The sequence below is a fragment of the Microtus oregoni genome, unplaced genomic scaffold (assembly GCF_018167655.1).
Source record: "Microtus oregoni isolate MIOR12 unplaced genomic scaffold, Mior012 000002F_ref0000024, whole genome shotgun sequence".
In the NCBI taxonomy this organism is placed as follows: domain Eukaryota; kingdom Metazoa; phylum Chordata; class Mammalia; order Rodentia; family Cricetidae; genus Microtus; species Microtus oregoni.
In genome coordinates, this window is record NW_024543061.1 from 44,569,051 (window position 1) to 44,857,408 (window position 288,358).

At 37.5% G+C, this 288,358-nt stretch overlaps 2 protein-coding genes and 1 pseudogene across 5 annotated transcripts; 2 read left to right on the forward strand and 1 right to left on the reverse strand.

The window, feature by feature from the left end:
- Positions 1–10,585: 10,585 nt before the first annotated feature.
- On the forward strand, positions 10,586–11,878 carry LOC121436154 (annotated as a pseudogene).
- Positions 11,879–31,337: 19,459 nt separating this feature from the next.
- On the forward strand, positions 31,338–239,840 carry Chl1 (cell adhesion molecule L1 like). 4 transcript variants are annotated; one of them, XM_041633376.1, is made up of 28 exons: positions 31,339–31,668; positions 81,429–81,488; positions 153,434–153,609; positions 159,014–159,119; positions 160,527–160,714; positions 179,888–180,010; positions 181,034–181,204; positions 182,156–182,203; positions 184,667–184,787; positions 189,498–189,682; positions 195,992–196,123; positions 205,215–205,355; positions 206,017–206,128; positions 207,464–207,630; positions 208,725–208,890; positions 211,658–211,782; positions 215,038–215,139; positions 216,025–216,222; positions 217,386–217,456; positions 221,275–221,497; positions 222,335–222,450; positions 222,617–222,821; positions 223,023–223,145; positions 225,825–226,004; positions 229,142–229,303; positions 229,912–230,043; positions 232,735–232,807; positions 236,055–239,840. In XM_041633376.1, the coding sequence occupies exons 3-28, from the start codon at positions 153,522–153,524 to the stop codon at positions 236,269–236,271; spliced, it is 3,675 nt and encodes a 1,224-aa protein (XP_041489310.1). In that variant the 5' UTR covers positions 31,339–31,668; positions 81,429–81,488; positions 153,434–153,521; the 3' UTR covers positions 236,272–239,840. The 4 variants fall into 4 exon arrangements, with proteins under 4 accessions (XP_041489327.1, XP_041489310.1, XP_041489300.1 ...); XM_041633366.1 differs by lacking the exon at positions 81,429–81,488; XM_041633393.1 differs by lacking the exons at positions 81,429–81,488; positions 229,142–229,303 and having other exon boundaries at positions 31,338–31,668.
- Positions 239,841–244,700: 4,860 nt separating this feature from the next.
- On the reverse strand, positions 244,701–248,223 carry LOC121439100 (sepiapterin reductase-like). The gene is made up of 3 exons (XM_041639605.1): positions 247,917–248,223; positions 247,277–247,567; positions 244,701–246,055 (listed from the first exon to the last, which is right to left on the reverse strand). The coding sequence occupies exons 1-3, from the start codon at positions 248,221–248,223 to the stop codon at positions 245,865–245,867; spliced, it is 789 nt and encodes a 262-aa protein (XP_041495539.1). The 3' UTR covers positions 244,701–245,864.
- Positions 248,224–288,358: the final 40,135 nt, after the last annotated feature.

The following is a 288,358-nucleotide window of genomic DNA, read 5'->3' on the forward strand; positions in this document are numbered from 1 at the left end:
GTGCTGATTCATACAATTGCCTTCTGAAGTCTGAAAATATGTTACTAATTAATGATGCAGCTTTAGTAGTAATATTGATTTAGTAACTCTGTTCTTTCTTCAAAAGTGGAGTTCACAGTACAGCCAATGAATACAATAACACACACAAAAGACATTGTTTGAATATATTGTAGTAAAGGTGATTGTGTTATCTAGGTAACTCTCTTAGCAGTTCTATTGGAGCCATATTGGAGTAGAAATGTATGGTTATGACTTTTAGAATTGAATCAACCGGTGTTTCACACATTTTTACATAAAATAAATTTTAAATTTGGGGCATATACTTACAGGAAGTCAAGGAATCATCGGTCATTTACATAATTTATAACAACAAGTACTTTAATCTGTTCACATTGCAAAATTAATGCAAGCAGATGTTTGAAAACCATATAATTCTGATGACATAGATAAGAGGAAAGAAATTATGAGTGAAACTTTAAAAAAACTTTATTTTCTAATATTGTTTCTTTTTAAAAATAAATGGTAATCTGTAAATGGAGATTGCACTATCATTCCCAGCTGCCCAGACCCAAATACACACAGAAACTATATTAAATACAGCACTGTTTGGCCTATTAGCTCAAGTTTCTTTTTAACTAACTTGTACATCTTAAATTAACCCATTTCTATTATTTTTTATTTTTCCATAAGACTTGTGGTTTGTTACCTCTTGATTCTTCAGTGGCAGCATGGTGTCTCCTTGACTCTGCTTTTTTTCCTTCTCTATCTCTGCTTGAATTTCCCACCTTGCTTTATTCTGCTCCACCATAGATCAAAGTAGATTCTTTATTAATCAATGATAATAAACATATTCACAGCATACAGATGGGAATCCCACATTATCTCCTTTTTTCTGCCTAAACAAAATGAAATGTTTCAACTTTAACCTAGTAAAACTACATATAACAAAACAGTTATCAAGCAATAATTATAGCTAAAATATTTAGCCTATTTGTATGAGCAAAAATTAAAGAAAATATTCTGTTATCAATCTTATCTTTGTGAGTCTAAAATTTCTTATTAACTCATCTTTTATTATAAACAAGAAAAACTGTAACTATGTTATCTGTCTACAACCCCTTCAAAGACCCCAGGAGGATATACTATTACTTAAGTAAATAGGAAGTGAATTGGAAGCAACTTTCGAAGCTCTAGAATTGACAGAGACATCTCGTTGCATTGACAGTCACTCAAAGTTCTTTTGTAAATTTGGTGTATCCTTCTTCAGCCTACAGGTCCATAGTATCCAGCAGACTTTTCTATGAAGCAGGAAATATGAAAGACAGTCACTTGTATTGGTAGTTTGTCATTTTCTTCAGTCCTGCAGAATGTCTGGCAGACTCTTTCACGAAGCAGGCATCCTGAGTAACTGTCTTGCTTTCTTTGGGGAAGTTCTGCAGTCATTATTCTGTGGGTCCTGCATGTCCAGTTTATACAGCATACCATCAAACAGTCCATAAAAAGCCTCTTAAAAGCTCATCATCCTCTTGGAGTAGATTGGTGTTACCAGAATCTTACATGTCACACTGCTGAGAAAAGTCTAAGTTCTTAAAACATTTTAAAGGTCATATTCTGTAGGTCTTTGAAGTGTTAAACCTGGAAGGAATCCACAGGTTCTCATCTATTGTGAAAACAAAAGCAGAATCTCTTTTCCAAAGTAGCATATTCTTAGACTCAAATTTTTAAGTCATGATAACTTTAAAATATATATGTTGTTTTTTCTTAGGAGCCCCCAGAATCAAATGTTTTTCAGCAATTAACTCATTAATAGTCAACCCCCCAAAAAAACCACAATAATGTACATAATCCAGATTCTCTGTGAATATTCCATCTTTAAGTGAATTCTTTACATTTACTCTATTACTTTTTAATATTTATTTTATTATCTTTACTTCTTTAATCTATGACTGTTTGTACTATTTTATATTACTTTACTGTTTTTTTGTTATTTATTTATTTATTTATTTATTTTTGGTTTTTCAAGACAGGGTCTCTCTGTAGCTTTGGTGCCTGTCCCGGAACTAGATCTGGTAGACCAGGCTGGCCTCGAACTCCCAGAGATCCACCTGCCTCTGCCTCCAGAGTGCTGGAATTAAAGGCATGCACCACCACCGCCTGACTTGTTTATTTTTATTTTAGTTGTTGAAACAAATTTCTGCCTCCTCCCTGTTTCCCATTTCCCTCCCCCTCCTCCTACACATCGCCCCCTCCCCCCACTCCATTCCTCCTCCCTCTCAAGACTGAAGAGCAGTCCAGATTCCCCGCTTTTGTTTTACTTTTTAAAATTGTTTTTTTCTATAACTGCCGATACCCATTTTCACAAACCTACATACATTTTTAAAACACATTATGGCACGTCTAGAGGTTGGTTTCTATATGAATCTGTCTTTATTGCATATCTGTAACCCTTTTTTGATCACTGTTGTGAATTGTGAAGCAGGCATGGCTGGGACTAGTGAAGCCACTTTAGCTATTGGTTCCACCCTCCTAGCTTTCCAACATGGCAGACATTGATTTACCACCAACACTGGAAACCATGTTTACCACCCTAACTCTGGGAAGCAGTTGGCCCACACTGCCAGCAAGTACCTTTCAACATGCTGCTCACAGACCCCATTTAAGTGCTCTATTACAGGACCTCCTATGAAAAACAGATCCGTTCATACCACCAGTGTGAACCAGGAAGCTGTCTCTTTTTTCTTTTTCTTTTTTTATTGATTTTTATTGAGCTCTACATTTATTTCTGATCCCCTCCCTCTTCTCCCCTTCAACCCTCCCCCAAGGTCCCCATGCTCCCAATTTACTCAGGAGATCTTGTCTTTTGCTACTTCCCCTGTAGATTAGATCTATGCAAGTCTCTCTTAGGGTCCTTATTGTTGTCTAAATTCTCTGGGATTGTGTTTTGTGGGCTAGATTTCTTTGTTTTATGTTTAAAAACCACCTATGAGTGAGTGCATGTGATAATTGTCTTTTTGTGTCTGGGTTACCTCACTCAAAATAATGTTTTCTAGCTCCATCCATTTTCCTGCAATATTCAATATGTCATTTTTTTTCTCCTGTGTAGTACTCTATTATGTAAATATATCACATTTTCCTTATCCATTCTTCTGTCAAAGGCCATTTAGCTTGTTTCCAGGTTCTGGCTATGACAAACAATGCTGCTATGAACATAGTTGAGCACATGTCCTTGTGGCACAATGGAGCATCCTAGTAGTATTACTGGGTCTTGAGGAAGGTTTTTTCTGAGAAAACACCACACTGACATCAAAAGGGGCTGTACAAAATTGCATTTCCACCAGCAATGCAGGAATGTTCCCTTTTCCCAACAATCTTTCCAGCATAAGTTGATCCTGGCCATTCTTCCAGGTGTAAGATGGAATCTCAGAGTTGTTTTGATTTGTATTTCTCTGATGACTAAAGATGTTGAACATTTCCTTAAAAGTCTTTCAGCCATTTTAGGTTCCTCTGTTGAGAGTTCTCTGTTTAGGTCTGAATGCTGGCTCCACCTCTCTCCACTTTTAAAATGGTGGAGGCTTTGGGGCTGCCAGGTAGGAGCCACACTCATCATTTAACTCTGAGAATGAGCATACAGCAATACACCCTTTTTATCTGAGTAATAGCTAAATCTGCCATGCAGAACACTGCACAAACTGGAAATATATATGTGTATGGTGGTGGGAATCCTCCATGCTCTTTTGCCTGTGCATGCCTAGTAGATCAGATCCTGCTGCCTGCCCAGGAGTGGAGCACTGAGCCTCGGGCATGGTCTCAGCCACTTTTCTCCCAACCGCAAGTGGGCACACAAACACCTGGGCCCACAAATGCCATTCTAATTCTCCATAGCCAGAGCTTGCCCTGGCAGTGTGGCCCAAAAAGCTGCACTTCAAAACTGCACGACTTTTCTCCCCGGGCTATGGCCAAACCAGGAAATCTCCCAAATAAGCCATGCCTCTGCTTGGTTCTAGCAAAAAAAAAAAAAAAAAAAAAAAAAAAAAAGCCCTCCAAGAAAATGCTGCTAGCAAACATGCTTAACTCTGTTCTTTTGTGTCTAGAATTAATTTTTAAGGTTTCTCACGTTTTACATGGACTTAGTTCACTATGTCGGCATGCCGATCTATTGGAGGAGGCCACTTGTTCTTCCTGGCCTCCTGGATAGCTTAGCCCCTGAAATAACCACACAGAAACTGTATTAATTAAATCACTGATGACCCATTAGCTCTAGCTTCTTATTGTCTAACTCTTACATATTAATTTAACCCATTTCTATTAATCTGTGTATTGCCACATAGCTGTGGCTTACTGGGTAATATTCCCAGCATCTGTCTCTGGCTGCTCAATGGAATCTCTCTGACTCCACCCTCTTTCTGCTAGCATTCAGTTCTGACTTACCTGTCAACCAAAGCTCTGTCTTGCTAAAGTTTCAAAGCAGTTTCTTTTTTCATCAATGGTATTCAAGAAAACAGAGGGAAATCCCACATCACAAAGCCTATCTAAAAATATGTGGCTAACAATAAGCTCAAATTGACTCTTATTTTTGAGGGTCTAGAAGCCCTTTTCTTTAAAGCTTTCTTAGGCTTTATGTAAATATTCTTGCCAAATGTTTGAGCACCATTTGTAAATGGAGACGGTACTATCATTCTCAGCCACCCAGACCTGAATAAGCACATAGAAACTATATTAATTACAACACTGTTTGGCCTCTTTGCTCAGGCTTCTTACTAACTAACTCTTATATCTTAAATTACTCACTTTATTATTGTATATTTTAACCAGTAGGCTTGTGTTTTATTACCTCTTGCTTCTTTGTCAGCTACACAGCATCTCCCTAACTGTTTCCTTTCCTCCTCTATCTTTGCTTGGATTTCCTGCCTTGTTATAGTCTGCCCTGCTACAGACCAAATCAGCTTCTTTATGTACCAATAGTACTGACACTTATTCACAGCATACAGATGGGAATCCCACATCATCTATCATAGTATATAAGAATGTTGTTGGCTGCCTATATGACACCAAAAGCAGTCATAATTTTCACCTTAATTTGCAGTATACTTGGTGAGATATTCACTTAATAAAGTAGACATTTCATTGCTGAAAAGCTAACACGTGGCTATCCTCAACTGAAATGAGCAGCCTCTCTTCTGCCCCCACCACAATAACAGTAGAAACTAAAATGACCCTGGATTTTATAACCATGTGTTGGCAGCTGATAGGAAACCATGGTTCTATTTGCAGCTTAGTGCGAATCACGTCCATCAAAGCTCGTGGGTGACATGTTTCCAGATAATAAAACTTCTGTATGGATGTGCAGAAATTTAAAAAAATACTTGAACCAGAGAAGATAGATTCCACTTCAAGTGTGTTCTGTTACTGTTTATGTATATGACCTTGAATAAGATGCTCTACTTCTCAAAGATTCATTTGCCTTCACCTGTAACCAGAGAGAGACATTGTAGAGATTAAGATTCTGAAGATTAATTGAAGCACTATATGGTGATTATTATAGTACAACACGATGAGTACAACTAGTGTGATGGAAGTCTGGCCGAGGTTCTGAGGGAAAAGTTAATGGAATTCATCTATAAATCAGAGGCATTGTACTGTGGTTTAATGTGTATGTTCAATGAGAATTCAAGATGGCAACACTTGTATTCAGAAGCAAGAAGTAGAGAAAGTAGAAGCTGAATGTTAGGAAAAAAGTTGGGGTAGGGAAATAGCTTTAGTTACTGTTCATTTGTTGTTTGAGTTACTATTTTGAGACAGGTCTTGGTAGTTATCTCAGCTGGCCTTAAACTGCTGTGTGGCATGTGACTGGTCTTGACATTTTGAAAACCTACTTCCACCCCTCTAGGGAGTGGTATCATAAGAGCATACGGCCATACCTAGCCTGTTGTCACATTTGAATGCAGTAAGTATTAAAATATAAAATTGAGCCAGATGGTGGTGGCACATGCCTTTAATCCCAGCACTTAGAAACAGAGGCATGTGGATCTCAGTGAGTATGAGAAAAGCCTGATCTACAAAGCAAGTTCCAGGACAGCCAGGGCTACACAGAAAAACCCTGTCTCAAACAAACAACAAAACAAAGCAAAGCAAAATAAAACAAAAAAAGAAAAATTTAAAATTGAAAACACAGGCTAGATGTGATGGCACCCACTTGCAATCCTAAGATTTGTGACGCTGAGGCAGGGTTCATTTTTATTATGGAGACCATGTCTCAAAAACAAACAAACAAACAAAAATCAAGTGATTAAAACCCCAGGCTGAATGGAGTTTTCAACTTTACAGCATGTATAAAATTACAGTCTGTATTCTACCGAGCAGCTCAGAAATATGTGTGGACTTTTTGAGTAAATAGTAGAATGATTTGGAGGTAAAGGAAAGTAGACATGAGAGAAATCCAGAAGATGATAATTAAAATAATTGTTTCCCCCCTTCAAAAAACTGTCCACAGCCCAGTTGTCACTAAATATGGGAGAGGGGTGAAGAGACAGAAATAAAAATATTGGCTGATTCTTTTATTCTAATATGACTGAATGTTTACAAATAGGATGTCCAGTTCCCACACTAAAACAGTTGAATGCAGGGTTCAAATGCTGCTGTATTTGAAAATAAGTTCTTAAAGAAGACACATATGTTAAAATGTGTCCACGAGATTGTGTCCTAATGAGATATTTTCATAAAAGTGGAATCTTACATTAAGACACAGAAGAGAGGCCATTATGAAGGCAGAGAAAGGATGTATCTAAGCCAAGGTGAAGGGGCTCTGGGAAAACTCACCTGGCACATACCTTCATAGCAGACATGATCCCTCAGGCCTGTGAGATGATGGATTTCTGTTGTTTAAGCTCCCCCACTTACAAAGCAGTCTGCTACCTTTCACAGGAATGGTGAAAACAGAACCATAGACTATCTGAACAATACTGAATTAGCGTAAGCAGATGCATATTAAGATTGCTCACTTTGCAGAGGAAAATAATTATTATCACTTAATGACCTGATAATTATGCTGGAAGAGCTGAAATACATAGCTATCATTTTATTTGGAGACATACATATGCCTTCAGTATATTATTAGTCAAGGTAATCGATGATAACTATTATAGACAAAAATACAACCTCTTTCAGAAAATTCACTGGCTTTATGGAGTAGAATTTTGTGATTATTCAAAACTAGATACATCTTCTGTGTCTGTGTATGTGCATGTATGCACATGTGCCACGTGTTAAGGAACATATGTAAGTGGGAGTCCCAGTGTTACACTTCTGTGCACACTTGTTGATGCTGGAGGAAAACTTGAGGTGTTGTTCCTCAGGTCTCACTACCTTTTTTGTTTGAAATCAGGTCTCTCAACTGGTCTTGAGCCTACCAAGTAGTCTAAGTTGGCCAGAGAATGAACCCCTGGGGTTCTCCTCTCTCTGCTTCTCCAGCACCAAGATTATAGGTATATCTATTTACCACGCCCAGCTTTTTAATGAGTGTTTTCATGAATAAACTTGGGTTTCCATGCTTGCACAACAAACATCATTACCAATTGAGCTATATTCCTAGCACAACTCTCTCTTCAAACTTTCTGGAGCATCCCATGTTTTCTCTTGCCATCATACTATTTTCTCCTTTGATTCTAACCACATATATGGAGAGAGACAGAACAGGAAAAATTTTTAATAGCTAGTCTTGAATATCACATACTTCTTCCTTCCATACTCTTCTGGCAAGAAGTCAGGCACACCAGTCTATCAGGTACCAGGCACCCTAGGAAGTTTATTCTAACTTTGCTCTCAGGAACTAGAAGAGAATAGAATATTGATTACATTAGTGTCGTTATATCATGGCTTGCCCGACTATCACTTCACAAAATTATATGTAATACAGAGGAGTAAAGAAGTAGCTAATTGAGGCATGTTTTCATCAAGTTTACTGGGAAGATTTTTAGATTTAATAATAAGCAGCTGTAGTAATCTCGACAGTCTAGAAAAGAAGGTTAAGAGTGTTTTCATTAAATTAATGGAGATTCAGTGTTTTGGGCTCTGTATCTGAGTATGACTCCCCAGTACCCTTGTAAAATGCCAGCCATGGCTGTGCACATCTGTGACCCTAGTATGGGAAAGGACTATCAGTGGTGTGGATCTCTAGAGCTCACTGACCAGACATCACAGCCTAAACAGTGAGCTTCTAGGTCAGTGCTAATGCAATATTGAGGAGAGCAATTGACAAAGACATTCAATGCCTTGCTTAACCCTCTACACATGTGTGCATAGATCTGTATTGCCAATATGCTCACACACATGCACCACACACACACATATACACATGCATGAGCACTACAATAACAAATTCTGAATGGATCATTGTTCTTTGTGTGGAACAAATGATTCACTCTGTAGAGACCACTAGTGTATATTTGGGGATTCCTAAGAGTTTAACAGTAGTTGATTAACTTACCTTTTCAATAACTTCCTCCTGAATATAATATTACGAGGTCCCAGAACTACTAATATTTGTCCTATTTAACAGTGTCTTTTCTTTGTCTAAAGCTATTTATTAATTTTGTGTAGTTACATAGCACTTCATTAGTCCTCTTTCTCTCCTACTTTTATTTATAGAACCTTTGTTTTGTAAAAATTTTCTCTGGGTTTGAAACATTATACCCCCACAGGAATCTCCTTAGTCAGGAAGGTAAACAACTCAAAATAACTCTAGGAAGTCCCTGAAACTGAGCAGATTCATTAGGCTACACCCTGGCAGAGTAAGATAATAAAAGCCAAGCATTCCCTCAGACACAGCAACATGGTGCTACAAAGAACTCAAAGAGGCTGAGATACAAAAGAAGACTCTCAGACCAGATCAGCTGCCTGGAAGAGATCCAAACCAACTAAGGCACTTGGAAAGGACATTCTTCAAACTCTTGAGCTGCCTGTAGGCTATGTGGTATGCTCCAGGTTCCTGTCTTTATAAGCTGTCACTCATGCTGGATCCTGGAGTGGGCTTTGGTAACCCAGATATCTTTGAGTAATTTCTTCTGTTATAGGTAATCCTTCATCTAAACACCCTTTTCTTACTCGTTTGCTTTATACATCCTGATGGATGCTGTGTGAGGACTAGTGAGGTGATGGCAGGAGGGTGGTATATGCCTACAATAGGCAAGACCTTTCTTTGTTTAATCTTTCAAGAATAGGCTTTTACATAGAAGGCCAGAAGAATTTAGCACTATACCAAATATATACCAAACCTAATAAAAGCCAGCCATATTATTACTACTACCATGAATATAATTTGTAAAAATTGAAATGAACCTTGGTAGTTCAAAGAGCTAATGCGAGCCATCTGGAGTAATGATGGTTGTAAAATGGAAAAAAAATAAACTAAAGTAGGCTGCGCTTCTTCCTCTGGTTTCGTATTTCAGGGTGGGTCTCCTTAGCGATGAATATGCCACTTGATGGCCTCTAAGAACAAACCAACACACCATTGTCCTCTTGTTTGCAATGCTATTCCTTAGATCTTTGAGTAGCAGAATAATTAATTTTAGAATGGCTTAAAAATCATATGATGATTCTCTTATTCCTTTAAGCATTCTCTGCCAGACCATTATTAAGGTCAGTTACATAACTTCCATTATGAATTGCATTGAGACATATGGAAGAATGTCTTGTTTTGCGCTTAGTTTTAATACAAAGGAGACATTCTTCAAAAAGGCATTTATTAAAATACAATTTCTTTGATTATGACAAAAATTCAGGAATTTATGGATTGCATCATTTCGGGGAAAATAAATTCATTTTAACATTTCTATTTCCTGGTAGGGTGAGACAGCAACTATTTTACTTATTTATTAAAATTTGAGTGGTACATTGTTACAAGCCAATGCTACAGAGAGTAGCTGCAATGTCATCTCTAATGCTATGAAGTGTAAAATCAACTGGTTATAACTCTGTATGCAGTTTTCATGGTGATTAAGAATTTGATTCTTTTGGTAAGAAGAAATGACCCATTGGGGCTGTGTCTCCCCATTACTTGGCAATTTCATTTAAATCACATTTTTGTCTTTTTGAGACAGGGTTTCTCTGTAACTTTGAAGCCTGTCCTGGAGCTAGCTCTTATATACCAGGCTGGCCTTGAACTCACAGAGATCTGCCTGCCTCTGCTTCCTGAGTGCTGGGATTAAAGTTGTGTGCCACCACCGCCCACCTTAGATCATCTTTATATGTTTATATTTTAGGATGCTTCTACTGAATTAGTTTCCATACTGCCCCTCAAATACCCCTTACTTTTTAGCTATCTCTTCTTGTATTCCCTTGTTTGTCCTCCTCTCACCCATCCCACTTGATCCTTTCTTTTCAGCACCCTCCATACATCCATAACTATCTACTTCATTCCCCTTTCCTATACCATCTGCATCTATCTATACTACAAGTCTCTGTGGTAGGATGAAATGTATATGCCCACGAGTGGTATATCTGGATCTTAAGGCAGATCAATTCTGATCTTCCCGATGAGATTATTTCTTGATTTCCATAGTAGCTATACAAGTTTGTGCTCTAGCCAGCAATGGCTATGTTCCCCTCATGCCACATCCTAGCCAGCATGATCTGTCAGGTAAGCTTCCAGTACTGGGATTGGCTTACATCTAATTGAGTTGTTGGCCAAAAGATCCTGAGAGGAATCCCTTAACAACCTAGAATGTTGCCACGAGTATTGGTTGCTTTCCACAAACTTGACATCAAGGCCTCATTGCTGAAGACAACAGCTACACAACTCATTAAACACAGGGAAATTAAGCTGGTGTCTACATAGAGCTCTACAAAGACACTCCTGTGTATTAGTGTCTTTGGTACAGGAAGGTCTTTTGCATGATACCAAAAAAGAAATGTAAACCCCAAGGCACAAAGCTTGTGGGAGTAACCAGATAGTATCTGACTGGTATTAAGGCCCACTCCACAAGATGGAACTCATGAATGACACTACTTGGATGACAAAGAGTCAGATACTAGATATCTAGGGACCTAGGGTGAAAGTCAAATACTATTATTAACAATGACAGCAGTAGAAGAGGGAGATAGCGACCACCTTACCTATTCATGGAGTGGGATCTGCATCAGCTTTGGGGGTGAAGGCTCTAATCTCAGACTGAGAAAATCAGGAAATCTTAACTGGGGCCACAACATGCCTGTGCCATTAGATGGGGCTATGGTTATAGAAGGAGACTGTGTAACAACTACTTTATCCTACGTTGCCAAGTAAGCAACTGACTGACAAGAAAAACAAGGTAATTCATTCCAGAGCAACCACTGGATCCTCAATTGCCCAGCAGGCATTGACTGACAAGCTGGCATCTATCCATGACTGGGTCTTCTGCTACGCTCAGGTTCAATAGCTGATACCCACGCAGTAGCCAATGCTGTCACTTATCAGCTTGGTTTCCACAGTATTGAACTGAATGGACCTCCGTTAGTACATATAGCCATCAGTCTCTTTAGGGAACTCTGCTACCAGTACAGAGGATCTAATGGCAAAAATCACCATTGCAGTCTTGCACCCTCAAGAAGGAGGGCCATTGTATTTATTTCCAATGGGGGATATGATGGTAACTCAGTCCTTTGCTATTGGAGGCTCCAGGAGCTCTTAGTCTATGCCTGTGGTGATGCTACCTGTTGGGAAGGCATAACCAAAACCAATTGTCTGAAATTCACTGGCAGTACTCTTGCTTTGGCTATGGAATAGAATGGGTACAGAGGTAGGGTGATCCTCTTAGCAGCCATTCCATAATCAGATGTAGAGTAGCACGTACGTTTGTGAGACCAGATACCCAAATTTATCATTGCCAGTTTCCCAACTCCTTGAATCTCAGTATTATACAGTGTAATAAAAGATACTTATACTAATACAAAAGTTAATAAACCATTTGTCAAAAGGGAAAAATGTAGCAATAAAATGATTCCATTGACATTGTGTTATACTCATAGATCAGTGACTTGCCCAGCTATGATTAGAGAAGCTTCTTCTTGCAGCATATGGCAGCATAGACAGAGGCATCATACAGATCATGAGATCTTGGAACACTAAGACTTAAATGTGATGTCTCTATCAAATAGCATCCCTCAGGGCTCAGGGAACCCCAGGGAAGAAGAGACAAATAGTTTAAGAGCCAGAGTTTAAGAGACCAAGACAAAAAGCCCTCTAAATCAACAAAAGCAAAACTCATATGGAACCATGGAGCCCAAAGCAGCATTTAGAGAGCCAGCATAGGCCTACACCATGTCCTCTGCATGTGTATGATGGCTTCCAGTTTAGTGATTTTAATGGATTTGCAAGAGTGTGAAAGAGTGATTCTCTGATTCTTATGCCTTCTCTTGGGCTTTTTCCTTTCTGCTTGCTTCTTCAAACCCAATGTAATAGTTTTTTTTTTATATTAGTATGCTTTATTTTGTTATGTTCTTATTATTATCCCTTTAAAACAAATAATTGATTCTATTACTGACTTCTGCTGGTATGAATAACACCACTGTTTTCTCCAGTGTCAGAAGAAATGAAATGGAAACATCTCTGATATTTCTGAGATAGATTTGTGATTCTGAATGTGTCTTATTAATGTGAAGGCTAAAAGGCCATGCATTAATTCATAATAGTTTGCCTCTCAGAATAAAATAAGTTTTGCTTGTAACTTGGTCAGCTATCATGTCAAGCCTGTACTTTTTTTTATTTTTTTATTGAGATATTTTTCCCACTCCCCTTCCTTCCTCCCTTTCTACCTTCCCTCATGCCCCCATGCTCCCAATTTACTAAGAACTTGTTTTTCCTCCTTCTTAGATAGATATGTCTCTCTTAGGGTCTTCTTTGTTGTCTTGTTTCTGTAAGGCTATGGATTGTAGGGTGTTTGTCCATTGCTAATATCCACTTATGAATAAGTACATATCATAGTTGTCTTTCTCAGTCTGGATTACCTCACTCAGTATGGTTTTGTCCTAGTTCTGTCCATTAATTTTTAGCACTGAGTGGTACTAATGTTCCACATTTTCATTATCCATTCTATGGTTGAGGGGCATCCAGATTGTTTTCAGGTTCTGGTTATTATGAGTAATGATTCTATGAACATAGTTTAGCAAATGTCCTTGTGGTATGATTGAGCATCCTTTGGGTATGTGCCTAAAAGTGGTATTGCTGGGTCTTGAAGTAAACTAATTCCTAATTTTCTGAGAATCTGCCATACTGATTTTCAGCATGGCTATACAAGTTTGCACTTTCACCAGCAATGGAGGCTTATTGCCCTTACTCAACATCCTCTCCAGCATAAGCTGTCATCTTGTTCTTGGCCATTCTGACATTCTGGAATCTCCGAGTTATTTTAATTTGCATTTCTCTGATAACTAAAAATGTTGAGCAATTCCTTCAGTGTCTTTGTCCTTTTAAGATTCCCTTGTTGAGAGTTCTCTATTTAGGTCTGTACCCTATTTTTTATTGTATTATTTTTTCGTTAAATGTCTAGTGTCTTGAGATCTTTGTATAGCTTGGCAGTCAATCCTTTGTCAGATATGGGGTTGATGAATATCGTTTCCAATTCTGTAGGCTGTCATTTGTCTTGTTGACTATGTCCTTTGCTTCCCAGAAACTTCTTAGTTTTAGGAGGCACTGTTTATTAATTGTTGAGCTCAGTGTGTGTGCTACTGGGGTTAAATTTAGGAAATAGTCTCCTGTGCCAATGTGTTCAAGGTTACTTCCCACATTCTCTTCTAAGAGGTTCAGTGGTTGGTTGTATGTTGAGGTCTTTGATCCATTTGGACTTGAGTTTTGTGCATGGTGATAGATATAAATCTATTTGCATTCTTCTACATGTTGGCATCCATTTATGCTAGCACAATTTGTTGAAGATGCTTTCTTTTTCTATTTTATAATTTTAGCTTCTTTGTCAAAATCAGGTGTTCATAGGTATATGGATTGATATCTGGGTCTTTGATTCAATTCCATTGGTCCTCCTGTCTGTTTTTATTTTCATACCAAGTTATTTTCGTTACTGTAGCTCTATAGTAAAGTTTGAAGTCAGGGATGGTGATACCTCCAAAAGTTCCTTTATTGTTTAGAACTGTCTTGGCTATTCTGGTTTTTTTGTTTTTCCATGTGAAATTGAGTAGTGTTCTTTTGAGGTCTATGAAGAATTTTGCTTGGACTTTGATGGGTATTGAAACTGTAGATTACTTTTGGTAAGTTTGCCATTTTTACTATGTTAATCCTACCTATCCAAGAGCATGGGAGATATTTTTATTTTCTGATATCATCTTAAATTTCTCTTTTCAAAGACTTGAAGTTCTTTTCATACAGGTCTTTTACTTGTTTAGTTAGAGTTATCCCAACATATCTAATGTTATTTTTGGCTATTGTGAAGGGTGATGCTTCTCTGATTTCTTTCTCATTCCATTTATCATCTGTATATAAGAGGGCTACTGATTTTTTGAGTTAATCTTGTATCCTACCATGTTACTGAAGGTGTTTATCAGCTGTAGGAGTTTTCTGGTAGAATGTGGTAACTTATGTATGCTATCATATCATCAGCAAATAGTGAAAATTTGACTCATTCTTTTCCAATTGTATCCCCTTGATCTTTTTTGTTGTTGTCTTATTACTCTGATTAGTAAGCTTGTATTTTTTAAGGGCCTCAGTGAAGTGGCAATTAAGAAGAGTCAGACTGCTACACCAATACATTTGCTAAGGGTAATATGGACCCTTAAGGAGAACATTTTGCCTAGGAGAGTGATACCTGCTCTTGGAAGGCATATTTTTCTCACTCATGAAGCATAAGTTTTAGCATAGCAAACCAGCAGCATATCCTTTGTGTGGCATCGTATTCATAGCGATATTCTCCACTTCCATTGAAACCAGAGTGGGCCTCCAAATAGTATTCCTATCTGAGATGGATTTGAGATGAAAAGGATCCCTATTATGGCCCAAACTGAAAATCTCCACAGAATACCACTTGAATAGAATTGGGTTAAGAGGCAGTGAGTCTCTCCAACTTCAGATAACAGAGGAAATATTGTTTCTTGAATGTATTCAAGATGGGCTCATAATGCAACTTTTATCCTAACTACTTTAATCACAGAGGAAACTTTGAGTTGTTAGTGATCACTTAATCCCAAACATTGAGAAAATAATCTAACTCTTCTGAGGGCAAGCAATGTGTTTAATAAATGTGCACTGTGTGTGTGTGTGTGTGTGCATGTGTGTGTGTGTGTGTGTGTGTGAATGCAAATGTATATGTACATTTGAATTAGATGTTGATTCCAATTGGATTGCAGGCTATTTCTTCGATTTATGAAAGCACTAGAAAATTAATAAATCTCACCTCAGCCTTCACTTATGCATTCAGCTAATCCTTGCTGAGTCTTAGTTCCACAGAATGCACAGTTTTGAGTTGGTTTCTGTGTGCCTGTGTGTACTACTCTGTTCCCTTTTAAATTCATGTATGTTTGTATTACCATTTCATTGAAACATATTTTACTGACATGGTGATTTCTCAAGAAATGTGAAAGAAACGTAAAAATCTTTGCTTTCTAGATTAGATATTGCTTGGTCTGTAATATGCTATTTCTTATTTATTTATTTTATTTTATTTAGTTTTGAAAAACCCTTGCTGTCTCTTGTTATAGTATTGCTATTTTCTCTACTAAATATGCATCATAGTTGCTCTAATGAATAACACAGGCTCTGAGTTTTTGAAATTTGTTTGTTTGGTTGTTGTTTATTTTCTTTCTTACATCGCATTTTACTAAAGACAAGTCTCTTGGGAATCAAGAGTAAAAACAAAGACATCCATCTTTGACAAATATGTGCAACTGACAGCAATAAGTACACAATTGGTGATGTTCCCCAATTTAACCACCAAGTCCCAAGGAGGCTGCTTCACTTGCTAAAGAATGTGAACAAAATCACAGTTAATTTTCCAGTGCTTTTATTGTACTTTCCGTCTTTGTGATATCTCAAATATCTCTAAATGGGGCTGTTTTAGCCTGCATCTTTGATCACATGATGGTGAGAAAACCCTATAACTTAAAGGATAGGAGTTTATTGGCCTAAATGTAAAACAGAACAAAACACTTGGGCTTCTTATAGCATTTTATGGGAAACCCATTCTGACCCTTCCATAAACAATCCCTTTGGTGAAGTCCCATTTTGTGTTGGTTTGCCCTGTCATTGGTGTGGAGTTGTGGCCGGAATAAATTCCTGCTGAGAGTTTGAAGGTTGGCATGGGAATTCTTTCTTTTCTGGATCTTACAATGGGTGTGTGTAATTCATCAAGGGTGGAACATATGCCATGCTTCATTCACAAACTTTCAGAGAAGTTAATTGTGTACTACCACCATCAACATTTAGAATATGGGTGATTTTTTATATTTAAATATGTATAATCACCCAAATGTTATATTTGAACCATCTGAAGAAACATTACTAAGTAAAGCTTTGCAAATATCACATAAGCAAAGTCAAAATTATTTCAGAAGGATTCTGAAGTGTTTTAACATCTTGCTGTTTATACTCCACAATGTAGTATGGAGGAAACATTTTATATTTTCACTATATTTGAAGAATGTGTTGTATCCACACTAATTAAAGCACAGCTAGGTTTCTAGGTAGTAACAGAGTAAAAGAAAAATATCCAATTGTCTTTTATTTAAATTGAGTAGCATTTAATGAAAATTTGTGTTTTCTCTGTTTTATTGATAAGGCTGTTTCTCAAGGAATATGGAAAATCGCATAATTTCTAAATGAGAATTTATCAGTATAATTATGTTCTTTGCTTATTTTCCCTTTTTTCCCTTAATTACACTAGATACATTTCTTCTCTTTCTTTTAAGACAGGCTTTTACTGTGTAGTCCAAGCTGACTTCCTATTTGTGATCTTTCTACCACAGGCTCCTACATATAGGGATTATAGGCACGTAATACCACACATGGCCTGTGATGTGTATTTATATTCTACCGTGTTACATATGTATTTCTAAAAAATTAGCATCTTTGCTCATGTTCTCCCTCCTTCTGCTCCTCATTGGGACCTTGGGAGCTCAGTCCAGTGCTCCATTGTGGGTCTCTGTCTCTGTCTCCATCCATCACCAGATGAAGGTTCTATGATGATATGCAAGATATTCGTCAGTATTGCTCTCGGATAGGCTCATTTCAGGTTCCCAATCCTCAGCTACCCAAGGAACTAACTGGGAACCTCATCTTGGGCACTTGGGAGCCCCTCTAGGGTCAAATCTCTTGCTCACCCTAAAGTGGTTCCCTTAACTAAGAATTGTGGTTCCGTGCTCCCCTATCCACCTTTCCTTTATCCCAATTCTCCTGATTCCCCAAATCCCCCCTCCTTCCCTTCTACCTTTTCTCTCCCCATCTCCCCTTACCCCCATCCCACCCCACCCCCAAGATCCTAATTTTCTCCCCGGCAATTGGGTCTACTTCCCTTAGCCAAGAGGATAACTATATGTTTTTCCTTGGGTTCACCTTCTTACTTAGCTTCTTTAGGTTCACCTATTGTAGACTCCGTGGCCCTAATTTTTGGCTAGAAACCAATTATGAGCGAGTACATCCCATGTTCATCTTTTTGGGTCTGGGACACCTCACTCAGGATAGTGTTTTCTATTTCCATCCATTTGCCTGCAAAATTCGAGAAGTCATTGTTTTTTACCGCAGCGTAGTACTCTAGCGTGTATATATTCCATACTTTCTTCATCCATTCTTCCATTGAAGGGCATCTAGGTTGTTTCCAGGTTCTGGCTATTACAAATAATACTGCTATGAACATAGTTGAACAAATGCTTTTGTCATATGATAGAGCATCTCTTGGGTATATTCCCAGGAGTCGGGACCACGAGGCGTGCACCCACCCACTGAGACAGTGGAGCTGATCTACTGGGAGCTCACCAAGGCCAGCTGGACTGTGACCGAAAAAGCATGGGATAAAACCGGACTCTCTGAACATGGCGAACAATGAGGGCTGATGAGACGCCAAGGACAATGGCACGGGGTTTTGATCCTACTTAATGTGCTGGCTTTGTGGAAGACTAGCCAGTTTGGATGTTCACCTTCCTAGATATGGACGGAGGGGGGAGGACCTAGGACTTACCACAGGGCAGGGAACCTGGACTGCTCTGTGGACTGGAGAGGGAGGGGGAGAGGAGTGGGGGGAGGGGTAGAAGGGTGGGAGGAGGGGGAGGGAAATGGGAGGCTGGGAGGAGGTGGAAACTTGTTTTTTGTTTATGTTTTTTTTCTTCTTTTCTTAATAAAAAAAAATTATTAAAAAAAAAATTAGCATCTTGGTTTTTTGTCCATTATATCTGACACTTACTGAAAGAACTGATAAAATGTCTTAAGACAAACATTTCCTGTTGTTATTGATTATATCTGGTTCTCCAGCAATCTTGAACCAAATAATGTTAACTCTGATTTTTCAGTGCCATTTTGTGGAAAACATGAATTATTCCTCCAAACGTATCTTACATTAGATAAAATAAATAAAGCATGTCAGATATACAAGATTATGATTAATTACATTATAAGGTATTTGTCAGTTAATCGGTGCTAGCTCTTTCTATCAGAAATAGTTTTCCAAGAATAATTGTGAGGAAAAACCCCATATTGTATTGGGTTTAAACTTACTCTGTAATTTGAAGCAATTTATTCACTTTTAGACCAAATGTAAGGCCTTTTATTTTGAAGTGTACCAGCTATATTTGTTCCATTTTGTTTTCAAATGCAAATGTTCAAGTGCTTTGCATTCTCATCAGCAAAGAGCCCAGTGACTAAATCATAATTTAATGATCTCTTTCTTCCTAGAGAACTGATGCAAAATTTAGATCTGAAAAGACGATTTTTACTTGTATGTCATTTGGCTGATCTTTCTGTAAAATATCTGCAGGCTTCTGCAGTTGTGCTAATAATAAAATACCAGATGAAATTAACATTGTGAAGATGATGCATTTTATTTAGGAAATGGAATCATCATAATAAATCTTCATATATGAAAGGATATTTTATGTAGATGTGAGAACTCATTTTAAGAGATATTGGAAAACTATCTTAGTTTTGTTGAGCGTTAGAGGTAAGCCTATTTGGTTTTAACAGTCAAGTGTTATGTAAGTAAACTGAAAGAAAAAAAAGCCATATATAGTTACGGGCATATTTACCATTGCCAATAGACTGTTCTCCTCTAAAAGGAATTGAGTTTCCACATGGCATATTTCCTTTAGCTTTAAAAACCACTTTTCCTGTGCTGTATAGTGCAGTTCTGGTAGTTGTAATTTTGATTTGATCTAAAAAGAGAAAAGGTTTACTTTGCCTAAGTACTTGACTAGTTTCTCTAGACAAAGGCTTGTGAATGAAAACAGGCCTTTGGGCTTTTCTTGTGATTCTTCATACAAATTTTATGTTTTATTTATTTGTGTGTATGCATGTGTGTGCATGCATAGGTGTGTATTTCTGCAGGTGTAAGTGCCACAGAAAATATCGTGTGGTGAGAGCACAGATTTCAGAAGTGGATTTTCACTTTCCATCTTTGTTTGAGGCAGGGCCACTCTTTTGTGGTGCTCTACAGAAGCTGACCTCTGACTTGGGTCATACTCTGTAGTCACCTCATATCTCCCACCAGGAGTGGTGGAAACACAGATGCACACTACTGCATCTGGCTTTTTGGTGGGAGTCCTTCATTATGGCTCATAGTTTTAGATAATTCAGTAGAATTGTCTGTTTATGATATTCTGAATATTCATATAAAATCTCAATCCATGGATATTTTTTGTCCTTTTAAAGAAAAGAAAGCCAACATATTGATTGTTGAAAACAAAGTTGTTTGGGTTCATTTGGTGTATCACATACTAGCAGTTTGTGATCTAAGGACATGTTCTTAAGAAGGATGTGTGGTTGCACAGGCCTGGATGCTCAGTACTTAGGTGGCTGAGGCATTAGTTATGCTACAAGCTCAAAATCACCATGAATCAAAATAACTCATGAATCTGAGCCAGACACTCTACATTTACCCCAAAATAATTCAAAATGGCTCAACATATGCTAGAAGCAGAATAATGTATTCTGTATTCAATAAGCAAAGAGTGGAGATGATCTAGACATTGGACTTAGCAAAATGTATTTAAAGCATATGTACAACTAAGCCTGAAGAAACAAAAGAAAGCATTATGCAAACACATCTAAAACTGGAAAAATTAAGAGAAGTTGCATATTTTAATTAAAAAAATTAAAAAATTTTTCTAAGTGGAAATAAATTATCTAAAATGAAATTTTCCAGTTATCACAACAGGAGGTGTACACCAAAAGATTTCCTCAACTTAAAATAAAGGAAAATTATGAAAGAAAAAATGAATATATCCTCACTATAATAAAATGTGTAGAGGCAGATTCCTGAAAAAGAGAAGAAAAGAAAGTGACAAGATGTGTATATATGTGTGCAGAATTGGCAAATTTGTACATTTTAGGAACTCAGCAAACCTTCAGAAAGATCATTATATGCACAATAATCAAAATTCTGAAAGACGAAAATTGAAAAAAATGTGAAAGCAGCCAGAAAGAAAATGAGAACATTATACATTGCTTCGAGCAATTTAAATATGAAAGACATTAGCAGAGTGAAGCATGCCTATAATCCAGGGATGGCTGAAGACAGAAGAACTAGAGGAGTTCAAGGCTACGCTAGCTAGGCTTTCGAAAACTCTATCTCAAAACAGCAGAATCCAAGCTAAAGCTGGGGCAGGAAGCATCTTTGTGTAAAGTGTTTACTATGCAAGCCTGATGACCTGAATTCAGGGGTGCATCAAAAGAAAGGGACTGTATAATTCTCCCTGCACCACCAAAATGACCACACCTATAATTAGTTTATTTTGAAAGGAAAAGGGTGAATTGTGGACTCTAAATATTGCATGAAAGATATATCTTGTTAATAATTGATTTTTAAAATGTTTAACATAAACTAATAAAGAATCAAGCATTGACATTACTTTTAAAAAGTCTAGATGAATTGTAGTTTCATGATAAATTTAGATAGGTCTACCGAGACTTACTCTTTGTTATTCTTTACAGGGTACATTGTGTAATAAATTACAAGTGTGTAAACTGTAAGAATAAAATCACGTTAATGAGCCTTCTTTATCTTCAAACTGTGTGTTGAGAATTTTGTACATTTATAATCATAAGATAAATCATAAACTTTAAATTAATAATTTCTGTTACAGAAAAAAATAGAAAGTTACTTGTTTCTACCTATGTTTGGGTGGCCTTTATTGAACTTAATTCAATCTCTGTGCTTCAGGGTAATCACTAGTCTGCCTTCTTTTGATTGACTCATTTTCCACAAGTGAGTGTAGATAGGTGGCATTACGATTTCTGTGTAGCTTATTTCACCCAACAGAATGACATTTGTATCTATTCATGTTGCTGGAAATGGCAAGATCCCAGTTTTCCTTTATATCTCAATAGTGCTCCACTGTATGTATATATATATATATATATATATATGCCACATTTTCTTTATCCTCACATCTGTTTGTGGACATCTAGGGTGAGTTCATATTTAAATACTGTGAAGCATGCTGCGACAAACAAGGCACTACATGGAAGTGTTTTGGTGTCTTAATATCTTTAGGATATATATCCATGAGTAGAAATGATGAATCAAATAGTATTTTTTGTCAAATTGGGAGGAATATTCAAATTATTTCCCATAATAGATTTATTAATTCACAATTCCAACAAAATATGTAACTATTCCCCTTTCTCTTGGTCTCCAGCAGCTTTTGACTGTATCCCCACTAACCTTAGCAAAATAATATATCAAAGAGATCATCATTTCAGCATTTTCTTTTTATATGTGTGTTGGCCAAATTTGTTGTTGTGTGTTTTCCTTTAATGTGTCTATTTATATCTTTAGCTCATATTATTTGACAACTTCACATATGTATATATCGTTTTCATCACGTCATTCTCTCTTTTTACTGTGCCCATGAACCTCATCATGCTCTAGATGATGGTAAACCCCCTTTGCACATGGCTGCCTTATTTTTTCTATGGACTTGCTTACTTCAGTCCCAGCAACTGATCAGTAACAAACAGTGCAGGAAATGACATATTCCCTTCTCACACCATAAACCCTTAGTCCCTCAGGGATTATGGAACCTCCTCATTTCCTTACCAATGCATGATGCAATGGTGGTGGCTCTAGGCTTGGACTGGTCTGGTGAGGTAAATACAGATGCTGTGAGATTACAGGTGGAGGGGCTATGCCACGATGTCACGTCCAGTAGACACCGTTTTGTACGATTCCTCCCTTAAACTCCATCTTTTTTTGTTATTTATATCACTTCTTACATGATGCTCACTGCACATTGGAGGGGGGGATATGATGTCCATTTAGGGCTGTGCATTTCACTGTCACTTATTCTCCTCTATGTTATTTGACGTCCCCTGGGGGAAAATTAGCTCCTCTGATAAAGGCAGTCAGTGGCCTAAACCTATTGGTGTAAATATAGATTTTAATACGTATTTGGATTCCTTGTCCATTTCACAAAATAATGATAATGTGGATTATTGTCTAGGTAACCCCAGCCATTGGTTACTTGATCAAATTTACAGTACAAGACATAAGTTCCCTGATAAATTAGCATACTGCTTGTATTGGTTACTCTTATTATTTCTCTCACTAAATACATGACACACACAAACTTAAAGATGTGAGCTTATTCTGTCTCATAGTTTAGGAAATGTGACAAAACACCATGGCAGGAAGGTTTGTTAGCAGAAACAGGATATGACTGATCACATTATATCCATAATCAGAAGATAAAGAGAGAAGAATGCTAGTATTCCAAAAATACAGTCACAAAGTGATTGGCATACGCCTTAATAGTCATGTCATTATTACATTGGCAGACATTTCTTGATAGTTAGGTCATTATTGTAGCACAGCTGGGTTGGAGGAATGATAATTTTTTTTCCTTTAGTAACTTTCATAGCACTGTTCAGCCTATGAGAGTCAACAAGGAAGTTAGATCTTGCTTGACTTCTCCATTTCCTACAGTCTAAGTGTCTGGTGTCTTTAGCAATGTGGTATTATGTGATATAGTACTGTGAGCAACCAAGTATTGACTATAGCTTTAGCATTTGGGGGACCTCTGGGGCTTCTCTGGCCAACAACACAGAGGGAGGTATCCTATACCTAGTACCAGAATTTTAAATCAGTAACCATTTGTATATGGGAGGAATATTATTTACCCATGAAAAGTACCACTATTCAAACTTCCTCTAAAATAAACTTTTTAATGGATTTACAAAATAGCAGGTTTCTACAGGACTTTTCCAGTCACTTTTTCTTTCCTCTTCTCTATCCCTCCAGCCTCATGGTTTAGTCCATGCTAAAGTTGGATTATTTGATTTATGTTTAAGGTTTTGATAGTATATTCATATTCTAGATATGAATACTCTTTGAGATAAATAAATTGAAAATTATTTTCTATCATTCTATTGGTTCTTTTAGTTCTGTTTATCACTTCTTTTGTTGTCCAAAAGCTTTTCACTGTCATAATCTCATCTTCTGTTTGTGTATCTGTTCAAGTCCATATCTTCGGGGTCTTATCTAAAAAATTTCTCCCTGTATCAACAGTTTGAAGTGTTTCCCCTTTGTTTTCCTATAGTAACTGCAGAGTTTCATATTTATCTTAAATATTTTTATTTTGACTTCATTTTGGTGTGTGCTAGTTTCATTTCTCTGCACACTCACATCTAATTTTTGACAAGGCCATCTACTGAATAGACAATCAATTTAAATAGTATGTTCTTGATGGCTTTATCAAGAATTAATTGGCTCCATGAATGTAGGTGAACTTCTGGGTTCTCTTCTTTTATTCCATTCCTCTATTGCTCTGTCTTATACAGTGTGATGGTGTTCGGTTATGATAGTTTCATAGCGTGTTTTGTAGGCAAGTATTGTGATGTCTCAACTTTTTATTTGTTTTGTTTAGGCTCAAGATTTCTTTGGCTTTTGTGGTTGCCTATGAGTTATAGGAATTTCTTTTCTGTTGACATGATGAAAGTGACATTTGAGAAGAAATGATATGAAATCTATAGATGACTTTCAGTGTTGTGATGATTAATGTTCATGGTCAAATTGTTAGGATTTGGGGTCATGCAGGAGACAGACTTCGGCCCTCTGGATGTGTCTGTGAGAAGGTTTCCACAGAAATTTAATTTAATTACACTGAGTGTGAATGACACTGTCCCTGGTGGGAGACATGGACTATGTATAAAGGAATCAGTGGGGAGTAAGCCATTTTAATAACGACATTCGTCTCTGTTCACTGACTACGTGACCAACCAACTCATGCTTCTGCCTCCAAACCTTCTTGCCACAGTAGACTGTAATGTGACTTAAACCATGAGGCAAAATAAGTCCTTGCATCATCAAGGTGCTTCCTTCCAGATCTTTAGTAACAGCAATGACAAATGTAAATCATATAAGAATCTTGCTCAATTTAACAGTGTTTTTTCTTCTGATCTATGAACATGGATTTTCTTTGATTTTCATGTGTTCTTTACAATTTCTTTCAGGAGCATTTGAGGATTTTCTTTGTAGGGATCTTTCCTTTTCTTAGTTAAGTCTCTTACCAAGATAGTTATAGTTGTTATGAAAGGAACTGTTCTTTTTTTTCCATGGAGTCCATGACGGACATATAAATATGATACTTTAAAATGTTGATCTTTGTATCCTGAACCTTTACTAAGATCAATTCCCACAGCTTTCTGATAGAACCTTTAGGTTTTTCTATGTGTAGATCACATGCTCAGAAAGCAAGGACAATATAACGCCCTTTCAGTTTGGTAAATCCTTATCTCTTTCTTCTGTTCTTATTAAGACTTCCAATGGTATAAAAAGTCATGGATACTTTAGTCCTTGTCTCAGTTATGGTCTTACATAAAGCACATTTAATACTTAGCAGTCCACATGATATTAGCTATTCTATTTTTTCATATATTTTTATTGTGTATATGTATGTTATATGGACACATACTTGCATATATGTGTACCATAGTGCATGTGTAGAAGTCATATAACTAGTTGTGGGAGTTTCCTCTTTCTTACCATCTTGTGAATCCCAGGGCTAGAACTCTGATTGTCAGGATAAGTAGCAAGTGCTGTATCCACTGATCCATCTCGGGAGCCCCAGCTGATTTTTGGAATACAGCTTTTAATATTCTGTGACATATATTTTGTTATACCTGTTATATGGAGAAGTTTCGTCATTAAAAGATGTTGAATTTTACTAAATTTGTTTTCTGAATTTGTTGAGATGCTGATGGATCAATCCATTTTTTAGCCTTTAGTCTGTTGGTGTGTTAGATCAGATTGATTGATCTTCTTATGTGAAGTTGAATCACTGTGTATTTCTAGGATAAGTCCAACTTAAACATGGCATATGATCTTTCTGATGTGGTGTTTATTTCATTTGTAATTAAACCAAATTTTATTCCAGTTTTAGCTTTAAGGACAAAGTAAACTGTCAGCTTGCTTAGAGATATGAATCTTCAAACCAGATTGTCAGTTCTCTCTCTCTCTCTCTCTCTCTCTCTCTCTCTCTCTCTCTCTCTGTGTGTGTGTGTGTGTGTGTTAGCTTTTTCCTTAGTTCATGTGATTTTTAGTTAGACTGATGATTACAAGCAGCCACTTCCTCTGGTTTTCATCATGCATTGCTGAGTAACCTTTGCTTTTTTTTCCTGTTAGTATAATCATGAGTCTAAGGTAAATCTCTGTTAGTCTGATTTCTGTCACTCTAGTGAAATATAGGGTTTAGTAGACTTTTGTTTCTGTTCAAAGTTTAATAGCCTTTTATCCATAATTGAGTCACCAAATTGCTTAGCCAATGGCAGCACAGTAAACTACCAAAGGCATATGTGTAAAAAAAAAAAAAAAAAAAAAAAAAAGATTATACCACAAATCATGAAACAAAGAAGATAATAAAAGGATTAGAAAGTCACAATTCCTTTAAACAGTCTTCTTCCTATGATGTAAAGATCTCTAGCTAGAGTTCACCTATCAAAACTTTTATCAGCACCCAATAATGAGACTTTTGATACTAGGAATTTGACACATAGGCATGTGGGAGACATACAATAGTCAAATTGCAGCAACCTTTCATTGGCTTCTGTTAGCTCTGTTGCCTTTTTTGCAGTGGCCCACATACACAAAAGATTGGTAATACTAGTGAATGAAGCATATTGTGTAAGCTTAGATCATGAGTAGAAAGGGAACATTGGGCTGGGCGGTGGTGGCAAAAGTCTTTAAATCCCAGCACTAGGGAGGCAGAGGCAGATCTCTGTGAGTTCAAGGCCAGCCTGGTCTACAAGAGCTAGTTCCAACAGGACAGGCTTCAAAGCTACAGAGAAAATGTCTCGAAAAATTTTTAAGAAAGAAAGAAAGAAATAAAAAAAAGAAAGAAAGAAAGAAAGAAAGGGAACATCGAGATAGCTTTAGCCCAGCCATGTAAACATGGTAGATGTTGTCCTAAGGTTGGTTAAATTGAATGAATGTAAATGAACTGGGCAAGTAAAACCAAGAAATATTCACCGTAGGCCATTATTGATTTACTTCTGAAATTATTCTTATAATAAAAACTATAGATGTCTTACTTAGAGTTTATGTTGTTACATAAAAGGGACTCTGAGAGACTGGTTTAAAGAAAAAAATGCTCAAATTTTCATGTTAGTAAGTAGACTGGTCCATTGCAGTTTAGGGATTTAGGTTAATGAGGTCTCTTTGCAATCCTTAGCATAACTAGAACTAAAAGAGAAGCTTGAATTATCTTTAAGTGAATAATCTGAAATCATCTGTTTTTCTTTGTGTATTTTTAGCAAGAGTTTAGACATAAAGCCCAACTTAGTCATCCACTTGGTAGTTAGCCATTTAACCAAAAATAAACTAACAACATATTGAGGAAGAGTCAATGCCTTCTACAAACTTTATGTTAATCAAATCTATTTGCTATCTACTTTTTCTCCAATCCATTTTCAAAATCAGTAATACAAAATAAAAGACAATGAGGAAGTAATATGAGATCACCATATTTTCCCCCTCTCCTTTCTTTGTCTTGCTTGTTATAACAGAACTGAGATATATAATGTTACCTAAACTGCTTTATTATATTCTAAAATTGCATGACACCAAAAATTGGGTGGTGTTTATCATTATATACTAGTTCACTAACCACCTGTATGACTTTGAAAATAATTTCTGAATGATACAATCTGCAAATATAAAAGAAAGCTATGGGTAAATATTTTACCAGGATAAAACGTTGTGTTTTGATTTGGTTTTTATTACATTGGAAATAGAGGGGTGTAAATAAATTTTCCATCATTTGAAAATACCAGAACTTCTCTCAACAACTGAAAATTTACCCTATGATACAGGTTTGCAGGTCTTTGAAATCAATTTTGATGAAACAGGACTTTGGAGCCAACCACCAAAAGACAGTAGCCTAGTCATGTCAATGAATACCTAAACTGTGAGATTTGGTATCATCTACTGCTGATTTAGTTCCAGAGGATAAGGTTATTAATGGCCATATAATTTCATGGCCCTTTAAAAATCCATTAATAATCATATCAGATTCTATGAGTTCCTAGGGCCAAATTACATATATTAATGATCCATAGCATGAAACAAGGGAGGTTTACCTTATTTGTCTCAGAATTATTGTCCTTTGATTGTTAATACATGTCCTTTTGTTCACAAATGAGAGGACAAGTTAAAGGAAGATGGGCTCTCTGGTTATGCCGAGTCACTGTTCTGGTCTTAGCTTTGTTAGTTTCTAAGCTGCAGGAGGCTGCTTTGTGTCTCCAAGGTTGCCTTTGGAGGATCTTTTCCTCAGAGGAACATCCTGCCTTCCTTTTATTACAGCAGTTGGCCAGAAAATCCCAGTCGATCTGTGACTGTTGGGAACTGCTAGACTGCAATGCCATTTCCAACACTACAACTCTTCCACTAAACAATTTTTCTAGGAATGATGCCATTCTAGCTGCTTGGCTTTGCCAAAAGGCAATATTCCTGCAATAGCCCCAGCGCTGGGAATGATACCAAATGATGCTCCAGGCAGAGGATAGGCAGTAAATCAGCAGGAAAAGCAGAAAAATGCCTGAGCTTTTGATACCTTTTGTGTTTTTCCAGTCCACTGGCCTATCTCTCTCACCTTCTGCTTCTGTTTATGAGAAAAACCCATCCCCCCTCCTTTGTGGTCCAGTAGTAGTGTTTTCAATTGGCAGGGTCTTCATCCATCACAAGAGAGAAAATTCACACCTTTTGAAGCTAATGTGATCAGATTTCTGTGTGATTTGTGAAAAGGTAGTGTTTCCCCTGCATCTCTTATAGATTGGGGGTGTGTGCAGAGTGAAGAAGTGTCAGACAGAGGAGAGGGAGCCAGGAGAGAGGCTCAAAGCAGCAACAGAAGGTATCTTTCACATCCTTTCACTCTGGATGAAGACTGTCTTCTGGTTCCAGACTTGCTGGAAGCTGTCGCTTTGGCCAGCAAGCATGACTGTGCTACTTGTATTTGCTGCATAGAGATCATTGTTGTGGAATATTATTTTAACTAGTCAAAGATGTCTTACATTTGTTTATGCTGTGGAATATTACTTTAACTCTGTGTAGGTGTGTTACATTTGTTTCTGCTGCCTTTGCGAATGATGTAACCCTTTGTTTATAATGCATTTGTTTAATGATATAAGGATTTACACTGGTTTGTGCTGTATTTCTTTAATCATGTAAAGATGTGTTGCATTTGTTTCACCTTGCTGTCCTAAGGCACCTGATTAGTATAATAAAAAGTTGAATGGCCCGTAGCTAGGCAGGAGAGGGATATGTTGGGCTGGCAAGTAGAATAATTAGGAGAAGAAATCTAGACCCCAAAGAGGAGAAGAACAAGAGAAGAAGAGAACATGGGAGAAGGAGATGGACACACCCAAGGCCCAGAAGCCAGGTAGCTGCCAGCCAGATATAAAGACAGCAGGGAAGTAAGATATACAGAAAGGAAGGAAGGAAGAGAGAGAGAGAGAGAGAGAGAGAAAGCCCTGAGGCAAAATGCAGATGCTGAAAAACAGATTAAAGTATAAGAGCGATTACAAAACAAATCTAAGCAAAGGCTGAGCATTTAAAACTAATAATAAGTCTCTGTGTCATGATTTGGAAGCTAGCTGGTGTCCCCCAAAAGAAACCTGGTATAGATCATAGCTATGAGGTACATCTTGGATACAGATATTTAAAGGCACCTGCTTCTATTTAGCACACCTCTGAACAAACATAGTCTTCTACTTTCTTGGTTTGCCATATGTCCTCTTTCCTTCCCTCCATTTTCCCCTCCTTCCATCTCTCCTTCCCTTTCTCCCTTTCTCTAAGCATTTTTCCTTCCTTTTTTCTTTCTGAAAGTTTGGTTTTCTGGGTAAATTGAGTTGCTATATGCTTACTTAATTACAGTTTCCAGTTGGCCACAGGCAATTATCAATGTTCCACTCTATATGAAGTTTTATGTGGTATCCAAGACTCAGAAGAGTGTGTGTGTGTGTGTGTGTGTGTGTGTGTGTGTAAGCAGAACACTTATAAAAGATTGACACTTTATCTTTTTATTTGAGGTAATGTGTCTTAGTATCACCTAATAGAGTTTAGGACATTTCTCTTAGAAATATGTAATTGTTTTTCTAATTTAGTTTAATTGTTTAGTAACACAGAGCAAACTGGAAAATCATACTTCTCGTCTTTCCCTCACCTTTCTTCAAATCTGTGGACCTATTATCTATCTATCTATCTATCTATCTATCATTTATCTACCATCTATTTACTTATAATCTGCCTGTCCATGTAATGTATCCAACAAACAAATAACCAATGAAAGGCAAGCTGAATCTTTAAAAGTTCTCTGTTACTCTTACCAAAATAGAGTTCTCAGTTTTTTTTGCCCAGGAAATGCCACCCCAGAAGGTGGTAAATTTGAGACCAACTTGGCTTTGTGTTTCTCTTGGGGCTCCTAAATCTAAGAAAGGGTTTCCTACAGGCTCAGTATTTTCCTTGTTGGAATTTATTTCAGTTTTCTTTGTTTCTACTTTAGAAAACATGCCGCATGAATAATGACGCCTCCGGCAGAGGAATCACTCCAGTGGCACAATTTAAACCTAGGACACATCCTGCCCTCACTTGCATTTGTATTGTGCCAGCACAAGCAGTAGGAATTGTGCCCACACACGAACTGGCAGCATTGAGGCCTCAAGGTTATCAATTATGAACATGGAAAAGCCCATTTATTCATTCCAAGATATTTGAGGCAAGTGCTTCTGAGGCAGACTCTGGAGCCCCCTTACTTCTTGTTGATCCCTGTAGTGGCATCCGACTTGGAGGGTAGCACACAGCAATAAATGTCCTCATTGTTTAGTGCACTAGAGGAGAACAAAACAGGACTGTAAGATCAATCTCACAGCCTCAGCAGAGTAAAAGTTAGAAGTCAGTAATTCCATTACCATCAAAGAGCACTCCATGCAACAGGATTTTCTAAAGTAATATTGAGTGAACATTTGGGTAATATCACCAGTGTGTTCATGAAAAATGAAGGAGTGTGCACATCACTTAGAATGCCAATGTCTGTAACTTCCCTGCAGTGCATCTCTGAAACAAACATCTTGCTTATCAGTGAAGAGAGATATACAAAATATCAGGAATGGACTTTTGCACAGTGAGTGAGCAGAAACATCTTTATTCCATCACACTGAATTAATAGAGAGTAAATAAGAAAATGTCACTGGCCGATTTGGTGAAGTACAGATGGTAGCGGTGCACAAATTGTACATTAGATATCAGTAGAAGAGCTTTAGATTTATGCCTGCACTCATTGATTTGACAGCTACTGGAGATGCCTCTTTTGTAAATTAAATTGAGAGTTCCATCAACCCCCACCACGCAATGAGGAAGTAAAACCAGCAAGACATTTTTAAAAAGAGGTACAAGGCACCACACCCTCCACCACGCAGCAAAGGGTAAAACAGACTGGAAGCCTGTGTGTGGAATCTGAACGCGGAAGGGTGGGAGACAGAGCAGAGGGGAGGGGTTTCTTTTTGGTCTCTAGCTGGCAAGCAAACCCCGCAGCGATCCTGCCTCTTTTGGCTTAGAGATGTTGAAAACGACAAGCAAAGTTTTGTCTTTGTTCCCTGCTTTTCATAAAACCAAAATCTAAAGCCTGTAACTCCCTCTTGTCCCAAGGGAGAGTGTGTAAAAGGGAGGGAAAAGAAGCTGTGTGGGTGAGGGGTGGCAGAGCAGATCCTGGGGACAGCGGAGGAGAGGAGCAAGCCAGTCTCTCCTAGGAGGGCGTGGATACCGGTGCAAGCTCGAACAGGTCCAGCCTTCTGGAGACCTGTGCCAACAGCAGGAGGGGACAGACGGAATCTCTGTGGGCAGACCGGAGTGTGGAACAGCAGAGAGCGTCCAACTAGAAACTCCCCTGGATCCACCCAGAGGCTCTGGACCTTGTTGGTCCCCTTTGCCTCTGTGAGCCCGCTTAAGGAGAAGTTTTCCCAAGGGAAGGTACCCGACAGACCGGGCGTCAGAGGAGGCTCAGGTGAGTAAATCTGCGCGTGCCTTGCTAGGAATGGGGTTCTCTCAATCTGTCCTTTCGTCAACTCATTGAGCGAGGTGGAGGAAAATCAAAGGCTTGCTCCTGGGAAAAGAGCAACTCTTATGAAAGAGAAATGGTGCACAATCCAGGACTCCATCCTTGCCCAAAATGGGAGTGGCTCAAGGTCCCTTCCCTAACCTGAGAAGAGACACCTCCTTTCCTAGCACCTCCGATGCTGGTAGTTAGGGCTGGATTTTCGACAGCTCCAGGTCACTGGATGTAGTAAACATCTTCCAGGACCCCCGCACCCTTAAGCTCTCAACCTTCCGTAGGCTGACCTGTTTCTTCCTACATAGCCACCGCCCCCTTCCTTACCCTCTGGAGAGGATGCATGCCCGCCTGTAGATTGTAGCCATCTGGGAGGCGAAAGCGGGGGGGGGGGGGGCGGGGGGGGGAGTTCTACACGTCTCTCCAATGTCCACCTCTAGCTCTTGGAGGTCCTGATTCTCTCACCCTGGCCCTAAAGCCCCTATCTAGCCGCTAGTCTCTAGAGATAATTCTTGGTTGCAGTGGCGTTCCCTAAATGCCTCCAGCTGGGATGAGCGATCTGTGAACCGCCGCCTTAGGAAAAGATAGAGGCATAGAGCACTTCACCTCAACAGAACGCAGTGGGGGCGAGAGGGCAAGCCGGGAATGGGGGGCGCTGGTTGCCATGGCTCCCTGGTGACCGAGCCGGGGGAGCTGGGGATGCCAGTCATGGACAGACAGTCCCCTTTTCCTCTTTGTGTCTCCCCTTGTCCTCTTTCTCTGTCTCTGTCTTTCTCTCTCTTTTCCTCCCTTGAGTGAAAGTGTACATGGGGAGGGAGCAGGGAGCAAGTGATTAATTTGGAGAGCTGGGATTGGAGCCGAGAGGCTAGGGGGAAAAAAACGTCGTTTTCTGCATCCCCACTCCCTTTGGCTGCTAAGAACCTCACTTTCTCAGCCAGGGGAAAGGCTGATGAATTCCTCCGAAAAATCTGGGGCGGGAGGAGCGGCAGCATCATGGTCCAGGTACTGGAGCCCAAAGCCCCGAGAGGGAGCTGGGCGGGTGGTCTGAGGTATGGCGGAGAGGGTGGGCGCGACTACAGATTAGCCACCAAGCACTATCAGGTGTGCGTGGCACTTTGCACATGGGGCGAGGAGGTAGCCCCTAACTCAGCCTAAGGAGAAAGGCGATCAATACCGCCCCGCTGGCCAGAACTGCGAAGAGTCTGCTAGTGGCAGCCAGCTGAAGGTGTGTGCACAAAAGCACTCTCCCGGTGAAAGGCTAGGGGAAGGGGGAGATAGCGCCTGCGCGAAGGTGTAGGCATAGAGCTAGGTAACTCTTGCAGGTACTTCAAGGTAGTCTCCTGGAGTGTCTACCTGGTTTGGAATTTTAGCTTAACTCCTCTGGGATGTGTGAATCTGGGTCATTTACTCCATGCCTCAGTTTCCCTCTTTAAATAATAGGTATCATCCCATTTTGAGATGGAAGACTGGACTGAAATTGTCCAAGACGAGCAGTTTAACTACCTTCTCTGATGAAATTCATTCAGAAGTCAACTGTTCTAGACGGTATTACTGGTACAATTAATCCTCAAATTAATGAGATATGGTAGATTATTGTTTCTCCGCACTTTTATGGAGGGCAGAATTCTGTGTTTTCTAATTTTAGAAAAGAATATTTATAAAATGTGTTAATAACCAGTTCAATTCGTAAATCTTGTTTATAGCAGATTGAAAGAGAAAAACTGAGCAATTGTTAGATTGGCTGAGTCCAGTGTTGGACAGAGGGCAGAAAGCGGCCCCTGGAAAACCTGGTGACAAGAAGATCCAATTTCTTCCACAATTTTCCATGTAGGATTTGAGCTCTTCTATCACTTGCTTGTGCTGTTGCTAGACTTGTCTCAGTTTTAGTCTCTTTGTGATGCACCTATCTATGGCTTTGACAATTTAATTTGGCTATAGAGTCTAATATATACCTGAATCTCCCATCTCAGGGTCTTCAGTGCTCCAATGGATTCACCTCTCCTAAGGCAAAGTGTCCTGCTGTCATTATTTGAATGCCCAGAGTAACTGATATCTAATACATAAAGATAGATGGTGTTACTAGGTGGTTGTGGGTACTGGCTGTAGCAGCTGACTAGAATCTTTTTCAGGAAATGCTTCTATCAAAAAAAGCATAGGACTATGATGATAAACACACATTTTGTGTTTAAACTTACAGAACTCTTCCTTCCTTGCTAGCACCTCATGGCTGTATCAGTTTTATTTATCTGGCATTGTACAAGCCCAGTTCACATCATCCAAAATGTATGGTATCTTTGTGTTAGTGCTCTCCCCCCCAGTTAGACAACTTGCTTTAAATCAACTTTGAGAAAACATTTCCTTACTAAAATATGTGTACACTTTGGTAGATTTTAGACAACTGAGCCAGGTAGATACCAGTATCTCAAACATCTTTATGCATTTCCTATTGAAATATATTCCACTGAGAAATACATTATCTGTAAAGAAACCTGCCCTTTATATTTATTTCTAAAATATTTGGAGATAGGAGATAAGTCAAATCTAAAATTGCTTTGTTGAAATAACTTAGCCTGGTTCATTTTTCTGAGGAAATAAGGAAGAGCTGACCTATTAGTTTTAATCGATAAAGGGAAATAAAGTAACAGAGAGGAATTCATATCTGATAGGAAGGGATGATCCCCCAACCCCCCAAAAAATAATGCTACGAGCATCATCCGTTCCAAGAGTGGAGTATTGCTCCACAGTAAGCATTGCAGCACTCACCTCCACCGTTTGTGTCATCTTTAAAAGGGACCTGGAGGAATTAGTGTGACAGCTTGTCTGAAATCCATGTGATCATTTACATATTGTCTCCCAGGAGCTCTGGCACTAAAGGTTCTATTTATTGGAAATGATTTTGCCCCTTGATTAATGACAGCCAACACTATGATAGGATGTCATCTGCTCTGGAAACACAAATTTCACTTTTCACCATTTTCTCTTTTCCTTTACAAATCTGAGCAGCCGTGCACTTGGAAAAAATGCTTGTGACACCAGACAAAGGGCAGCAGCAGAAAATGTGACAGATTGGAGGGTGTTGAGCCCTGAATTTGGGGTACTAATTAACGTGTCCAGGTGTAATCAAGAGGATGAACATGTCTTTCTACAGAGCCTGTTTGCAGTGGCAAGCTACATTTTCTGATTCAATCAGTGTTCCATGCTATTTTTCAAACCAACTCTGAGAATACTGTATTTTCAATTATGAACATTTTGATTACAGCTCCATCCTAAGTAATTCAGTCTGAAGAGAATGCAATTATTATGGTGATTTACATAACATATGCTAAGTTAACATAGCTAATGAGTGAAAGCATAATATTCTTTCTCCTCATTCCTGGAAAATATTGTGCTAAGCATTCTTTGAAAGAAAAGATTACCTTCTTCGCCAGCACTTGGAGCCTACCTACAAGTAGACTTGGCACTGAGCCATGTTCTCTGCTATTAAAGGGAAATCGCTCACATTTTGGAGATCACGTGTCTTTTCTTACCCTTGGGAGGGACTGGAAACAATTCTCAATTTAATTAGATAGGGTGCTTCCTCTTTTCTGTATATATTTCTTAAAAGGAAGAGCCTGCATTTTCTAATTCGGGGGGCTGGTTTGCACTTTAAACATTACTAATTGCTACAGTTTATTGTATGTGTGTTGCAATCTTGTGGTAAGTTAATTATAGCTTTCTCATTAGCACCATGTAGAGAATAATGAATTAACACATGCCTTTGATCAAAAGAACATCTACGTTTATCTTTGGAGAATGAAAGTGTTACTGTGTTACCAAAAGTCACTATAATTTTCCCACGAAAATCAAATTGAGTGAAATTCTCCAGCAGTATGTTAGGAAGCTTGTTGAATGAGTCAGATTGATCACAAACAAGAAAGAGCAGAGCTGTGGTTGCTTGGCAACCCAACATTATTCTGCAATTTCTTCTGGTATATTTATCCAGTATACTAGAAAATTCTGTTTTGTTAATGAATGTTTTTAGGGAGTGCACAAATAGACCATAACTAATTGAGATTTTTATGTATTGTAGATTCAAAATGATCCTACTTACCTTTTCATTGTGTTTAGATAATTAAAATATAAAAAAGTCTACTTTGTTTTCATATTTCACAATTTTCCCTAAACAATGTCTGTTTATTTCCACACAAATTGTTCCCATCAAAAGAATACAAATTGTTTATTTCTTTTGAAAGTCAAATCAGTAGGACTATGTGTAGGTGTGTTCATAAAAATAATTTCAATAAAAACAAGCATAAAGCCTGAGGTAAAATGGTTTGAGGTGAGATGAATTCTTCAAGTTATGGTGTGAATTTATGGTTCATCGGTTGCACTGGCAATTGAGTAAGTTTAAGGTAGATGTAGTCACCTCAAGTAACATTGGCAGATAGTGATGACAATAATAAATATATTGAATTTGGAAAATACATCAATACATTCTGTGCTTTGACTTTGCCTTACCATATTTTCCTGTATGATGTTTGCTTGTCTCTTATTTTCTCAGTAGTTACAGAAATAAGAAATCTACATAACCGCTGACTCCCCTCTTGTAACCCCTTCCCGCCAAGTCTCAGAACAACAATCACACCATTTTTTCTACAGCCCATGATTTTTAGTGCGCATCACAATTCCATTCTCAGATTGCCTATTCTTTGAGGGCATGTGTTCCATTTTATGCACCTCATAAACCCTTATAGGCCCTGGCATGGTAAGAAAGCACATTGCTGTGCTGATGAAATGCAGTAGCTTTGTAGTTAGGCTACTAGGGTTCAGAATTGAAGTGGCCCTCTTATAGGTGTTGAAGCGAAGGCATTTTAACTTCAGATTGATTTCATCTGTAAAAATGGCTTATACGCCTAGTTCATGCTTATTACTGTGAACATTACACGGACACTTTATCCAGAGCTTATAGCGCTTATTAACTGCTTAATAATTTCCAGCTTTTTGATTCATTTTTGTCTTCCTATAACACTTTAATGTGTGAAGAAACAAAAACAGATAAATGTGTGCTTGTGTAGCCCTTCACATGTGAACAAACATGACCTGTGAGTCATGGTACCATCAAATTTTATTTATATTAGTTATGTGCACATATATCTATAGCTTCTTTGTCAAATCCTTCATAGATCCTGAGTGGTGGTTCTTTTATTTATTTTTATTATATTTAAATAACATTTTTTAATTTATTTTACATACTGACTACAGTTTCCCTTTCCCCATCCCATCATCCCTGCCCTGTGTAGTGATATATTATTTGTATTTTGATAAATGAATCTTGCCTGAAGGCTAGAGGCAAAGCTAAAGCCTGCAGAGGTCAGGCAATGCTGACATACACCTTTAATCATAGGCTTTGGTAGACAGAATCAGAAGGATCTCTGTGAGTTCAAGGCTACCCTTGGCTACACAAGATCAATGCAGAAACAAATTCAGGTGGTGGTGTTGGCTCACACCTTTAGTCCCATTTTAGAGAGTCACACCTTTAATCCCAGCACTAGAAGGAATATAAAATGGGAGGAGAGAAAGGTTCAGTATGATTAGTTTGTGGTCACTCAGCCTTGGTCGAGGTAAGACTTCTCTAGTGGCTTTTCTTTTCTGGTGTTTTGGTTGAACTTCAATTTTTGTGTCTGGGTGTTTATTGGTCATGCTACAGCCCTTCACTTCTCATCTACCTCCTTTCCCTTCACTCATCCTCTATCTACATTCAGAAAGAGGCTGGAGAGATGACTCAACCGTTAAAGCCTAGACTCACAACCAAATTCTAGTGGTTCTTAGTTGTGGCTGAAATGAGACATACCTAGAGGGAGCTGTTTAAATTGTTGTCTTGCCATGATTGCTGTAGGTTTGCATGGGTCTTCACTAAGATCCTGCAGGCCTGACTATTGACTCAGTTACCCTGCTGTCATGAAGTGTGGTTGGAAAAGGAAAATATTATCCAACCTCTGTGACTTTTCTTACTAAACTTTTTGGATCAAACAACACCTTATTCATTGAAAAAATATTAAATGCTCTTTTCATTTACTAACTATAATATCATTTTTTCAATCAGCTATGTCTATGAAAATGGTAGAAAACAAGGCACTATTGTGGTTTTTGGGATGCAGTAAGCCACAATGAATTTAAATGGTTCTACTCGGTTCATAGATTTGGGCTTAAACATCAAGATGCCTGGATCTTTTGAAGTCTGAATACATATATGCTTTACCTTATGGCTTCAAATGAGGCAGGAAGAGTAATTAGCTTTATATAAAATTACTATACAGGTGAGTTTCAGCTTAAAAACTTCTTGTGCATTGTCAAATAAAAGGGCAAACTTATCTAGTATTCAAATGGATACCCTTTGGAATGAATCTAGGCTTAACATGTGTTCTGCATTGTCCTGAAAAATTTCTAGTTAAAATTTTGATATATATATATATATATATATATATACATATATATAAAGTAGAGATTTTAAGATTTCTATATGTCTTATTTTGGAAAAAATTCATGTAACTTGACCTGAGATTGTGAGTGTTAAAGGATGCTGTTGGTCTAAATTGAATGGCCGAATGGCACACTCCTTTGGGATATTTTCTTCTTCTTCTTCTGTTTTTCTTCTGACATTTTCATATTTTAGAGGGTCAATAGAAGAGATTTTAAATACGGGTCTACATATTTTTTTAACAGGGTTAAGGAAAAATAGCAAGTTTGTAAAACAGCCTTGAGAATATTACTGGTCTTCACTGTAAGATGGAAACAGAAGTCACTAGAAGAGCTGAGTAGAACCTGTTGTTTTTGACAGAGGCAAGTAATTACTGTCTAGTCACAACACAGTATCATCTCCCTGCTGCAGTAGATGCTGCTCCATTTGTAGAGTAGTCAAATGGAACCACCATCTTAAACTAAAGGGGCCTAGTATATAGAGTCAAGCCAACTTAGAATACAGCAGATTGTAGGAGAGTCCATTGTAGATCAGACTTGATAAACCTATCAAGACACTTCGTTCACTTTGGATGCTTCCAATTTATAAAATGTGAGCAATGAAAGAGGCATCTTGAAGGGCCACAAACAAGTCTCATTAAATTTGCATTCATGACCATCTTTAGCCCCTTTCATTTGTTATTCTTTCCTCCTCCATTTTTATCACCCTAGATGGATGAACTCATATCTATATATGGGCTTCCATTGTGGCCTCCAACCTTCAGAACAAATTGTCCATCCACTGCTTTCCAAGACAAGGGCTGATGCAGTTGGAAGGAGAAAGGACAGCTTCGAGGAAATCAGGTTTGCTCTTTGAGCAGAGGTCCTTCCCCAAGGAAAACTGCTGTAACACTGGGGACCATGGTACCTGCGCTTAGGAAGTGGAGGCTCAAGTAACAGTCGCACTGCTACCATTGCCACCTAGACCTTTGGGTCTTTTCAGGGCATCCCTGTCTTTGACAAAGTCATATACACAAGGAAAGAATAAAGAAACCGTTCAAGGGAACATTGCTGGGCAATTTGTGTTTCTGAAGCTAAGGGAGCGGGCATTCTCCATGATAACAAAATAGAAGTAGGTAAGAGAAATGCAACAATTTTTGATGATGCTATTAGAGTTGATTGTGAAAAGAGTGTGCTACTGAGTTAGACCTTTGCTAAAGACTCTAAAAGGACAATATCCATTCATTATAATCTCTATCGCATCTCAATGGGTCCAAAATAAATAATCTCATTAGTAAATAAGGTTGGGAAGAAAATAAATACTGACCTTTTTGAGGACTCTACCACTCAAAACTGCTTTCCTATTAATTCAGAAAATTACTCATGAAATGGCCATTTAAAATTTTAATATCTTTTATTATACAAGGCTGTATGCTTTTTAGAGAATGTTCTCATATCCTTGACTTTTACAACAATGTAGTTAATAGAAGAGGGGAAGCTGGTAGCCTGTTTAATACGATAAAAATAAATGGACTAGGTAAGGGAATAGGAATAAAAGCTCAGATAATGTCATTTATAATGCAATTGAATGCTTACTCTATTGCCTTCATATTTCTTTATTTGATTCCTTCTTTGAAATCTATGAGAAAACATGCAAACAGTGGTGACTTTTACCTTCTTCTCTTTTTTTCTTTTCGAATCAATAGATAATATGTGAGCTGCTGAGGGCTGCTTCCCTTTCGCAAGCTCTTCATTCCTACTCTGTGCTGCATTTGAGGCCACTATCCCATGTCAGCATCCTTTCTTAGACTTTTCAGTTCCCAAAATTTCATTCCCAAAAGTTTCTATCAGTGCCCTCTTTAAATGTCAGCGCTTGTTTTCACTATAGACAAGCATTCTTCCTTGTGATCTATCCAAACTTACTTGCTATGTACCTAGTTATTCAAGGCAAACATAAGAAAGGGAGAGGAGTCTTTTAAAGTCACATAGAGCACATACCTATCCTAGTTGTGGTGTCATGTCAAAAGAAGCATTAAAATCTTTCATGCAATGGCATCATAGTGAGGAATGACCATTGAGAGAGACATTTGCTGAGTGGAGACAACTATTTTAGTTACAGTTCTTTTGGGATTAAATGCTCTGAAAATGTCAACTTAAGGATGAAAGAGTTAATTGTGATCATGTTTAGGTATGTGGTGTGAAAGTTGAAAAGTCAGGAGCTTAAAATAGTGGGTTACAAAGAGCAATGAGGGCTGCTGCTGCCTGCCTAGCTTTGCTTTCTTTATGTGGTCCAGGATCCAATGCAGAGAATGGTGCAACCAGCCCAAGGTGGTAGTGGGTCTTTCTACCTCAATTAATCAAAATAACTTTCATAAGCATGTGCACAGGATTGTCCCCTATGTGGTTCTGGATATTTCAAGTTGACACCATCATGGTTGCATTTATGTTCCCTAGTTCTTATGGCAGAAAATGAGTACCACTGTATGTAGAAGCCAGCATTTGCTCTCTCACTAGATTTTGCTTACCATCTTTACCATTTCTGTGTTCCTGAAGAAATGCTTTGTTGCTCTGTAACATGAATGTGCGTGTATTTCTCTCACATCTGGATAGCATGTATATTTATTTGCATATTATTTATATATAATATTGGATATATATCCAATGTGTGTATTACATTATGTGTTTGGCATTTATGAATTAAGATAGTAATAGTTAAAGAGACCAGATTCCCTATCCTACTTTGTTGTTGTTGATCTAGAGCCTAGTGATAACACTGTTTATATTGGCACCTGTCAAGCAATGTAATGTTGAAGTGGAAAGAAATACAATTCTTTTTCAGGAGTTGGTGAAATATACTTGGGAGTTGTGGGAACTTGTTTTTTAGTCAGAATATTTAGAAGTAAATACAGATTTGTTAGTATTTTAGTGTGTACATACCAATAGCATTTTTTTTTCGGTTTTCTTTTTTCTTTTCATTTTTTTTTGTTTTTGTTTTAAGACAGGGTTTCTCTGTAGCTTTGGAGTCTGTCATAGAACTCCCTCTGTAGACCAGACTGGCCTTGAACTCACAGAGATTTACCTAGCTCTGCCTCCCGAGTGCTGGGATGAAAGGTTGGACACCAGGGCCCAGGATATAGCATTCTTAAATGCTAATTGACTCCCACAAACTCCTTTTTTTGTGAAACTGATAGTGTTTGTTAAGAATGTGGTTGTTTTTTGTGTTGACTAGAGATTCTATTTTCTTCCATTGTATATACTGTTAGGCCTTTGTTTAACTCCTTCTGCTCCTCTAGAGTATAGAGATAGGATATATTTGTATAGTGTATAGTATACATTTGGTTTGTCATAAAGCATGTTTATCACTATGTTGTGAATATAAATATTTTCTTAACTTGCTGTATACAATGCATCTGGTATCACAAAATTCATACACTAGCTAAAAATGTGATACTGTAAAGAATCCTTCAGAGATTGTAGCTTTGACTTGGCAATAAGCAGGGAAACAGAAATAATAACTTTACCATCTGCATCCTACACCCTATACAGACATGAATAATTAATTGGCTACTTGGAGTTATTTGTAATTGCTCTGTGATATGAAATGTGCTCTATTTTCTGTGGAGATCAGAGTAATGGATTAAAATAGAAACCAAACAAAACTTTTCAAAACTGACCTTGATCCCATTTTGCTTTACGACTTCTGGAAATTCCGAGAGGAGATAGCTGTCAAAGGGTCTCAACACTCTAGCTTTTCTATATCTGCAAGTTTCTGCCACTAGTTGATTTAGGCTGAATAGATTTTGTACACAATTGATGTGCTCGAAGTTAAATTAAAGGACTAAGTGCTCAGGTGCACCTTAATATGTGCTTTTGTGAGTCAAGGTCAAATGAATTGGATTTGACCTTAAACATTGCCCCTTTAATAAAAGAAAGTATGCGGTTGGTGGGGGCTACCATCAGAGAAAATGTCTTCCATTCATGTTTTAAAATTGATATGAATTGTTTAAATGGAAATTGACATATGTGCACAAAACCTTTTGAAAGTTATCTTCTAGTTTCCTGTTTCACTAGCTATAAACTGAGGATATGAACAGCATCTACTGTCCCCTTCAGTGGCATTTGGAGGATTCATGAGCTAATATTTGTAGAGTGCTTTGAAGATAAAGGTGTCAGCTATTATTATTACTAATAAACCATTTTTCTCCAGTGCAATTTTGGACAGCAGCCATTAAAAACCCATTACTGTATTTAACAGTAAAACAATCTGCTACAGCCTAGTATTTACTACCTCAATTAAGCATACGTCCCACTTCTTTTGCCTCTCCAAATAAAGAGCTGGTGAGAAGGGACATAAAGGTGTGTCCTGTCATTTCCCAAGCTCATCTAAGTACTGAGCTTGCGTCGTTTGCCTGTCTCTGGAGAAAGCTGGGATCTATACTCCATGAGAAACAAGTTGGGCTGCACCTTTGTTTTTGTGGTTTATGAAAGGCATGGATCATTAACTTCTGGGCTTTTTACCCATCTGCATGTATATTGCAGTTTATTATCTTTGAAGGTTGAATTCAGCTATCTTTTTCATTGCTTGGCACTGATACCAAAAATGAAATTGACTCACATTGGGGGTTGTAGATATGTGTATGCATGAGAGAGAATTGGGCAATATTCAGAACTCAGTACTATGACTTAAGCTGAAAACTAAAATAATTATATATCTACTTCCAGTTCACAAATATTAATAAATAAAATTGAAGGTCTTGAATCATATAGACTAATTTCATAAATGAGTAAGTTACTATGACTAACATATGGCATTAAATCCCAATTGAAATTTATTTCAATCTCTGTAGATGTCCTAAAATACAGAATGATATTGGCTAATATAACAACTCACATATTTCCAAAATAATGCTCATTTTAAAAAAGTTACTTTACTACAACAAATAAGAATAAATATAAAAAATAAATCGATGCCTGTGTTGATACCTGCCCAGGACCATCAGTGGTAGCTGCCTCTATATTTTTCAGTAATCCTGAAATTTGAATGGAAGTCCTTCATTGTAACACAAATGTAGTTTTATCAGGAAAAAAATCATTACTTTATAGCACAGATTTTATTATAGAAAGCCCTTCCTCGGTCATTATTGCTTTTATTTTAGAATGATTCGAATGAACACAATCATCTGTTTGATTTTAGTAGATAACAGGTCAGGGCGATGAGGGGAGTCTTACAGAATTATTCACAGAAGAAAGAGCTTACAGTCAATGTCTTTCAATCAGCAAGAGACCTTTAAAGTGATAGGTGTGATAACTCAAAAACCATAAGGCTAATGATCCTGAAGTTACAAAATAGTTCAAAATAAAGAAAATATATTGTGGTACATTACCTCTTGGAGTGCTGCTCATTCATCTGAAAGGCAGGTGGAACAACTCTTTTCCAGTACTCAAGCCGCTTAATAAGGCTAAGCCCCCAATGGAACACAAAACCTTTTCAAATGGTTCATTTTAGATTAGTGAATTAATAAGTATCCAAAACAGATGCTATTGTTCACAGACAGGGCTTTGCATTGTCCTTACAGGTGAACTGTGGCACATGTTTTAAAATTGATATCGCAGAGGGAGACCATGCTGTATATATACTGTTCCTATTTGATTGACTTCTGAAGTCAGACTTACTCTATTTTCATCTTTTTCTCTGGTGAACTGCACATAAAGAATTTGCCATATGACTTAAGGTATTTTAAATTCAGGAGATATTACAATGTTTGGGGTTTGAAGCATATGAGGTACGCAGAGATGAAGTGTCTTTCTAAAGAGCAATGCATTAGAAGAGAAAGTAGTATCATAGACAGAAGACAGATAGAGAGCAGCATGACTGTGGATCTGAAGAGAAGTCAGGCCCTCAGGTTAGAATTTGAACTGTGGGTCCTTTCTTGTAGTTTTCATAGGCGTAGGGGTGGCAAGAATATTGATATGTTTTCTTTTTTGGTCCTCAATTGTCCATTAGTAGAGGTATCCAGTGAGTGTTCAGTTAAGGTGATCAATAAAGACATTTGTGCTTGACCATTATTGAGGATTGGTGGGACATGGAAGACAAGAATCTAGGCAAACAAGCTACCTTACTTATGCAAATGCTAATTTCTGTAGATACTGGAATTGATGCAGTTCAGCCAGAATGTAGTAATTTTACAAAACACCATGTCTCTGGCTAACAGATAAATACTTTGCATATATGATTCTTAATGTATCAGTTGTTTGTTTTTGAGAAAAAAATATCTCAGAGCTTATGTATAGTTTTATTAGTCAGGGTTTTCTATGGAAACAGAACTTAAATAATATATTACATATACACCCAACACACACATATATATTTACATAAAATACATATTAATCTTATATACATACAGACAGACATATATGATTTATGAGAATGTCTTACATGCTGTGGTCCATCTAATCCAACAATGATGGTAAACCATTGCAGGTTGCAGGAATACAAAAACTGTTCAGTTCACAAGGCTGGATGTGCCAGTTGATGTTCAGTATATACCAGAATCCTGAAAAAGTAGGCTACAATGCCAGTGAAGAAAGAGACTTTCCAGCAAGAGCAAGAGAAAGCAGGCAAGGAGAGCAAGATTCCTTGTTCCATGTCCTTTATATAGCTGCCAGCAGAAGATATGATCCAGATTAAAGATGGATACTCTCACTTCAAAAATATGGATAAAAATGTGTTTTCTCACTTCAAATAATTTAATTAATAAATAACTCCCCAATCTCAGATGTACCAGCTGCTTTAGTTTCTCTTAATTCTAGATTTAGTCAAGTTGAAAACCAAGAATTGTCATCATAATGGTTAAAAGGGGAGCTATTAAAAGATGATTCTCAAATGTGAATATTGAGCTGGTTATATAAGAGGTAATTGGACATTTTCTCATTTATCTGTTGATAAACTACCCCATAATCCCAAACAGTAGAACCATGAAATATCATGACACCATAGGTTGGGGCTTTAGGCAGAACTCAGTTTGGTGACTTCTCTCTTAGAGGGCACCATAGAGGTTCTATGGTGCTGATCAGGGATTGCTTGGATGGGGTGATAGTCCAAAATGGCTTCATTCTGTTGTGGAAAGAAGGCCACATGAAGCCCACATGCTCTTTTTGTTTTTCTTGTGGCCTTCGGGACTCTCTACTGGACTTTTTATTGAGCTCGGTGTTCTTCCCATAGAGGTGTAGGACCCAAGAGCCCAATCTGGACTCTCAACTATTTTCCTAAAGATTAGTTTTGAAAAAATCAAGATTCGGTGAAAGTGTAGGATTCCTGCTGATAAATTCTAGTAGAAGAATAGGGAGGAATAAAAACAAAATAGAAACGCTTGTTATCAGAATTACCAAATCAGCTGCTTTGTCCCAAAGGTAGATCCCTCCATCACCAGTTCCTCAAAATTTGACTAGCATAACACTATTATATTTGAGAGTAGTAACATGCCAATAATTTTTTTTTGTTTAGGCATAAATTGGAGAATTTTTTAAATCATTCTATATATTTTATTTTCTAAAAAATTGTTTTTATTGAGCTATATATGTTTCTCTGCTCCCCTTCCTTCCTCCTCTACCCTTTCCAATGATCCCCACATTCCCAATTTACTCAGGAGATCTTGTCTTTTGCTATTTTCCATGTAGAGTAGATCTATGTATGTCTCTCTAGGGGTCCTCTTTGTTGTCTAGGTTCTCTGGGATTGTAAATTGAAGACAGGTTTTACTTTGCTTTATGTCTAAAAGTCCCTTATGAGTGAGTACATGTTTTATTTATCTTTCTGGGTCTGGGTTACCTCACTCAATATGATGTTTTCTAGATTCATTCACTGGCCCGCAAATTTTAAAATGTCATTTTTTTCTGATGTATAGTACTCCTTCGTGTAAATATGCCACATTTGCCTTATCCATTCTTCCGTTGAGGAGCATTTAGGTTGTTTTCAGGTTCTGGCTTGACAAATAGTGCTGCTATGAATGTAACTGAGAACATGTCCTTGTGGTATGTTTGAGCATCTGGTGTAGGAAGGAGGTCCTTCTTTCTATGTGTTGCTTGTATTGGTTAATGAATAAAGAAACTGCTTTGGCCTGATGGGGCAGAGCTTAGCTAGGCAGAGAAGACAGAACTGAATTCTGGGAGGAGAAAGCAGAGTCAGAGAAAAGCCATGGATCCTCTGCCTGAGATAGACACCAGTTAGAATCTCCAGTAAGCCACTGCCATGTGGCAATATACAGATTAATGGAGATGGGTGAAACTAATATGTAAGAGTTAGCCAATAAGAAGTTAGAGCTAATGGCCAAGCAGTGTTTTAATTAATAAAGTTTCTGTGTGGATATTTCTGGTGTAAGATAGCCCGGCGGCTGGGATAAACAAGTGGCCCATCCCCCTACAAGCATCCTTTGGGTATATACCCAAAAGTAGTATTGCTGGGTCTTGAGGTAGGTTGTTTCCTAATTTTCTGAGAAATCATCATACTGTTATCTAAAGCAGCTGTACCAGTTTGCACTCCCACCAGTAAAGGAAGAGTCTTCTCTTTATCCTATGTCCTCTTCAGCATAAGTTGTCATAAGTGTTTTTGATCTTGGCCATTCTCTGATGGCTAAGAATTTTGAGCTTAAATGTCTTTCACCTATTTTAGATTCATCTGTTGAGAGTGTTCTGCTTAGGTCTCTTTTACATTTTTTATTGGATTATTTGTCTTTTGATGACCAAGTTCTTGCGTTCTTTGTATATTTTGAAGATTAGCTCTCTGTCCAATCTGAGTTGGTGACGATCTCTTCCCATTCTGTAGGCTGTCATTTTGTCTTGTTGACCATGTCTTTTGCTTTACAGAAGCTTCTCAGTTTCAGAAGGTCCCATTATTAATTGTTTCTCTCAGTGTCTGTGCTACTGGGGTTATATTTAGGAAGTGGTCTCCTGTGCTTGTTGTAGAGGACAACTTGTTGGTTCTGGGATGCTCAGCCCTGAAATAACCAGATGGAAACTTTATTGATTAAAACACTGCTTGGCCCATTAGCTCTATCTTCTTATTTGTCAAATCTTACATCTTAATTTAACCAATTTCCATTATTTTATATTTTATCATAAGGCTTGTGGCCTATCGGCAAGGTTTCAACATATCTGTCTCTGGTGGTGGCGCTATGGTTTCCCTCTTACTCTACCTCTTTTCTCCCAGCATTCAGCTTGGTTTTCCCTGCCTAACAAAGTTTGACCTTGCTTTAGGCCAAGCCAATTTTCTTTGTTCATTAACCAATAAAAGCAACATAGACAGAAGGACCTCCCACACCATGCGCCCATTCATTGAAGGCTACTTCCCATTTTCTCTTCTATGAGGTTCAGTATGACAGATTTTATGTTGAGGTCTTTGATCTATTTGGACTTGAGTTTTGTGCATGGTGATAGATATGGATCTATTTTCATTCTACTACATGTTGATATCTGGTTATTCCAGCATCATTTGTTGAATATGCTTAATTTTTTCAGTTTCTCTTTTTTGCTTCTTTTTCAAAAATCATGTATTCATAGGTGTGTGGATTGATATCCAGGTCTTCAATTCTCCTATCTGTTTTTATGCCAATACCATGCTGTTTTCAGTATTGTAGCTCCATAGTAGAGCTTGAAGTCAGGGATTGCGGTGCCTCTAGAAGTTCCTTTATTGAACATGATCGTTTTGCATGTCAATATTTTTTGAGCTTTGACAAAATTGATACTCTCCTGTTTTTTTTGGTGTGTGCGCCTGTGTTTGTATGTGTGTGTGTGAAATTTTTGTTATTTTGTTTGACTTCCTGCATGTTTCACAAATGCTTTTCTTCTATGATACATGTGGCCCTATGAAGTGCACATGGCTTTTGTCTAGAGAAAGGAGTAGAGAAATAAGAAAAAGGGACAATTTGTTGGTAGCAACATTGTAGATTAAGACTTGAGTTGTGTGAGATGTTCTCGTTCTTTCCCCTAACTCTGTTTATATTCATCCCTCCTATTTTTCATTTCTCTAGGAAATGGTTTGGACTTGTGACTACCAGGAAATGTTTTAGCAGATTCCAAAAGACCATTTGCAGTGAACTCTCCATGCTGGAGATACACTGCTTAGATTGCCAAGGGTTGCCAGTCCCATGGGGGAGAGAGTAGAGGTCACTTTCAATTTTACTTCCATAGTCATGTGAGACACAATGAAAAGGGGATTATGTAGTTTACTGTGAAATGATGAGTAGGGATTTAACTGTAGCAATCCCTTACCCGTAGCTCACTTTCCCTTCTAATGTTCTAGTGATCGTGAAGAACTGTGGCCATGCCTGGTAGAGGTTCTGTGTATCCATGACCTCTACTCTACTGTCTCCCTAAGTCTTGCTATTAACTTCTTCCTTGTATGCTCTGTTATTTCTCTGTTATTAGAAAGCATATGGATGGGCTTATCATTCTTATTCTGCTGGAGTTCTGATTCAACTTGTGAGAAACACAAGAACATGTTAGGCACCCATTATCTTGGCAAAAGCATGTGTAGAATATTAAGATATATATTTCTCATGTTCCCTAAGGCAACTCAATGGCACAAGCAACAAAAAATAACCTTCAAATACTATGCTATTATGAATTTAGTTCTGAACTGGTCATGCTATAAATTCTCCTTGAAACCATTATATACACATATCATTTAACTGGTCCTTCTGATAATTTCATGAGCAAGAACTTAAGTAGAACTAACATGTGTGTACCCAAACCATCAGCTCACAGACCATCTGAGTTTTGCCTTATTTTCATGACAGTTCAACTGGACTTATTCTCTAGAGTATCAAATGAAAATATAACCTCATGTCCCAAAGGGAGTAAGTGATAGTTAGAGTGACTGTAACTCAGACACAAAGATCCCGATTACTCTGACAGACACATTCGATTGGAGAGGAGATTTAATAAAGAAAGGAAGGCATGAATCAATGTACTGTCTGAACAGATTGGCAAGGACAATATTTAAATGTGTTCCAAAAAGGTTAAGAACTTTCTGGTATGGGATTCAGATGCTACGGGAAGTTGTCTGCTAAGTGAATATATCCCATCAGTTTTTGCCAGATAGTCTGAAGTATGTTAGCTAAGGCACAGAGTTGGGCAATAAGTGGCTATTTAGGGGACTAAAAACAGCACTGAGTAATTTTGACATTTTATCTGCAACATTCCAACTCTCTATGGTGACAATTTTAATTTGTCACTGTGCCTTACAGAATCTGCAGCCTGGAACATGAGTTTATAGAAGTATGCAAGGAACATAAGCTCAGAGGATTATTCAAACTTCATGAACAGGTTTCATTTTCAGATGATAAAACTCAAGGTCTTATAAATAACAATTCTGGTGAGAACTGCCTGATGGGTAGAGTGGTAGTGAGGCCCCGTGAGTTTCCTGTAGCAATTTCTCTGGTTATTGTCACAGCGCACATAATCTCCAATTTTCTCAGAGTCCCTTTTGACAAAGTACAGTAATTTTACCATAGCACGGATCATGTTTTTCTTGTCTTGCTTTAGCAACTTGCCATTTTCTGTCCTTTGAAGCTGCCACAAAACCTGTTTCTATTTTCTCCCTGACACACAGATTTATTCCCCCCTCAGCTGTTCTAGAAAATTCCTGTTCTGTCTTCCAGTTGCTAGACCACTGCAAGTTTCACCAGATTTCTGCCTTGTGTAGCCTTTCCTTTTCACTGAGGCCTAAATGTCACTGTTCAAATCTACTTTCTCGCCTGTCACTTTGACCAGGATGCCACTTGCTTCCTGAAAACTTCTCCTCGCTCCCCCTTGCTTTGCTGGCCAAGTAACTGTCACACTTACTTTCCACATTAAGTAGCCCCAGGCTTCATTATTCTTCTTTACATCCGTGTATCCTTAGAGACTCTCTAGCACAACAGCTCCCAGGCCCTTTCTCGCAAGAGTCTAGGTTCTCACACAGGATTTGTTTTGTCCTTTCTTTTGATGTAACTGGTCATTGGAGACTCATTCTCTAAGACAAGCAACCCCAAAGTCTTTGTGTATTATCTTTGTACTGCCTCCTATAATTCACTAAAACTGTTAACATATTCAATTCACACACACACACACACACACACACACACGCAGGTTTTATTTCACTAGTCAAAGTGCAACAGTGACGTCAGTGGCCAGCAATGAAAGTGTCTATAAACATAATAGGGTGAAAGCAGCTGAAACTGACCACATTCTGATTAGATGATAGGGTTCTCTGCTACAGGCTTTGTCTTGTTCTTTAGTCTCCTCCATCTTTAAAACTCAGGTCTCTAAAATTTGCACGCATGCTGCTGATGGATTAAGTTTTACCTGAGACCTGTAACCCTTTGTAGTCCATAAAATGGAGAGATGCTTTGCAGAGATTGGCATTCCTGTGATGAACTCACTGATGTCCTTTCCAAAACACATGCGGAAGTGCTCACAGGACCTAAGATACTATAGGTAGAGACACAAAATAATGCAATAAGGGCCAGAACAGCACATGTTGAGTTGACAGTTAACTTGACAGAATCTAAAGTCATGTGGGAGACAGTCAGGGCCTCTGGTTATTTGATGTGTGTGTGCAGATGGGGGGTGGGAGAAGGGACCTTAGTTACATGAATTGAAGTGGGAAGATACCCACACTGGGTGGAACCACTCTCTAGTTGGGGGCCTGGAGAATATAACTGGAGAAAGGGAAGTGAGCATTCGTACTCTCTTCCCAACTGTGGATGTGATCTACCAGCTGTTTCAAACTCCTACAAACTTGGTACTCTACCATACAGAACCATTCCTGGAACTGTAAGACAAAATAAACTGTTTTCCATGAAGTTACTTATTTCAAGAGGGTTTATGTCAGCAACAGAAAGACAAGTAAGACACCCCTCTCTCTAAGTTTGTTTCAATATTTAATCATTAATGAGAATCTATAATATTCCTGATTTTTGTGAAAACCAACTGTGCTATAGTATGAATTATAGGGTCATTTACATGCACCTGCTGATCTCAAGAGACTTATAGTTACCCATAAAGTATAGGAAGTATCAAAATGAAATTTATTACCTTTTCTTCTGTCCAGTGCCTTCCTGATGTTAGGAAACTCAGATTTAATGAAAGAACTAAAGATCTGGCATGCAGACCCAAATATTAGGCAGTGTAGATGGTGAAAATGAATCAGGAATGCTCAGATAATGTAACAAAAGTGTCCAAATCAGAGACTATTTCCTTTGTTCAAAAGGACTGAAGAAGAGGTTCAGGTTTTAATAGCAAAGGCATTTATTTGTGATCAGCCTTTTGTAACCATCTACTTTTTAGCAGTATTTATCACTGCGTAATCCAATATCCTTAGTTAAAACCATTTGATGTGGTAAAATGTGCCATCAATATCACTCTCTAGTTCTGAAAGGTTTTACTTCTCTTGCACAAGCCAAGATTCCTCTCCAATTAGGAGTAAGGTCAGAGAAATTCAAGCACAGAAGATGGCTTCTTCTAAAGCACACATGCCAGGCTCGGGCTTGTTTGCTTGGTTGGCAAGAGGCTGAGTGTAGGGATATTCCAGTTCATCCTAGAAACCCTAGGTTCCAGTAACATACTGAAGCTCTTTTCAGTCCTGAGATGCTCTAGAAATCACCTGTTCACAAAAGCAAACAAACAACACTGAAACCTAACATCTGCCTTATTTTCCATTTGGGTTAATTTCTCTTTTCTATGTAGAAAAAAATCACTAAGCAGAGGCTCTGGTTCCTTCCAAGGCCTAGTTCTGAGAGCTGGAATCTCAGAAAAGGATGGAGAAGCATGCTCTGTGGGTATTACCTAGACTTATTATTCACTTGAAGAGAAAAAAACAAAAACAAAAAAATGTTCTATAGAATGCCAATAACCAAGAGCTTCCTTACTTTGGTTTGTGTATGTATAAGTCTTTCTGCAAGTTTAAGTAAAATTATTTAAGATAATTTTCGAAGATATTTTATGCTTTATAATACATTATAAATATTTTATTGACCAAGAAAGCAACAATAAGACTGAATATTTTACATATTTTATTTTAATAAAATTTACAACTTTGAGAACTTTTATGGTGTTCATTTTTTTAATGTGTGGATGTAGTACTTATAGCATTGGTTAATAATAGAATCTTTTGCTTCTGGTAGCATTTTGTATTTCTCTCCATGAATACTGAGGAGTTTTCATTTCTATCTATAAATATAGACAATGATACTTATTCTAGACTAAGAAGAAAAAAGTTCTTGTGTTGTTGGTTTTGAAATCAACTGTTACAGTAATCTAACTTTGTATGACTCCCAAAAAAATTAATCATATGGAGCCAATCATTTCAAGACTATGCAGTTGACAATCATAGTGTACACATATATACACATTTACATACATGAGCACACACTATCTCACACACAGCCTCTTCTTCTGCTGTGCTCTCTTAGGTTCTGCTTTCTTCTAATGATTTCATCAGAAAAGTGAAAACTCTTCAATATTGTCAGGCACTTAGTCTGTTTACTAGAAGCACAAATGACATCGTTTTCTTGGCCACATGCTAGGTGATTAATTATAGCATGTTTCTGGGCACTGAAGCATGTCTGCCATAAGCTTACCACTTGACTTCTGAAAAAGGTATATAGTAGTCTGTCAACTGATTAATTGATTTGCTGTTTTAGGATTTCAGAATTGGTTGTCTTTTTATTTTTTTTTTCATTTTTAGCATTTTTGCCAATGTTTTATTTAAGGATTCCATGAACGAATCAGTTTTATTAATGACTAGCCTTATCCATTGGAAATTGGTGACATGACTATTCTCAGTGATTTTTAGGAATGGTTTAAAAATAAGAATATAGGATGGAAACCTAGTCTCTAAAATACAACAAAAATGTAAGCCAATGCTATAAGAAATGATATTGCAATTTGCAGAAATGAAACTTATCAGATAATTTTGGTATCTCATATTTTGGAGAGACTGGTGACACATGCCTAATCTCAGTATTTAGGAAGCTTGGACAGGAAATGTGACTGGCTAGATGAGGCTAGATAACGCTAGTATGGACTGGACACAAGACCTTGTCTCAGAAGACAGAAATGCCTTAGAGGTAAATTTAACATTACAGATAAAATAGACATAGTGATAGTTAGTTTCTACTTATTAAAAAGAAAGTTGTTGTCAGGCATAAAAATTAGATGCCAGTGAGGTAGCTTATGGAGGCTACAACAGGTGTATTGAGAGTTAGATGCCAACCTGGTATACCACTGACTTCTTTTCAAACCCTGGCTAAAGTGGAAGATGTTGTTTCTGATGTCCAGTGTCTGGGGATGGAGTTCAGCTGTGGAATCTTGCCAGCTCCGTGGAAGGTCCTATAACCTTGTCACCCCTGTGGAAGGCCCTGTAACCTGGTCAACTCTGTGGAAGGCCCTGTAACCTTGTCACCCCTGTGGAAGGCCCTGTAACCTTGCCTACCCCATGGAAGGTCCTGTAACCTTGTCACCCCCATGGAAGGTTCTGTAACCTTGCTACCCCTGTGAACGGCCCTGTAACTTTGCCACTACTGTGAAAGGTCTTGTAACCTTTCCACCACTGTGGAAGGTCCTGCATTTAATCCCTGTTTATGCAGGAAAAAAAAAAAAAACAAAAAACTCAAAGCAAAATCCTGAAATTACACCTCTGAGAGATAATCTGACACAGTTGTAAATGCTGTATACATATATGTCTGTAACATGTTTTGGTTCTCGTGGTTTCAACATTGATCTTTCTTGAGGACAATATGAACAAAAGAAAAATCTCCCTGCTTATGTATTTTTTACTATTTTAACTATAATGAGGGGGAGTAACATGAATGCATCTTTCAGAAAGCTGATGTGAGTCAATTTTGAAACAACCAGCAAAACTATAACCTCTAAATCATAGATGAATTAATCTTTGACCAAACTTTTCTCTGTGGAAAAACTTAAGGGAGAGGCTAGAGAAACAGCTCAGTCGTGAAGAGCAGTTGCTGTTCTTGCAGAAGGCTGGAGTTCAGTTCTCAAGACCCATGTCAGGAGACTCACAACTCACTGTAACTCCAGCCCCAGAGGACTGGATGTCCTCTTCTTGCCTTTCCGGGTATCTGTGCCCATTCAGGCATACACATGCAGACAGAAACCTGAAAATTAAACACAGTTTAAAAATACTTTAAGATAGGTTGTTCTCCCACATATCTTCAGAAACACATGGCCTTACCAGAAGGATAAGGTCTTCCAAATTCTCTGCTTTTGCCATCTGTCAATGGCATAAACAATTCATTTGGTAGACTCATTTTCCTGTGAGCACTGGACATCATTGCCCAGAACACAACATACATTTTTGAGAAAAGGAAGCTAAATGTGGCTACTTTTACCCAGAACGCAAATATTTCTGGGTTTTGGCAGGGTTTGTAGATAGTATACCCAGTATTCTTGCTTAGTGTTGATTTGTAGGAATGTCTGACAAAAGATCTGAAGCTAACAGGAAACTCAGCAACGCAAAAAGAGGCCAAATCACATTCTTCTTTGTGAATGTTTTCACAAAGAAATCACATAAAATTAGGGTACGTCCAGCTCAGCAACCTTTTGTACTTAATGTGCTTTATAAGTTGTTTGTGCTGATTAGCAGTTTAAAAGCTTGCAGATGAAGGGAGTTTTAGGAGTTTCATTTTCACCCTTCTTTAGCCCTGTGTGCATTGGGAAGACACTGCCTTCTGTACAACTCTTGACTAATTTGGTTTAAATAGATTCCTGCTGGGAAGAAACATCATCACACACTGAAAAAAATTACCTATGGGATATAGCTGTGCTTTCAGATAGAAGCTGAGGAAAGAAGAGTTAATGCCCTCAAGTGAAGTGTGTATGTATGTAGCTTTGGTTTTATTCATTCATTCATTCATTCATTTATTCATCAAATATTTATGAAAATGAAACTAAAACCCAGACACTGTGCTAAGCATTGTGATGAAGATGTCTCCTGTCTTCCCCCAGTGGCTTTCCCTAAGAATGTTAGTCAATAAATAATGAAAGACATAAAACCATTCCAGGAAAGAAACAAAGGCCCACAAATGAGAAAAAAAAAGAAAAAACTAGAGAAGATTAGTCAAAAGGATTCTCTCAAAAGGTGCCTTTTAAACTGAGCCAGAGAGGAAAAAAAAAAAAAAAAAGCAGGAAAAGAGCCAGAAGAGTAGAGAGGCAGAGAGATGTGTGTGTGTGTGTGTGTGTGAGTGTGTGTGTGTGTGTATGTACGTGGTGTGATTTAGCTTTGTTTAGAGTTCACAGTAGACTAGACCCCATAGAACAATGAGTGGGGAAGCCACTGGCCAGCTTTATGCAAACTCAGTGAAGATTGTAGAAGACAACATTCTTCATGGATGGCACGATAGATTAAATGTTCTGGACAAACTTCAAAGAAATCCAAGAAGTTAAGCAAATCAATGCAATTAATGTTCAAACAACAGCAAACATACAAGGAACACTTTTCTTTTTTTATTTATTCAGTTTAAAAACAATACCAATCCAAATCCCCACTCTCTCCCCTCCTCCCATTCCCTCCACAAACCCTCCCACTTCATGCCCCTCTAATCCTAAGAGAAGGTAAGACATTTTGCTTTGAGGAAGGTCCAAGACCCTTCCTACTACATCTAGGCTGAGCAAGGTATACATTCAAAGAGAATACATTCAAAAAGCCAGTACATGCAGAAGAAACTAGTTTGGTCCTATGCTTGAAAAGGAACACTTTTCATGAGGAGTATATTACTGTGTTAATGATGTATATCAATTCTTATTCTTTTTTTTTTTGTTTGTTTTTTTTGATTTTTCGAGACAGGGTTTCTCTGTAGCTTTTGGTTCCTGTCCTGGAACTAGCTCTTGTAGACCAGGCTGGCCTTGAACTCACAGAGATCCACCTGCTTCTGCCTCCCGAGTGCTGGGATTAAAGGCGTGAGCCATCACCTCCCAGCTTGGTACTCTTTTTTATTACTTAAAAAAATACCAATCCATATTCCCACTCCCTCTCCCTCATCAGACCCTCCCCCCAAACCCTTCAACCCTAGGGAGTGCCATGCACCCTGCCCTGTGGAAAGTCCAAGACCCTAACTACTACATCTGGGTTGAGCAAGGTTTACATCCAAAGAGAATAGAATCCCATGAAGCTGGTATATGCACATCCCAGTGTCACTATCAAAGGCCCCTCAGTCTGCCCCAGCTGTCAACCCCCTTCAGAGGTTTGGTTGTTCCCATGCTCGTTCACTCCCTGTCCAGTTGATGTTGGTGAGCCACCATTAGCTCAAGCAAACTGCCTCAGTGGATGACCCCCTCATGGTCTTGAATTCCTTGCTCATACTCTCACTCCCTCCACTCTTCAACTGGATCTTGGGAGTTCAGTCCAGTGCTCCAATGTGGGTCATTGCCTCTGTTCCCATCTGTTGTTGGATGAAGATTTTATAGTGATATTTAAAATAATCATCAGTTTGACTACAAAGTAAGGTCAGTTCAGACACCCTCTTTTCTATCGTTTAGGGTCTCAGATGGGTTCATCCCTGTGGGTTTTTGGGCATTTTTCTAGAGCCAGGTTTCTTGCTAACTCCATAACAGCTCCCTCAATCAAGATATCTCTTTCCTTGCTCTCATATCTGTCCTTCCTCCATCTCGACCACCCCATTTCCTCAAGTTCTTCTCAACTCTTCTTCTCTCCCCTCTACTCCCTGCCCCCTGCTCCCAAATTAATGTCTGATTCCAATTTCCAGGTGGATCTATATAGGTTTTTCTTTGAGTTCACCTTATTACTTAGTTTCTCTAGGATCCTGAACTATAGGCTCGTTGCCCTATGTTTATGACTAGTACCGACTTATGAATGAGTACATACCATATTTGGGTTTTTTTTGGGGGTCTGGGTTGCCTCACTCAGGATGATGTTTTCTAATTACTTCCATTTGCATACAAAATTCAAGATGTCATTATTTTTTTTACTGCTGAGTAGTACTCTAATGTGTAAATGTGCCACACTTTCTTTATTGATTCTTCAGTTGAGGGGCATGTAGGTTGTTTCCAGGTTCTGGCTATTACAAATAGTGCTGCTATGAACATGGTTGAACAAATGCTCTTGTAGTATAATTGACCATCTTTTGGATATATTCCCAAGAGAGGAATTGCTGGATCCTGAGGTAGGTTGATTCCCAGTTTTCTGAGGAACCGCCACACTGATTTCTAAAGTGGTTGCATAAGTTTGCATTCCCACCAGCAATGAATGAGTGTTCCCCTTGCTCCACAACCTCTCCAGCATAAGCTATCATTTGTGTTTTTGATCTTAGCCATTCTGACAGGTGTAAGATAATATCTCAAAGTTGTTTTGATTTGCATTTCCCTGATAGCTAGGGACAAAGAACATGTCCTTAAGTATCTTTTAGCCATTTGAAATTATTCTGATGAGAATTCTCTGTTTAGTTCAGTACACCATTTTTAATTGGGTTATTTAGAATTTTAATGTCTAATTTCTTGAGTTCTTTATATATTTTGGCGATCAGTCCTTTGTCTGATTGGGGTTGCTGAAGTTTTTTTTTCCCATTCAGTAGTCTGCCTTTTTGTCTTATTGACTATGTCCTTTACAGAAACTTCTCTGTTTCAGGAGATCATTTATATATTGATGCTCTTATTGTCTCTGCTACTGGGGTTTATATTTAGAAAGTGGTCTCCTGTGTCCATGCATTGAAGGTTACTTCCCACTTTCTCCTCTATCAGACTCAGTGTGGTCAGATTTATATTGAGGTCTTTAATCTATTTGGACTTGAGTTTTGTGCATCGCAACAGGTTGACATACAGTTATGCCACCATCATTTGTTGAAGATGCTTTTTTCCATTGTATCTTTTATGCTTCTTTGTCAAAAATCAGGTGCTCATAGGTGTGTGGATTAATATCCGGGTCTTCAATTTGATTCCATTGGTCAATGTCTTTGATTTTATGCCAATACCAAGCTGTTTTCATTACTGTAGCTCTGTAATAGACCTTGAAGTCAGGGATGGTAATGCCTCTGGCAGTTCCTTTATTATACAGGATTGTTTTGGCTATCCTGGGTTTCTTGTTTTTCCATATGAAGTTAAGTATTGTTCTTTCAAAGTTTGTGAAGAATTGTCTTGGGGTTTTGATCCCCTTGATCTCACTTGTTGTCTTATTTCTCCAACTAGAACACTGAGTACTATATTGAAGTACTATATTGAATAACTATGGAGAGAATGGACAACCTTGTCTTGTGGAATCGCCTTGAGTTTCTCTCACTGACTCTTTGAATGGTTTTCTTTGTTTCTATTTTATGGATTTCTGCCCTCAATTTGATTATTTCCTGCCATCTACTCCTACTGGGTGAGTTTGGTTATTTTTGTTCTAGAGATTTCAGGTGTGCTACTAAGTCACTAATGTGAGATTTCTCCAGGTTTTTATGTAGGCATTTAGTGCTATGAACTTTTCTCTTAGCACTGCTTTCAAAGTCTCCATAAGTTTCAGTATGTTGTGCTTTTGTTTTCATTGATTTATAAAAAGTTTTTGATTTCTTTATTTCTTCTTTGATCAAGGGGTGATTCATTTGAGCATTGTTCATTTTCTATGAGTTTGTGGGTTTTTTGCAATTTTAGTGTTTTTGTTCAATTCTATTTTTACTCCATGATGATCTGATAAGATACAGGGGGCTATTCCATTTTTTTTTTATCTGTTGAAGTTTGCTTTGTGACTGAGTATGTATTCAATTTTAGAGAAGTTTCCATGAGACGCTGAAAAGAAGATACATTCTTTTGTGTTTGGGTTGAATGCTCTTTAGATGTCTGTTAAACCCTTTTGAATCATAACATCTGTTAGTTTCTTTATATCTATTACATTTCTGTCTGGAAGTCCTATTCAGTGGTGAGAGTGGGGTATTGAAGTCTATTTCTATTAATACATAGATGATGATGTGTGATTTAAATTTTAGTAATCTTTTTTTCAAATGTTGGTACCTTTATATTTGGGGCATAGATGTTCAGAATTGAGACCATCTTGATGGATTTTTCCTTTGAAGAATATAAAATATCCTTCTCATCTCTTTTGATTAATTTTTGGTTGAAGTCTATTTTGTTTGGTATTAGAATAGCTACTCTTTCAGATAAAACAAATTTTATAGTCAATAACATACTAGAGTATTGGTTGTTGCATGTAGTCAGGGCAATACAAAATCACAAAGAAGCAGTATGGTTCACCTATGATATGGGATACTGTCAAACAATCAAAAACAATAACCTGCAAATGTATACAGCGATGAAAAAGATTTTCCTAAGTAAAGCAAAAAATAAACAACAAAGATCCTGGCCTGGTTTTCCAAGCCAGTAACACCAGTGCTATGGGGATCCCTGGTCCTTGCTGGCTGCCAGCCTGACTGCGCCTTCAATGAGAAAGCCTGTCTCAAGGGAAAATGGTAGACAGAGACAGAGGAGGATACTCAATGTCCTTTTACAGCCTCTGCACACTTTTGTTCTGTTCTCAGCTACACACACATATGCATATACAACCCTCCTTACAATCATAAAATGAGATACTAGGCAAGTAAGGAAAAAGTGCCAATATTCACCAATTCTTGATAGCATTTTTATTATGTTTAATGCATTTTACTTTACTAATAAAGAAGCTGGAGTTATTGCAAATTTGTGTTTACACTAGTTAGTATATTTTAATTCAACTGTTGAAACGTCATAGGAGAGGTTTAAGATATGCTTTCATGTCAGCTCCAGAGTAGATAGTAGGCCAATTAGAACAGAGACTTCTATATAAAGTACTCTAAACTTACTAATAGATTTATTCACTAGACCTCACAGATATTCCATGATTCTCAATTTTAATACCATGATATTGTGTGAAACTTTTCTGGGTAAGACTTTAGCAAGTGCCTACTTGCCCCAGATAGTGAGTGAGCCCACTATACACAAAAGTAAGGGTACTACCAAAGTCTGAACTGGTGAGGCAGTGAGATTTTGTGGTTTCTCATATGGTGAGGGATTGATTACCTAAAGCAGCAGAGATTACTCACAGACAACTGCATCACCAAAGGCCAACTGCAGCGTGGGTAACAGCTTTGAAATCTGGAAACATGAAGCACACTGCAGGGCATGAAGACAGTTTAACAGGTCAAAGGGACAACTGAGATGGCCTCTGCCTCATCTAGTCAGCTCGGCTTTTCTCATGGTATCTCTCAGCAATGCTCACTTCTTATATAAACTTGAGAAGGAGGGCGGGACTAAGGGTGTCTGGTATATTTCAGAAATGTCCTGAAGCTTTGGGTTGTTGACATCCTGTTTTTTCAATGACTTTCCTTCGGGATGCACTTTCTTTTAGAACAATCTGTGCCTTACAGGCATTCTTCCAAGATGGAATATTTTCTTCAAGACAAAATTGCTGCACAACACACAGACTTTATGAAACAGTAAACAAGTATCGACTCAGTTTCATGTTCACCGGAGTCAGTGAGTCAATGGCTCAGCATTCCAGTGGTTAGCATGCACACAGGGACTTGTATGTCATAGTGTTTAGGATGATGGGTAATCCCGCCAGTTTTCTCATCACTACAATGCTCTTTCTAATACATGCTGTGAAAGACAGAATTTATTTGTTTAATATTAAACTAATATGAATATAAATGTGATGACTTATATCACATACTAAGCCACTGTGTCTTAATATTTACTAACTTAATTTGTGAAAATACTCTTTTGCACTCAGAGAAAATATAACTGCCTTTGTGACATGAATCTGAGTTTGGGACTTAGGTTTCTGTAAGAGGCAACCTAATTTTAACTTAGACTTAAGAATATACTATGATTTCATCTTCCTGCAAAATAATTAGAATGAATATAGCATGTGTTTTGTATGTACTCAAAAGATGTATAAAATTGTCTTCCAAATTTTAAATTTAAATTGCTATGCACACAACTTTATCAAGTGACTTGTATTAATTTCTGTTGTTGGAGTAACTAATTGCTACAATTGGGTGTCTTAAAAACTAACTTACCACTTTAGAGGTGAGATGATCAAATGTCAAGGTGTCTGTAGGGTTGAGGTTACTCTCCCTACTGTGTGGAGATTGTTTCTATTTCCAGTTTAGCTTCTAGAGGCTGCTGGGATGCATTGGCTGTGACATCTTCCTTCATTGTTTAATGTTTTTCTACATCTCTACTCTGTCCCTGAATCAGCTTGGCATAGACTTGTTCTTCTGGAAAGAAACTTAAGATTACATTGGACTATTCACATGTTCAGAGTCAGTATCTTTATTTTTAAGATTACTCAGTCATTGCTTCTCATTTTAAAGTTACACCGATGTGTATAACATGTTCCCAAAACCTGGAAATTAAAATGTGAACATTTTGGTGGTGATTATTTCATTCAACCATATCACTCTTCAAACCCTCTTCAGCGTGTGATGTGTATGTAGTGAAGGAGCACTCTGGTGAAAGGGCTGTGGTTGCCATTTTCACTATCTCATCTCAAACACTGTTACCTAAGTAAAGTGTTACTGGGGCACATAGTTGCATTAAAAGCACATATTACAAGACCAACTTGCTCTAAATATTGACTCATAAAACTAAAATAACTTGTGTAGGTGGTTTTACCATGTCTTTTGAGAACAGTTTCCTATTCATAGTATGGTCAGTTTTTACCATGACTATTATTATTGTAAAAGGTATAAAAAATAGGATTAATCTTAGAACACTGCCCCAATTCATACATGGACTATTTTTAAAGCTGTTAGAACAGTGACTAAGACAAAGCATTTGCTACATTTGTGATTGCTGAAAATTTTGGTATTATTAGATCCAAATACAGTTTCAAAGTGTTTTAGTTGGAAAACTTAAAGAACTCAGTGGGAAAGACAAGTTCAAATGACGACTTCAAAATCTCAAAAGATCATTCAGTGTAGATTTACTGACCACGGCATAAGTACAAAGATTTCTGCTAAGCTCAGGGCCAATAATGAACAATGTGAAACATTCCCTGCCCTCAGAGAACATGTAGACTGCTACAGCAGGCAGGTGATTAAAGAGTGAAGGGCAAACGCTGTGGTGGGAATTGTACAGGCCATCATTGTCTTGGTCTCTAGAGTTCTATACCAAATTTACATCTTTGAAGCTTAAAACTGAATATAAATTGGAGAGCTATTTAATAAGCCTCAATGAATTATTGGATTGCATCTTCAAGCTAGGAAATAGCTTATGAAATAAATATGAAACACAATTCAAGCAGAACACATTTTAAATATGCACAGAGTATTCTCTCTCTCTCTCTCTCTCTCTTTCTCTCTCTCTCTCTCTCTCTCACACACACACACACACACACACACACACACACAACTAAGCAATGCTTCTGTTGCACTAAATATCTAAATTCAAAATAGGGAATTTTGAGGTAAAGGAAACTACTGTGTTTCTGCTGTCTTTTAAGGTGAAAACCCATCAATGTCTTTTTCGAGAAAATAGATTTGCTCTATAGTAAGTACAGGTTTTTCCCTGTGTGTGTGTGTGTGAGCAAGTGTGCACATGGGTATGTGTAGGTCAAGTGTTGAAACTGGTGTCTTTCTCTTTGATCTCTACCCTATTCTTTGAGATAGAGTCTCTCACTGAACCCAGAACTCATTGGGTCAAGAATATGGGCTAGCCAGTGAGCCCATAGGACTCTACAGTCTCCGTGACTCCTGCACCAGGATTCTAAATTCCCTCCTGGACCTGTCATAGGTGCTAGGGACTAAGAATCAATTCCTCATGCTTGTGTAGCAGGCAGTTTCCCTACTGAACTGTCTCTCTAGCTTTAGGACTTTTAGATTTTCCCTTTCCTGTTCCTTTCTGGAGTATGTCATCTTTATCCAATGCTAACAGGCAGTTCAGTAATAGACTGAAGAGATTTCACATGGGAAAGTGTTGTAAACAGTGTGAGAAGTGCATATTAGACTTTGTCAAAATATTTTCTTGTAGGGAACAGGGGAAAAATTTGCCAAAAGTTAAAATGCATGGCAGGTTAATTCATGCATATTATTTTAGGTAAATAATTTTTCTGGGAGTCTTTCTAGGTAAAATTAATGTTTACACTGTGTATAATCACAGCAGGTTTAAACATTACCAAAGTTTGAAAGGAGAATGACTGGTAGTCATGTCCTCTGTTATCTATTTCCTCTCCATCTAATACTCATCTTATTTTTGCATTAATAAATACAATCTAAGTTGTCTATTCAAACAATAGAAGGATTTATAAGTCATTTTTCCTCTTCTCTGTTTTGTTTTCTATTTTTAAAATCTTTTCAATAGAAAAGTCCTATGAGGAAACACACAGAAGGCAGAGGATGATTATTTGCAGAAGGTAGACCTGAAGCAGAAGTCAAGAAGAGTGCTGTACATGTGTAGAAGCTAGATGAGGTTTTGAATGTTCAGAGCCAGCTTCTAGCATTGCATGAGCAGGTTCTGTGCCTTTTTGCTGAAGGAGATAGATAGACACAAACAAACACACAGGCAAAAATATTGCTGTTTTTCTAAGACCTTCTGCTGGTTTTGTCATATAAAAATCTCAACCGAAAGATTCATCTTGTTCTCATAGACAGACCATGTTACATGTGTGTGTGGAATGCTTTCAAAAGACATGGGATGGAAATTAAAAAGTGACCGGAAATGGCTGGCCCTGTGGATGGTAGCATATGGAGACCATTGGCTCTCTTTTCATGCGGTTGCAGGACAGAAGCAAGCCTCCCTTTTTAACTAGCACATTCACGCCATTTGTGCATCTTTATCTGTTTTCTTTCCTGTAGATTTCCCCATTATCTCCTCTCCCTTGCATTTTCTTTGTTCCTTTAGACCCTAGACTCCATTTGCTTTCAGCATCTGGCCTAGTAGCTATTTTGTTATTGTGTCTGCCTTTTGCTGTGTGTGTACTTCCCAGAGTTTCAGCAAAGCGAGGAAAACAGTCAGTGCCTGTCAGGGGAGCATGTGAGATGATGGCCACTGCACTTTCCTTTACTCTCTGTTCCGACTGACATTAATTCTCATACTTATCTATCCACCCAACTGTCTGTCCATCTGTCCATTCACCCAATCCATCCATCTATCCACCAATTTATTTGTTGTGTTGTAGTTTTTCAACACAGGAAAGCAATGCCTTCCTGCTTTTGATCTGTTCCTAGACAGAGGAAGTTAAGAACAAATGTAATGGTACTGTTGGAATGCATACTTTTAACAATAATATGTTTTGCTTTTCAGGGCAATTTCAATTCAATTAGCTGTGCAATGAAAACACAGGGGAGTATTCGAAGAATCATTTAGTCTCTATCCAGGTGACATGGTTTTAGATGGGATGATAGTCAATCTAAATGTTTAAAAAAATGCCTTAAAGACATCTCCCAATCAGTGAAAAATTATATTTTATACTGAACCTGTGTGTGCACAGTTGTCTGCTTAGATGGTTAAGCATTCAGGGAGATACTCGCACAAGGATGTAAATACATTTTTCTGCGCTCAAATTTGCAAGTATGTATGCCCTGGTAGCAGGAGAAAAAAGATTTAAATGACTGTACCTATGAGGTTAGTTTATTTGTGTTTATTTTTGTTCATGGAATAAAACAGACTATCAAACATCAAGTACACACGGGACTGTATATCTTGGTGATATGTAGCATGTGAAGGAAGCAATTTTCCAATGGCTCATTAGCCTCTGAGAGCCCAGTAATACAGGATGGCAATAGATTATACCTCCATGATGAGGACAAGGTGGCATCTTGTATGGATCTCTAAGCTGTCTCACCCATTGAAAGAAGCTCAATGGCATATTTTAGTCTCAGCTCAGACTATCTTCCCATTCCTGGTGATTGATTTAATAGTGAATTTGACAATGTCTATATAAGATATGGAAAGCACTGTCCATTAAATAGAATAAAAATATCGTTTTAGGAAGAAAAAAAAGTGATTTAAATCTTGAGAGTCTCATGGGATCTCATTAAAGTTCTCGCTCTTTAATACACGGTGCTGTCTAGCACTCGTCAGCAACCCTGTAGTGTGCATCGCTGATAGGTTAGTTTACACAGGATTAATTGTGTAATTTTGCAGGCAACCAGCATGGTGAACATTGATTTTTGCATTAGCCCCATGTGTTATTTCCAAGGGGATCCTGCTTCCTACGTGAAGGTGGTGTTACATTTCACTTCTTATTAATTATAATTTCTGCCAACATGCTTTATGACCAATACAATTTATTCTAAGTCTTTCATAATCTTTTTTTCTAATTGTTATGCCCTTCTGAAACTTCATTAATTTTGAGCATCGATGTGTAAAAACACGGCAAGAGAAAATGTCACTGACAAAAGGTTCTCTGGCCAGCCTGTTTCTCCCATACCTCTGTGTTGCTGCAAGCTTTGGCTGAGATAATGAAGCAAACTCAGTTGTACTCACAGCAGGCATGGATTAGAAGAATCAGTGTAAGGAATAGCTAGGAAATTTTATACTTCTCCAACCACAAGGACTTAAGCTTCTGTAGAAGGAGACCTAGAACCAGGTCCATTTGCTATTGATATCTCATTGCCATTTTATCTCCACAACACTACAACAAATTTAATTCTTAGATTCAATCTTAGTCAAGACAAGGTGGATATTTAAAGATTAAAAGATTTTTTTTTCCTGGAATTATCTAGATAGTTAGGCTAACACTCAGCCACTATACTTTTATCCTTTCTACAGGTTGGTAAAAAGCCCACTGGCAATGGGGTTTTAATAATATCATTCTGAATGGGATCACAGTAAACTTTATCATCTTGTACAATTTAGGGGATAATGATGTTAATTGCTATATTTGAGTTTAAACTAAATCTTTAATATTAAGTTGTATATAAATAATGTATTCAGCATACTAAAATCTTAACTTAAAAAAAATCATTCACCTACTCTTGTCCCATATTCTCGTCCTATATCTCAGACTCTACTTCATGAGACAAAAATTCTTTCCTCCCATTATAGTCTTTTGAAAGAAAAAAAAACCACACAGCTTGGGTTTTTTTGTGGGGGAGGGGATTGTTTCTCTTCTCCTTCTTCCCCGTCCTTCCTGTGAGTTTGTGCTTGTTATGAAAGTCCACTAAAAAAAAAAAAACCTGTGCCAAGTGGGTACTTAGCATGTATGCAGAGTGACAACTGTCCCTGCAAGGGCCCTCTTCAACACTCCGTGTCCAGAGATTCAGAAAGAGCTCATTTCTGCACCATCAAAGGGCCCCTTGTGTAATCAATTCTGAGCAGTGAAGATGTACGAAAGAGAAAATAAGAAGCCTTTTGAGCGCTTATATGATGCCTGGATTATGTGGAGAGTCTAAGGAAGTAGACGCACTCTGGCTTTTGTGTCGTTCACATTAAACAGGAATAGATGAAAGTCAAGGCTCATAATTGACATCATCCCAGACAAAAAAGCTGTGGCTCCACAGCCTGCATGCTTCTTTGTAACGAACGACCAGTTGAGGATTTAAAAAAAAATAGAAAAGTCTTCTTGGTAAAGACTAAGAGTGTTTTGTGCCATTGTAAGTGGACCACCTTCATAAAATACAAAGCCTTTTCCTTAAAGAGAACAGAAATTTGGTTTACAGTTTTTGAATTGAAATCACAGGACTTAGATTGTTTATTTGACCCCTATAGCTTGCCATATCTTATATGTGTATTTAAAGAGTTAATTCAGTCTTCTGAATTCCTATTTCCACATTTTAAAATTATCCTAATAAATTATAGACACAGTGTTCTTTCATAGGTTAAACGAGTCTTTGTACGAATGCTGTCAGTTGTGAAATGCTCTGTCATTGTGAACCTATTAGAATAAAACTCCTCAGGAGATGGCCACAGATTTCAGTTCTCTGGATATTATTCTGCTCTTACAGTTGAACTCTGTCCCAAATACTTTGAACGAATCAATGTACTTACTGTATTCATTGGATTAAATGCATGAGGACATATGCATGGATTTGGAGAACCACTGGAGGTCCCAGACTTTTCAGTGTGTTTGTGGTTGGAGAAGAGTTAGGAACCCCTTTACCAGATGACCACAACCAGGCTTTCACACACATTAATTACACTACCTACCTTTAGAGTGCCTGAGACCAGGAGAGTGCATTTGGTATAATTGGTTTATATTTGCTAAACATTGTTAGCTGTATTTCTGTGCTTCAAAACATTTATCTTCTTACATAAATAATTCCTAGAACCACAGAAACAATGGAATGAAGAGCTGGGGAAAATTTTTTAGTGTGTAAGAGCACTTTCTGCTCGAACAAGAGGACTGAGTTTAGACAACTAACATTCATCAAAAGCAAAGTGTGGCTGCTTGTACCTCCAATCCCAGAACTGTGGAAGAGCAAACACAGATCTTTCTAGCTTGTTGGCCAGCCAACCTTGATAAGTAATGGCAAGCTCTCGGTTTAGTGGAAGACCTTGTCTCAAGTGTATACCGTAGGCGGGGCCGGCTTGTTTGTTTCCTGGCTGCCCAGACCCAAAATAATCACACATAAACCGTATTAATTAAAACACTGATTGGCCAATCACTTAAGTGTATAAGCTACCTCTTATATCTTAAATTAACCCATTTTTATTATTTTATTTTTCACCATGACGCTTGTGGCCTAGAGGCAAGTTTCTAGCTGGCAGCTAGCATCTTTCTCTTCTGGATGCTACTTGGCTTCTCATTGACTCCACCTTTTTTTCTCCCAGCATTCATTTTATCTCTATTCTGCCCTGTCATAGGCCCATGAAGCTTCTATATTCTTTAACCAATAAATGCAACACATATACAGAAGGATATCCCACATCAGTCTACAGCAGAGAAGAATTGAGGAGGACTCCTGGCATCTCCTCTAGCCTTTTTTTAGTGGTCCTACTAACACATGTGTGCACATATAACACTTATACCACATAATTATATCCCACATATATACACCATACATTTATAAAACACATATACCAACACTGGGCAGGGAGAATACAAACATCTAATCACTTCTCGACATTTACTGTAAAAATGTAAAACTTCCTTAGGGATTTAGTTTACATGATTAAGGAGCCCTTTTATCTTTTCTTTCCTCTCTTTAGCATTAGTACCACTATGAAGAATGTTGCCTTTGCTACTTCTCTGGAGGTGCACAATGTTATAGAGAGAAGAGCTAGCCCAGTTCGTGGGTGAAATTTGTTTCAAATTCTGCAGATTGGGTTTGAATTAAATATAGATCTAGTTCCTATTAAATATCAACTTCAATATCTAAAGAAATTTATGCCAATTGAAATATTCACTTGGAAATAGATGCGTAGATTTTGTCATTCAAATGGAACTCACTCTAAATGTGTTATATTTTTCAACTATACTCTCAATGTTCACATCCAAATATAACCTTTTAGTGAATATTTTTCATAGTATCCTTCATGAAGTTTGTACTTGTGTGCTAAAAAATTCCTTGTTCCCTTACATTTCTGACTAATGTATTGATCAAGATTAGGCAGGAGTACAAAACGCCAAGTAAAAGAATGACAGCTGCTGACTGACATACGTGGGCTTAGCATTGATATATCCATCTCTTTAAAACTGTGTGTGTATGTGTGTGTGTGTGTGTGTGTGTGTGTGTGTGTGTGTTTGTGTGTGGCACTGAGCACACACAGAGAAGAGATGCTGGGGTTAGCATTCCTTCTCTCTACATCAGCAACTTGCTGCAAAATTCTAGGCTGCAGGTTTTGAGTGGCAAACTCTTTTTGCACATCATTCTGCTATGTGCTTTCCAGTGGAGATCTCCATTTTAATTTTTCTGTGGTTTTCTCAATAAACTCTAGGGCCTCATGTATATTGGACAAATATCATACTAATGAACTGTAATTCTATCAATTTCTTAGGTCTTTGTACTAAAGTATTATGATTTGGGGAGATGTCCACTGAAGCATTTGGAGAGTTATAATTGAATTTATATACATGGCATGTAATAATATTAATAAACATTTTATTATACTAAATTAGACAATAAAAAGTGGTACCATTTAGATAATATCGGTAGTTACAGTCCACTTCACTTTGGATGCCTCAATATATCATTTCACAGCAGTTTTAGACATATGTTAAAGTATTTGAGTTACTCGTGCATTGCTGATTAGCTACTTAGTTTCACAGTTTTCTAAGTTAGGTGTTTGCCCTTGAGCTGTTTCTTACCACCAGTTTCCATGGGCTGTTGGGTATGTGCATAATAATTATCCTTATGTTAGAATTGCACAGTTTGTCTTTTTAGGCTGTCATTGGGAAGTAAAGTTGGGAGGTGTTTGTTCGTTCCAAATAAAAATTAGAAATTAGGACCAGGTGAGAGAGGTTGTGACAGATCCAAAGATATGTGGCTACTAAATGCCAGAATGGGTGCTTTTTGGATCACTTAAGTTTTCATGATTGTCTAGAAATTTATCTGGCTCTCAGCTCTCCTCCAGTTAAACAATTTTTTTACTGAAAGGAATCAGGGAACTTGTTCTTCCCATAAGGTAACAGTTGAACTTAAGCTATCCCCAATAAGGTGGGGTGCTTTCTTTCCTCTTTTTTGTCCTTCATTCTCTCTCTCTCTCTCTCTCTCTCTCTGGGTGTGTGTGTGTGTCTGTGTGCCCAAAGGACCATGTATTTATGTGTGCCTATGTGTAAATATGTAGGTGGAGATCTGAATACAACCTTGAATATCATTTCTTAAATACAATCCACAATTCTTTGAGATGCATTCTCTCATTGGTCTGGAACATGCCTGGGAAATCAGGTTGGCAGTGAGCCTAGAGGTTTTCTGCCTGTTTCTCACTCCCCAGCTCTGAGATTGCAATCGTAGGCCACCATGCCAAGCTCTGTAAAGAGGAGTTCAGGGATACTGAACTCAGGTCCTCAGACTTGCAAGGCAAGCATTTGACCAATTCAGCTATCACCTCAGGCGTTTTTCTTTCATTCTTAATGAATCAGGACTCCCAATGTCATTGAAACTTTAATTCTGAGCCTATAAAGTTGTCAAACTAGAGTTATCTCCCTGACATACAAATCTGATCTTGGCATTTTCTACTAAAGCCTACAATGGTCTTCTTTTAGAAGATGAAGGTTAATTATTTAAGCTTGACACCCAGGGCTCTGTTCACTGTCATTACAGTCCACCTTATCAGCCTCATCTCTCCTTATGATCTCTTCTGCCCCCATAGACCTCCTCAACAGCCTCTCACAGCCCTCAGACCCTCTTCACTGTTCCCTGTTATTGTGCGATTTCGAGCAGCACCTCTTGATTGCCAAACACAGCCCCAGCTCTCAAACTAGAAGGCTATTGCTTTCTTTTTAGTTCCATAAATGTTGTCATTACTACCTAAACAAAGAATCAGTGGTCAGGAAGCGATGTTTTAATTTCTTAACATTTAGTTTTATATAAAAATAATTCATGGCTATGAAGAATGAGTTTTTAAAATTCTGTATATTTCCCCTTATCTGCTTCCTCCATAGGAGTAATGCTTGCCAGTTGGTACATTTTCATCCAGTGGTATTTCCTGTGTAAATTCATGTGCACAGAATTCTCTGAAAAATTTAGCTTGCGTTTTACATTTAATTCTTGTATTTTAGGTCATTTTTAGTATCATTATGTTTCTTTTGGGATTCAATTTTCTTTGAAAATGCATTTGAAATACTTAATAGTTGTGCTATTGTTGAATATTTAAGTTATTTCCAGAATTTCTATTTTCAATTCTAGTTAGTAAACATATTTTAAATTGGTATTTGAAAATATTTAAATTGGTATTTAAAAAACCTTGAACATATGTCCAGGTTTTCACTAAACTTCAAAGATGTTAGTAAGTATCCTTTTACTTTGGTGTTTGAACATGTATCAATATTTTATCTAAACTTAGTTTTCTATGTACATATGTACTCAAGAATATGAACATTTAAAAACAAAGGCAGAACTTTCATAGTTGACAGGTAGTGAGGGAGTATAAAATGAAGTAGAGAAAAGGAGACATGGCAGGACTCTGGGCAAGGGTAAACCCCTCCCCCCACATTCTTCACTAGTCTAATGAGAGATAAAGTTGGGGAAATTTAACAATTCACTGTGAAGACTGCCTACCTTGAGACAGTATTCTTTTCCTGTAGAGGTATGTTTCAAATAAGAATGCTGGAAAGGCAATTGAACACACTTAAAGCCAAAGACTTTAGGACCTTTAAGATAGATCAACCTTACTTTTTTCTATGCTGTAAGACTGTAATATTCTGACAGTCTCGCAATCAAGATTGGGAACCTTGTTTACTGTAAAGACTTATGTGTTGACTGTTTTGTGATCTGTCTATAGTGAGGATTCCACTGACCTTTTTAATTTATGATTGTACAAATGTACATCTTGTAGTCCCACTTAATGACTGTATATCTGAAAATACACTATGAGGGTATTTACAAAAATTAAAAAAATAGACATATCTTAGAATACTACAATAATGTGACTAGTCAACACCTTTGACAATTTTCATTTTATTGTGTAAACATGTAAATATAACTATGCATCTGTATATAAATTGCACATAACTGTTTATTTTGTCAAATCCGTGTGGTGAATATTCACTATTTTCATAAAAGAACAAACGTTCCACATTTAAATTCTTTAAACAGTTGCTATCTCCAAGTCCTTTTTAAATGACTCTCTGTATAAAAAGTGATTTTCTTTTTCATTGATGGGATAGTGAAACCATAAAATAATTGTTCACTGTGCTCTGGGTTTCATTGGGGTGAAGATCTTAAAGAATTACCAAGACTTAAACCAAAGCAAGTTTCGAGATGGTTTGGTGGGCAGACAGGGAGTTCTGAAACAGTCATATCTCAAAGGAGAATATAAAATGTAGTCCTTGGCTTTCTTTGGGGAACTCATAGACCCCCCCTCTATTCTCAGGTCTGCAAACCATTGTGCAAGAATTGTGGAGAGAGTAGCCAGAGCTCTAAAGGCTTTTGTGCAACTTCTATTCACATCATGGTAGCAGGTGCAGGGACTACAACAGGAAATGGAGACTATTATCTTGAGATCAGGATTTCTTTAGAAAAGTGACTATTTTGAAGACACAGGGCCTCACATTTCGGGGTGTGCCTTGACTATCATGCCAGGCACAGTACTCAATAACACATATTTGAATGAACAAACAAGGAGCCCCTTGTACAGTCAATGCCTCAGGGGCAGAAAGTCTTCATAACAGCCATGATACTTCCTTTGCATACCGAAATGTAACTGACAGGCTTCCAGGAAATCTTCATATGTATTTCGTATGTACATTTTTAATGAGCTGTCATTCTGTTATTTAATCATGATTGAAAATATTTGTCACAAAGCCTACAGTCAGAAAGAAGAATAATCAATCTTAAAAGTGCATGGGAAACATTGATATTACCTTTCACAATTTTACCAGAGAAATGAGTCTGGAACCTTAAGCAATAGGTATCTCTTTTATGCCTTGTCTTTTTTTTTTATTGTTGCTATTGTTTTCCATTTTAAAATAGGGAACTTATACAAAGACGAACCTACCTTATGCCACAGTGAGGTCAAAGCTGGTTAATAAAATGGCTCCTGGAAGAGGAAAAAGCCCTGTGTATCTTGTTGCTATCACAAATACAGGCTGATTCAGACACCCTCTTCTCCACTGCCCAGGGTCCTAGCTGGAGTTATCCCCATGGACTCCTGGGAACCCCTCTAGAGCCAAGCCTCATGCCAACCCCAAAATGGCTCCCTCAATTAAAATATCTCCTTCCCTGCTCCCATATCTGTCCTTCCTCCATCTTAACCATCCCACTCCCCCAAGTTCTCCCGAACCCTCCCCTTTTACCCTCACTCTCCCCTTTTCCCTTTCCCCTCATCCCTTACCCCCATACTCCCAACTTTTGCCTGGCGATCTTGATCCAATTTTCAGGAGGATCTATATATGTTTTTCTTTGGGTTCACCTTATTACTTATCTTCTCTTGGATCATGAACTCAATGTTCTTTGTTTATGGCTAGAATCCATTAATGAGTGAGTACATACCATATTCAGATTTTTGGGTCTGGGTTATCTCACTCAGGATAGTCCATTTACATGCAAAATTAAAGATGTCATTGTTTTTTACTGCTGAGTAGTGCTCTAATGTGTAGATGTACCACACTTTCTTTATCCATTCTTCCACTGAGGAGAGGGTGCCTGAACTGGCCTTGTCTCGTAGTCAGATGAATGACTACCTTGACTATCACCATAGAATCTTTGTCCCATGACAGATGGAGATAGAGACAAAGACCCACATTGGAGCACTGGACTGAGCTCCCAAGGTCCAGTTGAAGAGCAGAAAGTGGGAGAATATGAGCAAGGAAGTCAGGACCACAAGGGGTTGGTCCACCCACTGAGACATTGTGGCTGAGCTAATGGGAGCTCATCAACTCCAACTGGACTGGGACTGAACAAGCATGGGATCAAACTGGACTCTCTGAATATGGCTGACAATTGGGGCAGACTGAGAAGCCAATGATAATGGCACTGGGATTTGTCTCTACTGCATGTACAGGCTTTTTGGGATCCTATTCTACTTGGATGCATACCTTCCTAAGCCTAGATGTAGGGGGGAGAGCCTTGGACTTCTCACAGGACAGGGTACCTTGTCCTCTCTTAAGACTGGAGGGGGGTGGGAGAAAAGTGGGGAGAGCAGAAAGGAAGTGGGAGGAGGGAAGTGGAAATTTTGATTTGTATTATTTATAGAGCAATAAAAAATATGATGATAAAAAAATACAGGCTAGCACTTAACTCTCCCCAAACCATCTGGTTTGATGAGGCTTAGCAAAGAGATCTCAGTACACTAATATTAGAGATTAATATCATACACTTTAGAATTGTGCATATAAAACAATACTTCTGCATAAATTAGTTTTAGAACTTCCAGGGCATGTTTTTAATAGCCATTTTACAATGGGCGAATTGGTCTCCAGGTGACTCAGAAAATAATGTCAAATCAGAACTACATCCAGGTTAGGACCTACAGAGTTAGCTTTTTGATTTATTTTTAACATGAAATGTTAATATTTTGCATGATTCTTTCAAAACTATTTCAACACAATTTCCTTTTATATGTATGCTATCTTTAGTAGTTATGAGAAGATAGAGTACTTCTGGCATTAGATTCCAGGAGGAGGTAGGGATATTCTGAATTCACTGTTATCCCTCTGGTGACCTTTTTAACATCTATAAATAAAGAGACACTAGGGGGGAAAGCCAAATGTATGAATATTAGTGATAATGAGCGAACCAAAGGCATGCATTTGAGGGAGGTGATGATGAGGAAAGGGGTGGGGACTTGAACTTCTTGTAGTAAGGAATGAACAGCAGGCTATGGGAGACTGAGTGAGAAGGAGTACACCCAGCAGGAACTGCCTAAATGTCAGATAAAGTCACCCCATTGTCATCTGTACAGAGGCTGCGTCTCACAACCCCAATCTCTTCTTCCTTAGACTAAATCTTTTCTGGGGGAAGAAGGATCAGCTAAAAGAGCCTGATGCATTTTCTGGCTTCTTTCCTAACAAATGTAACTTTTTTTGACAATAATTGTGGTGGATTGAATAAGAAAGTCCCCCATTGGCTCATGTATTTGAATGCTTAGTCACCAGGAGATGACACTATTTGAAAGAATTAGAAGAACTTGGAGGTGTGGCCTTGTTGCAGGAAGTGTGTTACTGAGGAATGCCATTGAAGAAGTCAATCCAAAAGCCCATATCAGGCCCAGAGTCTCCTTCTTTCCTTCCACCTATGGATCAGGATGAAGCACTCACAGTGCCTGCGTTAATGTCACCAAGCTCCCAGCCAAGATGAAAATAGATTAAACCTCTGAAACAGTAAACAAGTCTCAATTAAATATTTTCTTTATGAGGGTTGCCTGGGTCATACTGTCTTTTCACAACAACAGAATGGTAACTAAGACAGTAATTTTCCTTTATAGTTTTGCTTTCATTTTAGAAAAGATGAGTCTTTCCAAAGCTAATCCTGAGTCTGCTGAAATGGGATATTTTGTTCCTTCATGGTGGTCAACAGGAAACTGGAAAACCAGAAGGATTATGCCCTCTGGGAAAAGGACTTTGATGTTACCCAATTTTGATAAGCACAAATATCTGCATCAGTCTTGGAAATTTTTTGGTTTGACACTACAACATGATTGAGGGTTGTCATCAAGAGTTTCGCAAGGCCATCAAGGGTTCAGTAAGAAATCTGAATGTTTCACTGAAGCCTGCGGTCTCTTACTCTACTCTAAATCAGTGGTACTTCACAATGGTGAGCTCTTGCTTTTCTCGGGAGCTTTGCCATGCCCATATATGATTCAAGAGAAAGAGAAGAGTGAGGTAATTTCCAAAGTGACACAAATAGTGATGGAGCTCATTTACTGATTGTGCATTGCATGTTCGAGTGGTGTGGGAAGTCCTTCTGTATATGTGTTCCTTTTATTGGTTAATAAAGAAGCTGTTTTGGGCCAATGGCTTAACAGAATATAGCCAGGACGGAATAAATATATGTATAGAAAGAGTAGGTAGAGTGAGGAGAAGCCATGTAGCCACTAGGAGCAGACACACAGAAACCTTGCCAGTAAGCCACAGCCACATGGCAATATACAGATTAATAGAAAGGGGTTAACGAAAGATATAAGAGCTAGCTAGCAATACGCTTAAGTGAATGGCCAAGCGGTGATTTAAATAATATAGTTTCTGTGTGATTATTTTGCATCTGAGCTTCTGGAACAAACAAACAACCTGTGACAACACTCCAGTTGGGTAAAACCCTTACATACTTAAGAATTACTGATCACATTGTCTCGTTCAGGACCTTCCAGGATAATGTCTATTGGGATAGTCATGGGTTTGAGAAGATTGCTTTGCTTCCTTTAAATATTTCCAAGAGGTAGAGATGAAATAAATATACAGAGTTATTCTTTTGAATATATTATGAATGCACTGGGGAAGAGCATATATCAATGTCTCTATGCCCTATTTGCTCCTGTAGCCTGTTATAGTAATAAAAGTAGAATTTTAGTCTATGTGATCTTGTTTTCAGTTTTGTTTTTGAAGGTTGAACTCTCTTGTAAGTTCCAAAAACCTCAGACTGTGCAAGCAAAATTTTATTCACCAGTTCTACCTTTTGACATAGTATTTGTTTGTTTCTGTATATTTGCCTTTCTATAGTAAAATTTTCTAATGTTTTTACAGTCCACTGTAGATTTATTAGTGAAAGTTCCATAAGTTGCCAAACTCCCTATCACTTGAATAGTTTAATTGCTCTTCTTTGCCAACTTCACTTCCATTAATGAATAACAACATCTTCATAGGGTTTGGGGCAAAACCAAGCATACATACAGAAAATCAAAACAAAACAAAAACAAGCAAACAAACACAGCCCCCCATAAAATTTATTCAGTTAACCTTCTTCATGGGTCAGAGATAGCTGACCCAAGTTCCTGGGAACATATGTACTCTGGACCAAAAATTAGGGAACCTGCATGAGACAGACCTAGGTCCTCTGCATGTGTGTGTGCTTTATCACAGCAACAGAAATAGAACTAAGAAAAGTATGTGTTATATATATATATATATATATATATATATATATATATATATATGTAGCAATGAGAACTAGGACGTATTTATTTGAGTCCTGTTTCAGACAGCATTTTTCAGAGAAACAATTAGCATCTTCATATTGTTCATACGAAGTTGATCAAATAAATACTTTCACAACAAACATTTATTGCTGAGCTCATTTTTTTGGTTTGTATTTTGTTCTGCACTTTTTTTTAAAGCTTATCAACCAGTTTCTGCTGCGTGCTCATTTTTGTTCATTTTTAACTCATATTCGAGGGCCTATTGGGTACATCATGTATTATTTCACTTTGAAAGTATATAGTCACTCAAAGAACATATATTGAACAACTGACACACAGTTTGAGTATAGAAGAGTTCATCCCTACCAGGTTAATGTCAACTGATGATAGAAAAAGAAATGTTTCTATCCTAACTTCTTAAGTTTATTGACCTAATATTGACTAAAGCTGAGATGTGTCAGCTCTTTCTAATGATTGTTTTTTAAATCACAAGAACATCTATGGAATTACGGACAAATTGATATTAAGCAGATTTTTATGGGAAAAAGAAAAAAGAGATATTACTCATTACAAACACACATTTAGGCTAGGCATTTTCATTTGCTATACATGTGAAAAGAAATGAATATCTGAACTTAGGAACTACAGCATCAAAACTTACTGAGGTAATTTTTTCTCCCTGGTCCTAAGGAACTCATAAACATGCTTACACTAAAAAGCCAAACAAACAAACAACAAACAGAAAACCCTTTCTCTCCTTGGTGAATAATTGCATGTGTCTGTTCAGGCATGTGATTTATGCAGGAGTTCTCAAGGTTTATATACTGTCATCTGGGCTACCATGTGGTTTCCTCTTGTTGGTTGAATCTGAGTACAGGAGCTTATTATTGAGGAAACTAGGGATGCTGACATGCTGTCTTGGTATGATGCAGGGCTTTAGAAAGTGCTGCTACTGTAGCCCTTTCAGTTCATTGAGTACCTTGTAGATGTGTGCTCTGCTACACCTTTTAAAACGTAAGTTGAACTCTTTAAACCCACTCTTCAAGGGTGTTTCTATGGTTCCTCTTTGCCAATGAGATAGTTGTAATTCTGAAAGCCTATACCATTAGTGTAAGTTCACACCATCAGAATATTCACCCTGGCTATAATTTCAGCCCTTTTGTTGTTTCTTTTGTTCTCTGCCTCTCTCGATAGATCCTATTGAAATGTGCTCCGTCCTGCTCTGTGAGCATAAGACATTCACACCTGGCCTTGTCAAGTTAAGGCACTGAGAAGTGTCACTCACCATCAATTCTATGTGTTGCTTGCATGTGTTCAGTTATGAATTCAACCAGGCTGTGTTTAGCCATACGGTGACACTAAGATTGCAGCAATCATCAAGCCATGCCATTTTGTTGAGTGCTTAGATTAGAGCCAACCAGGAATAGCTATTGCCCCCCTCCTTTACTTTGTCAAGGATAGGATTGCCATTTCTTTGTGTTTTGCTGTAACAGTCACTGAGGATAAACTCACCTTGAAAATATATTTAGGAAGACGTCATGTTGAAAAGTGACATATCTCTAAGGATTTCTTAGGCAGCCAAGTTTTCCTTCAGCACACACACGAAAAAGGAAATCACTTTTTATCTTGCTGAGCACATGATAACCTCATGGGGTTGCTTACTTCATTGTGTGAAAAATACCATGTTTAGCCTCACATCTGCAAGATGCTCTTAGCAAGAGGTTGTCTGGGCCAGAGATGAACTAATCTTTTGTCTCATGTTTCCTGTAGATAGATATGTTTTTTTCCAAAATGACCCAACTTATCTACTTACTCCTTTTGTTCTAAAAATGTTCTGTTTCCCTCTCCAACGTAATTTCTCTTTTTCCTTTTTGTATTTTTCCTCAGTTGATCAAAGCTTTACTAGATAGTTATACCTGTGTTATAGAATTTTTCCTTTTATAGTGTTTTATGATTCAAAGAAGCAAATAAATATCTACTTGTTCTTATATTTTTAGATTATTCACAGTTTTCAGTATTTCTGTCAGTTTTACTTTTAAATTTGGTGTTTATAATTATTTGCATCTCTAGATAAAGAATTTCATGGATGTTGGAAATAAAACTACTTTTATGTTTAGAGATTAAAAAATAAGACATTATTACCAAGTAGAAGCACTAGTGAGAGACAGGGTAAATATTTCTAGAGTAAATTAAAGTAAAAGATCACATATTCAGTAAAATAACAGAAAAATTGGAAAGGTATTTTTATTAGACTATACTGGTATTATCTATATGTGTGTATGTGCATGTATCATAACACTGTTGAACCCAATACATCTAATAGCTATACACAAATATAAACAAATACACACACATACACACACACACACACACACAGAGAGAGAGAGAGAGAGAGACAGAGAGAGACAGAGAGACACAGAGAGAGACAGAGAGAGAAACAGAGACAGAGAGAGAATTTTACCATTCCTAGCATCTATCAGAAGGAGAAAAAATAAAAAGGGAAATCATTTTACTTAAGTAATATAAAAATAAGCATATGTGTATGAACATGTTTTCATATTATTTACAGTCTAAAGGACTGTCTATACTCTCCTTTTAGGAGATCATGCGATCTGAACCATAAAAGAACTAAAGGAAAACAAATAGCTCAAACATACACACACACACACACACACACACACACACACACAGTAGGGGGAGGCAATGGGTAAGACAGAGAAAGGCACAGAGGGAGAGATTAGATTAGTCAAGAATTGAAGTCCATGATTAATGAGGATGCTTTCTCAACCAAAGTTGAATGAAGCAGATGAAAACTCAGCAGGCCTAGGCAGCTTCTGTGAGCATACAAATAAGTCTGGTCAGCAACTACTGCCTCCTTACTTCTTGCCAACCGGCTCTTCAAAATCCCAAGTAAGAGTGTCAGTGATTCAGCACATAATCTGCTTTCTATTGTCATGAGTGTTGACAGTGGTGAGAAGTTTGCACTTGTTGGGACCCATGTTATGTTGTTTGCATGGCATGAATAGGTTTTGAGGGGTTATCCAACCAAGACTTCAAATTTGAACAGCAGAAGTGGGACTCAACTATGTGAAACACTGAATGTATGGCATCCTTATCACTTGAATAATAAAAATGTATTGAATATTACATCTTTTAACTAACTTCCACCTTAGATAGGGAACAGGTGGATCAGAAAGCCTCACTCAATTTTTGCAAGTCCTGTGTTTTCTTTCTTTTCCACTGAAAGATTTTTGTAACCCTTTGGATGCTGTACAGCACAGAATGGCTTTAGTCTGTGTATTTCTCTAGTTAGGTAAAAATCTTCAATTTGCCTCCAGAAAGCAATGAACCTCAATGTGCTGGAGTGGTGTGTACCACTCACCCACTGATGGAAGCCACGATAAAGTCTTGTTTTGTGCATTGTTTTTGCCCATAAGCAATTCTATTTGTTGTAATCAAATTAAAAAGAATGGCCTCAGAAACAGGACTAATGAGATTGAAAGGACATTACAAAACAAAAGTGTAAAGGGCACAGTCTGCACAGTGTGTCACTTGGTCAATTGCACAGCAGTAGGGAGTTTCTTTTGCTTGCTACCGTGGAATTTTTCTTTCCAGTTTACTGGTGTGAGGGTCTCTGGAGTCATCACAATCTGTTTAGAATTTCTTGGCAACAGCTTTTGGATCAAGGCCAAAGTGATTGCCTGTTAATGCTTAAAATAGAAGAAGGTTATTTGCATATATATCATATATATGTTATATATGTTAATATATTAACAGTCTTTACTTTTCTTTAGTGCCAAAGAAGTTATAATCTCCTTAATTAGTAATTTCTGTTGGATTGTGTTAGGATTACCAGATGAGATTAAGCCCATATGAATGATGCTTATTAAATGTGAACAACGACATATAAAATCTCCTTGACTTTTGTTTACTGTTTGGTGCATGAAAGAAAAGCTAAGCCCATCAGAGATGTGTTCATGGGTCTGAATCAGAAAAGAAGCTTATGGATACTCCCCTAGAGTCTGAGTGCCAAGCTTCAGATAATCCGGAAATTAACAATTAAAAGGTTTTTGTATAAGGATTGATATGCATACATCATTTTTTTATGTTGATTTGTTAAAAGATAGGAGCTTGGCATGAACCCCTGTGCGTGGGAAATGGCCTCTTGAATTGAAAGCTATGTTGACTCTGTAATTGATGGAGGTCTGCTTTTGGAGTGATTTTTAATAGAAATCGCCTTGTTTTAGTGGTATCATTTTATTTTGATACATTAGTCATCACATCAAAGCAAAGCAAGTGGCTATTACACAGAACAGTTTGTGGAGTACTGCCAGGGATGAACTCTGACAAATTGTGGTCTGTTCCAAAATACCTGAATCCGTGAGAGCAGACACATCAATAAAGCTTCCCCTGTGAAGTGCAATTACATGAATGTTTCTGCATGTCTACCCTTTCGACTTCTGATGTTCTGAGATACAAATGTCCAGCATTCTGAGCATCAGAGCAATGCTACTAGGTATTTACACATTGGTTTGTTTTTGACACCAAGTGGAAGAAAATAAATTAATACATGTTTGATAGAGATAAAAATTAATTTAAAAGTTTCTCCAGAGCGCTAAATCTACAACTTTTGGGTTATCCCTAGGTTATGAGAATGATCTTGTCGTGAAACTCCAGGCAGATTGTAGTGGAACTGAATTTACTGGTAAGAGTATTGCCTTGATCAGTCTCTTTATGCATTTATACTATATTTAATTTTCACATTAAACAATGTACAAGTATAGCCAGAGGAAGTAACAAAAGATAAGAAACTATCATGAAAATTGAATATTTTCTAGTCTTAAGAGCATATAAAAACTAGATGCATAATAGTGTGGATATATGTGTTTATATATGTATGTGTGTGTACATGTGTCGGTGTGTACATGTGTCGGTGTGTATATGTGTGCATTCATGCCTGTATGTGTGGCTGTGCATACATGTATGTGTGAGTGTTATATTAAAATGTTTGTCTTATAATTTTTAAAAGGAAAGTCTCTTTCCTTGAATTTATTTTTCTTGTTGGCTGACCTCTTGACATATTTGAAAATGACATCTTGACCATATTTCTCGAAATGCCATTTTTAATAGAAAAATGAATTTGGCTCCTGAATTCTGTGGAGGTTAACTTCTTAGGAGGTTTGATGTTTACCTAGAAAAAAAAAAACTTTTATTTTCAGGGGTCAAAGAGAGCTTACCCTTTTGTGGTCTGGAGGGAGTTTGAACTGTCCCTGGGATTTGGATTAATGTGAAATCTGACTTGATTCTTCAGTTGAAGTTTTATCAAATTGTTGCAATTCTAGGATTCAGTCTCTAAGAATCTGTAAGTCAGCAAGTCTGTTTTGAAGGGCTAGACACTCACAGTGGTGTTCCTCCAAGGAAACTCTCTGAGTTTAAACCTGTATTTCCTAATTCTTATTACTGGAAAAAGAGTTGTACTTACATGTATGTAAAACATACAGGATGCAATTACATTGTATGTATATATATGCATAAATGTTATAGAATATACATATATTTCATAAATCTGACTGCAGTCATATGTATCAATGCTATGCTTGGTCTGTAGTATTGTGCTCCATTCAGAAAAAAAAAAAAGGTTAACAATTTGTGTCATTTTTGGTATTCAACACAATGCGATTTGAAAGATTCATTCTTAATAATATACAGTGCTTTCTCACACTTTAAGAACCCAGTTTTGTAAGTGACAGAATATAATACCTGAAAAATTCAGGTATTATTTGATATGTGCAAAACTTTTTCCTATATAAATTATAAATGGGGATTAATAAATAGAACGTGAAGACAGACATGACACCTTGACTTTGAGTTACTGTTAACATTGTTTAGCTTCTGGTAACCTGTAGAGACCTTTGAAATGAAGTCAGGGCTGTCCCAGTAATAAACATTTGAGGATGCTCTGTGTGTGCTTTGAGAATAGCTTAGCCTCTTTGTCTCTCAGTGAAGTGGTTTTGTCCTCTGTGTATTTGCGTCTTCTGTTTGGAACTTCTCTGAACAGACGTCTTTAGTCCAGTTAATCTGCATGACTATTAGATCATAAACCAAATGTACTCTATTCTAATATTCTGAGGGAAGTCCTCTGGGAATTTAATCTTTTCATGACAGAATTCATAAGGGGTATATTTTTTTTCTATTAAACCCATTTTATGAGTTTACTCTAATAAGTTTCCAGTTTGTGAGATACCTAGGTAAGTCTTCTCAGAAATTAAAGGATCAAATGTTACACCCATGGGATGGGGCACATAATCCAGTGCTAAAATACAGGCCCAGAATGTGCAGTGCCCTGGGTTCAGAAAAACAATAAATATCCCAGTAAAACAGTACAACCACCCAAATAAAAAATATCAACCAAACCAGTATATTATCAAATAAACAGCAACAAAAAGGAAATACCTCACTCTGCCATCGGAAGCCTAATTGTCTTTGAGTCAGAATGGTGTATACTTAATAACTTTATCTGTTGGTATCATGAAAATGGATATAAATCTGTAAATTACACTACTGCTCACTCATTACTGTCCACCCCTCCCTCTGTTTTGATTAATTATATTTCCTTTTTTTCTTCTTCTTGATGATTGATCAAATCATTTATAATTCTATAAGGTCAGTTTCTTTTTGCAGTTTTCATTGTAATGTTTGAGAAATTATTCTTTTTCCTTACAGAAAAGCTTTGTGGGATCATGGTCCTAGAATACACACACACACACACACACACACACACACACACACAAACATTAGCATGTACACACACATGTGCATGTACACACACACACAAAATTCTTAATTTTCTTTAGTTAATACTTTGTGTGAAGATTTCTCCCTTGATTCAGAACCTCTTCTAAAAGAATTTTTAAGAGTACAAAATAATCACCAGTACTCTGGTAGAAAAGTATACTAATTTTGCTCTTACATTTTCAAAACCAAAATTTGCCTGGATTCACCAAATACCCACTTGATAAGAGCTAGAATTTTTTGAAATTGTACCTATGCCTATGAGATGCATGCATGTTTATCCGTATATGTTATTCATTGCTCACTGCTTTACCTGTGTGTAATTTATCTAAAGCGTTATTGTCCAAGCATCTTAGCAGTCAGGTTCAGTATATGAATGACAGAGAAGATTATTTTGTTTTGGAGTTCATAATAATACATGGAGCAGCAGGTAACCTTCGGGTTACACACCCAGACTGACGGATGGTGCTTATCTCTACCCACTGTTCTTCCTACTGATTTATGGAGTTTGATGTGCTCTTTTATATCAAAGCCTTGGCTTTGTATCCTGGCAGTCTAAAAGAGAGATTAATATTTTCATTTAATCTTAGTAAAGTGCTATTGTGTGAAAAAGGAAGGGAGGAAGGGGGCAATGGAGACTGAAAAGTCTCTCATTATGGATCACTTTTTGGACTCCTGTGTGGAGGAGTTTTTGTATTGTTTCTCTGGATCCTTGGCTAAGAGTTCCCAATTCCATTTCAACATGGGCTGTGATGTTTTTTAATGCTTTCTAATCCTTCAGATCCTGATAGCCCAAGCCAGCCAAGTAGGCCTGGTCTTGTTACTGGCATTGGCTCTAACTCATTCCTATTAGAATTATTAGAAAATAAAAGTGTAAGTTCCTGTCCATGTATATTTTGCAAAGCCACATTCTGCTTTCAAGAAGTTCTGTTTGGAAGCGAAGTAAAATGGATCTCCTTAGCAAGAATTTTCCCTCTGTTGAATAATTAAATGTAGTTTTTTAGCATCTCTTGAGATGGGGTATGCTGAGGCGATAGAAGATTCCATCAATGCTAGAATGTTGTGCATAAATAATTAATGTGTCATATTTCATGTAAACAGTATCCCTTTCCTTTTCCAGTGATAGGAATGCATCAGAAGAATGCATGCCCTTGTCACAGAATTAATCTTCTATCCATATTTGATGTTTACACCTCTTAAATATTTATGAGCTGTTATCTTGCTTTATTGTTATTTACTCTCTCCAGGGGCATGTGAGAAGCCTTGCATTTCTTCCTTAGCCAAGCATTCTGCTTCCTTCCTTCCTCTCTTGGCTGTTCCTTGGATTACCTCCAATTTGCATACATAATTCTGGTTTTGAGGTGCCAGAAATCCATTTGTCTCAACTGGAGTTGTATTGAAGTTGGTTTTACTCAAATTGTGTACACAAATAAATGTGATTTCCAAAGGCATGGGAATTCAGTGAGGGTTCTGAAGTGAAGCAGGCCAAGGTACACAAACACAGTGTTAAGACAGTACAGGTAGACTTTATGTTCCTAGGAATATGGAATCCCCAAATCAAAAGACCATAGAGTGAGCACTGTGTGAAGAATTAATTCCATTTTAAAATTTTACATACATGCTCATATTAAAAAGCTTTTTTTGGTGCGGCACAATTGGGAATATAAATATCTTTATATATCTAACATGTAAATTTTTAGTGTTTGTATACATGCAAATGCCTGTGAGAACACACACAATCAAGGTAATGTATGCATCTATCATCTCCAGAGAATTCTTCTGCGCCCCTTTGGTTTTCTGGTTTTAGATTTTAATAGGCTTGGGTTCTTTCTTTGTAGACATATTCTTAGGTTTTATTGATTTTTCATTTTTTCCAAGTCCAGGAAGCAAAATCTATATCCAAAAGCAAAAATAGTTGCTATTATTATATTGCATAGAAAGAATGAATAATATGACCTTTAAAATATGAAACATTAAAAAACACTAGAATACAGAAAAACTTGAGTGATTATTTTAATGAACTCTTTTGCTCTTACATTCATGTTTAAATGCATGGTTTAAAGAGCCAAGAGATGCACTGAATAAATAAAATACCCATGAAAAGACATAGTACCACCAAACGAACGACATAAAACAAAATCAAATGGAAGAAGAAAATTGTGTTTCCTTCAAAAAACGCTGTTCTTGCCCTTAGGCAATCATGTTGGAGAAAAAGATCATGTATAACAAAGTCACAAATCATCGACATCGTCCGCAAACAGTGGGTTTTATTGGATTGCACACATGTGCAAATACTTGAGGCCTTGGGAAGGAAGCACACCAATAAAATACATCATGACTATCACCACTGAACTAGGCAGGGTAAAGCAGGGCCTCACTGAGCATCCAGTGATGAAATGGGGCATTAAGAAGTAAATCAAAGTCTCTGATCAAAGACTAATTTAGCCCATCATAAATGATCCTGCAGTGGAAAGAAGCTTCACATGCAGAGATCAAAGATTAGGATCTGCACATATAACACTGCACCCCTGCCCTGTGGGGAGGGGGAAAGAGCAGAGAGAGAAGAAGGAGAAAGAAGCCATACATCAAAGCTCTCGAAGAACCCAGTGCGATAAAATCTCCCTTTCTTCAGGACAGCATACAAAATTAGAGAAGTGCAAATGATTTGAAACTGAGGAGCTGGCACTGGTGGCTAGGTAACTTGTTTGTAGACGCACATCAGGCAGGGCTTCTGGTGGCTAGGTAACTTGTTTATAGACGCACATCAGGCAGGGCTTGTCACTTCACTACCTCCCGGTTTGTAGTCCTTGCTTGGATATATCAGAAATCTCTTCACAATTGCAAGCAACAGGTAGATAATTTTCCATTCGAGAGACTATTAATTGACTTTCTATTGAGTCAGAGACTCAAGCCCATGCTAACATGATAATTGTTCACTTCTTTAAAACTGGCTATTTCAAACTTGTTATAATTTTTTTGTCATTTTCTGCATTAACTGAGTGTAGGCCACTCTTAGCTGTGTCTAAATATTTGGCAAGAATGGAAAATGCTTTGCCTGTACTCCTAATATCTGTGCCCATGTTTGAAAATCAAACTAATAATCTGAGAATAATTTTGAAGAATGGCGTGTGCAATTTACTTTGTAGTAATGATTTTATTTTCATATTCACAGAGAATATAATAGAAACATGAAAATGCACAACAGTAGTAAGACACCAGCTGCATACACCATTAAAAAAAGTTGATAAACTGAGCGGAAGTGATAGAACCAAGGGCGATGGGTTTGCATGTAGTGTACATGGTGGGAAGGCACATAAGTGTGAGGTACTAGTTGAAGATAAAAATACTTTTACAGGTTTTTTTGTGCCACCCTATCTGTATGCATGCCTTCTCTGTAGGGGTAATGATTTGCCTGGTACTGGAGAGAAGAGGGTGGCCCTCTGCAGAAAAATAACTTTATATGGCTTTGAGCCAGATGCAGGGAGTGCAAATGGCTCTCTGTGTGTTTACTATTTCACAACTGCTTTCTTTTTTTTTTTAAATAATTCTTTTTAAAAAGATATTTATTATTTTTTTTTTACTGGGTGTCTCTGTCTCTCTTTGGGGGCATATGTGTATGAGTGCTAGTACCCATGGAGGCCAGAAGCATCGGATCACCTGGAGCTGGAATTACAGGAGATTATAGTCTGATCAGTGTGCTGGGAGAAGGAATTCAGGAACCACCACTTAATTTCCAAGCCATCTCAGCAAATCCCTCTAAAATAAATCTTAGCTAAAGTGATTTATTTTCGGGTGACATGTTTTGGCCTTTCCCAATTGCTAAATGTTACATCCTAGTGCCATTGCACCTTATGGATGCCATACCAGATTGAACCTATTCTATGGAAGTAGTGACAGTTTTCTCAGATTTCTTTCATGTCTAAAATAGAGCATTTGATTAGTTCGTATGGGTTAAACATTTTAGACGCATTTAGTTATTCACTCATTAATTATTTTTGCTATGAAGTGCTTCTTAGCTAAGAACTCAATCCTCAGGAAAAATAGACACAACTCTTACCTTTAGGAAGACTTATTGTATTTTGGCAGGGATACATTACTTTTACTGCCATGAAGACAAATTTAAAGTTACTGCTCCATTGAGTTCCAGAAGTGGGAGTTACATGGGCATTTGACTTGCTGTCGTCAGAGAAAGCTATCTCTGAATCATTGATACGAGGCTGGAAATAATATGGAGAGCAACAGGGGGTAGGGAAGGTTGCTCAGTCAATGAAGCCTTTACTGTATAAACACAAAAACCTTGGTTCTGATTCCCATAACCCTAATAAAAAGCAGTATACGATGAGGAACCTCAGCTTGCCGTAATCCTAACCTTGAAGGATGGAGCAGAGACTGGTAGATCCCTCAGACGCACAGTTTTACATGAACTGATTAGTTTCAGTCTCACTGAGAGACCTTTTTAACAATGTAAGATGTAGGGGAATGAAGGGGAATGACTCCTTATGTCAACCTCTAAACTCAATAGACATGCACACACATGTACACATATCTACACTAACAAGTGCATATCCCCCACATACACAGTTTCTGTAAGTATTTGAGAACACATGGTAGAGAGAACAGTAAGTTCAGATGGAAAGGATTCTCTGTCCCGCGGTCCCACTGGACCAGTTTCTCTCCACCTACCAGGTCCCCGCAACTGCTTATGAAATCACTCAGGTGCTAAATATCAGTTAGAATTGTTTTGCTAATGGCTTAGGCTTCTTACTGGTTATCTTTAACTATAAATTAACCCATTTCTATTGGTTTATATTTTACCATGAAGCTCATGGATTGTTATCTTGCTATCCTGGTGGCTACATGGAGTCTCCTCAACTCTTGCCTACTCCCTCTCTCTCTAACTCTGCTTGGATTTCTTGGCCTGGCTTTACTCTGTTAAACCATCGGCTGAAACAGTTTTATTCATCAACCAGTAAAAGCAACACATAATCAGAAGGACATCCCACATCAATTAGAAATCTTGATAAAAGGTTTTTGTCTTTGTTTGGCATAGACTTTTGGGTATTTGTCCATGGAAAATCAATCAAATTACTATATATGGAACAATATTTTAGATAATTTATTAAGTGAATAGTTTTTAGAGGCAGAAAAAAAAAAAGAGCTGTAGTTCTAACCCAGCAACTTACCACCGGGCTTTGAGCACACCAGTGAATCTCTCTGACATGCAAGCTCCTGACCACTCATCAGGGAATTATAGTCCTCTGGATCTCAGAGAGTTGGCTGACTGCATCCCCATGTCTGCATTCTCCTCCTCATTTTCCTATTGACTTGCAGTGTGGTTTGGACAACTTTCTTTAGTCCTTAGAACTTTGACTGCCTATTTCTACAAAACAGAGACACGGAATTAAATGATTTTGAGAGCACTCCCTGTTTTAATTCTCAATTATTTTCCAAGCTGGCAGTTTTTGTACAGGAGCTGAGAATCATGAAGTTGGGAGAAGTATTGTGTTAGGAAAACAGAGTAGAACTGAGACGTATACTTTACGATGCCTCCACTTATATTTCCTCAACGAACATCTTAATAATTTTTGCTGTCTTAGATTGCATTTTAGAGCATATATTTCTTCAACTGAAAAGCCATTAGAGAGCTTTAGTGGGATGTTTAATTTCCCATCGTGGTTTCTTAAATCATTCTCTTTGTAATTGCCACAGTTTTTTATGGTCCAGCTTAAAATGAATTCAGCTTTTCAGCTACAAATTCCAAGATCTGAAAATTGAGGTGCAATGACTGTACAGTCAAGTGTTGAGAAATCAGCCTTTACAACAAGGTTTGCAACTGCCACAAACCATGAAGACCACTAAGAAAACAGCAGATTCTTTATGAAATATTGAATATAGGCTGGGGAGATAGCTTATTCAGTAATGTGATTTCTGTACAAGTGCGAGAACTTTAAGTCAATATATACCACATATTAAAAAAAAAAACAAAAATAAAAACTTGGCACAGTGGTTCACACCTTTAAATCAACCAGGAGCAGGGGCAGAGAGTGGGGAATCCTAGGAATTTACTGGCCAGCCTGTCTTGCATAATCAGTGAATGTTAGGTCTTTCTGAGAGATTTTGTCTCACAATACAAGGTAGACAGGACCTGAGAAATAACACCTGAGGTTGATCTCTTTCCTCTCCACTCCCTTCAATGGTACTGAGAAACATGAATGTGTGTACCCATGTGCACGCATACACACACACACACAGTGTAATAATATTTCTGCAAATGTTTCTGCATGCTTGAGATAAATTGTATTTTATTTCTAGATGTAGCAAAGTGAAGAGCATTTCTCTTATTCCTTGCTATTTATTTAAATATATAAATATTTAGTTTCTCTGGAGCCTGGTTTTGACACTACACTTTACTAATTTTTTTTTTTTTGCTTGATAAAGTCTACTTTTGACAATGGTAACATGTAATTTATCCCTTCAGTGATGCATGTGGAACGAGGAACCTAGAAACTTTTTTTTTCTTTTTTGTATGTTATGCTTTATCTTCTGTATATTTGCAAGCCTCGCCTTTAAAGTTTACATGATAAGTGTACTAAAATGTATGGCTTCGCACTTAAGATACACAAAGTAAACATAGTCAATGGGATGCCTGTGTGTTATTGTCCCTAAATTATGAATTAGATAAACAAGAGTTTCGGTTACTCCAGATCAGCTATATTTACTTACAAAGTGACAATTAGATCTCAATCTATGTCAGGCTTTTCAGCACAATACAGATCCACACCTGAAATGAAGAATGCGGACCCTGACATAAATTAGCCCTGCTTAAACTAGTCCATTATTTTCTGACTATCTCATTCATTACAGCATTAAATGATATTTCATGTGGATTTATCCTTTCGTCTTTTTTCCCTTGTAAAATTTTCCATGTTGTCAACCTCTGTCTGGATGCGCTTTTCATTTGCAAATGTCCAATTATCATGCCTTCCTGTTGGGTGGGAAACTGATTAGCATACATTAATTAAGGTAATGAAATAATTATGGTTACCATAATATAAATATATAGAAGCTAACATTAGTGAGGCCTAATTGTCTAGTGGCTACAAGCATGTGCTTTGGAGAGATGTGATTACGGAAGGAGACATGATTACAGAGGGCTCAAGTTCGACCTTCAGAACTAACAAATGATGTGTGGGTTTTGACACTTATGTCTTAGAGCATCAGTATTCTCAGGAGTAAAGGGCAAATAGTAGCACAGACTTTCTTGAACAGGTGTATTCATATAACTATTACAGTCTACATTCCGTATTAGTAAAGGCTCAATAATCATCACATTATATTGTTTGCCTGACCACCAAAGTGTGCAGACATCCTCTTATGACTTAATCATACGAGACTGAGCATTTAGAGTTTTTTTTTTTTTCTGGGAATACACTGAATTCATTTCACAATAACAGAGCTAGACTCAAAGAATGACTACATGAAGCAAGCAAGACAGAAAATCCCCAAGATGACTTTAGTTTAGTGTTCATGTTCCTAGAGCTAAGAGATATTTTATGTCTTTGCCTTTTTTATAGGTTTGATTTGTGTTCCAATACAATCTCTTTAGTCTGTTTCTTTTTTCTTACTAATTTTGGTGACCTGTTAATGTAATCCAGTAACACAGTATATTAGATACATGTAACCATCCTTCAGGTTAACACTTGTTACTTCAAATTCATTGTTTATTATATGTTTCTTATTAAAGCGTGTGCTCCATTCGTACCTGGCAATTTGCTGTCATTATCTACAAAAAAATCTTTCCACTCAGTAGAAAATAAATTTTGGGTAAATAAATGGGTAAAGAAAGGAAGGAAGAAAAATAGCCTTTATATATATGTACACACACACATGCACGCACGCATGCACGCATGCACGCACGCACGCACGCAAGAGGCTCAGTCTCTGTTCAGATGGTATCACTAAAAGACAGGGAGCATGAGATGTACCAGCATCTTCTGCAGCTGTTTGCGCAGACCTGAATCTCTGGAACACCAGATAACTTTGTGGATCTGTCTCCTCCTTCATCCCTTCCCACCAGGCCACTGGTGAGAGGGAGCAAACACACACACATATGTGTGTGTGTGTGTGTGTGTGTGTGTATGTATGTATATACCCCAGGATAAGAGGGAAGATGGTTCAGACAGTAAAATGTTTGCTGGAAATGCTTGAGGATGATACCCCAAGACCCATATTAAAAACAAAATAAAATCAGAAACAAAGCAAGAAGAAATGAATATGAAGGAGTATCTGTCATCTTAGCTCTGGGGAGTCTGAGATGAAAGGATTCCTGGGGCATACTTGCCAGTCCTTGTCGCTGAGTAAAAGAGCTGCAGGCTCAGTGAGAAACTCTGTCCTCCAGGAAAAGATGGAGACAGACATGGTTGTGCAAGCTTTTAATCCTAAAACTTGGGAAATAAGGCCTCGTTGATCTTTGTGAATTGGAGGACAGCCTGATCTACATAGAGAGTGCCAGGCTACATAGTGAGACTCTCTCAAAACAAAGAAAGCAACACTGAGGCAGAAAGCAAAGGAAGAAACTGAGACCAACAACTGGCCTACATGCTCATAACAATTCATGTGACTGTGCACCCACAAACTCACATGAGCACACACAAATGAACATACACATATTTATGTATAAAATAGTAAAAATACTTCCTAATTAAAACTATATCTGTATATTTTTCTGCATATATTAGAAAGCACAAATTAAATATCTCTCGAGGTCTTACATCGTCAGCTACCGTATGTGACATATACATAGCTTTTACACTTTAAAATAATAATACCATTATAATAATAATAATATTTTTTAAAATTTATTTTGCATCCTGTTCACAGTTTCCCCTCCCAACCCCTCCACCTCACCCCTCTCTGTTCTTATCCTCCAAAACACACCTCCTCCATTTCTGTTCATGAAAGGGAACATCTCCCGTGGATATCAACAAAACACGATAAGTTACAGTAAAACTAAGCACCTCCACATGTATTAAGACCGGGCTAAGTGATCCCCGTATTAGGAGTAGGGTCCCAAAAACAAGAAAAAAGAGTTGGAGACGGCCTCTGTTCCCATTGTTGTGAGCTTCATAAGAGGACCAAACTACACAGCAGTAACATATATGCAGAGTGCCTAGGTCAGTTTTATGTAGGCTCCCTTCAGTCTCTGTGAGCCTCTGTGAGCCCAGGTTAGTTAATTCTGTGGGTTTTCTTGTGGTGTCTTTGACCCCTCTGCCTTCTATAATTCCACTTCCCCTTCTTTTCAAGATTCCCTGAGCTCCGCCTAATGTTTGGCTGTGGATCTGCTTCTGTTTCTATCCCTTACTGCAGGAAGCCTCTCTGAGGACAATTATGCATCCCCTTTAAGGCCCTTATCTCATTCCTGTAGGGGGAGTCCTACCTTAATTATCTTTCCAAGACCACAGCACTTAACACTATCAGACTGTTCATTAGGTTTCAACACCTGGGGTTTGAAGAGAGGCCAATAAACATTAGACACACATGAGGAAATGGATTTTCCACTGTTGGTTCCCCTCTTAGTGTTCCTGCATCAGGACTATTTAATCTATCTTTAAGTACAATTGTTCTGGCATTTGGAGACCATTTTGGTCCTATGAAATTATTCTTGAATTAAGGCCTGGGAAATAGTAATTTTTCATTCTAAATCTTTTCTTTGGCTTTTTTCTAGAATTTTAATTTGGAAAAGAAGCAATTGTTTTTTGGGCAAAGATTGTTTTGATCAATGAGTGAACTAAATGTAGTTTAATAAAAAAAAAAATCCTCTTGACTTAAACAATGAAATGAGCAGAGTCCCAGCTTCTAGGATTAAAAGGAAAAAATGTTTCATAGAATTTTGTAAGACTCTAAACACTCCTCATATATTTTAAGCAATTATGATTTGTAGTCCATATCCACTTATTATTAGCAATGTCATAGAGAGCAAAAGAAGGTCACTATTTTTATTTCATATCTGATATGTATTTGTATATCTGATATATTTGTATACACTCAAACACTAAATTACACTGACTTAATAATTAGGAAATGTCTAAATATTTGCACCAGTGACTTGCCTCAGAATGCCCTGTAAAAGTAAAAGGAGAAAACTAACTTCGCAAACTAACTTCCTTTGTATCCTGGTGCAAGCACCTTGCGCACTTGTCATATATGTATGCATATACTCACGCACATGATAATAATACAATTTATATAGAAGAAAAATCTAAATACTAATGATTTTCATTTAATTATTGCCAGTATGAATTTTGCTTTTTTTTTGTTTTAGTCAGGGTCTCATGTGGTTCAAGTTGGGTTTGATATCACTGTGCAGTCAAAGACGACCTTGAACTTTTGATGTTTTTATCTCATCCTTCACCTCTCCAGTGATGATAGTACAGCTGTATAATGATATCAGTCCCAGTGTTATGCACTGCTGGCGATTGGACCTGAGGCTCTTCACAGGCTAAGTCAGCACTTTACCTACTGAGCTATATCCTTATTCCCTACAGTGTTCTTTTCAAGAGAGAACAGACATCCGCACTAGAAACTCAACTGGCTGAGGGTTATATTTAAAGCATAAATGTTTTGCCTTTGGTGCCTATATTCTTGTCTGAGGTATGGCTGATTTTTTTTTTTTAACTGTGGTAATTAGAGAATACGAGATTATCTAGGAAACCTCAATTTAAATCAAAATGTAACTCAATTAAAAATAAATCCAAGCAACACAAAGATCTTTAAAAAAATCATGACTGTGCCATTTAAGCGGGTTGGGAACAATTTTATTACTTTGTTGTCTCATTTTTATGGGGATATAGGGTATGTCTGCCTCTTGGTTGACTGATTCCTAAAGTGTCAATATGTGGATGTGTCTCTGGAGGGTCAGTCCCATAGGTGATGACACTCAATACTGGAGGACACAAGTCCTAACAAAAGAAAACCTGGAAAGGATAGAAAGGGTCATTTTATAGACCAGTGCCGTGAACTTGAAACCTTCACTTTTTTTCATTTGGAGTTCTGTCTTGGCCGTCCCCCACCATGTGGTATCTGGTAGGAGGGACTCAGATAGTAAGAGGAAGTATTGTTTCATGGACATCAGTCATACCATTGTGAATCACTAAATTATGAATCATAGTTGGTGAGGTCAGGGGCAATCAATACAGCCACGCCTTTGGATTTTGAAGGCCTTTCAATTATTACCCACTTTGATGTGGTAGACTTTGTTACCACACACAGATCCATTTATAGAGGCTTGTATCCCAGTGACACTGTTGGTTAGGATGCCTTCGGGTTTCCGGATGTCTGCTTTTGAAAGGGAAAGACATATGTCAGCAGTTCGTTGACTTTTCTACTTTTACTTCCTGGCTATGTGGTTAGTGAGTTATCCTACCATCCACTTCTGTCCTGGTGTATTGCCTCCCTCCAGGTTTCCAACACAGATGTACAACAATGGGACCAGCCTGTCATTGACTAAAGTTTCTACAGCTGGGAACCATAATATTTCCCTTTATAATTGACTTACCTCATGGACAGTCTTCACACTGGCTACTATTATGAACTTTCACAGGTTTAAAGAAGGGGTCTCCTTCTCCAGATTTCCAAGACTCTATTTGTGCCACACCAAAGCTAGAGTTGGGCTTATGAAAGTTTTCAAATATTTCATTCAGTGATTTTCCTTCATTTTTTTGTTAATTTTTCTTCATTTTCTCCAATTTGAGACCATTGAGAGTAAAATCTATTTCTTTTTTGTGAGTTCCAGATATTTGAAGACAGGTTTAATGGTTTATTTGACTCATGTCCTCTACTAAAAAATTTTCCAGCTACTAAAATTTTTCCTTCCACTAGACTCTTTAGCAATTTTATCACTAATGTTTTTATGACGCACGTTTATATTAAGCCATGATATCATTTTTTCAATTAACATATATGTAATTTTGTGTGTGTGTATGTGTGTGTAATATGCATTCCTAAGTCCCTTTCTTGGGATAAATAATTAGAGTTTTCCCAAGCACCAGTCTGATGGTATCTAAGCACTGTGAAGCTGAAGCAGGAGAATTCTCAAGTTCAGAGCCAGACTCAGCTACATAATGAAAATAAAATGGCAATAGAGCTCAGGGCTCTGTTCTACCTACATACTAAATTGTTAATTTGACTGATTTTGCATAAGTGAGTACAATGCTCTATTCAAGAAACAGTAAAATTAAGATAAAAATGTTGCTGTCTTCTTTGATGTACTTAAAAGTGTCTTTATGTTCTTATGCATGGAGGCATTGGCCCGGCCCTGCCATATTTATCTCAAATGTTAAGCTACTTGCACATTAGTGGACCACTGCAGATAATGATTCCCTACTGCTTAGCATTTGTTGTAACACAGATTTGTTATTTTACAGCAGCCTCAGTCACATCCTGTTTGGTCAATGTTACTAAGCTTGAAAATTTCCGCCCATGTCCTAGCACATTCTCAGGCCACTGTGGTAGCAAGGACAAATACATTGTGGGTTCACGTGCAATGCTACAGCTTACCAGGCCAGACCCAAATAAATCATTAAACAATGTTATGTAATTGACATAGCTAGGAGTAATTGTATAAATGGGTCAAAAGGAAGACCTCAGTAGTAACAATGGAAAGAAAAGGTCTAACCAAAGTCTTTGCCTGGAAGGAAAAACTCTTATTTTCCTATAAACTTCATTACTAATAAAATAACTGGGAAGATCAATAAGAAACAAATAAGATTAGAGAATCCAAAATGGTTTTTAAATAAAATTATTTTTTCTGAGATCTTTCCAGAAGTCGCCAGCAGTTCTGTGGCCATCAGATGGTCATCAATTATCATGGCTTGAGATATTGTTTTGATTTTGATAGTTTGAGAAACCCACTGTCTGTCCCACTTATTTATTAAATTTATTGTATTTTCCTCCAAAGAAAAGTAGAATTATTTAAATTATGAATAAAGACGTTCATCATAGTAATGTTGTAGCCATTCATTCTGCTTGTAGCTATTCAGAAGGGACACATCTCATGTTTTGCCTTGATCATTGCATAGAAAAGAGTTTCATTATTGCATAACATGAAACAAACTTACCCACTGCATCTATCTCCCAATCCATTCTGTTCTGTTTATTAATGTATTTATTTAACAAAGATTATTGCCATGGAAGCTACAAAGTCAGATTATTAAAATTAGTAAAGATAACCATAGAAGAAAGAAGGAAATAAGAAGAGATAGAAAGGAAGAAAAGAAGGAAGAGGGGGAAGAGAAATACAAAAGTGAAAGATGTCAGGGCAAGAGGAAGGGTGAGTGAGAAACACAGAAATCAGAGAGAGAGAAGCCGGGAGGTGGTGGCTCACGCCTTGAATCCCAGCACTCGGGATGCAGAGGCAGGTGGATCTCTGTGAGTTCGAGACCAGCCTGGTCTACAGAGCTAGTTCCAGGACAGGCTCCAAAGCCATAGAGAAACCCTGTCTCGAAAAACCGAAAAAAAAAAAAAAGAAAGAAAAAGAAATCAGAGAGAGAAATTCAGAAAACAGTATCACTTCTATTCAAAGCATCATAGAACACATCAGGTCAGCTGCTACCAAAATTAAGCCCCAAATTAAAATTTCTGCTTACAACCTGTGTGATTTCTAATGTAACAAATTTATTTAGTTAAGATGTTGTAAAAACGTATGAATCACAGAAGAATAACATTGAAAACTTCTGACTATAAAATCCATAATGTTTTGCTATTTATACCAGGTATCTCAGATTTGAGGCATATAACAGAGCTTGTGTTATATATAGAAGCTATAATATTTAAAGGCAGCTACAGAGGAGCTAAACCAATATGTATCAGAATAAATGAACTATAAATAAAAAAGATAGTGATTGTAGAGGACATTTATGGCTGGGTCATAATTTAATCTCAGCATTTTAATAGAAATCAAATAATATATAATTGTTCTCATATAGAAATCTCTGCTCAGTTCTGGAAGATCACTACTCTGCACCATAATGAGAACAGACTAGTAACACTTTCTTCATTATTACATAAAGAAATAAGAACGTTTTTTCTGTAACACCTAATGTTTGAGAAATGGAAGTCAATTGAAGCCTCAAAGAAGTCATTGTGTAAACTGAACAAAACACACCCATAAGGCAGCCATCCCCTTTAACGTTTCTGGAGATGTCTTTCTCTAAGTAACAAGTAGGATGGCTATCAATTGTCCATCTTTGATGACTGCTTTCTAATGATCTTGTTTGCATAATGACTCTTTACCTGCAGAATCACCATTGACTTTGAAATCTGAAGACTGATCTAAATGCTGTGCCAAGCAAGCATACTCTGGAGAATGGATTGTTTCATAGGCCTCCCTGCTAAATAAGTTGGACCCAATCAGTTGTGCTAGCAGAAAGCTTTAGAGCTGGTGAAACTGCCGAATTGACCTCCTCCTGTCCTCTCTCGTGCTCTGAGTCTGCTGGAGATTGGGATGTGAACTCTTGACTGTCTTGCAGATGTAATTCACTCTTAACCCTGGGGTTTTATTGTTGACTTTAAAAGGTTATAGGACTTGAAATAGTTGAGGGAAACAAGTAAACCAAAGCCAACTGGCAGGTCTAATACCACACTGAAAATGTTTCATTTACAATATAATGACTCTGAATTTTCTATTTCTTTGTACTCCTACACCTTGCTTCTTGTGTGTCAGTTTTTATTTTTATTTTTTCATAATGTTAGGGACTGGAAAGGTTTACTTGCCACTGGAAACTTACCAGCGAAGGGATATTCTACACAGTGCTCCATATAAGCCCCTTTCTTCCACTTGTAGTTTTCACTCCACCACCTCATTAAAGCATCTGTATATGTGTATCTTTATCTGTGACTTGTTAACATAATTGATTTATCAAGTCCCTTTTCTCAATGTCACAAGTCATATTATTTCTTTGATTCATGCATGCGTTTGCTTTTGTCTTTCTTATTACCAGCTTATTTGCAGCTTCTATAAGACAAGAAATATATACTACATCTGTTTTGGCCTACTGCACATTAGAAATATTTTAATGATATTGTATTAAATATAATACATGTATCATTGTACAAGCCTTAGTTACAAACATTTGCATGAGCAGTTGATTTGACTCTATCCATCCTGAGACGGATAGTCCTGACAAAATGCACTATCCCTGGATGTGCAGAAATGTCCTAGAGTTTGAAGTCTTGAATTTTGTTTTCTATGGGAAGATGTGTTCTGTCTGGGTCATTTAGACTTTACTGTAGGCATAACCAATTAGCAGTTAAATGACTTGAGTGAATCTTTTTATGTGCAGTATTCAAATGACACTAAACCCCTTGCCACATGAATAGAAGAAATAAATTACTTCTTTATGTACAAATTTTAAAGCAAACCCACACAATAAAGGATATCTCTTCACAACTATGGTTTTTATTGCTCTCTTTACTATCCCAGAGTGTAATTTTAAAGAGGAACTTGTAAATCTCTTACTTTACATTGCATTAGAAGTCAGAAATCAGCAGTACAAAGGTCATATGGTTTTTCTAATAAACATGTTAAACAAAGCAATTCTGACAGCCATACTTTAAAGTAAAAACCATGGGAATACTTCTGAACTGTCTTCTTTATGAAGTAATCTGACTCTCAAATAATCTGTTCATGTTAAATCATTTATCCTTGGCTTACAGCTATAATCAGGCCTACTGTGTTTCAAACATAGATTGTAGAACCCAAGAACTGTCCACACTCCCCGTTTTGGCCATCTTCAGAATCTGGGGATATTTAAAAAGCTAGAGTCCCATCTTTGCAATCTAAATCAGAATGGATGATCCTTGACCTTTAACAAAGAACATTCTGATTAATAAGTAGTCTTCTTTGCATTGTTGGGGAAATGTGTCATTTTGGAAAACAAAGACCTTCTGTCTCTCTTCACAATTGATGTTTTTGCATAACAGACCAAAGTGCTTAGTGAATGAGACATCTACCACACTGTGTAAACATTCCTTTCCAGTCACTGCTTTCCCATCAGCAATCATGGGAGCCTTGAAAACCCTTTAGTTTTAACCATTAAGAGGAGCCACAGATAGCCATCTGCACAAAAAAGTATTTTTTGTAAATTTGCTAATAACCAGACACATTATAAAACAGGGGCATTAGACTCATCATCTAATCTTTTTGTCTCAAGTATTATAAGTGTTACTAACATGACCACAGTTTACAAATCTGATCTCTGATGCACCACGGGCTGTGTCTATCAGTTATTTGAATAATGTAAATTATTTAATGAATAGCCAGTATTGCACAGGTTACAGTAAGACAGTAGGCACAGAAGACAAATTTCATACTGTACCTCCCATCACTTCCTAGCTGCGTGAACTTGGACCAAATTCCTAACATCTCTGTCTCAGTTAGCTAAAACATACCATAGAAATGCTTGCGCAATAGAGTGCTATGTGCTTAAGTCAGGTGATGACATTTGCCTACTTAGAAAATATAGCAAGTGTTCAGTAAAGATTTCCTTTGGCTTTCAAAGATGTCATTAAGTTAGCATGCATTATGAAGTGTCATGTGATTTACTGATCATAATTAATATAAAAAAAATCTTCCTTTAGATGAGTAGCTAGGGCTCACACCAATTTCGTCATTAGAACATGACTGAAGTTCTCAGATGAAATCCAAGTTCTGCTTTTTTGTGACCTTAAAGTCTTCTTATGTGAAGATACAAAGTTTGTAGCTGATATGCTTGTACAATTCTGCACACTGATGCTAAGTCTGTGATTGAGAGGATGGTAATCGGAAGTGTGTTCTACAGTGTTTTCAAAGGGAAGCAGAGATAGCAATGAGATGGTACTTCTAGAGTTTTAAACTTGATGAATTTTGGAAACAGGCCACTTGGTTTTTGAAAATGATGGTGTTTGACTGCGTAACTTGTTCTCCCAGGTGGTTTTCATGTAAACATCTTTTGTAAGATGGCATGGAGGTCAACCTTGTTCACATTGTTCTCCAAGGAGCATACAGTTATGATGAAGGAAAAGATCCTTCTCTCTGGCACCATGAAGAGTCATGTGACTTAGCTTGGATTAGCTTCCATAGCTATGGTGGTCTTACTTTAAATCTTCTTTTCTCAGGATCCATTGATAGCAGTGACTTAGGCCTATAGGAGTCATTCTGGTGAATGTCAGGTGAAAACACACCTTTGTAAAAATTCCCACAGAGTCAGAGGAGTTTAGTGACCATAGTTGGCTAAGCACTTTGAGCTCTATCTACTTAGTAGATCTGCTATTATTACATAGATATAAATTTGTATGGAGTTGGGAGTTGGTGGGAACTATAAAGGCAGTGTTTCCTTTTATAGTTTTCTATAGAGATGAGTTGGTATCATAGATGTTCTTAAAATAATGTTTTGGCCTTTGTGCCAGCGACATCCAGATAGAGTCTTGGTACACAGCAACCTGAGTGTGATTGCGTATTGTTGACCCAGAAGGTTCAGGGTAAGATGAGAATTGAGCTTCTAACAGATAAAACAATATCAATATGGTAGAGCTTTTGAGCAATGATGCCACACTGTGGACGTAAATACCTCTCAGGAGTGAGGATGGATATTCCCGGTCAGCAAGGCAAAACTTCCAACAACATCAGGATGCTCCATGACATATTTATGCTACATATTGTAATAATAGAATGATGTTCTGATTATCTGAGAACCCTACTGTCATCTTTACTTCATGAGTCTTCTACAATTCTGCAAATTCTACAGTTATTGTCAGTGCTTGTGTAGCTTGTCCTCATGGCTATTCAGACTGGTTTAACTGGCTACTTGCTTTCACTTGTTATTTTCAGAATACATTTCATATTTCACAGAGTGAAGGTAGGATTCTCTGCTACATTTATTGTATTCACACAACAAGCAGGATTTTAATAAATGCCTAATGAATAATTAAACAAATAGATTATACCATTTTGGTTAAGGCAGTGTTACTGAGTAGCAAGACCTTTGTTCAGAATTATGTTAAAATGTGCTTCACTATTTTCCCCCAGTAACTCCTGGGCACAGAATTTAATGAGAATTGTTTTCTTGCCCTAGTAGTAACTTATTTTGCATAAGATCCTAATTAACCAATATGAGGTGGATTAGGCCTTTGGGGGGTACTGGGATTATTAATTTTCCCCTATTCTATGTTCATATTTTTCTTATTCAGAGTTTCTTCACTGTCTCAGAAATTGTTGCTGTCAAGTTTCTAGTCACCGTTATCTTAAAACTATGAGAATTTTGTATTTATTCTAGTAGAAGCTGAAAATTAAAATTAAAACATAATTTTTTAACTTTCCTCTTTGTAATATGTAAAATCTCTTTACACATTATGTCATCACTCGTTTTAAGATAAGTACACAATTAAACCCTTGTGTGTATGTATCTCAGAGGCAAAGCTACTTTGCCATTAATCCACACAATTTTATTGTTGTTAAAAATAAGAAAATACTAAGTATTTGACAGCAAACATTTTCCTTAAGGTATTTTCTGAAGAAAATGGTTTTATTAAGTGAAGCATTTTCAATAAATAAGGAAAAGTGTATGCTGCATTTCCCTTACTCTTTATCTCTCTCTATCCCCCTCTGTCTGTCTGTCTGTCTGTCTCTCTCTCTCTCTCTTTCTGTGTGTGTGTGTGTGTGTGTGTGTGTGTGTGTGTATGTGTGCATGTACATGTGCTTGGTACTTGTGTATGCAGGTGAGCATGAAGAAACCAGAATGCCTATAATTTTTTAATCTTATTTCTTTGAGGCTTGATCTCACACTGAACCTGGATCTAGGTCAGTAGCCCCCAGCAAACTCTGTGATCCTCCTGTCTCTGTTTCCAATATCTCTGAGATAACAGGTTCACAAGACATGCATGGCTTTTTACATGTGTGTCATGGAATTCTTTAGTCAGGTCATCATGTTTATGAAACAAATGCTTTTTTGGTTGAGTTATCTTAACCCATACCTACATTTTATTTTCTTTTAATTTTTAAAAACTAATTTTAAGTTATGTTGTGTGTGTGTGTGTGTGTGTGTGTGTGTGTGTGTGCGCGCACATGATCTCTTTCTCTGCGTGGGGGGTGTATATGATATCTGCACAATTTTAGGGAGCAGGGTATTGGATTCTTTTGGAATTCGAGTTATAGAGGTTACAAACCACCCAGCATGAGTTTTTGGAACTTAACTCAGGGCTTCTGAAGGAGCAACATGTGGTCTTAACTATTAAACAATCTCTCCAGTCCCTGCATTTTATTAAAGACATTATGAGACCCCATATGCATCAGCTTTGCCATTTTAAACACTGGGGTTGATCTGTCCTTCTGTAATTCTAACTGGTGTATCTTTCCTATAAAACGTTGCTTTGGTGTTACATCACTGTCAGCTGTTTGGGTGTCTATCCCAATTAATAGTTTATTGAATTCATATCTATTGTTAACATCACATGTTCTGTGTAGTCTTACTCTAAATATGTTGGAAGATGCAATTATTTTCATGAAAACAGTTATATATTTCTCATGTTCTTTATGGTTTATTACTTTACATTAAACTGTGAGTAAATAATTCAGAATAACTTTTAGCTTTCTAGAACAATTAGCAATAGAAGAGAAAATTTAAGTCGATACTAAATTGTATTGTCAGTATATATTTTGACTTAGATTTCATAATATCATTAATATAACTTTTCATTACTTAAATATTATTATACAGCTTTTAAATATGTCAAGTTTTATTAATAATACATTTTGAGGCAACTATGTTTCTAATAGTCCTATGAGTACAAATAAAAGAATTAGAAATCTTTATAATTTTCAAGTTGGTCTTTAAAGTTTCTGCTACATATTAGGGGTTAGGTTTAAAAATCAAGCATTTTTCTTCTTTTCCAGTATTCTAGAATAAAAAATGTAAAGAATGAAAATTGATTCAGATGGTAGCCAAAGTGCACACTTTAGATTGCTTGAGAACTGGAAAGATATGACAAAAGGGTTTTTGAAAGGGGTTTTGTACATTGTGGCTATTGTTTTTATTCTCCAATTACTACCTGGAGACTTGTGAATATTTACTACACTGAGATTCGTATTTACTACACTGAGATTCGTATTTACTACACTGAGATTCGTATTTACTACACTGAGATTCGTATTTACTACACTGTAGAAGGAGACTGTTCTTTCATTTCCCAGCCGCTCAGACCCAAATAACCACACAGAAACTGTATTAATTACAATACTGTTTGGCCAATAGCTCAGGCATATTTCTAGCTAGCTTGAATTAACCAATTTCTATTAATGTGTGTATAGCCATGAGACTGTGACTTACAGGATAAGATTCTGGCTGGTGTCTTTCCTTCAGGAGCTACATGTTGGTGTCTCTTTGACTCTGCCTACTCTTTCTCTCTATCTCTGTTCTGATTTCCCACCTGGATTTACTCTGCTAAGCCATTTTCTAAAACAGCTTCTTTATTAACCAGTGGTAATAAAGACATATTTATAGCATACAGAAGGTAATCCACATCACTAAACAACAACAATAAAAAATAAAACACTAAACATAAGACCAAAATCTATCTTTAGTGACTTCTTCAGAATTGAAAATTTTTTAACTTCAGAAAACATGGCTATAATTGCTCATCTTGTGAATGACAAGATAAGAAGGTAAAATTGGAGTGGGTGGTTACTTGAAATGGTTTACCTGTTAGATTGTGAGTTATTCATAATGAGAGAATTCCCTATATAGTGATTTCCATGCCTCTGACATCTCAAAGTGAGTGATGTGGGGAGAACCTATTAGATTTACAGATAACCATTGCAAATGAGAGCTGTGTGAGCACTTTTATGTTACCTAAAATAATAATGACTTTATCTACTTATTTTCTGCACCAATGTTGCCTAGATAAGAAAATACTGCAAAAAAGAGGTAAAATGGGCTGTAGGATGTTAAGATTCACTTCTTTATTTAGATTTCTCACAGATACAACCATGTTCTTTAGATCACACACATTTCATACTTAAGTATCTGAACTAGAACTGGCTGGCTGATATTTGACCCAAGGAGGCCAAAATGGGTTGTGTATCAACAGCAAGTAACTGTAGGAGCAGCAGGGGGTATGGGGGGTGGTGCTGGAGTTTATTCAATGTTATGCTGGAAGAAATTTTGTTGATTCTAAACTCTCCCTGGAAGAAATAAAAGAAGAAAATAGGGTCTTTTTCTCACTTCATTTCTTTCCAGGCCTGGCTAAAAATAAGAAAGGGTTGCATTTTAAATTAGACTGAGCTTTACTCTTAGACTTTGGCATCTGGCTTTTAAAATAATACAATAACAATGGAGGGATTGGGAATGAGAATTTTACAAAATAGTGTGGAAAGGAATACATGTAGATCCAAAAGGAAACAGTTGTAAGTTCGGGTGTGACTAGTAACATTTGGACTAGGTAATTTTAAAATCTTCCTATTTTATTGTAGTAGTATTACACCCCCATGTTCATTTTGTTTTCCAGATAATTATAGGCTGAGGGGTTGGAATGAAGACTCCAGAGGCCAGAATACTGTACAGTACCTTGGAAGTTAAGAATGAAAGCACTTCTGAGAAGGCACTTTTGTTGTCCTCACAGTTGAGATGGTGAATAGAGTACAATTCCCAAATGTTCTTCTAGGGTATATGTTCAAAGTCTCTATGCTGTGGCTGGTAATTGATGCTTGTTCTTAGCTGGGTGGTCATCTGGGCCCATTAACCACAGCATCTCGCTGTTATCTCTACCTAATAAAACTTATGGTAGTTAAATTTCAGGTTTCACTTGTTGGTCTCTTTTAGAGCAAGAACCTTGTTAGAATTAGGAGGAGCTGACATTCCTTCAAACTTCCTTTCTCTAAATATACCTTTACTTTAATCAAAATATAATTTCATCATTTTCTTCTTTCTGTTTCCTCCTTCCAACCTCTCCCATGCCCTTTTTACTCTATTTCAAATTCCTGGCCTATTTTCTGTGACTTATTATTATTATCAATTATTATGATCACTAAGGCCAAATTGGATGGTAGAAGAGAGACATAGACCTCATCTTTTTAGGGGAAGATTTAAAGTCTGTGGACATGTTTTAAATATACCACACTATAAAGAGCCATGACAACCTCTCTAATGTATTCAAAACAACTCATATTTTGGCGTAAGAATAATTTTTTTAAGGAATGGAGATATAGGTGGACTTTTCTGTCCCAACTGCCTCTTCCAAATTATCAACATGGAGATTCAATATTAATTATAAATGCTTGGCCAGTAGTTCAGGCTTATTACTAGCTAACTCTTAAGAATATAATCAAACTATATTTCTTATCTATGCTTTGCCACATGGATCATGGCTTGTTATCTCATTTTCTATACATCCTGCTTCCTCTACATCTGGTGTGGGAGATCCTTTTGTCTATGTGTTGCTTTTATTGATTAGTGAATAAAGAAACTTGCTTGGCCTGATAGGGTAGAACAGAGCTAGGTAGGGGAAACTAAACGAATGCTGGGAGAAAGGAGACAAAATCAGAAATAAGCCATGTAGCCCCACTGGAGCCTGACAGAACTTTACTTCATAATCTACAGCCATGTGGTGATACGCAGATTAATAGAAATGGGTTAAATTAAGATGTAAGGGTTAGCCAATAAGAAGCTAGAACTAATGAGCCAAGCAGTGATTTACTTAATATAGTTTTGTGTGATTATTTTAGGGCTAGGTGGCCAGGAACTAACTTGCAACCTCCTTACTACAAATTGGCATGCCAACATGGAGGACTAAATCCATGTAAAAACTGAGAGAGCTTGAAAAGGAACTCTTGATACTAAAAAACAGTTTAGCCGTATTTTTTTCTTTTCCAGGTGGGTTTTGCTTGCTGGTAGCATACATAGCTTCTTTAAGAGGGGTTTTACTAATTCAGCCAGTAAATGCTGGCTTTCTGGGCTGTGCTGCCAGCACAACCTCTGGCTCTTTCAGGAGACTGAGCATTTAAATGGGGTTTGTGAGAAACATGCTATGGCTTGTTTGGTGGCAACATGGAGCAGCTGTGTGCCTAGAGATGGGCATTGTGCACGGCTCTCAGAGGTGGCAAGCAGCTCTGACATGCTGGGCTGGTTAGGGCAAGCAGAGAGTGCCATATTTCCCCTAGCAATGGCACAGTTTAAGTTTTTAAGAAGCACTTAGCATTTTAAGAAGCACTCCTGGAATGTTAAGAATTACAGATACACAATAGGACAGACTCAGACATAAAAAACCTCTAAATGAGTCACAGTGTTGGATAAATGTACATAGGCTTGGGAGAGAGAAGAAAAAGTATAAACAGTTATAAAAAGAAGTAAATGGTTTTAAAAAAAGGTAAAGTCTTTAAAAAGACACAGTATAGACAGATACAGATTAAAAGGAGTAAAGAAAAATAAGGCATATAGTGATAGAAAATTCAGAGAGAATCTGTATTATGTATATTATTGTGTTTTCTTTGAATTTTTTGACTGTGAAAGAGCTAAGTACATAGAGACATTTCATTGTATGGGCTGCTAAACTAAACCAGAATATAAGTTCTAAAGGAATCATGACTTCCAAATTTGGCTCTAAGGATATGATGCTTTGAAAAAGAGGTTCTTCTTTTGTTTACACAGAGGATGAGAACCTGTGAATACATTCTTAACTAATATGGTTTGATGGACCAAGATCCCCTGACAGGTCACCTAGAACATCCCTCAAAAAATTACTTCACCCAATAAATAGCAGGGAGCAGTTTGGAGAAAACTATGTCCATATTCCCAAATATTGCTTATAAATGTTTGTTTACATTTAAAGGGGGCATGAAATAGAGATTTGCATTGGTATGGATCTTGGTTTATGGATACAAATTTAAGGTCAATTTTGTTATATTGTGTATATATATATTTCTGCTCTTGATTAAGGTGGTGTGTTTGTACAGCTCATCTAAAAATGTAATGTATAATTAAGAAACTTAGGTTAATGAATAATCATCTATGATAGTCAAGCTTGTAGTCATGTTAGTTAGATTTTCTAGATGTACAGAGACAAATTTCAAATAGGTAGGTATTCTTCAAAGAGTCTTCTGGAGTATTTGATGAAGTTGAAGAATAGATAGTAATAATATAGCTTTCCTTAGTTATAATACAAGATAGATATAAATATTGTAACTGTAATTCTTTCCTGATGTCTGTTTTGTTCTATGTAATTTTACTATGTTTAATTAAAGCCTTCCTTTTGTTTAAACAGAAAATGGTGGAAATGGTGTGGGGTTTTTTTTGTCTATGTGTTGCTTTTATTGGTTAATGAATAAACTTGCTTGGTCTGATAGGGTGAAACAGAGCTAGGAGGGAAAAACCAAACTGAATGCTTGGAGAAAGGAGGCAGAGTCAGAGAGAAGCCATGTAGCTCCGCTAGGGCTGGACAGAACTTTACACGGTAAGCCACAACCACATGGCGATACACAGATTAATAGAAATGGGTTAAATTAAGATGTAAAAGTTAGCCAATAAGAAGCTAGAACTAATGGGCCAAGCAGTGATTTAATGAATATAGTTTTTGTGTGATTATTTTGGGGCTAGGTGGCTGGGAACTAATTAGCAGCCTCCTTACTACATACATCTGTTGGCATCACCCCTTACTCTGACCTTCTTCATCCCAGCATCCTTAGTTTGGTTGTCCCGATTATACCCGCTTGGCTACCAGCAAATCAGCTTTTTATTAACACTGAGAGCAACACATTTTCACAGTGTACAGGATTATTCCACAGTACTGTGAAGGAATGGGGAAAAATAAAGGATTTTTCCAACATTTCTAAGATTCCATCTCTGAATTTGGGCAAGTTATTTTTACCTTGATTTCCATTTGCCCTGTAAAATAACAGCACATGTATGTGCTTTGTGATATGATTGAGGTTTAAATACTATGGGCAGTAAAGAGTGTAGTAACTCCTAAAAGTTATCACTAATAATTAACCACAGGAATGATATATTGTAATCTTATGTAGAAAACTAGTTACCTTTGGTAAGGACTATTCTTAGGATTAACTCAGCCTAGATACAGAGTTTCTCATGAGTTTATGTGGTGAGAGTTTTCATTTGTAAAACTATAGGAAAACTGCCAAAAATCTGTAAATGTGTATGGACACCAGCATGAATAGAAAGCTGATAATGTGATACTTTCATGCTAAGCTGTGGAAATCAGGAAATGTGTGATATGGTTATCTCAAAAATAGCTTCAGAGAGGCTGCAAAGAGAGAAACGGGAAATCAAAGTGAACATTGATAGATGTGGGCAGGAGGACTGTGTGCTGGGGAAGCATTGTCATTTTTCCATTTACTATGTATGCTGTGTCTGGAGCAATCTTATGAAAAGTCATCTTTCATGTTGAGAGGAGATCATGTTTTGGTGACATTCCTACTTGGTAGTCATATTGCTGTCTATTAAAAGCCACAGTGTGATAAAACTATTTTGGTATATGCTGTCTGTGAAGTCCTGTGAATAGGTGTTTTCCTAAACTTACTAGAGTTTCAATATTTGAGATTCTTCTTTTCCTGAAGAGCACATATAAATACTGCTACTAATGTTACAAATACAGACCATTTAATTATTAACTAATCATTTACATGGTCACCATTTACTGACACATTGCTGTTGTGATAAAAAAAATCATGGCATTTATACAAACTCATGTAGATAGATAGAAAATAGTGGGATAGTTTTTATTTAAAAACTCCTCAGGGTTTATCTTCATTGGTATTGTGGCTTAAATTTTATTGTGGTCTTGGTCTTTGACATTGGTCTGGACCCTGTTGTTTTCTTCAAATCAAATAGTGGCAAACATATTTATATTTTTTGTTTACACTTATCTGTGTTATTATGCAATTCCATGCCATATTTGCGTGGACCATAGAGCTTTATTCCAAGTTCGAGGTTTGATAATATAGTATATCCTTTATCTATCTATCTATCTATCTATCTATCTATCTATATATATATATATTTATATATTCTTTTAAACCTGTCTGTCTGTCTATGTTTGTGAGGTGAGTGGGATTTGTTACATGCCATGGAATGTTTAGAGCTCAGGGCACAAGTTTGTGACAAATGATTCTCTCCTTCTAATATGTGGGTTCCAGATACCAAACTCAGGTCATCAGATAGACAGTAAATACTTTTCCACAATGAGCCATCTTGCTGGCCTTTACACACACACACACACACACACACACACACACACACACACACACTTATATAAGTATATACATATATAAGTGTGTGTATGCATGTATTATGTATGTATAAACATACTACGTAAATTTCTAGCTAATAAATTTCATGCCTTATTTTATTAAACATTTATCTTTACATCTTAGACTTTGTTCAAGAATGAAAACTTTATTATTTACAAGAAAATGTATTTTGACTCGGTGAAAATCAAAAGAGAGCTAGACTTAGCATCTGTTCTTAAGTATTTATGCAGTAAGTTAATATAGTAGGTTACTATATTAGGTAAGACACTTTCATTGGGATGAAGCCTAAAGCAAAGGAAATTTGATGTCTTATCATTAGTAATATTATTAAGCTATTAGATCATAGCAAATATGTTTCAAGATCAGGGAAGTTTCTATGTACATATTTCAAACCAGTGGTCCACACATGTTATAATAATAATAAAAAAAGATCCAACTGCATCCCTAAAAATAAGAGAGAAGGAACAAATACTAAGATCTAGAAAAACCTGGGAATGTGAGGACTTCACAAGGTTTCAGGAACAGTGGGAAATGGGAAATGGGAGGTAGGAAAATTCCTTATGAAAGCAGCCTCATTTTCATTGCTATGCTAGTGTGCCATAATTAGAATTGCTCAGGATAGGTTTCATGACCAGAATAATTTGGCCCATCCCTGACCACTATACCACTTCCTCTCAAAGTATGTTTGCCTATCCCAGGCCAAGAGAAGTTTCCTCTTCCAAATACCTGGATCAATATGGCTTAGCTTAGCTCTTCTTTTTTCCCCTCATAAATACTTAAGCTCTTTAATTCTGTAGCCATAATTGTCACTCCCAGGTGTAATCATTTTCCTTTTAGCCTCTGTATTATCTCCTTTAATCTTATTCATTACCTAGTTCCTAAAGACTTTTATTGCTTTACGATTAAGTCTCATCAATATTTGCTTGAAGCTGAAATTAACATAGGTACGTTTTTCTTTCTCTGTCCCCCCTTTCTCGTGTTAGGACAAAAGTAAAAATGTCATGAAATCATGAACACCGTGAGTGTTAGGATCATGTTTTTTGATGAGTTCTTTCACAGGTGAGTAATACATATAGGCATTAGCTGCTTTTTCTTATCACTCTGGATAAATGCCTGCCAGAAACAGCTTAAGATAAGATGGATTTAGTTTGTCTCATAGTTTCAGGGAATTTCCCTTCGCTTAGGAGAGGCATGGTGGCATAAGCATGCCAGGCTGTGTTGACCAGGGTTTGAAGCATCTGGTCCCATCGATGTGCCTAACTAGGGAGTAGAGAATTTCAGCTAGACAGTGGACTAAATATAACTTTTCAGATCTTCCTTCCGTAACCCACTTCTACTACTTCAGCACCAGTCCCAGGTTCTCCAAAATTTCCTAGTCCAGAATCACCACCTGACGTGCAGGTCTTTAAATTCATTATCCTATGGGAAAAAATTCACATCAAAGTCAGAAAAATATAAACTATAAATGCTTCTTATTTTCTAATTAGAATATTCCTGGCTTTTTATTTAAGTCAGAGGCAATGGATGGGCACATTAACAAATTTAGTTGCTGGATTGATGTAGTGGCATTTCATTTGTACTTTTATAAAGCTTGGTGAGGATCAGAAAAGTAAAACAGCCACACTAGCCAGCCTTACATACATGGCATTTGTAACATACACCTTTAACCCCAGTAGCCATACTAGTTTGCTATAGAAACCAGTGAGTGCATGCCTTTAATCCCAGAACTAGAGAAGAATATAAAATAGAAGGAGACATCTCTCAGAGTCAGTCTCATTCTGAGATTCCTGGAGGCAGGGTCACCATTTTAGATTGATATAGCTGTAAGAGCCAGTAGTTGGCTGTTTTGCTTTTATGAACTTCGGGTTGAACCCTGATAGTATCATTTGTATTTTAATAACTAAAGCTTTCTCGAGGATCCAAACAGTAAAGCATCGATATGTTCCTTTTCTACTCCAGTCTTGTAATTTTTCACCATGAGCCTAGAGAGTACTTTCTGAAATACAAATCTAACCCAGTATCATTCTGCTTAAAATGCAATAATCTTTAATTTCTCTTTGGGTAGAGGTTAGTTCCATAATCATCACCCAAACAATTAAATTATTGTTTCCACTAACTTATTGCCTCTAATATGGACAAATTTCTTTCTACTATACTAGCTCCCCATTTATAGGTTTTATTCTTCCTGGTCTTCTGACAATACACTTGCCAACCGTGCCTAGCCATGGATTAATTTCCCTTTTTCCTCTTACTTAATTGGTCCTTACACCCTCCCATATCTCAATTCACTGAGTACTTCCTGAGACTCCCCATCTCTGGGTAGATTGTTAAAAATAGATCAAGACCCCCCCCTCTCCGTGGGTGTGTGCATGTGTGTATTGTTTCTCTCTCTCTCTCTCTCTCTCTCTCTCTCTCTCTCTCTCTCTCTGTGATATTTGAAATCTTACTATTTCAATTTAAATCCTATTTGGCTAAGAGAAGTCATGCTAAAATTAGGGCATTCAAAACCATTAAGCTGACTAAAGCTATCTTTGGATAAGCAAGATAAATATGCCTAATATTCAGATTAGTTAAATGAGGAAAGAATTGTTTTTCAAGGTCATTAACCCACAGCATTCTGGTTCAGATATTGCAGTTGTCTGATGTGTTCATTGTTGTGTTTATTGTTTTTAGTCCAGTGAGATGAAAGGTGAAAACTGGAAATCTATCACTTGTTTTCATTGCAATCAGAACATAGCTTTTGAGAATTTTAGATTAATGTACAAGTTTTACATTTGTACAGTATACATGGATATTTTGACTATTTCTAATACCATGCCAGTCATCTACAATTGGAACATCTCTTACCATAATTTACAGCATAGAGGCTTATCTGTTGAAAACACATACATCTCTCTGACTTATTTGCACAGTCATTTACCCAACTTGTAGTATACAAGAGACATTATTGACACTTATCTTCTCCTTTCTTCATATTCTGCTCTGATCCTAGTGATATTCTCCTTTTATCATTCTAGTGGCATTTGGGACATGTCCTCAACAGTTTTATAATGGAAGAAGCAATGCTTCCTGTTTTGTAACAGAGCAATTTAGGCAAGTCATTCTTTTAGTATGGATCACTGCTAGTCTCAGCACTGTATCTTCCATTCCCAGTGTGGTACATAATTCTTATAATAGCCTGCAGACTAATATTAGTCTACCTATTTACTAATGATGAAAGTTCCCCTCTTAGGGAGTGCACGATGGCTGTTAAATTCCCACAGCTGCTTAATGGTGAGCTCTTCATCATTCTGAGTGTCATTATATAGTATCATGCTAACATTTTATTAAAGATTTTCTGTTAAAATTATTTATTTAAGATTCCTAATTCTTGATGAGAATTCCATTGTCAGGTTGAGAAAATGAAACAATAATTTGCACAACAGAAGCAAATATTCTACTTGTTTTTCTGTTGTACATGGGTGCTTTTTATCATCCATAATAATTTTTTTCCGTTATTAATTGTATCAATGAAAAGATTTTGTCCAGGCTTGCTTTCCTCCTCTTTATCCCTGCATTGTTACAGTTGTTATATGAAAGACACAGTCATGTCATTTGTAGCAAAATATCACTACTTTGGTACAGAGATGGCAGATAATTTTCAAAATATCACTGGCAAAGATGAATAGACTCATAGAGTCCAAGTTTTGCCTTTTCTTGATTGTCTGCCTTATCATGTATTCATAAGCATGTTAAATAGAGAATTTAATAAACTTGTTAATATTCTACAGTGAGAAATATTTATTTCATGAGATTAAATAAAAGCTATTACTTATAAGTCAATAAAAATAGTCCTTTGAAAAAGGTGTGATATAAAATAACCTTCCCACAGCAGGCCAGTGTGATGGGTCAGTGGGTAAAGGAACTTGTTACAACCTGTGTTGGATCCCTGGAACCCACATGATGGAAGGAGAGAACTAGGTCCCAAAGAGTTGTTCTCTGACTTCCATACATGTATCATGGTATTAAAGAACCCGCACGTACATGTACATTCATACATACATTAATTTAAAACATTTAAAAATAGACTAGAAGGTCTTTGGAAGAACAAAATGGGAAGGAAACTCAACAAATGTAAATATAGTATGCTGGTAAACAGACTAGTTATCTAATAACTTTTTAAAAATCCTTAAATGAAAGGAAATGCTAATAAAACTTAAAGACTTTTGTATGCATACTATTACTTGAGTGTGTATTATATGCTAAACATTTCATAGTTTATCCCATTTAATTCCTAAAACCCATTTAACAGGTGGGAACTCTGAATCTGAGTACTTTTTAAAAATATCCATATTTAAGAAATAAATTATGGGGGGCTGGAGAGATGGCTCAATGGTTAAGAGCATTGCTTGCTTTTCCAAATGTTCTGAGTTCAATTCCCAGCAACCACATGGTGGCTCACAACCATGTGTAATGAGGTCTGGTGCCCTCTTCTGACCTGCAGACATACACACAGACAGAATATTGTACACATAATAAATAAATGAATATTAAAAAAAGAAATAAACTGTGGACTGGGAGGTAGTGGCAAATGTTTTTAATCCCAGCACTCGAGAGTAGAAACAGGCAGACCAAGGTAAATGTCAGCCTGCTCTACAGAGCATTCTCTAGGAGAGCCAGGGCAACACAGAGCCCTGTCTCAAAAAACCATAAATGAAATGAGAGTAATAACTTATAATAATAATAAGAGGAGGATTCAGGTTAATGATCTTTTGGATTCTAAATCTTAATCATCTTCTAAAATTATTTAAAAATAAATGTATTCATTCATTAATGGTTTTATTCTTCTCTTACATTTTCAAATGCTCTGACAACAGCAATCATCCTAACTTATTTAACTTTCCATTATGTTTAATGAAATAATATAGATCCTATATACATCCCCAAGAAAGTCAACAAAATATACTGGCTTCTCTCCATGTGCCACAGCATTAAAGTGCCTACACATACACACATGTGTGCATGCATGCATAAATGTAAAAACAAATTTATAAAATGTACAGACTAGGAGGTCTTGGCTTAATCTTGGCTTCTAATGGCTCAGGTATATAAAATGCAAAGTTATAACATCCTTCATTCTCAGAAAGTGTGTGGAGCAAGGGACTGGGAAGGGCTACAAAGTCAGCATCACCCCTGTAGCTCCATTGTTTTGTATGTGAGGCTTCTATAAGAAACAATAACAAGAACTGAAATCCCAAGAAATATCTCATGACTGAAGGGCTTTTGCATTCTGACCTGGAAAAGAACCTTATGGTATTTGGGCATGGAGGCTAAGAGCATGGGCTGTAGGCTGGATTGTCAGGGCTCACTTCAAGAAGATTCCTTTATCAGTTGGTTGAAATGACTTTTCTGAGCCCATGTTGTCACGTATGAAAATTTTCGATATTCATAGTACCCTTCTCATTGAATAATTATTAATAAAATTAAATTAATTACTTATGAGAATCTTGTAATGATATCTCACTCAAAATATATGCCATAAATTCTTTGTTGTAAGATCTAAAACAGGATACAGACTAACTGATCTTAATATTTGAACATCTTCTTGGGAACTGAAGGATGTTAAGTTAGTCTCTGTCATATAATTGAACAGTGTCCGTATAAGTGAATATATCTTGAGATCATAATGAATTTTGACACACAGTACTTTCTGCTGTATCTGTCTGCAGATACACATAAGATGTGAAGCATCTAATTTTGTTCTTGGCAGAAGAACACAGCGTCGTGTGTGGTGTACTTTCCTATTCTCAACCCAGTTGTATCTGTTTTATTCTGTTACTTTTATCTTTTTTTTACAATTCTAAATTGTTCTTACTTTCAAATTATCATATTGCATTTCTAACATTTCATTTTCCTTATGCTGGGAAATATGCTTCAAAGATAGCTTTTAGAACTTATTTTACATCAGAAATTCAAAGGTCAGAAATACTTGTTTTATTTAACTTTTCTCCTACATCTCCAGCTATTTTGCCTTTTCCATGTATTCCCGATTCCTTCTGCCATCTTTGACGTGACACTGGACTTGAGATCATAGAGAATAAGCTGAGAAAAAGTGTTTAAAGTTTGCGTGACCTTTATTTATCACGTGGTGTAAATGATTTGCTTTCCTCTGCAAACATCTTCCTTTCTTCAATGAGTAGCATGACGATCACAGTTTATAGAGTGTACATCATGCATGAGATATAAATATATAACTTAGAGCTTGAGCATGTATGTTTTACTGTGCTCGCCAGTGGCATGAACTGTGTGGGAATGCTGTGTGTGTTGGGAGGAAGTGGGGAATCCTAACTGCTTCCTCAGCTGCTGACTGAAACTCTTGTTCCAATTCTAGAAAAAATAAAGCTCTCTTCAACATATCATGCTGAATAATACTTTGTTCATCAGCTCTGTGGAAACTAGGCTAGGAAACAAATTAAAATTACAAGCTCCCCCACCCACTCAAAAAAAAGAATGTCTGTGTTTTCAGCTATTGCCTTCTCTGATTTTAACCATTTAGATATTCTGTTTAGACACAATTCTCTTTAGGACTGATTGCTTTGAATTTACTTATTACATGTCCTGATTCTTGTCGCCAACCCCCACTGCGTTAAGTGGCGATGGATCTGGGAGCTGTCATGTTTGGAAAATGCCACGATGCCATGAGTTAATTCTGTACCTGTCAGGAGATACTGTGTGAGATCCCAGGGGGACTTTCACTGTGTCACAGTCCCTCAAATGTCCTTTAGATGCTTTCAAAGCAATGACCCATGGCTAGGAGATCTTGTTGTAACATATGGCGACACCTGTCAGCAGGTTTCGTGATTGACACAAAGTTAACCTGTTTTTTGTCTTTGATTTGCTTCTTTTTAGCATTAGCCATGAAATGAATAAGAATAAATTATATTTGGAAGTTCTGACATTTAAAGTATCCTGGTAGATTTGGTGTGCTGGACTTATGAATAGGCATTCTTCAGGACACACACTGATATTCACTAAGGGTGGTAGTTTGTGAGCATCTTAATGGGTATGTAAAAATCTTACATAGGAGGTAATGCTTTCATATCTGAATATGAATCTTGATATGGCAAGACTAGAACAAAGCAAGAAAATATGTACATTTTTTTCTGAGACATATTCTCTATAACCCAGGCTGTCCTTGAACTTATTCCATATCCAAGGCTGGCCTTGGTCTTCTGATTCTCATGCCCATACCTTCATAGTGCTGATATAACATTTGTGCTCTGCTATGCAAAGCTTTAAAAATGCATTCTTTTCAGTCTTACAGAACAAAGATCCAGGAGGTTTGAGATTCACATATTGATTTTCCTGAGCTTTCAGTGGTTTCCAGAAGCAGAGAATAGCTTCTAACTTCTATTTTTCACGCTTACATCTTAGTACCATTATAGGAGAAATTAGATGATTTATAAGAAGACAACATTCATAATGATTTTAAAAACAAGAAACATAAATTACAAAATGTTTAAATCTTAGATCCCTTTAATGATAAAACAGAGAGCATTCTTGTATTTTCTGTTTTCCTCCTCAGTGTAATAATTTTAGAGAAATGATTTATCAGTGTGGAGAGAAACTAGGTCTTTATATTCCTGTATTGATTTTAGATCTTTTTGCTTATTCTTACCTATCTATAGCATCCTAAATATTTATTTGAATTGAAGAAGGAGTTATTTTCCACAGCTAGTCTCTTCTTAAATTATATGTGTCTTAGCTTTTGGGGATTCTGATATTCAGGAACAATGCAGAGTAAGATAAATGGAGTTGTCTTTTCTGCTTTTTCTTTCACCAGCTCTGTGACTAAGTGGGTGTTGTTCTTCTCCGATCTGAGCGGGTTGTTCTGACTCGTGGAGTAATCAATTTCTCCTGGCGTTTCTTAAATGGTCTTTATTATTCAGGGAATTCCTTGGGGAAGTCTGAACATTTGTCTTTGTCCCATGGCTTTAGAAATTGATGGCCACTGCTCTCCAAGGATGGTGGAGTTTTGATGATTGAAGGAGTAGGGTGGAAAGAAAGCTAAGTCAAAACAATGGAGGCCAGGGGAGATAGCACCAGGGACAGTGAGGGAGGTGGACGGCCATTGTTAGAAAATCCGAAGTAGGAACTGTGGACTTAAAGCCTGCTCAGCTTTGATTAATAGAAGCTATAAAAATGAAATGCTGAGCCAGGGGAAAATAAAATTACACTTGAGAAGTTACTTGAACATGTGTTAATGCCTTTAACTTGCCAAGCTTCTTCTCTCCCTTGCATTCTGAATGTAAAATCTTTGCAAGAAAATGCAGATTTTTAAAAAATGCAATCTCTATTTTTAACTACTGATTATGTTTATCTCTGGGGCAATACCTGATTTTTTTTTAATCAGCCAAAATGTAAAAGGAAGAAAACCAAACAAAAACAGGTCTGTGAGAATGCTATATTGTATCTGTATTTCAGAAGAAGGCCCTTTAATATACTTGCTAATATAAAACACATCTTGAAATGTCCTTGGCACACTGAAGACATTTACTTGAACACCAGAAATAGTGATGACAGTTATGTGAATGACTTTGGTTGGAAAGATATAATATAGAAATTTAATTCAGTACACACCAAAGTAATGATTGCATGAAGCCCAACATGGTGAACTAATAGGTTTTATTAGAGGCTACTTGTTGGAGTGTAGGTGGCAGTTTACCACAGGAGCAGAGCTGATACAAATGCAACTGCAATCTGAAAGCCCACCCCAGCACAGTGAGGACTTGTGGAGACTAATTTTCTGGAGCCCTCTGCATGCCCTGCAAACATCTTAACAGACCTTAGACGTTGCCCCTTAGATTTGGGCTGCTTAGTCTCCTCCGCAGCAGTTGCTTCGGGTTCTGTGAAGCTGGGATGAGTCCTTGAGAATCTTCCAAGCTTCCTCCTTTTCAGCCGCATTATATTTTCATTATATCTGAGTCTCAGGAGCCTCCGTCTTCCGTCTGGTAGGAATATTACAATTTAGAGGAAAGAGTCATACCTCAAGAATTTTGTGTTTAAACAATAGAAGTGGGGTTCAGAGGTTTTTTAGGAGACTGGTGCCAACATAGGTAATAGTAGTTATGTTTGGATTTGTGTTTCCCAAAAGCCAGTGCATAAAAGGCTTAGTTCCCAGTGCAGACTATAAGAGGTGATAGAATCTCTAAGAGGTGGAGCCTAGTGGGAGGGTTCAGCTCTTGGAATAGATTGCTTCCTCAGTCTCTGTTCCTGGCTCACGATGTAAGCAGTTCATTTTACCATATGCTACTAGATACTGCCATCTGAAGCCTTCACCAGAGGCCCCCATACTAAACCACCCAATTTTGGTCATGAGCTTCTATTTCTGTGTGCTAAATAAACATTTTTGTTTTATAAATGACTTACATCACTTATTTGATTATAATTATGCAATTATTCAAAGTATCTAAACTTTTAAAATAAGAAATTATGTAAAAAGCATTATTTTTATTTTTAATTCTTCGAGAATTTAATACCATATTTTTTGTTCATATTTAACTTCCTTTTCCAATGCTTCCCAGAGGCTTATTCCCCCAATTCCTTAACCATCCAACTTTGTGTCCTGTTTTTTCTTTTCTCAAACCCATCGATTCCAATGTGTACTGTTCATATATTATTGAATGCATGTCCTGGATAATGCTGAAATAACAGGGACCATAACACTTAAAGAAAACTGACTCTCACTCTCCAACAACTATCATTTTTCAATACCTTCTTGCCTAAGGGTGGGACTTCATGTACAACTCCCTTTCTATGTTGGGGTTTTGTATGGCTTGAGCTTTCCCAAGTATTATGCATGTTGTTACAGTCACTATGCGTTTACTTAACTGCTCTACTGTTTTCCCCAAAACACTGTTTTCTTGCAGTCATCCATCATCCCTGGCTTTTATAATCTTTTTATTTCTCTTCCATAATGATTCTTGCAAGGAGGGTATGTTATTTATTTCCATTTAAGACTGAAAATTCTTCAGTCTCTTATTTTCTGTACCTTTACCAGTTGTGGGTCTCTGCTAATCACCATCTACTGCAAACAGAAGCCTCTCTGATGAGGGTTGGGAAATGCACAATGTACAGATATAGTGATAAGTCATTAGGACTTTGGTTAATACCCTTTTCACACAGGAGACTAATAGTTGTAAATTCCCCTCAGGACTTCTGACAAGTATAGGCATAGGTTTTTGGCCATCATAATGGATCTATGTACATGTTTAATGTAGATTTGGTCTTAAATACAAGCAGAGAGTGGTTGCTTCCTTTCAGAAAGTCATGATAGTATTGTACCGTAGACATGTCTAGCAGACCATTACTGTAGTGCTATCACCGCTGGGTAAAATAGAGGATAACATTTTCCTCATTTTGGTAATATACATAGCAACTTCCAAAACTATGAAACCTAAACAAAAAAAAAATACTTTTATGTGAGGTCCAGCCGAATACCTCTATGTTTTATGACTCGAGTATGCAGTGTAACGGCGTAAATGAATGCAGACAGATTGTAAAAATATATACAGCTTTAATGGGGAAATAGACTTACAGAACCATGTTCCTGCGAAGACCAGGAAAGCAGAAGTGAGCACTGCTAGCACACTTTTAGGTAAACATTAGCCCGAGGTGAACAAGCCTTCTAAGGGGCGGGACTTATCCCTACAATGCAGTGTTTCATCTATGGGGTTTTACTGTAAAGTTATGAAGTGTAACCTAGAGCAACAGCAATTACCTATAATGCTTGAGGGTTTTGGAATTCTACTAGCTACCAACTCCAAAGCTCTTACTCCTTTCTTGACACCAGGCCTTTTCTTTGTTAGCTTGTGGTATCTTCTAGGATGGTTGCTGCCCTGTTGCAGGGTAATTTCATCTTAACAAATTTAAATGTGTTTATGTGTATATTTTAGGAAGATTCTGTCAGAGTTAAGAAAGTTCCTGGCAAATTATTTTATTATTAATAGAAAAAACATGATCCAGGGTATTTGTGCTGTAAGAATTATTATTCAATAATTATTGAGTGTGCAATTCCTCAGTGTTCAGGGTGAGTTAGATTACTTGGTTTTCTTGGTAGTTGTATGATATTTTAGAATTATTCCTCCTATACCTACTGACCCTCTCCAAATGACTGAGGAGGTTGGGAGTTTATATGGCTCCAAGAATATAGTAGAAAAGAGACCTCATGTGCACATTGGGTCTTACCTCTAGCTTCCTGCATCCCTTCTCCATTGCGCTCTGCCTTTGGCATTTAATGTTAATGTTGAACTGTCACTCATAGCACTCTCATGACTTCTTGTAAATGATGAAGCAAAATTGTAGCTTGATTCTCCTGTAATACCAGGGCACAGAAAGCCCCTCCAGCAGAAGAAGGCATGCTGGCACTGCTGGTCCATGATGAGTTCCAGCCATGACCTTTTAAAACTGGCAAAATGACCAGAAATGAAAGTCTTTCTATGTTAGTTTAGCTGCCCTGCAGTATCCAGATACTAGGTCAGAACTATTTTGTTATTTTTTTTATGTGAAGTTGTTATTACTGTTGTGTTTATGTTGCTGGACAAAATATGGGTAGGTCCCTGACACTCAACCAAAAGGCTTTACAGAACAGGTTTCCTCTGAACAAGAAAATTTTACCAAAGATTTGGGACTCAAATTGGAGCTGCTGCCTAATCTTCAGTCTCTTTGGCTACCTTATAGAATTTAGGCTAATACAGTCTCCACAATCAAATTCTTATTTTCATTCTCTGTCTGTCTCCCTCCCCCCCCTCTCTCTCCCTCCCTCTCTCTCTCTCTTTTCTACTATCTTTCTCTCTTTCCCTCTCTTTCTCCCTCCTGCCCTTCCCCCTCTCTCCACCCTTCTCTCTTCTTTGCATGGTTCCTGTGAAGAACACTGGTTAATGCAGAGCTATATAACCCTCATACAGTGGCACCGAATCTTTCTACCTAAGAGCCCAACATCTCCAGATCTGTGTCTCATGTGTACTCATCCATCACCTGCCTTGTTCTTTTATCTTTTGTTGAAGTGTGATATTTAAGTCAGTCATTTGTGTTCTTGCATTTTAACTTCTTTGATCCTTACATTTCATAAGCATTTCTGTTCATCTGTGATGCGGTAACTGTTTTCTACATAGTGGGGAAATACTGGAGAAATGTTTCTGCCTCCATGAAGTTTGTGGACTCTCAACAACACTAAAAAGAAAGTGAACAAGCAATTCATAAAAGTTTTCAGTGTTTTGTTCGTCATTACATAGAATTGAGAGGGAAAGGTGGGAAGGTGTCTTTTTATTAGATAAGGTAGGACTTTCTATGATGGTATTATCCTGAGAGCTGAATAATGAGAGGGGAAGCAAAGATGGGAATGAATTATTCACTTATATTGACTTATTTTTTATGGAATGCAAACAATTCAAGTGTACAGAGAGGAGGGTCTTACAGTATATTAACCTTCTATGTACTTAAGCTTGTGAAGAAACACCACAGTACTGTGTGGGCAACACTTTGTTCATTAAGAATCCCATCTAACCTTTTCAGTGAGTCTGTGGGGTCCTAACAGAGTATAGGTCCCCGGGGCCAGTGACAAAAGCTGTAAGCCATCTAAAATCAAATATGAAATGTGCATGCCTTAATGAATCCTCTGTGACAAGGACAAGGAGCTGTTCAGAGGATAAGATAAGTATGACTTCAGTTTTCATGGCTATTTGTGTCATTTGGGGAAATGACAGCAGCTAGAGAAAACAATTCACAGGACAACTCTAGTTTGATTTATTGGGAAGAAATTAGGAGCATAATGCTTAATATTTTCTTTTTTCCAATCTTAGTAGATCTAGGGACATTTCTCAGGCATCCTCAGTTTTTCCATAAATTTACTTTGGGCTGAAGTGATCTTTCAAAATATCTAGGCTGAGTGAACTAGATTATATTTTAGATGATTACAAGCTGTGGAAAACTAAAATCTAATAACTGAGCTCATGTAGAGAGAGGCTGCCCAGACCTGAAATAAGCACACAGAAACTGTGTTAATTAACACACTGCTTGGTCAATGACTCTAGTCTATTCCTAGCTAGTCCTTATATCTTAAATTAACCCATTTCTATTAATCTGTCTATCTCCACGTGATTGTGGTCTACCAGTAGGTTCTGTCCATTATCTGGCATCTGTCTCCTGTGGTAACTCCATGGCTTCTCTTTGATGTTCATTTATAATTCCATTGGAAAAAGTTAAGAACATTAAGTGCACAACACCACAGAATCTGTTCTATACTTTGATTAAGCAAATAAAATATGATAGATTTTTTTATGCCTGGGAATATCTCCAATGTAAATAAAAGTGCCTTGTGTTTGGCTGCCTTCTAAATATAGTTTTACCTTTTGGAAGTAAGAGGCTCGTTGCAAGCATGATTGAAATATTAACTAGAGTAATGGGCTTATCACAACTACATCTTTTATGTTAGACGATTCAGCAAATCAAAACTGGAATTTCAAATCAACAATCTCGATGAGGAGATGGGTTTAAAAAATGACATAGTTCGTTTTTAGGGAAGGCTGCTTTATAGCAGAGTTACTAGGGCATTTTAATTAATCTGGAGAAACCCTTCCATCATTTCTCAGAAAATACTATTGGCATTTAAAAGTAGGATCACCAGGGAGAAGCCAATGTATATTTTTAGAGTGCAATTGAATGTGTACAAAATCCAGTTCAATGAATTCAAGAGGTGATCGAAGGGATAAAGGGGGCTAGAGTACGTAATAGCTTCTGTTTTTTCTTTAATAATTTCTTAGAGGAATTTTAAAAGTGAAGATTCACAAGTCTCAATGTATTCTGGAGGGAAAACAGATGGTTTGGTAGCTGTGTACTTCACATAAATGATTTGCATACTACCTCTGCTTACTCATCTATAAAATGGAGATAATAATATGTTTTAAAACATGAGCTTGGCAAGGCCAGTACTCAATTAATAACATCTTTATTCAAGAACTATTACTTACCCCAGAAGTGATTAAGCATAAGAAACCCAGGATTTTCTTGTTTGTTTTGTCACTACTCGTTCTGAAACTGCTGGGTATGTATGTAGGTACGTGAAATAGAAAAAGAGAAAAAGAAAAAGAGAGCTATTTCTAGCCTTATGCTCATTTCTTTGCTTTTTGGCATTCTGTTTCTCTCTGGCCAACTTCTCTCACTATTGTAAATTATATTAACAAAGAATAAAGTGCTGTCATCAATAATAAAAATAATCTGTTGTTAATAAAAATTAATGTCCATAATTTTGACATTGCTTTTATCTTCTGCTCCTTACATATCTCTGGTGGATCCCCTGGCTGTGATGAACCTGTGAACTCTGCTCTGGACAATAGGAAGGACACAATTTGTCCTCTGCTTGCATTTTTCACAACCGTTGCTTGTTTGTTTGCTTTGTTTTGTTTTTTACATATTTTCTTACCATCAGCACTATGGAAAATTCTGGTGTGTTGTAATATGAGCAGCGGGGCTGTGTCCCCAGCACCCCAGCCGCCTGCTAGCTTATGCCTCGAAATAATTACACGGACACTGTATTCTTTTAAATACTGCTTGGCCCATTATATCTAGCATCTTCTCGGCTAACTCTCGCGCCTGGACTAGCCCATTTCCAATCATGTGTGTAGCACCCCAAGGTGCGCTTACCAGGAAGATTCTAGCCTACGTCCATCCTGGGTCGGAGCTGAATCGCGTCTTCCCAGGAGAGGGGAGCATGGCGTCTCTGCTCCAGAGAGCAGAGCTGTCGAGTCTGAGCTTACTTCCTCTTCCTCCCAGCATTCTGTTCTGTTTACTCCACCTACCTATGTTTTAACCTATGAAAGCCAAGCAGTTTCTTTATTATAATTAACCAATGACCTTCCTCCATCACTGGTAGGTCAGTGCTGGTGTCTGTCTAGTTCATCACCCTGTATACAGACACCAGCCCAGGTAGGTCCCAGCCTCATCTTGTGATAGTCTTCTTGCTGTCAGTACTCCTCTGACAAGAGGTAGAAAATTCTTGCCCATTTATGTGTCTTCCAGTATCATTCATCTCATAAAGTACCAGTGTTCATCAATGGGGCTTCAACCCAGAGGATATTTTCTAATCCTTATTATTCCTCTAACATATCGGTTCTAAACTCGACAGCTGGGCTAAATATTCATTTGCTATTTTTATTAAAAGTTTTATTTGTGTGACTTAATTATACAAAATTATGAGATGTGTTAAGAAGTATTTATGAATGTATGTAACAAATTGATGACATGTCATTTCCCCTCTTGCCGCTCTTTCCTCCTCTCCCTGGTCCACTTTTTCCTAAAGATCTCCCTTCCACCTTTCTATTTATCAAACCTATATTTTACATGTGAGAGAAAACATGAGGTGTTTCTTTCTGAGCTCTTTCTTTGATGCCTGGGCATCACTTTCCCCATGAGTTTTCCCAGTTACAGATGACACTGGAGTCAGAGCACCACTAAAGAGCTTCACTCTTCCAAACCACACCAACCTTGGGCTATGTTAAAAGATCCAATTGTTTTTTCACATTCTTGTATGTGCCAGCATCCAAGGAACATAAGATTCTGTGGTCATTTTCCCAGAATGTTGCTTTGGAAAAGAGATTGAGGTACCTCCATGTAAATGGAAAATATAAAATAAAATTTCTCCTACATAGAATAGAAATGCAGATCTTCAGTTTGGGGTACATAATTATTCATTTAATAGATTTTAAAAGAAAGTACTTAGTTAATTGCATCCTCCTTACCAATATGTATTTCAGGTTCTCTTAAAGAGGAAGGTTATGCGTTGTCTGGCAGTGCTGGCATGCAACATTGACCTTACACTACTCAACAATCTATGTTTTATGTGGATCCTGATTTAAATAACTCTGAATGCATGGCATAAAATGATAAAATCCAGTTGAAGGGTACACTATGGATAGTGTACTTTAAGATTTTTGTCTTTATTTTCTATTAGAGTTATTGGTTATGCGTTCTAAACTCTACCTTTCAGAACTCTCATTATTGTGTTCAATCTTTGCAAATTTCAGGTGGCAAATACCTAAGGAATTTGCATGCACACATGCACAATTTACATACACACATGCAATTTACAATGTTGCCATAAGGTAATTAGCAATTGGTTACAGTTTGCTGCTAATGAGGTCAAGGTTACAGATTTACTGTTCCACTGAGTCTGTCTTTTGGCTCAGATCCATTGCTTCTCTTTCTCCCTGGACCCTGAACTGCTATTTCGCCAATGCTGTTTGTCACAGAAATGGGCCGTATAGCAAGACACAAGTGCTTTGTTGCCAAACTGCAGTCTACCAGTCAAGGCTCAGCATTTTCCTGACAAGTGGCACATGTGGCGTGCCAGATTTTGTCCACACAGGTTCATAGTAAAGGATGTAAACCCGCAGAACCAAAGTACCTATCGTTACCTAGAGAAGCAGCGCTCTGCTACAGTTGGCCACAAAACTCATGGGAAACCAAAAGATAAAAACTATGTTAAAGAACTTGAATATCTTTAATTTAGCCTTCTTCAATAGATACTGTCTCATTTGAAAGAAAATCAAATACTGACTTTGTAAATTAATTTTTCTTTCCATTTAACTAGTTCATTCTTTCATATAGCATTAGTTGTTATCTCTTGCATTAGAAAATAAGTCAAATGGCACAGGCAATGTGTTTTGGATATATGGAAAATGGATGCCTAGAATCCCTATGAAAAACTATAATATTCTCTTCTTTCATTTGCTTCAATCTTTGAACATTTTCTTTTTAAATGAACTTCTTAAGACAGACTTGTGAAACAGTGTTAATGTAACATTTTAGGGACAAAGATATGCTTACTAGGGTTGTGGTTGGTTCTAAATGCAGTAATGCTTTTGTCTCGCAGAAGTCTATAGGCTCTATCCCCAGTTCGGATAGCGACAACAATGGCAACAATATTATTCAAGTACTAACTTCAACTCAGGCATATTTTCCTTCATTTCATAGACAGAAGCTTAACATCTTTCATTTTATAATTACTTTGAAATAGCTTGCTTCAAATACTCATTCCTCATTATTTTTTGTAGATTATGATAAGTGATTTTGTTCTAAAACTAATTTTCTAGTAAGGGGAAATATGCAATATTAATGAAAACAAAAGCATAGAACTTTCATCATGTTTCATTGCTTACACTAGCCATGTTCCCTAATGTCAGCAGCAAACACTGAATTTGGGAACACAGAAGTTGCTTCTTAGGTGACTCAGAGATGCTGCTTCCTACTGACCCCAGATCTTAGTTTTATCATGTGATCAGTACACACAATAGTTATTTTTACGTGTTTCTATTTAATGACACATTTTAAAAAGCAGATTGTCTTTTCAGCACAATACCCATATGCACAGTACTTTAACTATCTTGGGCCAGCTTGTCTAATGTACAACGCACATCGTGACCTTCTTGTTCTCAGGCGTACTAGTTAACACTCATTAGATTTCAGGTATTTTAAACAGTGCAGTCACCAAAAGAAAGCATAAAAATTTAGAAAAACAAAACAGACTGCTCCAGGGCAATTGTTTACAGTACAGAGCTGGAATGAGAGGACGTCATAATTTCCTTCATCTACTGGGAATGTTTATTACACCAGGTAAAGGTTTTGGTTCTGTGTTCTGGAATTGATTGTAAAATTTTTGTTTTAGAAAACCTGCTAATAATGAAGACAGACTTTCTCTGCATCTTAGGTTAGGAAAGCGATTTTTTTTTTCTGATGTCACTTAGGAAGCAAATGGATGACCTTGGTTTTGAATTTCCTTTCATATCATGGCTTCCTCTTGCTTAATTGAGTGACAAATTCTAATTAGTCATGCCTGACTAGTATAATTTAGGAAAGAGTCATATCTTCATCTTTCTCTACTTCTTCCCCTTTGACCTGTTCCTACATTAGGCATTAGGTTAAAGACTTTCTCAAGGAAATAAGAGAACTTTTCTCTCATTTGGTGATTTTGGAAATTATAATAAACATGTGATGCTGTGAAAGTGATAATGATTGTAAAAACACGTAAGATATTGTGATGATGCTTTAAATTATTGTCAGTAATGTAATTGACATTATGAATGACACTATATGACGTAATGTATTAGTATAGAGTTTATTGTTACAAAATGAGTGTGTGTATTCATATGTGTGTATCGATGGAGGTATCTATATGAAAATAAATGTATATATGTGTTCATGTGTCTGTGTAGTTAAATATAAATAGAAAATTAGCAATTCTTTTAATTCAGGAAGAGCATGAGGAAGAGTTTGATGAACACAAGAAGTTATTAATTTTATAATTATTAAATTAAAAGAATTTTGTATTTATCACCAAGGAATAAATCTTGTATATACAAGATGACGTGGCACATATCAGATATGTGTACTTTTATTACTATTACAAATATATTTTACCTATGTATTAATTAATAACAAAAAATTGCATAAATTGCAAACATTCCATATGTGGATTTTAAAATTAATTTTATCATTTTTTCCCCTCAGAGTAGATCAAGCATTTAGCAGTAGAAATAAATTTCATCCTAATAAATTTTTTCCTTTTTTTTTAAAAAAAAGAAAACAAGCTTTTTTCATTATACTTACCAATTCAAGTTCCCACTCCCTCCCCTACTCCCATTCTCTCCGCATACACTCCCACCTCATCCCCATCCAATCCTCAGAGAGGGTAAGGCCCATTGCTTTGGAAAGGTTCAAAGCCCTCCCTACTATATCTAGGCTGAGCAAGATATCATCCAAAGAGAAAAGGTTCCCAAAAAGCCAGTACAAGCAGTGGGGATAAATCCTGGTGCCACTGCCAGTGGCCCCTCAGTCTAACCCAGCCATGCAACTGTCAACCAGATTCAGAAAGAGTAGTTTGGTCCTATGCTTGTTCATTCTCAGTCTGGCTAGAGTTGGTGAGCTCCCATTAGCTCATGTAGAGTGTTTCAGTGGGTGAACCCATCATGGTCTTGACCCCTTTGCTCATATTCTCATTCCTCCCACTCCTCAAACGGACTTTGGGAGCTCAGTTCAGTGGTCCAATGAGGGTCTCTGCCTCTGTTTCCATCAGTTGCTGGATGAAGGTACTATGGTGATATTTAAGATATTCATCAGTCTGACTACAGGGCAAGTCAAGATAGTGCCCCCTCTCCTATATTGCTACATCTCTGTAAATTTATATTTAGATTCATGCTGAAAATATTTATGGAACCATTGACTTAAACTTCAAATCAAATAATTAGTTTACTATGGGCAAACAAGTAATAAAATTCCTGAGTATTATTATTTTCAGTTAGAGCCACAGTGTTAACTCTACAAATACAACACCATAAATGCCACATTTTCTCTCTTTCTTTAAATAAAAATCTGAGCTGACCCATACTTGTAGTACCCCATGGAGAAATGTTTGGGCTGTAGCTTTTCAAACCAATTGTTATAGATGTAATAAGGCTGAGGCTTGCAAGAGTCTGACATTTTTTGGAGCATGTTTTTTCTGCATTAGTTTTTTTTTTTTTTTTTTTTTTTTCCTCCATCCTGCTGACTTGGCTGATCCAGCAGTGTCACAGCTGGGAAACTGTCTCTTGTAGCTCATCCTATAAATGCAACCTTGGTCAGTTTGGAAATGGCCTTTCCGAGACAGGACTAAGTTCATCCTTGAATCCAAATGATCGTTTTGGCCCCAGTGCTGAGCACGAAGAAAGATAAGACAGAAATGATTCATCTAGCACTTTTCTAAGAGTTAGAAAATGTCTATTATTTCTGGCTCATGCTTTATGCCTGTGCACGTGCTCTGGATATCTTAAAAGTGCTACTGACAAATTGACACTTTAGAAATGCTGACTCTGAGCTTTAAATCCTTTAAAAAATATCCAAGTGGCAGATACATCGTTTCCATTAAAGACACTTCTGAGTCAGGACTGGCATCCCCTATGTTGTTACTGCAAAGCAGGGACTGTTGCTTGGATGCCACTTTATTTTGTAGGCACTTGGGGGGGGCAGTCTGGGTTGTCTGATTGTATTTAATCAAATAGTTCTGCTTGGCTTTGCCATATATTTGTTTGGATGCTTTTTATTTATGAAAATTGAGAGTTGGTTGCTGCAGGCATTCTTTAAATCTCTTTAAAAATAAATAATTCTTTTTTAACAAAGATTATTTTATCAAAAATCATGATTATAAGGCGATAGTGGAAATTAGCATGTTACACGTTGTTGGAAAATTTGACTCACTACACTTACCCTGGGAGGTAAATGCTATTTGGAGAGAGAATTGATGTTCTCCACAAGATAAGTTTCAATAGTTATTGTCAATAATTTTTAATCAACTTGACTCATTGGTTTGCAGTAAAATCCAATAAAAGTCTATTGATTTGTTGTTTGATATATGCATAGATGTATTGGTATTTATAGTTAGTTATTACCATAAATATTGTTTTATAAAATAATGAATGGTTTTATGCACATATATAAAGTTTCAAAATGTTGTTACATACTAATAAAGAAAATAGACTTAGTGAGAAGATGAATAGCTTAATTCAAGGCTATAGAAATCTTTTCTGATTTTCTGAAAATAATAGCAAGCAAAAAAGAAACAAAAGTACATTGGAGTTTGTACTCAAAAATCAAAGAGCCAGCTGTATAAATGCTAGTTTGTTTAGATTCTATCCAGTCCCTCTTACATTTATGTCTCTTTCCCTGTTAGACAATCCACATGTGGATTCTGAGACACTAGGACTTAAAGATACACATGTGTCCTTTATGGTGCTCCTTGTTGTAAGTGATTTCCTTGTGATAGTGTTTCTACATTGGTTTGATTGTACGGTGTCTAGGAGATCTTGTACAGGTCTGTGAAAATGTTTCCAAAGAGGATGTGGTTTTCACTATCCCATAGGGGAGAAAGAGGGAATGTAATAAAACATGAAAAGGGAGAAATCCAGATTGTGTAAGCATTTTCCTTTTGTCTTTGCTTCCATTACGTCCTCTTTGTGATGGTAGATTGAGACTGCTGTTATTCTGAATAAAAATAACTCCATCCTGCTTTAAGTTGGTTTCTAAGGTATTATTCCATAGATGTGAAAAATCTGGTATAAACTATTTTACATCACTTCTTAGAGAGAATCGACTACAACGAGTATCTGTATTTACATTGTGTTGGGGAGTATAACTAATATAGAGAGACCTTGAGATAGAGGAAATAGAGAAGTTATATGCATATATTATTTAGACAGAGGAAACACAAAGGCTATATGAATGTATTATGTAAATTTACATAAGAAATGCACTAAGGTCTTAGAACCAATTCAATAGATATATGAGGGATGGCTGTGTTTAATTGTATGTGCTTTAAAAACTATTCTAATTACACTGTGACTATGATTCTAAAGTTACTCAAAATGAGATTGTTCAATTGTCTTTCTTTTTTGTTATTCCCTTTTTTGTACTGGTTGTGGAAGGTAGACATACACTAAATCATCTTTAAAATATAGTCATTCTTTCACTATCCATACAAGATTCATTTCAGGAGTTCTTGGATACATAAAACTCTTATTCAATAGCATAGCATTTACATGTAATCTATGCACATCATCTATAATATTGGCAATCTCTAAGTTCCTTATAATATCTAAAACAATGAACATTCTATGCAAGTAATGGCTATTCTGTATTTAAAGAATAATCCAGATGCAAACTTTATATTGTTAGTACATGGGCAATTTTATTTCCCCTCCAATATGTTTCATTTTTGTTGAATTTTACACTAGTTTGGATCTTATTGCTGTGCTAAGCAATAAGACAAAAAACAACCTGAAGAGGAAAGGGTTTATTTTACTTTACATTTTTCAGTCTTTCAAGAAGGGAAACCAGGACAGGACCTCAAAGGAATTTGACATAGGAATAGAAGCAGAGGGCGTGGAAGAGTGCTGGTTACTGGCTTGATTCACAGTTTATTATTTTTTTTTCAACACAATCCAGCACAATCTTCCCAGAAGTAGCACCACTGATAGTGGCCTGTTCCCTCTTACATCAATAATTAATCAAACACACCCACATAATTGCCTACAGACCAATCTGAGGGAGAAATTTTCACAATGGACTTTCCTTCTTAGATAACCCGAATTTGTATCAAGTGTCATTTGTAGTTTTTTTTTCTTATGTGTGGTGTTTTCCTGTGCACATATTCTTGTATGTGAATGTGTGTGTGTGTGTGTGTGTGTGTGTGTGTGCATAGATGTTGTCATAAAGTGTTTTCTCTTGTTGTTCTCTACCTTATTTTCTTGAGATAGAATCTCTCACTGAATCTGTAACACCAGTTCAGCTAGACTGGCTGTCCCACAAGCCCAGAGATTCTCCTTAAGTCTGTCTCCCCAGAGCTGGGCTATCAATATGCATCTTTGCACCTGGCATTTGCATGGTGCTGAGGATCAGAAGGCTCATGCTTGCATAGTAAGCACTTTATTCTCTGAACCATCTCCCCAGACATAGCGTTCTCTGTCTAAATAACAACAACAAAAATCAACGTGTTGGCAACAGTATCGTGTGGACAAAAATGAAACAGAAGTAGACAACATAACTGGTGACTTTGATGCCTTTTAATCACAGAATGGTGTATGATTTTGAGATGCAGAACTGGTCTACCATAATACAGCTTCCATGTCATTCATCATGCAAAAAACTTTGTGCCTACATAGCATAGAATTACATGCCACTTTTTATTCTATTTTATTGATAAATGAATATTTATTTGGTACCTATGCTTTCAATATCCTGATTTCTTAGGTTCATTTAGATTATTCTTTAAAAATGTTTACTAAAATGATGATATTTTGTAGAGATTAACCATTGATTATTACCCCCTTCCCCATCCCTCTTCTTCCCTTTCCCTTTTCTTGTTGTGGCTATAAATATGTTTCTACCATTCGTGTCTGTTTAATCCCCTGTCTCCCCCCCCCCCCCGCCCCATTTCAACACACATTCCTCAAATCTGGCAAGGTTTGGGAAGGGAACTGATCTGGAAGTTCTTAAAAAAGAAATGATGAAGGGGTGAAGGTCTATACAGAACTGTGTTTCTTACATGAAAAATCACAATGCCACAAAAGCTAAGCATGGAGTTGGAGACAACACAGTATTTAACTATGAGAGTTTCTAGTGCCTCAAAAGGCATAGAAGGAGCAGCTGCTCAAACATTGCTTGCCCTTTGACAAATGGGTTTGACTAGGAAGACAAACAGCGATTAAAGTGTATTACTTAAACAAAAGCAAAATCACCACCAGAGAAACTACCACACAAAGCACATTAGGAAGTTGCAAGTTGTGTTGAGAAAGAGCTGGTGGAGTCAAAAAAGATAAGGTTTTATTCTTTGCAAGTAATTCAAACAAATGTTTTAACTGAGTTTCCCTAATATATATATATATATATATATATATATATATATATATATATATAATTGATATTTTCTCTGATCTTAGAGCTGAATAGGTTTATGTGTACTTAAGTAAATATAGTCAGAATAATATATTTTATAAATTTAGGACAATGATTGTAAGTAAAAAAAAACTTGGTCAATTTACTTAATAAAACTGGGACTTATCATTTCATATATTACAGTTGTGCCAACTGTGGGTGTTCCTAGCTTTAGAGATGCAGTTAGAATATGATGCTTCTCTCCGTCTTTTACTCTCCCTTCCCTTCCCCCCACCACCCCATGCTTCTTTGCTTTTCTCTGTGTGTGCAGCAGCTGACTTTTCACTGACTGCTCCATGGGGTTAGAGTCATGTGACTGGGAATTTCTGACTCAGGATTTCATAATTTCCTGACCACAGAGGAAAACAGGCTTTGGCAATTCTCAAAGATCAACTGTGATTACCCACGTGGTTAACAGGCTTGTCTACTGAACCCATACCAGTTTCTGAAAGAGGTTAGACACAATGAATGCTCAATTTGGCTTATAAGCCCACATCTGGAATAAAGTAGGTGGGAAAAAGGAGGGGAAAGTTAGAGAGAGAAGAGAGAAAGGGAATGAAAGAAAAAGTACATAAAGTAGTTATGTATGTACCTATGTATATAAATGAAACAATAAAGGGGAAGTATGTATTCTAATTGGAGAATAGATAACTTGTAATCATGTTTTTAAATATATGATCATGTAATCATGTCAGCAAGGTACATAGGGAAATAGGATGATATATATAGTATGCTATGTGTAAGAAGATATGTGTAAGAACAGTGAGCATGAAATGTGAGGGGCAGAGACGATATGGTGGATTCCTGTTATCCTGTGAGGATAACACAGATAAAAATCTAGCATAGATCCCTGGTCAGGGAATAGTGAGTCATATATGAAAGGGAGAGGAGTGGACTGGCGATGCAGCTCAGAGGAGAGTGATGGCCTAGCATGCCCACATCCCTGTGTTTTATCTCCAACTGTGTGAGCACGTTCACACACACACACACACACACACACACACACACTCACACACATGCAAGCACACGGAGAGACACAAACAGTAAAAGATAAGAGGAAAAACAGATAAAATATAGGGGAAAATAAGGGGTTAGAAAATGTGACATTTAGCAAGAGAGAAAATGGAAGTGCCACTATTGTTATCTTTGCATTCTCTCTTTCCAGGCAGTTAAAATAGATTAGAATTATTAGGAGCTATCAGGTAAAATGAGAATCATGGGTAAAATGGTTGCTTGGCTTAAAATGGCTTCCAGTATGATCTGAGCAAACAAAATAACAATTCTCAAAGAACAGTGCTATTTTAATCAATGGGAGAAAGAACAGATTATGTTTTCTAATCATACAGTGCTTCAAACACAGTGGACAGAACAAAGCCCTGTCGAATAATAAATGAACACTATGTACTACAGAAGTGATTCTCGCTCAAACACTTCAAATACTATTTAGCTGCTACTTCTGCCTGGGTTTGCTTTGTATCCCATGGAGATGATCTGACCTTAAGCTTTTGTTAACTTCAAAGTGAGCTCAGTTTTTTTGCCTCATCTCTGCGGGACTGAAGAAACAGACTCTTGGTTAACAACAGGAAGCCAAATTGATTTTAATATTGTGAATTCTTTACTCTGATACAGGAATGCTATCTGGGCCATCTCAGTGGACTAGTGATTACAGAACTGGATTAGACTGCAAATTGCTGACCAACTGCTTGGGTCTGGTGTAGCTGTCAGGTCCAGGGCTAGAGCGAAGAGACTATGTTTGGTGTCAATTCTGACTATGCTGATGTACTCCCAAGTGGAGCCCTATTTCCACCTGAATCTTCACAGTTAATATTCTCTGTTCTCAGTGCTATTCTCAGTAAAGTGATAGTATGTCACCATATGGATGCTTGTGTGTTAGTTTTCCATTACTACAACAAAATGCCAGAGATGATTAATGGATAAAATAACAGGCTTATGGTGGCTTGTGGTTTGGGGGATTTCAGCACAATACTTTAGGGAGCATACCTTCTTTTTTGGTCCTTTAATGGGCACTGGAACGTTGCTCTGAGGTCACTAGGTTGATAATGAGTGAGGTTATGGACTTAGAAGTCAACACAGGAGGATAAATTAACATAGCTTTGGTTCTTTCCAGTTGAAAGCACTTGACTGTTGAAGTTTTTTGTTTTTGTTTTTTTCTGATTAGTGTACCAGGTAGGCAGATAGGAATTCATTTGATTTAATAGAAAGATTGAACAAAAGACATGGGTTTGGGATTAGTTAAGTTTATGAGTCTGCGTAGGAAGCTGTATTAAATAACAAAGACTTTACAAGGAAACAGGGCATGATGCTGTTCAAGATTCATTTTTACTCTGTTTATTTTTTTTTCACATGGATACTGTGTATGTGCAGGGAAGCAGCATTCCAGACTTTAAATCTTCTTGATTTTGAAATATCATGTACACCATAACATATACTCATTCTCAATACAAAATTCATGTGCCTATCATTTACTCATAGTTTGTAGGTAATTTTCTTGCTATTTTAATGTACTTACAGTTTACAAAACTTCACTTGAGGTCAGGTATGGAATTTTCCACTTGTGATATTATGTCAGAGTTGAAAGTCATTGAATTCTACAATATTTATGACTGTTCTGTAAGGGATACTCCCCCTCTGTTCATCCATTCATTAGGTGACAAGTACATTGTGATGGGCAGACACGTACAAGTTCTTGCTCTCATAAGTGCATGATGCAAGATGCAAGATGGGTGGTTATTAAGGCACTTACAATGTCAGTTACTGGCAATTGCTCTCACAAGGCAAGTCTTCTTTGTATACAGAAAGTATCATGAAGTTGACAGACAATCTAAGAGACCTGAAGGATAAGGAGTTGTTATCCAGGCAAAAGGTCACAGAAATGGTGGGACAAGGCATATGACAATGCATTGCTTGGAATAGTTGGAAATAAATGATGTGCAATTGGAGCTCCAAAATATGGAATAGGGGAGTTGTAGACATGTCCGCTAATCTTCCCTAACACAGTAAATATTCTGATCCATGTTCTTATGAGAAATGAGATGCTGTTGTCCGTTCTTATTTTAAAACGATTATTTAACCAGATCTTTATCTAGATGGTAATAGCCAAGAAATGGAGTGCTAAAGAATCAGAGAAAAATAGGATCCACTCTCTTCATGGAGGTCTACAATGCAATAGACCTGACCTTCACCAAGCCCTCTCCTTAACAGTTTTGTCAGGCGTTGCTGTAGATTGCAGATCCCATTTTAGGGACACTTAGTGCTGCAATGAGTAGATAACACATCTGTGGAAAAGAACTAGATAGCTCTGGGCCCAATGAAGAAAAAAATCAACGAAATGGAAAAGAACAAAAACAAAAGCCTACCATTCTTTGTTGCTTAATGCAATTCACTGCCAAAGCCTGGCCCCCCAAGTTCAATATGGATTTGACTGATTCAGCAGTTCCCATTTGGACAACATTAGGCCCCGTTGAATAAATGAACCTTCAGTGAAAGTGAAGTCTTCTTTACAACCATTTACATCTTTGCTGAAATTCAACACAGTCTTGTTGGTGGTGAGGACAAATACAGAAATCTTGTTGTGAGAATCAGTCTTCTTTAACAGAAAGGTGCTCTATAGTGGTGCAATTGTTACTGTTGTGCAATATCTGTATGGAAGACACCTTCTAGTCTATAATTCTCCATTCACACAGAAGTTGCTCTTTAAGTGACCGAGAGTCTTTCTTTTGTCAATTAATTACATCTTAATAAATTATACTTTCGTCCAACCTGACTATGTATAAAGTTTATTGCCTTTTTTTTGGCTGTGTTAGCTTCATTGACTTTAAATTACATGATACACCATAATGCTCAATGGAAACATCAGATCTCTAGTAGTATAATTTATTAATGCTAATGGCATGTTAGTAGCAAAGAATGATCACTTGAATTTTTCCATTCAAGGGGAAGATCCCAATTTCAGGGCTGAAATTATCTGGGTAAATGTTATTTTAATTCACTGCAGGCCTCATCAAGAGATTTCTGGAACACTGTCTAATCTCTGAGGATATTCAGTGGCCCTGGTATTCTCTTCCTAATCACAAATATAAAAGGGACATCCTCCAACAGTAAAGTTGAACACTTTTTGTTCTAGAAGATGAACTGAATGAATTATTATTGGTGAATGTAGATAAACTTGAGAAACATCACAATACTTCAGTGACCTCTGCCTTAGAAATTACACCCATGAAGCTAATCTACTTGACAGGTTTTCTCAATTATTATTTTCCTAAATAATTAGAGCAAGAAATAACTAAATTTCCTAAGAAAAGCTCCTCAATCATTACCTGCTAGTTCTGTATCTACCACAGCTGGATTTTCTCACTTAATAAAAGACCACGGATATATGTCATTTACTATAAGATACACTGTACATTACATTTAGTATGTATACTATTTAAACAAATATTAGTGGGTTTTTTACTTCTTACACATGTCCTGTTAGAAATGGAAAGGACATATATGTGTAATCTTTCACATTCTTGTTTCATAACTTTCTATGACATTATTTTATTTTTGTAATATTGTTTTTAATGTGAAATAAACCAGATTAAAATGGCATATGATAAAAAGCAACAGTGTTACTGTTAGAATCAACGGCCAGTGATTACTGGCCATTCAGAATTATGTAAACTGTATAGTTCTATCCCAGAGTGTTGTATGTGTTATCACTAAAATAAAAAGAGGAGATGAGTTTAAAGTGGTACATGAGCTAATATTGCTTTCCTGTTTTTATTTCTTGTTCATGGGAAGAGAGCATAAGATATAGAGTATTTGGGGATGCAGGTCATTCGCCCAGGATTCTGTATCAATTCTTCTCAGACAAAAGCTCAGGATCATCGATCACGCTTTGCAGCTTTAATGTCATAAACTGAGCAGAAGAAGAGCCAACGGAAGTGATAAGATCTTTATAAATTTCTCCTAATTCCCTTAAAATTACACTCTGTTCCAGATGACTTAAATGGGACAGACTGCCTCTTACTTTTCATAGGATGACACACCCAAAATTACTAAAAACCATATCTTAGCATTTGGACACAAAATAGAGTATTCGAAACAAAAATTTATACCTTCTGTATGGATTTCCATAAATAAATCTGATTTAAACCCCTCTGACATGTAGTTATGCATGGCTATTATTTATTTAATGTGCCTTAAATCGATTTGATCAGAGTTGATTTACTTACCAGGATTCTCCTGAAGGTTTTGAATTGACAAGAGGGATATAGTTATAGATTATGACTTTTAAATTTTAATTAACTTATGCTTATGGAGTATTTTGTGATAGATAGGCTGGTAAATGATTATGTGGCACGATCATCAACTGATTTAAGCCAGCCATCATCTCAAACCTGTCTCATTTATTGTCTCATTGCAAAGCAAACATTCAGAATCTTCCTCTCTGGTTATTTTTATGGATATAATACAAGACTGTTGGTTGTAATCACCCTTTGACATAACAATACACTAGAATTCATTCCGTTCAAGCTGTTTCATTGTCCTACACATAAAAGCACCTATCCATACTCCTCTCACTTCTCTTCTCTTTGATTAGCACCAGATTGGTTTTACTTCAACAAGAGTACAATTGTAACAGGTCTGACAAAGTTGAAGATAATCTGAAGAAACACTTGTCTCTCTCAATCGGCTATCAGATGGGGGAAACAATTGAACCCAGAGAAAGGGGAATTTCCCCAGGAAACTCATTCTGGAAGAAGGAAGAAACACCAGCCAGAGGGGGAACTTACCTCTTCTGGAAAGAGACTTGACACAGTTTTACCAATTTATCAGGTCACCTTAAAGGATGAGATGAAAGCTCAGACAATGAGAGGTCAATAGCAAGCAAGATATCCTGGGACTGCTTAGTTGTACATGTCCTCGATCCTCTATTTAAACTTTGATTTCACTTCAGGCTCCAGAGTTGGGGAATTTACTGGACCTTTGTCCGTCTTTCCAATGCAACCACACTGAGTAAACCCCCTTGTTCTGTTTTCCGCATTTACTTTGGCTCTTTTGATTGGCTTTATGAGGATGGGTGGCCAGATATGACTTGGGGAACAGATTTTGATCCATAAGTTTTAAAATAAAACCATGCATTTTTTTTTCTGTGCCTGCTTTGTGATGGCATTTTTAAAAATTGTTTGCTGCTGAGTAGTGCCCCATTGTGAAAGCATACCACATTTTCTTTACCCATTTGTCTGATGGTGATTTAGGTTGGTTCCACATCTTGTGTCTTGTGAATAATACTATCATGAAATGGACAGTACAAATATACTTTCTTTTTCTTCATTTCTTTTTTTGGTCTCATGTAACTCAAGCTGACCTTTACCTCGTAGTCGGTACCTCTGGGTGGTCTTGAATTTCTGATCCTCCTGTGTCCACATTTTGAATACTTGTATGTGACACCACACCTGGTTTGTGAGGTTCTGGTATCCCAAACCCAAGCTTTGTCCAGTCTGCCAACAGAGCTGCATTCTGCTTCTGCAGGCATCATTTCCACCTATTGATTTTATAGCCTTTGAAAATTACTGGGGAGGCAAATTTCTTCGTTACTGGTTATAGCGGTATTTTTAATTTCTTGATACAAGTCCATACTGTTTCCTTTAGCAATTGTACTAATTTATGATCCTAAAACAACATTTAAGACTTTCTTTTCTCTAAATCCTTAACCCAGTTATTTTTGTTTGTTTGTTTACATAACAGCTAGTCTTACTGGTATAAGAAAATATTTCATACATACTTCATGTGGCTCTTATTTCATTTTCCTGGTTTCAACATATAATTTTTTTTCTCCATATACTTGGTAGCCATTTAACAAGTGACTTCTTGGCTATCTTTGCTACTTTTTAAATTCAATTTTGCTTGTTGAATTGATAAGCTAAAATTTATAGTGGGAGATAAGTTTAACGCGAGGGGTGCACCCACCTACTGAGACAGCGGGGCTGATCTATTGGGAGCTCACCAAGGCCAGCTGGACTGGGACTGAAAAAGCATGGGATAAAACCGGACTCTCTGGACATGGCAGACAATGAGGGCTGAAGAGAAGCCAAGGACAATGGCACTGGGTTTTGATCCTACTTCATGTTCTGGCTTTGTGGGTTCCTAGCCAGTTTGGATGCTCACCTTTCTAGACCTGGATGGAGGGAGGACCTTGGTCTTTCCACAGGGCAGGGAACCCTGACTGCTCTTTGAACTGGAGAGGGAGGGGAAGAGGAGTGGGGGGAGGGGGAGAGGAGTGGGAGGAAGGGGAGGGAAATGGGAGGCTGGGAGGAGGTGGAAATTTTTTTTTTCCAAAAAAAAAGTTTTCCTTTTGGCTTGTAGCCTTCAGAGTTTTAAAACAATAGATTGCTCTGGATAATTATGCTTTGAAAGGGGTAAAAGTGTGAATTCAAAACAAAGATGAAAGCAACAACATACTGGTTATAAAACAGCGTACATCTAGGAAGACAGAAGTTTGAAATGTCCAGCCATGTAATATTATTATAATGCTGATCCAAATCAACTAATATTGCATTGTGTTAATTAATGTTCTCTGGAAATTGATAATTGTTGTGACCCTCTTGGGTCATGCTCTAGTACCTAGTTTGGAATTCTTGTGTTACAAATCTGTGAATGGACTTAGGTTAAGATTAATGACTATGATGGTTTGAATAAAAATGATTCCAATATGCTCATATATTTGAATGTTTGGTCTGCAGTTGGCGAAATTATTTGGGAAGGTTTGAGAGGGATTAGTAAATATGGGCTGTGTTGGGGGAGGTGCATCCTTTTGATGTTTCAAAAGTCCATATCATTTCTCCATTCCCAATTAAAGATCTCTTTCTCTCTCTCTTTACCCCCACACACATGCACATGTACACGCACACACACACACTTATATCTGATACTGTAGATCAGACTAAGTTCTCTGCGACTGCTCTAGCTCCATGCCTGCCTGCCTACTGAATGCTCTATGCCATGATAGTCATTCGCTCACTCTCTGAAATTCTAAACCTTAATAAATTCTTTCATCTATACGTTGCATTTCTCGTGGTGACTCTTCACTGCAATGAAGTAACTAGGGCAATGGAATATAGCTTATACAGATTTGTAAGTTTTGTTTTTGATTCTGCTTCTTTCACACAGATAGTTCACAGCCCATGATGATTTTTTTTCATGTGTGCATACTGACTTACTATGACTTATTTATTTTTCAAGTTAAGTTCTTTTTTTTTCAAGAATTATCCTTTTCTATGTCTTAGAGGAAAAGAACACTGGTAATCTATCTTATCAACTGTCCACCCAGTTTTGTGTGTGAAATCTTAAAGTTTTCCATGCAAAGAAACTTCTATTAAATATCATATATGCATATGTGCCTATATGCCTGTATGCACATCTTTATTTTGGGAGACACGTGCCTATCCCACTACATCCTGTAGTGCAGTGACCACTAGCTGTTAAATATTGGAGGCATTGAGTCAGAGCCTTGCAAACCACTTCCTTAGAGGTAGACTAGAGAATGGCTGGAATCAAATACTTTCCAATAAGAGTCAGAAGGCAAAAATTCATTGAAGGACTAAGTACCACTAGAAGTAGAACTAAATTGTATTCAGTCTGTATAGTCTTTTTCATGGTACTACATATATTAAACAATTTATTCCAAATTGAAACCCACTTCTACACTCATGATAACTAACACGCCTCCCAATACTTTTGAAAATAAATTAACTATCTAAACGAAATACGATCGTTGATTGTCCCATATTGATTAGAGATAAATCAAAGTTTTAACTTCTTTCACATTTCACACCATCCCACTTTTGAAGTAGATTAAAATGTAATACCATCCATCTAAGTTTTAAACATTTAAAACCATATTTACTTTTACAGGTATTTTAGAATTTAATTTTGTTATCTTTGTGTGAATGCAGAAAAATGTTTAAAATTTAATTGATGTTCTATATGTGGATTGTATTTTTGTGTGATATATATTAAATTTATTCATTTTTTCCTGAAAGATCTATAGAATGTCACACTATAGCAGTCACAATAATGATGGATAGACTATGGCACCAGCCTCAGAAAATATTTGTTTTTTGTTATTTTTTATAAATGTGTGAAATAATTATATGTAAATATATCATTAATATCTTATTTAGTTAAATCATTTTTATCATTTTGTAGTGTTGGGAATTGATTCAGGAAATTACATATAGGCCAGAAGTCTCTGAGTTACATTTTCATGTAAATTTACACTTTATGAATACAATGTAAACACTACAAATATTTGATTAATACAGAAAAACGAAAAAACATTAAAACTGTTCATCATGTGAGTGTATTTTTCTAATCGCTTTGCTATTACTATATTTAGTTACACCAATCATTGTACATAATTTATCATCTTTTTTTAAATTTTCTTGTTTGTGGTTGGCTTTCTATCATTTTTCAGGACAACTTCCATTTCATGTTACACTATTATTTTTAATTCCTTTGCAAGATACTGAGCAAAGTTAAAAATAAGGGGAGAAGGAAAAATAAAATAGGGAAGAAGTAGAGAGGCTAGATAATGAGAAGATTAAAAAATTATTAGAGATGAACAGTTTTTGAATTGCCAGATGGGAGTCAAGAGCTATGTATTAAAAGGTGATGTAGTCTTCTGTTTTTTTGTTTGTTTGTTTGTTTTTTGTTTTTTTTTTTTTTTGGCATGATCCTGGATATAGAAGCCTGCGGGGGAGGTTATAAGGATCCTTTCTTTAATTTAAGAATCTCCTGAAGTTGACTTACATGTGATGTGTTAGAAATCTGGTGTAATTGTTGCGATTATTTTTTCCTATACATTTCAGAGGTTTTAAAATAAATTTCACTTTAGAATGTCTTAAATTCACAACAAAATTGAGCAAAAGGTGTAAGGATTTCTTGGGCCACACACATGCTCAGCATCCCCTTTATTAACAACCCTGCTAGTGATGCACGTGCTGCAGATGAAGAACCCACAGCACATCATAGTTCTGCATATACAGACACATGGGGATGTGCGCTTCGTGACCCTAATATACAATAGCTTGTGTGTAATTCACACAGATTATTTCCTCTGCCCCTTGTCTCTTTCCTTCTTAGCTCCTAGTCTCTGGGAGTCAGTGATGTCTTAACCGTCTTCCAGGGTACCACAACCACACAATTTTAAATGTGTAGTGCATTGACATCCCCCACTGGTGTCTTTCACTTAACAAAGTGTACTCTAGGTTTTTTTCATATTTTGATTTTTTTCATACCTTGATCACTTATTTCTTTTTAGCACTGGTATTCTAAACACTGGGTTACCACAGTGTGTTTGTGTTTACCTATTATTTAATAAAACTGGTTATATTTTTATCAATGTCACAGAAGCTGGAGTCATCTAGAAAGGAAACTTAAATTGGGGAAAAAAACTGTTTCAATCGGATTGGTCTGTAGGCAGTTCTGTGGACATTTTCTCAGTTGATTATTGATGTGGGATATTCTACTGTGGATGATGCCAAGTTTGGGCTGGTAGTCTGGGGTGATATAGAAAAGCGGCTTTTGTCTAGTTTCTGCCATTATTCCTGCCCTGATTTGCCTTAGTGAACAACTGTGATTAGGACTTGTAAACTAAATAATCACTTTCCTCAACAAGTTCTTCTTGTGGAATTCGTGACAGTAACATAAAAGAACCTAGAACACCTACTGACTGTCATGCCAATTGTTTCCAAGCCTTGACAGGTTTTATGCATCAAGCTCCTGTAAACATGTGCATGCAGGGCTTTGTGTGGATTGATGTTTTCAAACTCCTTTTGTGAATCTAAGTCTAGATTGTGTAGTCAGATTTGAGTTTTACAGGAATCCCCCAATGTCTTCCAAAATGATGATTTCCTCAGTAGAGTAACACAGCATCATTATTTACTACACAGCTCTTTAACTGAGAAAATTAGAGCAGCAGTGGGGGTCTCACACGTACGTGATCACTTTGCAGGTGCTACACACTATAAACTTCTCAAAATCCTTGCTGCCTGTCAGCTAAATTACAGTAGGACTCTGTAGTCATAATGGGCAGTAAAATGGTCCATGCATAAAGCAAATATCACCTGGAGGAGAGATGCTGACTTGATTGTGATGCAGTAGGACAGGACAGGACTGGAGAACACCAGTGGAGTTATCCTTTTGTAAAGTGTACTCTGCTATGGGATGAAATCCATCCGGAATCTGATAGAGGTGAAGCTAACAAAATGTTTTAGCTAGGACATATGAAAATTTACCTAGATTTATACATATGAAAACATATGCTACATGTACACTTAAGTTCTCTACAGTTTTGTATACCTATTAAAAATACTCTGTAGATGATTATTAATGCTGCATGAAATATTTTCTGAAAAACGCTCAGGATAAAACTTTCACATTGGAAAGTAAAATAATTTTTCCCATCACTGTATGACTTGGGTTTTGGGTATTTTGTTTCTGATACCCCATCAAACATAATGCAATTAGGCAGATTTACAGGATATCATTTGTTGAATATAGACTTAACAAAGAGGGAAATTATTTATTTTTATATATTATATTTAGAGGTATGCCTATCAATGCTCAACCACAGTATTTTGCTACTCAAAGAAAAGATATCAATAGAGCTCACATAATTATTAACCAAAACTGATATTTTTTCAATAAGATCAATTGGTTTGTTGTAGAACCTACATTTCTTTGATCCACTGTGTGAAAATATGCCACCTCCAGAGGAAGGATGAATTAACACTTCAAGCAATTCTTTTGTCTTGTCACTTTAGTGACATGAAACACAGTCTAAATGGAGATGGCTATAGTGTACAGTATTTCCTTTGTTTTCAGAGTGAAAAACCATTAGCAGTTATTTCAGGATTACTCTGTTTATGGCATGTGTAAATTGATTCATGATCTGAGCCAAGTAGGTGATTGAACGAAAGGCTTTTAATTTTCCGTGTGTTTATCCTTCCTCACTTTCAAGGTGTTGAACAATTCCAGTCACACGCCAAGCTTATGGAAATTGCTGAACCTCCTACCCCAACTATGACCTGATTTCAAATCAGGGGAATCTTTTACTGCAGACTGACAATTGCATAAAAAGGAATTTCATAAAGGCGCATTTGAGGTCAGAGGGGAATGAAGGTGACTTCCCCTTCATCATGAAAGTGTCAAATGGTTTTGTCTAAGGCACTTTGCTGGATTTCAGTTCAGTGATTTTCAAGCCTTCTTCATGTGCAGGGAGGAATATAATTCCAAGTTATAACAGTGGCTCATTCTAGTATACAAACCCATTGTGTTCTTTATTTGGACACCAATGTCATATTATGCCTGTTCCTGCTGGCTTTCTTAAAAATATGCTGTTGCATTTCAAGCATCCTGAATAGAAAAATATTTAATGATTTAGAATATACAAAGTTATTTTCAGTCTCTGGAATTCATGGTGGCTGTGACAGCTTGGTGCTGTTCTTGGTGGAAAGGAATGTCACTTTTTTTTTTTTTTGGTTGTGTATATTCCACATCTGTGAAAGGACAAATAGAGTGTCATTGACGTTTATTCTTTTTGCTCTGGTCCTTTTAGCAGTAGCTACACATCTCCTTTTCAAAGAGTGATCATAATAGTTGCTTTTCTCCCTCCCGCTTTGGATATGCCTTATTCCTCTTTCTCTTTAGAAATGTGACCTGAATAGGTCTGTGAATAATTGCGAATAGAAGACGCCAGGGTTGCAAATAAAGGATAACTGAGGAAAATGTGCTTAGCTGCCTTTCTAAGGTTGCTGCTTATTCTTTTCCATGTTCAGACTCCTCTCCTCTTCAGGATGAAGAAGAACTTCTTGTCCTTTAAATCCCAGCATACAAATTTCAATAGGCTTTATTTTCTAAGTGGAAAAGGAGTGTATTTACAATTCATGAGGAACATTAGAGAACCCTCAGGTCAAGGGTTCTTAGTAAACATGACACCATTATTGTTAAGTGAAGAAAAACAATAATTATTAGGGAATGGCGGTTATTCAGAGTACGTCAACTGCAGTCAGAGTCTTTGAACTAATTAAGAAATACTTTTTTTAATGTTCAGTTTATAAGGATAAAATGCTTGTGCATTTATGCTAAGTGAGAATTCTTTACTCTTTTATTCATCTTTGCCTGTTTATATTTTTTTATATAATTTAAAACAGTCTCCAATAAAAAAAATTGGTGAATTAATGAGCAAAATACAGAATGAAGATGAAAATGTATCCGGAGTGTATTCATAAAACTGTCAGGATTTAACTAATTAATATGAATTGGACTTTGATTTTCATTTACTCTGTGGCTTTCCAACATCTTAAACAAATAAAAAGTGCATTGACTCCGAGTGTTTACTAGTTGCATAGAAGATAGTGAATGTGTACCTTGATGTCCAAACAAATAAAAAAAGAGGTGGATTGCATTCCAGCTACAACAAGACTGTCTTTCTTGTTTGGGGGTTTTGTTTGCTTTGTTTTGCGTTAAATAAATGCCCCTGGGCCTTCAGAAGTGAACATTTGTCTGCTTTATATATAAGACTATTGAACTACTATTTACTATTACATCTTACTATTACTATAACAGCTGAAATATTTTATGCTGATTTTGGATATGCGAGGAATGAATGAATCTCAGGAAATGACTTTTATTATCTAAACTCAGAAGCAGTAAAAATGACTTTGTTACAGAAGCATTAATACATACCTTAAAAGAAACAAAGTAATACACACTTCACGGCTTTAGCACTTATCAATATTGCACCAATTCTTTTGATCTTTCCATCTGGATATATGCTATGTGGCAACTCAGCCTAAAACCAATTGGTCTGTCTGCAAGAATAGTATGCTATTATTCCACAGCTTTTTGATGTTTGGGGGGCGGGGGCGGAATCTACTGTCCTCTGCTAGCCGTAACTGATAATGTCAGGGCTGTTTCTCAACTATCTGTTCAGTTGTCCTGTGATTTTGACCTGGCATTTCATGGATGGCTTTCCTTCCTTTTTCAGGTTGTCTGGGTGTTGGCTAGGATTACAACAGAGATATGGAGTATCTGCAGTCTTTAAGCGGGTAGTCCAGGCTTGTTCCCATGATACATGCAGAAGGCTGTCAAAGGGAAGCTCTGCAAGACTTCGACAGGCTTAGACTCAGATGTCATTCAGTGAGCCAGAGGCCTGAAATGTCCCTACAGTAAGAAAGGAACATACCAGGATACCAAGATATACTGAAGGTGTATGAGCACAACAATATATAATGGAGGTGTTTGCAATCTATCACTTCCTTTACTTTTTTTCTAGAATATTTTAATTCCTTGATGTCATTATGCCACTAACATTTTGGAAAATATACTTTCATGTTTGAAGGTGGGATATAAACGACTCTAAGAAAAGCCTATAAACTAGCCATAATCTTAAATCAAGAGTAGTATTATTAGAAATTAATAGAGACTAATCCTATCCCCACCAGGAGCACAGTGCCCACCACTACCAGCACTGTTAGGGTTGATTCTGTACTAATTATACATTGTCCCACCTGACCCTTCAGAACCTCCCTGATATCATCTAGAAACTATTAAACTTACTGGCATGAAGTGCATAAGAGAGAGGCCAAATGTGTTTTCCTGAGCAGCATATTGAAAGATAGCATATGCACAGTGATCACTTTATTTATTTATTTACTTTTTATTTATTAAAAATTTCCACCTCCTCTCCTCCTCCCATTTCCCTTATACTCCCCCCACCCCCACCCTTCCCTTTCCAGTCCTAAGAGAAGTCAGGGTACTCTGCCCTGTGGGAAGTTCAAGGACCTCCCCTCTCCAAACAGACTAGGTTCCGAAAAAGCCAGTACATGCAGTAGAATCATAACCCAGTGCCATTATCATCGGCTTCTCAGTCAGCCCTCATTGTCAGCCACATTTAGAGAGTCCGGTTTGATCACATGCTCCTTTAGTCGCAGTCCAGCTGGCCTTGGTGAGCTCCCATTAGATCAGTCCCACCGTCTCCGTGGGTGGACGCACCCCTCGCGGTCCTGACTTCCTTGCTCATGTTCTCTCTCCTTCTGTTCTTCATCTGGACCTTTGAAGCTCAGTCCAGTGCTCCAGTGTGGGTCTCTGTCTCTATCTCCATCCATCGCCATATGAAGGTTCTATGGTGATATGCAAGATATTCATCAATGTGGCTATGGGACAAGGCCAGTTCAGGCTCCCTCTCCTCTGCTGCCCAAGGACCTAGCTGAGGACATCCCCTTGGACACCTGGGAACCCCTCTAGAGCCAAGTCTCTTGCCAACCCTAAAATGGCTCCCTTAATTATCTTCTTCCCTGCTCTCATATCTGCCTTTCCTCTATCTTAATCATCCCACTCCCCCAAGCTCTCCCCAGGCCTCCCCTTCTCCCTTCTTTCTAGCCATCTCCCCTTTCCCTCACCCCACCAACACCCCCGTGCTCCAAACTTTTACCTGGCGATCTACGAATGGATAAAGAAGGTGTGGCACACATACACATTAGAGTTCTACTCAGTGGTAAAAAACAATGACATCTTGAGTTTTGCATGCAAATGAATGGAAATAGAAAACACTTTACTGAGTGAGATAACCTAGACCTAAAAAGATGAATATGGTATGTACTCACTCATTAGTCGATTCTAGCCATAAACAAAGGACATTGAGCCTATAGTTCGTGATCCTAGAGAAGCTTAATAGTAAGGTGAACCCAAAGAAAAACATATATTTATCCTCCTGGAAATTGGAAGTAGACAAGATCACCAGTGATCACTTTTCTATGATCTGGTTTGTTATTCAGGCTGCTCACCAACTCTCAGTAGTCTGGCATTTTCTTAGGAGACAAAATGGAATCAGCAAAGGCTGATTTTCTTTTCTTTTCTAAAGGCATAAGATCAATTCAAGTTAAGAGAGCAAATTGTTGCTAGATGCATTGCCTTGGAATTTCTGAATGTGTCAAAGGGAACTGTGGGTATAGGTCAGTTGTAGTGCACTAGTCTGGCATGTAAGAGACACTAGGTTTGGTCTGTAGCACTACACACAAAGCAAAATGACCAGATGCATCTATGATGTCTCCTTGTCATTGATACATTGAAAGTAACATTTTGGCAAGTCTGCTTGTCATTCTCTAAGATAATCCCTTTATACTAACCTGGTTTTAATTCATATACAACTAGTTCCTCCAGACAAGCTTAGTCAATTGGAAGGATCAAATGTTTGATGTGACATATATGTGTCTGTTTTCTTATATTCTGTCATGTAAAAATTCAGAAATGAAATTTTCTATTTCCAGTAATGTGCTAAACTAATACCAGAGTTTTATGCAATTTTGAGATTCATGAAAGTGAGTTGATTTGTCTTGCATTATAATGTCATAAAACTAAGTTATTAGAAATTGTCTCTTTGTAAATGTATCTCAAAATACCTCTGTATATCTTACATTTGTCTTATATGTCAGATCTACCCTGTGCTCCAATAATTGGAGCTCTTGCATGAGTCATTAAATTCAAATTCTTTTTAAAAAGGTAAATAGGATTATAATTTTATTGCTGTTTTCTGTTTCAAAATAGAATTACTTAATGATGTGCCCTTTATGTTTCTGACAATGAAATAAGACTGACTTTCTTCCTCAGTCTGGGAGCTATTTGGGGCTTCTGACTTTAGAATTTAAATCTTGCTTAAAAGGGTCTCAGATTCTCTAGTCATTGTTGGACAACCCAATGTGTAGTGTGTAAGTCAGTCTAATAGATTGCCTTTGTAATTATATAAAAAAAGAATGGTCTCCCATTTTACCTTTTAAGATTTTAATGTCATACCTGATGAACACACAGATTGCAGATAACTGGAGGACAATTCCTATAGAAGATGAGAACAAGCTATATTCTGGAATTTGACTTATATCTAAGCATGTAGTTTTATTATGTGTCATTTCTGTCTGTTTTGTGATACAGTCTATATAGCCTTGACTTGCCTGGTCCTTACTATGTATATCAAGTTGACCTATGATTCTCCAGCCTCTGCCTTCAAAGTACAGGGACTGCTACTATAACTCTCCCATGCCCTTTTATGGGATAGAATGTCTTGGTTGATCCTGAAGGCAAAGACCATTAAACTTTCAAGTTCGATGGATGCTCCTGAGCAACACACTTTTATGAGCTACTCTACTACAGCAATTAGAGACCATTTAATTCATTAGTCTAGGTCAGGAGAATCAATAAATGAGCCAGTTCTGATTTACTTGACTGTCCTTAGTTCTGGTTCTGAAGATATATTAGATACTAACCTGAAAATGTGGGCTCTTATCATCATCATGGTTTTGAAAGCTTTACTCCTTACAAATAGATATCAATTCATTAAACACATATGTGAGATACCATTGAAGCTATAAGTATTAAACATTAATGTGATAAAATGTTAAATAATATAAGAGTCACTATAGGTAGTAAATTCAAATGAATATTGTCTATTGTTTAGGAGGGAGGAAAAAGGAAAATTCAAAGGGAAGATGTTAATATTTTATTTACACATTCAATTTTTAAAGTAGATGGAACGTCTTGCAGCTTTATGCTAATGTGTAGAACTCAGATGCTTTTCTAATTAAAGGCAATGGTTTTATTCATTTTTCTTTGTTGATTAGAATAAGTGATTACAGAAAGAAAATGAGCTGTCAATCATCACAGTGATAGGTCTGAAAATAGATTCAATTATTTCTATAAGTTGTCATAATTGTAAATATTTTTAAGCAAGCAAAGATAACTTTGGCTGTTAAATTCCCATTTTGGTGACAGACAATTAAGATCAGATAAAGTAAAATAATGCACAAAATAAAAAATAAAATGTTTTTCCCAATTAGTATATTCTGAGTGGTCTGTAGGAGAAGGGAACCTTATCCTTCATTATCATTGTAGAATTTCTCAAAGTCAAAATACAAAAGGAATTGTTGTTAGTGAATATTCCCCAAATCATAAAAAATAGCATTTGTTTTTTTTTTTTGATTGTTTTGTCCTTTAAATGTGACCCACTCATATATGTATAGGAAAGACACATGTGACGTCTAGTGTTAATTGTCAGTGAACCTAGAATGCTCTAGGAGATAGGCCTATAGTTACACTTCTTGGGCACTATCTTGATTGTGTTAAACTGAGGTGAGAAAGCCCATCTATTGTGAGTGGCACCAATCCTTGGCTAGGATTGTAAACTATGTATGTAGCAAAAGGGAACAGAACAGTGACAAGCATGCATCCCTGTCACTTTCTAGGTTTAAAAGCCATGTGACCAGGCTCTTTCTTCATTTGCTTGCTGCCTTGATTTCTCTATTTTGCTAGACTATACTATGAAATCTGAGTTACAATAAACCTTTCATCCCTTAGGTTGTCAGAGTATTTTTCTCTTAGCAGTAGACAAAGAAAGTCAGACCACATTCTTTACTGTCTCTTTCTTTCTTTTGGCTTTGCAGAGCTGGTGATTGAGTTCCAGGACCTATCACTGAGCTAACTGGCTGCTAAGCTCCTAGAATTTCTTGAGTTGCAATTAGAAGTGAAACTTAAAAGCTAACATATTTGGAAGTAATTTAAATGTAGTGATGTATCTGATTCTGTAATGAACAAGTAAAGTAATTGATTTTTTTAGGAATAAGAATATTGTTTTCATGAAAAAATCACATTCTGGAGGAAATTATTGTGTTACTGTCAGAGAAATATATTGTGAATAATATAAATGTGCTACCCTAATATTTCAGGGAGAAAAATGAAGCAATAGTAGGAAGGAAAGTCAAACTTTTAATCATTATTTTGTTTTCAAGTGGGAATCAACTGATGACTTTTCTTCTGCTTGAAACAATGGCATATTTGTAAATTTTACTTAAAATATATTGTCTTTCTCTCTCTCTCTCTCTCTCTCTCTCTCTCTCTCTCTCTCTCTCTCTCTGTGTGTGTGTGTGTGTGTGTACACGGTGCACACGTGTATGTGCATAAGTGGATGTGGATTTTTGTGCATGTCCATGAGTGACTGTGTATGTGCTCATATGGAGGTCAAGGGTCAACACTGGATGTCTATCCGATCATTGTCTTCCTTTTTAATGCTTTAAGAGTTTCCTACAGCATCTCATAGTATAATGAGTATGAGTTTCCATGTCTTCCCACCACTTGGGCATACCCAGTCTTGCTAATGTTATTTTGGGGGCACGGATTCTCATAGAACCTATAGCTAACTAATCTCTTTGACTAGTTTGTCATTGAGCCCCAGGAACCTATGGTCTCTGTATTCCTGGCGCTGGTTTTATAGCTGGTCCCAGCCACACCCGTCTTTTTGCTTTGCTTCTTGAGATTCGAACTCAGGCCCTTATGTTTGCATGATTAGTGTCTTACTGGCTGATTCAATGCCCCTCCATTATTTCCTTACATTTTTCATCTGTCTTACTAGAAATACCATCTTACGTTGCAAAATTTTGAATATGAAAATGTAACTGGGCCATGGTAGGCCTTTAACCCCAGCACTTAGGAGGAGGCAGAGGCAAGTGGATCTCAGTGAGTTCAAAGACAGCCTGGTCTATAAAGTGAGTTCCAGGATAGCCAGGGAAGTTATACAGAGAAACCCTGTCTCAAAAAGTCAAAGTAAGAAAAAGGAAAAATAAAAGAAAGAAAAGCAAAAAAGAAAATGTACTTTACGAGGAGAGACCAAGATTTGTCTTTATGATCTTTAATATTAATATGAAGAATTGAGTGTGAATTTACTACTTTTTGAGTAAGATTAATGAAATTATTCTCATAGCTACCAATCATTACAGCATGGGAAACAGCTTTCATTATAAATCTTACTCTGATTTACAAATAGTACTCACTGGATTGATTCATGGTTTACAACATATCATACATTGCATAAATAGCTCTTGTTTTAAATATAAAGAATAGCTCATGTTTTGCAGTATTGTTAGATAATAAGTTCATCGGCTTGTTAATTTGTTAATTAGGTAATGTGTTTGTTTTTGCTGTGTTCACATTTTAAAGTAGATTAACTGATATCCTGACTTTTCCAGGTTTTGCACGTTTTCCTTGCTCTGGATTGGGAAGTACTAGATCATTAAGTTTTTCAGTCTTTGTGTGTGGCCTCCTTTCTGAAGAGTGATGGAGATGCTGTTACATGGAAGAGGACTGATCCTGAGTCTAATTTTCCTCCTGTTAAAGTTGTCAAGAGCTGAAATACCACTCTCAGGTAAAAGCACAGTGTCCAATTCCTGCTATGATTTTTTTTTATAATTGAACACATGTTCAATTTTAAATTGTTTTTTAATTTTCTATTTAATTTCTTAACTGTTTTTAATAGTCACCGCTATAATTTTCAGGCTTGGGTTATGATCTTTAGTTGCTCTCATAACTCTTCACCTTAGTTGTTTTGCTTTTTGTGTGGCCTTGGTCTGTTATAAAAAATACAACTGACAGAAAAGTGATGGTTTGTCCTCTGTCGGGAACGACCTGGAATATTACAAAAAGCCTTTTCTTTTCCATACTTAGTTTATATCTTATTCTAAGGAGAATTTTGATTTAGAAATTACTAACATTATCAAAGCTATAACAAAAAAGAATCAAATAAGCCTCATTTTACTTTTAAAAAACGATTTTATTTGTTTTCAATTACTTATTTGTGTGTTCAGCTGTGGGTATGTGCATGTGAGTGAGTGTGTCTTTGGAGGCCAGAGGAGGGCATCAGATCCTCCTAGAGCTGGGGAACTTGTCTGATACTGGAGCTAGGAAATGAACTTGGGTCCTTTACAAGAGCACTGCAGGCTCTTAATTGCTAAAATATTTCTCCAGCCCAGAAGCCTCATAATCTTCCCCAAAACTATTTTGATTTAAAAATGGAAATAATGATTTATGAAAATAACAAAAGGTCATATTAGAGTTCAAAATTGTATTACCTAATACTGCCTTCCAATTTAGTGTATTCTAGAGTGTGAATTGTTTTAAATCATCTGTCAGTGAGGTTATGAATATATATTTATAATATCTTGGTAATTGCATGCAAAAGGTTAGTAGTCATCATCCATCATTTTCAACAAATTATATTATTAATAGTTTGAAATTAATGCAACTGTAAGCACACTTCATGTACTGGTTTTTAAAGGATGAGATGTGGACAATCGAGGACTGTTTTTAGCTATGAAAAGGCCTTGAAATGTGGTTCAGATATGTTTATCATGTGTTTCTACCAGAGTCCCTTCTGTGCCTGCTGTATGTACTGTAGAAGGGTATGAGTCCTTTGTTTATTAGAATCTCAACATGGAAAAATAGCATTATGGATCATGCGAATTCTAAAGAAATCATCGTTTTCTCAGATAATTTAATGAATTTTTTAAGAGTACTAGTAGTAAGGTAAAATATTCTATTGAAGTACTTAGACTCAGTGTGACTAGAGAGCAAGAAAACCTTTTGGGATGTGTTGTAAAATCTCCTCTGATGGTCACTCTGAATTGCTTTAAAGAAGCTGTTTGTTATACATCACACAATGTACTGGTAGTCCAATGCTGTCTTGATTCCTCAGGCGAGAATCTACTCTCTCCTATTCTTAACAGGTGCTTAAGCCTGTGTTTCTGTATTCTCAACTATTAAGGAAGTTTAATTCCCTGTTCTGCATGTATGTTTATATACATGTGTACATTTCTTCTAATAAGCTAAAATTTTGCAGCTTGTACAAGTTCATCAAAATTCATCAGGGACCAACTGAGAATTTAAACACCATCATAATTAGTAAATTCTCTCATTAAAAGAAATTTTGTGGGTTTTCTGTTTTATTTTGTTGCTGTTGATTTTGTTTTGACCTGCAGGTGCATGTCAGGTGTCAAAACGGGTCTGAAGATGACAATGAATATCCTGGGGCTAGAATTAGATGATGCTACAACACCTTATGTGTTCTTTGTACCAAACCTAGGTCCCTTGGACAGGTAGCAAGTGTTCTTACTGCTGAGCCATCTCTCCAGCCTCATTAAATTTTCACAGTTAAAAACAGCAAGGGTGCATGTGGTATTCCAGATTCAAATGTCTGACCTTATTCTCTAACAAACATATACATGCTCCCTGTTTTTCACTTGTTCTTCCGTGATGAAGAATGCAGAATTTTGTATTAGCTCACGTCACTTGTTATTAGTCTGACAGTCTCTGTTACTTATCGTTCATGCTGTAATGTCCTCAGACAATTGTTATAAAATATTAATAGCATGTTTTCAGAGCAACTGAATATTGCCCATTTATTTTGGCACTCTAGAGTACTCACTAGCAAATGCAACCAAGGCAGGTATCCAATTTGAATGTCAACGAGTCTGGTGTCTCTGTAATTGGTCTAATTATAGAGGAAAGGATTTGTAATGCGGAATATATATTCATACAAACACCCAAAGGTTATTAGCTCCATTCCCTGAATAATTAGTTATTGCAAAGCCTTTACAACGTTAGCAAATTTAAGAAAGAATAATGTTGTAATAAACAAGTTGTTCTCAAGTTCTTAGCTGGTATCTTTGGGACTGCTGCTGTGCCTTTCTCTACCATTGGTAATTGCAATGAAATTTACACAGGATGAACTTACAAGGAACTCAATACCCACTCTGCCTTAAGGGCATTAATCAGAAATGAGACAACTGTCAATGTGGAAGCGTTTAGCAAATACTAAAGTGGTGATCAGTATCCACTGGATGAAGCCTGAATTTGAGCTGGCAACAGTGCAATTTACCATTTTTGTTAGGCGAAAAGAAAATAACTGCAATCTTAAAATTGGGAAGAGCTTTCGGTTATTAAGTCTAAACTGGCTGTTGATGCTTAAATGATGGTTTGTGGACACTTCAGGATCTCAGAGATACATTTAGATTACCTGTGAGATCCAAGTGTTTGGAAAATAATATCCCAGTGCCAGTTCCTACCCCCTTTCACTTTCATTGTCATCTGTACTGATTCTTTGAAATCTATAGTAGAAAAATTTCTCTTTCCCTATCACCAATAATGGCATGAGTTCTGAGCTGTCCAACATGCAAGGTGTATCTCACGGTCATACACTCATATTCATATACCCCTAAACCAGCACAATTTTTCTTAAGTTTAAAATTGTTAAATCCATAAAACAATATTAACTTTGTTAACTCTCTACCTCTAAAGAATACTGTGACACACTGTAAAATGGATATAAAATAATTCTGCTACATTAAAGTGAAAGGATTTCCTTGTTTTTTTCAATTATATCATTGCTTCAATACACACTATTTTTACTTGAAAGTATGAATGACAGACTAATTATGGTTGGTCAGATGTTTGCAGGCAGATATTTTTCCCTCAGAGGAAGGAAATCATACTGACACTTTAAGATAAACTGGTAATATAAGTATGATAATTGTCAATGACCAAATCTGAATGTTCAAGTAAAAATTAGACTTGTAGAAGCCTGAGGCCAAAAGCTTCCTAACATCAGTGACTTTACTGATTAGATCAGTGGCAATGCTGAGTAGAGTGACATTATTTGATTGCCTGTTAGAAAAAATTCAAATATTTGTCAGATCTCCATCACTCAGAAAACCCGTATTTTTTTTTAAGACTACTGTGTGCTGGTCTAAAAATCATACATTGGTCAAAAAGTCACTAAAATTGTACAATATAATAGAATAAGAAGAAGCATATTGGTTAAGGTTTAGATTCACATTATAATAGTTGTTTAAGAATAAAATAATAATCAAAATCATCTGACTGGAATTTATAACTTCCCATTCCTTTTATTTGCATGTTCATAGGAAGGTTGAATTTGTACATTTTTAATCACATCGGCCTATTGCAACATAAAGAGTGCAGAAGTAAACATGAGAGTCCTGCTATCTCTTTAGAAATGACAGAAGTGCGTCCTGTAAAATAATAAAGTCCTTCTCCTGGTGTCTAGTGATTTACATATGACATTATTTATTGTAACTTATGGGATTTATTTTAAAAATTATGTAAACACATGCAGTTTTAACTTTCTATGCAGTTAAAATTGTTACTCATACTCTGGTTAAACAGGGACCATTGGGGTACCTTGTAATTTTAAAGAGGGTGAAAAAGTAAAGGCCTGGCCCAGTGTCCTGGGGTTGAAGGTCCTACCTGTACCTTTCCTTTTGATTACCCAGTAATCAGTTGCTTGTCTGCAAATTACCTTTCTCAAAAACACACATGCCAAAGTCAGTTTTTGCTACCTATTGCTTTGTGATTCCTTATGAAGTACTAATATAAATTAACAGCTGTCAGAATTAAACTAAAGAATGTCTCAATTTGAAAATGACTAAGTGCTTACTTAGCGTATAGCATTATGTACATAATTATCTCTGTTTTATTTAAAAACTTAATCCAAGTGCTTGTCTTCAGCATCCATGAATTTTGTGTACTCTTATTTTAAATTGATTTTAGAATGGGGACTGACAATTCAAGTGAGGAAGAGAAATAAAGATAAATTCATGAATGGGTAATGTCAAATCCCAAGGAAGATTGTAGAAAAGTATTTATCAACAAAAATAATAAATAAAAATCAAAGAAAGAAGAAAATCCTTTTGCAATAAGTATGGACTTCTGGCAGATCTTAATTAGCTATTAATCAAATATTTCAGACTATCAGTACCACACTAATCACACATTGCTTGTAAAATGATTTTGGCATTTATTCCAAGAGTCAGTTCCATTATATCTATATCTGAAAATTTATCATATATTGATACTTCAATAATGGAAAACCCTATAATGCCCTATATATCTATTGAAATACATATTAACTGGAAAGAGAGATGGAAGATAAACATGCCCTATACTAGAAGAAATATCAAAAAACACACAGGATAACAATAGGGTAAAAGATGCTAAATTAGTTCATTATAATATCTATATAGAAGCAGTAATATATAGAAGCAGTGAACATTACAGAAAAACTTTCCAAATGATAGCAATTTACAAAAATCAGTGCACATATCTACATAAATGGGATGCCAATAATTTTAAAAATAGATATTAAAGTTATAACATGATATTTTTATTGTATTTTAAAAATTGTCCCATATTTCTGGTATTAATTGAAAGTTATATATGATGCAATATAAAATGATGGCAGGGGAATATTTTTCTTAGACATAAATATATGTTAAAAAGAAGTAAAATTCTTGGGATAGCCTTTGGCTTATTACTGTGGTAGAGTATTTGTGGAATAAATAAAAAAAAAACAGCTATGAGAGGACAGATTTGTTCTGGTTCATGGTTTGACGGGATGGACTCCATTGTGTCAGGGAATGTGGTGAGAGGCAGAGGTAGCTGGTCAGTTTACACTCATAGTCAAGAAGAAAAGAGGGGTGAATGGTGTTCAGGTGGTTACCCCATTTTCTAATATCTGTATCTCCAGCCCATTGCTGTTCACATTTCATAATCAGGATGGTTCTCCCCTTCTTTAAACCTTTTTGGAAACACCCAGATAGATGCACTCCATCACGTTTCTTGAGCAGTTCTAAATACAGCCAAGTTGACACTGAAGATTATCCACCACACTGATGATGTAGAAGGCACATGTTGTTCTGTTACTTAATCCTGTTTTCTAAAACCTCATTCTTCAAGTATATTGTTTTGATATTCAGTTCAACAGGTACCAACAATCATAAAGCAGTCATATGTGCAAGTTGCCTTTCCCTTTGATGAGTATTTTCAAATTGAATGTGAAGCTAAAGGAAACCCAGAACCAAAGTAAGTCTATTAGAAAATAATATAATAAAATGTTATATAAATAAAACAATATAATAAAATTAAAATAAAATGCTTTCATGTATCTATGGTGTCATGGATCACATATATATGTGTAAACATTTTATTTTAATATATTATTTTATTTATATAATATGTCATATATATATATATAAGTGAAAGTATTTTATTTTATGTTGGTTTAACGTGACTATCAAAGTTAGAATACAAATCTACATATGGTTGAAACACCAGATTTCTAAGTAAATGGTAGTTAAGTCAACTGTTGTGTTATATTTTGATTGTATTTGACAATAAAGTTCGTTTTTGAATCAGAGGGCAGAGCTAGCTACTAGCCTATTAACCACTGACGTTTTGGAGGACTGAAGAAGTAGTAAGGCGGGGCTTAGAGATATCTTATTCCTTTTGGATGGAAGAATGGAGAGATAGGAAAGAAGTCACTAATGACTGCTCTGTGGCTTCACTGATCTCTCAGGTTCTTACCCTGATATCTGACTCCTTATTTTCTTATCATTATGACTAATTAGGTAAATGCACCAGTTATAAATTCAAATATGTTTATGTATGTCTCACAGGCATGCTTACTTATTATTCATGCAACTATTCATGTGTGATTAGAACGTAACTGTGTATTTTTCTCAAAATCTATTCTGGAATATTTTTCTAAAACTATAATGATTTTCCCCTACAAATCTACTGTCATTATTTATAAAGAATTTCCCTATAGAAATAACAAGAAATAAATATATCAAAGGATACATCTATAGAGTTTCTTTCCACTGTAGTACTTATAACAGGAAAAGCATTGAAATGTGTTAAAAATTAAAAAATAACCTGTGACAAAATACGATATATCATCATAAAATTACTTTTAATATTATTTTAAAACTGACAGTTTTTAACTGGAAAAATTATATATTTAAGACCAATTCAAATGTGTCACACACTTACAAATGCCAGATAAAGGGGATTAATGGAATTTGTATGTGAGTTTGTTTGTTTCTTCACATAAACATATATTCAGAGAAGCACATTCTATACTTGTCTTTCCTTCATGTGCTATAATAAATATAGCAGTGATCCAGAATTATATGTGGATATATATATATATATATATATATATATATAAATGTATATAATGAGAAATATTTTTAAATGCCTTCAATTTAAAAGAGAATAAAACTGCCTTCAGTCTCCTTTCTTGCTTTTCACTGTATTTTCCTTACTTATAAGATTTACTGGATATGTCTTTATATACTGTTAAAATTTATTATATATATTTAAAACTCATAAATTCTCTTGGTTTTATTATTTGTACATTTGTTTATTAAAACTTTTTAGAAATAAGAAATGTCATCAGTACTTAGGGTAAATTTTCTTTATCTTTAGATTTTCATGGACTAAGGATGACAAGCATTTTGATCTTTCTGACCCTCGGATAATTGTATCTAACAATTCAGGCACATTCAAGATCCCAAATGAGGGACACATCTCTCATTTTCAAGGGAAATACCGCTGTTTTGCATCTAATAGACTAGGAACTGCAGTATCAGAAGAAATAGAATTCATAGTTCCAGGTAAGTGCTCATGTAGAGATTTCATTGACTAGTCTAGTAAAATATTAATGGACGTCATACAGAAATAAATCAGTATATATCCAACCAGCATATTTTTACTAGAAAAATTATCTTCACAGTCAGATATTGTCAGAATTGTGCTGCATTTCAGTAACTTTCTATCTAACCCGGAATAGAAGGAGTTATTTTCCATATATGATGATGATTAAATCTATTATTAGCTAATATATGTTTGCTCAGTATTCAGCATCAGACAATCTCAAAGTTTCTACATCAACACAAAGACAATCTGATAACAGTTTAGTGCAGTTATGCCAGGATTCAGGACCCATATTCTTCATGCAGTTTTCTTGAGAATCTAGGATGATATATCTATTAAAACATGCAACCTCACATCCTCAATCAAAGAGTCTAAGACCAAAGCACAAATAGATGTTTATAGATCTTTAAATGCTTCTAGAGTGTCTAAGCAATTTTTTCATCTACTGGCAGATGAAGAAAAGCTAGCTGCATAATCCCAGTTAAACAAAATCCTTTCCCAGTAATAGAGTAGAACCAGCCACTGGCAGTGTATACAATAAGTAGAAATCATGGCAAACAGTAAACCCTTCCCAATTAAGACTGTGATTGCCCCAAATTATCACCAGTTTCTGGTGTCTGATTCATTGACATAACCCGCCTATGTGCATGAAATGCCTGCTTCCCCCACCCCACCAATCTATGGTTTCTAACTTTACACAGCTCTAACCAAAATTTTAAATGGTTTATGGAGTAAATTCTTACATGTAAAAATATCAGTTAGCCTCTTTGACATTTTTTTTTGTTGTAAAATCTTATAAACATAAAGAACTCAGGAATGTTGTACACCTTTTAGAATGTGGAGCCTTGCTAAAACAAACTATACACCAATGTTAAAGTAGCAAATAATGATGAATTATTATCTTGAAAGCCTAGCAAGAGTGCTGTATATAAATTGTTGTTAACAACTTATAAAATTCTAAAGTACTACGTACTGAGCAAATTTAGACCCTTATAGTAAACACATTCAAATTTATAATGAGACTGAAAATGCAAATCAAATGAATTATTATCAGACCATGTGGTATGAAGAAAAAGTGAGAAAGAAAAGATATGGAAAAGAAGTAAAATAAGACAGGAAAAATGCAAAAAGGTAATCTAAAAATACTTCACAAATTGAAGATAGAGTAAATTAAGTGAGTAGCTATGCAGAATAAAATATCTAGACCATAAGGATTCCAAATTTTAAAACAACAAAAATGGAAGAATCATCATAGTTAAGATATTCAAATTAGCATAGATTAATGATAGTCAAAACTCACCTTACTTTCAAAAGTCTTTCTAGAAATTAAGTACCTAAGCATATATGGTATTAAAACAAGGGAGGCAATAATAATAGGCCTACAAAAAGAGACAGATAAATATGTCATAATAACATCATTGGGTGGTAATTCAAGCAGAAAAGAGCATTACTAACGACATACAAGATTTAAGTTATCTGAGTATAAGCCAGAACTAATAAATGTGTATGAAGCATCATACCTATAGTGTGGAATGAATAATTTCATGAGTTTGGGAAAATTGGTACAATTGGTGATCTGTTGAGCTGTAAAAAGAATATCATCATAATATAATTGAACTAGAAATCAATGACAAAGCTCAATAAATGTCTTCTATTTTGAAAAGTAATACATTCCTAACTTACAGGTCAAATAAGTAATGTTAGGGAAAACAGAGAAAATCATGGTTTGAAAAAGTCTACGTGAAAAGATATATTGCTACCGTGAAAACATTCTTTAGAGGAGTAGTCAATGTCTTTCAAACTTATATTAGAAGGAACAATAATGGACATTAATTATAGAGACTTATTATGTAACATAGCTTTAGAATGAAAATTAATGAGCTAACTTAAGGTAATAGAAGGTTGTAGTGTGTGTGTGTGTGTGTGTGTGTGTGTGTGTGTGTGTGTGTGAAACTAATTCCAATGGTGTACAACATTTACTGGGAGACACATACATCTTCAGTAAAGAGGAAAATGAGATCTGAAGAGACAACTCAGTAAAGTGCTTTCCATGTAAGCATGAGAACCTCTGAGCCCAGAATGTTGCTCCTTGTATTCTGTATATTTTTCATTGATCTGGTCACATTCCACAAACATATGGCAAATAAACAATAATTCTGAGTAAAATTACTCTGTGTCTGCCATCCATCACAGTGACTTGTGCCTATAATGTCCAGTGCTATAGCAAGGACGGAACAACAGACAATAGGCCTGGAGCTCATGGGCTAGCCAGTCTAGTTCAGGGAGAGAGCCTGTCTCAAAATGGATGGTGGAGTTATATCAGGAAAGACACTGAATTATCTTTGGTACACACACACACACACACACACACACACACACACACACAGTACAAACATAAAAATTGTTACATGATATAGATAAAGAGAGTCTAAATAAACGATTTTTGTGGATCAGAAGACTCAACAGAGTTAAAGTGCCCATCTATCTTTAATTGACCCAGAGGAATTTTACTCAGAATTCTTGTTTATTTGCCTGTATGCTTATGAAATCTGGCCAGATGAATGAAAGATATCCAGAATACACGGAAAATTGGAAAATTCTTAAGGTTTAAATGTAGTAAAGACTTTGCTTATCATGTATCAGGCCCCAGAATAATCATAAACGATTAGGCTGGTGTGGTTTTGTGTGGGATTTAAAAAGCTGAATTGACCATATAACAGTTTGATAAACCCATAGACAAACCCCACTTACTAGATGAAAGGAGAAGTTGAATTTCTCCCTCAATCTTTCCCTCACTTTTCTATCACTCCTCATTCTCCTGTCCTTCTTTCTCATTCCTTTTCGTCTCTCCCTTCTTCCTTTTTTCCATCCCTTCATCTTTTCTTCCCTTCCCCCATCTTTCCCTCTCTCCCTTCTTACATCCCTCCTTTCTCCCTCCCTCCATCTTTACCTCTCCTTCCTTCCTTCTCCTTCCCTTTTTTTCTCCCTTCCATACTCCAGCATTACCTGGTGCATTACACTTTCTAATGGACGTACAGGGCCCTACACTTGCCATTTTATCTCATTGTGCATCCCTACATTGACAATGTATCTCATGCATATTAACTCATTATAAGTGTTCTGGGTGTGTTTATGGATAATCCACTATCAGGAAAAGCATCTTAATATATTTTTAAAAAATGATAAACAAACTTTAGAAGTTTGGAGATGACATATATTTATTATTTTAGTGAAGATCTTGTAACAGTCTACCCAGAGATCAATAGCTTTCATTCAGTCTTGGATAATTGAAACTAGGATTTCAAAGTTCCTGAATTTTTAAACAGAAAATGAAATTACCTGGTTTTGTGAAGGTAAGAATACATTGTTCTGGTCTTGACTCAAATCTCTGTCTCCAGCTTCATTCCTTTGATAAATTAATTGATTAGGGTTTCCACCTTCCCTCCTTTTCTTTTATTCATTTCTTTTCATCAATTTTAGCTTCAGCTCAGAGTTCTGTATTATTGTTAAGCACAGTAAATTTGCAAATAGAAAAGAGACAGCAGTGTAACAGCCAAAGGGAAGGGCCACAAGTGACTCTCTTTAGTGTCATCTCTCCTGTTAGAGTTTCGTCTTAAGATATAAGTACAATGAAGGCATATATCAACCCTTTATCTTAGCATACTGTGTCCCAACCTCCAAAAAGATGAATTCACCTAGGTTACCCCACTTTCCTTGCCCAGGTATCTGTGATTTCCCCCACATAACAGGAATTTGGAGGGTACCAGCATTTGTGTTTGATCTATAAATATATTTATTTGTACGTACGTACCATGCACCGACAGAGAGAATCTAACTTCATTTGTAGTGGAATGTAATGTTGCAACAATTTGGGTCTCACATCAAAGGGAAAGCTTATTCTAGAATCAATTCTGATTAACGACAGCCTGACTACACAGATTCAGGATGCCCCAAATTCCACATTATAGTCTGGCAAAAGTTACTAACATATTTATAGTAATGGAACAAAGAAAGTCATAACTGAAGGAATTTTAAGGATATGTTGGTGGGCACATCAGGCAGGAAGGTTACAGTGCAGTGTGGAAATCTCTGCTATACGCATCAGATGTTGTCTGATGTCACTCATCAGCATTGGTCTGAAGAGTGCTGAGATCTTTTTGCATGTCACATAAGAATATTTATAATAATCACAAGAGGGTTAGGGGTAACAGAGGTGATCAGGATACTAAGGAGGCTAAAGATTATTTAGCTCTGGACTTGCAATATTCCCTTTCTCCAAAGTCACTGAAGTTCTCTCAGTTAGCCTCACAGAATGTTCAGCATAAGTTTAATTTTTTTTGAGGGGGGATTCAGTCATATATATATATTCATATAAGCTTGCAGAAAACATTTCTCAGCAATATAGAGGATTAAGAACACTTGAAATTATAAAAACAAATCTCATGGAAATGTTTCTAGTATAGTTTTACTTCAGTTTGAAGTTTGTAAATACACATGAAATATTGATTAAGAATAAAATTTTGCTTAGGAAATTATTATAACAAGAGACTACTGAACATAATATTGAAGATGCTAATTACCACCAATGGAGGTGGGAGGAGCTGGGGTCAGGACCAGGTGGAAGACAATAATGCTCTTGGTGGAGTACACAGTGTATAAAAAGGTTTCAATCATGTATTGCTTTTTGTATAACCTGAATTTATTTATGCTTTATGCATGTATTCATAAAGGAACCTGCATGTGACATGGTAGTGCTGCTGAAGTGACTGTCCTGGGGTAGGATGATTCAGCAAATGTAATGAACAGATCAATGACATGGAGATTTTGAAACTTCATTTAGGAGTTAATTTGAATTGACATTTAGTTAAAAAATGTTTGTAAATTTTGGATCACAATGTATTGCCATGAACATTGTGGCTGAAAGTCTAGAAATTATTATATAGTCAGCACTCTCTAATCTTGGTTTATGTCCTAATATATGCAAAGAACCTTAGAAAGAATATATTTGAAATTAAAATTCATATTTTTCCATACACACACTAAATTTTTCTTGGCCTGGAGACTGCTTTGTCTGTGTTTTCATAAATCTATGTCTGTATTATACATATTTTTAGCTTAAATTAGGTTAGAAATATAGGATGAAAGAGATTAAATGTATATAGTAAAAGACAAGATGTTAGGATGGTCCTTAGCCTGAATTCAAGTGGTTGCTATAGAGACAAACAAAGCAATAGCTAGACCTATTGCAAGAGAGAACTGGGGCAGCTGCATGAAAGATACAACAATTAACAGGCTTTAAAAATATTTTCTCTTATTACCTAAGCCTTATCAGAGAAATTATGGTGATATGGGGATAAGTCTTGTCAGAATATGACAGTGTTGCAGTTAAGCGTCTGTGGATCAAAGATCAGGGCTTTAATGTGGGTAATTGCTCTCTTTCTTTGCTGTTGCAGAAGCAAGTAAAAAGGATTAGATTTCTAACAAATCATTTCCAAGCTGTCTTGAAAATATTTCATCATCTGACCTCCACTTCAGTGCTTCAGAGTTCATAAATAAGACTGTTTCAAGCTTCCTCATTTAGCAATGGGTTTTCTCTTAAGCTTCAAGGAATTGTTTTTATTTTCATAAAGATGGAAACTTGGTGGTTCTAGTTTTAATCTGTCTCATTTACCAAGTTGTTATTTAATATAAAGAAAATTTTTATTCACAATGTTTAGTTTCCTATTTTTATAATATCATAGTTGAGCTTGGTATGGAGAGGATGAGAGAAAGAGCCCAGCAAACAGATTACATCAGTTATGCTCATCCTTTCACTAAATGGGATGGATATCTATGACATAGGCCTCAGTGACTTAGTCAGCACATCATTATTAGGTTCCCTTCCTGTTCTAGCCATTTTCCTTGTATTCATCAGATTTCTGCCTCCACAGCACAATCTCTGAGAAAATAAGTTTACAAAGAGAAAAGAGTTAGTTTAGTTCACGTTTATGCGTTGTCCAGTCCATGATGGGATGGCATATTGCTTTGGGCCAGATTACAGAAGCACACAGTGGGAGGGGAGAATGTGGAAGAGTAAAACCTGCCTACGTTTTTAGGTAAGGAAGCAAAGAGAAAGAGAAAGGACAGCAGTTCCATAATTCTCTTCAATATCACGCTCCCTATAACCTGATAACTTAAAATTAGGTCCCACATCTGAAAAGTTCTAGCATCTCCCAGTAGAAACCATGGAGACATAGTTTGGAAGACATGGGCATTTGGGGGATGAACCATTGTATTTTGGTGATGATGGAGGGCTCCTTAGAACTGTGAGAGCAAACAAAAAGAGTAGAATTACCTCACATGAGCAAAGACTTTTGCGTAAGACTAAACATATTATATCTGTCCTCAACAAATAATTCTATGGTTATTACCAATGAACTGTAATCAATCAGTCACTTTCAGACTGGTTTTCAATTAGAGTCATTTCCTTATATGAATTAAAAATTGTTTCTATGACTGCTTCTGTGTTATGCAATTTAATTTAAAACAACATTGTGCTGGTTAGTTTTCGTCATAAACCTGAATCTGGGGAGAAAGAACCTCAACTGATCAGTTGCTCAGATCATATTGACCAGTGGCTATGTCTGTTAAAAATTGTCTTGAATTATGATTGAGGTAGGAGATAAAATATAATGTGAGAAGCACCACGTCTAGTCAGGTCTGGGCTATATAAGAAAGCTGAGCATGAGCAAGAGGTAAGCCAGACAGCAGCATCCCTCCTTGGTTTCTGCTGCAGTTCCTGCTTGAGTTCCTGTCTTTGCTTCTCTCAATAATGGGCTGCAATCTGTTGGAGGAGGGCCTGCTTATTAAGTCCCGGCCACCCAGAACCGAAATAACTACACAGAAACTATATTATTTAAATCATTGCTTAGCCCATTAGCTCTAGCTTCTTATTGACTAACTCTTACATATTAATTTAACCCATCGCCATTAATCTGTGCATTACCATTCCGGCGGCGGTGGCTCCATGAGTATCCATGAGTCCATCCATCTTTTTCGCAGCATTCAGTCCATGTAGTAATAGGGGTGCAGGGCTGCATTCCCAGCACCCCAGCCGCCTGCTCGACTAGCTTATGCCCCGAAATAATTACATGGACACTGTATCCTTTTAATCACTGCTTGGCCCATTCTCTTCTAGGCTAATTCTCACATATTAATTTAGCCCATTTCTAATCATCTGTGTATAGCACCCCAAGGTGCACTTACCGGGAAGATTCTAGCCTATGACCATCCTGGGTCGGAGCTTCATCCCGGGAGCGGGGCATCGCGTCTCTCTCTGAGGCATCTGCTCCCGAGAGAGCAGAGCTGTGTAGTCTCTGACCTCACTTCCTCTTCCTCCCAGCGTTCTGTCCTGTTTTCTCCTCCCACCTATCCTCTAACCAATTAAACGGGCCAGGGCAGTGCCTTTATTAGCCAATGACCTTCCTCCATCATTTCCCCTTTTTCGGTTTAAACAAAAAAAAAAGGCTTTAACTTTAACATAGCAAAATTACATATAACAAAACAGTTATCAAGTAAAAGTTACAATAATCTTTATCATAACTAAGGAAAACTATAACTATAACTAACTATTCTTAACTCCATCAAAGACTCCAGAAAGATATAATATTACCTAAGTAAACAAGAACTAAGAAACTTCAAACTCTAGAAATGACAAAGACATCTTGCTGCCTGGACAGTCACCCAAAGTTCTTTTGTACCGTTGGGGCATCCATCTTCAGCCTTCAGGCCCATGGTATCCAGCAGACATTTCCATAAAGCAGGAAAATTCAAAGTCAGTTCAGTCACTATCTGTTGTGTCCTGCAGAATGTCTCGCAGACTCTTTCAAAATGAATCAGGAACCCCGAAAGATCATCTCACCTAAGGCAAGTTCAGTAGTCCTCTCTCTGCGGGTTCTCTGTGTCCAGTTTATGCTATAGTCCAGGCAAGAGCAGTTTCTTGCCCAAATGGCTATCAAAACTCCATAATGAGCCTCTTCGATGCCCATCTTCCTCTTGAAGTAGATTGGTGCTGCCAGGAGCAGAGTGTCTCATTGTCATGAAAAGTCCTCAGTTATTAAAACATTAAATGTCCTATTCTGTAATCTTTGAAAGACATGAAGAATGTCTATCTAACTGAAATACATCTCTATATATCTAGAAAATCTAACTAACATGACTACAAACTTGACTATTATTTATGATTATCTATTAACAACTTATATTTCCTAATTATACATTACATTTTTTAATGAACTACACAATCACAATACCTTAATCAATATCAGAAATACATATACATATAACAAAATTGACCGTAAATCTCTATCAATAAAGCAAAATCTATACTAATGCAAATTATTCATACCTATATCATATCCCCCTTTAAATGTAAAAGAACATTTATAAACATTTTTTTGGGAATATGGGCGCAGTTATTTCTCTCCAAACTGCTTCCTGCTGAATGGGGGCGTCGTTAATTAGGTCTTTCACGGTATAACCTGTGTTCTAGTTTCATCTCAGTTGGCAGTTGAGCGAAGCAATTTTCTGGAGATGTTCACAACAACCCTTCAGGAGGGTGTGGTCCATCATATCACATTGGAATAGAAGAAATGAACAGCATGTCATCCTCTGTGAAAACAAAATAAGAAACTCCTTTCCAAAGTATCATATCCTTAGATCCAAATTCAAAATATCTATGTTGGATTAGTTCAGCAGCATTTATAAATAAATATCTTTTAGCATCTGTTGCTCCTTCCTCAGCATTCAAATAATTCAAAGAGAGCATAATAGCATACAGTATCAAAATTCTCTGTGTATTTTCCATCTTTGTGCAGCTTTGTTTTTTTAACCTCCATTTTGTTTTTTTTTTTACTTTTAACTCTTTGCTTTTTGAGACAGGTTCTCTGTATCTTTGACCTGAAGTAACTCTGTAGACCAGGCTGTCTTTGAACTCTCAGAGATCCGCCTGTCTCTGCCTCCCAGGCATTCGGGATTAAAGGTGTAAGCTACTACACCTTGAACTCACAGAGATCTGTTTGCCTCTGCCTTCTAGGCACTGGGATTAAAGGCGTGTGCTACCACACACAGCAACTCTCTTCCTTTTTTTGTTTTTTACTTTAAGAACTTCAACTTTTAGTCTGCATATATTTTTAACACACTTTAAACCATTCAGAAATTTTCTCTGTCTTTGAATCTCTCTTTACTGTATATCTCTCTTTTTCTGACCACATGAATCTTTAATTTACCTAGCAATCTCAGTAGGACTAAAGGCATGGCTTTGCCAGCTAGATCCAGTCCACTCCTTAGCTTTCTAGCCTCATGGCGGATATACAGGCTGTAGCCATGTTTACTGCAACAACTGAATGGCATTTCAAGGTCCCTGCCAGCAAGTGAGCTACAACAGACAACACTCAAGTCCTCTCTCGGTAGCTGGCCCTCCTGCCTCAAACAGTCAGAGTTTGCCCTGGCAGGATGGCCCAGAAAGCCGGCATTTTTAAAAGGCGCAGCTTTTTTCCTGCTACGGCTGAAAACCGAAAAGCATGCTTTCAGCTTTTCGTCAACACCGTTTAAGTGTTTCATGGCAGAACCTCTTAATGAGCTGCAGGCTTTGTAGCTAAAGCTGAGTCAGGAAGCCTCTCTTAGATGAGAGCGCTGGCTTGCCTCTAGCAAGCAGAGTAGAACCGAGAAATTGTTGCTACCAAGAAACCAGGCACAATGCTTTCATTTTGTTCTAGAATTACTTCCCAAGCTGTCTCAGGCTTCATGTGGAAGCAGATGTCCACGTGGGTGCCAACTGTAGTAATAGGGGTGCAGGGCTGCATTCCCAGCACCCCAGCCGCCTGCTCGACTAGCTTATGCCCCGAAATAATTACATGGACACTGTATCCTTTTAATCACTGCTTGGCCCATTCTCTTCTAGGCTAATTCTCACATATTAATTTAGCCCATTTCTAATCATCTGTGTATAGCACCCCAAGGTGCACTTACCGGGAAGATTCTAGCCTATGACCATCCTGGGTCGGAGCTTCATCCCGGGAGCGGGGCATCGCGTCTCTCTCTGAGGCATCTGCTCCCGAGAGAGCAGAGCTGTGTAGTCTCTGACCTCACTTCCTCTTCCTCCCAGCGTTCTGTCCTGTTTTCTCCTCCCACCTATCCTCTAACCAATTAAACGGGCCAGGGCAGTGCCTTTATTAGCCAATGACCTTCCTCCATCAAGTCCAGTCCTCTCTGCCTACCTAAGTTCTCCCCTATCAACTGGCCAAGGCAATTTCTTTATTCTTTAATGGTAATCACGGCACACAGAGGTGACTTCCACATCAGTGATCTACAAGTATAATCCCAATAAGCCCTTTCCTCCTTCAGGTTGCTTTGGTTCATGATGTTTTTACAGTAACAGAAAGCAAGAGAATGTTTATTGTAAATGTTAAATGTTCATGATCTTCCATAGTGAAGGCTAAAAGATTCAAGGTAACCAAAATATAAAACAACCAATTTAAATAATCTCTTCTCTAATATTTGCTATGACCCTATAAATTAGATGATGTATAATCTTCCCTGTATCCTGATACTAATTTCATCTTAGTTAAAAGCTGTTCTTAAGATTCACAGTATCTGTTTAAGGGCTTGGTAGGCTTATAAATTGTCTTTTCTTTTCCTTTATGTTATGGATGGATTAGATGCTTACTGAACTTATATGTTTACAGTTTTGGAACTGAAATTTCATAATCTAGATTAAATTAATGTAAGAACGATAGCACTTCACTGGCTGTATTATCTGTCTGCATCATTAGACTTTTTTTGCTTTGAGGGAGTGGATTGGATTTCCAACTAATAATTCTTGTACCTTATTAATTATCTACATTGCAACAAGCTGGATATTCACATTAAGCATTTGATTGCTGGAATATTAGATAGAAAACAATATACCCATTTATTCATCTTATGTGTGTTTTGCTTCCCAAGTTGTCTTTTGATTCTGAGTATAAACAGATTCATCAAAAACCAAACATATGGGTAACTTACATAACAGTGTACACTGGGCCTCAGTGTCGCAAATGACACTAAATAAATGGTTAGAACTTCAAGTCTGAGTAGGGAACAGATTTATTAAATTTGAATATGGGTAAGATATACGTCCTGTCAATCAGTGCCAGGGCTTTAATTGGCATGTGATTTTATCATTGGGGTGCTAACAGTGAAGTACTAAACTATGTGCCTTTATTAGGAAAATCATGGTATCAATAGCAAAGGTACTCAAGGATAGCTGTAATTCACATACCCTGCCAATGTCTCAAAAAATTTGGCATAAATCTGATTACTAAGAGAGAACCGCAATATGGTTGGATGTGTAGATATTGAAGCTTCCCTACCCAACTTGCTATGGCACTATAATAGCCCACTGCCTCTGACAATACTCAGTTTGGAAAAGTTCTTGATTTTAGATATAAAGCAATTGCTTTTAAACATCTGGTACCTGGATACAACAAAATGTCAGACAATTTCCCCAAAGACTGAGAATGGGTTGGGGGAAAGAGAGCTATATGATAAATACAGAGGAAATGAACAGGAGTTTCCAAAATAAACTTTGTAGAGACAGGCAACACATGTGCAAAACTGAGATTTAAAAAGCCTTAGATTTCCAGAAAATATGGTAATATGTTGTGAATCTTTGCTTAAGTTTAAAAAAATTTAGGACACATATTTAAAAAAAATCTCATCAGGCCAAGACTGCTGGTAGAAATCATCCTCTAGCCATTGTCCCGCGTCAGGATCTGTGTGAATCCACAATGCCAAGTTCCCCACTAAGGTGGATGAAAGCTCTATAATGTTTAGACAGAATACAATTTGAATATTCAATAGGTGTAAATATTCTCTATGAACTTGGAGCATCGGTGTTGACTGTCAGTCCTCTGATGTTCTGACTGCATTCTTCTCATACTTGGGAAACTGATTCCAGCATGAGGATGACACAATAGAATTATTGGAAACCCTCTTTTCCAATATCAGTTGCATTCTTTGAAATTGCATTTATTAGAGTGATCCCAAGGTGGGTAGCTCTCTTTGCAACTTAGAGTGGTCAAATTTGCTCTCTCCCATTTCCTTGTGTGAGCTGTGATTTGCTTGTTTGTTTAGTACAGTTAAAGATTGGAACAGGGAATTTGCCAGTCATGTTCACTGCCTTTGCAATAAAGACAGAGATAGGCAACATAACCCCAATGGAAGAAATCACAGTGTTTGGAAGAAGGTGATATCATGCCTGTGAGAACTAAAATCTAAAATGAACAAATCTTGTGGTTTGCAATGTACCTCAGGGAAGAAAACATGCATGAGTGTTTTTATGCCTTATTCAGAGCACAAGCAAAATTATTTTGGTTAAGGATTTCACCATGCAGAAATATCTTTTAATGTTTTGTTTATATTTTACTCTCTCTCTGTCTCTGTCTTTTTCTGTGTCTCTCTATGTCTCTCTCTTTTTTTGTGTGTGTATGTATCTGTGTGTACATGTGTGTGCCATGTAGTGGTTGTATCAGAGCACATGCATGGGGGCCAGAGGACAACTTTAGAAATCAGTTTTCTCCTACCATATGGGTTCCAGGGAATGAACTCAGATTTTCAGGCTTACTCAAGCACCATTTTGTGTGTCCAGGAAGTATCTTAAAAGGGTACAAAAGCTCATGCCAGGTTTTTCCCCCTTTTGTTGAAAATAGATCTTTTTTTTATCATACAATATATCTTGAATGAAGTTTCCCCAGGTCCTCCTCTACCTTCCGTCCATTCTGGTTCTACTCTCTTTCTGCCTTTCATTAGAAAAGAACAGACTTCTAAGAAATAACAACTAAAGATTGCACAATAATATATATATATATATAATATATATTTATAAAAAATATAATAAGATGAAGTAGAAACTATTATATTTAAATTTGACACAGGAACCCATAAGAAGGAAAGGGGTCCCTAGAGCAGGCATGAGAGTCAGAGATCTCCCCATTCTTCGTTCAGAGTTCCTTAAAAATCCTAAGCCTATAGCTAGAATATATATACAGAAGACTTGGTACAGGCCCACGTAGGCCCTGTACTTCTTCTTCAGTAGTTTCTATGAACTCACATTAGCCTTATTTAGTTGATTCAGAGGGCCTTCTCCTGGTGTGTTCAATGCCCTCTGCTCTTACACTTTTTTACCCCTCCACTTTCAAGGGATTCAGTGAGCTCTCAGAGGAGGGATTTGAAGGAAACCTCCAAATAAGACTCTTTTTCTGCATAATGTCTGGTTTCTGCATCTGTTCCCATCGTCTGCCTAAGAGAAGCTCTTTAATGGTAATAGGAAAAGGCCCTGTTCTATGAGTATAGCAGAATATCATTAGAAATTATTTTATTGATTTTTTTAAGATTGATCGTGTTTGATTTTACTGTAGAAGTCTAGGCTATCTAACCTCTGTTTCTTGGTTGCCCAAGCAGCATTGGATGTGGGTTCCTTCTCATGAAGTGGGCCTTAGGTCAAATCAGACATTGCTTGGCTATTTCCATAAGTTCTGTACTACATTGGCCTAGCATGTTTTGTAGGCAGGACAGATTGTACATCAAAGGTTTTGTGACTGGCTTGGTGTCCACATTTCTGGTAGCCTTTGGAGTACTTTCTCATACCAAAGAAAAGAGACTAAAATATAGGGGTGAGGGCTTCATTTAGGGACCAGCTTGACTTTTCCACATTTAATGAACTGTGTGGGTGTTGTCCTTGGCGATGGGGCAACATTGTTGGTTGGAAGAGAAAAGCCCTTTGTTTGAGTAGCAGCCTGGGTTGTTTGGGGGTTTCCATGGAATCCCCGTGGCCAACAACTCAATTGAATGAACCTGGTCCGCCCACTGGAAGCCTCTTCTAGAAATGGTAAATCAAGACTCTGTAGCCTCCATTATTAGAAGTTCTCATTAGACTCACCTTCACAGATGCCAGAAAGTTTGCACTGCTCTAGATTTCCATGCCACCTCCCTAATGCCCCACCCCCAATCCCTGTAATCTCTCCCTGAACTCTCTTCTTCTACCCCACTTCCCCCTCAACCCGATTCCCCTCTCCAGTCCCCATCCACCCCCAGTCCACCTCTAAAATCCATTTTCTTTCCTCCTCCCTGAGAGTTCCCTGCACTGTCCCCAGAGAAACTCCTCTTTGCTTAACCTCTCTTTGTTGATGGCTTGAACCTCGGTTATGATTTGCTTAATGGCTAACAATCTTTTAAGTGATTACACGCCATATTTTTTCTGGGTTCCCTCATTAAGATGATTCTTTCTAGTTCTATCCATCTACCTGCAAATTTCATAATGTTATTTTTTTAACAGCTGAGTAGTACTCCATTGTGTAAATGTACCATAGTTTCTTTATTCATTCATCTGTGAAGGGACATCTAGGTTACTTCCCATTTTAGGCTATTATCATTGAAGCCATAATGAACATGGTTGAGCAAGTGTTCTTGTGGTAAAATGGAATGTCCTTTGGGTATCTTTCCAAGAGTTGTATAACTGGATATTGAGGTAGGTTCTATCCCAGTTTTCTGAAGATCTGCTATAATGATTTCCATAGTGTCTATAAAAAGTTGCACTTCCACGAGCAATAGAAGAGTGTTCCTCTGGTTCCACATTCTTGTCAACATAAGCTATCATGTATGTTATTGATCTTGGGCATTCTGTCAGGTATGAGATGGAATTTCAAAGTAGTTTTTTTTCTTTTTTTATTGAGCTCTACATTTTTCTCTGCTTCCCTCCTGCCTCTCCCTTTTCTTCCTTCAACCCTCCTCCAAAGTCCCCATGCTCCCAATTTACTTAGGAGATCTTGTCTTTTTCTACTTCCCAGGTAGATTAGATCTATGTAAATCTCTCTTAGTGTACTGATTGTTGTCTTAAGTTCTCTGGAATTGTGGTTTGTAGGCTGGTTTTCTTTGCTTTATGTTTAAAAACCACCTATGAGTGAGTTTTTGTTTGCATTTCCTTGATGACTGAAAATGTTGAATAATTTTTTAAGTGTTTCTCAGCCATTTGAGATTTCTCTGTTGTATATTCTGTTTATAACTGTGCTCCCATTTAAAAATTGGATTATTTGTTTTCTGATATCCAGTTTCTTGAGTTCTTTATATATTTTTGATGTTACTCCTCTACTGGATGTGGAGTTGGTCAACATCTTTTCTTATTCTGTAGGCTGTTGTTTTGTCAGATTGACAATGTCATTTGCCCTGCAGAAGCTTTTCAGTTCAATGAGATCCCCTTTATTGTTTATGTTAGTGCCTGTGCTATCCATGTTCTACTGAGAAAGTTTTCTTCTGCTCCAATGAGTTCAAAATTCTTCCCCATTTTCTCTTCTCTTCTATTAGGTTCAGTGTATCTGATTTCATGTTGGTGTCTTTGATCTACTTGGACTTGAGTTTTGTAGAGGGTACTAAGTATGAAGCTATTAGCATTCTTCTACATGCAGATATTCAGACATCCAGCTCCATTTGTTGAAGATGTTTTCTCTTTTCCATTGTGTTTTTCTGACTTCTTTGTAAAAATCCGGATGTCTAATGGTGTGTGAATTTATGTTTGGGGCATCAGTCCAATTCCATCAATCTACTTGTATGTTTTTATGCCAACACTAGTTGTCTTTTGTTTTGATTTGATTTTTTAATTAACATAGGCATTTAGTGCTGTGACTTTTCTTCTTAATCCTACTTTCATTTCAACCCACAAATTTGGGTATGCAGTGTAATCATTTTCATTGAATTCTAGAAGTCTTTAATTTCTTTATTTCTGCCTTGACCTACTTTTCATTCCATAGAGATTTGTTCAGTTTCAGTGAGTTTGTAAGATTTCTATTGCTTCTGTTGTTGATGATATCCAGCTTTAATCCATTGTGGTCTGATAAGATACAGGGATTTACTTCAGTTTTCTTGTACCTGTTGAGACTTACTTTGAATCTAAATATGTGTCAACTTTGTACAAAGTTCCATGAAATGCAGAGGAAAAGGTATATTCTTTAATATTTGGGTAAAATATTCTGTAAATAATTGTTACAATTTTTTATAACACATTAGGTTTAGCATTTCTCTGCTTAATTTTTTCTGGAGGACTTGTCCCTTGATGACATTGGGGTATTGAAGTCTTCCACTGTGAGTGTGTGAGGGTCAATAAGTGATTTAAACTGCAATGGTATTTCTTTTACAAACTTGGGTGTTTTTGTATTTAGGACATAGATGTTAAGAATTGAAAGCTCATTCTGGTGGATTTTTCCTTTGATGAGAATGTAATGTCTTCTCCTATCTCTTTTGATTCATTTTGTTTTGATGTTTATAATGTTAGACTTTGAAATGACTACACCAGCTTGATTCTTAGGTCCATTCACTTAGAATATTTTTCCAGCCCTTATCCTGCAGTTATGTTTATTCTTCAAGTTGAGTTATATTTCTAGGATGCAGCAGGATGGATCACGTTTTCACAACCATTCAATGCTTTTTTGTCTTTTCTTTTCAGTCCTTTTATAATTAATGAATCAATTCTTTAAACTTATTTTCCATTCCAACCACAGTTCTCCTTCCCACTTCTCCTCCTGCCCTCTTCTACCTCCCCCCACAACAACTCCCCATCCACTTCTCTCAACGGGTAGGGGCTTCCAATGGGGAGTGAACAAAGTCTGGCTCATTAAGTTGGGCAGGACCAAGTCCATTCCCCCGCATTAAGTCTGAGTATGGCACCCCACTCAGAGGGAATGGGCTCCAACAGGCTAGCTTATGCAGCAGGGATAGATCCTGGTTCTACTGCCAGGGACTCTCAGAATTGAGATCATTGATACCAAGGGAGGGTGATGATGGTGGTGGTGATATATGTGTGTGTTTCCCTTCTTTTCATCTTGCTGGTGTGAGGTATTATGTATTTCCTGTGTTGTCATGGATGTAGTTAGCCTTTTAGATTAAAGTTTTGCTTCTACCACCTTCTTTTGGGCTAGATTTGTGAAAAGACTGTGTTTAAATTTAGCTGCAGCATAAAGTATTTTATTTTCTTCATTGATGTTGGTTGAAAATTTTGCTGCATTTAGTATATCTGGGCTGACATCTGTAGTTTCTTAGAGACTGCAACATGTTTTTCCAGGTTTTTCTGGCTTTTAGAGTTTCCATTGAGAAGTCAGGTGAAATTCTAATAGGTCTGCCTTTATATGTTATTTGGTCTTTTCCCCTTGCAGCTTTTAGTCTTCTTTCTTTGTTCTGTATGTTTGGTGTTTTGATTATTATGTGCCAGAGGTCCTTTCTTTTCTTGTCCAAGCTAGTTGGTGTTCTGTTTGCTTCTCATACCTTTACCGGTGTGTCATTCTTTAGGTTAGGGAAATTTCTTTTATGATTTTGTTGAAAATGTTTTCTGGACTTCTGAACTGGGATTCTTCATATCCTCTATTCCTAATATTCTTAGATTTGGTCTTTTCATGATGTCTCAGATTTTCTTAATACTTCGTGTCAAGAGTTTTTTAGACTTAGCATTTTCCTTGACTGATGTATCCATTTCTTCTGTTGCATCTTCAGGGCCAGAAGAGTATCTCTTCTGTCTCTTGTATGCTGTTGGTGAAGCTTTCCCCTGTAGCTTCCATTTAAATTTCTAAATTTTTAATTTCCAGAATTCCCTTTATTTGTGTTTTCTTTATTAATTCTATTTTCATTTTCAGGTCTTGAACAGTTTTATTCATTTCTTTCAACTCTTTGTTTCTGCTTTGTTGGGTTTCTTTAAGTGAATTATTCATTTCCTCCAGTTTTTTTTTTCCTCTGTGTTTCCCTGAAACTCTTTGAGGATTAATTTATTCATTATTTCACATGGTTTGTTTGTGCTTTTCTGGATTTCTTTAAGGTAATTATTAATTTCCTCTTTAAGGACCTCTGAAGCCACAAAACAATCCTCCACCAGTTAAGAATTATGGATAATAAAAGGGGTTATTTATTTAAGGGAAAAAACTTACAGATCACCATCCCAAACAGTCTTCTCCTCAAAAACAGGAAACAGAGAGTCTAGACCCCAGAAAGGAAGCCAGAAGCAAGAGAGAGAGTGCCCAGTTCCTGCTGCTTTTTAAAGTATAAGAGACCACTCCCCATTAGGCTGGTATCTTAAAAGCTATTGGCTGAAGGAGTGGAAGGAGCTCCCGCAGCAGACCTCTATTACCTTTATAAACTTGGTTATAGGTTCTTTTTTCTTGTGTTTCAGCTATATTGGCATATTTAGGGCCTGCTGTCGTAGGATAGTTGAACTCTAGTAGAGACCTATCGCCCTGACTGTTACTGTGTTTAATATTGGCGTCTGCACATCTATGTTCGGTATGATTATAGGTCTAGCTGGTGTTATCTGTATTTGTCTTTGTTGAGTTATTTTGTTTCTTGGTTTCCGTTTCCTCCTTTGATTTTCAGAGAGTGTGATGGCTGTGTGTTACTTGTTTTTCTGGTCTGCTCAGGTGGTGTTTTTGCAGGGAATGTCTGCTGATGTTGGAGGCTGGGACACTGAGACAAATTTGGGGAAGGAAGGTTGGAAGAGAAGGTCTCTGTGATTTCTTAGGAATGGGTTCAGAGAGGAAAGGAAGACCTAATCAGATTGTCAGCTGCAGAGTTTGTAATGAAGCTCGGATGTGTATTAAATCTCAGGAGAAGTAAAAGAATTGTGTGTCTGCCTTCTGCTTACTTATTGCCTTAGATGGAGTAGCCCTTGGATTAGCAGGGCATACCTGGTGGGTTTCAGGTCTAGAAACAAGGTAGGAGTTGGCGGGTGGAGGAAAAAAAATGTAAAGGGGAAGATCTGTGGATAATTTGGGAGATGAGAGTGGGCAAGGCTTCCAAAGGTGCTCTGCAGTATATTTGGTTCTCTGCAGTATATTTGGCTCTATCAGCTGGGGGTGAGACTGGGAAATTAGAATTGGAGGAGTAGAAAGAGAAAAGGTCAGGTGTCAGGGCAGGGGGCAGCCTTATCTTGCCTTATCCATAATATGAGAACAAAGAAATGAGATGCTGAATTTCTTAGTTGCTCATTTTTCTATGACAAGAGAAATATTATTGGGGATTAATAATAGAAAATATTGTTACATTAAAAATGAATGTCTTATGTCTCATGGTGATCCATTTATCAGGTGTTCCAAAATTTCCCAAAGAAAAAATTGAACCCATGGATGTGGAAGAAGGGGATTCCATTGTCCTACCCTGTAACCCTCCCAAAGGCCTCCCACCTTTGCACATCTATTGGATGAATATTGGTAAGTAGTGTTCTGTTCCATCAATCTGGGTCACTTTAGTTCCATGCACTGCGTAAGTAATCATATGTAACAAAACCAATGAAAGAAATCATTCATATAGATTCAAATAGATTTCAAAATTATATACGTTTGAAATTTTATCCTTTCTCCTGAGTATAAACTGGAATGTATATGTGAAGACACTAGAAAATCATTGCATCCCTTGATTTACAGTATTTGAAAGGGGTGGGAGGATATTCATAGGATAGGACAGTCCTGTGATAAACCTTCTTTCCAAAGTCCTTATCTTTGGAACACAGACAAGGTCAGAGTTGAAGTGACTTGGGGTAGTTGCTTGTTAGTATGACAGTTTTAACTTAGTTCTACCTGATAAAATCAATGACCTACAAAACATTCAGTATCATCCTGTGTCCAATCTTTCAAAATGCTTTGGTGGTTCCTGAAGCTTCCCTCTTCTTACAAAGACTGTTATGTCCTATGCTTTCTAATGGCCTTCTGAGTGTTGATGTTACATAGGAAAATCATATTTATAGAGCAGCCCGAGGAGAGTAAGTGAAGCTACACTTGGCTGCAGTCGAGATTTGTAGCCTTCACTCACCCTAGAAGTACACAGCTGCACCCCAGTGCAGAGGGATTAGTGGCTGAAACATCACTTTTCAGAGAAATGTCATCCTGATGAAACAAAAGTAATAATTGATTGTTATTAAAACTCAACAGTTTTCAGATATGCATAGCAAAGTTAGAGATCAATTGGTAATGAGAGAGGGAACATTCAGACTGCTGGTGTATCTGTGAGATTCTCGACCTTCCAAAGATTTCATTGTTACATATTTTTATCTGTTTGCCTGCTCACTGCTCTTTTATTAAGACCAGACTGCAGAAAAATAGGAAGAACAGACAAAGGACATCACAGCCACATATAAATCGTATGAAAGAAAATAGAAATGTAAATGTCTAGTGCACATTATGAGGAGGGGCAGCCCATTTCAGTGGCAAGGTTTTATTTATTTATTTTCCTTGCAGAGTTGGAACACATTGAACAAGATGAAAGAGTATACATGAGCCAAAAGGGAGATCTGTATTTTGCAAACGTGGAAGAAAAAGACAGTCGAAATGATTACTGTTGCTTTGCTGCATTTCCAAAATTAAGGACGATTGTACAAAAAATGCCAATGAAACTAACTGTGAACAGTTGTAAGTCTGAATAATTTATTCTTCCTTTACTTGTGCTGAATGCAAATATGTATACGATTTCATTCTTCTCTCCGAAGGCGTTTAAAGCCGGGTCTGTATTTTCCGTCATTGTTTCATTTAACTCCAGAGACTTCATACAGATGATCAGAACATCTGCAGCTGAAAATCCACAGTAGCTCTGTCTCTGGCAGCCAGAAAATCAAATCTCAATTCACAGTACAAATGTGTTTCATTTGATGTCTGCAGGATCAACTCATTTTCAGTGAGCATAAAGCACATCTCAGGCATGGGCTCACTGTGACCTTGGATAAATCAGCAGGCTGAAAATGAAGGAGACAAAAAATGAGTCAAAAGAAAATCACCATTTATATTTCTTATCTCATCAAGCTTTTTCTTTGTCCTTCTCAAATTGACAAAGTTATCTGAATTGATTTTCTGTTTCCTACTTGGATCTGCAAATGCATGTCCAAGTTCCCAAAAGGGGAGAAGTAATTAGTGAGAGATGAAGTGGTAAGATTCAAAGGCAGAGAATAACCCCAGCAGCTTCCTGGCTGAGTAATTGGCTCTGGAGGAGCAGAAGGTTGGCATGACCACTTCATTGTCTAATTTGGTCCAAGATTATTCCATTATCTTATGTATATATGATATGTGGGGTCTTCTCTGTGATGCTTTTCAGTAGCCTGAAGTCTCTGTGGGAGAATTAACACTTGTCTCTTCACAACTTCAAGTTTAAGCTCCATAAATACACAAACATATATATGTGCATATATGTGTGTATGTACATATATAATGTATATATGTGTATTTTGAGACAGTATGCAAATGGGCATAGCTGTACTTCATTTCATAATTTTCCCTAAATAAATGCATGACTTTGACTTTTCATACTTTATTGATGTCAGCATCGAACATTCTGTTTGTATTAGTTTCTTCCATTTTTTTTTATTTCAGTAAAGCATGCTAATGATTCAAGTTCATCCACAGAAATTAGTCCCAAGGGTAAGTCATTCATGTGAAGCATTTTTGCTTTTATTTTTGCCTTTAGTTATTCATTGTCATTTCAGTTTGAATTTTTTCTTTATTTACTCAAAGAGTTTTCTAGAAGCAATGCTAATATTTCTATAAAGTAACTCTTTAGTATAGAAAGTTCTGTAGTTCACTGTGCTTTAGAATTTAGGAAAGGGATATATGTGTGTGTGTGTGTGTGTGTGTGTGTATGTGTTTATGTGTGTGTGTAGTTATATATGTGTGTTTTATCTTTACAAGTAACTTATAATTATATATTATTAACATATACATTTGTATATATAGTTTTAGGTATAGATATAATATATATATTTATGTGTGCATAAATATGTATATAAAATGGTGTATAACTTTGGATCTTTTAAGAGCTCACAAAAGTCAAGGAAGGTTGATAACTTTACAAAAGGAAATAAAAATAAATGGTTAATATCAAGAAAAGAAGAGAAATACTGGATTTAGAAAAGTTAAATGAATTAATTTTACTTGTCATACTTATTAGAGAAGTTGATAAACAAACCTCTACATACTCTAATTCTGTGAAGGAATGCAGTTTTCAACATATTTTCAATTCTCTTGTCTATGGAACCTTTTAAATTTTGTTAATATTTTTGTTAAACATCTATCAGAACTAGAATTGTATCTAAGATGCTTGAGTTATAACCTGAATTATATAGTCGAATTGTTTTCTTCATTACAACCACATAGACGAATGAAATAGATACCACTATATAATGTAGACTAGAGGCTTCGCTTAGATTTCTAATATACTGGTGATGTCATCAGAAGTGCATATGGCTCCTCTTGGGGTGCCATTTCAGGAGTTCTGACTCATCCCCAATATCATTCTTTGGCATTAGTAATCTGAATATGTATCCTCAAGCACATAAAAGAATATTGCATATAGTACAAATTCAAAAATGATTTCTAAGGAAATGCAAAGTAGACTGCACAGGGCTCATTATATCTTCTGATAGAAGGTCAGTCAGTATTTATTGTCTTTCCACAAAAGATAAAGGCACATTGGCAATGACTATGAAAAACAATTTATGTTCACATTTGGAAGCGATATCAAAATGTAGTGTAAATGAAGTATCCTAATTTACTTTTTTTTTTTTTTGACCATTCAGAATAAGCTTTATTAGGAGAGTTTCAGGACCACAGGAGAGCAGTAAGACAGACAGTACATCATATCAGTGATAGGGTCTTTTTTTAATTTTTTTTTTATTATTAAAAATTTCCACCTCCTTCCCACCTCCCATTTCCCTCCCCCTCCCCTAATCCCCTCCCCCTTCCTCTCCAGTCCAAAGAGCAGTCAGGGTTCCCTGCCCTGTGGGAAGTCCAAGGTCCTCCCCCCTCCATCCAGGTCTAAGAAGGTGAGCATCCAAACAGGCTAGGCTCCCACAAAGCCAGTACATGTGGTAGGATCAAAGCCCAGTGCCATTGTCCTTGGCTTCTCAGTCAGCCCTCATTGTCTGCCATGTTCATAGAGTCCGGTTTGATCCCATGCTTTTTCAGTTCCAGTCCAGCTGGCCTTGGTGAGCTCCCAATAGATCAGCCTTGCCTTCTCAGTGGGTGGGCGCACCCCTTGTAGTTCTGACTTCCTTGCTCATGTTCTCCCTCCTTCAGCTCCTCATTTGGGCCTTGGGAACTCAGTCCAGCGCTCTAATATGGGTCTCTGTCTCTATCTCCATCCATCGCCAGGTGAAGGTTCTATGGTGATATGCAAGATATTCATCAGTATGGCTATAGAAAAGGGCCATTTCAAGCTCCCTCTCCTCAGCTGCCCAAGGAACAAGCTGGGGAATTTACTTTTATATTTTAAAATTACTAAGAAAAAAAAAATAAAACTTTCCAAACTCTACTTAGTGGATACACTTACAATGATTTATTTCTTAAAACAGTATGTATCCTTGAGGATCTGACTAGAAAGAATTTCCTGAAGAGCTAAATAAAAATTTGTTGATGCTTGGTGTCTACTCAAGTCAAGTTTCCTCAGTCTGAATTCTCAATGAAACACTTCAGGAAACTTTTTTGTTTGTTTGTTTGTTTGTTTGTTTTGCAATCTTAGTACTTAGAATAAGAAATTCAATAGACATACATAATCGTCAAAATGGCAAGGTATGGTCAGATTATAGAATACAAAGTCAGACTATAATTAGCTTGAGGGTGTCTTCAAGAAATTGTCTTGAATAAGTATTCAATTTCTGAACAGAAACTTGTAGTATACATTGTGAAGATTTTAAAAAATTAGTAAAGAAATTGAGAGACACATGCTTACTTGGATACTTTTTGAATGAGAGAATGTATTTAAGAAGAAGCACACCAATATGTACACTTAAAACAATGTGAAGTCATGCTTTAAGAACAAACTAGAACCATAGAATTTTACTACATTTGTTATAGAGAGAATTGACTCTTCAATTTTTTCTTTTCCAGCAAATTCAATCAAACAAAGGAAACCCAAACTTCTGTTGCCTCCTGCTCAGAGAGGCAGTTCATCCACAATGATTGTCCTCAAAGGGGATACCCTGTTGCTTGAGTGTTTTGCAGAAGGCCTGTGAGTACCCTGGCCTCTGCCAGCCCTCTTCCATATAGTGTTTTAAAGACTGCAAAACAAAGACCTTTGCTGCATGCCTGTTCTTAAGTTACTACTTTTAAAAATATAAACCCTCTTCCTGTTTCTCTGGGGAAACAAATTTTTGCTTCCTTATACAAACTTCAGGCTACAGTTGAAATTGACTTATAAGTACCCTTTTTTATGATGGGATGCAGGGATCAAAAAAAAAAAAACGTTCGTGAAGTAGATGCTTTATTGCTGACCTTAGAGTATGTGTATTAGTATTCACCCCATCTGCCCTTAAGCCCTTAAGCCCTGTATTTTCTGTCATCTCTATTCTCTTGCCAGACTCTGGTTTACAGGGGCTAGCTCCACTGTTACAGTACTTGGGGAGGGGTCACAACCTGTGCGCTAAGCCAGGTCCAGCTATTTATCCTCAATAAACCCATTATAAGAGTTAAATTTATAGAGGAAAACAGAAACGAATTCTTCAATGTGCCCATATTTTGAAGAAAGAAAAAGGGATCTGAAGACCCCTCCTGCGTCTGTCTTCTGATCCTGAAGTGATACTCAAGTTTAAATGGAGTTCTAAGGATGTGCACATTGAAGAAATCCCAGCAAGGTGTGGTCCCACATACCACTGACTCATCAGTCATTGTCTGAACTTCAATCTCATCCTGTAATGTGTTACAGCAAGTTGTTAGAACTGTCAGTCTTCCAAGAGAGAGACGTTCCTCCTCTGGCTAGCCTCTTTTCCTTCTCCCAGCATGAGATTCCTGGAGAAATTCCCATTTCTTTGAGGTCCATTGATTCATTGGTTTGAAAGTCTTATTAGAATCTCTTTCATTTCTGCCAGACCATTACACTACTCTCTTTTTTAATTTCCAAAGTCCTCTATTTTTATTTCCCCTTTTGTGTTTTGTGCAAAAGCAGGTCCAGGTCACTAACGTTAGGGGAATAGCACATCAAAAAATGGTTGCCTTCCTCATATTTCCAAGATCCGAGCCCTGTATCAGGTCTTCCACCAAAGTCCTAAGGGTTGACATGTTGTCGTCTCCTAAAATCATTGCCTAAACTGAGCGACGATTGTACATTTATGTGATTGGTGCCATGGTCATGTGAGTTTGCCTGTTTCTACAAGTATTCCCGCTGATGTAAAAGTCTCCCATTATGAATGCTGTAGATAAAGGCATTTCATCTTTCACTTTATTAATTTGAAATTCAAATCATTTTCAAGTAATGAAAATCTCTTTAATCAGCTAGGATTTGAGATATATTAAATTGTGTTACATTAATTAGTTATTGAAAGTAAAAGTGAAAAATAAAATCCACCTTTGTTCATAATTCAGTGTAAAATCTGAATGACTTGTTTCAAGTCAGATTGTGAAGCAAAAGGAACTATTTTAATTATTGTACAACTTCTACAGACTTTGCACATTCTTCTTTCCTTCCAGGTTACTTACAAGCCTTAAGTCCCCAGTGTTGACTGATAAATTATTTCAATATGTTCTCATATGACTTCTATGGAAAATGTTTGGTGTCGGTGTGGCTTTTTAAGGTTTATTTTAATTTTACTTGCATGAGTATTTTGACTGCAAGTCTGTCTGCACACTACATGTGTCCAGTGCCCAGAGAGGAAAGAAAAGACAGTAGTAGTGTTTCAGAGGTGGTGAACCACTACATGGATGCTGGGAATTCAAGCCAGGTCATCTGCCAGGACAGAAGTGCTCCTACCTGCTAAGCCTGTCTCTGGCCCTGCTCTGTGAGAAGGTCAAAGCCCTGCTCTATGAGAAGGTCAAAGCCTTCCCATCTGCTGTAACTTGTGGCTATCCACCTGGTGCCAGCATCTATTTGGTGTGCTAGAAATTAAATGCTTTCAGGCTTTGTCACGGTTCAGGCTAACTCAGAGTCAGGCAAAGCTGTAGAGACTTATACCCCTCATCTCCCGCCAAGCTATCATTTACTTCCTGAGGTGTTTGGCATCTGTTCAGCTCATCCTCCACTCACAGAAACATTACTCCTGGGTGCCTTGTAGAGACTGGAGTGTTGGAAATGCACACATGAAAAGAACATGGATATTTAAAGAGTTGTTTGCCTTTGCAACCTGAAGATCCTTGATACTTGGTCATAGGAAGGGGATCTTCCCCTCTTCACTGGTTTGAGTTGGGCTATTCATTCTGTTTGATCTTCTGAATAAAGATAATATTATTAAAAAGTTTTTGAAGGATATAATATATATCTCAAGGAAGTTTAACATCACATGTATTTGAGAGTAACAAAAGTACAAATCTCTAATCATTGTGGCACATGCATCACACACACACACACACACACACACACATCATACCAAATATTGATATTAATTGAATCAGGGAAGCTTTCAGAGACATACACATTTTGGAAAGCTTAGAGTTTATGGATCCCTGGAGTTGGGGAAGAGTTAAATGATATTTTGACTCTTATTAGGAGAAGACGGTGTTCACAACTTAGTGTTAGTGGGGAAGAACTTGCTGTTTTAATAATTCACATTCACACTGTGTGAAATAAAAGCAGACTCCTCATGAATTTAAAACACATATGATATCTGTGTCTCCTACATGTTTAATCAAGAATCAGAAGAAAAGTTGCCCACATAAGAACTGGCATAAATATTTAAAGTTATGAAATAATGTATGGTGGTGTGCCAAAAAAGTATTAAACAATACTTTTCCCTCAACCTATCCTTGTTCTGATTCTGTCAGCAAATGTTCTTTAAAAATAAAGCCAGCCAACAAAAGAAATCCAGAATTTTCAAGAAGAAAACAGGAATTCTTCTAGCTGTATAAACCATGCTTACTTGTAATATCATGTTGCTCTGATTTAAAATCATTTAATTTGATTGTATGAAGTGAACAGTGTTAGACAGGTGATTCTTTTCAAGAACAGAAGTAAAGGAAGAATTTGAGAAAAATGAGATCCTGCATTGCTAAAACATAGACTCATGAAAATTTGTTTGGGAGGAACTGTGGTCTAGGGCAGTCTGTCACTTGGCAGATTGCCATTTTGACAGATGGTATAAAAAGCAAGCAGGTAGGAAACTTGGACTCTGAGTACTGCTTGGTGGTATGATCTCTAGAATTCAACAACTAACCAATAGACTCCCACATGTATCTATCTGTCTGCAATGACCATTTCCTGAGGAAATCTGCCATGTGCTACGTACGTGGTCAAAAAGTGAGTTGTTGTTTCAAGCCTGTGGGGTTAATTTCTTTGGCCTTGAGAGAAGAAAATACCAGATGTTTGTAGAAAGAACACCATCTTTACCTCCAATGTAGTGTTCCTAATAATTGAGTTATTTTATCCATTTTCTTTGTGAACAAGTAATTTAAAATAACCAAAACAATTTGAAACAATAATCATTGGGGCTTGAGATATAGTTAAGTAGTTAAGATCACTGGCTTTTCTTACCGATGACCTGATTTAATTCCCAGGATTCACATGGTCATTCACAATTATCTGTAGCTCCTGGTCTAGTAGATCCAATGCCCTCTTCTGGCTCCCATGGTCACCGGATGTGTATGTAGTGCACATACATACATGCAGACAAAACAGAAGCATAAAATTATAATAAATAAATCTTGGAAATTATTATTTATTTGGTGCTACAAACATATGTTAAGAAGGAAGAATTTCTTTGAAAAGCAGAAATCAAATAGAAATAACCAAGAAAAATGTTAGCTTTGAATCTGATAAATGTTAGTTGCTTAGCTTCTTGGCACTTCTCTTTGATGCTGATAAAATGATAGAAGTAAGACAGCTCACCCTTAGAGAGTTCTCAGAGCAGTAACTAGTAACCAGGAATAAGGCAAATAACAGAATTAGGTGTTTTCCAATCTTGTAGAAGGAAAAAACAAAGTTGTACCCACTTATATTTGGTTATCAGTGACATTTTAAAGTCAAGGTCTCATAGAATGTCACTTTTCCATCCTTCATTTTTAGAAGAGATCATTCCACAAACTGCTTGGCTTGGCCCGTGCTCCTGTTTCCCTTCATTGTAAGAGAGAGAAAGGTGTTGGCATGTGACAAGGTTATCCCTGTCTTTTGTTTGGCTTGTGTTTGTTTTGATCTACTGTGCCCATCTCCCCAATGCTTCTGAATTAGGGAGATTCCGAGTTCTTGTCTCCTTCCCTCTGTTCCCCTCAGAGCAGGAAAGCAAGGTCTGTGCTGTTCCCTCCAAGCTGCCAAGAATGAAAGAACTGATCCTCCATCCAGCCCACGCATTTGGCTCCACTCCCAACCACTTTCGCCAAAATTGGCTTCATTAGGATTCAAGGGGAAATTGTGGTTTTCCTTTGCTGGCTGTTGGAGACTATTGTGCCATGTTGTTGAGAGTCACACAGGGAAGGGGAATCTCTTGATGCCCGACCATAGGGAGAATGTCACACTTGAGAAGTGTCTTCAGTTATTCGTTTCATATCCAGCTTCATTGCTTCAGCACTCAGGTGGAGTTAGCTCACTTAAGAGCAGGGATGAGATTACTAGGGAGTCGTCCACTAAGGGAGCTTCTGATGAAACATGCCTGTTCAACGCCCTGCTTCCCATATTGGTGCGTCCTCTAGTGAAGCTGATAAGACACAGTGATTATGTAAGGCAACACAGTTATAGGTGTGCCCTGAGGAATTGTTTGTAGTTGGTATTTACTTATCTGTGCATTTATTTTACTTCTTGCAGACCAACTCCACAGGTTGAGTGGAGCAAACTGGGTAGCGAATTACCAAAGGGAAGAGAAACAAAAGAAAATTATGGGAAGACTTTGAAGATAGAAAACATCTCCTACCACGACAAAGGAAATTATCGCTGTATAGCTAACAACTTCTTGGGGAAAGCCAGTCATGATTTTCATATCATAGTACAAGGTATGTTCTCCATTAAGATTTAAATTTCTGCTTCGAAGAGATGAATAAGTGTACACAATTCACAGACCTTTCCCTCAACAGTTTATGGATTAAAGTTGATCATTAGTTTAGGGTTTTAGTTGTAGTGTGGGCACTGATTATCGCTATACTTAATTAATCAGGCTTATAATTTATCTCCACAAACCGTATGGAAGGCACAAATGTTAAGTAGAGAGCTAATGTTAGGGGCTGAACATACATTACTTCCACGGTCTGTTTAAACGGTCATTAAATCTACCCTCTTGTAAGTTTTTATTGCATGGAATAATTTTTATTATAATGTGCACATGATGCTCATAAATGAGGTCATGATCATGAAGTCAAATATTATAGAAAGGACCCTGGAAGGTGGTTTGGACTGCTTCCTAATCTTGTCACTCAGCCCCCTTGCCCATGATCACTGAGCTCCATTTATCTATTCCTCAAGTTCTTTGTCAAAGAAATGATGACTGTAGATGAATTGTCTTTGTGTTATCCTTATTCCAGCATTTTGCATGTGTACCCTGGTATTCAGTATATCACTTCCAGAGAAATATAAAGAGACAAATGCAAATACTAATTGTTTATCAAATAGTACCAAAATGCATTGCTTTCATCTTCTGCACATAAATAACTGAACTATTTATTGAATAATTGAGATTTTCTGTTATTTGTTGTAATTAAGAATAAGTAGGGGATGATGACATCATTCTCATGAAGTAACCATAGAAATTAGAAATCCAGGCCTGCCTGTGGTGCAGGAGCAGAGGCTGCATGATCCTGCTGTGATTTGATTAACACCGACTGCTTCCCGTGGGTGGGGTCACACCTAGGGTTTCCCTCTGTGGTTTCCTGAACTGAATTGATCAGAGGAATGGAGTAGACACGACACTGTAATTTTGTACTTATTTAGTGCTGTGTTGGCTTACGTAAGGAAGAAAATCATCTCTGCCAGGCTATCTGTTTGTGAACTGTAACTTCCAGGTTTCCATTAATGCTCTGATAAAGTTCACCCTTTAAAGCTTCGTTTTAAAGTTCAAGGAGCACGTCACTAATGGTCTTTTCCCCCTAATTACTGGAAAAGCAGAGACTAAGCACAGATTCCACTCACAAGCAAATGTTACAATCATTGACCGAGCCATGCATCTGTTTGGACTAACACAATTTGCTAACACCTATACTGTTTTCTTAGTTAAGGTGAGAAAAAGAAAAATAAAAAATAAAAATAATAAAAAAGGAAATTATTTATTTATTTTTGGTACAATGGAGGAAAACCTGTATAGGAGAGAACCTAGAGTTAAACATTAACATCAACATCTGTCCACAATAATAGATGTCTCTGACAATAAATTATTCAGAAAGATACTCAGCAAAAGTATGAAAAACATGCCCATACATTTAAGGATGTTTTGACACTGTATATAAGGTGACACTGTATATAATGTGGTGATATCTTGTAATGGGGCTATTCCCTAGCCCCTAGTCCTTCTATGGTTCTCTCTCTCTCTCTCTCTCTCTCTCTCTCTCTACCTCTCTCTCTCTCCTCTCTCTCAAACAAGACATACATAATTATTAGCTGCTCTACTCTGAGTTGCTGACTGTTAGAAATCCTTCCAGATGGCTGCTGCGTTGCTACGGTAGCTGAATATTTTAACAATCTGGCCTCAGTTTTCTTGACTATTAAGACCAAAGCTTTCAAAAGAATTGCAAATGTTGCAAAAAATATCATACCAGCAAAATTAATTATACAACTTAAAAGGTTGACTATATATATAGGGTTCTTGAACAAATTAACTTCACTATTTTAAAAACAGTTATTAGTGATGCTGAGTTGTAAATATTGTTTTTATGAGGAATATTGAATCATTATGCTTTTGTGTGAAAATACTAAATGTACACTCAGACGCCTGTTTCAGCTTCTCCTTATACCTGCATGGGAACAGTGAACCGTCTTCAAGAAGAATGTTCTAGAAGTACTTTCTGCCCTAAAGCAAGAAAACAGTAACTATAATGTACACGAATCATCAAGGGAGACGAGTTCACCTTTATTACATTTTCTGTTGTCTCTTTTCTCTGCATCTTTCTTTTCATTCTTTTATTTAGAAACCCAAATTAAATCAGGACTGTCATGGGGGGAAGCAGTACTACCGTCTACTTGGAGGCTCCAGCCCATTTTGACAATGTCTTGTGTGGCTATCAGAAGCATAGTTTTTCTTTTCTGTTTGTGATTTTTTTTCCCCTGGTCTGAAACTCAAATTCTGTGAGCTTGTACTTTAAACTACAGCAGTCTAAATATGTAATCAGATTGCAAGTCAAATGCCTTCTTTTGCATGAGAAAAACAGCTGTGATGTCCTAATTAGATGTCACCATATTTTCCGGGAACCTACAATGTGGATTATGGCTATGCAATAGCAATAGGTGTAATAAGGGCCTGTGAAATGGCCCAGTGAGTAAAGAGGATTGCAGCAAACCTGAATTATGTCTCAGGATGGTACACAAAGATGAAAGGAGAGAATTGACTCTATACAGCTGTCTGTCACAGGTACACTGTTGTGTGAACACACACTCAAATAATAATAATAATAATAATAATAATAAAAATAATAATAATAATAATAATAAAGAAAAAGATACATAGGAATGTCACATGACATTATGTTGCCCACTATGGAATCGTTTGAGACTGTTGAATTTTAGAAATATAACATGAATCATTTTTGCACATCTGTTCAATCCTTAATTCTATCCAAAGTGCCCTGCAATGTCTATATGATGCCATGAACTGAAACTCAGTCCAGTCATTGATACCATGAACAATAGCTTATTTTGAATTAACAATTTTCTTTCATAAGAAGTTGGTGGAATGCTTACCTAATGGACACAAAGCCCTTGGTTCAATCCCAAGCACACATAAATTGGCGCTGGTGGTGCACCCCTATGTTCCCAGCACTTGGGATGTAAAGGCAAGAGAATCAACAGCTAAAGGTCATCCTTAGCAAACAGAGGCCTACTTGGTATACACAAGACATTGTCCCATGAAAATCAAGAATATAAATATCAAGTAGACAACTGTGATTAAAAGTTTTACTAAGAAAATGTCTACTATATTACTTGTTTCACAGATATCAAGTTTCCAGTTTTGTTTGTTGGTTGGTCTCATGATAAACATTGTTACTTTCTCAAAATCTTGTCAGAATTCTAGCATTGGCATCTCTGTTTTGGACACCATAAACTGAGTTTATCATTTTGTATTGTTTTACAATCATGACAAACTGGGTGCACTTTTTATCAGCTACCACATATCTCAGGCATGTGAACAAAAGAATGGGATCCTGTGGCTTCTTCCCCCAAATGTCAGGTTTACCTGTCATTTCCTTTGTGTTTCGTCTCTCCTGTCATCGCCTTGAGTAGATCTTACCCATCCCACTGGTGTGTGATTTGAGTTTCGGTAAACTTCTGCTGGTCCTCTGGCCTTGTATCTCAGCTACCCTGAGTTTCTAATCAAGCTACAGGCCGACAATAATGTCTTTTGTGAAGCAAGTAGTAGTATGTTAATTAAATCTATGTCATGGAAGAGTGAATGACCAGACAGCAAGGATTATTTTCCACCTAAGGGACTTTAGGGTTTTTTTTTTTTTCTTATGTCTTTTCCACAGAAGTCTTTAGATATTTATCAAGTTCTACTTAAAAGCTCACCCTACACATCTTTTCTTAGCGAGACATTGTGCCAAATCAGGAAGAAACAAAACAGCAAGCTTCAGCCCTGGTTCTCCAGAGGTCACCAGTCTGAGGACAATCACTGCTGACATCAGTACCGAACTACTGAATATTCCACCAGTGAAGTCAACAGTGAGAGTCTCAGCCTAGTCTGGATGTCAAGCAGTCATAGATGTTTTAAATCTTAAGTTTCATGCCAATGTTTACATCTGTTTGAACCAGTAGCTTAAGGGAAAAAAAGAGAGAGAAACTTCTACAGAAATGTGGAAGTGTTTTTAAATCCTATGAAGAATGGGCCAGGTTAATGTATAGTAACGATTCTAACCAACTACGAAATGTTTGAAACCTCCTGAGTGAGTTGATAGATATGGGGTTGGCGACAAGGTGGTAATGCAAAGACTCATCTGGACCACTGAACTGATCTTGATTCCTAGTTATATATGTAGGATAGCAGTGGATAAGAACCTGCCTCAAGAGCTTCCCCTCTCTCTGCTTTCCCCAGAGGCTTTGTTCTGAGATCTATGACGTGGCAGGAACAGGAAATTAAGAATCTTTCATTGATGACCCTGAAAAAAAATTAGATGAATTCTCCAAAGCTCAGCATTATTTCCTTAAGGTCAAAGGTTAGATGAGGTTATGCCTCACCTCTTTATTTGATCCTAACAGTAATATATCTTTACACACACACACAAAGGTTATTGAAATTCTTAGGATGAGGCTAGTGATTAGAAAATTGATATTTATTATACAGTGGGAATGGAAGAATATTTTCATTATTTTTATTTTTACACACTTGTAAAGGAAAAGTCATCATTTCTACTATGAACACAATGGCTTGCATGTTCTTCAGGCTTTGCCTGTAACTTGCACATGTTGAAATTTGTTATTGTTATATAAAAGGAGCAAGAAAAAATTAAAAGGAAAGAGCCTAGAAAGATTTCTCAATGGTCAGGAACTCATGATGCCCTTCCAGAGGAACTAAGTTTGGTTTCCAACATGCATGTTGAACTGACATTCACCAATATCCATACACCCTACACATAAATAAAAATCTTAAAAATAATAATGTCATCAAGGCACTCTTCCCTTCAGAAGTGACCTACAGTTCTAATTTAGTCCATTGTACTTTGTGCTAAATGCCTCAATATTTGTAGATATATATTTGTTAAAAACAGATGTTTAACATGGAAATTAACAGTTGAGCCCACATCCTGTGAGGAGACTGTAAAGGCATGTCTCTTGCTTACACATAGATCTGCCAAAATTCTTTGTATGCATGTTTTCTTTTTTAGGAATTTGGGTCCCACCCCCCTGTGAAATCCCCTTTCCTTCCTTTACTAAAAAAAAATTTGAAAGATACTTTCCTTTTATACATGTGCATATTTTTAAACAGTTTCCTTTTTGAATCAAGGCAGAAATCCACAGTACTTGGGGGGAAATGACCAAGCTAAAGTCGATGGGAATTACTACATCAAAGTTTTATCAAGCCACTTCTGAGAATAATTATCAACCTTGCACGTAGGTCTGGAGCAATGGCTCAGTATTTAAGTGCAATAGCTTCATTTTCAGTGGTCCCAGAAGTAGGTCCCAGCATCAACATGGTAGCTGACAACTGTCAGTAATTTCAACCAAGGGGTCTGATACCTTCTTCTGGCCTCTATGGGCACCAGGCATCCAAGAAAGTGGTACATAGCCACACATGCAGGCAAAACACCAATAACAACAACAACGACAACAATAATAATAATGATGATGATAATAATCCATGAACACTTCAAGTCTTGTATTCACTGCTGGCATGGGGCTGTTCTGAAAGTGACAACATATGACAGTAATGTTTGAACTGAAGACACTTGTCTTGCTTTGTTCTGATACTCCAATCTGATTTACACTTCTGAAGGTTTATGTATCAAAAGATGGAGATCATTTATTTCTGTTTTTCCTGCTTTTTTTCAAAAGAAAAACAGGCAAATGTTCGTATCAAGTTCCATCTCTGCTCCTTTGCAAGGAGAACATCTTTAGCAAATTATGTTTTCCAAGTTGATAAGTTATGGAATTTGGTATAGATAAAATATGTAAATACTTGTCAATAATCAAGGAACAGGGTTTTTTTTGAAAATGTTATTGTTATTTGAAAAGCTCTCCAAGAGTATTTCTTTCATATCACCATTTTCAGCTACCTTGTTGCAACTTGAGTCCTAAGCCAGTCCTAAATGAGTTACCATCTGCTTAGTCCTTCCGCCTGTTTCTGTAAGTGAAATATATACTTGAGGAGCTAAAGCGGCTGTGTATTTTTAGTATGTTGATCTATTTACATGTTCAGAATGTAATGTAAGTACACACACACACACACACACAGAGAGAGAGAGAGAGAGAGAGAGAGAGAGAGAGAGAGAGAGAGAGAGACCTTAATACGCCCACCTTGCTTTGCAGAACTAAACCAAAAGAGCGGCTGTGGACTACTTTGTGGTGTCTGCCCTCTGCTGCTGCATGGTGGAAATGCAGTCCTGTTACAAAGGTTGGCTCTTTGGCTGTGGAGACACTTTCTGAAAATCTCTTTGTTTTGTGTTCAGAGCCTCCACGCTGGAAAAAGAAACCTCAGAGTGCAGTGTACAGCACAGGAAGCAGTGGTATCTTGTTGTGTGAAGCGGAAGGAGAACCTCAACCCACGATCAAATGGAGAGTCAATGGCTTCCCAATTGAAAGTGAGTTAAAAACAAACTAAAAAAAATTAAGATCTGAGAGTGACAGTGTGGGGAAGACAGCAATCGGATGGGACGGTATATCAACAGACAGTTCTGTGCTTTGTGAAATATACCAGAAGGTGTGTATTAGAGTAATACAGCAATCAGATGGGACGGTATATCAACAGACAGTTCTGTGCTGTATGGAGTATACCAGAAAGGTGTGTATTAGAGCAATACATCGTGAAAAAAATCAGCAAGTTCTTCTTTATGAGCAATGTGATGGATGGGAACCAACACAGTGAAGAGGCATGGAGAGTGTTTATGCACACACTAACATAATTATAGATATGATATATATATATATATATATAGTAATGACCCAATGACTGAATTAGAAAAAGGCCTAACAACAAACAACACTTGCTCCTGACCGTGAGAAAGAATGATAGAGTAACCTAGTGGAGGAAAGCATAAGTTGGAAGTTAAAGCTTCTTGCACCCAAGCAACATCCCCATCCCGGGCGCTGCCCCTGCCGCATACAACCTTTAGTCACACATTGCCTCCATGCTGTGGGCAGGAAACATGTGAAACCTGATAGTCTACGTGACCCAACAGCTCCCGAACTCCTGATAACTCCAGAAGAGCCCTTTGAGTCTGGTCCACATTCTGTGGGCCATGGAAAGATGGGAGAGGAGCAAGGTTAAAAGTCCAGTCTCCTCACTGAATCAGTCTCAAAGCTCCTAAGCTTTTAATTTGTACCCAGTACTGAGGCTATTGTGAAGGTATTTGTTCAGGTAGGAGGACAGAACCTGTATTATGTGTTATGTTCTGGTTGAGTAGCTCCATGGAGAAAAAGAATATTAAATGCAGGTATATGGCTTTCCTTATTCCTTTGTCCTGGTCCCCCATTTTAGGCCAACTTCCTTGTGGTTTACAAACCTATGTCCTTTCTGGGCTATGACCCATTCCAGTCCTGTGGCCTTGAGCTGATCAATGAACTCCCTAAGCTTAGGTTTCTCAAGGTGCAGAATGGAAGCAATAGTGGTGTTTGTAGGAGATAAATTTGTCAGCTATCTATGGTCGTGATATATCTGCAGAGGTCTCTGATGGTTTATGAACTCTGGAGCCACACTGTCTGTGTTTGCATGGCCATCCTAACGTTTACTAGCTGTGTGACAAAAATGTGACTTACCCTCTCAAAACCTGTTTCTTCATAAGCAAAACAGAGATGAAAATAGCTGTGACCTGTGGGTTCATTACGTGGCTTTATGGGTATAAGAGTATATAGTTTGAGAGATGAGGAATGTAAGGAAGCCAGCTGTCATCAGCAGTCTGAGTGCTTTGGAGTGGAGAGGTGAGTAAATGAAAGGACTCTCAAGGCATGTGTGTCTGGAAAAGGAGAAGGAAACAGTTCAGAGTGGCCAAAGTTCAGGGCATAAGGAAGAAGCATGGTGAAATCATTCAGCAGATGAAGGCATCTGAGCATGGGAAATGACAAGGCCAGACTGGGGTCTTGGGATTCTATCGATGACAGATGGGCAATCATAGAGATTTGAGTGGAAGAGTTTGAGTGGGGAGTGTTATGTTTGATTTGTTTGTGAAGGACCGGAGTCTGATCTGAGGTTCCCTCCACATGCCACACAAGTAATTTACCACTGAGCTATATCCTGCCTCTTGTAAATTATGTGTAAAAGGAATTTTCTGGTCTCTGGATGAAGCCTTTACCTCTACGACTGCAAAAAAGGTGAAAGACACGGAGGCCTCAGGCTAGACATTTTTCATAGCAGTTAGGTAGTGGGTGTTTCTGAAGTACAGCCAATGCATTTGTTAGCGGATGAAATGAGAATAATTATATTCACAGGTAATTATATTCATAGGAAGTACTGAAAGCAGTGGTGGGCAAAGTGTGCCATTGCCACAGCTCTTGAGCACAGCTTTCTTCCATTAATGCAATAGGATCACTGCATGATGATGGTTGGGCTGATAGAAGGATTGGAAATATCTTTGGACTTATACTTTCAGAAACTCATGTTCCTTATGAGTTTTATTTCAGAATTAATTCAAGTGAATTCAGTGGTTATAACCTTTCACACAGAGATGGCATCCAGTATTTCTGAGAGAACCTTGGGAAAACAGACTTCTTTGTTCTTCTCTTTTCAAAGGCAATGACCAAGGTTCAATAAAACTAGAGGATTTACTTGGGGACACAACACAAGTAAACTCATGGCCAAAGCTAAACTGAGAAAAGATTGAATTTGAATGGAGTGTTCTCCAACCTTATTGTCTTATTCTCGTTGATCTTATGGAAGAGATTAATCTAGAAAGAATTCTGGGATTGTATTGGGACTAGTATATTTTAGTAGATACCATTAAACATTACATTTTCTTTAGACTTTAGAACAATTACCTGTTGACAATGTGTGGTATACTGTGAAGTTTCCATATACATTCTCAGGAGAGCTGAGCAAGGGTTAGTTGTTCTTTCATCTAAACATAAAGATTTGGTCTTAATTCTTCTTTTCCAATGCTGTGTTGATTCAAAGCTGCCCTTGGGGCCCATGATATAAGGGGGAACACAGGGATGACAAGATTAACTCTGCCAGCCTATGTAATAACAGAGGAATAAAGGAAGAGATCAGAAACGTAATCTCTCATGGTGTCCTTTACGATTTCTGTCATGCAGAACCTAGAAAGGCTATATATCTCGTTGATCCTGAAGAAGTAGCTGATAAATTGCTTCAGTGGTTTATGTTAGCTTTCTGATGTTGCTGCAACAAATTTCCAGAAGTTTGTTCTCCTGAACCAATACAATTTTCCTGTTGTATAAGTCTGGAAGTTAGGAGTTCTCTACAAGACTCTCTGCAAGGAAATCAAAGTCTCTCTCCTAATTCCCTCTTCCCCTTTACCCCATCTCAGTGTTTCTATCTCCATTTCTCTCCAGTTATTACAGGCTGCCTGCATTCTTCACATAGGGCTCTCTTTCTCAATCTTCACAGTTGACATTATTGTGACAATGGCCATTTTCTCATGGTCATGCTTTTCTGTTTTTATAACCAGACAAGAGTTGCTTTTCAATAAGCAATGTAGTTACATGGGACCCACCAGAATAACAGCATAACTGCTCTATCTCAAAGTTGTCAGCCTTATTCACATCTGGGTGTTTTTTTTTTTCTAGTTGAAGCACATAGTTATAGTTCTGAGTAAAAATCAGGACCTAAATTTCTGTCTACTGACTGGAAATTTTCATGGAAAAATATGTCATCCTTTCTACTTATTTCAGATATTCCCACAAGTATTTACTCACAGGCTTCTTTGTGCTTGCTCTTTAGGTGTTAGTAATACATTCATACATCTGCACAGATGCAAAGAACGCAGCTGGACAAAGGAATGCATGTATTATGGTTCTAATGAGAAAAAAAGAATATATCAAAAAGTCTCCCAATATGTAGTAGATCTTGGTTCCCACACCATGAAGTTTAAAATAATTGTTGCTTTGTATAATGGAAATACGAGATAGAAAATATCTATTGATGTCAATTAAGCTAATTTTTTAAATTGTTGTCCCTCACCCAATAATTCCAGCACAAATGTTCTTCTTCCTCTCTGTTGTGTCAAAGCAAGAGTTTATTTAGAACTCAAGCTGTTGTCAGAAGCTGTAGGATACTCATTTTCTCTGAAAGTGATATTTCCGAGCCTTATAAATGTTGACAATTCAGGTAATGAGCAGAGGCAATTTCATAATGCATGGACTATACCCCGTGGGATATTTTGGCTCTTAATAAGTGCACAAGAACATTAGATGTGCTAATTTTCAACAGATAATTGCATTTTGGATCAATAGTAGTATGTTTTAATGTGTTTATAAAATTTATTAAAATATAATTGCATTATTTCCTTCTAATTTTTTGTTGGACATTTCCTTTGAAACTCACATCTGTTTTAATCACTATTGTTCTTTGGTCATTAGTGTTACATAAAAACACACACACACTTATGTGTGAACACACACATACACACAAGAAAAAACATAGAAATACAAGATATTGAATCTATTCAGTGCTTTCTGCATCAATATATTTCCAGGAATGACCTCTGATACAGTTATCTAATTATTCATTATTAATAAAATATCAGAAGTCAGATATTGGGGTAAGAACCTGAATGATCAGAGAAACGGCGGTAAGAACCTGAATGATCAGAGAAAGGGCCCAGTAGTGACCAGTGACCTCCTATCTTTTCTGTTCCTCCATTCAACTAGCCTGAGATCCTCTCTAAGTCCCGCCTTACTACTTTCTGTCTCTCTATCTGTCCTCTGTCCTCCAAAACCTCTATGAATAATTTTGGTCCGCTAGTGGCTAGCACCACCCTCTGATTCAAAGCAAACTTTATTGTCAGAATGCAATCAAAATATCACACAACATTTCTCCTTTTTTTGATAAATAAAAAGGCAAGGCTTTAACTCTAACAGTAAAACTATAAAAAAGAACAACTTTCAGGTAAGAATTATATTCACAATGTTCAGTCCACTTGCACTTGGGAAATTCTGAGAAAATCCTCCATTATCTAGCCTCTCTTCGCGAGTCCAAAGTTTTGTACCTAATTTACTTTTTATCCTAACTTATATTAACAACCCCACACCATCTTTTTATTTCTCTCAACTTTAAATACTTTACACTTCTTTTGTGAGTTTCTTTGCTGAATTTGGTAACAAAGAACACTATAACTGTGACTATCTAGTCTTCAACTTCATCAGTGACCTGAGAAAGATAAAATATTAGTGCAGAGAACAAAACCTGCAAAACTAAGAAATGACAGAAACAGCTGACTGCCTAGACAGCCACCCAAAGTTACTCTGTAATGTTGCAGCAGCCATCTTGGCCTACGGACCTAAAATATCTGACAGACTTTTCCATAAAGCAGAAATTTTGAATGACTATTCTTACTTGTCTTGGCAAATTTCAGAAGTCTTTTTTTTTTTTTTTTGGTTCTGCTCAGACAATATACTGTCAGCAGTTGAGGCAAGAGCAATTTCTTGCTCAGTGGCTAACTTTTGCCACAACGAAAGTAAACTCCATATGGAGTTTCTTTGATGTCCATTATTGGTGCTACCAGAAGCAGACATGTCTCATTGTCATAAAACGTCTTGTTACTAAAGCATCTTAAATGCCATATTCTGTAGATCTCTGAATAATTTGAAGACCACCTGTCTATATCTCTATTTGACATTGAAAATATACTTAGCGTGACTGTAAGTTTGACTATAATAGGTGACAAACTACCAACCTGCATTTCTTTATTATCCTAAATAGTTTGTAATAATAATTTTCAAGGGCTAGAAATTTACATTACATTGTTAAATGAGCTGCATAGGTACAATACCTTAAAAAAGAGTATGTACAGAATGTTCTAACAAAAAAACCCTTGAATTTGTATCAATATACAAAAATGTCTTAAATAAAAATAGAAACATATATACAGTATAACAAAATTAACCTTAAATTTGCCTCAATATGCAAAATTCCATACCAATGTAAAATATTTAAGACTGCTAGTTGTTCTTTATTATTTTAAAAGTAGATTCAATAAACTACTCTTTTAGCCTATCATTTCTATTTCTCCCCCCTTTTTTTTCTTTTCAGGATGAGATCCCTAAAACGTATCTCCTTTGTTCAGGTTTTTTCCTGATCATTACCAATAACAACTTGTAACCAACCATCCTAATCGATGAAAAATATCCATAACTCACTGAATGACCAAAACTAATCCATCCTACCTCTTGAGAATGTGGGCATCTTGTTCTCTAGATTGCTTCCTGTTATCTGGGGGATGGTAAAATCTCTGCAGGACCCTGAGAAAACTGAGATAATGGCCAAGTATTGGGAGAGCTGGTTGTATCATTTGTTGCCAGTCTCTGGGTAATGGGAAACGTTGGACTTATCTGAAGTCTTGGCTGGAGTAGTGTATGGAGGAAGACCATCTCAGCTAACTGCTTTGAAGCTGTCCTGAGCAGTTTAGTTCAAAGCTGACCTTTGGGTAATGTTTGTCAACTTAGTGGCATTACTACAATTCACGTGGAATCATTGTTGTAGGGTACCCCCATCCTTCTGGAGACTTTAAAAGTTGTTGTTCAGAGTGGACATGGTTTACTGCGGAAATACATTTGAAATGTATATGCAACACATCTCTGAGATCTTAAAGGACCAAAATTTGTTAAGTACATCCAGAATACACAAACTTAATTCCTAGTTTTCTGATTCAGACTCAAGTCCAAAATCATATATAAAAAGCAGGATTAAGCCTTTTTCAAGAATTAGTACTACATATAATCATTAATTTCACAATGAAAAATTTAAACACTTACATATATGTTAATGTTATGAACTTTGTTATAATATTTATACCTTAAAAAATTTAAAGAGTCAAAATAAAACCAAAGGATTATGAGATTAGTACCAATAGAATAGTCCTGTAATTTTTGTTTTTCTTTTATTCTATATCACATGGATCTCTGACATGAGACAAAAATTTTGGATTTTTCTTTAGCAAACATGTTTGTGATTAGAGGCATAGAGAGCCACACTCAAATTCCAAAGGCCCCTTTAATTTTTAATTGAACTTGAATTTAAAAAAGACCATTTGCCTTATATGTCTGTAGACAACAGCAGAAACAAACATTTGGGAAGATTTATGAAATTTTATTCTGGTAGAAATGTGTTATACCATTAGGCCAATTGATTGTTTTTCTTGGGAAACTTTTCTGGATGATTTATCCTTTTTCTTCAGATGTCTCATTTGTTCAGTGGTTTTCAGATTCCTTAGTTGGTGACTAAACCTCTTCCTCAACATAACCCGTATCCTGGTTCCATTCTGAGGTCAGCACATTTATCCTTTTTCTTCAGATGTCACATTTATTCAGTGGTTTTCAGATTTCTTAGTTGGAGACAAAGGTAAAACCTCTTCCTCAACATAAGCCATATTCTGGTTTACATTCTGAGGTCAGCACATCTTTAATGTATACAGGCTGATTTAATTCAGCAGTCTTTTTTCTATTACCCAATGTCTCTCTACAGCTGTCATTCTTTCATTAACAATTAGAAAATCTAAAGATAACGCAATAACATACAGGATCCAGATTCTTTGTGTATTTTCCATCATTATGTGGCTTTTTTTTTCTTATTTTACTTTACTCCTTTTTGAAGGTCTTTATTATTTTAAAATTATTTTTAATCTATTACTACATATACTTTTTCTCCTCTCTCTCCTAAGCGTATGTATATTTTTAAACATATTATAACCTGCTTAGAAATTTATTTGGTCTGGATCTGTCTTTACTGAGCATCTGTATTGTTTTGTTTTGTTTTGTTGATCACATGAGATGAATCTTAAATTGTTATGTCAGCTGCCAGGATCACTCAGCCTAGTGAATGGCATCACTCATGCTGCTTGGTGGCTTGCTCCTCCCCACTTGGTTCCCTGAGAGCTTAGATTCATGGTGGAGGTCCTAGAGGGAGATAGGTATACTGCCCCAGCTCTGGGAAGTTGTTAGGTTCTTGCTGTCACTGAATAATATGCTGCCCTCTGCTCATAAACCCCATGTTAGTGTTACATAACATGAACCCTTAAAAAAAGCTGTGCCATGTTTGCAGCTAGCACCAAGCCAGAAAGCTGCCTCTTAAAGGAGCCACCCTTCTGTTTGATGCTAGCACCAAGCTTACCTAAGAAAAGACAGTAAGACAGATACCAAGAAGCTATGTTTCACAGTTTGTGTGCTTTTATTCCCCCCCCCAATGTTTTTAGAGTTTTCTTAGATTTTATGTGGATCTATGTTGGCCAAAGTTGGGGTGCCAGGAATTTAATTAATTTTGTAATTATTCTTTGTCAGTAAAAAAAAAATCAGGAGTCAGATATTGGTGTTAGAACCTGAATGATCACAGAAGCACCAGAGAAGCCACCAGTGACCTCCTATCTCTTCTGTTCCTCCATCACAAGGAGCTGAGATTCTCTTTAAGATCTTCCTTACTACTTCTTCTCTCTCAATCTATCCTCAGTCCTCCAAAACTTCTATGGGTAATTTTGGACCACTAGTGGCTAGTTCCAGCTCCACTGTCTGGTTCAAATCAAGCTTTATTATCAGAATGCAATAAAAATATCACACAATAAACCTCTATTCACAAATAAATAGAAGTGGAAAAGTCTGAAATGTACTTCAACTGATAAATGATGATGCAAATATGGTGCGTATATATCTAGGAATACTATTCAGCTGTAAAGAAAACTGAAGCATGAAATTTCAGAGTAAATAGATGCAACTAGGAAATATAATATTTAGTGAAGTAGCCCAGACACAGAAACTAAACTACACATGCTCTTTTTCATCTCTGCTTCCAAAATTATCAGATGTGAATAAATACCCTGGAGTGACTTCAGAAACCAGGGAGTAAAAACGAGATCATTATAGAAAGTAGGGTAAATTAGATTGCTAAAAAGTTGTACACAGGACAACTACACTCAAAATGAAGATGAAGAGGAGGAGGGAGTATATCATGAAAGAAGGAAGAAAAGAAAGAAAGAAAGAAAGAAAGAAAGAAAAGAAAGAGAAAGAAAGATTGAAGCTTGGGAGTTACATATTTGATATAACTAAGTGATAATATAAAGTACACAAAATAAAGGCATAAATCCAAAAATAGTGGAAAGGGGAAAAGGGAACCAGGAAAGATGTTGTCAAGAGAAAAAACAGGGCCAGTTAGACTCTATTTGTTGCTGTGCACTGGGCAACATCTAGATGCAGATGCTGAAGTGTGAGTCTACTCACAGTAGGACTCAGATGGCAAACAGATCACCTCCCATTTTATGATCAGGGATGCAGTGAGGCAATGAGCTGTAGGCAACATGGATTCTCATCATATTTATTTGAAAGCGTAATTTGAAAAGGAGTTACAGATGCAAAGGCTCTGAAAAGGTACCCATGTAAAGACTTGATTTCAAGTGAGCTATTTTTCACCCTAAACTGGTCTTAAAATATAGATACTGTGTGACACATTTAATAAATCATTCATAAATATTTTATATTCTGTTCTTTATCATACTGACAGTCTCTCTTCTCTTTCAGATCATCCATTTCCTGGTGATGTTATGTTCCCCAGGGAAATCAGTTTTACAAATCTACAACCAAATCATACTGCTGTCTATCAGTGTGAAGCCTCAAATATCCATGGAACCATACTTGCCAGTGCCAATATTGATGTTGTAGGTGAGCATCCCTGCATCTTAACTTCACTTACTGTTTGCTGAAGGAAAATGCTCAGTTATAGTCATAAGGACCAGCTTTTTACGGGTGTGAATGTACGTACCTGTGTTCATGTCGTGGCCAGAGGACAACCTCAGGTAACATTCCTAAGGTACACTCTACTTTTATTTTTGGGACAGTGTCCCTCACAAGTCTGGAACTGATGAAGTAGCCTTGGATTGCTTCCAGGGAGCATCAGGGATCCACCTGTTTTTTATTGCTCATTGGCAGGATTGCACTCTAGTGCCCTTTTCTTTTCCTATTTATCTTTTAAACATAGGTTTGTGTGTGTGTGTGGGGGGGGGGGGGGAGATAAATGGCTATTTGTGCGCTAAATTCTTTACTTACTGAGCTAGCTCTCCAGTCTAAAGTCCCAATGAATTTTTGACATATAAACCATGGGGAAGAAAATAAATGTGTGGTTCACGTTCTGTGTAGGCATTGGATATTGTATCTAAATTATGCTTTCAGAATGTGCTGGTTTTGTATAATGTTCAAATTCAGGAATTTGTACTGAAATGTTCAGCCATCTTCTGTTCTTATAAATATGTCAAGGATATAGAAAATCTTCCTTGTACCTAATTTTTGCAGAAAGGTATAAAACCTTATCTTTACTTCTGACTAGATGTTGTCCCACTGATTCAAACTAAGAATGACGAAAATTATGCTACGGTGATTGGGTATAGTGCTTTTTTACATTGCGAGTACTTTGCTTCACCCAAGGCCACAGTGATCTGGTAAGATGACTTGCTGTTCTATTAAGAAAATGGGTGTGGGGGATTGTTGAACTACCATTTTGCAGGCAGTACTGTGTTCCTGTTGCTTCAGAGAGCCAATGCCTCTGAGAAATAAAGAAAGAAATTTAATTACTCATCCCTCCTGAAGCATTGACTAGAATCCTGAGATTTTTTTTTCATGAAGAAATATACAGAGCCATTTGTGTTCATAAAGCACACAAAGAATTAAAATGATTCCTAAGACAATTTTAAAGAATGATTTGTTTTTCTATGATGGGTCTAGCTAAGGATTGTTATGACTTCTGGGCTGTCTGATTATTTATCTTAACCTACAGTCAATTGCAAACTCAATTAAGACTTTGCTAACATTCATTTTGATTTTAATAATGCTATTGTTGTTTAAGTCTAAACATATCACCCTAAGCATCTGCCATCTTAGTTGCTTTACTGATAAAGTTTGGTTACTTTACTGTGAAATTATTGTGCTATTCCCATACAGGGCCTGAAGTAGGGAGAAAGTAGTGAGGTCAGGCAAGGCAAAAGCAGAGTCATAACTTATCTGATTCAATTGTGAGGTTTTGTCCATTTTAAGGTTTTGGTTTTGACTTCTAAAAAATATTCAATGAAAATATTATTTATCTTGATCTCTGAAATGCTTTTAAACTTTGCATCTGAGGCAAGTCCCTTGCACGTCTCAGCCTAGCCCTCCCTTTGAAAACCCTGTGCTAGTGGCCCATTTGTCCTCTAGAATTGAGAGCACAAGCAATCACTTACTGTGAGATGCACAGGGTTAATCAGCCTGTGACAAGAAGTGCTTGGAGAATGGATGAATGTGGGTGAAAATGAGCCTGAGGTTGATAGGGTAAGTGTAATACATGTCCACAGGAGAGGCACGACTTCCTGGCTTATAATATTTCTGAATGACCAATGTTCTCCTAGGAGAGCCGGAGGTTGGGAAGGTTTATTATCTGTTTCAATTACTGGTTTCCCAATTTGCTAGCCCAGAGCAATCAGTAACTAAAGGCTTTACCATAAACAAGCCAGGAAATATTTATTAAGCTTTGAGGACACATGCAAAACAGTGCTAGAAGATGTGAGACAAATAGAGGCAACTGGAGAAGTAGGGGATTGGATTCTCTTCAGCTCTAGTCTGTTGGTCAGCTCTAATATACACGATGGACAGTTTGAAGAGAGAAATTAGTTTCCATGAGTACATTCCATATGGTCTACCAAGCACCCGAAGACGGCGTAAGCCTGGATGACATCAAGGAACTGTATCTGAAGAATTCAAAATTGTGTCCCAATCAAAAATCACTCATTTCTGCTTCTCCACAGGGAAGTGGCTGATGAAACACATCCCCTTGAAGGTAGTCGGTACCATACCCACGAAAATGGCACTCTGGAGATCTACAGAACCACTGAGGAAGATGCAGGATCCTACTCTTGCTGGGTAGAAAACGCAATAGGAAAAGCCGTCATCACAGCCAGTTTGGATATTAGAAGTACTGTTATTTTGCTTTTACATTCATGAGTTCTCACATGCGTTCAGTTTCTCTTTGTTTCCTCAAACAAAACAGTGTTATTTAAATTTGAGCACCTGTTAAAGTTCACTTGATTATATCTTAAAAGCACTCCATTGCATTTCATCTGAAAGGCTATTTGGGGTATGGCAGGGTGTGATGTTCATGGATTTAGGCCATCTTAGCAGGTAGGTGTGTATTGTTAGTGTTAAATCTTAAGAAATTCCTACTTGGGTGTATTTTCAGATCTATGTTTTATTCCAGTAGTGAACTTGAGGTATTACCAAGCATTAGGTTTTTGTTTTTTGTTTTTGTTTGTTTTTTTTTTTAAGCACTAAAGCAAAATCATAGAAGTTTGATCTCAAAAAAAAAAAAGCAGTTTGACAACTTTGGGCTTTTTTTGTTCTCTAAACCAGTGAACTAGAAACATTCTTGTCAACCAGGTTTCCTCTTCAGTGAAGTCCTTGGAAGCTGCCGATAGACTCAGGCTTCACTGACATTTTTATTTTTCATATTTTTTTAATCTCAAAGATTCATAGCTTTGATGATAACAATTGCTTTTGTCCTAAGTTATTATGATCCCTGACTCATTCAGTAAGAATTCCCACTAGTCAATATTAAATGTTTAGAGTGTCCTCCCTCCTAAGCTCTGAGAGTACTTCTGTCCATCCTTTTGTCTAATCCTCCATATTTGTGTGGATACATTTATGCCAGGGCTTCCCCATTTCTGATTTAATAATAAGTATGTGTATATAAAATCACCTAACTTTCCAATGCTCCTTATAACATGATTATGTATCTGGATGCTACAATATGAGAACTTACATTATTTTCAACTTCCAGAGACAATTTTAGCTCACAGTTTTGTTATTTCCTTAGCAAAGAGTGGTGAGAAAGTGTGCTAACATTAATTGGTGGTTGCACCTAAGTTTTCTCAGGTTTAATGTTAGAAAATTACAGTGGGACACAGCACCATGACAGTTTTGGTTGGCGAGGTTGTGGACACTTTACACTAACAGAGTGAGCTGTGCTCTGTAGTTCTAACCACCACCTTTCTTTGACTGACAACCACGCAGATGCCACAAAGCTCAAAGTTTTTCCGAAGAACCCTCGCATCCCGAAATCCCACGCACTTGAACTACACTGCGAAAGCCAATGCGACTCCCATTTGAAACACAGTTTGAAGCTGTCCTGGAGTAAAGATGGGGAGCCTTTTGAAATTAATGGCACAGAAGACGGCAGGTGAGTCCACTGCTGTGAATGAGTTGTGTGTGAGTTGCAAATTTCACATTAGAAAGAAAAAGTCCCAAAATTATTCACACTACACTAAAGTACAAAAATTCAAACGTTTCATTCTCCAAATCAGTATTCAGAAGATCTTAAAGTATTTATTGTTTGTTTTATGTCCTTCTTGTTTCTGCTCTGTACGTTTTATAAAATGTGGTTTCTCCTCTCAGAGCTGGAAATAGAAGCCAGGTGTGAGATGCATTTTACCTGCATAGGTTTAGGAGCTTCCCGGAGCACAGGGAAGACGGGAAGAGCAAGATGTCAAAGGTGTTGCTTTTGGGGTTCTTGCTCATGCATGGGCTATACATCTCTGATCCAGGTGTCTGAAAACTTCTGCCTCCTCCCCAGACACCTTGCCCACTTGCTGCCACAGGAGACTCAACTGTTGCTAACCCATTGTCTGCCGGAGGCACTGTCACACTGCATTCTAAAACGGCAGTCAGTGTCCGTTCCCTTCTCCCTGCCAGTCTCACCCATAAAACCCCAATTATATCTAGTAGTCATCTCGTTACGACATGTTGCCAACATTATCTGGCCCTTCTCTCAGTAGGAGCACCTTTCATAACCCTCAGCAGATATCAAAATCCATGTGGTCACGTGCATTCTATAGAAGGATATTCTACTCAGTCTCATACCTTTATTTAGGATATAGATTACATTTACAGTATTTTAAATTGTCGATACAGTGTGAATACTCAACAGTCATTGTACAGTGTGATTTAGAGAATAATGGCACTAAAAATTGTAGCTGTTCTATACACATCTGTTTAAAAGGTTTTGTCCATCCCTAATCAGTTGAATCTGTGAATGTAGAACTTACATATACAAAGGCTGGAGATGCATTTCTGAGAGTATTCTGAACAGGAGGAATGCAGAAGATAGAACAAAGAGGAAAGCTTGAATGACTGTTGAGAATCACTGGAGTTTAAGGGCAACAAAAAGATAAAGGGATCAATAGAACCCACTCTAATTAAAATAGTCAGAAAGTCTGCTTTGTCTGTTAAATCACACGAAAGTCGGTTGTGTTTCTGCTTTATTGTCATTGAGGGAGAGCTAGGAATTTATCATTTTGAAGTCAAATCTCATCTGAAATTACACAGTAACTCTGAAGGTCTGGAGATAACCCAAGTTCTTTTTTGATGAGATCTCAGTGGAGTCTTGGTTAAAAGAATGAACTCGAACTCAGTGTTGTTCAAATCCCAATGCTGGCTTAATGGATTGCTGCCCTCACACCGTCTGCTTGATGTCTTTCTACCTCCACTTTTTATAACATGACTCGATGTAAAGGAAGAAAAAGCTGGAGCCTAAGACCATTGTGAATTATGATTTGATGGTCTCAGAAAATAAAAGAAACAACTCATTGTTCACTATTCCATTTTGGACCATTCATTCATCATTTCTCTAGTTGGTTCCTTTCATGATTGTTATTGCATTGGCCTCATTGTTTTAATATCTACATATGCATACACATGCCATTTCTCTATGCAAAGACACCAATTTCAGCTGTGACCACTGACGTATTGCAGTGTGGCTCTTGCCTCGTACTACTGACTGACAAATCGCATCATAGGAGTTGATGTGAGAACAAGGGGCCCTACCTCCAGACCAGTCAGCCCCATATGATTCAGTTTTATTTCCTCATCTTCAAAGTTTTCAGTTTATTAATTTAGCACTAAATTTTTGAATTATGTAAAACTGTCACATTTTCCACAAAAAAGCCATTGCTTACATTTTTTTCCACTAATAGCTATTACTGTGAATGTACTTTAAATTTAATGGTACTTTTTGTAAAAAAAAAAATGAGGATTAGTGTTGATATGTCTCTAAGTATAGAGCAAAAAATACAATTGATAAAGGACTGATTTTTGTATGACAAACTATTGCAAACTGACAAAATGCAAAGAAACAGATTTTAAAAATAGCCTTTGAAGTGAGTTGCAGAAAAAAGTACAGGACTGCCACCTAGTGGTTAAATGCATTAAATGCTTCAATTATTACAAGTTGGAAATTAACTATTAGCGGACAGGGAAACATCAAAAGGGGAGAGGGAAGTGAGAAAAATATATGCTCAAATAAAAATAGTAAAGTCTAAAAACATTTTTAAAAGATACTATCAGACTCCATGATAATATTCTGGTTTTGTGGAACTGGGTAGAGTTCTAAAATCTTCTTTTTCCAGAAGCATCCTCCTTGATTCTGTATAAGGTTTGCTGTTTATAGCATAACAATTATGTAATTATCAACAGTCACCAGGTAGAGGCAGGTGAATCTCTATGAGTTCCAGGCTAGCCTGGTTAACAGAAGGAGTTCCAGGCCAGCCTGGGAGCCAGGGAACTTACACAGAGAAATCCTTTCTTCAAAAACTACAAACCAAAAACCAAAACCCCTAAAATTTCCTAGCTCTGTTAGGATGATATGAAGTTTGGCCAGCCCAAACTTCTGTCACAACCCATAGGTCACAGATGGTTGATTATATAATATGTAAAAATATGATCCCATTTAATACTGTGTATTAAATGTGTATATTGTGAGACTGTATTCCAGGTTTTCATCTGTGACCTTCTCTGGTAACATCTGCATTGTATGAACTGGCCTCATCACTCTGTCTTGAATCATTATCCATGCAGGAACTTGCATCATGGGTTGTGAGAGGAATGTATTTCTGCTATTGGACATGTTCGTACCCACATCATGTACTTTTTGCTGTCCCCCATCCCAACAGAATATTGATTGATGGAGCTAATCTGACCATATCCAACATCTCAGTAGAAGATCAGGGTATTTATTCCTGTTCTGCTCAAACTGCTCTTGATAGCGTTTCTGAGAAAACTCATGTAACCGTACTTGGTAAGTAAAAACAGAGAGGATCTCTGCCCCATGCTTCCTAGGAGTGCTTAACTTCCTTTGTTTCTAGGCGTTTTAAAGCAAATGATTACTTGGGCCTCTGCTCTCAAAGTAAAAAAGTAAAATCTGATTTTTTGTTTGTTTGAAGTGTAACTTTGCTTTTAAATTATTTCTGCTTTTTTCACATAAAAGAAATTAATTAATGCCTAATTATTTTTCCCTATGTGGGAACGTTGCCAGTAGCAGCAGGAGATATGCAATGCTGGCAGAGAAAAGAAAAACCAAGGTCTCGATCCACCCATTACTACTGCTCAGAGACGCGGGGCTGAGAACAGAAGAGCTCTATGGAGAGCCGGTAGTGGATGCTTGGTGTTTACACTCTACACCAGAACCTTAGGGTGAACTCCCAGCGCCCCAGGAATCTGAACGCAGACACCAAGTATTCTGTAAAGAAACATATTTGAATGTTTTAAGTACTAATTGGAAAACAGTGTGCACACTCCAGTGGCGCAATCAATGTCATTAACCCTGAAATCACTAGTGTTTATAGCCCTCAGACCATCTGCTGGCTGCTTTCCAAATGCCTTTCTCTATTAACTCACCACGAGCTCTTCCTCCTATAAACATGCCCTGGAAAGACAACACCAACAAACCATTTAAGATGTAGCTTTCACTACAGGTATAGTATCCCGAGAAGTGTGAAGGGTATTCACACCCTTTCTTCTCGCCATCTGTGTAGGCTTGCTAAATCTCACTGCTTAAGTCATAGTTACTCCAGAAGATTTTTCCTACACAATTCCTTCTGAAGGGATCCTCCCACCATTAGAATTTCAAACAAGCCCTATAAACAGACTCTGTATACTCTGTCCATATGCATTCAAGGAGGAGTTTCTGCTAACACCTATTGACATTTCCTAATGTAATCAGCTAAATATTACCCGGGACCCCACCCTCTACAGGTAGCTTAACAATTTCCCACCATGGAAAGCGAGTTAGCTGCTGTTGAATTCCTTTATATGAAGCCAGTAGCTACTAAGCTGAGTCCAATTAAGTACAGGTTACATTGGAGCAGGTCTAGACTTGGCTCCTTGAGTGAGATGTTTAGCTCTAGGTAAGTGAGCTTCTTCAGGATTCTGCAAGTGAAAATATTTAATCCTCTCTTAGCTAATCTAGCAGCATTTAAAAGTTATAGAAGCCGAGCATCTGGTAAGCAATGCCACATCTCAGGCAGCACAAATACAGAACATCTGGACATATGAGCATTCCTCCTCAGGATTTTGAGTGATGGCAGCATCGAAAGGTTGGCTTTCTGCTGTTGGCGGCCACCTTCTGAATTTTACTGCAATTTTTAAAATCCACCCTCATGATTACTCTTCCATTTAATAATACTGTGAAATTTTGGTAATTTTAAATATTCAGTGGCTATGATTATACATGCTCTTTATTTATATGGTAATCGCCTAACATTTTAGTAATATTTTAAAAAATTTAGATAAGATGGGGTGATTTTTTAAAACTGCTTCCTTGGTTTTAAAGTATATTTTTTAAGTTTTAATATCTGATTAAAACATACCAATAACTGACCATAAAATGATTCGGGACATGTGTATAGCTTCTAAAATATTTTATCCTAGAAAACAATATTTTAAAAGCCTAGACTTAAACAAGTTTTCCAAGAAGTTGTTTCCAGAAATTTTAGCATAAAAATATTTTAAGAGGAGCTGGAGAGATGAATTAGCCGAAGAGTGCTGGTAAGCTCTGTAAGTTCACTTCTCAGCACACACATGGTGGCTCACAACCACCTATAATGAGATCTGGCGCCCTCTTCTGACATGCAGGCATACATGCAGGCAGAACAGTATACAAAATAAATAAATAAATAAATAAATAAATAAATAAATATTTTCAAAAATATATTTTAAGAAGCAGTTTTCAAAGCCTTTTTTCCTCGGGTTCCATGTGATGTTAGAAGAAATCAGATTTTCATTTCAAGTGAAACATGGTAATTGGGATGCTCGAAGAAACCTTAGGATATATTGGATTCTTAGCAAACCCCAAAGAGGAAAATAAATTCTCTAGGCTTGCGAATATAGAACACTATGAAGGAATACATTTTGTGGGGAAGGAAGACTGGGAAGAACCTATGGTTTTGTGCACTTCAGGCAAGCAGTCTACTCATGAAATCCTAGCCTGGAGAAATACTTTTTTATTTAAGTCCCTGAACTTTTTTTAAAGTGCCAAACTTTAAAAGTAAACATGTTCCATTCTGAACTATAAATAATGCTTTTTGTCAGTGTTCACTTAACAAGAACTTGTCAAATAATATAGGCCAGCATGGATAATAGTCTTACTGTCTCCTCCAAACTAAACATATGTTTTCCTTGAATACTATGAATATTAGAACAAATTTTTACAGTAAATTTATTTGTGGTAAGAATTCCTTCCCTGTTTTACATGGACACACACACAATTTATATATAAACCTTAACACTTAAATATTTGTAATTGCCTTTGATTTACCAGTTTTGTTGCATTTGCCAGTGCCCAATATATATCTGGCATCTGCGCTGGCATCTGTCTTGTGCCTAGATTCTTCTCTTCCCTCCTCTCTTTCCCTGGAAATTCCACATATCCTCTCCTCTCTAGCTACTGGCCTTTCATCTCTTTATTAAACTAATCGAAAGGCACCTTGGCAAATAGACATCTTCACAGTGTACAAAAAGATTATCCCACAATAGGTAGTTTCTCGATATTCTTATTGTTACTTTTATGCATCGCTGATAAAAGTAAAATATTTTCAAGGCTCAGCTTCTCTTTGAATCAGTTCCCAAAGAGGCAAATACTCTCACCAAATAAAATAACATCAATAGGAGGCCTGCTGTTTTCTGAAGGAGGTGGTGGGGAAGTGGATCAGGGGAAAGGGGATGTGGAGGAGAACCGGGAGGAATGCAGGGAGGGGAAGCTGTGGTCAGAATGTGTTGTATAAAAGAATAAGTTTCAAAAGGTGAGAATGTGCTTTGTGAACGTCAAAAAATCTTCAGTGTGTAAAAAAGGACTATTGCTACCCTCAGCGTGGTGCATCCTCAAGGTGGAGACTTGAAAGATCCACTGGAAGCTTTGACTACTAATTCCTCTCAGGAAATTGAACTTGGCTGATGGTCAATGATCTCGCAATCTCTTGAAAACGGAAGAACCATCTCTGTTCTGGCACCCGTACTGCGCACTGTCATGTTACAGCTATCTTTTGTTATTGATTAGGTGTTCCAGATCCTCCAGGAAACCTTCTCTTGTCAGAAAGACAGAACCGGAGTGTCCGACTGTCCTGGGAAGCTGGAGATGACCACAACAGCAATATCAGTGGTAGGAAGCTTGAAATGACCTTCATCTTTACCCAGCTGTGGCAATGCATATCATAGACATTTCAATTACCATTGGAAGATTATCCTTTTAAAAATAGATTTGTGTATTAGTGTGTGTGTGTTCATCTTCTTATATATCTGTGTACCTGTGAAAGTCAGAAGAGGACATTGAATTGGAACCCTCTCATACTGTCCTACCCTCCCTTCTATTGTCCATCTTCTATTAGTACATTTTGTTTTTTTTACTATCTAGCTTGGAAACTTTAATTCTACTTTCATGTCACATATATGTGCATGCTTTTAGGTGTTTATATAAGACCCCAAAACCACAAATGAAAATGAACAGATAATTTTATCTTCTTGAGATTAACTTAATTACTTCGTATGATTTTCTCCACACTTACTCATTTTTCTGTAAATGATGTGACCTTTTTCTTCAACTTGTTGTTTGTTGTTGTATTTTTTGGCGTATGTAAACTCCTGTGTGTGCAGGCGTACATGTGCGTGTATGTAGGTCAGAGTTCAACCTTGAGTGTTGTTCCTTAAGTACTGGCTACCTTCTGGCTTGTTTGATTGTTTTGAGACAGGATCTCTCATTGGCCCATGACTTACCAAGCAAACTAGCTTAGGGCCTAAAAATAGTAGTGATTCTCTTGTTTCCACCTTTCCCTTACTGAATAGGACGACACACAACCAGGTTTGTGATTGTGTGTGTGTGTTCTGAGAAATGAACACAGGGCTTTAACCTTTCAAGAAAAAAAACTTTACTGCTCTGTCAGTCTCAAAATCATTTTTCTTTTTTAAGCTCTTAATGTTGCCAAGAAATCTTCATAGACCATCAACAAATTCAGTATGTTTTAATGGTTTGTCCACATTCTTACCTCAGAGTACATTATAGAATTTGAAGGGAACAGAGAGGAACCTGGGAAGTGGCAGGAGCTAACTCGAGTCCAAGGAGAAGAAACAGAGGCTGTATTATCTTTGGCTCCATATGTAAGATATCAGTTCAGGGTCACAGCTGTGAATGAAGTGGGGAGAAGTCACCCCAGCCAGCCATCGGACCATCATGAAACTCCACCAGCAGGTATGGAGGGCCCCTTTGTGTAACAGAACATTTTATACTGACAGACAACAACCACAATAAAAAATAAAACAAAAAATCTTTTACATTGGCCAAATCTTTGGTTTTGAACACATTTTTATAAAAAGATCAAGTATGGGATGTAGGACTTTAGATTCCTCCAAATAATTTGAAAAGTTGTATAAAACAGCAACGTATAATATTAGAAGTGATTCTTTTAATTTTTAGAGTTGTCTAATTGTTTGATAGTAAACAGAAGATTATTACTCTGAATAGTTTTTGATAGTATTTAATTTCTGAATAGCTAAATGTCATGTTTGAAGTAGATTTTATCATGTAAATTCTAAATGGAAGTTCAGTGTATAAAGGAAGCCATGGATTCAGTTTCCAAAGAGAAGCTTTTAGCTCATACGTAATCTTTTAATATTTTAAAACTGTACACTAGTGTTATGTCTTATGCATTTAGCCTTTTTGTATTTCAATGTTTATCTAAATCATCAGTATAATTTTGTAAATAACCAACAGAGACAGTGCAAGCAATTTATACTACAGAATTAGCATCAGGCAGTATCATTGCCATAAAATGGTGTTTGCTTTTTCTGGAGTAAAATAAGCATACTGGGTTACAATCTACCTTCTGACAAGGAAAAAGCAAAGTGAATTAATCCTGAATCTGGTGCTTGCATGATTTTAGTTTGCATGGGACTCTGCTAAAATTCTTGTTAGGGTGTTTCTAATAAAATGCCTCAGCCTGAATGTATTTTATTTCATGAAAGTTTCTTGTTAATGTTGATACATGGATTTCAATTTCACTATGCTAGAGGCATATGTTCACAACATCCACATCTCTCAATAATTCTGACAGAAAAGTGCAGTTTGAAAATGAAAACATGTATAATAAAGCAGTCTTAGAATTTTAATTAGCAGGCTTAAATTTAATATATATGTAATAAATCATGTACTGTCCATAGAATAGCAATTATAGAACACCGAGAATGCTGTTTTACTCCTTTTAGTAAAATGTATTGTCTTCTCAGAAATTTGATTTACTAAAATTAATAAATATAAAATGTTTGATTATTTGGCTTTTGAGGGGTTAGGTATGATGATTAATCAACTGGTTACTATACAATTTAAAAATATTTTTAATGTTTGTCATTTCTCAGCTCCAGATAAGAATCCACAGAACATCAGGGTTCAAGCATCCCAACCCAAGGAGATGATTATAAAATGGGAGGTGTGTATTCCCTATAATGTTAATGTGCTTTCTCTTTATTATTTATTCATTTTAAGTAGGTTTGCTAACTATAATGACATAACAGGATTTTTTAAGAACAACACAATAATTGGAGAATAAAAAATTAAATTTTAATTTTGATTTTTTTTTTTTTCTTTTTCGAGACAGGGTTTCTCTGTAGCTTTTGGTTCCTGTCCTGGAACTAGCTCTTGTAGACCAGGCTGGCCTAGAACTCACAGAGATCCGCCTGCCTCTGCCTCCCGAGTGCTGGGATTAAAGGCGTGCGCAACCACCGCCCGGCTAAATTTTGATTTTTTGTCAATGCTTTAAGATTACAGTGATTAGAATTAGCTATAAAATAGAGATGCAATTCACGGGTAAAGTGCTTGCCTAGAAAGAATGAGACCTAGGACATAAATCAAGAACTAAAAAACCAAACAAAAGGAATTAGTATAAAATGGGGATTAACTCTGGAAAAGGATTTAATGATAGATAAAGAAATTGATCTAGATGATATCTGTTAAGGGAAACTTCAAATTTCTAGTACTTTGAAGTATTTTAGATATTTTACAATTAAACTATGGTAAAAACCTCCCACCATATGGTCTAATAAATATTACACAAATATCCTCCCAAAAGAAGAGCCATAGGTCTTATAAGCATTAACTCAGATTCTGAATACAGCCTCATCTTTCTCTGCTTTAGACACAGACACTGAGGGCCTTCCAAAGTTCCCACACTAAAACTATTAGAAATGTATTTAGGAAATGTTGCTAAATCAAATCACTCTTTGACTTTGGCAAAACAATTTATATCTGCTGAGATAACTTTCAAGACAGTACTATTTCATTATGTAATACACAAGTTTATTCTGGAACCAGGAGTCATGTTGTAGATGTATCAACTGGGCCTGGGTACTCCACAGTCATTGTTTTCTGTGCTTTGGTTGATTGTCATTGACTATTATTGCAAAGAAAAGTTTCTTTGATGAAGGGTGAGAGCTACACTTATCTGCGAGTATATGGATAGATATTAGGGATGCAGTTAGGAATTCTGCTTAAGTAGTAAATTGGTGCTAGTAAGTTCTCCACTAAAACCCTTGACATCACAACTCCAAGAGATTGGCTAGATTTCCAGTACCAGAGATGATTTCTCTCTTAGGATCCTCCTATAGACACACAACTACAGGCAACTAAGGGATGTTGTGTATAAGAAACAGTCTTCCCATGTATTAAAAATCCCTAAGTGATTATTTAATACTTAATGTTCAGCCCTAAAATATATACATACAAGAAAAACTAAACAGATCGATCAGGTTGTATTTTTATATTTAGGTGTGTGTGTGTGTGTGTGTGTGTGTGTGTGTAGCAATAGTAAATAAAGAAAAACAAACTACAATGTTGAGCGGGAGCAAGGCAGGAGTCCCTAGGAGAGGTGGGAGAGAAGAAAGGGAAAATGATATCATTCTATTTTACTTAAAAATTTATAATATCAAAGTGTGGATTTAAGTCATCTAAAAGGATTTTTTTTAAAAAAAAATAGCTGTTGCTTGATAGTTTCTGTACATTGTCCCTAAACATATTTAAATGAATTTTAAAATTTGTTTCAATAACATAACTGACTTCAAAGAAAATGGGTAAATAACACCTAAACAGAAATCAAGTGAATAATTTGCCCAGTAAGCTGAACTAGGGAAGTAGGAAGTTCTTCAACAACTAACTTAAATGGGCATAGTGCTAAAGGTTTTATTATATGAATTGAAAGTTTCACTTACACTTAAAATGAAAATAAGGAAAATCAAATGGAAAATGAAGGGAACATCATGGAAAACATGGTTTAGAAACTGTGTTGCATTCTCAGAAGTTGGCAGAAGGGTACATTTTAACTATTCTTATCACACAAATACACATATTTATGGCACAGTGCAAATGTACATGGTTTCAGCATTACTATAGTCTGCAATATAAACATATTCAAATTAACATGTAGTCTACGCTAAGTACACACAATTTCTGTCTTGATAACAAGAGCAGAAGCTTTACAGGCCCTTCAATGACTTTTGTAGATTCTTGTGTCCCTAACTTAATAGTATCTTTCTAGAGACCCCTTCACTGTGGTCAGGGCTAGAAGACAAAGGGAAGGCTAGTGGTCTCTTTACCCGATTCATCTTTGCTGTTCTGAAACTGAACTTGCCTTAAGTTATTTGAGAATTACTGATGTTTTATTGACTATTGCCTCAAAGCAAAATACAAAAGTCCTTCAGAAGCTCAGGGGCCAAATTGGCAAAATAACTAAGCAAATGTTCTTAACACAGGCACAGTTTATTTTATAATTTGTCAGAGCACATTATTAAATTTATGTTTTTCTTTGGAGCAAAATATCAACAAATTTAATAATGTTAATCTTACATATTCATTGTCAATAAGGATTGAAAAAATATAATTCTTGATTGTAGTCTGGACCTTAAAGTTTGTACCAGAGACTAAAGAGTTGGCTTGGTGGTTAAGAACACATACTATCTTATAGAAGATTGAGTTTTTTTCCTGAGTACCCATGATCGATGCCCCACAACCTTCTGTAACCTCATCTCCAGGTGTTCCAATGCCTAGATTGGAGTTCACGGGTACCTCCACTCACTTACACATACCCACACACAGATATACTGCATATAAGTAATTAAAAGTAAAAATAAATTCTCATACAGCACTGAAGAGACAGAGGCAGGCAGATCTATGTGAGTTTGAGGTCAGTGCTGAGATTAAAGGTATTTGCTACCAGCTTAAGAGTCATTTGCATGTGTGTATGTGTGTGTATATGTGTGTGTGTGTCTCTGTCTGTCTTTATTTTTTTCTCCTAGTTAGTTTAAATAATTACCTTGGAATAAATATAAAACTAAAATGGTTGATAGAGCATTCTGCTTTTAGTGTGATCCCAACCAATGCTTCTTATAAGTACTTTAGCCAGTTGTATTGAATGAAGAGAAGAATAAATGGTACAAGAACATTTTATATAACATTTAATCACCCACATACACAAAATTACTCTTAATATAAATGAACTTCTAATCTAGGATGAAAATGCATTTTAAGTGAATTTTTATATAAATTACTGAATCATTTAAATAAAGTACCCATTTGTAAAATTAAATTGGTGATTTAAACCAGATTATTTTTCTTTAAAGTTTTCCTTAATTAAAAATTAAAGTGGAAATAATCAATTTCTAATTTAAAAAAAAACAAAAACTCTTCCACAAAACCTTTGTATATGGCAAAATAAAGTGAGTGAAATAGCAATTTTGTGTCAGGGGGTGAGAAAGTATTCATTAAAAAGAGGAAGTACTGCTTCTGGGTCCTCTCTATAAACATGTCCATTTTCTAAAATTAAAGATAGTTTCCATCTCTCTCTATTAATGGAAGCTGGAACAGAATCTTGTGGAGGAAAGTATTCTGCCTGAGGAGTCATGGCCCAAGAGTTCATGACCATATAGTTTCTGTTTCTTTGATAGAAAAAAAAATACAGAATATAGCAGAAGCTTGAGAAAAAACTAAAACACTGTCTTCAATTTATTTTATATATGAAGATTTAGGTCTCACCATATGTGTATAACTCAGGCTCCTAAAGTGCCCCGTGTCTTTGAATGGTAGAAGACTTATGCGTAAGATTAAATGAATAAAACGACAAAAATGCTTCTGACTCCAAGGAGCACAGTTAAGATCTCTAATTTGTTTTCCAGTTAGTCATACATTCTTTAAAATGAGTCACCTCTGCCTTTCGGTCAACATATCTACAAATCCATAGAGTATGTCTTTCTGTTTTAGCCTTTGAAATCCATGGAGCAGAATGGGCCAGGACTAGAGTATAGAGTGAGCTGGAAGCCCCAGGGAGCGCCTGAGGAATGGGAAGAAGAAACAGTTACAAACCACACACTTCGTGTAATGACACCTACTGTCTATGCTCCTTATGATGTCCAAGTTCAAGCCATCAATCAACTCGGCTCTGGACCTGAGCCTCAGCCAGTGACACTCTATTCAGGGGAAGACTGTAAGTGGTTCATCCTTAAATCTTAAACACGTCAAGAATATTTTTGAGTTACCACATTTGTGTCAGCATTTTCAAGTACCTATTGCTTGCAAAGACGACATACCATAGTGGGAGCCGCTTGTTCATTCCCAGCTGCCCAAACTCGAAATAACCACACAGAAACTATATTATTTGCAAACTGTTTGGCCAATACCTTAAGCATATTTTTAACTTGCTCTTATATACTAAACTGACCCATTTCCATTAATCTGTATATCGCCATGTGGCTGTGTCTTACCGGGTAACATTCGGTCCAGCATCTGTCTCTGGCGGGGCTACATGGCTGCTTCCTGAATCCGCCTACTCTCTCTCCCTCTCTCTCTCCCTCTCTCTGTCTCCCTCCCCCCCCTCTCCCTCTCTCTCTCCCTCTCTCTGTCTCCCTCCCCTCTCTCTCTCTCTCTCTCTCTCTCTCTCTCTCTCTATATATATATATATATATATATATATATATATATATACACATACACACACACACACACACACACACACAACATACTACCTGTGAAACAGAAAAAGAAATACTTGCATGCATCAAAGTTTGGGTTGATTTTGAAGAGAGTTAGTTGATCAAGGTAATGTTAAAGAAATACATAGCTTGTTGATAGAGTTTTGACTCAGCATGCACGAAGCTCTGTGTTTGAAGCCCTGGTATGATGAAACTCAGTTGTGATGGCAAATGCCTTTAATTCCAGTACTTAGAAGGTAAAGAATGAAGGATTGGATGTTCATCACTTTTGGAAGGAGATTTTATGAATTGTGTGTAAGGCATTGAATGCTAATAAGTTTTAATGTTTACAGATCCTAGTACAGCTCCTGTGATCCATGGTGTTGATGTTATGAACAGCACATTAGTTAAAGTGACCTGGTCATCAATTCCAAAGGAAACAGTACATGGGCTTCTGAGAGGATACCAGGTTGGTATCAGGTTGATATTTTTAAGTAATTTTTCATTTCATTTTCACTTCCTAAATGATACTGTTGAATTTGTTTCTTTCCTGAGATTTTTAACTGATTTGAAGAGGGCAACTGAGTATCTTTTACTATGGCTGTTATGTTAAAGCATTTGCATCTTCTTTGCAGATAAATTGGTGGAAAACCAAAAGTCTGCTGGATGGAAGGACACATCCCAAAGAAGTGAACATCCTAAGATTCTCAGGACAGCGAAACTCTGGAATGGTTCCATCCCTAGATGCCTTTAGTGAATATCACTTAACAGTCTTAGCTTACAATTCCAAAGGAGCTGGTCCAGAGAGTGAGCCCTATATATTTCAGACCCCAGAAGGAGGTGAGAATATGAAAAGAGCCATCTAGGCAAATTACCCAATGTCTCTGCTAAACATTCGCTTCATTATTGACACTTAACGTGAAGCTCAGAGGACTTCATATCTTGGTTTCTATTAATGTGTTATCTCAAGGGAATTTTTTGTTTGTTTTTCTAGAAATTCATTAGTTTATGAATGCCCATTTATGATCTTGTGTTTTCTAGTACCTGAACAGCCAAGTTTTCTCAAGGTCATCAAAGTTGATAGAGACACTGCCACTTTATCCTGGGGACTTCCTAAGAAACTAAATGGAAATTTAACTGGTTACCTTTTACAATACCAGATAAGTAAGTACAGAATTGAATTAGATTTAATCTACTGAAGATTCAGTTTTTGTTCAAGAAATTGGGTTGCTACACAATGAGCAGTATTCCCTAAAGTGCAAGGAACAGTAAAATAAAAGTAAGCAACAACCTCTGTGTGTTTCAATAAGAAACCTTTTTTTATTGGAGCATGGTTATGTTCACCAATTTACATATTACCTATAGCCGTTTTCTCACAAGAATAGCAACTGTGAACTAGGGCAACAGAGTTTGCATTTTCTCATAGTACTAACTATTCACATTTTATATTTACAAAAGGTCTGTGGACTTCTATTTTGTAATTAAAACAGTGATTACTAAGGAAAGTGTATGTACCATCTATTTGTGAGTAGCTTTGAGAATTATGAAACTTGCCAGGGGGCAGAGTTAGTGAATAATGTAATGGAGATTCAAAGTATATTCATAGCATCATAATAAGACTGACTCATTCCAAGGAAATTGAATGATTCCATTCTCAAGCTTAAATATATTTATCTGGGTAGAACCCCCTATTGATAGCTTGCTAGTCAGGCAGGCCATGATGAGAGACTCAGAAAAATCTCTGCATACTTCTGTGACACTAGATTGAAAACAGTTAAACTTATTTAGAACTTCTTAAAGTCATAACATCTCCTACCTGATACAGTCATCAAATATAAACATGATTTCAGACTGAAAAGTGGAACTTCAGTCATATCTCAATGATAACACTTAACATCCATGAGTTGTTAAGTAGCCCACACACTGAACTCTAAGCCATTCCACCTACCCTATTCACAGAAACCAACCTAATTGTGGCCCTGGTGGATTACTCTGCTGTCTCTTGAGTTTTCACATCTGAGTCACATATGAGCTTTAGGTCCCATTGATTGCTGCTGTGCACTGCACACCCGTTTAATTAAATATGGATGAAATCCAAGAGAAGTTGTGGTTTTTACCACTAGTTTGCTTTGTAGTAAGTGCTTCTCTGTGCTGTTCCATGCAACCTTTGCAGAGCATGCTGTAGTGTACATCAGTCCTCTTTTATGGATGAAGGAATCAACACACATAGTCCACTGGTATTTGAAGGTCATACCACAATGTTAAGTGCTGGATTAGGATGAATACTCAAGTCTGTCATTGTCTAAATTTTGAGTTCTTAAGCCACACTCTTGCAAGGACCAATTTTTAAGACTTGACAGAACTGATATATTTTAAGAGTTTCAAATTTTTATTTTGTCCTATCTTTAAATTTGATTAAATTCAAACATTTTGTATGATCTGTCTGTAAGATTTAAATTTGATTTAAAAACTATTGCTCATAACACAGTAGTTGAAATATTAGTAATTATAATAGTCATTGTACTTCTTAAAATTCACTAATATTAAGTTATTTATTTCATTATTATTAATAAATGCAGGGCATATTTTATATAGTGTGCTTTTCCCTTCTTCTTCTCTGGTCTAATTAGTTGCCATTTGTATATTCCAGAGTGACATATACTTTCCCTCATTCTTGCATTGATTTTAGTAATTATTTTAATTGGCCTTGTAGTGTTTAATGGTGATAAAGTGACTAATATCTTTCCAGCTTTACAATGATTAGAATACTGCTTGGTTTCTTGATGTAACTGCATTATATAAAACAAGGAAGGCATTTTATGTAAATAAAACATTCTATTTTTATAAGTGCAGAGAGGATTTTTTGTAGCCTTTTTCTTACCATTGGTGTCTTCAGACCTTAAACATATCCCTACATAATTTCGCCTGTTTTGCATTTAGCATAGTGTTCGGGGCACAGTAGATACTTAAAAGCACTTAATTCATTTATCAGTTCAGTGGACCATTGATTCTCTCTATGCTGAGCTGAGAGAGCTCCCAACTTCCACTAAGTTAACTGCAAGGTTTGGATTTGTGAGGGCACAAATATGATGCACATTCAGTACACTGCACACTTTATTTTTTTAATTTGCTTATATTATCTTGCCAGTTCAGACAAGTTTATAATGAAATTTAATCCCTCTAATTCCTTATTATCCTGTTATACCCTTCCCTCTCCCACTGAATTCCTACTTCCCAAAATATCCCCTTCCTGCTCCCATGTCTTTTTACAGGTATGATCTACTGTATTTAATTAGAGTTGCTTGCATGAGCATGACAGGAGGTTATTTATGGAGAAAGGGCAACTTATCTGTGATTTCTCCATTGAATTAAGTGACACCCCTTCTCCCAGTCACCGCTGATTGTCAATATCCCCTCAGGGTAAAGTGGGATGCTCTTCCCTGCTGAGATATTGAGGGACACACCCTTGAGCTGGTAGTTCCAGTGAGTTCATCTTTTCAAAACATAGTATTTTAGCATAGCCAGTGAAGTGTACCTCTGAAAAAAAGTTGATTACCCCATTATATTATTATTATTGCCCCAATGGGTATATCTCAGCTGATAGATCAGAGTTATAGTTTGCAGGGTTCACAACTTGGTAAAAATGCTGATGAATTCTCTGCAAGCATCTGGTGTAGTCTTTTAATAGTTGCTGTAATAATAATAATTGCCTTTACCTGGAAAGAGCTGATAGTAATGAATAATGATGGAAACTTTTTCAGTAAATAGTAATGAAAGGACAAGTCACTGTAACTTCCATTGTGAAGAACTTTGAAGCACTAATTTTTATGCTTATTTCTTCAGTAAACGACACCTACGAGATTGGAGAATTAAATGAAATCAATGTTACTACTCCATCTAAATCTAGCTGGCGTCTCTCAAACCTCAATGCAACAACCAAATACAAGTTCTACTTGAAGGCATGCACCTCAAAAGGCTGTGGGAAGCCAATAAGTGAGGAAAGTGCCACACTGGGAGAAGGGAGTAAGTACATGATCTTTTGCATGCCGTGTTTTCATGCAACTGCACTAAAGTGCAGGTACCCAGTCTCTGTACCAAAATCTAAGTGACCCTCCATGCACCACCAACACAAATACAGAATTTACTGATCTGTTTATAAGGCTCACATTTGTTCATGGGTTTCTGAACAATAACTAATTATAACTTAATTTATATAAGGTCAGAAACATACTTCTAATTAAGTAAAATAAGTGAACATAGGCTCATAAAATTTCTCAGAAGGTTAGGAAAAGAATATTCTTCTTTGGAGAATATTTCTTTCTAAATATTGTCTTTTACTTTGGTAGATATTTAATAGAAAAAGAATCTAATATATGCCACTTTTATTACTTGACTCATAGTATATTAATTTATATATCAAGTTTGATTTTATTGTCTGGTAGTTCAAGCTAAGTAAGAGTTGAAAATGACTTATCAGTCTTTGATCTTACATGTAGCACAGTTATAATTAAATTACATTTCTATCTCTCCCTTAGATTATAATAGTATCCCTTAAATTTTTTTTCTCTAAGAAAATTTTAGGATTTTTTCTTACCCATTTATATATAATATCCTTAATGCATCAAGATTGAAAAAGGTTAAAGTAAAAGTAAAATGAATTCAGGAACTGATGTTCATATCAACAAGTTAAGAAAGGCGGACTCATATGGGGTTCAGAGTGCTCAGGCATAGGAGGGCTCAAGGGGAGAGAAAGGAGTTGATGAAAGCAGACAATAAGGGAAACAAAATCACTTACTCACAAATAGTTTACGGCAAATGTACTTATATTCTGAGTGGTTTTCTGAACTGTAGATTAGGAACACTGTGAAATCGATGGGAGAAATGCAGGGAATAGGAGAGTAGTTAGGTAGAAAACCAAATTGTGCAACATTTACTATGACACGATTGTGATTCCCTTAAGTGTGTGTATCACAACCATTCACTGTATTCCTGCTAAGCACTGTTACACTCTGAACTTTACTACAGGGTTCTTCCTGTAACTGTTTCCGTCTTTGGGTCCGTGTTTTCTCCTCTACACTTTAGTTGCTTTTTGAGAAAGAGTGTTTTCCAATAGCATCTCTCCCAAACCCATGAGTTCAGGACAAATCAGACACTGGATGAAATGAAGAACTCATTAATCTAGGAAAATGCTAGACTTCGAGATAATGACAATCGCTCCAGTTACTAAAGAAATTTATATTTCAAGGTTACAAACTGGCATCAAATGTTCAATTCACAGCAGTCCGAAGAATAGATAGTGATCTAAATACTCAGTTTCCATATTGTTCATACAAGATATCAAACCACAGAGACAGTTGCTGTATTGATAGAAGTGACAACTTAAAAATCAGGAGAAATATTAGTCCCATTCTTGACAATAAGGAGCATGAAAAAATCCAAAGGATTGCCTTAGCCTTGCTCCACATTCTTCTGCATATATTGGGAAACTGGGCTTTTCTGCATTCATGCTGAACAAACTTTCCTGGAGAGTGAAAATGTTGCTGGGTGGTTTCATAACTGATGTCTCATTTTGCTAATGTGCTTCAGTGTGTAAAGGAAGATTGCTTCACTATCCCTTGTTGGTTATTAAAATCTGCGCTACTAAGGTGTTTGTGTTCTTTTCCAGGCTTCTGAATTTTCAGTATTCCAGCTACTGCCCTTTCCTCTGTTGACACTGCTTTCTCTTCTATAGTCATATATTGCCATGTAGTAAATTATAGTAGCATTTCCATGAACTTCAACATAGTCTTTGAATATTATATAGTTCTACAGAGGAGATATATCTCAGCTTCCCTGAGAACTCTTAAACTGATAACAGTTAAAATTAGAATCTATTGCTACAGATATTTCTTCTCCCTCCTTCGACGAGGGAACACAAGTTAAGATTCTGGTATTGAAAGCAAGCTGTTTCCTTGTTCTCTCTCCAGTTTGAGGGTGTCTCTCTAATGAAAGAGGGGAAAAGCATGGACTTAGAATATGTTTTTGTGTCCTTATAGGTTTGAATAAATCACTTTGCATTTCTGTTTTCCAAAAGCTTGCACTAAATGATATACTAATATTTCTGATTTTTAAAGTAAGAATTCATTCCATTCTATTGCAGTAATCCATTCTAAAAGCTCAGCTCCTCTGTGTAACTGGCTTTATCTCTGTCATGGTACCATTTTCAGTGAATTCCTTTATTCTTTATTCAGTAGTCATATAATCAAGTTTAGTCTGTGATGAAAAGTTACAACCAGGTGCTTTTGTGTCCTATGCCCACTTAACAAAGAGTCTCATCATCCATCCTCCATTATATTCTCACCAGGGATCTTAATTCATCTCATGTGTAAATTGTTGGCACTTGTCAATTGACATTTTCTATGCTGAGTTGATTCCTAGAAAAAGATGAATTTAATGACAAAAGTATTTTATATGTTTAATTGCAAAATCAGAAATTAATGCATATTAATTAAACTGGACTCATTTTCATCTGTTTCTCTGAGGTTCAATGATTAACTTATTGACATGTTATTGAAAGTTTCTCTTGAAAAATTATTTATTTTTTCATACATGTACTAAATCTCAGTGAAACCATTTCATTTAAATGTACCTATAAACCTGCACTTAATCTAGCTGAAGACTCTAATTCAAAAAATACTTTCTATGTGAATGTGTTGTGATGCCATCTTACCAGAACATATTGAGATCATGGCAACACTATGCTTATACATTTAATAAAAACACAGTTAAAATCTTAATTCTATTTGTAATAATATGAAAATACGATATATTCATCTTCTCACTGGCTGTGAAAATTCAACTAATATGAAAATACCATAAAATTCAAAGGATTATTTTTGAGTCTGTGTTTGGTTTTGAGCCATTCCCATGAAGGCAGATTTATAGTACCATTTCATCAGCAAATGGCCATAAACGGATTTCATTGCATTTGTTTATTTACAGCATTTTAAGAGAAAAATCTTGAAATGTTAGTTTCTGAGTCCAGTCATGATTCAAGAACCATTAAAGATAAAAACTCCAAAATGATTTTTTTCATCTCGAAAAATGATATATATTTTTTACATTTCTCTCCTGCTTTCCAGTGATTGAAATCATATGACTTAACTGTGTACCTTTCTTAGGTAAAGGTATCAGGAAGATAACAGAAGGAGTAAATCTTACCCAAAAGATTCACCCTGTAGAGGTACTTGTGCCGGGAGCGGAACATATTGTTCACCTCATGACTAAGAACTGGGGTGATAACGATAGCATTTTTCAAGATGTAATTGAGACAAGAGGGAGAGGTGAGAAATGAGACTGTGTGGGCTATCGTCTTAGACAATTCACTATGTCCTGTGGATTAATTTTACATCTATATTATATTAGAAAGTATAGAGTGCACTAAATATAAAGGTCATAATTTCAATTTGTATTGGCATACAGAGTATTTCAAAAAGGAAATTATATCACAATAATCCCATGTTTCCCTTACTGGGTTTGCCACAGTAGTCACCTGAATGTGTATGATGCTAATTAACACCTGCCAATAACAGAAACTAAAGAAAATCGGAAGCAAACCAGAGCTCACAAAGGTGTCATGGTGATCTGCTTGTAACCCAGGCAATTTGTGCTATGGCTTGCTTGCTGCTGCTTCTGCATTTAACTTCACTATCCTTTCTGATTCTCATCTTCAGAGCTAAATGCAACCCTACAGAGCCTCTTCCCTAAGAAGGAAGGAATGATTTCCTAGTATCTCCCAACAAAATACCTTCAAATTACTTTATTTCCTTTGAGATCAAAGGAAAGATTATTTATTATTTTTAAAATGATATCTGATTGTGCCCCAATGTTACATAATATCAAGGACTGATTCTAGAGGTAGGTCAACCTTGTACCTTTCTCTATACAACAGAATATGCCGGCTTATATGATGACATCTCCACTCAAGGCTGGTTTATTGGACTGATGTGTGCAATCGCTCTTCTCACACTGATACTATTAACTATTTGCTTTGTGAAGAGGAACAAGGGTGGAAAGTATTCAGGTAAAACCATGGCTTAACATGATTTTCAACTTTGAATAGCATATACTGTGAATCAATATATGGGAACTATTTTATAAAAATTATGTGGATAAAGTTTATAGTGTATTAGCTTTGAAATATACTAAAGGAGAATATTTTGATTAAACAGTCAAAGGAAATATGCATAGTATATCATGCTAGCTTTTAGTAGCTGTTTGAGTTGATTGGCCTGGAATTCTCTAGGTAGACTAGGGTGGCTTTGAACTCATAGAGATCCATATGTGCCTCTGCCTTCTAACTGCTAAGATAAAGGTCTGTGCCACTATGCCTGATTGTTTTAGTATTTAATAGAGACTGTATGGGCTAGGGTGATAGTTCAGTGGTTTAAAGTACTTACTTAACATTTTGAGTTTGGTTCCAGGCAACCATATTGAGCAGTTCACAGTAGCTTGTAATTCCAGCTTCAGGAGTCTCACGCCTCTGGTCTTTTCAAGCACCTGCACGTAAACAAACACACACATATACATAAATCAAGTGAAATTAATCTTTTTAACAAAATATTTTTATTGATTATTTGGGAATTTCACCTCATGCACTCCTAGAGCACAGCCTCTTCCTAGTCCTCCCATGTCTGCTCCCTGACCCTTAGGACTTCCCCCAACAACAAAAAGGAAGTTCAGTTTTTGTTGCCCATATGCTCAGTGAAGCATGGTTGAACGCCCAGTGGCCCATCATGTAAAGAAAGCTGAGACCTTCCCCATCCACACCCCTGCCAGAAGCCATCAGCTGTGGAGAGCTATACCTCAGCATCCTTATCACTATTTTCTTTTGTGGTGATATCAATAGCTTCATGTTCATGGTTGTGGAAGAGGGACATAGAAGACTTCTGTGACAATACCTTTCCACACCCCAGCTCCTAAGATGAAATGAAACTTCAAGATAAAAACATTAAACTAGGTTCTTAAGGATCATAATGCTTATAAACTTATGTTTTCTGTTCATAGATATATCAGACACAGAGAAGGTATATTATTAAATCACACATATACTTTAATACCTTACAAAGGAGCTCATTTATTTATGGCATGCCTTTACTTCTTTCTCTACACCTGGCTCTGGTGTTCTGTGTGGTTCTTGTAGAACTCCTCCACTCCCCAGCTTTGTTCGAGATCACCATTGCATTGCAGAGGGTGCATTTCCTATTACTGTACTGTACTGGGTAACTTTTATTGAGTGTACTGCTTCTTGAAATGTTAATAATATATTGGATAAAAATAAAATCATTCTAGTTGTTAACTTGTTTGTTTTTTATATAAATTATATTCAACTTGCTATTTTACGTATACATTGTTGCTGGGTTTTTTTTTTGTCCTGTTCATTGTGCTTTACAAAAGGAGAAAGATTAAACTCCTGCATCTCTTGGCTTACGGTACTCAGATCTATAAATTGTTCTTTATTGACTCCTGGTTCACCAAGCAAATGTTTACTGAGAATCTGTCATATACATAAAACCATGAAGAACATAACATACATTTTCCTAAAATAGCATGTCTAATTGGCACAGCTGTCCATTTCCATTTTTCTCTGAAATCTAGCTAGTATCAAATATGTTCACAATGACTAATGGATATTCCAGGTCATTCATTAGACACTTTGAAGAGAGACAGCTTTTTAATTATCTTTTTGAAAGTAAGGCTTATGAAATATGAACCTATATGTGCTCTGAAGCCCTCCCTCAATTCAGACCCTTTGAAAACAATAGCAACAACTTTTTGTATTGGAGGACAGCTAAGGGTATGCACAGGTGAATAGCATCTTAAAGGAAACTTGTTTCTGTTTTTAAAGGTAAGAGAATCAAGAACCAATCTCATATCTCAGTGTTTCAAATGAAACTAAACTACTTTTAGTATGGAGGAGTCTGCACATTTTCCAGTGTGGCTATGCATGTGGAGTCCAGAGACTGACATTCATTATCGTGCTCAATCATCTCCACCTTATTTTTTTAACACAGGGTTTCTCATTAACTTGAAGCTTACAAATTTAGCTAGACGGATTTAGTCAGCAAGCCTCAGAAATCTTCCTGTACCCTCCTCCCCATAATGCAGCTAAAGCTGGTTGCCATCAAGTCTGCCATTTTCATGCAGGTGCTGGAATAAAACAGGTCTTCAAACATGTTTGACAGACACTTTATATAAGCTAAATCATCCCTACAGTCTCTCATGTAATTATATACTTAGAAGGCTTTGGTAGCCCTGATTATTTTTGTTATTAAGGTAGTTTTGATTAAAATATTGATAGAGAACACCATAATGATTGATTTTTTTGAGAGAGCATTAAACTGGTTTCATGACTTAGGTCATTAAGAGCCTATTAAATCTTCAAATAGTTTGGAGAAAAAATAAATTTTATGTTCATGGACACAATGATCTAAGCTTGACTCTCTTCATAGGACAAGTTCCCATTTGATATGGGGGAATGACATGAAAGTCTACAAGGTGCTTAAGAGCAGAAATTAAAACCCAGGAAATTATTTCTGTTTTCAGATTAAATAAAAAGCAACTGATACATTATACCTGTTGCTCAATAAGCTAATAATACTGGCATAAAAACTTGGGGTAATCAATGTGTTTTTATAACCTGCCTTTCAGCAGCCAAGCTGACAGGTCTTTCCAATAGTTTTGATGTTAAACTACTTTCAATTTTCTGTTTCAGTAAAAGAGAAGGAAGATTTACACCCAGATCCAGAAGTTCAGTCAGCAAAAGATGAGACTTTTGGTGAATACAGGTAAATGTAACTTTGTATATCATGATCAGTTGAAAGACTTCCATCAGGTTTGTCAAGTGGAGAACGTTCTTTGTTTTTAACTCAAGTAATGGAACTACAACACACTGATTTTATAAAAGGAATTTTACCAATGGTTTCTTTACCCCATCTCTGTCCCCATTCCCTTTCTTCCTTCCTGCCTCCCCCCTCCCTGCCTCCCTCCCTCCCTTCCTTTCTTCCTTCTTTCCTTCCTCTTTTCCTAAATTAGTACTTAAAGCATGGAGTCACTGATACCTGTTTGAAGAGTATTATTCAGTGTATGAGTTCAATCAGGCAGGGACAACACAGCAAGAAGTCTAGTACAACAGCCAAATTCTCCAGTTACACATCTCTGCCTCACCCTGTGCCCATTATATTTCTTAGCTTTCTTTCTTGAATTATCACCATTCCTTAGTCAGATCATCTCTACTATCTCTATTGTAGCAAGAAAATTACCATCAATTTTGGACTTATATTGATGTTATTATATATGATTCAAGAATCTCTACCAATTAAGAGACCTAGCTGGCTCTCACTGACTCAGCTCTGAATCTGTCTGCATGGCCAGGGATGTGGGGTACTCGCCTCTACTCTCCTGTTGCGGCAAGAAAAATACTATAAAGTTTGTACTTATATTGATGTAATTATATATGATTCAAGAATCTCTACCAAATAAGAAATCTAGCTGGCTCTCACTGGCTCAGCTCGAAATCTCTCTGCATGGCCATGGATGTGGGGTACTTTGAGTAGTTGACCTGGAGTAACTAATACAGATCTGAGCATCACTATGCCTCTGCTGGTCTCTATGTGCATCACTTCCCTTTCTGCTGATTGGGTGCCTTCTTTTATGCTTTTATGTTTTTTGTCAAGAAGATCAGAGGAGAGAAAGACAGGGGTGGCTGTAAGGAAAAAGAAAGAAAGAAAGAAAGGAAGAAAGAAAGAAAGAAAGACAGAAAGAAAGAAAAGAGAAAGGTGTAAGGGAAGGAAGGAAAAAACAGGAGAGTAAAAAGAAAAAGAATGTTAGCTTGGGAAAGTTGTGGTCAGTGCTGTTTTACTGATTGGAATATTCGTCCTGATTATATCTGAAATGTAAAACTTAGGATCATAATTGAGTATTATCTCAATGCCCATGCAAAATGAAGCCAGGTATGTGCTTCTGGTGTATGATCTTCAGGAGACAGGCTTTTGACAAGAATTGTGGTCTCACCTGAAGTTTTGGCTGACAGTAGATCTGCTTCCTTATGTGTGTGTTGCCAGAGCTTGGTTACATCCAGACCTAGGGGTTAAGAACTTCAGATTTTGGCAAGCCAAAGTCATCCTCAATTCCATGCCACGTGGACTTATCTCCAGGATACTTAGTAATATCTAGCTTTAGGCGAGGCAGAAACACCAGATTGAGTACCCAAGAGGCAATTCATAGTATGTTGATACCCCAATCTTAGAACTTACATCTCATTGCTCTAGTCTATTCTATTTATTGGAGGTTCAGCACACATTTAAAGGGAAGACTTTACACAATTGCTCACATTCCTTTTGAACAGGGACCGCTGAGGTCTGAGGACAACTGTTCACAAACATTTTTATGAAGGGAAACAAAACAAAACAAACCCCTGAATCTATTCCTTGTCCATAAGCTTATTTGTCTACACTCTGCAGCTTCTCTGAAAGGATTGGTCATTTTGTTTCCCTATATCATTTACAGTTACAGCCTTTCAAACAGTCAGTATGTTTTCTGGCATTTTATTCCAAAACTTAATATTCATCAGGAATTTTTGTCTTTTTAATTTTTCATGAACTTTCTTATGTGCTTTGCCCTTAGATATATGTTTATATTACTCGTTATCTGGCCCCAAAGTCAATGCCACAATTTTTTTATTTTTATTTTTAGAATCTCAGTGTCCTCATTCTGAAACCTGTTACCATACCACACAGATATCTTGATTTATGCTGATGTCAAACACAGATACCCAAACGTTCCTTTCCCAATAGTGTGTCAAACACAGATGGTTCTTGTCATCTAGTCACTTAGGAACTGGTATTTAAAACTTTTTTTTTTAATTTTTAAAATCAGATATATAAAGGGCATAATTTCGTAAATATTTTGTGGCTTCAGGATTGCTTCTCATAATGAGTAAAACACACATCAGATATCATATTAATAGTATTCACAATGATTGATATTTTCTTTTAGAACTTATTATTTCACAATTCCTATGTATATATAGTACTTTGTTCACACTTGCCCATTATCTTATCTTACTTTCTTATCTTTTGAGCTCAAGTCCTTAGTCTTCCTAACAAGTGCTTTTCCTACTTTGCTGTGTACTCTCTCCCTTTCTCCCTCTGTGTCAAATAGATAGACAGACAGATAGGTAGGTGGGTAGGTAGGGCTGGGACCTAATTTAATCAGGGTACTTTTAATAATTTTAATTGAAAATTTTATAAGAAACTAAATTTGGTTGGTTATACTAAACAAAAGAGAAGGATACAGGAGTTTATATGACCAAAATAAGAGCTAAAAGATCAAAACCCAAGGCCAAGAGCAACAAGAGTGCATAAAGCAAGGAAAGCAACACTTGTCTTCTGCCCTGAGACTACTGAATAGCGACCGCTTGTGGCATAATTAGGTGACTTCTAAACAACAGAATATTTCTCACAGTCCTGGGACTGGGCAGTGAGATCCAAGTCAGGACAGGATGAGTGTGTGCTGAGTTAACCATCTCACTTATGGATGCCCGTTTCTCCTGTTCTGCCCTGGAAACTGCAAAGCTGCTTTCTGGAGGCCCTTTCACTAGGGCAAATCCCTTTCATGAGGACTGTTCTGTGACTGCTAATCTCCAGTGAGCCCACACACCGTTGTTATCATACTTGGGTAAAGCAGTTTAGCATGTGAATTCAGGGAGCGCACAGGTAACCAACCACACTATAGCCTCAATATGAATCAGCATGTTGCATCTTCATGTCCCAAAGCAGGCCCTCAATTAAAAGGGAAACACAGGTGTGAAAAAAGCAGAAAAGTGTTCCTCAGTCACGCAGAATAAAGAAAACTAGTTATGGCTTTTACAATACTTACTTATTGATGTGTCATTTCAGCTGCATTTCCCTGTCATTTGTGTTAATATGAACAAGTTGAAAATTATCGAACCCGTTAGCACTTGTGAAAGAGTCTTGCTACTGTATGTGCCTGTGAATCTGAGCTCCCGGGGAATGGCTCTGTTTTGTTTTCCAGTGACAGTGATGAAAAACCTCTCAAAGGGAGCCTTCGGTCCTTGAATAGGAACATGCAGCCCACAGAGAGTGCTGACAGCTTAGTGGAGTACGGAGAGGGAGACCACTCCATATTCAATGAAGATGGATCTTTTATTGGCGCCTACACCGGAGCTAAGGAGAAAGGGTCTGTTGAAAGCAACGGAAGTTCGACCGCCACGTTCCCACTCCGGGCCTAGACACAGCACACGCACCACCACTGGCTAACACACTCCTCCCCAGTCTCTTCCGGGGAGCAAAATCTTTTACAGAGGAGTGGAAACACGTGTCCGGAGGCTGACATTCTGACATTCTGCAATTTTGCTGAGAAAAATAGCCCTGCCTTCAAAAAGAAAAAAAAAAAAAAGTCAGATGCCAAACACTTCAGGCCTGTGTTTCGTTTATGGTTTTGGTTTCGGGTGCTCAAAATGCAGAACACAAAACAAATCCTGTACTTAGATCCACTTTGACTGAATCCAAAGTTCCTCTTTTGCATATTCCAGGTCTGCCTGGTTCTCCTGTTCAGTGTGTGTGCATTAATGTTGCTAACTGTGTGGGTTTCTCTGGATACACAGTTGTATTTAGTTTTTAAGAACTGTTTTAGTGACTTTGATTCACTACAGGTTAAAAGATTGTAAGCAAGTAAGCAGGTTATTTAAAATGTAAAAAGGAATATGAATGTCTTATTAAACACTTCATGGAATCTATACAGTCTGAAGTTATTATTTAAAATTTAGTAGTAAAGGTCTTAGATGATCATGCAACTTGTATTTATTGAGCTCCTAACTATTTGCCCAGAGGCTACCATTTTTATGCAGAGTTACAATGTTTTCAATTTCTGAATGATTGTCTTCAATTTCCATCGGTGTGGTAACTCTGTATCTATCTATCTATCTATCTATCAATCATCTATCTAATTTTCTTCCTTACTTTCTTCCTTCCTTTCTTTCTTTTTTCCTTCCTTTCTTCCTTTCTTTTTTTATTTTTTAACTTGAACTAACTGGAGCTGCAGAAGATCAGAGGTTATTTTAAAAAGAGAAAGAAGATGTTGATGATTGTATTTTGTATCTTCATTTGTATGTTCACAGCATTCAGCCTTTATGTTTATAGACTGGTTCCCTTGGATATGTTTTATGAATGCCTTGTACATATTATATTAATATTTACACATAGTGTTTTATTTTGAAGTGAGAAAGAGAACATTAATAAGCATGATTGTACAGCTAAAGTGTATATAGTAGGATGCTGTTTTCATCCTTCAGGGGCTAACCCAGCATTCCAGATTCAAGATTACATGAATAATTGGATTCTATTCTTATATTTCTCTCCTTCACATGCTCTCAAAATAAAATAGCCTATAACGATAGAGGGAAATACATTCATATTGTTCAAAATAAGTTTTGGAGTGGATTCCTGCCCCAGTCTCCAGCAAATAAAATTATTTACAGTAGAAAATCTTATGTACCTGTTAGTTTATATCATATTGTAAATGTATCTGTGGTGGTGTCATCATTTTTAATGTTTTCATTTTGTCATAGTTAGTACAGGGTCAGGGAATTTAGTTTCCGTCATGTGGGCTACCAGTCCATCTAAAATGGTACGGAAGTTTTAGAGTGTTTTAGAAATACCTTGAAGAACTCTGCGCACATATAAGTAAATAATGGATGCTAACACTCTCGTGTAATGGAAACTTTTAACCTCACCATGAAATTATTAACTGTGTTGTGATACAGTTCAGAGATTTAACTTTACTTTGTGTAATTACTGGCATATCCTTACTGTTTAGTCTTCATGTTTAATTGATATGATGTGCTATGTTGCTTTGGGGTTAAAATCATGGATAGGAAAATGACCAATGCAGTAATGTACACAAAACATACTTTTTTAATCTCATGTCTCTTCTAGAATGCATAGGTAGGAAAAACCTGTTTTCTCAAAATCATGGATCTCAATGTTTAGCTACTTTCCTGGAAATAGTAAAAGAAAGGGGGCAGATATCTTTATTCTCTACCTGCATGAGTGTGTAAGGATCTACACATCCACTGTGTGAACTGATCCCCAGCGCCATCTGATGACTAAGGCACAGATTGCTGGAGGAGCCTCTGTTGTGTGCCATTTTAGGTGGGGGGCTGTGGAACTGAGCTGCACAGAAAATTAATTACGCTGTTATTCTGCCTCCTTCTCCTTATCATCATTCAAAATGTAGTTTGGAAAGGGTTGTATGGGTTGATAATAATAACCAACAATGTAGAACTGTTTCATTAAAAATTTAATAATCTTTAAGTCTAATGTTGGTGCAAATACTTACATTTTTATTCCAAATGACGGTTGAAGAAAATGAGATTGTGCTATAACCCCTTTTGCTAGCTTCTGTGAACTTCTAAATACTATTTGGTTTCATTCTGTTGTACATCTTCCGTAGAGCAAGACAAGATCCTTGGAGTCCTTTGATTTTAATTGTAGAATTGGATTATTCAGTGTGCTCAAATGAAAACACATCCAGTAGGTTAAAGTGGATTTAATTCTTTTTTTCTCTTAAACAGTGAGTGTCAGACTCTGTGATGTGCAATGCTGATTACCATTGGGCAATAATTATTTGGGAAATCCTCCCCCCCCCCCCTGAGTTTTAAGGCAGCTGCTAATATATACAACTTTGTTCTTAACTGGTTTTGCAGTAACTTTCTGTAGTCTACTGACAGTATGATTTTAATGTAAGTGATTGTATATAACCTCCAGGATTGTGGATGGGGATAAGTTCAGAAAGAACTGTTTGAGGGTCAGGGAAATCTGTGTTCTCTTCCAGGTTCCAGCACTGACTATACATAAAAACCTTAGGCATATTGCTGAACTGCTTTAACTTCAAACTGTGCTACAAAAGTGCTAATGTTTGCTGTCACAGGGTGTTCTTTTGTACTAAGAAAACTTACGAATGATAATCTAAGATGCCTTTTAACTTCATGACCCAACCTGTAATCAAATTAAGTATCAAAAACTCACCCCCACATACACCAACTCAATTTTCCCCCTCTAAGCACATAAATATATTTTTATAGAAAACAGATCTACAGAAAATAAACTAAATCTTGCTGTTAAGTGTGGAGTACGATTTGCATATGCCATTGAAAATTAATAATCGGAAGAAAACTAAGCAGGGTCTTTGCTATACAAAAGTGTTTCCCACTCATTTTTGCATGCATATTTGTAAGATGTGAAATCAGTAGATTTATTCTCTTGGTATAAAGGCATCTGATATTTTAGATGTACCCATGTTTATAGAAAACTGTAGAGCACAATGGACTTAATGCTATTTTCTACTCATGGAAGAGATAGAGGACAATAAGGAGAGATGTCGGCTGCTTTTCTAAGTATTTAAAACATTTTTGCCAATCGAAAACCTAAATATGTTTACATGCCATGAAGGCGTAATTCTCGTAACAACTTTAAATTGGTTGTAGTACTGGTTTGTGGTCTGTGGTAGTAGATGTATCCTAGTGTTCCTATAGTGAGGTAAGTAGGGCTGGGCCAAAGCTACTTTGATTTGTCTTCAACTGACTGCATCGTCAAAGAGACAAAAAGTACAGAGGGCAGGCTCATCTGGTTAGCTTTTCTGTTCTCACATAGATTAATGTTCACAGTAGATCTTTATTCGCGTGCGTTTGTGTTGTAGATGGTGTTTGTATTATGCTTATGGATATTTGTGGTTCAATACTATTTTCATTAAACATGAAATTCAGCTTTCAAATAAAAGTTTGACTTCGTGTACTCTAAAGACGTCTGTGTCCCTTTCTATCTAATTAAAAGCAGAATTTACATTGCAAGCTTAAACTTGGTTCCTACTAATTCTGAAACTATAAATAAAGCATAAATTAGTTAAGTTTGAAGAAAAAGAATAAGTGAAATATTTTATTTGTATCACTGTGTTTACAGAAAGACTACTTGATGTCAACAAGGGCTAGAAAATACACCAACTTCACAGTTACAATGAATGCAAATTAACATGTATATATTTTCGGTTGGCTTATTTTTCAGGAAAAAATGTAGCAATGTGTCATTTTAATAACATGTGGTATCCTTTATCTTCAAAGTGGATAAAAGTTAAAATTGACATATTCTTATAAAGATGGGATGCCCAATTTTCTGAGTATTTTGATATTTAAAATATTTTGCTATGTACCTTATACAACTTACGGCAGTTTATCTAAAAATTTCCTTTTTCATTTTGTACACTAGAGAACAAGGAAGTTGGTAAGTCAGTTAATATTACACAGTCATTCAGGCCAAGAAATTACTCCTAGGGCCATTTGAGTCCCAGACCTCTAATTTTTATACTGGTCTGTGTTTTTATTTTCTCACCCCTTCACATTCTCTTAGAAATGCTTAACGAAGGTGCATTGAACTTACTGTGACCTGCTGAGCATGGAGACAAATGACTTGGTTTAAAATATTTTGAGAAGACTTGGAAGAGGGGGAAAAGGAATGTTAATAAGTGAGTGTGGGCATCCTAAAACATAGTAGGCATTCAGAAAAATCAGTGGTTTGCAAGAGAATTGGGAATACCAGGTTCCACTGATACTGCTTAGGACTTGAAAAAGAAGCTCCTCCCAGGATGGATATCCTCCGGAGCTGTCTAGAATGCTTTGAGTTGGTATTTGTGTTACACTATTAGAAACAAAAATCTACAACGGGGCCTCTTCCTTCCTTTGCTTTTCACATTTGCTTTCTTGTAAAATATCACACAGAGATTTTTAAACCATATGTTGTTGGACTCACAGGTTGGTTCACGGTGTCCCACTTATGGAGAGCCCTTATGGAAAAGTCGGCTTTAAATCAGACAAGTACTACTTCTTAATGCCACTCAGTGTGTTGTGTTGCTGAGCAATCGGAGCTATAAACATGTGTGCATCCTCCTTACAAGACATACATAAGCTGAGCAAGCTAAATATGTTTCCTGAAAGAAACATTAAATACTAAATGATGTACTGTACAGCAAATAAATATATAGCTACTTTTGGGAGAGAGGATAATGTTTATTGGCTTGCCTATGAATAACAGAATGTAAAATTTAAAGTTTGCCAAAGTGAATATATATATATGTATGTATATACATACATACATATATATATATACACATATATCATGAATTCTGTAGAAAACAATATGATCAAAAATATTTTGAAAATGCTGATACAAAATAATGAAACTGATGTATTTTATACATTACTAAGTGCTGAGAGTATGGTATCCAAACATATGGGAGCCAAGATTTATTTTGCAGATTCACTCAAAGGCTTTTCTCATTGTAGTATCCATCTAAAATTTCTTGTCCATCTGAGAGTTTGATGGCCATGTGCAGACAGATGACTTCGCCTTCCTTTTAGCTTAGTGCTCTTCTACACTGCAACATGTTTACACGTGACTTTTTCCATGAGAAGTACATTTCACATACAAAAAGGAAGGCTTCACTTTCCCTTCCAAACCTGAGAGTGCTGACACTGGTCGGTGCCCTGCCTTTCCAGGCTCTGCTGCTGTTGCTGCCATGAGTCTCCTGGATCCCCCTTCTCCACACCCTGAGCACCTTAGCTGGACACCTCCTTGCTATTTTTTTTTATCTGCTCCTGTTCCCCTTCTCTCTACCATCCTCAGAAGCAGATTTTTGTTTAAAGATATTTTTATGTTTTATTTATATATGTGTCTGTGTGAGTGTATGGCACATGCGTGCAGGTACCCACAGAGGTCATGTGAAGGTGTTTGATACCATGGAGCTAGAGTTAAAGGCACTTATGAGTCATAGATATGAGTGCTGGGAACCAATCTCAAGTCTTCCCGAAGAGCTGAAAGTGCTCTTAGCCATTGAGGCATCTCTCCAGCTCAAAAGGTGATTATAAAGGTAGGTACAAATCAGCGTACAGTGTTCCTTTACTACGAACATGGGTAAACAGAATGGGTAGCTATTTTGTTATTTAAAAAACAGAAATCGTCCATTAACTTTTCAAGTCTGTACATAATTCTTAGGTTCCTTATTTTCCTTCCTTTCTCTCTTCAAACTAATTCTGAGAATTGTATCAACCACTACCACTGCTTTCCCGCTTTGGAATCTCTAGTCCTCCATCATCTCTTGCCAGTCTCTACTAAAGTAAGGAACTGTGCAAAGACTGTTATGCAAATTACTTAGGACTTACCTTGCCTGGGACAATTCCTCGATATGATGACCTAAGATGCAATAAAGCTGCCGAAAGACCATGCTACTCAGTCCAGAAGTATTAAGAAGTTAATACCTAATATGCCATCCGTTTGCCTACTGTAGAAATGGACATTGTAGATGAAGTTCTTCAACATTATCTCCTACCCTGCTTTCTTGTCCCTTCCCTTATTTGGCATGATTTTGAGGGAAATAGCAATTCCAATAGTGGTGACTCAGTCATGACCTTCTTTTGGATCTGTATCTTTCCCCTAATGAGGGCTGCATAGGCTTACACTCAGTGGTAAATAAGTATTTCATAAAGGGGTAACTGCATGTTCTGCCATTAGAATCTCAGGCTAATCCTTCTGCCCTTTATCAGCTCTTGATGTCCAAATTCGTTCCTATCTAAAGACATTGAAATATCTCCTTTTCTCTCAACAGATTCAATAATCTGTTTACTGAATATAATTTCTTTAGGGAAGCCTTCTAAGACTTTCAAAACTAGGTCAAATTTTATTTTAGGACACGCAACCTCTCTTATTTATTATTAAAAATTTTGTGGTTTTAATTTACCTCTTTTGATATTTGAATACCATCTTTTCCTTCTGTAAGTTTAGAAACTCCACAGATTCAGGAGATTCATTCTCCTTTTCATTGGAAATACCACCCAAATAGCGCAATGCTTCTTATCTGATGGACAGTCATTCAATGTCTGCTACACAGAAGGAATCTGAAGAAGCAGAGACAATAATTACAAACTATGAAATACCTCTGAGATAATTTCATATATTTACATGGAAGCAAGCTGTGTGTAATCCTGGCTGCTTTGATCCTGGTTGTTCTAAAGTAAGGCAAATGTTTCCATCGCCCATCCGGGAGCTCAAAACAGGCAACTCAAGAAGCATGAATGGACAGGTCAGAAGATGGAAAGGAGTACTCTAGGAGGATGGCCTCTGGACATGCATGACTTTTACACACATTGCCCACAGCAGCTACGGTTACCTTCACAAACCAGTCAATTTCAGCAAAGAAGGAGGGGGAACTCCCAAGGTCCCAACCGTAGCTGAGAAACTGTTGGGAGTTTAGGGCTTCTGGTGAAAACTGAGTCAGCTTTGTTTTTTCTTATTTTTTAAATATTTTTTAAAATTAATTCTTTGAGCCTGGCGGTGGTGGCGCATGCCTTTAATCCCAGCACTCGGGAGGCAGAGGCAGGCTGATCCCTCTGAGTTTGAAGCCAGCCTGGTCTACAAGAGCTAGTTCCAGTACAGGAACCAAAAGCTACAGAGAAACCCTGTCTCGAAAATCCAAGAAAAGAAAAAGGAAAAAAAAAATAATTCTTTGAGAACTTCACATCATGTAATAATAATCCAAATCTGTACTCCTCCATTGTAGGCCCCTCAAAAGAAAAGATAAAAAAGCCAATGATTTTTTCTTTTTTTAAATAAGAGGTACAAGGGAGTAACTGCTGAGCGAGTGAGCCAGAGCCAGAGACTGCTGAGGGTCCTGATGTGAATGTGGCACCTTCAAGGGCATAGACCTAAGCCAGGACCCCTGTGGGCCTGGGCCTGAGTCTAGGACCTCAGAGGAACTAGGCCTGAGCCAGGACCTCTAACCCGTCAAGGCATGAATCTGGGACCTCCGAGGGAATAGGCAGGAACCAGATATCTCTGTGGGTCCAGGTGTGAGTCTGGGACCTCAGAAGGTGTAGGCCTGAGCCATGACTATGTGGGCATAGTCAAGGGGGAGATTCCTGATCATGCTGACACCAACTGGTTCCACTCCTAGGCAGAGTTACCACAGCTGTGTGGGGATAAGCTGGACTACCTCCCTCCCTAGTCCCTCAGGGGGCAGCTGTCGGCACCCAGGTCAGACTATTAAACAGAAACAAAAAACAACTCAGTTCAATGACAACAAAGACAGGGAAACCCTGATTGCTTTTTGGCTAATCCGCAGCCCTGGTCACCCGTGTAGCTGGACTCGCATGTATTTCTGTGTGCGTTTGCATGTGCTCTTGTGTGGGTTAGCTAAGGCCAGGCTAAGAACTCTAGGAGACAGATGGTTAGGCCCTGGAGGGCAGCACCAAAGCCCCAGTGCTGAATGTTCTGAAGACACTGAAGTCAGGGCTGGAATTGATGCTGGGGAAATAAATCCCTGTGGGTGACTAGAGAAGCCGTGGGCCTGTTAAGGAGAGTGACTCTATCCCTTTCTGCCTTTCCTCAATTCTCTGAGTTCCTGCCAGTCTAGAGGACAGACCACTTAGAACATCCTGAAGCTTCTGTACTTGGAAGACATGAGAAAGTGTGCCACCTTGTGGAGACATGTGGTATTTCTCCCTGAATTTCTGGTCTATCAAAAATAAAAGAGGAAAAAGGGCTTTCTTAACCATGGGGCATATAGTGTCAAACATTTGCAAACACTAAGCCATATACAATGACCCTTTTGGAGGGGTGCAATGCTTTATTTGAGTGCATCGTAATACACAGTCATTTCAGAGGCACAAGAGCAACTTGCTGTGGGTATCAGCTGGTAAGAGGAGCAGAAGTCTGAAGCGGCCATTTCCATTCCAGAAAGGGTAAAGACTCCACTGGGAAAGGTGATAGAAGTGATCCCCTTCCACCTTAGGGAATCCTCAACAGTTGTGGCATGTCCTGCAGAAAGGGCAAGCCCTACCTCTTCACCCTGCACAGCGCCAGTGCGCCCTCTGCTGGGAACAAGTAGGACCAGAGCGTTCTTTGAACAGAAGCAGATGCCAGGCTGAGTGTGTTTGTGTGGTTATTTTGGATGGCTGGGAACTGTCAGCTCCATGTGCAATGGTGGGCTAGAGGCCACCACAGGAGCCGGGGCCTATTTATAGTGCTTCCGGGTTGGCAAGGGGTGGAACTAGAAATCCAAGCCCTCACTGGTGAGGGCTATCTGCTGTGCTTTGGGCGCTGAGGATGGATACTCACTGCCTAGCTCCAGGACCCTCAGGAAAATGGCAGTAAAGGTGAGTCAGTGTGGACAGACGCATGGCAAAGGCGCAGGTGTCCTGGTATTTCTATCTTAATGACTTTGGACCTATAATAACCACTATGTGGGCCTCAACGAAAGGAGGCAGACAGCTCTCTGGCAGTGCTCTGGGAAGAGCAAGCGGTGACATGCTCAGGACACCCTAGCTAACGAACTGAAGCGTCACTCCTGCACCCAACAGAAGAGGGCAGCAGGCATTCACGAGGGGCAACATGGACTCTACTGCACCTGCTTTATAGCTATGTATTTGGACCAGAGTCGGGAGAGAAACAGTGGGTGTCAGAGGAAGGAGGCAGCAGAACAAAAATGAGAAGTTCAAGGACTATCAACGTGATGCCCTCAGTCCTCTTTCTGCATCAGGGCACACTCTCTTCACCCCACAGACAAGACACTCAGCCTCCTCTCTGCAGTGTTTCAGCTTCTCCTCCTCATCCCAGCTCTAATGTTCTCTTTCTGGGGATACCAGTACCCAACAACTCTCTCTCAAGTCCTCGCAAAAGCCTTCTGCTGACTGGTAATGCCAGTCACATCTTGTTGGCTGTGTCTGAGGGCTTATGTTTGTGTTAGGCAGAGCTGGGGAGGGCACTGTGGTAGAACATGGACTTAACTGTCATAAAAATCTATGTGGGCTCCAGACTGGAAGGTGTCTTTTTGCAGCAAGCTCAGCAGTTTCTGGGCTGATGTCCCACAATCCACCAGCTTCCCATTCGATTTCAGCTTCTGCAGTCCATTCCTTATCTCTGGGTACTTGGAGGATTCTCGAGCCAACTGCTGCATGTCTGTATCCAGGGGACCTAGAGGACAGAAAGTACAAGGGAAGGACAGAGTTTGTAGATCCCCACTGTGTGTGGAGGGTGGAGCCGAGTCCAGTCTGGCCTGAGGTTCCATAATGTTGCCTTTTACATTTTTTTCTTTCTTTCAGTAATGTTCTCTCTATGGATTTCTCTCTTGAAATTCACGCTCCTCTTGCCTTAGCCTCTCCAGTACTGGGATTATAGGTGAGGGCCACCATGCCCAGCTCACATTATCACTGAGTTTTAGACTCAAAGCTACAGTCTATGAAGCATGGTTTAAAATCAAGATCATCCTCTCTGGTCCATGTAACACCTCTTCCCAACATTCCTACTTGCATCCGTACATACGTGGACCCTGCAGGTTCCCTACTCCTCCTACGTCCAACCAGGGACCATGTGAGACTTCCAGTATGGTCTCAAGCAGGTCCAGGCCATAACTTTGCTTTTCTCCTTTCTTTAACACCTCCTTTAACTCTCTGATAAATTCATCTGGCTGAACTTTGCTGGCTCACATGGCTCATCAAAACCCCCGGATGGGGGCTCAGTTTGTAAAGTTCTTGCTGTACAAGCACTGGGACCCGAGTTCAGATCCCCAGTAAAAAGAAGAGTGTAGGGGATCAGAGAGAGAGAGATGGCTCCCGTTAAGAGCACTTGCTGATCTTGCAGATAACCAGGATCTGAATCTCAGTACCAACATAGAAGATCACAACCATTTGCGAATTCAGTTACAGGAGATATGATGCCCAGCCCCTCTTTCCCACCCCACTCAGTGTTCCAGCATAGTTCAGTGCCTGCTCACCACTCAACAATGCTTGCCTGTCTTTGAGCATTTATTGCAGCTGGCCTCCATGAAGCTTTTCTAGATGTTGGGGATACATGGAGAAATAATATGTGGCCCTTGAGGGAGAAAAGCAGACAGCTAAACATCTAAAGGTAATGTAGTCTTTTGTTTCTTAATTTTAATTTATTTATGTTCATGTGTATGGGTGTTCTGGTCCACCTGTTAGCCAGGCAACTCCTAACTCTGAGTTCCTCTGCCCCTGACCACTCTAACTTCTTGGAGCCTGTAGTTTCCATGAAAGATTAGGAGTCATGACTGAGGGGTGCAATATATTCTTTGGATTCTTTCCTAAGAATACAGACCAGGGTCCCCACCTTGCCCAGCCCCCAGATAGGTAGCAGCTAGGTGGGGAGGAATCAAGGGCAGTACCACCCACCTACCTGGAGCGTAGCTTAGCACCCTCACGCCAGGTTCCTCAGCAGCTAGGACCTGGTACAACATGTCTCGGGCAGCCTTCCCGGCGCAGTACAGCGCCCAACTCTTATACGGCTGCAGGGCACACAGAGACGAGATGTTAACCACGGTCTTGCTGAGGCCAGGGCTATCCGGGAAGGCATTCAGGGTGCCCGAGGTCAAGCAGAGCATGGAGGTCAGGTTCAGAGTCCAGTAAGTGTTCACCTCAGCTGGGTCGGTCACGTTCAGGAAGCCTTTGGAAACATCTCCAAGAGTGCCTGAGAAAACAGGACCGAATAAATGACACAGCAGTGGGGGCTTTGTTCTCAGTCTTTCACAGTCTCTCTTCATGTCTATTTTACCCACCTATCCCAGCTCTGCAGACACCCCTAAGGCAAGCTAAGAATACACCTGTCTGAGTGCTCTTCAGAAAAGCAGAGGACCTGTTTAGAGACCTGATGTCTTGACTCATGCTCCCACCAGGAGGCACTGCTCAAGGCGTTCAAGAAAGTTCTACAGGAACTTTAGACAACCAGGCTGTCTCCACTTGGACTCTGGACTTTGAGGGACTACCCAAATGGTGACAGCCCGCAGCCCCAGCCAGGTCGGTCTGGTAGGCGGTATCACCTGCATTGTTGATGAGCAGCAGGCGCTGCAGCCCCTCGGGCCTGGGGAGCTCGCGCACCGCACACAACAGCTGCTGCACGCCGGCCTCGGTGCAGAGGTCGGCGGCTGCCCGCACCACTTGCAGGCCTGGATGCTGTGTGCCCAGCTCCTCCTCCAGCGGCCGCAGCGCTGACTCACTGCGTGCACTCAGGAGCAGCACCGAACCGGGCGACAGCAGCCGGGCCAGCAGCGGGGCCAGGGCGCGGCCGAAGCCCCGAGAAGCTCCAGTCAGAACGCAAACGGTACGGCCTAGCATGCCTCCCTCCATTCCTGGAGCTCAGCAGCGCGCGCAGCTACTAAACCGGCCAGGGGCGGGGCCTACCCTTGCCCTTGGGTAGTGGAAGAGCTGGCCACCACCCACCTGTGTCCGGGTGAAGAGACTCTCCAATAGCCAGGGAGGCGTGGCCTGGTATGACTTCCAGTCCCCTTTCTAGACTGGTTGCCCCTTGAGCCACTCCCACAAGCTCAGCCCCTTTCTGGAACTGCGTGTTCCAGAACTGCCTTGCTCCACCGGGGTTGAAGTTTGTCTTCATCCTTACAGGGCATACCAGGAAAAGACCAGTGACAGCAGTGGATGAAGTCCTTCCATGCCTGTGTAGAGTCTGGGGTCCCCTTGCACCCTGGTGACAGCAGCTTCCTTTGGAAGAGTATAGCAGCACCCCCAGAAGAAAATGAAGAGGACACTGGAAGAGAAAGGCTGAGTGAGAATGGCAACAGTCACATAAACAAGATAATGATCCCTCATGTTACAGTAAAAACACACCTTGATTCCTTGGGACCTGAGGACAGCAACCTTAGACTATAAACCCGTGTCATGTACCTATTAAACCACTTTATAATCTCAAATGGCAAAGAGAAAATCCCTTAGGAAGGCATAGTGGTACACACTTGTAGACCCAGCACTTGGGGAATGTCGGAGGATAAGGAGTGTAAGAAGTAGATTGTAACGTTCCATTCTCAGTATGAGACGAGCTAGAGTTGGTTGGAGTGACAGACAAGTTTAGGACGCACTAAGCCCCTCCTCCCTGGCTAGTGCTAGCCCCTCTGTTTCAGAAAGCTACAAGTGGTTTGCTTGGTCACTTAGCCAGATCAGAATAGGAAAGTCAGCAATCAGAAAGGGCCAGTCTCAAGTCCCAAATTATTTATTGGATGAGGATTTTGTCTAGGCCAATGAGATGGGAGAATTAGGGGGTTGTAAGTCCTATATGCCCATAGGAGAGAGAATAGGAATGTCTCTTGATAGGTTTTTAAAAACCACTGTCTTGCAGTAAATCAGTACCTTGGCCATTTATGCCTTTCCTCTGTGCCAGAGTACCTTTCTGCATAATTATTACTAGTCTCTTGAGTTTGTTATTATCTTATTTCCAAAAGGGGTTGAAGGATCTTTCAGGCTATGTAGTGAATTCAATGGCTGGGCTATATACTACCCTGTCTCCAAACAAAACACAATACAGAAAAAAAGGGGGTAGGGTGGAGAGATAGCCCAGATAGTGAACTGTTTGCCTTGCTGAGTTTGAACCCCAGAACCCACATTTAAAACACTAGGTGTGGCTGGATGATGGTGGTGCTTGCCTTTAAGCACTCGGAGGCAGAGGCAAGTGGATCTCTGAGTTCGAGGCCAGCTTAGTCTACAGAGAGAGTTCCAGGACAGCCAGGGCCACACAGAGAAACTATATACAGTTTCTTCATACATATGTGAAGAAAGAGAGAGTCTTGAAAAAACATTCTAAAAAAGCTAGGTGTGGTGGTGTGTTCTTGTAATCCCAGCACTGTGGAAGCAGTACACATCCCGGGGGCTTTCTGGCCAGCCTAGCCTTCTCGGTAAGCTGTTCCACACCAGTGAAAGAATCTGACTTTTAAAAATGATTTAAAAGGTGTCCAAACATAAAGAACTACAAATATTGTCCTCTGGCCTACACAACTCCCCCACCCCCTCATCCCTACACACATGAACAGGCACATGTGTTAACACAGAGAGAAGGAAAAACAGAAAAAGGAAAGAAAAGTTCCTCATATGAAATTAAACATATGGAGACCTGCTTATATCTTTTTAAAATCTCTCTCAAACATGTTATTTATCTATTATTTATTTATCATTTTTATGCGTATGGGCATTGCCCCTGCATGTATATGTGTTGACCACACCTGTGGAATGCAGAGTGGAGCCAAAAGAGGGCGTAGGGTTCCCCTGAAACTGGAGATACAGACAGTTGTAAGCTGCCTTGTGGGTGCTGAGAGTTGAACCATGGTCCTCTGAGAGCAGCAAGGTGCTATACCAGGCTTTCTTTTGGGCCACCAACCAGTTCCCAAATCATGACACAGAGACATGTTATTAGTAATGAATGTTCGGCCTTATCTTAGGCTCGTTTCTGGCTAGCTCTTATAGCTCAGGCTGTTTTTCTTTATCTATGTTTTGCCTCAGGGTGTTTTACCTTTCTTTCCTTTGTGTTGCCTACTCTGTCTAGCTGACTGGCAGCTGCCTGGCTTCTGGTCCCGGATGTGTCTGATGTGGGACCGTCTTCTGTTTTGTGTTGATTTCATTGGTTAATAAAGAAACTGCCTTGGCCATTTGATAGGCCAGCCCTTAGGTGGGTGGAGTAGACAGAACAGAATGCTGGGAAGAAGGGAAGTGAGGCAGAAGCAATGGAGCCAGCCTCCAGGTCAGACATGCTGAATCTTTCCCGATAAGCCACCTTGGTGCTACACAGATTATAAGAAATGGGTTAATCAAGATGTGAGAACTAGCCAATAAGAGGCTAGAACTAATGGGCCAAGCAGTGTTTAAATGAATACAATTTGTGTGTTGTTATTTCAGGGCATAAGCTAGCCAGGTGACCGGGAACTGGGTGGCAGGAAGGGGCCTGCCCCTCCTTCTACATGTGTTCCTCTCTTTCTCCCTAGTTCTCTTCTTCTTCACTCATTCCCCAGCCTAGAGTCCTCATCCTATTTATTCTCTCTGCCTGCCAGTCCCACCTCTCCTTTTCCTGACTAGCTATTGGTCATCCACCTTTTTATTAGACCAATTGGGTAGGTGCCTTAGGCAGGCAAAATGAAACAACAGCACGTTTCCATAATTAAATGCAGCATAAACCAATGTACCACACATTTACACCATTAAAATAATATTCCACAACAAAGTGCTCTTAACTGCTGAGCCAACTCTCTAGCCCCCTGTTTATAGATTTTAAACAATGTAACAGAAAGACAGTGTTTAGTGAGGCTGCCTGTAATTCTAGCACTCAGGAAACTGAGACTCGAGGATCAGATTCATGGCCAGCCTCAGCTACATATTAAATTCCAGGCCAGCCTGAGCTACATTAGCCTCCCCTCCCAAATAAGCCCCACACAATCGCATGCAGGGCTGTTAAGTCTAGGCCTACAGGATGCAGTGTTTCTTAACATTTCTTTTAGGAGTTGGAGAGACAGCTCAGCAGTGAAGAGCACTGATCACTCTTCCAGAGGACCTAAGTTTGGTTCCCAGCACCCACATGGTGGCTATAACTCTAGTCTCATGGGATTCCATGCCCTCTTCTGACTTCCACAGGCATAGACATACACACAGGCAAGCATTCATTCACATAAAATACATAAAATTTTAAAAATAAATAGAATTTATTTTCATTATTTAATGACTAGACTTATTTTTATGTCTATGAGTGTTCTGCCTCTGTGTATGCATGTGTATGTCACATGTGTATATATATGTACCGCATGTATATGTATGTATATATGTGTACCACATGTGTATGTGTACCGTGCGTGTAGTATGTTTGTGCACCACATGTATATGTGTGTGTATATGTATATGTATATATGTGTACCACATCTGTATGTATGTTTGTTCACAATATTTGCCTGGCCTCTAAGGAGGTCAGAAGAGAGCTCTCATCCCCAGAACTGGAGTTACAGATAGTGGTGAGCTGCCCTGTGGGCACTGATAACTGAACTTTGGTCCTCTGTAAGAGCAGCAAATGCTCTTAACTGAAGAGCCATCTCTCCAGGCCCTTTAAGGAATGTGAAAATATCTCCACATGGTTCTCACACACAAACAAGCCTAAGAGCTGCTGTTAATTTTTTTTTTTTCAGTAAAAATCTCTAAGTATTTTGAGTATTTTAATAAAGGATGTAGTTAAAAGATTTATCCACTAGATGGAAGTGTCTCAAAGCTTAAAAAGTGCCTCTTGAAAGTATGCTGTGGGCCCTTTCTCTCTCTCTCTCTCTCTCTCTCTCTCTCCCTTCCTTCACTTTATGTTGTGTATATCACCATCACTGGATGCTGTCTTCTTTGTATGTACTAGGGTTGTTTATTCTTCTTTCACTTCTAAACTATTGTCTCACTGTAATCATAAGAGACATTATTTAATGCAAATGGAGAATTTTAAGGCCATTTCTAATCTTGAAGGGTGTTTTGTAAATGTTAGCAAAGTATGATAAAATTGCATTTTCATACAAAGATACATACAGTCACAATTTACTTTTCTTAATTCCCATAGAAATAAACAGAAGTGATTCTGAATTGTTTAAATTACTACAAATTTTTAAACAAATTAACATGCATTATGAGTTCCAGACCCCGTGAAGAGCCAAGGAACAGCGCCAGAGGTTGCTTTCTTGTTGTTAGTTTTGTTTTATTTGGTTGAGACAGGGGTTCTCTGGAACAGCACCAGAAGTTGCTTTCTTGTTGTTTGTTTTGTTTTATTTGGTTGAGACAGGGGTTCTCTGTGTAACCAAGGAGACCAGGCTGGCTTGGAACTCATGGGGATCAATTGCCTCTGCTTCTGGAGTGCTGGGATTAAAATCATGTGCCACGATGTCTGGCTGAGTAGGTTCATTCTTAAACTCCCTTTTGCTGCTGCCCACCGGGAAAATACCCCTGAGGACTCAATAACCTGTAAAAATGCATCTGTGTAAAACAGCTAACACTGAGGAAATTCAAGATTGAAAGTCTTAAGTGCAGCGGTTCTTCATTGATTCTTTGATAATTCTGTTTTGAAAAAGTGCCAACTTGATCATCAGAATTGCAAACACTTACGATAATTTTATAATTTCATAATTTCTTGGGTAAACTCCCTACCATTGTAAGATATAAGTGTTCATTTTTCCTTCCTGAAACAAAGCCCTATGCTTACTTGTGTTTCAGTAGCATTTTAGTGGCCCCTCCCACAGCCCCAGATCACAGGCGCACAGCAGACTCCACAGTGATGGAAAATACCAATATTTGCTAGATATTTATTTTTGTTTCACTTTTTTGCCCCCAAAAAAATGCTAGGCAAGAAAAATTTGATTTATGGCATTAGCTGATTGTTTTAAAATTTGCCAATGCAGAAGGGGTAACCTTGAGGTGTCTGAGGAGGTGTGCAATGGTCTTAAAATCACCCGCATCTACTTTCACTGGAAGCAGAGAAAACTGACTTTTGCTCATGGTTCCCTCTAAAGCCCAGCAGAGAGTCCCGATGCACGGGAATAAACAACATAGAACTTCCCTAAATCCTCCAATACCCTGCCTTGGTCCCCAAGTCACTGCTGTCTGCTATTGCCTATCTCCCCTGCAGCTTTTAAAGTGCATGCCCACAGCGGATTACTGTAAAACCCTTATAAATTATTTCCCCCCAGGATCTTAGCCTTCTCTTGCCTGAGGATTCAGGAAGTGTGGCGCTATGGGGACACCTAGTGTACATGATGGGAAGAGCAACCAGTTTTTGTAAAGCGTACACCAGGGCTGAACTCTACATAATAGGGTAGTTGTTAAGACAAAAGCGCAGCCATTAATACTTTCTCGTGACAACAAGATTCACTTGAAGGGAAGAATTCTTTCTTACTCTTCAGAGTTTGCCCTATCATTCGAATAATTTACAATCTTGTTTGTAGATATGGTAAGTTCAAACCCGAGACATGCAAACACGATGGAAATACCAGCAATGGAACAGACAGTAAAAACCTGTACACAATTAGGTCCTTCAGAACTGGGAAATATTTTTTTTTTAATTTTGCTAATAGTTAGTATTGGCAAGGTGAATGGTCACCTGCTTGCTCCTATCTCCTCCTTGGAATACAAATTGAAGGAACTAATAAAAGCCACTTGGCCATAGGAATCCTAATGCATAAGGACTCTCAAGATAAACTCAGGAAGACATTTAAAATTATGCACTTTCTACTTTTCCTATAAATTACGGTGTAAGAAGGGATGCACCAAACAATGGTGTCATTTTGCATAGTTATTTTAAAGGAAGGAATGTTGTGAAGATGGCATTTCTATAGTGATAAATTGTCAGGAAAAAAAATGACGACGGACTTTAGTTAGTCTGGAAATCAATACTGTGACATTATGTATAATCCTTGCACTTGTGTGCATATGTGTGTTTTGGGGAGAAATTACATAATGGCCTTCATGAAATTCTCAAAGGTGCTCCCTTGAGCACTGCTACATCAAATAGCCAAGGCTTGAGGGTTTATTGAAGCCCATTTTACTCACTATACAAAAAAAGGCCTTCTGCATTCAATTCTGCATTCACAGTAAGAAGCAGAGGTCTAAAATAGTTTAGGTTCCCAGGGCACTATGCTGTCTTGTCACTCTATCATAACTGCAAACCCTAGAGTATCTCTCTCTACTGTTTGGAAACATAAAAGCTCATTTTTTGCATCTGTGCTATTATATTTATCACTATTAAGGAATAAGAATCCTTGATAGAACAATAGGATAAGGATTTTAATTCCATTGTTATTTTATTTGGTAGAATGAATAAGCAAAAGGGACTTGGACGTGGCCACATTGCCTGTACATACTAGTGAAAGCAAAAACGCATTTTCTGATTTATTTCTTTGATATTTGTTGACAGCTTAATGATAAACTCTTTATTCACAAATGAGGTTCCCACTTGTTTCCTGGGTGTTTCTTCCTTTAATTAAGTCTTCTTGGATGAGGCTGAATAAGGAGCAAGAGCAGCTTATCAGTGACTGCATCCCCCCAAAAGTGTTACCCCTGCTAGCAACCATTAATGGCCAATAGTTTTTTAGGAAGTGGTGGAGTCTCAGGAGAACCTTCCTCATCCATGATGGGATATGGAAGGGCTCAATCTTGTGCATGTATGCATTGTCACTGTGTGATCAGGACTGCAACAGCCATGCAGTATTTCATAGTGTTATTCGCTCCTCTGGTTCTTAGAGTCTTCATCTTCTGCCCTCCCATGATGTTCCTTAGGTTTGGAGGTGGAAATATATATAGATGATCTGATAATTCCTCTGATGTTTCAGATTTAAACCTCTGACTCTCCCAATTACTAACTACCCAATGAACAGCTAAAGACTTTAAATTCAGTGTTATTTTCTGCAATAATATCTAACCTTATGACTTGTGAGGAGAAATAAATGAGAAAATTACAGTTGAAATAACAAGGAATAAAATAGGCTCTTAACAAAAGATGATCTAACAATGTAAAATAAAGGAAAGATGTGGAGATAAAATCATCATTGTATTAATCTTTGTACTCTAGAGGAAACAGTGACAATTAGAGACATATGCACAGAGGTACAGTATATATGTGTGCATGTGTGCATGGATATATTTAAACATATATAAGTATATATTTATATATATGAGTATGTGTATAAATATCTTTAAAATATATAAGTATATACTTACATAAAATTGTCATCTGCTATATAATATTAATTGTAATTTATCAATTTAATTAATAATTACATTTATTAATTTAAATATTAAATTAACTTATTAGTTTTCAAGTATAATTACAGAGGCTGAGAAGTCTAAGATCTTCAGTCAGTAAACTGACTCAGGAGTCATCATGACATAGTTATAATTTGTGTCTAAAACTGTGGAAACCAAGGCAGCCAACTGTGGAACTCATGGTATGAGTCTGAGACTGATGCAGGCTCAGCTGGAAGGTCAGTCAGACAGATCCGTAATCCATTCTTATTTGGCCTTGTCATCTGTTGAGACCTTCAACATATTGGATAAGGCCCACCTACATGAAGGAGGGAAACTGACTTTGGTAAAGTTTCGGACTACAAATTCAGAGATGAGATTCATCTAGAAATACCCTCATTGAGCGCAGACATGACTTCTAACTGATCTTTGCATTCTTCTCAATTAGACAAAGTTAAGTATGAAAATAACCATGCGTGTAAAGAGAACTAGAGCTTGTGATTATCAAAATGAAAGCACTTAGAACTGGAAAAAAACAAATCCTTATAATTGACACTGTAGAAGTTGTAAAGTCTCCTTGAGTTTGAACTATTCCTGTACCACACCTCAAATGAAGATCATTTTGAAGCAGATGTTGTTGAGCTGGAATTCCAGCAGGGGGCTGACATCTTTCTATTTTGCTACTAAAAGTAAAAGCTTATATATAGTCAGGGTCCTTTATAAATACCCCCAATGATATCATGATGACATAAATCATAATTACCTGGAGATCTTAGCAAATAAATGTGTGTATGTGTGTGTGTGTGTGTGTGTGTGTGTGTGTGTGTATTTGCCATTGCAACAGCCATAGCACTTGAAGCAAGCAGCAAAGAGTCTTATGTACTGATGCCTAATTATAGCTCATTCTTGGGATTCTCTTAATTTTTTTTTAATTATCTTTGTAATGTAAGGCAAAGTTGTTAATGAGACAGTGGAAGAGACTACAGTTTTCTATAAGAAATGAGATTGTTCTCCTTATGTTTTCTAAAAGACTTTGGGAATATATTCATAACAATCCTGATTCCACAATCCCAACATGATCTCTTCGTGTGTGTATGCATGTGTGTGTGTTGACATGCTTGTCTTTCATTCCTTCTCTCTTTTCAAATTTCTCCTTTCTCTGTAAGAACTGGTTAAATCACAGAACACATAAAGTGTTTACATGCCTTCTTAACTCCTGTTGTGAAATTCATTGAAACACACATTATCCTGGTAGACACACCACTCTGTTGTATAAATAATGACAGAATATTAATCATCAATTGTAAAATATGTTAGAAATTTTTACATCCTTTTCTTTCTACAATGTACATCTTGATTTTTTAACAACAAAATTTAAAATCAGTATTGTTGAAAAATTAAGGTCATTGACTTTTATATCTGAACTGTATCATCCATTCACCTTGGATCTTTGGAGAGCTATTTGAAGGGAAATCACATTCAAACAGGACCAAAATATTTTGAGAGTCCCAGAACTGATCAATGATGCCTGTCATTAATGCAGAAATACTGTTTTTTCTTTCCTGCATTTGAGGTGATGAACTCTACCTTTTAAGCAACAGAGGATCCTGGATTTAACTTCTGGCATCCCCTTTTACTAGATAAGTGGCAAATGACCTCAGATGCATGTTATAGTGGTTTTTTCCTTCGGTGTGCTGTTAAAACATGAAGCTGAATAATTTAATAAAGAACAGAAATTTATCTCTTACCCTTTTACAGCCTGTGAAGACTCATATCAAGAAGTTAGCATTTGGTATCTGGGGAGGTCCCATACTTATTTCCTTGATGATGATACCTCATTGTGGTGTCTTCCAATGGAAGAAGGAACAGAACTAATTTTTGGCAATTTTACAAGTAGCAAATTTATTCAGCAGTGTGACTCTCTCTCTAGTTCATCATCCTCTGAAGGTTCTACTCTCTTTATATATCCACAATAGGAAGTCAATGTAATATGAATCTTGGGAAGGGTCTCTCTCTCTCTCTCCCTCCCTTTCCTCTTCCTTCTTCTCTTTCTCTCTTTTTGTCTGTCTGCCTGCTGCCTCTTTCTATGCTTGTGATCATCAAGTACATGTAAAATGTCAATACCCAAATACCACAAACCTATTTTTTTGTATTATGGCTCTATCGGATGATATTGTAAAAGTGTTATTATTTCTTCAATTTCATCTCAGGCTGAGGAAGTAAATTGTTGACTGAGACATTAAGAATTAATAGTAGTCTTTGCACATTTTCTCCTAATATGATGGAGGAGAGTCTTCTGTTTTGTGTTAATTTCATTGTGTAGTAATAAGGGCAGCGGGGCTGCGTCCCCAGCACCCCGCTTGCCTGGCTAGCTTATGCCCGAAATAACAACACACAAACTGTATTCATTTAATCACTGCTTGGCCCATTTCTATCTAGCCTCTTCTAAGCTAATTCTCACATATTAATTTAGCCCATTTCTAATCATCTGTGTAGCGCCCCTAGGTGCGCTTACCGGGAAGATTCTAGCCTATGTCCGTCCTGGGTCGGAGCTTCATCGCGTGCATCTGCCTTGGAACTGGGAGCATGGCGTCTCTCTGAGGCGTCTGCTCCCAAGAGGAGAGCTGTGGAGTCTGAGCTCACTTCCTCTTCCTCCCAGTGTTCTGTTCTGTTTACTCCTCCCACCTATCTTCTAACCAATGAGGGCCAAGCAGTTTCTTTTTATTTAACCAATGACCTTCCTCCATCATCATTGGTTAAATAAAGAGACTGCCTTGACCCTTTAATAGGACAGAAAATTAGGTAGGCGGGGTAGACAGAACAGAATGCTGGGAGAAAGAAGCCGAGTCAGTCAGTCACCATGATTCTCTTCTCAGAGGCAGTCTCAGATTAGAATCTTACTGGTAAGATACCACCTTGTGGTGGTACACAGATTATTAGAAATGGGTTAATCTAGATGTGAGAGCTAGCCAGTTTAAAAGAATACAGTTTCCATGTAATTATTTGGGGGCATAAGCTAGCCAGGTGGCTGGAAGTCAGGCGGAACGCAGCCCGCCGCTCCTTACTACACTATTACATCTCCTTCCAAGCATATCTAAAGATCAATGTCTAAAAACATAACTTTTGAAGCAAATGAATAAGATTGGGCAACAAATATTGACCTTTGAAACGTCCTGACATCAAATGGCTCACTTACTATTCCATTTAAGCTAAGTGTTCTTGAATCAAGCACCTTATTTGACCTCAAACTAATTATATTATATCTCACTAGTTTGTTATAATGTCAAAGGCATAATATGGCAAAAGCAACTTCATACATTAGAAATTATTGTCTGTACAATGTAAGAATATAGCTCATTCAATGTTATTTAATAATTCAGAAAACTTAAAGTATAATTTACTATTACCCCAATATTTGAAACAATCACTGTTAATTCCCTTTCATGTTTCACTTTATATTATTTATATAGAATTAGAATATCTCAAACTTTTTTTTTTTAAGTCCCATGGATAAGGAAGTAGGAATCCATGCTGTTAAGACATTTTGAGAACCACTTTCATCTAGAATTAAGAACAGATTTAAAAGACGCTGATTATAGCTGTGATTGTGAGGTCATCCAAGAAGACCAGGAGGGGCCAAAGGAGTTCAGGATGAGTTTCTCAGGTGTACAGCACAGGGGCACTCAGTCTCTGAGCTGTCAACTTGAGCTTTACATCCCCAACAGTTTTCTTGCACTCAGCCATGTGACAGGAAGGTCTAAGAGCAAAGTCAAGTCTTGGCATCCTGGGTAGTCAGTTTCTGTGAAAGAGATCTTAATTGGATTCTTTTGTAGGGGTAACCTGAGGAGCTTGCTTTTCTCAGGAGAGCTTATGTGAAATTCCTCTAATATGAAACGAAGTTGATGGGACTCCGATAACACTTTGGCATGTAAAATAATGAATAAATTAGAACGGAGTGGAACACTCCTCTTGCTAACAGCTGTTCTTAGCTGGTTTTTATTAGGCGGTGCTGCATATTGTAGCCGTCATGCCCTCCTACTGTGTGTGCTCCTTTCGCAGATGGCAGAGGAGGTGGTCTGTAGCACACATTCTGTGCTTATTATGATGATGAGCTGTTTCAGCTGGAAAATTGCTATTGAAAAATAAAAAAAAAAAGACTGTGACTTTCAGTGCCAAAAATAAGCATTTATCACTTAAAAAATTCAAAAAGAAGCCAAAGTCTTACCGTCAGTTTCCAGCTACACACATCAGATTGGGAGGTGGAATGTGCAACCTCATTATGCAGCGATCCCGCTGATCAAACATCTGACTCAAACGCTTTGCCTCTCTCCAGACACACGCTTTGACGGTTCTTCTGTGCATGAGAAGCCCCCACAGCCCTTGTTCTGTTTCCCTTCCAATAAACACATTTAAAATAGATTTATGAGAACAGAAGCTTCTGCCCTGTGGCCATTTGGATAGCTGTTTCTCAAAGACGCTTCCCCAGACCCTGGCACTCCTCTCTGGAAACTTGGTCCTTTGGCCCAGAGAGTGGATCAGGGAACAAAAGACTTCTATGATGAAAAGACTTTGGAGCAGAACTGAAACTGTCTTTCTTTGAAACATCAATTCTATCAGGAAGACTTCAAAGATAGAGGATTTAAAACCAGTTAATCTGTTATTCTACAAATCTATTTGGTCTTAGAATTTCTGTTTTCTGCCTCACAGACCCGGATAGTCTGTGGGGAAGTGCGTGTATACAGTTTAGTAAACAGTGATCATACATGCCACTTCTTTACCTCTTAAATAGGATGTCTGCTCTCTTTTTCTCTGGCAAACCATGGTAAACTCCAGTTGGGGATCTAAGAGCATTTATTATGAAGTCTCTAAAGCTCTAGTTAAGGGTTTCTCCTCAAAGATGTAAAATATCTTGTTCTCTTATTTGGTACCAAAATAAACTTTTAAATCTATTAGCAAATTATTAAGTATGAGTATTTGTATCTTTGATGAACCATGTTCTTAAGTCAAATGAAACGACACATATTATATACTTGTATATCTCAGCTATTAACTCTTCTCTCCTGTTCTATACTGTCTGGAGAATTAGCAATGATACCTACACATTTTGTTTTGAATGAGTGAGTTTATTAAGTATATAGCAAGCCAAGTGTAAAAGCATGTAGCAAGAGAAAGAAAGACAGACAACAAAGCATTATCAACTTGAGTGTTCAAAGCATGCAGTAGAATCTGACTGCCAAAGTTGAGACACTCGGTTATCCTCCCCAATCAAGCTTTGTCTCTGTTGCACAGCTTCCAACCATTTGCCACTGCAAGCACTTTTATACTATGGATAAATAACAGTAGCTTCTGTTGGAATTAGTTTATCTTCTTGATGTTCTGGCGGGCACTGCGCCTTTAATTCTTGCACTATATTATTGTTCTCTTCGCTCCCTGTTAAGGAGTTAGAGGAAAGCCCACCTACATCCCCAGGCAAGGAACCTTGAAGGATACTATAAGACAAACACGCTGTGGGACAATGGTTTTACCCTGTAGAGATTTGTTTCTTGTACTTGTTAATAAAATGTTGCCAGTAGCCAGGCAGGAAATATAGGTGGGTTGACTGGGCAGGAAGTATAGGTGGGGTGACGGGGAAGGAAGTAGAGGTGGGGAAGGAGAATAGGAGAAGCCTGGGAAGATAAAAAAACAAGATGTAGTCTTCAGTCATCACCCAGACACAGAGGAAGCAAGATGAGAATGCCCTGCTGATGAAAGTTACCAAGCCATGTGGCTAACACAGATAAGGATTATGGGCTAATTTAAGTTATAAGAGTTATAAGAAGCCTGAGGTAAGAGGCCAATCAGTTTATAATTAATGTAGACCTCTGTGTGTTTCTTTGGATCTGAACAGCTGTGGGACTGGATGGGACAGAAATCTCTGTCAACAGGAACATGCTAGGGTCTGAAATGGAAAAGGGGTATTCTTCATAGCAAAGTCAGATTTTCAGTGAGTACAAACACCACATGCCAATTTATCAATATAATGTGTAGTCCACCATGGTATTTGTGAAATACTGACATTGGACAAGTTCTCAACATACCTGAGTATTATGCTGCAAATATGAAATATGTGGATCATGTATAGAAAGTCTGGACCTGATATGGCATCTCTTTGAGAGGTGGTGGAATTTTTAGAAGGTGTAACACAAGGGTTGGCTTGCTTGTTGGGGTTTCTGTCCCGCCCAGTACCCCACAACTATTTTTCCCCAAAGAAAATTACACATAGGTCTCCATAAATTATAAGCTGATTGGACCATTAGCACTAGCTTCTAACTGCCTAACTCTCACATCTTGATTAACCCCCTTTTTCTGATCTATGTTAGCCATCTGGCTCAGTACCTTTTTCAGTGGGGCAGATCACATCCTGCTGCTTTGGTGGTCTGGGCAGGAGTGGGAGGAATCAACTTCCTCCTTCCCAGAATTCTCCTGTTCTCATTGCATCATTTCTAATCCCTGTCTGGTTTTCCCACCTATACTTTCTGCCTGGCCAATCAGTGCTTATTTAAAACATGATTGATAGAATACAGACAATTCTCCTGCATCAAGAAGGTAGCATCTAACTGTAGGAAAGGTCACTAGAAGTATGTTTTTGAGGCCATGTCTACAGTAGACTGTCTCAGACCTCCAGTGTCTAACTCAAAACTCAGAGACTTATTGCTAATTATGAATAAGTATACTGATAAATGACCTCAGCTTAGGCTTGTTTCTAGCCAAAGCATTTAAGAAAATTAAATTAATCATTTCTATTAATCTATGTGCTGTCTTATCTATGTACTCTCTAGTCTGTTATCCTGCTTCCTCTGTGTATAGCTGGCTGGCTCCATTTTCTCTCTTTCCATCAGACTTACTTATCCCTCCTCTGCCTAGCTATTGGCTATTAAGCTTTTTATTAGATCAATCAGGTGCCTTAGGCAGGCAAGGTGAAACAGCAACACATCTTTACATAGTTTTAAACAAATATTCAGCTCCACAACACATGTCCTCTCTTGATCCATTCTCGTGCTTACTCTCTTCTGCCTTCTATTTGCTATCATGTGAGTCATGACACATACCTTCTTTCTGCCATGAACTAAAAAGTCCCAAATGTGAGAAAAGAAGCCCTTACTACTTCACATTGTCTCAGATATTTAGTCAAAGCAATGAAAGTTCAACTGACAGAAAGTAGGCACTTAAAGTACTTCTTTGTGCTTCAGCAGTCTTTGGAGTTTATTCGTGGGAAAAAAATGAAAAGTTTAGAGAATCAGGCTAGAGAAGGTATAAAAAGATGAAAGCAGAGATTAAAGGGGCACTTTGGTGAGACAGAATGTCAGTGTAAATGCATACAGTAGGGAGCATTCAGATGGGCAAAAGGACTTTATTGGAACTTGGAGAAGAGTCCATTCAAGCTCCATTCAGTGAAAGACTGTGGCTATAATTTGTTAATGTCTTAAGATTTTATGATAAACTGAGTTTACATGTGCTGAACTAATTAAAAAAATAGTGAGAAACATTTCAAAACAGGCCATCATTCAGCCTGTGGCACAGTCAATACTAGGTGATTTAAACAAAATTACAGTCACAATTAAAAGCAGAGAGCAATGTTTTTAAAATTTACATTTTGGTCAGTGGAGAAAAATGCTTCGAACTGAGGCAAAGAGAAACTTGGTTTCTGAAAAAATTAGCACCATTAAAAATGACCCAAATACTTTCCATGAGGAAAACAAGAAACCTTGAGGAAATTCTAATCTTTGGTCAGAGTCTAATCCTCCTAGGTTCATGGGTTTGAAAAGTAAGACTAATTTCAAAGATAATTCTAGAAAATAGAGAACCTCTGGGCTCAGTAAGGCTGCCCACAAAGCTCTTTCACCAGAATTTGTATCACCATACGTAGCAACCTAGGCACTTAGAAGATAATCTGGGCATGGTTCAAGGAGGGCAGAGCTGTTACTCAGGCTGACTAAATACCTCGGGTTTGTCCACATGATCCCAGTTTTAAATGCTTGCACAATGTGGGAGATATAGGATCATAGAGACTTCCAAGCCTATTTCAGAAGAAAGTCTGGGGGTCCAGGTAATGTGTACTGGAGTTGTAGTTCCCGAAAGGCTATAGAAGAAGACGTGAAGGTGAAACCTATTCCACCATAAGTAGTGCACGGAGTTTGAGATGCCAGAATGTGAACAGTCATCTGGGGGAAGTTACATGTATGGAATACAGACAGCTTCAAATAGTGGACTTATGGACTATAAAAAGGTGAAGAAAATATGGTAGCAGTGCTCAAATCCTTAAAGACACAGCATGACTCTAGGTCCCTTAGATACATATAGAAAATTAAGCCATAGGTTGGTCACCTTGCCTCCAATATTTCTTTGGTTCAGACTTCCTTGCTATTTTCCTTCCTTTTTCTCTTATATATACAGAGTAATCGTGGGAATGCTTTTGGGAATATGTAACTTTCTTTGTATTTTATAATAGCTTGAGAATAAGACTTTGTTTTTATCTTTGACTTTAAATTTTGAACTGAGACTTTGGGACAATAATGGAACTGTTAAGACTTTATGTGACCGTATGAGATGAGCTAAATACATTTTACATCATTAACAGTTCAACAGTGTATTAACAATTAGTTACAGAGAGAGAGAGAGAGAGAGAGAGAGAGAGAGAGATGGTAAAAAGCCTCCATTTACCAGAACTTGCAAATTTGGGACAGCTGAAAGTGAAATATAAGGTCTCAGAACCAGTTTACACACATTGGGTTAAAAAGTGGGGAAAGATTTTAACTTAAGGATATTACATTTTTGTACCCCTTCTTTCTCAAGGAGAATAACTGGAAGGATTTCCCTACCCTCTTTATTTCTGAAACAAACAACAACCTTTAAAAATAATTGCGAAGGAATACCAATGGCTGAGTTGTAGCTCAATGGTACAGACTTAGGTGGCAGATACAAGTCATAGGCTTCAAACACCAGCAAAACACACACACACCGAGAGAGAGAGAGAGACCTATAGAGACAGAGACAGAGAGAAAAAGAGAGACAAAGATACAAAGACTGAGAGTTTTGAAGATTTCCCAGATCTTGAGGTAACACAACAGACTGGTGTTTGACTCTGATGGGAAAAATTCAAAGGGCAAGATGTGGTTAATGTGTGGCAGAGCAGTGAAGGGAGAGAAGCAGAATGGGTAAAGTGTCTCCTTTGAGCCTTATGTGCTCCATGAGAGGGTGGAAGTGACATGGGATGGAGAGCTTACAAGTTCACAAAACATACTTGTAGGATCGACATACAGGAGTAGAGAAAATGTATAGTAAGCTTTGGGATATAGGAGGAAGTGAACAGTAGAACTGCAAACATATTTGTCATAGCCAGAGGACCTGGGTGAGTTGCTCAATAATTTTTAATCTTTCCCAAAGCTGGACAAGTTGTCCAACAAGTAAACACTATAAACAAACACCTGTCAGGCATTCAGGTGAGAAAGGGGAAGACAACCAGACACTGTCTATCCACTTCCCTCTCTTTCCATTTGCTAGCAAGTTAAAATTCTATGATGCAGACACTTTAAATTTGAGAACAAAAACTGGTACAGTCACTTTAAAAATCATTATGGTGATTTCTCAGAAAATTAGGAGACAACTTCCCTCAAGACCTAAAAATACCACTTTTGGGTACTCCCTAAAGACCTTAAAATACCACTTTTGGGTATATACCCAAAGGATGCTCAGTCATACCACAAGGACATGTGCCCAACTATGTTCATAGCAGCACTGTTTGTCATAGCCCTAACAATCTACATGCCCCTAAACCAAAGAATGAATAAGCAAAATGTTGTACATTTACACAACAGAGTACTACACAGAAGAAAAAAATAATGACATCTTGAAATTTGTATGCAAATGTATGGATCTAGAAAACATCATATTGAGTGAGATAGCCTAGACCCAGAAATGCAAACATTATATGTCCTCACTCATAAGTGACTTTTAGACATAAAGCAATGAAAACCAGCCTACAAATCACTACCCCAGAAAACCTAGACAACAAAGAAGACCCTAAGAGAGACATACATAGATTTAATCTATATGGGAAGAAAAAGATAAGATCTCCTGAATAGATTGGGAGCATGGGGACCATGAGAGAGGGTAGGAGAGGAAGGAAGAGGAAGACAGGGGAGCAGAGAAAAATATATAGCTCAATAAAAACAATTTTAAAAAGATATTATGAAGCTTAAAAAAAAAGACAGGGTTTTGCTCTGTATTCCAAGTTGGTCTCACACTCATCGCAATCCTCCTACCTCAACTTTCTAAATCTTCAATTACAAAAGATTTAGAAATTTGGGCAAAATTTTAAAAAAAGAAACATTAAAAATAACTTTGAGTTGTGAAATATTCAATGTATAAGAATTTATCAGTATTCAAGAGCATATTCCTGGAAATCTGACAACAACATGGTGTGTGTAATGGACAAAAAATTTTGCGAGTCCGTCTCATGTTGAATACATTCAGCATACACATCTGTGTGCACACAAAACAGAAAACAAAATAAAAACAAAGGGCACAAACCACTGTGAATATATTGTGTTGTGTGATCTATTATTTAAAACTAGTAAAACAAGTATGTGCATATATGCATGTATGCATATTAACTGAGCTGTATGTATCAATTACATACAGTTTGTATATACTAATTGTATTTCAACAAAATTGAGTGATAAATGATACTGAACTTAAATTGTTTTTAAAAACAATAGTAAAATAAAAATTTTGTCCAGATATAAACAGGCCTTTCTCTCAATAATCACTGGGACAGAATTAATACATAGGTTAGCACTTTGCCCATACTCAGTTCTTTTCACTGTGGAGTGAGGTGAAGTGCCATTGCCCAGATTTCCAGGTGAGGCAATTAAAGCTGTATACCACCAAGCTGTTACAGATAAGAAAAACAAAACTGATAACTTCTACTACAAGACTCTAAGTCATAGCTTTCTCCAGGATATCCAACTAGAACCTATCTTCTGAGCACAAAATAATACTCTGGTGAACAACCTCATTATTTTAATATGTGAACCTTTTGATTAGCCAATTACAAGACTATGCAATCATATCCCTGATTCCCTAGTGTGAAGATGATTTAACTTTTATAATATACCTTCTAATATCGCCCTAAAACTGCTTTGGCAAAATAGTTCAGTTTCCAGCTGTACAAAAGGTTCTGAATAAAAAGAAATTTTATTAGAATGTTTCAAATTGGATTAGGCAGAAAATACCCTTGAGAAACATCTTCCTACAAAGCAGAAACATGTCTCTAGTTTGATTATGTATTATTTTATTTTGCCCATCAATTTTCAATTACACTAGGAAAGTCTGACATAGTGGCAGGCATGGGGAAAGGAGGTGAACAATCCTAGCAGCCAATTAATCTAGGACTCCCGGAGGGGTGTGAGAAATATTTCTTCCAGGTTTCTTTTGCAAGGTTAAAAATGAATCTAGACTTGGGTAGAAAAAGATTATTCCAAATTAATATGAAAGAGGGTGAATGAGATGATCACAAGATCAGCAAGAGTTTCAGTTGGTGTTCTCAGAAATCCAGCAAAGGCTTGCTTGTTATAGCTGTGGCCTGTTGATTAGCACTATTGGAGATGGTGGTACCATTGGGAGGTGGTGCTTAAGAGGATACAGGCTAGACAGTGTGGCCTCGGGGAGGATAGTTGACAGTTTCCTTTTTTTATTTTGAAGGCAAGAAGTGAATAGCTTTTCTCTGACAGGTTTTTGGGCATGAGGAGTAGACGCTACCACAGACATAATACAGGAGGACCAAAGACAGAGTCACCTTGAAAGCAGTAAGCCAAATGAGCCCTTGCCTTTTTTAAATTAATCATTTCATGTGTTTGCTATAAGGACTGGGAACTTTCTGACACAGAAACTGTCTGAAGGGGTTAGACACATTTTTTTTTGAAGGAAATAAGGATGTACAGATATGGTCATGTGTGATGAATGAGGATTGGTGGCTTCAGAGAACAAGCAAAAGCATGTTTTCATCTGATGTGACTCAATTCCCTACGGTGCTGCTGACAATGGGCTGTGTGCCCACTGGGGCAATAGACTGGGTTCACAAGAAAATAACCCAAGTTTGATTAAGAGACATTTTGTTTTAGTGGGAACAGGACAGCTCAGCCTGTAACCCAAGAGGTTGAAAATGGAAATTTGGAGGGTCTATGTTATAAATAAGCAAGAAGAGGCCAAAGGTGTCATTTTTCCCCATGGGAGAATGTGTGGGTCTTTTTGTTTATTTATTTTTTTTATTTTTATTTTTTGGAGTAAGTTGGTCCCTTTCCCAGGATATGAAGGATCACTTAAGAAATGTGAATTGGGGTAAGTGTTAATCTATGTTATATATAACAAGTAGTCCCACTTTAGAAAAGATCTTGTATGAATTGTTCAAAGTCTTCAAGTCATTCATTTTATTTAATGTCACAATTATGTAGTATTGATGTATGAGTGAACCTACAGTAATTGGTTTATTAATCTCCTCTGGATAGTAATAGATACTTTCAAAATAATAATTTCTCTTTACTGAGCTGTTTATGCCAAGCATTGTCAGAGCTTCTCTTCACTCTTTAATCTTCCCAGCTGAGGGGATCCCTGTAGGTACCATACAGGGAAGTGAATCACATAGAGATAAGAATGAAATCCTGCTAAAGATTGACTTTCTCAACCTGGATTAGACTTCAGGGTGTCTAATAATGGGCGGTTTACTCCCAATGTATTTAAGCCCAGTATAATTTGAAAAAAAGTTTTCTGGTGTAATACAATCTCTAGTGCACAAGAAAGTGTAATTACATTGAAACTCAACTCATGGTACATGTCATTTCTTCTGAGAAGATGAGGTCTAGAGATAGGCTACCTGTGCTAGGTAATGGGTCTAAGGGTCTCTCCTAGTCTGGTCTCTGTCATACAGATAGCACAGTGGTCGTTTGGGCTATTAGCCATCTCTGGGTCAGGTTGTGGAAGCTGGGGGAGTCTCTGGATATTAGGGTCCTTTAGATTACTAGTCACCTCCAGTTTTGGTGGTAAGAGCTTGATATGGCCTGGTCCAACAGTAACACAGGTCACCAGGCTGTTAATCACTTCCGATTCTCAGATTTCTGTAGGGAAGAACAGGTTTTTCATCTTTCCAATTGGGAAAACAGTCCTGCATGCTTAACCTTCCAGGTTCTTTGGAGATCTGTGGGTATGAGGACCTTTGTGCTATGCTCCCAAGACCCAGCTTCACTACATTGTAGTTATTGTGACCAGGCCAAATTTCCAGATGCAAAAAATTAAACCTAAAGAGACTAAAGTCCTCACATCTGATTTTGTAGTATAGAACCCTTGGTGTTTAGATTCTAGCCCTAAATTACTTCTGTGTCTACACACGAATGGTGGGTAATCTTTATCTTATGAGTTCCTTACACTATAAAACAGTGTCTTTAATGGCTAGGGTTTCTATAACTGAAAGCCACAGATATGGTGACTTAAATAACAGATGTTTATTTCCTATGCTTAGGAAGTCTGATTATTCCTCCTTTTTGAATCCATCGATGACAGAGACAGGGTGAGAACATCCCAGATTACTTTGCGTATCTGCAGATTTCAGCAATAATTGTACTTTGTTTATGTTACTGGAACAGAGTTTTGTTTCTATGTAAAGAGAATTGATGGAGGATTAATAACTAGTACCCTCTGAAACAACTGTACTTTGTGTTTTCATTTAGAATATTCTTCCTATGATGTGAGGGATACTACTTAGCTGTGCATGTTAGCACATACCTGTAATCCTAGCACTCATAATTTTGAAGCAAGATGATTCTACAGTTTGAGACCCGATGAAAGAAAGAAAGGAAGGAAACAAGCAAGCAACGAAGGAAGGAAAGATATTCAAAACGCAAATGAAACTCATGAAAAATAAACAAGCAAATGAAATCCAAGCAATTACACAATCATTTGTTGTATATGATCAAACTAAGGAGCTAGAAGCCACATCAGCCTTCAGAAGGAAATGGGGAATGAAATAGTTGAGATATTCCCAATTTGGAAAGGTAGAGCAGAGAACTGAGGTACAAAGTGACTTTCAAACAACTAGGTTAAAATAATGGCAAAACAAAAATGTGATTTATTCCAGATAAAATAGACAAAGCAATATAAATTGGAGCTGACTTTAAACTTGTGGACCAGAAAAATGAGTCTCTCTGCCCTACCCATGACCTTCATTTTCATTTCATGAAAAGGCTGACAGGACAAGTTGCCTCTATTGTTCTCATAATCAAGATAGTAAAATGAAAATTAATTGTTATATTTATCTGTGATAGAAAATAGATTGATATTTGCATTAAGAAAATCATATATTCTTTATTTTTTTTCTGCTCTTCACTGCAATTTAGTGAGTGCACAGTTGTGGAAGTTCCCCCACCAAGCTTAAAATTGGTTCAATTAGCAAGAGAGCATAGTGTCTTTCCTTCCGTGATATTTTACTTTTTCCAGGTACTTAGGGAGGATTCAGAAGATTGGCCATAGGCCCTAGAGCTGGTGCCCATTCTTATCCAAGTCCCTTTAGGTTCAAAAGTTTTTATGTAGCTAATAGTTTTTCTGGCCTCTTGAGATTTGCCACTTGCCTTTAGTTGCATGAAGGAACTGTGGTGAAGACACTTTGCAGAGCTCTCCAGTCTATGCAGAGGTATGTTCTTTAAAGGCCTTTCGTAATACAGACCTCACATCATTTGAGGCTTGTCCTGAGGAGTCAGGATTGGTAGTTAGCAGCTGAAGAAAATAATGCCCCTTGCAAACTTGGCGCTTTATATGCCTGCTTGTGCAGTTGAGTTAATAATTGAATTTAATTTGGAAGGAGCGAGATAAATATAGTGCAGTAAGAATCCTGCATTGATCATTATTTTTCCTCTAAAATAAGCAATTATAAAGTTTTTATGTTTGTGTCAAGTTACCATTAATTTAGTAATATTATATAAAACAAGGTATATTAAATTGAAAAAGAAAGTTTATGCTATTTAACATAAGCTGTTATATATGTAACTGCAAAATTATTCTTTGTAATATGTTGTGACAATAATGTAGGCATGGTTAGATACTTAAGCCTTCCACCATCTAATAACTACAGATTTTTATAAGCAGTATGAAAACTATAGCTCCTGTATTCACACTGTTTTATAGTTTTGTGAAACATAGCTACAATAGCTTAGACACTGTCTTTGATTGTTTCCATATTTAAATACTAGATGTAAGGAGTTGTGATAGAGAATATGACCTACAAACTTTAAGACATTTACTGTCAAGTACTTTGTAGGAAAAGTTTTCTGACCTTAGTTCTGTATGATCAACCTCAACAAAACAGCCTCAGCTCTTTGTGGTTCTGAAATCCTAAATGACTCCCAAGGGGAAATAAAAATTAGTCTACAGTGAAAGGAAAATGCTCACAGTATTAAGCCACAGTCATCTCCCTGATGGCATTTAAAGGCACTGATTGGAGGGCAAATCACAAATATGTAAGGGTTTATTAAAAACAGCATAATAAATCGATTGTGTCTACAATGGCTAAGGGTGCAATATGCTAAATGTGCAGGGAGAGTTTACTTCTGGGAGGCATTCAAATGGGCATCTGTGACTGGAGCAGAGAAATAAAAGGTTGTGTGTGTGTGTGTGTGTGTGTGTGTGTGTGTGAGAGAGAGAGAGAGAGAGACAGAGAGAGAGACAGAGAGAGAGAGAGAGAGAGAGAGGTGAGAGAGATATGTGTGTCTGTGAGAGAGATTGTGTGTGAGAGAGAGATGTGTGTGTGTGTGTGTGTGTGTGTGTGAGAGAGAGAGAGAGAGAGAGAGAGAGAGAAAGAGAGGTGTGAGAGAGATATGTGTGTCTGTGAGAGAGAGATTGTGTGTGTGAGAGAGATGTGTGTGTGTGTGTGTGTGAGAGAGAGAGAGAGAGAGAGGTGTGTGTGTGAAAGAGATGTGTGTGTGTGTGAGAGAGAGGTGTGTGTGTTAGAGAGAGAGAGAGAGGTGTGTGTGTGAAAGAGATGTGTGTGTGTGAGAGAGAGGTGTGTGTGTTAGAGAGAGAGAGAGAGAGGTGTGTGTGTGTGAAAGAGATGTGTGTGTGTGAGAGAGAGGTGTGTGTGTTAGAGAGAGAGAGAGAGAGGTGTGTGTGTGAAAGAGATGTGTGTGTGTGTGAGAGTGAGAGAAAGAGGTGTGTGTGTGTGTGTGTGTGTGTGAGAGAGAGAGAGAGAGAGAGAGAGAGAGAGAGGAGGTGTGTGTGTGTGTGTGAGAGAGAGATTTGTGTATGTGAGAGAGAAAGAGAGAGAGAGGGGTGTGTGTGTGTGAGAGAGATGCGTGTGAGAGAGAGAGAGAAAGAGAGGGGTGTGTGTGTGAGAGAGATGCGTATGTGTGTGAGAGAGAGGTGTGTGTGTATGTGCATATGCTTATATTTCTGTAAAGAAAGGAATAACAACTCAGTGTTTAATTTAGATAATTCTCTCAAGTAAAGTCATTATGTTACATTTATTCTTGAAGGTGAAAAATATTTTTCACAGGAACACCTTTTTTAAAACTGGCTTCAGTCAAGCTACATTATCCAGTGAATGTGTTAAGCGTTCTGTCCTTGGCCTAGTGGAATCTCTAACTTACGTCTTTTTATTCTCTTTTCTCTTTTATTCAGCGTCTCTTGTTTGCAGTGAGGCAGAGGCTGGAGGTTGTCTTTTCAGTAACAAGATGGCTTTGACGATGTCATTGATGGGCTAAGGCCCCATGTGTTAGTCCACTTTGGCGATATACTCAATGGAGAAATTTGATTGAGTTATTGTGTTTTATTTCTCCTCGTAGTTCACCTGAGGACAGAATCACAATGCCGTCCTTGTCAGGTACTAAAGCAGGAGCAATGTGAGTCATTTCCTCCTGCCTCCCTGATCTTTCACTCTGATGAGTCTCTATCTCAAGCTAGCTCTCGATTTTGTGGTTTTGAGGGGAAGGAAAAGAAAGCTACACAATTAGATGCCTCTCTCCCTGTAGTCCACCTGCCCTCTACCAGATGGAAGTCCCGTGGTTTCTTTTTAAGATCTCTCTCTTCTTCTTTCTGTTATTATATTCACTTTCATGTGTGTGAATATTTATGAACGAAAAGTGAACTTGTTTACACCTCCACATTTTTATTCCTTTGTATTGCTACTTTTACTACCATCATGGTGATGGCAGTTTGAAAGGATTCTGGCAGATTTGTGAGAGATTCCACAGGGTTCTGGGTAGTAAGAGAGATTTTCCTGCCATATACTTACATTGTTCTTTTAGGGTCTTTTAGCATTTCTGTGCATGTGTATGCCAGCTAGTCACGCCACAGGATACTTTTGGAGGTAAGAGGTCATGCTCCAGAGTCAGCCATTCATCTACACCATAGAGTTTTGCATTTAGGAAGTTCAGTCTTAGGCAATGTTAATTAGCTGGGTAAAAATTATACAAACACTACGCAAATATTATTTTAGTATAAAAGTAACCAAACCCCACTTAAGAACAAGTATTTTTTTATTTCTATCCAACCCAAGTTTTATACTAGTGTTAAGAAACAGACAGAAATGTTTGTTAGCATTTTCATAAGTAGTGTCAGAATTCTTTTCCCCATGATGCTATGTATGCTGTTCCATAGGCAATAATGGGCACATGGGCATCTATTTCTGTAATTGACATGTAGGTCATTTGAATGAAAGTAACCCTCATAGGCTCATGGATAAATGTTGTGGGAATTCGGTCTGATAGCCAGTTGTATGGGGAAGCTTGATCTAATGGGCATGATCTTCACTGGAGATGTGTTACCGGATAAAACCCCCTGAGTTTTATCTCTTGGTTGTACGTGAGCTGCGAGTAATCCATGGAATCATGCGTGACTGGTGTTTTGGTGTTCATCGCTTTTGAAATGAGGCAGCAACAGTGTTAACAGTTGTGGTCCGCCCTGTGAGTATAGTGCATTGATTCTGATTTGTCTGCTAATAAACCATACCTGACCCCACTCAGATTCCTTCATTAGATATAAATTTGCTCTCCCGCTTATAGAATTCTTTGAAGGATTAGGAAATATAGCCTTTTTGGAGGAGGGGTGTCACTGGGGGTCTGGTTTAGTATCATTCCTATCTCTTTCTTTCTGCCTCCTACTTATGGATAAAGATATACACTCTCAGATACTGCTCCAGGGCTATGCCTAGCTGGTTTCATTTTTCTAATTGTGGTAATCATGGACTCTTGCTGTCTGAAACTGTAAGCCCCAAATAAAGTCCTTCCTAAAATTCCTTGGTCATAGTATATTATCATAGCAATATAAAAGTAACTAAAACAGCATGGTAGACAACCTTAAAAGAAAAAAAAAACCTCCTGCTATATTCATGCTCTAGTATACACTCTCCTCTCTCCATTTTTCTCATGATATTTGTGTTGATTATTTGGGAATTTTACATCATGAGCCCCAAACAAACTCACTTCCCAGTCCTCCATGTTTACAACGCCCCACCCCCCCCCCCCCCAGCTCTTGGGCCCTCTCACACACATAAAGAGGAGGAAGAGGAAGAAGGAAAACATGTCCAATTTGTGTTTCCCATATCCTCACTGGAGCATGGTCATGCTCCTGGTGGCCAGCCCTTTAAAGAAAGCTGAGTCTTTCTCCACCCACACCCTCACTAGAAAGCATCAGTTGTGAAGAGCTGTGCTTTAGCATCCGAATCACAATTTTTAAAAGTTCTCTTCAATGGCTTTCTGTCTAGGCTATTACTTTTGGGAGCAGGTAAGGGTTGTCACAAGCCTGTCACAGCAGGCTTTCTATGTCCCCGATTCTCCACTTTGAGTTTGCACTCGCCAATACCATGGTAAAAATTACTCTCTTGCCCTATATAGTTATGGGAAAAGAGACCATGGACTTACATATGGTCTTTGGTGATAGCATATGCCACGGACTTTGGCATGGTGTCTAAGGGCAGCACAGAACACAAATATCAACATGGCCCTCTGCCTCTGCGTGGGACACAGACACACATCATAACCCTTGCTGGCAGTGCAGGCCAAGGACATCAACATGGTCTCAGGTGACAGTGCAGGCTACACACACCAGAAAGAGACCAGATCTCATTTGTGATATTAGGCTATAGTGTCTGTGACTTCAATTTTAGTAGAAGATTTTCTTATGGCCCTGTTGGATTATGCTGCTTGGTGAAGCCAATGGCCCCAAGTGAATAGGAGCTGAAAGCTACCACTAGCTAACTTCTAGCAAGTCATTCAAACTGCCATCTCAGAAACATTATAAAAGGTAGATTCTGCTATTAATCATCTGGACTCACAAGGGGGTTCCTCCCCAATTGAGCCATGAGGTAGTATGGCATCTTGGCTCAATGGTTTCACCATAGTTTTTACTTAGAATATGAAGTTAAGAAAAGCCATATCTGTAGCTCTTACAGAATCTTTGAGATAGTTTTAACATAATTTCTTTATTGTTTCTTTGGGAATTTTATATAATATTCCCCCATTCTGCTCATTTCCCAGTACCTACATATTTGCCCTTGGATTCCTCCTCCAATGAAAAATTTAAAAAAACCCAACCAAACCAAACCAAACCAAACCAAGACAAACTAACAACAGCAAAAAGCCCACTTTGCTTCTCTATTTTTTTCAGTTATTCAGTACCTCTTTGTTTGTCTTAGTGGCATTGGAAGACTTGGTGTGTATCATGGTATAGGTAAACCATCATCACTGGACCCTCACTGAAATTCTTCAGGTGTAACCTGTGCCCACCCTGAGTGATGGAGATCCTGTTGGTATCCTTCCACAGAACCAGTTCCTTCACAGGCTTGGTAGGTCACAGAGGGAGTAGATGTTAGGATGGTCAACCCTCGTTCCTGGTTGTGGACTTGGGTAGTATTTGAACTGGTCAATCCTGACTGCTGAGTTCATGCCTCTCAAGTGTGTAGGGCAGAACCAACTCTCTGATGTTCATGCTATCAGGGCTAGCTTTCCCACACCTGTCCCAAATGCAGAGGATCAGCTCTTCCATGGCCAGGTTATTGGGGTCAACAATCCCACGAGTGTCAGGACCACTTCTCTTATTGCAGTCATAGGTAAAGTTCAGGCCAAGCTTTCCCAGGACCAGCAAAGGGCAGTACCAGCTCATTCTGGCCCTCAGATTTCACCATGCTTGGTTTTTATGGACCTTTGTAATAACACAGACCACCGACCTCAATAGAGATTCCTACTGCAGGAGGATCACAGACCCAGACATGGTCCCTCTGCCGCTTGACCATCCTGCCAGGAACTTGGGACCAGTAGGTGTCTGCCCCTCGATGACTGCTGTACCTGAGCACAGGGCATGTATTTTACGTTTAACAGTCCCATCAGAGGCTGCTGTAGAGGTGGCAGAATTTTACAGGCTCTAAGGTGGCCGCCATTGCAGCGGCTCGGAGACTGCAGCATGAAAACACATGCATAGATGGGTATAGCTATGCCGAGTTTTACCACCCTTGCTTTTTTATTTTAAATCTTGTAATCATAAAATTGGGAGAGTTTCTGAATCTTCTCCTGTTAAGGCCGTAGAATTATCCGTATAGGTTCCTTGACTCATGGGCCAAATAGCCCCAAAGCGTGGGTCAGACTCAGCTGGCTACAGTGCCGTGTGTTTATGTGGACTGCTACAATCTCAGCGGTAACCTGGGCCTCTGCTAGGCCAAACTCCGCATTTCTTTCACTCTTTTTACCCATTCAGCAGCAATAGAGGCTGTGGCTGGGTGACCAAAGCACCATGGCTTGCAGGGGAAGGCGAGGCCCCACTTTGGCCTCCTCGAGACCCAGCAGTCCAAAGGTGGCGAAATCATACGCTGCCTGCGCAGGGGTGGGAATATAATATCTACAAACTCTAAATATTTTTGCCTTTATTTTTGTTCCACTTTAGCTCTTCTGGCTATCAAAATACACTTAAGCAACTGTACCGATAATTGAATACTATTTTTACTATTTCTTGTCCCACATTTACAAACTATTTAAAGTTTTACTCTCAATTTCTCCACCTTTTCCTCTTTCTTATTATTTATCTGTTTTGTTTGTTTGTTTGTTTGTTTTTCTCTCATTGCTCACCTTTTCACCTGTGGTGCAATTTTCTCGCATGGTTCCTCACATACTCCCTTGTGCGCCTGGCCATACTTTTGTGCATTTTGGGGTTCACCAGTTAGCCCCACGTTGGACACCATATGTAGAAGACTCACCTCGACAAAAGCACCTCTTGCCCAGGTAGGGGAGTGGGAATTGAAGAAATAACAGTAAAGAATATGAAGATGCACAAAAAAATAACAGGACAGGTACCATAGAAAGTATCAGGAATGTATTTTAGTGAATGATATCCTGACATTTACCCGCATGCATTTATTTATTTATTTATTTATTATTTATTTATTTTTACAGCGTTTATACCCAACATAAATGGGGGAGAAGATAACAAAAGACTTTATTACATGATACCAAAGGATAACTCATACAGTCAATGGCTGTATCACTCTGAGACATCAAACCATTAGCATTCTGTTTTCTAAGTAGTGAAGATGCTCTAGGTCAAGTAATTTGAAGACTGCCCATTTCCTAGGTGACCTCATAGTTACAAAAGAAGGAGCAGAAGTGCTTTTGCATGTTGTCGGGGGTTCTGTCCTGCCTGGTCCCCACAGTCGTTAAGTCACAAAGAAATTACACAGAAGTCTACATAATTATAAACTGACTGACCCAGTATCTCAGGCTTCTTATTAACTCTTACAATTTATATTAGCCCATTATTCTTGTCTGTGTTAGCCACGTGGCTCAGTACCTTATTCGGTGGAGCAGTTACATCTTGCTTCTTCCGTGGCTGGGATAGGACTGTAGACTAGGACTTCCTTCTTCCCAGAGTTCTCCTGTTCTCATTGACCCACCTCTACTTCCTATCTGGTTGTCCTGCCTATACTTTCTGCCTGGCTACTGGCCAATCAGCATTTATTTAAAATATAATTGACAGAATACTGATTATTGTCCCTTACCATTTGCATATCCTGACCACATATCAGGATGACATTGAGCTATTTTAATTTTGAAAACATGAACAATCACCTCCTGAGTTAGGACCTGCAACTATGCCTGTCAATTTCCAAACTCTCTGACTATCAGACAGGGTAGAAATAGGCCTGTAATTTTTGGTCTCCAATAACATGGACTATGGATGTCAACACAGATCCTGGCTTCAGTAGGACCACAGATCTAGACTTTGCCCTTGGCAGCAGCCTGGGCTCAGATGTCACTGTGATCTCCAGTGGGTGGCAAGCAGGCTACTCACATCCTCCTCCTCACCTCCTTTGCTTCACCAATGCCACCTCTATTCACAGCACATGAACTCCTCCACTTTTCTTCCTCTCCCATTTCTCCACCACGCATTTGCTGACCATAATGAGCAAATTTTATCAACATCCTCCTTCCTGGAGCCACAAGGCACTTGGTGGGCCTTGAATATTTTCAGTCAGCCCAGATCCTAAGGACCTAGTGTGGCCTTAGGGAGACTTACACCCACCTGAGCCAAGGCAAAACTTTGAGATGTTAAATGAATATTTAAAAACAGTGTATGTTTGGGAATAATACATTTCTCATCTTGAATAACTAGCATAGCTGGTTTTTCCTCAAGGGTGTATCAACTTACACAGTAGATAACGAGAAATGCTCATCTTAAAATTCCACTCTGAATTTTCTACCCAAACCCCACTAATTCATCTTTCAATTTTCCTTCTTTATAACTTATGGCTCTATTTTGGCAAAATTGCCAGTTGTCATTTTTATGTCTTCTCTCTTGCTTCCTCACTTAGAATACAGCTTAGCATGTGACCACTCAGAAGGAATGCATTTCTGTAATATCTATTTTCCTGAGCAGTCTGTCTTGTCCTTTATGTAAATTTCTATTCAACGAGTTTAAGTGAACTATAGTCAGAGGCTGTTAGTTTGTTCCCAGCTGCTCAGCCCCAAAATAATCACACAGAAAGCATATTATTTGTATTGTTTGGCCAATAGCTTAAGCATATTTTTGACTAACTCATATCCAAAATAACCCATCTCTATTAATGTGTGTATTGCCATGTTGCCTTGGTTAATCTCTGGTGTCTGTCTCTGGCAGGGCTACATGGTTTCTCGAGACTCCACCTTCTTTCTCCCCGCATTCAGTTTAGTTTTCCCTGCCTAGCTCTATTCTACCCTATCACAGGCCAAGACAGCTTCCTTATTTATTAACAAATAAAGGCAACACATATTCAGAAGGACTTCCCACACCAGTGAACCTTGTATGCTTGACTTCTGAGAGAATATGTCCCCATTTTTTTTTTTTTTTTTTTTTTTAGTAATGTGGATATGACAGTGCCTCTAGCTCCATCTTGGACCCAAAAGATGAGGGTTCCATTTGTGAACAGTAGATTAGAGTTCCAAGTAACTGGGCTTTATGGATCTAAGGCAATAAACCATCTGTGAAACAGCTACCTATAATTTGTTAGAAAAAAAACCCTATCTTTGCTTAACACATAATGATTATGAGTTTCTTGTTTGTGAATTAAAACCTGCATCCGTTTAAGTAAGTATATATCTTCTGGAGTCTGCATGTTTCCTATTTGCTTATTTCTTCTTCTGTTATAATGGCTCTATCAGTGTAAACACAGAATAATAAGTTCTTTCTTGTCTCTTGTCTTTGAATCCATCTTGAATAAATACATGTGTTCGGCATATTGTAAGCACCCAGTAAATTCTTAAAAAATAAATGTCAATACATTTTTATTGAGGTTGATATTTTGATGTTTTCTTATACAAAGTCTATAAACAGAAAAAGTATTATATGTGCATGCTCCATGCAATGATATGTGCACGTTCTGAAATAGACAGCCAGAGGCAAATTTTTTGCATGGAAGAATGTGGGTGTGGGTGGGGGGTGGTGGTGCATGCATTGGGTGTGTGTGTTGGTGCTTTCTTGTCAGGATTACCTGCTATCTGTGAGGTGGCAGGGAGCTGAAGAGAGTGAGCAGGATTAGACTGTTTGTGAGTAGACAGAGACAGCTTTCTGGGGAGAGGGTCAAGTGTTACAACTCTGCTTTAGCCGGGCGGTGGTGGCGCACGCCTTTAATCCCAGCACTCGGGAGGCAGAGGCAGGCGGATCTCTGTGAGTTCGAGACCAGCCTGGTCTACAAGAGCTAGTCCCAGGACAGGCTTCAAAACCACAGAGAAACCCTGTCTCGAAAAACCAAAAAAAAAAAAAAAAAAATGGGACCATAAAGGCTGGGGACAATGGACCTAATTTGCATTAAGTGATACACCACTTCTATCTTTAGGATTCATGTGTGGCAGTAGCGTCTATATCAAAGCTTCTGGTACAAGTATTAGTTCCCATATGTGCAGCAGGAGAGGCTTCTAGCAGGAAACTATGGCAAGCGTCATGCTAAGATAAATCAGGCATCCAGTCTTAGAGACAGCTTTCAGATAAGGTCAGCCCTCCAGACCCAGGGGCTTTTGCTGTGGAATAATGCTTCAGTACACTGTGTGAACATATGTTGCTAAGATTGGTTTAATAACCTAGTTGGCTGGCCAATAGCTGAACAGGATGAAGTTAGGTGGGAAATCCGTACTAAGAATGGTACTCCACCTATAGACATTTCCCAGATAAAGGCAGGTAGAGAGCAGGAAGCTTCACTGAGGAGTGAGTTCCCCTGTTGCTAAGCTTTGGAAAAGGCTGCCAGGCCATGATAGACATTCCATAACCAGCAAGACATTCCAGTATGTGTGTGTTTATTTATCTATGTGTGTGTGTGTGTGTGTACAAATATTAAATGAAAATCTTTTAAATTTCTTTCAAAAAATTTAGCAAGTTTTTCTTTTTTCATCAGCAATTTGTCTAGGGGCATGTTTTCACTATGTATTTACTGAGTAAATATTTTAAATATTTTGGGTTTTGTTAAGGTGTATATGAGACAGCTTCTTGGGATTCTTGTTTATATATGACAAAATTATATTTCTTGTCATGGAGACATGGCTTGAAGCAACATATTGCACAAAGATGAGGACATGAGTTCAGATCCCCATATGCACATAGAATCTGTGTATAGATTACCTGTATCTGTAAATCCAGCTCTGAGTGATGGAGGCCGTCAGATGCTGAGTTCTCAGTGCACAGGCAGTCTAGCAGAACCGGTAAGCTTTAGGTTCAGTGAAAGACCCTGTCTCAAAATAGAGAGTAGAAAGTGACAGAGGAAGACAGCCAAAGTCAACCTCTCGCCTCCACCACCTGTACATATGTAGATGAAGGCACTTTCCTGTGCATTATATCACAATTTATAAACCCCTGCACATGTAAACAGTGATTAATTTCTGTAAAGAATACACAGTGTGAAGTATCTTCAAAGCTCATTCCACTTCACTACCCTACTAACATTCCTCATGAAAACTTCTCAAAACAAAATTCCAGGATGTGTCAGCCTGGGCTAAGATAGCGCCGGGGCTAAGGGGTATAGTTTGTCTTTCATCTTCATGGATGGTAGGTTGTCTGTATCTGAGAACTTCTACCAAAGGTGCTTGGGGAGAGGGGACCAGCAGTCAGGGAAGATTTTTCTTAGATATTGATTTTGAAAGAATGGCCTTCAGTTTTTAACTAAGCACTTATCATTAATCATTGTGACTTTTGGTTAAGACAAGGGCCTCTTGGAGGAAAAGAACCTTCCATCAAGGTTCCCAACTGATTATTTGTGAAGTCATCACACTTGTGACAGACACTTGGAAGGGGCAGGGATCAGTCAGGAAGATTTTTAGACTGTAATACTTTCCAAGAATGAATTGACAGGACTGGAGCTGCCTTCTAAGAAACTGATTCTACTCTGTAGAAATGGATGTCCCTGCCATCCTCATTGTTATCAGTCACTCAACAGAAGATCTCAGAGGTATGGCCTTGAATGTGTAATGTAAAATTGGCTGTCACTCATATATGTCCATGCCTAGGTACCTTAAAGGATAGCAGTAAATTTTTGTTAATGCCACACACATGATATGATATTCAGCCAAGGGGCCTTCACACACATATCAGATGCTATGCTAGTTAGTTTTTGTGAATTTGATACAAATAAGGACATTCCTCAGAAGGGGGACTATCATTTAAGGAATTGCTTCCATCAGACTGTCCTGTGGGTATATTTGTGGAAACATTTCTTTGACCACTCATTGATGTGGGAGGATGTATTCCACTGTGGGTAGTGCCAACCCTGGGTAGGTGGGCCCGGGACATATAAAAAGGATAGCAGAGCAAGCTAGTAAACAGTGTTCCTCCATTGTCTCTGATTCAGTTTCTGAATATAGGTTTCAGCCTTGAGTTCTGCCCCTGGCTTTCCCACCCAGATGATAGACCGTAACCTTTAAGCCACACACATCCTTTCTTTCTCTAGTTGTGTTTGGTTATGGTGTTTATTGGAGCAACATATTACAGCTAGAACAGATAGATGCCTTGGTTATAGTATGAGGAATATCCCTTAGAGCATGCATTTGTGACCTTTTATAATGATGACTTCTCCCTGTGCTGGCTGCTCACCAACTATTTGGGGACTGTATGCCATGAATCAGTCAAAAGCTCCATAGATTTGTGCAGCCTTGTATACAAAGTTATACAAGGTCATTGCTGAGATACTCCATAGGTCTAAATACTCTTCCTGTTAGTTCAGGCTAACGAGGACATTGACACCATTGTTGGTGAAAGGATAATAAAGTGTTTGCAGTAATGAGGGTCTATGCTCTTTCATATTTTGGCTGTCACATCCTGGAATCTAGTTTTATTATATCTCAGAAGGAATTTAATTTAAACATTCGAGAGTAAATTCTTTGGAATCAGATATGGCATCGAAGTTCTAAGACCTTAAAGTAGTTGTCTCTCATTTTGTGGTAAACACACAAATAAAATGAAAATAAAAATATTTAACTTGCAAAGAGTCAATGAGATGACAGATGATGCATGAAAATATCCCCGACATAGACTCATGCTCAGCGCACATTTGATGCCACTCCAGTATTCTTTCCTTATTTATTCTATAACGTTAGCATCCCATAATGTGAGGACAAACAAATTTGAGTTTCTCTTGCCACTCGAAGATGGTGTGAATAGAATTCATTTGTTCTATCACAGCACTGTAGGCTTTAGACATAGGTGAACATAACAAACGGTAGTGTGAATGCTCACTAAACCCTTACTGAGCAACCATTCTGGATTTTCATTAAAGGTAAAATTATAACTCTAAATCAAAGAGGAAATCAGTTACAAAGATTCATATTTTGCTTTTTTGTTACTCATAAAACTTGCCAAATGAAGCCCATGTCTCCTCTCCTTTTCCCTCCCCTACTACTCCTTATCATGACCCTCTTGTCAGTAGTAGGCTAACAGTGCTTAGTAGGCTCAGATGTGCCAGACTGTTTGACAATGGAAACTCTGTGCCTGTCTCCTGCTCGGGTTCCCTGTGGGTGAGGGCCAGCGCATCACATACTGTGCTGATTGCAGCTGAGCACCTTCGACAGGCAGTTGAGCCAGTTTTTGCAGAGAAAGACCTGGCTAAGTACTGCTACCAGATGGCTGGCCATTGGCCCAGCTACAGTTTTAGCCATCCAATTTCTGTTCTGAATGCTATTGCTCCCAGTGGCAATTGGGAGCTGTAAATTTTGAAGCTCGTCGATGAGTTCTAAAGATGTATTTTATGAGTATAAATATATTTTTATTACATGTATCAAGTTTGAAATTTTCAGATAGCATACTGTGTTTTAATAGCATTATCTCATTTAATTCTCACATTACATTTATGAGTATGAGACTATTGCCATAGTTACTTTACATAACAGGAAGCTGAGGCTCAGGAACATGAAGAGAAACTTTTAAAAACATTTGTGTCATGACTCATGAGTTCTGGCAGCAGCCTTATTTACCCACACAGGGTACCACTATTCAAACTCTGTTTTTTAACAGTTGATTTAATTTCATTTTCTGATTATGTGCTGGACAGTTTTGTGTCTACTTGATGCAAGCTAAAGCCATCTGAGGGAAGGGAACCTGAACTAAGAAAATGCGTCCTTAAGATAGGGCTGTAAGCAAGCCTGTAGGACATTTTCTTTATTCATGATTCATGTAGTAGGGCTCAGCCTATTGTAGTTGGTAGCATCCCGAAGCTGGTGGTCCTAGGTTCTATAAGAAAGCAGGCTGAGCAAGCCATGAAGAGCAAGCCCGTAAGCAGCACCCCAGTGGTCTCTGCATCAGAGCCTGCCAGAGGTTTCTGCCTGTGTGAGTTCCTGCTCTGCTGCTTTTAATGATGAACAGTTTATGGAAAGTTGAGTGAAATAAACTTTTTCCTTCACAGCTTGCTTTGGTCATGGTGTCTCATTATAGCAGTAGTAAGTCTGAATAAGACAGATATATCACCAAGTATCCAATTTTATTCTGGAGTTTTCACACATTGCTAGTTTTTATTGTTGTTGTCATTGATACTCCCTTCCTCCCTATCTTTTCCTGTCTCCTTCCCTCCCCGACCTTAAACTGTGCCTAGCCAGTACTTCCTTCTCTACTTTCTTACCATATGGATTTTCTAAGGACTGGTTACCACCCAGAAGTTTTTGGTCAGAGAGACTTCAAGGATTCCTGAACAATGGAGGAAATTGCCAGTACAGTAGATTGCCCACCAGAACTAGTCAGTAAGAGCCTGTTACTGAGGATGCCACCTCCCTTGGTTGAAGAACAAAGAAAAATCAAACCGGAACAGTGATGGAAACTTTCTTCCTAATGGCTAGCCCCAATTGTGTCAAAGGTACTCTGAACAATGCAGGAGGACAGTTATCAACAGAAATACTCAGCTCTGTATCCTAGTACAAAATACTTGCCTGCCAGGTAAGCTGAAATCACTGGTATATAGTGGCTAGTCTGTTGTGGAGGTAATCAAAGGCTTTATAACCTTTGATGTCCATACTCCATGCGAGGGTTTACATTGGATGCTGTAAATCAAGTCAAAAGCCTGTTGCTAAAGAGGCTCTCATGGGGAAGCAACTACTATGTTTGACTAAATGATAAAAAGTCCCTGTCAAATTACTTTCTAAGTAACTATGTTTCTGCGAGTAGAGAAATAATGCTGTCAGCTTTTGCCAGCGACATTTCTTCTGTAGTGGTCACTGGTGATGACAGAGATTTTAGCATTCAACAATAACAGAAAAATACAAACAGACTTAAAACACAAATGGACAATAAATACTTTCTTTTTTTTGAGGGTAGATGCAGGCCTGGAAATTCTTTTTTTTTAATTAATTTATTTATTTAAGGATTTCTGCCTCCTCTCCACCACCGCCTCCCATTTCCCTCCCCCTCCACTGATCAAGTCCCCCTCCCTCATCAGCTCGAAGCATCCTCCTGAATATTAACCTTCATCAGGCGATGAAATGAGACAGAGACAGAGACCCACATTGGAGCACCGGACAGAAATCTCAAGGTCCAAATCAGGAGCAGAAGGAGAGGGAGCACAAGCAAGGAACTCAGGACCGCGAGGGGTACACCCACACATTGAGACAATAAATACTTTTTAAAGCGCTCAATATCCTTTTCCATGTAGGAAATATAAATTCAAACTGCTTTAAAGAAATAAATGACAGCAAATGCTGGTTAGGATGGTGGGAAAGAAAATCCTTTATTTAAATTCTTGAAAATGTAAGAGAATCCATGGGGAATTCTCAAAAAATAAAAATTCTCAAAACAGAGCCATCCAATGATCCAGCTCTAGCAGCCCAGGACTTATACACAAAGGGCTCTGCATTCTGCCACAGAGGTGACTGCTCATCTCTACCCATTTTGCTATATTCACCGTCACTGCGAAATGTAGTGAGCCAAAATGCCCATCAGTTTATAGATGAATAATGAAAATGTGGTATATAGTCGCAATGGAATTCTATTCGGCCACCAAGAAAATTGAAATCGGTAATGTCAAATCTGTAGTCAAAGGGATAGAACTGGAAAATGTATTGAGTGATGTAACAAAGGCTGAGCAAGACAAAGACCACACATCCGCTCTCCACTTGTATAGCATTGGTTTACCACTCGTAGTTTATTGCTCTGAGACTCTCAGCTTATGAGCACATAATTCACCAGGTGAAATGAAGGTCAAAAGGTAATTGACCTGCAACATTTTGTAAAGGAAAGGGTCTGCATATTACCGCAGTATTTATTAGTTGTTTGCTCTTGTTTGTCTTGTTCATGTTTAAGATAATACCTTTTGTAAATTCCTGCCTGGCCTGTCACTCACTATATAGCTCAGACTGCCCTTAAACTAACATCAATCCTCCTGTCCTGCATCAACCTCCTGAGAACTGAGCTACAGACAATCAGCTCCACACCCAGAGCCTTCTTGTACTTAGGAGTGTATTTCTTCCTATGCATTTTATCCCTGCTATTTTGAGCTTTTTCCCCATTGATTTGTTTTAGGACATCCATTTGCTGATAGCTCCATGCTCCACTTGCTTACAGAAACAAATGAAACCATTTCTACAACTCAAATTTCCAAGTGGAAAAATTAGTAAACCCCATATACCACAAATATTGCTTAATTATTTATTAATGGAACGTAATTTCTCTATATAAGACTGCTCCCTAGAATATTCTCTAGTGATAGAAATGTTTGTTTATTATAGACCTCTCCCCCTTATTGTGTAATTTTTTCATTGGTGGTATAATTGTTTTATCTTTTTTTTAATTTTGTAAAAATTTATTTATTAAAGATTTCTGCCTCCTCCCCGCCACCGCCTTCCATTTCCCTCCCCCTCCCCGATCTTTTCTATAGTTGTGTTATGTGGGCTACATGTGGCTTTTGAACATTTTAAATGAATGTGGCTAGTACAACTAAGAAGCTGCATTTTAATTTAATTTTTAATCATATCTGAACTGAACATGAACATCTTCCAGTTATTATTTCTTAATACTGGATTTTTGTAGCATTGCACTTATTAAAAACAATGAAAAATAACTAATGTGCATTTAGTAGCCACGAGAGGTTGTGGTTATCACATTGACACTGTAGCTACCTTACATCTGTTACCCCTTTCTTAAACACAAGACAGAGCTAACATGTGTAACTTGTCTTTGAGAGATTGTGAATTCAGAAATGAATAGTAACCCTGGGAGATTACCTTTGTTAGATTAAAAGAGAATATATGGCCGGGCGTTGGTGGCGCACGCCTTTAATCCCAGCACTCGGAAGGCAGAGGCAGGCGGATCTCTGTGAGTTCGAGACCAGCCTGGTCTACAAGAGTTAGTTCCAGGATAGGCTCCAAAACCACAGAGAAACCCTGTCTCGAAAAACAAAAAACAAAAAACAAAAAAAAAGAGAATATATGTATAAAATACATGGATGCTCATACATGTTCTTCACATTTCTGGATGTAGTTTTCTCTTTCAGCTTAGGTTGTTTTAAAACTTATTTATATTTGATGAAAATCAGAAAGCAGATGCTTCACAATCAGGATGTTAATTACTTCTTTTGTGAAATGACACAAAAATTCTATGTTCTTACCAATGTTTATAAAATGAGCTCAAGAGAAAACACAAATATGCAAAGTAATAAAATATAAAATCAGATTGGCTAGTGACTCTGGCTGAAAGAAGAAGAGAGATCATGATAAATCTATCTGGACTGAAGAAAGTAATAATTCTCCTCTATTCATGATTGTCTTCCCAACGCTTCGAACCCTTACTATTCTGGGAATTCTATGACCAAACTTTGCAGTTCATAAATTCTGTAGATCACTGCCTGCCTTGATTTACATCATTATCCCAAATTCCACATAGGTGTTACATAATGAAAATTATGAAGTAGGAATGGTTCGTTGATATTTGCAATACAGAAAAAATGAAAATAATATCAATCAAAAAGTAATCACATCATGTATTTGAACCATTTTCCTACTACTCGAGGGTTTCAGTGTATCAGATGGTATTTACAATGTTTGCTTCTAACAATGCTATGCCAAATACATATTTCTTGGTGAATACTTTTCGTGGTGTCAAGTATCTCCTAAAGAAAAATGACTATTAATTGATTGTCTTAATTTATTATAATTTTTAAAAATAACAACATATGTGGTATTGGGGAGGGATGGATACAAGATGATAAAGGGGAATGAGGAGGACCCATCTCTATGTGAATTATAATTATACTGCTATTTTTCACATTAGCCATTTTCAGGAAAGTGGGAGAATGATTTCTTTGTGTAAAATGATTGACATTAGTATTTAAAGCCATTATACACTGAAAATCTTACAGTGTTGGTACATGAAGTATTGCATATTGGAATTTTATAAATTCCATCTCACTGTTGACCGTCTACTCAATTCAAGGGAGTTTATTCACTTATTTTCTGCCAATTAATATCACACCAGAGAATAAACCACTTGGATTCAGTATCTTCCATCTTGTGAAATCTTTAAGGAACAAATGTTCTTCATCAAAGGAGCCAGTATTGATAATCGTGAATGCTACACTGTACTCTGAATTAAAGTGGAATAGAATTAATGACTGAATAGAGAACCCTGGGTTCTGTAAAACTGATGAAGTTGGGTAAATTAGAAGTGTGATTTGATTTCTGAATCAGTGATTTTCATAGAAGTGGCTTGTAGAAGAGAGCCCTTTCCTCTAGAGGTATAAACACAT

Excerpts from the sequence above, each read along its gene's own strand:
- LOC121439100 (XM_041639605.1), bottom strand. The coding sequence starts at position 248,223 with ATGGAGGGAGGCATGCTAGGCCGTACCGTTTGCGTTCTGACTGGAGCT. Across the intron at positions 247,568-247,916 it reads GCTGCTCATCAACAATGCAG|GCACTCTTGGAGATGTTTCC; the intron begins GTGATACCGCCT and ends CTGTTTTCTCAG. Across the intron at positions 246,056-247,276 it reads GGTGCTAAGCTACGCTCCAG|GTCCCCTGGATACAGACATG; the intron begins GTAGGTGGGTGG and ends TCTGTCCTCTAG.
- Chl1 (XM_041633376.1), top strand. The coding sequence starts at position 153,522 with ATGGAGATGCTGTTACATGGAAGAGGACTGATCCTGAGTCTAATTTTC. Across the intron at positions 159,120-160,526 it reads AAAGGAAACCCAGAACCAAA|ATTTTCATGGACTAAGGATG; the intron begins GTAAGTCTATTA and ends CTTTATCTTTAG. Across the intron at positions 229,304-229,911 it reads AATTGAGACAAGAGGGAGAG|AATATGCCGGCTTATATGAT; the intron begins GTGAGAAATGAG and ends TCTATACAACAG.